The sequence below is a fragment of the Dinoponera quadriceps genome, unplaced genomic scaffold (genome assembly GCF_001313825.1).
Source record: "Dinoponera quadriceps isolate SergipeBrazil2010 unplaced genomic scaffold, ASM131382v1 scaffold586, whole genome shotgun sequence".
NCBI lineage: Eukaryota > Metazoa > Arthropoda > Insecta > Hymenoptera > Formicidae > Dinoponera > Dinoponera quadriceps.
The window spans coordinates 169,877-385,920 of NW_014554764.1; the positions used below are offsets into that span (position 1 = coordinate 169,877).

Below are 216,044 nucleotides of genomic sequence, written 5' to 3' on the forward strand. Positions count from 1 at the left end.
TTCGCGATCTTTCACCGGACAGGCGCAGAGGGACGCGTTATGAACTTTCGCTTCGCGCTGCACAGATCGCTCCCCTCCTTCGTGAGAGATGATGCACGCGCGGCTTTGCTGAAAATCCCGGTGGTGCGAAACTTTCCCCGATACCGCGGTGTGTAAACACCGTGAACGGGGCGACACGGAATTTGATCGATAATGGATTTCGTGCTGAAAAGTTTCACCGGCAGCGCCGCCTGTTGCGACTCACAGCATCGATTCCCACGACACCGATCGCGATATTCTCGATCGTGTGCGCATGCACAGCCGGCCACTGACTCGTAGTCCACTGAAAGCCATTAACGGCACGCTGTCAGATTCCCGTCGCTTTACCCGCGTGTTACATGTGTTACATTTCGCAACGTATTGTTTCCTCCGTTCCTTCGAATCTCACAGAGAGCCCGCGTAGCGCACTTTCGCGCGCGCGCGATCCAACGATGTGTGGACGAAAGGAAAGGTCGACAAATCGCACCACGGGCGACCACGAGACGCCGGATATTCCCGTCCGTCGGCGATCAGGAGGCGATCACAGCGGGTCGCCACGCAGCTCAAAGGCGAAACAACAGGCTCGTTTTCACAGCTCGAAACTCGCGCGGATACACGTGGCTCGTGTGAGCGCGGATGCGAAATATGGGTCGCGATCGGCACGACGACGAGCCGTTTCTGCAATATGCACTTTCTAACGCCGTGACTACTTTCTATGCGGGAAGAAATGAGTGGAGTTCAGCTTGGTATTAGTGCTGTGCTATCTCTCTCTCTCTCTCTCTCTCTTTCTTGAGAGAGAGATTTACACAAAGGGTTTTACGAGAGACCGAAAGCAACGTTGCGCTCGGTCGGACTATGACGAATGTTCGCGCGATTTCGCAACACGACGATACGCGGAACACGCGACATTGACTGAGGGGATCGTGCGAACTGGATTACTTGAGAACCTGAGATCCCAAATTACTCCCCGACTAATTGCAGCCGGTTGACGGAGCACCGCGCTACAGATGCGCGTGAGCGTCGGGAGCGAAACAAAAGCTTGGGGAGAATCTGCCTCATGCACGACACCAGGCAGCTTCACGTGTGCGTGAAGATTCTGATTAATTAAGCAGTTATTCAATCGGTTAATTAATTATTGTTGTTCGCTGTTTCTCACACTTCGCGCTCTTATATAAAGCGTGTTATTAATGAAAGTTAATAGTATGATATTATAATGTTATAATATTTTATATCGCAAATTCTTCATATTATGTTATATACGAAAATGAAGCATTGTGGTTTTTTTTTTTTATTAATAATATCATCATATAAAAAAAATTATATATAAATATTATATTATCGCATAAATATATCGATGAAGAATGCCTCCTTCCCGAGACGATATAGAGTCGTCACTTTTTTTCGTTAAACGTTTACTTTATCGCGAGATTCATTTCCCGCGAGTGTTCTCGTCTCTCCTCTCCTCGAATCCGCGCGACGAAAGTCACGTACGAACCGCGGCGTTCGCCGCGAAGTAGGTAAGGCGTACAGCCGGGAGGCAAATGTCGCGTAGCCGTTGTACGATCGGCTGGCTTCTTTCCGTGGCGCATCTCCCCGCGACCATTAGCGTACGACGTTAACCTTTCGCGGAAAGATCGCCGCCAACAGGCACGCGCGCGCACCTTCCCTCGCGAGCGTCGCACCTTTTGTCTTCTCGCGGCGAGACCCTGCGCGCGACCCCGACGTCAGGTGAGAACACAGAGCGAGCGCCGCGGAGATGCGCCGCGGCCTCCCGGTGAATTATTAAGGAAGCTTTCCCCACGATAAAATAAACACGGCGAAATCCCCAGCGTCAGCCGTGAAAACGCGAATCCCCGGCACTTCCTCGCGGTCTCTCGTTGTCATTACCGAGGAAAGTGCGCTCGTTGACCGAGTTCTGACTAGATGAATCTCGCGCGAGATTGTAACGATACGGAATGAATAATGCAGCGAATTTGCGCGGAAACGTGCGAGCTCGCTTTCGTCCAACTCGATCATTTAGCCGCCGTAACAGGGATATTAAACCGGTAAAAATACGGAGGAGGAGTGGAAGGACGAGTGGCGTTCAAAGCGCGGAATAAATATCGCGTTACGCTATAAATCATCCGGCGATGTAACGCGTCCATGTGCGCCGCGTGTAATAGCCGCGTCAGTAATTAGGCCCGCGTGTTCGTTAAGCGTGCAATCCGATTAATTCGTCCGGTTGCCAAGACGCGACAAAAATCAACCGGTCTCTCCCGTAACAGCTGGCGCATGTCGGGATGCGCTCACGATGCCGTAATCTCCTTCCCTCAACTCCCCCCTTCCGCCTAACGCGAGCGTTCTGCGCGTCACGTTTCTGCCCGAGCGGATTTCTCGCACCTGTCTGCGAGAGCGCGGGCGGGTGTGTGTTGGCCGGCTTTGAAAATAGATGAAACGCGGAAGTCGCGCGTCAGGTGCACGCTGATCCTTCACGGGACGTCGCGTGAGATCGCAAGCGCGAATCTCCGTCCCTTTATGTTCCTCGGCGAATTCAGCACGAAGTTTCTTGTATGCTTCCAGGCTTGTGCGAGGTGGAATCGGGACACTCGAACATCATCCTCGATATCGAGGAGAGCAGGGGAAATGGTAAGTGGATACGCGGACTGTCGAAGACAGTCAATTACATCCGATAACATCATTGAAACTACCGAATTGAACGTTACATTGTCACGTTAATTACTTCAACAATACGTAACACAGTAGTTTTAGCGATATTTGCCACCGAGCCCCAAAAATTTACTCCACTCGCGCTGCTGTTGGAAATTTTACTGATTCAGCAGATTTTTCCCCCGTATAATAAAGCACACCGGCTCTCATATTTCACAACGAAGCTGTTGGAAATTCTATCGATTCAACGGTCACACAGACCAACGTCGAATCACTTTCTCGACAATATACTCGCTGTCGCTCCCAACCCATTGTCACTGTGATACTACCATTTATATCGTTACCGTGATTATGTTTCTTACGGCAGCCCCGGCGTGTGCTCCGGAACATAACGGAAAAACGTCCATTTGTCGTGGGAGAATTTTGCTTGCCTGTTAACTCTTAAATTTGTATTGCAGCGCCTATTATTAAGCCCGTTATTTCTTTCCACGTCGCGAGTCACGCTGCTACGGGACGTCCGATCCGCCGACATTGTATTATCGGCACACCGTATCGGTCGCGTAAGCTGATAAGACACGTCGTTACGTATTCGCGCATAGATTCGATTTCGAGAACGTGTATGTGTGTCACAACTCCGGCGTTCCATTATGCGGAAGTTACGGCGCGTTTAGCGGTCGTGGGAGCTGACCGATGACTATCGAAATCGAGCGAGTCACGCTGCTCGCGCGCCGACTCCCGATATCCCTGCGGAATCGTCTTGTACCCCGCGGATCTGAACAACCTATCTCGCTCAGCCTCTCTTCGTCTGGCGCATGCATAATGCACGACGTCTTTGTTGGCGGGCGATTCTCAAGGCGGCACTATTTTCACGAGGAAATAGCTTCGTTATTGTATCCTGCGAGAGTGAATGGTAATAAATTCCCGTATAACACATTGAAATACGAATAACGCTTTGAAGTATATAAAGACTGTTATTCCGAGTGGACTAGAGAGGAAATAAAAGTGGATTAAATTGAATCTTCGAGTATCCCTCGGGTTTGTTACTCGATAAAATGGAATCAGCGTATTATCGTTGAAAAACAGTAGAATCAGTCATAAATGCAGTATTGCAATCGGTAAAAACTCGCTATAAGAGCTTAGTTATATAATTATATATATACAATAATAATAGCCAATGGAACACCGCAGATTTTGCGGTAAAATCCTACTTTTATCAGCCAAAATCAATAAAGCGTAAGACTAAGTGGAAGTATTTCTTCACTCGAAGTCCGTATTCATTGATACCGGTGAAATATATCTCGCTGATGTGATTAGAAACATATCACTGATTCGCTTTAAGAGAATAATGCCAGCAGAGAGCTATCGAACATAAAGCGGATAGCTCCATATCTAATAAACATCGAATATCTCTGACGAGATTTTTCGAACGGAATACGCGCTAAATTTTTATATTTCATACGATACAAATACCCGATACATTCTATTTTCCCATCCAATTATGTCCTGACATTTCTACGCGACGATATTATCGCGTGTCCGCGCGTGGCAATTGTACATACAAACGCGTGTTATGACAAGAGTACATGAGACGTCGATAAATATGCATTACGTGAAATTCCGAGGAGAATGCCGTTTGTTTCGTGTTCGTACGTCGATTTTTCGCAAAGTTACGAACCTTTTTTTTCGAAAGCGGAGATCCTTTGCTGCCGGCCGGCGGCGCTCGCGTAACACATTGTGTTACGTTCACGCGGCCGCGGACTTGACACCTCTTCCGTCGAGGCGGCGCGCTCGGTTAAAAAAGCGAGCAGCGTGCAACATTGTTGACTGACCGCGGTCTCCATCAAACGATTCGCCGCCCGTTGATAATTCCTCGTAGAAAAGTCGTAGCGACGTGAAACAAATTGCGTTCAAAAGCTGAGACTGTACCGCTTCCGACGAAAGGACGGTCCTTTTTTTCTGTTGTCAATTAATTTATCGGTGTATTGAAAAGCCGACCGATTATTCCCTTTCAAACTGAAAACTATAATGACTCACAATTGGATGGCATATTCTCGATATTTCTATCAATGTTTGACAATCGTAGGTCGGCCAAGCGTTGGCTCTGATCGTAACGTCTGACCGTCTTACACGAATTGTTACGTCAAACACACGAAGAGAAATAATTGCAGGGTAGAGATCCCACTGAGGAAAATCGGTAGAGGGTGATATCGGAAAAATAGAACAACGAACACGTTGCGATTAAACTGTACCGACTTTCCCTAATGAGATATTGCCCGAGATCGGCGTCAATCCACCAGCTATTATACAAGAAGACATAGATATTCGCCCGAGGAAATTGTGTTATATAAATAATAAAGCAGTTCTATTGAAATCATTATTCGCATATTTTAGTCTTGTAACTCTCTTTCTGGCATATTAATAACTTCCCACATATATTTCGTAGAGATAACGACATGCAGTTTTAACGAACGCGTTAACTCGTTCGCTTGTACCTAATCTATTTTTAGCAGGGGGATTTAACGACCCGTGACTTTTCATTATAAAGCACGCGATATCGTACACACTCAGACGATACGTCATCGTTCGTTCGACTTAAAATAAACGACCGATGATGTATCGTCGATTCGGAGAATTTATTTGAAATACCTTCAGTTTATTGAAAATTCCACGAAAGTGGATCTTTCATCGGTACCGCGAGCCACCCTTGCGCCATCTCTGATATGAAACCAATCGACGTTCTTTCTCTCCTATTCCAGCGATCGATCAGAAGACCGTGCCGGAAGAGCTTCCGGTGTCCGGCGATCCATATAACGAGACGATGCTGGAGCTGATCTTCATGGGAAAACCGTCCATCTTTAAACTGAACGGCAAGAAACTGCAGCTTCTGCAGCCGCTGGACAGGGACGATAAAAACCTCTCGCATATAATTTTTCAGGTAAGAGACTTCAATCTCGCAGGATTGCTGAGCACGTCCGCCGGTGATTTAAAATTAATATCGGCTTAAAAAGGATTTAATAAGATATTATACGAGAGCTAATATTGTACAATCGTCCAATTTTTCCAACGGAGTCTGAACATTGAAAATCACAGTTCGCGCTATTTCAAACCGGTGGCACTGCCGGTGGCGCAACTTGCGCGCCAATACTGTTCGCCGTATGTTTCCCACCCGCGAAATAGCTTTCCGCTTTTGTACATTAAGAGAGAAAAATTACCAGCAGATCCTTGAAAAAAAGAAAAGACAAAAATTGTACGCATTATTTCAACGGTGCCAGCCGGCGTATCTCGCGCGCCAACTGCGGCGATTACCGCGGCGCTAATTAAGAAATTATTGCTCGTAAGTAATAGATAAAAAAATAGAAAGCATCACTCTCATGAATACGGGAGCCGTCGTCCAGATGGCTGGAACCAGGTGGTTTATAACACGCAGATGACTACGTGATTATCAATCGGCGCACACGTGTGCTTTACTACGCATCCGCCTGAGAAAGTTTACGACGCGGCGTCGGTCGCGACTTCACTCGCGCTCCACTCGCGAATCATAAAATATCGCCTGGCTGCTTTCTACGATAAAGTCGCCGAGGGACCACCGCGACACAGATTGCCACGTTGAAAATCACTGCCGGCGACGGGAATCTGGGTAATCAATAATGAGCACGTGCCGCGAATGCGCGCGCAACGAGAGAGAGAGAGAGAGAGAGAAACTCCCTGGAAAATCTCCGCGCGTCTCGACTCGCGCGCGATTCCCGATTGTTACACCACGCCGACAACTTACGCGGCTGGCTTTTGTCTTCTCCCTCTTTCGCTTCGACTTTTCATTGCCCGCCTTAGAGAATCGACACGTCCACGATCGCGAGAGAATTTAGCAAAGGAAATATCCCGAGGCAAAATTCAGGATGATCTGCGCCTTATTAGGTAGCTTATAGGCCAGTAAAAACATTTAACGATATTGATGCTCTTATTAACTCTGGCAGTAACATGTTAGGCTTACGAGGCCTACACGCGTTTTCTTTCGCTTATCCTTCTTCCCCCTTTCATGTTTTGCGCAGGACGCTATTACTCCACTCCTATTTTTCTGTTACTCGGAAAAAGTTCGGTCTATGACCATTGTTATTATCAGCCTGATCCAATGAGATAAATGGTTTCCTGGCAGCAATCACCAGTCTACCAAGACAATAAGTAAAAATGACTAATAAACTTAATAATTTGCAGAAGATCGAAAAGATGCAAGAAACCATGATTTTTGCCATTTTTTTCGTGATGTAGGTTTATGATGTAACTTCAGTATCAAGATTGCAGATGTTATCTTCAGAGTGAATTTTTCTCCTAAATCTTCAATTCTCACAGATTAATTGTAATGCTACCTCGAATAGCCTGTTTTGACGCTAAAACCAGCGAAAATGGCAATTTAAGACACCGTCAAGGTTAAAGCTGGAATAAATTATGTTATCAGAATTGAAATTGAACCTACTTTGCTACGCTTATATCTTAGTTCCTACTGTATTATAGAAATAAAGGTTGAACGTAGGGCCAAAATTTCGATTCGGGATTTCTGTTGTCCGTGCTTTTAGACGAAGATGTTGGGGAATGCACAACGAGGAGGCGTACCGTCGTCGTCCCTTTCGACTATAAACACCGGAAGATAAACGAGTAATAGTTTTCAATGTCACAGTGCCAATATTTCTTCAATTATAAGCCCCACAGTCGCGAACAAAACGTAGAGATGCTCGGTGTCTTGAGAGGTTCTCTTTTTTCTAACGGCCATTAAACGTGATCATTAAATGTCTGAATCCGCCTTACAAGTATCGGTCGCGCTTTTAAAACGATACCGTTATTTTATCGCCGCAAGAAACTTCCTCCGCTTCTCGGAAGGGAATCCTGCCGCTTGCCTACAGGATACTTTATTATTATCTTCGCCCGTAACGAGCTGCAAACTCACTGCGAAAGCGGAAGCCAGCAACCTGTCGGCGAAACACTCGCGGGAAGTTGTAAAATCCAAAACGATCTCTTATTGCGTATCGATTGCTAATTGTTACGATATAAGCGTTCATATGATCTGATCCTTTCCTACTTAGACAAAATTTATATCGGTCAAGAGAAAGAGCTCATCTTTAGGAGAATTTCAATAAATTGTCGCGAGTATTCTTTCTCAGGCAATTAATGACGTGTCGTGTTCGAGGATACGTTTCTACTCGCTTCAACAGCAGAAACAGAACTTAGCTTTAATTACGCGTCAGATCAGCATTTTAGAATGTACTTTTGAATCTCTTGTAATTAGCACATTCCTTATCACGCGAGATTCGCATGTTCACGCTCATTGTAGCTCACGATTTGAAGACACCGTTCTCTTCGACCACGTTCGACATCTGCGAACGCACACACACACACACACACATATTCACACGTGCGCTCTGCATGCCTTATGACACTATCACGCGAGGAATGTGAAAGGTCTAGAGCACCGCATCGAACGCTTCAACAGCTCGTACGGCTAAAACGAGCGGATAAGATCTAATGAGATCGAGAAATGCAAATTGAAATAGAGGTGAAATTCACCCGTATTGGGAACGCAGAACGCGCATTTCGATCGGTTCAGGAAAATCTACGCGGCGAACAGCTTGGCTCGGAATAAATTAATCCGACGAGCGGAGCTAATTAATTATTGCCCCGCTCGGTCGAAAAGCGCATAACGCCGGCGAGTCGCGAGTCCGCGCAACGGAATTGGTTGTGAACCAGTTACGCTGATTTTACGCATCTTTGTGACGCAACGATGCACGGAGAAAAATAATTTCGCTGTTGTAGCGAAATCATCGTTGCTACTGTATATTTATTACAGCAGTGATCGCGGTAAAATTTCGTTGGCACAATCAAATTAGCGAAATTGTTCGTAATTACAGCGGTTTCGTTGCCAGAATCGACAAGTTCCAAGTAAATTTGTCCTTAGAACGCACTTATCTACTGTTAGAACAAAATCGTGTTTTTCCACATTTACGAATTCGTTCTTGCGGCAAAATAATTTGTGGACTCAGCGAGATAATTCAACAAATGACAATTAGTACTATCAACAGGTCGTCTGGCTGCCGACAGAGTAACCGACAGATTTCGCTGCGACGGCGTGAAATTTGCTGTGCCGGCAAATTATTTTCCTCCCTGTGATTTCCACACTCCCAGCTCACCGGCCGGACGTGCGAATGTGCTGAGCGCAGGTGTACGGGTTTTCACTCGTGCGGCATCAAATTCTCTTTTAGCGAGATTCAAGTGTCGTTTGGCGTTGCATGCTCCGCGAGCGAGCGGCCGAACTTTTCACGTCTTTTCACTTCTCGTCCCACCCTTTCTCCTTTTTCAGCTCAGCTGCACGGTCAAGTCCACCAACAAGAAGCGCACGATTCCGGTGATCGTGAGGGTGTCCGACATCAACGACAATGCGCCGAAATTCATCAACACGCCGTACGAGACCACCGTGCCGGAGGTAAGCGTACCACACGATAGCTTCCTTGTGAAAGAAACCGGTCATTTTCACTTGGTATGATCGGATATCGTGACTAATCGGTCAACGCGAGATACCGCTCGATCATCCTGCGCGCAGACGTGCCGCTCGTTCGGAAACAACCACGGTAGTTTTCAATCGACGCTTTCCCCGCCGATATCACCCCGCCCCGTGCGTGCGCGCGCGTCCGCAATAAAACGGACGATACCGTGGCGGAAAATGCGTTCCCCACTAGGAAAACGTTCGGACGTAGAGCGTGAAAATGCGGACATAATGCGCTGATTCACGACGCACGGCGCGCAGGTGTGCGAATCTATATCCTGTAATGAGTCGCGGATATGTACGGTATGCACGCGCGGCTGGAAATCCGCACTTATAATGGGTTACGTGTTATAATTACACGTCTCAATATGATGGACGGATAAGAGATTCGAGTTTAACGAAGCGAAAGCTCGATAATTGCTGTCCGCCATCGGCCCTGAGAGACTACGGGAGATAAATAAATAAAACAGGGACGTGCCGCACGCGAGAGAGAGAGAGAGAGAGAGGGAGTAACGTTTGTAATTGGAAAGTCACGAAGGAAGTAGCGTGAGAAATAGCAGAAACGTCCTAATTGGAGAGTCTCAAAAATGCAGCGTGACACGCACGCGATAAAGCCGACTCGCGGTATCAACGGCATTTTCGCATGCATCGCGCGGCGTCCGGGACTTTCTTCGCGCTTCCGGACGCTTTCCACGCGTGACGGAATTTTCACGGATATTCAAAGTGTGTCGAATGCGAATCATCGAGCGAGCGAGCACGGAGCGGGCTCTATTATTCCGTTCTGATCGCCGAGTCAGCCGCGCGTCTTCGATGAAAGTAGACTCGTCACATCGCTAAATCGACGTGAGCTGTTCCGAGACGGGAATATGCGGGAATATCGGCGGGCGATCGCATCGGCCGGTCGATCGGCGCCACGCATACCGTGGATTCTTTCGCCTTCGTATATTCGTGGCCCGTTATGTCGGAAATGACGCGTGTCTCGGTACCGGACAATTTAGCCGGGGGCGATGCGAAACCCACGCGCGCGCTCCAGCCGAACGCGAGTCGCGCGACTCTACGTTGCAAATCATTTGCGACGCGCGTTATTCATCACGCGATTTATCGCGAAATCGTCCCTCGCAGCGGAAGCCTTAACAGCGCGCTCCGGAGTTTAATCGGATTCGATATAATCCTAATGAGCTCGCGATAGTTTCCGAGTTACGTGCGCGAGCATAGTTGGCTCGGCGACGTCGCGGATATATTTTGCGCATGGAATCTGTAATCGAGCGTTATTTTTGCGGAGTCTACGACGATCCCCGTGAAATTCATTCCCGCGATCTTCCCGCGAATTCAAGGGTGTATTGCGCATTATTACTGTATTTACAATGGCGCATCTAGGGGACTGTTCGTAAATTTAATATTCATCGAGCAACACTTATTCCCTATCTAAACAGTACATATTAATTTGAATATTAATTTGAATTGAGGTTAAACGTATATATACGCAATATTACAAATACGGAAATGTTATTATTCTTTATTCTTCGTATTAATTAGTTGACCTAATTATCAGTGTTCAGTTAGACACATTTCAGCTCAAGCTTGAGGCCAATACTTTTCTAATTGCATGAATAACGAGTTAGATGACATTTCGATGTGTACGCAAGCTTTTCATTATTTTGACTTATAGGCAATGCATTCGTAATTAAACGAGGAGTTTGTATTTTTCGATACGCGCTCCAGGAAACGTAGTATCAATCTGTCGTCAGCGAAACTGTGTCGGTGAATGGAAACTGCAACGGTGATACGGTGATAAGAAATAAATTGCAATCTACAACGGCTGCAACGTGAAGTCGTTAAGTGCAATGGAAAACTAGAGATTGAAATTGTCGAGTCATTTTCAGTCTCAACTTCGTTACCGCAGTCTCTTTTCGCTCTACCATTATATTTCCGCCGTGGCTTAATAAAGTGTAAATCCCCATTTAAAACCGGCGCACATCGTGCGCCGCGAGCGTTTCAGAGCACAGCGAGGAAGGAAACGATATTCGCGGAGATAGCCTCGGTGGCTCCAGATTATCGTCTAATTAAGGGCGCCTTTGCATCCACTCTTACCGTGAAAACTCGGCGAAATAGGACCCCGCCGTCCTCGCGAGAGCGTAACCTTTGCTCCACCTGCCGTGCATAATTGCGGAATCGCGGGAGTTCCCGAGATCGGGATCGCGGAACGTCGGGCTCGCACATGATCCCCGTTTGAGCTAATTAATCCATAATGAGCTCAGGCAACCGGTTCCGGGGACACGCGGGACTCATCGCCGTGATAATCGCTCCGTCGGAGCTGTAAAACGACCGCGAACGTCCGTCGGGAACGCTTCATCTTCGTTTCGTTTACTTTCGTTTATCCAACACTCTTGAAGAAACTCCCGGTAATTAACGATACAGTGTTGCGGCGAAATGAGCGATGAGTATTTTCCGGTCGCCTCTCGAATTAGAAAGTCGAGCCTCGGTACAGTCAGCACTCGGTACACGTGGATCTGCACGATTCCGTGTAACTGAATTTTCTGTTGCCTCGGGAGCGGACGAAAGTGTTCGGTTGTAGGAACAGAAATATTTCTGTGGAAGGTTTCCATTCAGTCAGTTGCTCCCAGTGGTCTTAGGCGGGTCTTAATGCAGCCGAATGTTCGCACGAATCTTCTCAGTCGTGGTAACAGAGATATCATTTTATCTCACCGAAATTTCATCCGTTCTTTATTCAGTCGCAGCGATCGAGATGTTTTCCGTGTGATATATACACGGGAAAAACAATTCCGTTGATGTAATTGAATGTTCAGTCGCCTGGATATCGTTCCTTGTCACCGAGTTTCCATTTTCCGTCGGTAAATCTTCATCTGGCTCCTATTCAGTTGGAGCAGGAACTGAGATTCTTTCCACATAGATTTTGTCTTACGTAGAACTTGTCTTGTGGAACCGTCCCACGTAAATCGAGGGTTGGCTACAGCCTCGGTGGCTTCGCCATTTCCGCCTGAGGATCTCCGCTTTTCCCCGTGTTAGTCGTGCAAGTTAATCCGGTCTTGAGAAATCTCCCGTAAGAGGCGATGAGACACCTCGCGTACACGCCGGGGAGCCGCTGTATCCGTCCGAGAAGTCCGAGGGAGCAGCTCCAATTCCGTTAGATAAGCGCAAATGTGATGAACAAGCGCGTATCGACACGCTTGGGGCACCAACAACGTAACCGAGGAGCCAATCGCACGCCGGCTACGAGAATATACATTCCGGCCGCGCCGCACGGTAGTCCGACTTATCTCTCCGGATTAATCGGAAACGCGCGCGGCTTTCGCCGGTGCAAAAAGCCGCTGAATTATTTTCGCGTAATCCCCAACGAGGTCTCGCCCCTACCCCATAGATCCTCTCGCACGCACGCTCGCGGCGTCTTCGCGAGCAACCTGCTCGGCCTGTTCCGAGGCCGCGCACGGTCGAATTATTAATCCCGACGGCCGGGGTCGTTTGACCCTACCGGCCTTCAATTAACCAGCATCCCTTGAAATCGCGTCTACGCGCCGCATAAATTTCATCCCGCTCGATTCCGCAAGAACCGGCGGAATATATCGTCCCGCGATTTCTCATCGCAGCTGGAAGCACGGAAAGCCGTGACTTCCACCGCGTATCTCGCGATGCTTCCTCCCGGTGACGCGGATAAATTATATTGAAAATAATTTTCTCGTTATTCGCCGTGCGCAGCTCACCCCGGTCGGCTCGACGATCTTCAAGAACGTGGAAGCGGTCGACGCCGACGCCGGCGTCAACGGCATCGTCGAGTACTCGATCGCGCCCGGCGACAGCAGCAAGATCGGTGTCAACGAGGGCGTCGGACGCGACAGGATCACCACCGCCGACGGCTACGGTTACTTCAGCATCAATCTGCCGCACCAGGGCCAGGTTACGGTCAACCGCACGTTGGACTACGAGAGGACTCAGCGTTATCTCGTCACCATCTTGGCTTCGGTGAGTCTTAATCCCTTGTCTTGTCACTGTCGGACTTTTCACTGCGACGAGATAGGTAGCGATATTGATACACAGAAGAAAAAGCGCTAGATTCAAGCAAATAGTCAATAATAAATTAATATTAAAATAATAAATACTAAATAATAATTTAGCATTAAAATAATTTATTATATATATATATATATATATCCGTGCTTCAGCTCCTGATGACTTCATATAATTTGCCTTTAAAATAATTAGAAAAATTAATAATTGTAGGACGAAGAGAGAAAGATACTCGCATAGGGATAATAAGATAATTTACCGAGGACAAATAAATGCTTTGGTGTTTGTGCAAGGAATAAAGATTTGTCCTCGAGATGTTTTCTCTGATTCTGCAACATTTAATCATCACTTAGCGCAGTCGACGAGTTTGCTTGCATCGTAAACCGTTTGCCGTGTATTTCCTAATGTCCGTACCGTTGCGGCATGCATATTATCCGTCGAGCATGATAATCGGGAGTAATGAGTATCGGTCAGAGATACGTTGCGCCGCACGAGACTGAAGTGAAAACCTGCGCGACAACCGTGGAAATCTTTACACGAATAACGAGGAAATAACGGTGGTCACTTATTGGCAGGCATTTATCGCGAATTGCAGCGTCGTATTTTTAAATAGACCGCATCCGGCCCGAAGAAAACTTCGACGGTAGAATTACATAGTAATTTCGGTGCAGTTGAAATATGCAGATATATGCGGAAGAAGACAATCTTACCCGTTTCTCTACTGTGAAACCCGTTTCAGGAGCAAAACGATTCGTTTTCACTGTTATGAAAATTTCATCGATTTGACAAGGGAGCTTCTATCTCGCAATGTTCGAAGGATCCATGCAGAATTGCCCGGAGCGCTCGTACGGTTCTGTATGCCTGCATTCACTACGCTCGCAACCACGTTAGGCATCGACGTATGTCGGCATTTTTACTACGGGGATATCGATTGCAAATTAATCTATGCACGGACAGAGTTCCCTGGCATTCTTCGCGGACGCTCCTCATAACGGATACGTTTCACGCATTATCAGCGCGGTATTCGCGATTGCATAACCATTCATCCACCCGTTACGAACGAATCCCGACGTTGCCTTCATTCAGCCGTTATAACGTAACGAGTGCATAACGCAGCGACCGGCATAATAAGCATTGTGTCACGTAAGTCTCGAGTATATTCTTAGCGCAGTCGATGCGTCTCGACGGGAATGCTGCATCGATTTTCCCGTCTCGTTTATCACCGCGTCGCGTAGTGGCAGCGGGAGAATCGTTTACAAACGCGCGTGTTTCCTTAATTTAATACGCCACGGAAACGGGCGGGAGGATGTGGGCTGGTGAACGGTCAGTCCGTGTGGGCCGAAGGAAGAGGACAGCGCTGGAGGGCGATGAGTCACTACGACTAGCATCCGACCTCGGAAAAGCATATTTGCGTTAGGCGCTTCTCTCACTATGCTTTCTCGTCCCCTTGATTGCTATTAGGCTACCCCACTCGACGCAAAAAACATGCCTCGTCCTCCGTGACGCTCCTCGGCGGCTTCTTCTTTATTTCGATCTCTCCCCTCGCAATCCGAGTTCGTCTCGAGCGGATTTCACGAGGTGACTTCAGGATTAATTTTAGGATTACAAGCGTGTCCTTTGATCGGCGAACCTCCTTCTGCAATATTTCGTTACGAGTCTGTCTCTCGCTCGGTGTGCTTGGTTTTCACTGAAACATATCGATGGCTGGCTTTCGGATTATGAATCTGATCGAGTGAGATTCGCCAGTAATTAAGCATGGAGTACCGGGACTGAGGGAACTTACGGGGATTACGTTATCGGAGAGTGGGCACTCTATTGACGCTCGCGAGACCGCATTCGATATGTGCGATGCAATATTCGCTGCTTTAGCCGGGCTTCTCCCGAGAACTAGAGTCTATGAATGGGATGTATGCGACGTAACGTCCATTAGCGCGGTATTCCTGAATTCGTTCGTCCGTACGTATTATTTATAGAGGAGCATCTCTTGGCGTAATTCACAAGTGCGGCTGTAGCGCGATAATTTTCGAGGGAGGACTCGAACCGTTCGCGCGCTCTCGCGCGTAATTATATGCGAGGCGCGACGAATGTGCATGCTTCGTTACGTGCATACGATCCTCTCGAAGCATGTCCTGCGTGCTCTGTGTTGCAGATTAGAAACTGATATACGTACAAGCTCGCAGGCGCGCGCATTCACTAAACGGTATTACAACCCGACGGCAACGAACGGCTCCGGCTTTAGCCAGGCGGACGCGTGTTCCCTCTTTTCTCACATCTAATGATTTTAATGGCACTAATCGATTCTGCGCTTCTCCGCGCAAGTATGCAAACAGCGCGCGACGAGCAGGCCGTTAATTACAGTTACGCGCGTCCCGTTTAAATCATCTGCGATTAAATAATGAATTGCGCGTATCAATCGCGTATCTAGAAAGCGTGTCTCGCGTGGAAGCGTTTTACAACGCGTGCTTAAAGTGCGCGAATATCGCGGATGATCGAGGAAGATACACAGTTTACGAGACTGCGAATCGGTTTCCGCAGATTTCTTCACCGATCATTTCCCGAATCTACAGATTCTTCATCCGAGTTGATCGAGCAGATCGCAATTTGAGGAAATTATGGAAAACACGGCAGGCTTCTTGCGTCTCATACGATAACCATTTAATAGATGTGTTGGGATTCAATCTGACCCCGGCGAAAATAGCCGGAGGTAACGACTGCAGAGCGATGGTACCGATTCCGATGCAAAGTTCCCTCGCAATTTCGCGATCGCAGCCAATTCAGCGAGAGTGCACCGGCACGAAATAACGAAAGGATCGTGTGTAACGGTAACACTGCTGCGGAACAACAATCTTTCCATTTGATACGCATGGTAACGTATCGCTCGCGGTACCGTAAGGCATTAACCGTTCGGCACACTCAGCCAGATTAGAGGCCACCGATTGCAAGTCGTACTTGAAGCTATTTGCATATCGCCTCTGCCGAACCCGACATTGTTCGGCCCGCGCAGATACGGTCACTAGCGCGGATTAGGATTCGCAAATTGCCCCGTTCGCGTCCAGGACGATCGCGCGACATTCACATCGGCCGCTTTTTGCCGGCGGACAGGTTGAGGTGTACCCGCACATCACGATGCTCATCCGCGGCCTTTCACTAAACCGTGATGTTTGATAGAAGAAAACAGTATTACATGTATTTCGAGGGAATAATATTTCATTTTCAATAAAAGAGAAAAAAACGAATTTATTTCATTGTATAATAAATATCGTTCCAGAGAAAAGAAGCTCTTGAATATTTCTCGAACACAGTGTCGCTTCTTGCTAATAATTCATCGCTTATGACGACGGTTGCAATGTTTGGATACAAATTCGAAAGAAACATGTTATTCGACGTAAAGATATTTATTGCTCGAGGGACCGAACGAGATCCTGTTTGTTGTCGGATCAAACGTTCGTGCGCTCTGCTCTATTCCAAAAGGCAAATTCGCCTGGATGAAGGAAATTTCACCGAATCCGAAGGAATTTTTGCCTCCGCTGTGCGAACGCTTCGCCATCGACGCGACCTGGTAAGCAAAGGCGAAGCATGCGGTCGCGACGCATTAATAAAGATCCGGGCGCGATGGCACGTCTCACGCGAGTGAAAGTGAGATGCTCATTAGCGAATATCGCGGTACTCGCGAGCCTCCTCCCACGCGATCGCCTCGCGAGACTGTTCGATCGGCGTGACGAATCGTCATAGCGCGAGTATCGCGCAACGTTACGCGTAACGCGCTACCTACGTGATGCGCGTGTTTGCCACGATAATATAATCAGGAAGCGCTATAAAATGTCAAATCTCTCTCTACCCTGGGCAGCACGCGCAGCACACGACAACGGAACAATACTTTACAACTGTACAATAAGCACCGTCTATTTACTCCCATGACGGCACTTACCCGTCGCGGTTATTGTCACGCTCGGTGGTCGCGATTGTGCGCGTTCGCATTAAGAATGATCCCCTACGCGAGCATTTACGCACGTAAGAGCGGCCCTGTGAAATACAGCCGGCTGAGCGCGGATAAGCGCGGATAAGTTACACCTCCGATACGCGCCGGCAAAAGCTCGCCGGCGATCAGATAGGAACACGAGAGTGCGTCGACCGCAGCGCGTGGCATTTTCCCCGTGAGCTTTCATTCGCGTCCGGCCGCGTATATTGACACGTCGTATCAGTCCGCACGATTGAGAGAGCTACGATCGGTGCCCGATACGGATGTTTCCACTCGAGAACTCGGCAATACCAATCACCGAGCCGATCGATCGCGATGTATTTCAAAATTGAAATACGAGAAATGCCCGAGGGAGAGATTTCCGCGGAAATTTATAAACGTTCGAACCGAGCGGACGGCAATAATTTCGCAGCGCGGTCGACGAGCAGCGAAACCGCGGGGAATAAGCGGTCACTCGGTAATGATCGATCGGTTTTGATTAAACGCCTATCTGCGTCGATAAGGAGCGACTTGCCAGTGTGAGTCGGGAGGAAAGATAAGTCGGTATTTCTACTTCCACGGCAATCTAGAAGCGTCCTTCGCGTCACGACCACATGTTAATGTCTTCTCCGGCTATCCTCGATCGCCTTTAATCTTATCTGCGAGCGTGGCACAGTTTCGCGTAAACGTGGGCCCGGCGGACAAAGAAAATTACGCGCCGCCAGGTATCCGCATGCAGGACAACGCAAGGTGGGTAGTGGATACGGCCGGACTTATATGCAGCGGTGCATGCCGCACGTGAGGTACACGAGGTAGGAGAGCCGACTTGTCGAGTATTAGTCACCGTTCGGACTGCGCGACGCACAAGTGCGGAATTTCGATTTCCCCGAGCGGTGCCGACGTGGCCGATTCCGCGCGTGTAACGCGCGCGGCGAATCCTTCCGTCGCGGGTGATCGCCAAACGGCAAACACGATCCTGCCGGCCGATCCGCCTCTCCGATACGTGGAGGACAGTGAAATGTCAGTGGTGTGTCCGTTTTCGATGCTCGGTGCGTGCGTATCTCGATCGTCGTGTCAGTGTGTGATGCGATAAAACCGTCCGCTCGTAAAAGACGAAACGATTTTTCCCCGTCTCTCTCTCTCTCTCTCTCTCTATTTTCCTCGAGTATCGCGACACGGATACTGCTGTGCTCTCGCGCGAGAAAATCCGAGAATCGGAATTGGCACGTTCGTTACGACACCGGGGACGTGTCGTCATCATCGGCGACGACGTATCACTCCGCGAAGGAGGCTCTCTTTCGTAATCGTCCGAGCGATCGGAGCGGAATTCTCTCGTAACCGTAATGAAAATTAAAATAAGACGCGATCAAAGGAATACGCTTAATTAATACAGTCGAGGCGACGCCGCCCGGGGTATTACGCCATCGGGGAGATGTCTTTTTAATGGAGCCCCCGGCTCTTTCTGCAAGAGCGCGCTGAAAGAGTAAAACGCTCTCCGCTCTCCCGCATAGTCGTACCCGGGGACACACATGCGCGCATAACGGGTTCGCACGTTCGCGCGCGCGAATTCTTCCATTTGCGTCGCGTCTAGAGCGGGAGATTAATGAGACGCGTTACGGAGGAATCCGCGGGCGTTTGTCAGACGAACGGCATTAAAACGCGGCTGCGAGGAAGAGTTTTCGCGCCGAGCGCGCCGGCATTAGCATAGGTAAAAAAAGGGCTTCCACGATGAGCTTCCGAGCGGTCGAGCGAGTGAACGCGGGGATTAGGGGAATCGATATTTCAATTTCATTCGCTCATTGTTCGTATTCACACCCTTCGTCGCGTTTATCGCAATCCACTTCTTTCCGTTCGCACGCGCTTTTTTACTCCTCGGCGCGATAACGAGCGGTCCGACGCGCTCTCCGGCCCCGGCACGTTGCGATGGAAAATTACGGGGGGGGGGGGGGGTTTTAACCGTGCGGAAAATCAGTCTCACATATCGTCGAGATCGTCTCCGTTTTACCTGCACGCAGATGGATGCATATTACGTTCAAGTAAATGTTACTTGTGTTCAAATGTTCCGTAAATTTATATATTCGCAGTCACAAGTTCATTGTTAAGTATCCAACCATCGTCGTCGAATTTATTCAAAATATATTCTGAATCCTAATAAGTTTAGTACTTCGCAATCAAGAATGCAAAATTAAAAACAAACTTCCGTTCGCTTATTCAAATTAACCGCATAATTTAACCTTCCTCCGATAAAATGTAAAAATAATATTCTCCAAAAATGGAGAAAATCTTCCTATTGAGCGATAATGAACTTTTCCAGAATTTATGATAACTATTTTAAGACTGATCATCGAGAAAATATTCCTCGTTTGAAGATAACCACTTCTTATAAGAGAATGGAAGTGAACTGAGCAATCTCTCCTCTTACCAGTAGAGGGTAGTACTTTTCCCTATGTTCATTCGAAGAAAGATCCGTTGAAAAATACCAAATAATATGGCGGAGCAAGAATCAAACGGCGCACTGTGCAGCGAGCAGCGTGACGGGAACACTCGCGATCTCGAGCATGTGCGGCAGGATAAATAGGACATTACGTACGCTGAAACGTAACAGACGCGGGCTCGCGCGAGAGGAAGCGAGCGACTTCCTGAACAGCTTGTAACACGGAGTCCCTCGCGACGACGGAGAGCACGCGTCGCGAAACGTTGATTACAGATCGGTCGCTTCCGCCTTCGGCGACGGCGAATATCGGCTGGATATCGGTGTGACTCGATGTCCCAATGGGACATCGGACCCGAAGGATACAACATCCCGCGGCTTCGCTTTGCGTGAAATTTTACACGGTAATCTCGCCGACGATCCGCGATTTTATCGGCGTCTGTGCATGCGTGTATGCGTGCGGATCGCGGCAAGTGCAGTCGGAAGGTTTCCGGAAAGCCCGCGGGGGCCTCTATTTCGCGGCCGTTGGTCGATCCGCACGCATGATCGGGCGCGAGGGATGCGTTTCGCAGATTGTAGACGGACGAAACGCCGATGCATCGACCGTTCCGAACGTGACGGAATATTCCGCGCGCCGTCGGGCCGCGATACCGATGTAAATGATCTAAACGTTACGTAAAGCAATCCCTCGGCCACACGATGACGTGGACGGTTGCCGCACCGGGCAATCACGGAACAACTCGATCTCGCGCTGATAGATCGCTCGTAACGTTGCAGATTTGCCCTCTCCTTGGTTCATCGCTCGATAATGCGCTTTTAAAGTGTGACTCGTCGCTCCGACTCGTTCGCTCTCCTCTTCGGAGCGGAGAGCTCTCGATAATGAACGATGCGCCGCGTCAGCCCGACAATAACGGGATAACGGGGGAGATATAACGAGGAAATGAAAATATTGGCGGGCGTATGAAGCATCGACGCCTTTACCAATAACCCGAAGATCGTAACGAGGTGAGCATGCGTGTGCGCGCTATGCGGGAAAAATTCGCGACCTTCGATACGTACGTACGTCTGAGAAGCCCATCTGGTTGAGTCAAGTAAAATTCTTGTTCGGATACGGGGAAGCAAATGTTTCGGTTATAAGAACCAAGACTTGGTTCTCTGAAAGGAGAATGAAGAGGGTCCGGTTCAAAGAAACGAACCTTGATTCTTATAATTGATACATTAGTTTGCCCACATTCAAAATAGAATTTTACTTGACTCAACTAAATAGGTTTCTCAATGTATCGCGCGATAATATTGTGATAAAAATTTTCCAGTGCTAAACTATATTGGAATTATGACTGAGGATTATGTACGTTGTAATCTTCAGTGACTTTTAGTGCTCGATTTTTTTCGCGTTCAACGCAATAAATTACTAAAAATTACAACACATATAATTTCCATTATAATCCCGGTATGGTCCGGCATGGCGAAATATCGTGTCGATCTTTACTGCAATATTTTCACCGGGCGCGTTTGATTTTATCGTCCGGCCGAATATGCACTGGTGCGTCTCGTGCCGGGGAATCACCGTGGCTTAATATCGGGAGTGATTAGCGGCGCGCCGTTAAAAACATCGCTTAATCGCTAATTCCACGGTATACGGCGTTCGCGCTCTTAACGTAACTCATACGTTGGTCCGAGGCACGTGAACGAGTTGAGAACGTATTTCGTCCTGGCCGATCAAAGGAGGCATGATTTATACGGCCCCATAGGAATGTCGTAACTTAACGAGCGCAGTTAACGGCCCGCGCGCTAAGGATGCATACGCGGCTCGACGATCGACGCAGGAATTGCCGGTTGCATGTGGGACGATAGCGAGGGACACGCCTATCGTCGCTGCACTTTATTACGTGCTAATTCCCGAGATTCCTGCGGGACGTGGACCCTGCCATCTGTTTCCCTTTTTTTCACTTTTCTCGCCCGTGTCGTTGCCGAAAAGACCCCGTCGGAGAGCTCTGATCCATTTCTTGACGCGTCGCGCTTCCGAGCGAGAATGCGGGGACGCGAATGGAGCCGGATTCGAGACGCATCATCGACAGAAACTCGCAGAACGTGACTCGTGAGAGGCGGACAATGGGGCTCCTTGGTCCGCTAAAAGCGTTTCTGGTTGTCGCTTTAATATGCATTAGTCCGAGCGTCGGCGACGGCATCGGCGATGACATTGCTGATTTGTCAACGGTGAGTGAATGATTCCGCGCGACGTAAGTACAAACGATCGAGTCTACTTTCGCTGAAATCTGGACCGCGCGGATAAATAACCGGAGATAAGCCGGTAGGTAGGTAGGTAACGCGTCGTGGCGTTTTGTTTTCGACCCGCGATGAATGGAGACTCCGTGTCCGTCGGAGGTGTGTTGATTTTACCGCGCGCGATCGATCGTTCGGCCGAAGCCGCGCGATGCATCGCGGACGTCAATCTCGGAGGCGGAGAGCGCGGTAATTCGAGTTTCTCAGACTTGAGAGTCTTGAGTATTTTTCAAGGAAAACTTATCGCTCCTCTCGTGCACAGAAATAAGTGCTAGATTCAAATAAGTAATTACTCCAATATTCCTTAGCGATTTTTTTCTTACTTGGATCGAATAATGTTTTACTTGATCGAAGTAAAATATTTTCCAAGTAAATTATCCAATTAAAACACTTACTCGATCCGAGTAAAAATTGGTTGAGAAGCGTTGGAGTAATTATTTATTTGTGTCCAACACTTTCTTCCTGTGTACGCACACAGAGTTCAATTTTCTCACCTTTCGTTGTATTCGCAAATGTTACAGTTTATGTTACAGTTTTCGCCGCGCAAATGAATCGAAGTTTTCTCTCGGTCACTTTCTTTTTATCACGTCTTCAGATCCCAATAGAATAGTAATAATAATTTTAACGCGGCGTTTTTCCCAATTTAAAATTGGTAATTGACTCGATTTAGTTGTATTCTCAAGACCTCATTCGACACACCGATCGTAGCTGGAAGCAGCTCTACCGTAGGGCGTACGCTGAACGGACGCTTAAGTTATCCTCGCCATCCTCGGTGCAAGGACCTCGCTGGATCGCAATAAATATTTTCCTTAGGCTAGAACTATAGGAGCAAGCATTTCTTTTCCAGAAGATGCATGCGTAAGGGCCCGACGCTAGACCACAATAGATGCTTTCCATCTTGGAATCTCGTTAGTTTTAGAGCCGCCTCCGGTCACGGCTTCTTGTAAGCGATCATTTAGCCGTCACTTTGAACGACTGCTTCGCGGGATCGATTCTATTACGTCATTACACTGCTACAATCACCGTGCTATATTACACTGTACTATTATACAGGCTCATGCGATGTTATTCCACCCTAATTTAATTATATCCCGCCAGAAAGAGGGTAGTTGAATAGAGGATAACATCAAATTATACAACATTCTGGAATCGTATCTGCGTCTACTTTCTCTCTCGAGAAACGCAAAATTCAACGAAATCGTGGCGCAATTATTATTAACGGATCAGCCGCATCCCTGACGTGACTTTACTCGCTGCTCCCGCCATTTGTTCAGATCCTATTTAGGCGATTACCTCGTATAATTATGCGCCCTCTCGGTTTACCACCGCCGCGAGGATTTTCGCTGAAACCTAATCCAAGGCGGCGCCTTGCATTTACCGGGAAACATTATCCAAGATCAACGAACTTACGCGGGTCAGAGCTTGGTCGTAGCGGTACGACGGGACGGATTACGTCGGTGCATCACCGCCTCGCGATCCTCACGAGCGCGTCCAAGAAGCGTATCCATCGCGCTGCCGCCTTCGTCGTCGGCCTCCTCTTCTTCGCGGTCGCCTGCAATTTCGTGCAATGTTCGAAATTGCGCGAGCACACGCGTACGTAATCGCCGTCGGGGGAAAAATGCAATTGAATCGGGACGTTCTGCGCCGGCAACGATGTCATTAAACGATCCCCCCGACCGACCGGTGCCGATTCCCGTGAGCGAGACGAAATGAAAAAGGCAAATGGGCCGGCGGATGCACCGACGCCCATTATTACTATTGGCATACGGGATATAGCCTCGGCGCGCACCGTGGTCAAGGGTAATAGTTACATCCCGCCACCGCCGCGGAGAAGATCTCTCTCTCTCTCTCTCTCTCTCGTTCTCCCTCTTTCTATCTATATATCTATCCGACTATCTCTCTGTCTCTCACACTCTCTCATTCTCAGGCTGGAGCCATGAGATAAATCGGGCACGGTCTCGCATAATCGCGGCGAATCTCCCCGTCGAGGACGCGATCGATCTCTCGATTCGGATTAAGTCGGCGAGCGCGCAGGTGCGGCTCATTTGAATATTATGTGGAACAAATGACCGACTTCTGGCTCGGGCACTGCTCCTTTTAGCGAGGCCGCCACGAGGGATAACGTTCCGCGTCGATGCGCTTCTGGTGTATGGACCTGGCGTGCGTATGACTCACGCGTAATACTTCTCACCTGGGGTTTCGCGCGATGCGCGGGAAACGTTGTGGTCTCGCGATGACGAAGTGATAGATTCCGCGTCATTGTGCCCGTTCACTTCGCTTTCGCCTCCTTCGCGCGGAAAAACTCAATCGCGAAGAGACCTCGAGGTGAGAGATGTCTTAACGATCTCGCGTCGTGCGTGCGCGGCCGCGATGCGCGGTTTTATTGAAAGACCGAATCTGTGCGAAGTTATCCGAGCCTTCGCGAGCTGAAAAAGATGAAACTTACGTTATCATCGCGCTTAATTGCGCCGTAATTTGTGCTTCTTGAGTGCTTCCCTTGAGAAGCGAGGGAATCTAAAATTTAAAAAGACTCCTCGGTCCCGCACAATCTTACTTAGCATGGACAAAGTTACGGTAATGGGCGTTACTTCTGTTTAAAACGTTCTGCAGGCAGCTCGGGCCCGTTAGTGCATAAATAGGGTCACAGAAAAGAGCGGGAGACGAGAGAGAAAGGGACGCACAGTTCTCTCCCGAGGCGATGCCAGAACTGGTACAGAGTCCCGTGGCGTGAGGTCGGGGAAAAAAGAACCGGCGTTTATTCCTTTTCGTGCACGTGGCGACTATTGAAAATGTCAATATGATCGTGACGCATCGAAATCGCAAAGATTAATGGCACGTTATCGCCGTCCGTTTTTTCCACGTCACCCGAGCTTTTATTTATGAGCTGTAAAAAAATGAATGGGGATATTTTTGCCGATATTTTCTCGCGAGCTTTTTCCCGCGAGCGACGAGGAGATACGAGACATGTAGCAACAAAACGATACTATAATCTTGAAGCTGACAGTTCAGAGAGAATCTCGAAGATGTTCTCACGATTACGATGAAATAACAAGTCATATGATAAAATGATGATAAAATGGCAAGTAATAATAAAGGAATTGCGCCCTGCAGAGCGTAAAGGTGCGGAATATAATCGTTGTTGGAATACCCCGAAGTTCTTTGGAGCGTCAATTTGCATTTGCAACTCGGACCTCGCTCTAGGTGGTAAATTGTTTGCTTGCAGGATCGGGCGAGGAACGTCAGCGAAAGATTCACATCCACGACCACGTTGACGGTCAACATCCGGGACGATGACGACCAGGATCCGTCCTTTATTTATCAAGGCTGTATGCTTTTGGATGGCGCCTGCATTAATCCGGAATATTCGGCGTCGGTATGTAGATCGCATCAAAGAGCGACGCAGAGCGCGTATACGCGGCGGGAATGAATTTCATCGAGCATTCCTACCCTCACGTTCGTATCGAGAATATAGAATCGGGAAATTCAAGTGCGTAACCGCGAACACGTATCTTTAATCAGCCGTCGATATCTCGCTGGCTCAAATTCACATAGCCTGCCAATAAATCGTACAACCGGTTCTGCTAGCGCGATGTTCTTTTTTTCTCCCCGTCAGGTATCGAGCGGAGTTCTATCCGGCATTCTCAATATCTCGCCCGAGAAAATACAGGCGGTCGACATGGACAGCATAAACGCGCCGATCCATTATTCCTTCCTCAGCGGAAATCCGCCGAATTACCGTGATTTCTTCGAGATCAACCCCAATACCGGAGCGGTGAGGCAGATCAAAGCTGTCGATACGACGGTGACGAAGAAGTTCGACACGATCATCAAGGTAAATGTCGGCGCTACCCTCGCTTGATATTAAAGAGGAAACGTTGATGCAACTTGCGAGTATTCCCTGCAAAATGAACACCGTGCCGAGCTGCGCAACGGTAAATTTTTATTTTTCGCGCGGAGTTGCGAGTAAATCATTCTCAACGATGAAACAAGCTGTCGCTTTTCGTCGTAATACGAAGGTGCGGAATACGTGCTTTCGGACACGCGAATGTTCGCTCCGTACGTCTTTTCAAGCTCGGGTCTCGTATAATAGATTTGTTTCTCCTCGCTCGCTTAAAGGCGGTCGAGGTGTCGGAGGCGAAACGATCGGCCACTGCCAAATTAACGATCACCGTCAAGCCGGTCGACAGCAATCCACCCGTTATAACGGCATCAAGTATCGAGGGTTACGTCGACGAGAACGCTCCGATCGGCACAAAGGTCATCGATAAAAACAGGAATCCCATTGTGCTCAACGTGTCGGATGCTGATTTGGTGAGTCTCTCTCTTTCTCTCTCTGACCCCGTAGATTTGATCGGTTTCCACTTAACGAAGCGTGACCGAGGTGTGAATGGACCGTTTAATTTCCACCATTGTTCACAGATAAGGTCCGCCGTGTCGGCGGAATGGTCACGGACCGGCCAACGGTCGCTCGTAGCTTTCCTCCTTTATTTAATTCGTAACATTTTCGCGCTCTTCCTTTCTTTTTTATTTAGGGACCGGACGACCCGAAGCCGGCGTACACTTTCGAGGTGACCACAAACTTCTTCGCGATCGATCCCGCCGGCGTGCTCGTCGTGAACGAGGAGGATCTGGACCGAGACCCTCCGAGTCCCGGCCGTTTCCGCTTCCAGGTGGTCGCCCGCGAGAAAACGGGTGTGGCCGCGTCGTCGCCTTTGTCGTTCGTCGTGACATTGAACGACGTTAACGATAATGCGCCCCAACTACCTATGATGCCACCCATCACCGTTCAAGCGGGAGAAACGAAGAGACAAGTAACAAAGGTGGCTTCCTCATTCCATATCTTGATGAAGTAATAGCGGCTATCTGCCGCGCAGCATGGAGGGATAATGAGCGAGCCGTAGTAATCCGCAGTCCGGAGTGAATTTGAATTTTTCCGCGCTCGTCGATCCTCTCTGCGCGATACTTCCCTCTCGTCTCGAATTCCACGCTCGATCGATCGTCGCTCGTCGTCGCGACGCTTCTTTCTCTCTCTCTCTCTCTCTCTCGCGTTCGATGCAAGCTTCGCGGGATGTCAGGCGGAGGAGACGAATTCATTTCGGCTCTCTCGCAGGTGGAAGCGACGGACAACGACGAGGGGGAGAATGCGGAGATAACGTACAGTATCTATCACGTGTCGAACAACGGCCTGCAGAAGTTCAAGATCGATCCGAAGACCGGGCTGATCGAGACCATGGGGAAACTGAACGCCGGCGAGCAGTACAGCATCACCGTGCAGGCCACCGACAAGGGCGGCAAGTACTCGCAGACGATCGTCGAAGTGAACGTCATTCCCGGGCCGAACACCAGAAGCCCCGTGTTCCAGCAGCCGGTGTACGAGGTGCAAGTCAGCGAGGGGGCCTCTATCAATTCCACGGTCGCTACTATCACCGTGAGTATGTCAGTCGATGATGTCCGTCCCGTCGGAGATTTACTTCGAGCTCTAACTGCTCCACCCGGCGGGCCCTGCTCGTCCGACTGTATCTTATCGCTTTTGCCATCGGTCTTTCTGACACCTTGACGAAACGTCGCATCCGGTGTTTCCAATTCTTCTTGCTCTCTCTCTCTCTCTCTCTCTCTCTTTTCTATTGCTCGTTGCAATTAATTTGCTTAATGACAAAATTCGATCAAGCGCTGAAAACTTGCCAGTCACGGCTGCACGATTGCATGACGACTTAAGATTAGAATTATGCAATCTCGATTATATCAGTATATAATGAAAAATTTTGTGTCAGATTTAATACATTTCACCTGTCAATGTTAAACGGTTAACGTCGGGATTTCATTTTCGCGAAAAGATGAAAAGATTTTCCAATTTTTCGTCTATCTCTCGATCTCATATTTTATACAATTTTCCTCGTACGTTTTAAAGTAAATTTTAGTTGTTTGTTCGATTAATGTTTTCAATTTAAATTTATTCAATGAAAGGAATTAAGTGTAGCTTTATGTTTTATTTTAAATCAAGGTTTATTTAAAGCCGCAGATATCTAAATGTTTATAACAGTATCTATGATAACGTATTGCTACTCGATTTTACAGGCCATCGACCCAGAAAACGATCCGGTATCGTATTCGATAGTGTCGGGAAATGACTTGCGCCAGTTCGCGATCGGCGACAAATCAGGCGTTATTACCGTTATAAGGAAGCTAGATAGGGAGGACCTGACCCGATATCAGTTGGTAAGTCGATATCGTCAACTATTCGAACGTTGTATAGCATAAACTTCCTATACCTTTTGCTACGAACCAACACGTTCTACTACGCTTCACGCTGTTCTCTATTGGCAGCTTTTAATCTAGAAAATATCGACGTACCTGTTTTCCTACCGATGAACAAGTAGAACGTTTTTAACTTCAATTACAATCAGCGTTTATTTTACGTGTATTTTGAAAATATTTCTCTATAATCTGTATAAAAAAAAATAAATTATATATTTCGTTAATTAATTTTAATTTTACGAAAGCTTGCGTAACGGGACGCTGTGGCTCTCGTTGTATATATTTGAAATATTTTTTTTCCTAATGGTCGTGTGTACTTCAATATCTAAGACACTCTATAGTCGTGCAAATTTTGAGACGGAAAAATTACAAGCATATCGTAAATTGCATTATCAATTCGTGTAGTTGATAAAGGCCGAGGACAGCGGTGGTCTATACAGCACTGCGACGGTGAATATCATGGTCACCGACATCAACGACAAGAATCCCGAGTTCGTGGGTCTCCCTTACGAATTTTCGGTCAAGGAGGGCGAAGCGCGTAAAATAATCGGTCGCGTACACGCCGAAGACGCCGACGAGGGCGTCAACGCCGAGATCACTTACTTCGCACCCGATGACATTCCCTTCACCGTCGATCCCGAAACCGGCGATGTTCTGACGAAGATAGTACTGGACTACGAACAGAAAGACGTGAGTAACAGCTTACTACGTATCGCGATTCTCAATATTTTCATTTTATTTATTATTTACGTTTATCATTTATTAACGAGTTAGTATTCTTTTATATATAAAAAGAAAACAAAAATGTATAAAATAATATAGGATATATAAAAATATATAAAATAAAACATTTTTTAAAAATAAATATATAAAATGCATTTAAAATGCATTTAAAATATAAATTAAAACAACTTTAAGATCCTAATTTAATAAGAAGGCTGTGCCTGAATAAACTTGCAGAATTATGAAACAACTCAGTAGGCCCGGAGCATTTGTTAGATAAAATACATATTCGATTAATTGATTAGTTAATGCAGTTATATTTTCCGTGTGTGGAATCCGAAATTCTACATAGAAGACATCGAAAGAACGGATAATATATAGGCTAAAGGCTTTATATTTTTAAAATGTTTTATATTTCTGATACGAAAAGATCGGGAGTGATTTTTTTCACAAATTCTTCGTAAATCTCATGTAAGAAAATTAACGAAGAAGATTAATCTCTGCTTCGCAGAGATTACGTCTCGTAATAGTAAACTCTTCTACGTGAAGAAATAACGTCGAGATATTTCAATGCAGTGGAAGCTTACAGATTTTTAATTTAGTTCAATCTTTTTCAGAGTTCTGTTTCGAGGTCTTAATAGCTTTTCGCATTTCGCTTATATTCGTAAAAGACTACGTTAACGGCATAGTGCTTATACCGCTTATTAAATCCATTTATTACGGATGCAATTATGCGGCACAATCTCGGATCTTCCGGGAATGCTCTGCCGTTTCGCGCAAGTTACAGAACGCGATCACAATTCAAGAATATCGCGCGACAGAAAGACATTAGTTTATATGAATTGTGAGAGGACGTTGTTTACAGCTGAATCATAATTATGCCATTGTGCGCACCGAGACAAAGGGAGCTTGTAAAGTATGCGCGCGAATTAAAGTTCGCGCGACTTTGTTTCGCGGAAATGTCACATGTTATGAGATACCGACGTAATTCCACGTAACATGTATAATGTGATAAAGACACAATGAACCTCCCGTTCCTTGCCTCTAAAGTATTCTAAATTACAAATGCACCAGGTTTTAGCCGTTAAAATCACCTTCCTTGTGTCTTGATATCGTGTTCGTACATTAAAAAAAAGAATTTGGTATACCAAAACTATTATTATAAGTACTAAAATTTGGTGATATTTGCCGACCAAATGTTTGATTACTAACAATCAAATCATTTAGTTTCATACACTGTAAACACTGTAGTTCCGTATATTGTATACTTAATACACGGAACTAAATTATTTACTCGCAAGAATCAAATATCTGCTCGGCAAATATTTACTCAATTTCAGTACTTATTATCAAAACCCTATTTCAACGTAGGCGTGCCACCAAAATCACACATATTGTTTCCATCGTTTGCTTTATAACGTTAAATCGGGAAATTGAAATGCACGACGTTTCTCTGTAATTCCCACGTTGACTGTGCACGTTAAAATCGCGGGCTTTCACGTTAATTACATAGGAATACAAATTCGTGGTGACTGCGAGGGATGGAGCCCCCGATTACCGTTTGGCGACGGCGACGGTTACAGTGAAAGTCATAGACGTCGAGGACGAGGTTCCGGTCTTTCACCAGAGCAGTTACGAGGCGCGTGTCAAGGAAAACGTGCCCGATTACAATGTGATTCAAGTCACGGTGAGTCGCGTGTCAAGTTAAAGCGTCGCATAAAGCGCGATTGAGCAATAAACGCGATGCGCCCAGCAATAAAGACGATCGATTGTACGTCTGTACTTCAATTTCAACGGGCTTAGATTTAACGGAAGTCGAAAGTCGCCCGGCTAAGGTTCACGGTTTAACACGAGTCGTTTGCGCGCACGCGGGGGGGGGTTTCGCCTCGAGATGAAGAGCCGCTATATAGCTCGCTACTCCCCCGTGTACAGATCCAGATCCAGTAACAGATCTAGTGTGAAATTAGTTCCGAAGTGGATCATAATAACATAAGGTGTAATTCCATTGGAGACGCGCCCGAAGACGGGATTCACGCTCTCGGCGTGTGTCTCGAAAGTTTATCGGATAAACAAGAATCCGCTCACTCTCCCGGCTCGACTTTCAGACCCGGCAGATTCAGTCGCGTCGACGATTCCCGTCTCTCATTTTCCATCGGGCGGAAAGGACAGCGGGTCCTGGCGAGATGGCCGTCTTACTCGACTTTAAAGCTAACGCGATCATTTCTAGGCCGATGATCCGGACACAAAGAAGCAAATTACATACATGATCAAGCAAGGGGATACCGAACTCTTCAGCATAGACCCGAAGACCGGACTCATAAAAACTGTCCGCGGTCTCGATTACGAGAAGGATAACCAACACGTCCTCATAATAGGCACCGTTGAGAACACCAGCGATTTACCTGGCTCCACCACTCGCGTTGTTGTTAATGTTCAGGTATTTTTTCACGATTAAAACCGAGTCTCTCTTTTGTCGCGATTACGCCGACATCCCGTCGCCGGCTATTCGTTTATCGCGTCGGTTACTTTAATCCAACATCACGCTGCGTATCGCGCTTAATTACACTCTTAATCAAGTACGGGGAAAAAAAAAACACTTTTAAACGGATACTCTTTTATTAATAATTCCGAGGATTTTCCCCCTGAATATATTCGAGCAACGACGGATATTTCCGATAATCACGCAATTCTTCCGAATTATTGCCTCGCACAGGGACGTCGTAGAGCCAGTACTTTGGCTGGAAATATTCAAACGGGTATCAGTTTGTATATATTCGTCTTAATCCTAGAAATTAATTCGCGGAATGGCTTGGCGAAACCGGTTCACGCCGGCAGAGTGCATCAACATCATAATCGGCGTTAATACGAGTGTTACGGCCGACCGTTTGTCGCGCTTCGTTTCGCGTCCGGTTGTTTTTAATTCAGTTGTATCTTCTTATGGGGCAATTAATAACGTCTCGAACGCGTCGTCACAGGACGTTAACGACATTCCACCGGTATTCACGTCGGTGCCACGTCCCATTACTCTGGACGACGATGCCCCTATAGGCACGAACGTGACTAATCTCGTCGCGGAGGATTCCGACGGCACCGCACCGGGAAATCAGGTAGGTGTATCACTTGGACCATATTTCCCACCCTCTCTCTCTCTCTCCCTCTTTTCCTTACGAATCGCGGCCCGAATCAAGTCTTCACGTGAGATCGCAAACCGCAGGTTCGATACGAGATCATCGGCCGCGGTATCGCCAGCAAATACTTCGCGATCGATGCCGACACAGGCGTCCTCCGGATACGGGACGACTTGCGCAAGGAGACCGACTCCGAATATCAGGTATCATTTGATTCTTCGCACCAGCTTGATCGGCCACAATTCGCTCATCTGCACGAGACAATTTCTTTTTCTCACGATAGATCGATGTACGTGCTTACGACATGGGAGAGCCGCCGTTGTCCTCCGTGACGAGCGTGCCGGTGTTCGTTCGTCACGTGGCGACGGTGCCGCCTGAGATCGGTTTGGGCTTCGCAGAGAACTCGTACAACGTCGATGTGCCTGAGGACGCAGGCGACAACACGCTAATAAAGATAATCACCATCATCAACAGTCACACGCACGACACCACGCCGCTCAGGTGCGAGATTTACAGCGGCAATGAGGCCGGTCTATTCGAGGCGAACATTACGGAGGAACGGAATTGCGCGCTGAGGCTGAAGAAGGGCGCCTTGGATTATGAGACGACGGAATCCTACCAGATCAAGATTAAGCTGGAGTCGCTATCGGGCCTCTTAAACTCGGGCAGAAACACGACAATGGTAAGACACGACAGATCCTCGAATTTAAGAGCCCATGGATAGCGTCGCTTTTGCTTGGCTACCCGATGCATGAATCTTTGTACAAGTCGAATGCATTCGCGTAGACGAGCGAAAAATACGTGCAAAGAAAGATACCGACATAGTGAGGCTTAAGACAGTCGGTCCGTCAAACCATTTTTTTTTCAAGAATTCTTTAAAATGTCAACTGCATATTGATAAAAATGTTATCTACAGAGTAAAAAAGGAATTTATATTATAAACGGTCCACTTATTCGTGTTATTTTAAATGGGGAATGCATTAAACATGCACAAATGTTAACATATTCATCATGTTAAAATAACACATATATTTGGGCCGTTTGTAACACAAATTTTTTTACTATTTGCACGTCTGTAAAGTTAGAAAAGTTGGAAAACGATTGACTATTCGAAAGCTGAGATATGTGAAACCGAATATAGTATTTTTATACGTGTTCTTTCAGGTTAATGTTCTATTTTTAACTTCTCCTAAACCAACGTTTCAAGTTTTAACGAAAAACTACTGTGATATTAAGGCCTAATATAGAAACATTATACAAAAATTTCAGAATTATTGACCATTTTGCTTTGAAAATACAATCATAGGAAATTTATAATTTAAAGTAACACCCGCAATATATGTACATGTACACATATTTAAATATTTATATACTGTTTTCTACGTGTGCATCTCCGTCCATTAGCTCAGCTGACGTATAAATAAAGCATTAACAAGAAAATTAAATAATATCTCTGTGTTTGTAATATCGTGTATATGTCTTAATTCTCTTAAGATTAATACTTATTACGTAGATAGTTAAATAAATTCTAGAAATGTACTTTTTTGTAAATAGTAGACTTATGAAAAAGGTTAATATCGCCATTGAAAATCCGGTACTACGACCAATTAGCTTAACTTATTGCGAGACGAGATCATCGACTCGTCTTTGATCAGGTCCGTTAATGGGAACGCGTTCGATCGTTACTTTGCAGGTGAAGATCCAGGTGCTCGACGTGAACGACAACAAGCCGGAATTTATCTTCCGGGAGACTAGCCAGGGACTTACAAGGGGACGTTATTTCGCGGCAATTCCGCGCACCGCGCAATTTGCGTCCACCGTTGTGCAGGTGAAGGCCCACGACAAGGACAACGGGAAATACGGCAAGCTAGAGTACAGGATCTTGGAAGGACGCGGCTCCAATTACTTCGGCATCGATAGCTCTACCGGCATTATCAGAACCACGGCAACGTTCGATAATGTGGATTCGTCCGAGCTGCCGTTTAAGTTCGACGTCCGCGTGCGCGACAATCCCAACTCGACCGATAATTACAACTCGATCGTCGCCCCGGTGATCGTCAATCTCATCGGCGAGGAGAACCTGATGATCTTGGTGGTGCAGGACGCGGCGCCGGACGCGCTGCAGAAGGAGGCTGGCAAAATAGTGAATTTAATAGAGGAGAAGAGCGGCCTATTGATCGGCATCGACAGGGTCGTGGTGAGGAAGATCCTCACGAAGAACGGCACCATCGAGGTAATCCCGCAGGACTCCGACGTGTGGTTCTATGCGGTCGACCCGGACACCGAGGCCATACTCAACAGAAACAGCTCCAAAGTGCAAAGGTATGTCTTCGAACGTGTGACAATTTTGCTGACGCAACTCGAATTCGAATGACATTTAAAAATTAGCGGCTTACAAATTGTTAGATACTTTTTAGAGACCATAGTAGCATTGAATCGGCCGAAAAGAGTTTGATTCGATTCGTCAAACTTGAATTTGTTGCATTCAATGGAAATATATTTTTCGTTGTATAATCCTTTGCCAAATTCTGATTTAAGATGAGGTCAATGTTTAACACATAGATGCGAAAAGAGGGATCAATTAATTAAATTGTGCTATTTAACTGATTGCGAGAGTCGTAAAAACACTGAATACCCGACAGATCGATCATGGACAAACAGGCTATGTCGAACATCACCTTTGATGTGTCCACGCTGATACGGGCAAACGCTATTAACATTCACGCACCCGTAATACCACCTGAGCCGATGCGAACGCAAACGGCAGTCGCATTCAGCGGTGAGGTGTTCCCGTATGCGCTGATTATAATCGCTTGCGTGATCCTGATTCTCGGTATCGCCGGTATAATCTACATATGCGTCTCTTGGTCCAAGTAAGTGCTCAAGCCTTAATTAAACTCTGCGTTCATATCGTGATGACACTCCCTTGTAATTCTGACACGAGTAATGGGACCTTTCACTCATTTCTTTTTCACTGTCTCTCTAATATAAACAACCGTAATGAATGGATCGACAAACGAACCGAGTGTTCGTTGAATGCAATTGTGAAGTATCTGAAACACAAAATGGAAGGGTATGATAATTATAACTCATTAAAAAATCAAGAATTAAAATTAAACTTTGATAAAGGTAGAAGGTAACCCTAATATGAGATAGGTGGTTAAAGATAGAAATAATTTGCGAAGGAGATCGCGTACATTGATATATACAATTAGCCCCGGGAAAAATAATATTTTATGAGAATTCCGTGAATAATGACTGTTACTGGTTAAGTGGAATTTATCCGGGTTCTAAATTTCTATCGCACGCCTTCCGTATGTTTGTGTGAAAAACATAAAGATCGCGTTAGCGCGCCAGTATTAATTACGGCGGGTGCGCATAGGCCGAGCGATGATCTCGACTATTATTATGGTCGCATGGGAGAGTCGCTTCGCGAGTATCGGTGTGAATATTCATCCGACTCGTTGAGAGAGTGAGCGCGATGCAAATTCATACCGCTTTTTATTACCTCCATTAGCTTTAATTGTGGTTTCCGCTCCGGGTATCTCCGCAAACACTTATTACATCGACGCGACTCGACGTCGCGCTCGCTGTAATACAGCCCTCTTACATCGGTCTGTCCGCGCGACGCGAAATGCGTCGTAGCCCTTCGTGCAGATCTTCACGAGGCAAATGTGTGTGCGACGTAGGTACAAGGCGTACAAGGAGCGAATGCAACGCATGTACGTGGTGCCGCGATACGACCCTGTTTACGTGGAACCGAATCTGAAGGAGTACGAGACCCAGGTACTGCAGATGAGCGTGCCGGTCGACGATAACGACAGTTACAACGACTTACAGCTGGACTTCAGCAACAAGAATCACGCGTTCAGCCTCGACAACGTCAGTTACATCACCAAAGATCACGGAGACAGCACCGGTAATTCGAGATAGATCTCACGAGAAATCATCGTCTTATTTATCACAGCGACAACGAACGAGTATATTAAATTTCACCCCGGCGCAGAATATCCCGTTTAAAAATACATCTCTGAAAATACGAGAGTTACTTATAACTCCGAGCCGATGTGCAAAAAATGCCGAGGTGTAAAAATAACGAAATGAAAACCCACCAGTTTCTTCCGTGAACCTCCCGTCGTTGTCCCTCCACCCCGCCTCCCGTAGTAAAAAGACTCCCACGGGGACGAACGCTTCGGTTTACATTCGATTAAGAAATACAGGGTATGCTTATGTGTCATATCTTAGGTCAACAAAGTCCCGTTAGCTCCGAGGCGGCGACCACGGCGCGCGCGTCCAGCATCGTCGGCAACCACGGCGACACCAACATCCACTCCCTGCGAAGATCCACATTGGGCCGAAAGAATCACAGTGCGAGCAACACGAACACCCTGAACAATCGCGACGCGACACCGGTCCTTAATCCCCTGTACAATCACGGCGCAGACCTGCTGAGTCCTAGTCCGTCCAACGACAACGTCACCTTCAGAGAGCGGAAGGATTACTCTCATCTCGGCTTCACGTATCTGGGCGAGCAGAGCCCCGTCGAGACGACGACGGAGTTGTAAGTTTCGACGATGCGCGAACCGTATCGATCACCTCTCGAAAGACTGTCGCGGAATCGCACGCGTACTCTCCTCGGGCTTCTCCGGCGGGGAGCGAGCCGCGATTTCCCGAGATGATTCCCGAAGTGTATCTTCACTCGCGATATCGCGCACGCGACGAACAACAGCTGTGATGAGCGCGATACCCCGGGCGGAGTTTCGTTGATCCTAAAGATCTCGAGCGTTCGATCCGACTCATTCCGCGCACGGGATTCCCGCCGCTGACCGCGCGTTGCTTCCGGCGGAAGCTGGCGCGGTACTTCCTTCAGCTTCGTGAGAACAACGTCGCTGGAACAACAACACGTGCGGCGTGACGACACGGAATGTGATCGATAGCCGCGCGACCGGTTCTTCCTTCAATACGTCGACAAACCCCCAAAGCGCCATACGAAGAGAGCAATGCGTGAAAGCTTCTAGAGATAGTCGAAGAACCTCCTATATACCCGTACATATTCCCCCCTCCCCCCCCCCCCCCCCCCCCCCNCCTTCTCCTACCCTTTCATATGTCATCTTCTGAATATGTAGCGGTGCTTGCGCGCCGATTCAGAGCGTCAGACGCGTCTCGCGCGGAGAATTCCCGGCGGTATACATTCTGAACGAGATACTTCGTATATGTGATATTCATAAAAGAGGGAAGTAATATAGCGCTCAAACATACGCACACACACACACACACACACACAGAATGGCGAAACGAGGCCGCGAAAGTATCGGCCGGCCGAGAGAAAGAATGAGCGCGAGTGAAAAGGCGCCGCTGGGACGTCCTGAGTTCTTAAGCCAGCCGATATCCTGCACGACTTATGTCCCGTCCTGCATCGCGAATTGCCGCGCGATTCTCTTTTTTTCTTCTTTTTATTTAAGCTACTTTAAGCTCGCGAGACGTTACGCCAATAAACTGCGACGTCGCGCGCAATCGCCATTGTTGACGTCGCGACGTCCGCTTGTTGTAAGTTATTACACATCGCGTATTCGTGGATTTTGTACAAGCGTCCGATTTAATCGCGTGTTCCCCGACAGGGCGACGTCGACGATAATTCTCCTCACGGGGAGGACGCGCTCGTCGAACGGATTATTTCCCGTCCGCGATGCGTTTTAACGTGCGTTTTCAAACCGAGTTTCAGTCGCGGAGCGGCGAAGATGCGCCCACTGCGCCCGTGCAATCGTCCAACGTAGACTTAGGGATTTTTCCGATGAAGTTATGTCTTCTTTTTTTTTTTTCTTTTATTTACACGAACGACGTATGTATTTGTGAGTGTGTGCCTGCATGAATCTCATCGGTCTGCGAACCCGCGAATGATCCCGAAACCCTGTTGTACTATAATACTTGTTTATTTATACGACTGCGTTTGCTCACGTCACTTCACCTTATTGTAATCACAATTAACCGACGACGATACCGTCCAGAGGTCGATCGTCTCGCGTATACGTAATCGCGACCGACACCGTAGGGAGTTTTACGGCGGCGTTCGCTTCCATCCAACGCGACTCCTTCTCGCTCTTGTTCACACGATCGCGTTAATTAGCGGCCGCCGCGCGAAAACGGCAGTAAACGGCGCGTCATCGACACGCGTGTTTGAGCGGTGAAGCGTGCGACTTTTTAAGGCCGATTCCCACTATACTACGGCGAAAGATCGGTCAAAGCACGGCCAGATCGCAGTCAAGTCGCGGTCATGAACTTTCCACGCCATTAACACCTTTCGATCCTCTAACGACCTCCCGTCGGTCAGTTTTGCGGCGCCAACCGTGTCGATAAATTGCTTTAAAATGCTTCCCAAATATTCGCTTATCCTAAAATCGGCTCAATTTTGGACGACGAGAACAGATCGTAGAAACGTTTAAAAAGAGAAAATACGTGTTTGAGCACATCAGATAGTAAGGAAATAGAAAGAAGGAGAATTCACGATTACATCCAGAAATTGTAAAACAATTCTGACAAGACGAAATTTTTGCAACTATTCGTAAATATATATATTTATAAATCTATATTATTTTATAAATATTTCTCGTCTACCCAGACGAGGAAGATGAGTTCCCCTTCATAATTGACCGTCTACCGACCGTCTGCTGATTGTCTTTTGACCGTTTCGCATTCTCACTTGAAGACTACTGTGATCAGCCCGCGGTCTAGATTCCTTCCGAAGGATCGTCGCGCTCCCGTGACCGTCGTTTGACTTGACCGTGACCGACCAGCGTGAATGGAAACTTGAAAAAGCACTGAATTCAATGGAGACGACATTTGACCGGGTTGCGAGCTGACCGTGATCTGATCGTGACCCGACCGATATTGTGAATCGAGCATTAAACGGACACGCTTATGTATGTGTTCGTGTTCTCTCCCGAGTTTCGAACGGCGTTGCTCGACTCTCGTACGCGGAATTCCGATGGACGCGCGAGGATGACCCGCCGGCGTGACGACACGGCGTTGAGAGGAATTCATTACGATACGACTTGATTAAATATATATCTCTAGTCGTATATATCGAATGTGTGTCCACTGCCGTACAATTCGTAAGTTGCGTTTCATTTACTATAAAAAGGAAAACCTTTGTATGCGTTACAAGTGTTCTTCGGTCTATAGCGCGTTGAGAGAGATCTTTACTCGTAGCTGTACAATATTTCAGCGTGAAACCTGTAAAAAATTGTTAATATCTAATAATAAATTTATTATATTTACATAACGACGGGACTTTTTTGATGCGTTCGATACCAAGCACGCACTTACGCGCGAAGCAACGCGAGTCGCCGCGTTATTAAATGTTAGTTAACTTCGGGAAGGGTTAATTCAATTTCGCTCGAGTTTCCGCGCGTTTTAATTACACGCAGCTCCGTTCAATTCCCACGTAAGATCTCGCGCATTCGTTTCACACGCGCGAGCTACGCGTAGTAGTCGTGGCAATGAGCGCAAGATACAATAGTGAGCTTTGCCCTCGCGGACGTAATCCCCGTAACTTTGTCGCCCTAATGGTACTTCCGATGTGCAATTCCGGATGATTCAGTTCTTAACAGCGACATTACGCCACAGACAACTACTTGAGAGGAAATCCACGAAATATCTTCTATCTCTTTCTAACTTTTTTTTCTACCCGTCCTTGATATCGCACGAATTCTTCCTTTCCTTCCAGCTCGTCTATTCTTATCCCTCTTATTTTTTCCCCCGCGCATCCTAACCCGCTTATACGTCTCCTTTGTCGTCCCCAATTTCCTCCGCACGGACAAATTCACCCTCTTCCAATTCACCCTCACCGAGTATCCTCCCTGCTCCGACAATTACGAGAGATTCTCACCGTCTCTATCTCCCGATCCTTCCTGTTATACCATCAGCGATATCATCAGCCTTTGTCGACACTGATTATCAGTCGCATACATTAAACTTTACCCGGGTTTAATCGATTTACTATACGTGCGCGTGTATATGTGCGTACGTGTGTGCGTACGTTGTAAATCGATGAAAAGCAGCTAAAGGTTAATAGGGACTAACAGGCAGCTTATCGATTCGTTCCGCAAATGTTCGGGAAAAAATAGACATTTCTCATCACCTCGGAAATGATATTCGCGAGCTCAGCCGCGCGAGACTTTAAACGAGAACGAATTATTATATCCGGTGCGTGTTGCTGCACAATGAGTACCTTCACACCCTTAAAGAGCGGGCTCGTAGGCGAGCCCGTCGACGGGATCGTCCTCGATTGCGGGCGGGGATCAACTATGCTCGGCGATAGAGCGTCGGCGCCGCGACGGCGGGATCACGCAGACGCGTCTGGACCTGCGTCGAATGTCGGCGGACGCGAAACGGGAGGCGAAATCCGGAAGGCAGACGTTCCAGCATCGCGCAGATGGCTCTCGGACTGTCCGTGGTGACGGCGCACTAGTCCTCTCGCGATCGACGCGTAAAACCCCGCGGGATAAGGCGCAACGAAACAGCGTCGGCGTTTACGCACGTGAGTGTCGAGGTTTCCATCGATCCCACGGTATCGACGAGTAACAGGCGGGTCCGTCCACCCTGTAGGTTCTCTCTCCCGCTACGTTCGCGAACGCGGCGTCGCGACGCCCTGTGACGACACATCCCGAGCGCGAACCGGAGCACCAGGAGCCCAGGCCGCAATGACGTATCGTTCGAAGATCGCGAACCACCTGTGAATCGAGACGCGGGAGTACCTCTGGGATTATGAGCGTGCGTCTGAGTTTGTGATTCCACTCGGTGTAATTGTGCGCCGAGCGATCGGTGAAACGTATTACAGTGTGTGACAGTTACGGAGCAGCCCGGTAAGATATCGTAGCGGGTGACGGACGTTGCTCTCGAGTAGGCTAAATTCACTCGTTACTGACAGGTGATGTCTACTGGGTGACTCGACTCGACAAGTCCGTGTAGTGTTTCAATGGATTTATAAAACCCTGTCTGTAATATTTGTAGAAATTCTCTCCACTGCAGCTGATACTACAGTTTGTTCGATAAGGGGACGAAAGCCAATTGGTTGCAGATAAAGCCTGCTCGTAAATATATCCCTCCTCCCCTTCTAATTATAGTTAAATTTTATAGATTTCTAGAGAGGGAAAGTAACATTGTCTATTGTGCTTTTGCTAATGTTTAGATTTAACAGCCAGCATTATTCTCCAAAGCTTCACCCTCGTTCAATACCGTCCTGTGAGAAGGATCGAAAATAATAAGAATAATTTTTCTAGAAAGATTCTGTAAAAAATTGTTCATATATGTGATAGAATATCCAACTGTTCAATTATTTAAAAGATTATACCTGGCAAATGTTATTACAAACGAAGGAAAAAGGTTTGGGATTATTTAAAACAACGTTTTCAGAGAACATACGTAACTCGCGTAAAATTCAAGTGAAGTGTACTTCAACATAATTATCACCAATATTTCACGGATAATATGCTCATCTACTTAAAGTATTGGAGCTAAAAATGCGTTAAAACGACAGAGGTGTAAATCCATATATTATACGCACATATTAAAGTTAAAAAAGGATCCTTTTATATATACATTATTTACATAATCCGTCCAATAAGAGTTGATATCACATATTGAAGCTTAAAAACTGGACAATGTTATATTTGCAGATTGATGACTAGTTGGAAGATCAAGGATAACAAACATGAAATACTTGAAAGTCGCGTTATTCACGTTCAATCTAATGATATGGGTAAATAAAAAGCTTTCTCTCACCCCCTTTCTTTCTTTCCCTGCGCGTCATGAAATTATAAAAATTACCGTTTGCGCATTAATTCCACACTTTTCTGAGAAAAACGTCCGCCTCTTTCGCACTTCCGCGCGATCTTTAGAGGAAATTAAAAATTCAATTAGACGTAGCTCAACTTGATTCAATGTCCATTTAGCTTTTTAAGAAAACGGTTCTTTCTCCGACAACCTACCTTTCTCCACAAATCTACGAACAGCCAGACGTAACAGTGTCGTGTGGTTTCTTTGACAGTTGGCCGGCTGTACGGTACTCGTTCTAGGCGCGTGGTTACTCCTGGAGCCCAGTAAGGGAGACATCCTCAACCTGTTCGTACCTAACGCCCAGCCGCACGAGACTATTAATTTGCTGGCTTACAGCCTCCTCGGGCTCGGCTTCACCGTGCTCACGGTCGGCTTCTTCGGCTGTCGCGCCGCGCTACGCGGAAATCAATGCATCATCGCCACCGTGAGTAAAAGGACACTTTTATCGTCCCCGACGTTCCGTTATAAATCTTGGGCCAAGGTCGGTGATGTTTTTGTTGTCGTCGTTCCCCAGTACATGAGCATGTTGGTCGCGCTCATCGTCACAGAACTGGTGACAGCCGCCATCGGCGGGCTGATGACTTTCCAAATCTTGTCCGACCTCGAGGGGAGGCTCACCAGCAAGCTGACGGCCGACTACGGTCACGATTCGACCAGCGACATACCCTTCAGCCAGAGCCTGGACTTCGCGCAATATAAGGTGTCCCGTTGATCGACGATCGTTCATCGCCCTCGGGATTTCTTTTTCTCGCGTGACGTCTTTGCTGATCGCTTCTTCCTCTCATATATTTTTACCCGAATCTTCACGGGAAAAGAATAATTTTGCTGTTGCAGCGAAACCATCGTTGCTACTGCATATTCGTTTCGACAGCGATAGAATTTAATCGACGCACAACCGGATTAGTTGGCATAACGAATTATTCGTAATTGGAGCAGCTTCGTTGCCAGAAAATATTCTGCTAATTGAATTTGTCCTTAGGACACGTTAACTTGCTGTCGTAATAAAATAATGTTTTCCTACATTTACTGATTTGCTTTCACAGCAAAATAATTCAGCGAATGGCAATTAGTATTTTTAACAAATCATTTTTCTGTCCATACAGTAACTCAGATTTTGCTGCGACAGCATAAAATTTACTGTGTCAGCAAATTAGGTTTCTCCGTATTCCTTTGTGACGCTCCTGATTTTATTTTAACGCGAATTCTTCCGAATACACGTGTTCTTTATAACTTTGCATGATTTCAGACGTTAATTCCGAGTTATCCCGAGAACACACATTGCAATTAACTTTCTGTGCATCACATTGCAGCGAAAAGCGAATTTACATACATATGCGAAATATATTTTTTTATTCGACATTATTATGTGTGTTTAAAAATGTTTCGTCTCGGCGTTTTTTGTTCCGCGGCACACATTATGCGCTCATAAGTTGCGTTTCGCGCATGAGCGGGTCGCGCACAACGCTTTGTCAGAAATCGTATGCTCGGCGAGGCATCCTGCGATGCTTCGGGGAGCATATAGATAATTGCGTTGCAGTTTAATTGTTGCGGAATTTACGGCGACGAGGATTATAATGGCACGGCCTGGTGGAGGGATGCGCAAATCTCGGGGAACAAGAGACAGGTTCCTCTAACGTGTTGCGTGCTCAAACAAACCGAGGTACCTCTCGTTCGGGACTTATAATATTTTGCCAATTAATAATACCAGCGCGTGATTTAATTCTTATTGCTTGATATCTCATTAATTCATCACGAATTGCGAATAAAAGCGAGAACTCTTGCAGAATAAAAATACGGGCAGCCCGATGAGCGTCGTCTCCAGGGTTTTTCACAAAAATGTGAGTAGAAAACAGCGACAAAGCGAAATGCGTCAACTTTGTATGAGTAATCTTTTGTCGCTGGCAGAACGAAAAACCATGGCTGCATCCGCAGCCGAAGGATGAGGCCGCGTGTCAAGTAGGAGACAGAGAGGGTCACGACGGATATAGACACAAAGAAGTACGCTTCGTACCGTAAAATATCCGCCGCTTTAGATCGCATCGCCGTGTACATTTCCAATGACATGATGTGTTTTGCAGGGCTGTCTCGGAAAAGTCACTACCTGGCTGCAGTGCGAGAGTTTCACGCTGGTGTTTCTCGGAATGGCGATGGCAGGGATACAGGTGAATCTTCTTGATGTACAATATTATTTATTTCCTATAAAGAACAAGATAGAATGCTGCCGAAACGACATGACTTGGCATTCAAAGGTTTATGAGATTCCATTTAAGGGATTTCCTTTGAGATTCTATTTCGAGATGAGCTTTTAAAGAGAGAGAGAGAGAGAGAGAGACTTCGCCAAATGTATTTGCAGAATTCACGTGTAATCTAGTGCGCAGATCGTAGAGCTCCGTCTGAGATATTTTCAAACAATAAATTTGTCGATTAATTTCTCTTGAAAATACGATTTCGGTGTACCTTTCACGAGGAAGAGAAGTAACGATGTAAATGTATTTTAGACATTCGGAATAATAACGTCCGCCTTCCTCTGCCGCACGATAAGGGATATGCAGGATGAATGATCCATCATTCGCGACCTCAGTGAAGTGAAAAGAATGTCGCGGCATTGACAACACTGAGGCGAAGAGAACAGGAGAAGAAACATATTCATTTTGTATTTTCGTGTATCGAAACTTCGACAACATTTTTGAGCTTTGTTTCGGTCTTGTGGGGAGTCGGGACAATGACGGGACTCGCCGAATCGCGATCGAAAAATCTCGCGGAACGAAAGTAATCCGAATTTTTGTTCCATTCCGCGAAGTGTATGACCGTAGTGAACTTTTAACGTAAGACATAACGATAAGTGCTACGCTTGATCGATACCTTTAGATTACTCTCACTTGTGCGCACGTTTGCCGCGCGACGTTCTCGAGTCAGCGAGAATGTGACCAATACCACTCCGCTGTATATACATGTGTCAATATACGGTTTTTAGAATCGGAGCAGTGTCGGCCCAGTACTGGCGTAATATCTAAATGAATAAGGGGTCTGTTCTTCGTTGCTGATCTAGTGCGCACTTTCCAAATTAAAAAAGAAACAGATATATAGCTGCGACTTCGTGTATAAAGAAGGGAGAAATAGAACTAGTGCAAGCTCGTGCAGCCAGTTCAGTTACAAAGAACATGCCTAAGGTCGGGCCAACGTACCAGTGTCGATGCGACACTGGTCATCGACATCAGCCCGACGTTGTGTTGCGAGCAAGAGTTGGCCAACCTTTCTCGAGCTGATGTTGCGCCGCGATCGGATATCGGCTTTTTGCGAGCGGCATCTCCGGTCCGCCCAATGCCGCTGGCCAAGTTTGAAGGCAACGTGTTGCTTCGTCGGTGGTACTTCCGGTGCCCACGTAAGAATCGACTACCTTGTCTGGACCGACAACGCGATCGAATAATAACAGTCGGTTTGGCGTGATAACGCCGACATCGATCCGAGAATCGGATATCAGGCGAGAGTCGGCAAATCGTTACCGCATCTTTGTCGTGTTCAATTCAAGTACTGGCAAGTCGCGATATTACGACAATATCTCCGTAATCTCGCGAAGATCACCGGCAAGGCTCGGCCGAATTGTTAGCCGTGAAGTTTTCACCATGTTGTAAATACATATATAACGGTGCCAAGATGTCAAGCGACTGAATACATGCGATGCGTACGTGAGAACTTTTGGTCCTTTTTCCTTTTTTCTGGGAAATTTACCTAATTCGAGACGCGAGATCATTTTTAACGTTATACATGCATTTTTGGAAAGATATGTTTTTTTAATAAATACCGTTTATATGAGTGTATGTAGAGGAGTTTGAGGCTTAGTGGGACAAGTAAATATATAGTCAAAATGACACCCAGGAGAATTTTTCTAGATACAGCGTTAGTATGTTAAAATAATATTGTCTCCTGTAATTGTACGCGTTGAATTATTTAATTGTTTAACCAGCCGAGTTTTTTAGCTATAGATATGCGCGGCTGGAAAGATCAGGAAAAACAAAATTTCTTTTGTTTGGGAACATGTTATTAAGTTCTCATTTCCCAGTAAACACCAAATAATACAATATCGATGTTTAGTGTCCGACATGTAAATAATGTAACTGTTACATAATACACTGTGTAATATCGATGTTATGTTATTGATACTTGGTGTTTACTAGGCTGTCTATGTTTAATTAATCTAATATAATTGAAGTTTATAATAATGCCGAAATAATCTTTCTCCAAGTCTTTTGGCAATTAGAAGTAAGAAGAAAGTTTAAAAGAAAAATACACGCCCCTTCTCTCTCCCCAATCAGCCACATTCTTCTCTAATATAATCGTGTGTACGTGTGTATTAGATTCTTATAGATATTTATCGTCCATTTTATCTGAATGGATGAGATGCACATATATATATATATATATATTCTGTAATCAAGGAAACGCTTTCCTCTCCAAAACTAATTTTTGAAGAATGTATTATGATAACTTATGCCAAAGGAATTTATTGTATAATGAGTGATACAAATTTTAATATATTTTTATTTTATCAAGACGGCTGGCAAGAGAGAGAATTATTCCGAGTGTTTATAGAACGCGTCATAATGATAATAAAGATGTTCTCTGTGCAAAATGGTATTTCCACTCATTTCACATTCTTCACAATATAATTCACCACAATATATTATATGAAAAATACATTAGTTAATATTATATTATTACTATACTAAATTATTAATATTACGCGAATTTTGTTTAAATTCGAGATTGCGTATTTTAGGTAGAATTTACAGATATTACTACAATTAATATGTAGATAAAAGGAAATAACGTTTACGTACGCGGTACACCATGTACAATTTTAAAAAAGCAAACACCAATATATTACGATTTGCTCTCTTCGTAGAAATAAATATCACGTTCGTTCAGCGGTTGAACCGGCCGACAATTTAGAAGTAACGGACCATCTACTGAGCAGATTTTTCGGAATCTCTCCACCTACGATATAAGATTATGTACATCGTGAATTATCAAATTGATAGCAAGCAAGTATCTTAGCAGCTTCAACGTGTAGCTCTACCTGCAACGCAGATATAACGATCGGTTCTTTTTGGATAATCCATGTGACGATTTCGCTGCAAGGAGGTTGACTGAGCGAACCGTTGTATGTATAGTAATCTCTGTCGAAAGGTGCAAAAATCCATTCCAACGGGAAAGGTGGTATATTGACCTTTGAATTCGGTTTGATAATTCTCCACAAATTACTCACGATATGATCCAGATAAGGATTATCCATAGCGCTTACCTATGATATTATCGAGCATAATACAATTAAATGCGATTACGATAAATCACATCGTTCACGTGTGATATATCTAAATTGGTACAATCGGAGAGTGTATTCATTGGCCTTTCGATAAAATTACGTTATGAAGCATTCACTAATAGAAAAAAATCGTACTTGGAGGAAAAATGAAACAATCACTATTCCGTCTCTAGCTCCGAGAATAATCGCGTCTTTTGGCGACTTAATTCCGTGCTTTATGTGGATAACTTGTAGCTCCATGGGAAAACGTATGTAATCTAAAGTGTGTTCGCTGCCTTCTTGGTTACAAGGACCCCAGTGGAAGAGAATATTGAAAACATCATATTTATTAGACAAAGGTCCTCCATGAAGCTGAGGCCAGGAGGTCTCTGTCCAGATTCCTCGAAGTGTTACTATAAATTAATATAAATGATTAAACATATATAACAGGAAGAGCATGTTATATAATTTTAATGAGCACTTTGTATAATTCTAAAGAGCATGTTATATCATTATATAATTCTAATTAATCTATTTCATTTAATCATGTTGTAAATTCACAGGCAGTACATAATGAAAAATTTAATGGGAATTTCTGGGAAAATTATGGAGAAAAATTCCCCATAATTTAGTAAAAATTTATTGCATAATTTTATATGTAAATCGAATCATAGGCAACATTTGTTTTTTCTCCGTACAAATGTTTCAGGTGAAATAGAAGCAGGGTCTAATTAATACTTGTCATATTGATTAATATTAGTCAGTATGTATCGATAATGATCTATCATTATTTAACTTAATAATCTATTATTTGTTAATAATAAATTATATATCCAGTTATTACAATAAGCGGCTAATGGACTTTTCCTGTAAATGCTTGGGACAAATCAATATTTGCTATTTGCGCTGCGAAATTATTTGTGATTCGTAAAATATTAAAAAAGTTTGTAAAATATTTTACCAGTGTGCCCGTCATTTGAGAGGGACATTGACAGAGGGCTGCTGTTATAACTGCTCCATCGAAGCGGCTCGGATGGTTGTACTACTATTGCATATCTGGTAGAGATATTGATAGGTGATTGATTGTTACCGGCGCTTTCAGGATATAGGTCTTTCCAAGTATGTGGGCCATTCTTGTGAGCGTATCCGAACGAAAAAGTCGGAAGAATATTCTCGTCATTTTCCGGCCATGTGAATACTTCTATCCAATCCACGATTTCGAATAGTAGAAACACTACAGCGAAAGAAAATTTACCGTGACATCATCAAGATCTTTGGAATAACACGAATAAAATTTAAATATTCTAAATATCACAAAAATATGGACTGGTAATTATTTAGACATGTAAAACTATCATTATAATAATAATCCAGATTTTAAACACCGCTATTATTTTACTTTATATTATTTTATGTAACTTCTCCAATTTTGACAAAAAAAATTCTCAATATTCGGAGGTTACGATGTATATTATCTGTATAATTTTTCTTAACTGTAAAATGAACTATTCATAATTTAATCATCACATCTTATTTTCTTGTGATACGCACCTAAAAGAAGAGTGCAGCAACCCGCAATCAGACTTTCCGTTAACGAGCTGTCTAACATTTTTATAATAATATTTTATGGGACATTCGAGTCATACAACTTCGAACTCGTTATTAAAACCACGCGTTGCGTATGATTGTATGCAGGTAAACGGTTTACTTCAAAATTTCTCCGGCATTTCGTGCCGTAATAACTTCTGTCAAGGATACTTTCACAAAAATATAAAATGACATGGAACGTCAAATGACGGTTTACTTAATCTCGAAAATCGATGAAACACACTTCAACCTGCAAGGACAGCATGAAGGGAGCGCGAAGATGGTTGCAATATCCAATCAAAAGTAACATGTCCCATTTGAAAGCAATAGATTTTTAATTTTATCTTATCATTTGCGTGCGAAACTCCGAAATTGCAATTGTAATATACAAATGACTTCCAAATCCAAAAGCGTACGATCACGTAAGAAAATAATCATGTATGCTCGACACGTACATTTCTCTTAACAGTTATAACGATTTTATTACAAATACTTATTTTATATACATTTACTTCCAAGTACATACGTTTCACGTGTTTATCTCATAAAATAAATATAATTTCATGTTGTACATAAGGAGAAAAATTACAAACGACATCATCTTCGGGTTTACCGAAATGGCGGCAATCACCAATTGACATCAGTCCAGTCGCCGTGTGGACGAAAAAATTTCCACCCTTACTTTTGACTAATTATTGGTCGAACGATGGCACAGCGATACTCACAAATACTGGCAAAACAGGTTATTTCATTTTATTTTTGATAAAGTTTGGAGATCACTGTGCTGCATATTTATACACGTTTTAATAATTTCTAGTTAGTATTGAACTGATGGACAGAAAAATGCCGATAATGCGTGGCGGTCCTTTGAAAAATGATGAATTTCAATTTATCAATGTACAATTCCGATGGAGCTCCTACAACTCTCGTGGCGCGGAACATTCAATCGACAACGTTTGGTTAGAGAAATTAATTTAATGTCTTAATTAATAGGAGTTAAAAAACAACGTGCGCAAAGCACTGAGAAAATACATTCATCGCATATTTAATTTAGATTTCGTTTAATTAAAATCTCACACATTCCCACAATCTCACAAACTGCATGAATATCGTTCTTTTTCGAGTTTTTTTGTGAGGTCAATATAATTTTTAAATGGTATGTGAATTCTTTCTCAAAAAGGTATTCGATGGAGGCGCAAGTTATGCATTGGAATATGCGTTATGGTTCAATCGACAAATGCTATGACAAGCCTGATGGGATTGCAATACTCTCCTATCTCATGCAGGTATAATAGTAAAGAAAAATTAAATGAAAATTTGGCTGAAAAGGCATACCAGGAATTATACAATTTTCCAATAAATCGAACATTTCTGCGTAAGCCATTATATTCTAGACCATTGTTATCATTCATAATAGATATATATTTTTTATGTAAAGGTCGTTGGCTGCCCTGGAATTTCAGATAATCCTGCGCTCGCTCCGATCACTGACAAGCTGTCGGAAATAAAATACATGAATAGCACTGTGAATATTAAGCCGGGTAATCCTAAAATGCGAGGCAGTTTTAACGAACGAAATAAATATATATTAGTATCTGCTGAAAAATAGATCGCTTTTTCTGCGGAGCTTTCCATCTTTTTCTTTTCATTACTTTCAATTACCAGCAAAAATAATAACTTTCAACAAATTAAAAATTTTATATAACATATTTTTGTTCTTATAAAAAAAAAATTAGAGATACCTGAAAATTTTATTAAAATTTCCTATTTAACGCGATTTTTAATAAAAACATTAGATCGGAAAGTTTTATCAATGAAATATCAATATTAATATCTGTTAATTAATTATATAATTATATTTCGCAGATTGTTTACGTTGGATGACGCATGCACTTATGTGCTCTACATATTATACTTATTCAGGTTCGCTTACCTTTCCCCCTTATAACGAATGCGTTACTTGGATAATTTTGCCGAATGCGATAAGAATATCTCTCTGTCAGGTATTTAAGAAAAACATTAATCGGATTAAAAAAATTATGCAATTAATAACGCTACTTATCTATTATCATTTGCATCCTGTAACAGATAGAAGCTTTCAGAAGTCTTTATGATTACAAATCTAATCATATAGTGAGAAACTATAGATCGCAGCATTTTCTTCATGGAAGAAGAATTTTTTTCGCCACAGATGATGCAATAAATTATGATCAATCAGAAACTTAATTACATTAATACTATTATTCTTCAACATCTTGTATATATATTGGCCAACTTCAAGGATCAATAATTTGATGAAACCAATAAAACTTGACAATAACGGGATAATTTCAGATCGTCGTCACGTCATACAAAATTTTATAGGTGTTATCTTTTTGGTAAATTATTTTTAATTAATGAAATAAAATGACAAGTTACGTAGACGACACTGGTAAGTAAGTAGTAAAAACAATCATATTGTACTGATGAGTTATCAGGTCATATATATTGAGTATGTATTAGTTAGTATGTTATTTTTATTTTATATTACACACAGTAAAATATTAATCCAAGCTTCAGAACAATGTGGTCAGTCACCGATCGATCTAATTGACAAAATTGTGCGTCCTATGAGATTTCCACCGTTAATTATAAACGGGCATTGGCTAAAAGATGGAAATGCAACTTTGTTTAATGACGGCGTAACAGGTGATTTAGTTCATTATAATAACTGTAATATATATAAATCTGTTTTTTTTTGCTGAACTGGCTACACTAGCTTGCATTAATTCTTCTTCTTTTCTCTTTTTTTTTTTCACTAAGTCTTAAGTGTATATCTATCTTTTTTTAGTTATATAAGTGTACACTAATTCAGCAAAACAAAACAGATTTAACGTAGCTTTTGCAATCGATTGGGCTTGATAAATATCTTCCTTCGTCGTATCAGCGCGAGTTTCTCTCAGTGGTGATCGAATCCCATCGACAATATCCGGTGGACCGCTTATGAATGATGAATACGAATTTTACGATGCGCATTTTCATTGGGGCGAGGAAAATTGCAGAGGTGCTGAACATACGATCAATGGCACTTGGTAAGAAAATATTATCTCGCGAGAAGGCATATATGTATTAGATACATTTAGCTACTGCCTCTTTGGATCGACTATATTCTTCTTTCGAGAGAAATAATCGTCAAATTTATTCTGGAATTATATGTCTAAAAATATCATAGGTTTTCTATGGAATGTCACATGGTACATTGGAATCGGAAATATTTAACTTCAGACGAATGTCTAAAACGTAGGGACGGTTTTTGCGTTTTAGCCTATCTATTTCTGGTTTGTATTTTTTATAATGTATTAAAATTTATATTCGTTTTTATAAATGAATTTGTCTTGTAGGTGCAACCAGGATCTTGTCAGTGGAATAATATCAAATTTGAAAGGATCTCGGAAAATTTAAAATACATTCAGAGCGCTGGCTCAGAGACGAAAATTCCACCAAGTGAATGTTCAGAAAATAGAGATTCATCTAATATGATATTTTAGATCAAATGACACTTCCATAATTTCAGATTCTCTATCTTGGATGCGAATAGCAACAGATTGTCTGCATTATTATACGTATCATGGATCCTATAATTTAGATAATAATCGCTCTGATAATCCCGAATGCGCCCAATGGATTGTGTTTCCAACCATTATTCCGCTACAACTGTGTCAAGTGAATTATTTCTGCATATTATACGACTACAATTAATCAACTAGAAAATTACGATGATTACTGTATGACGGGAATCTCTATCAATTCAAAATTATTATGAATGCTTATAAACTTTCTTCTAAGAATACATAATGTAATATATATATAAATATATTAATAAAAATTTCAGATTAACGAATTTCGGAAGTTAAAGGACAAAAATGGTGAATTCATAAAATCAAATCGAAGGGATATTCAGCTTTTACGAGGGAGAAAAATATTTTTAGTAGTCTCTTAATAAAAATACTTGTATATTTTACTTTAATTTCTATAATCTACTGCACATATATCTTTAATATTTCTCACTTTTTGTAATATATTCTCCTATAACTCAATTAAAATATAAAATATAAGTATAATGTTTTAATTTTCATAAACAGTTAATTTTTTAAATTCTACTAAATCTTTTATTCTCTGCATTTGACGTAGTGACTTTCATATTCTTTCCGTCTTTTCGATTCGTAAGCGTTACACATATACGCATATTTATTTCATTTTAAATTTTTACAAAATGAAAAAATCACACGATGTTTTCAAATATACTACTTCGCGCAAACAGAAATGATTGAATATTGTGTTTACAGCAGTTACATGAATCCATCAGTCAGTAGCGCATATCGCGGTGACACGTTGCATCGACATGAGCTCGTTGACAGGTGCAATATATATAATTTAATATTGCACTGTTCATAAAAAACTATATAATGAAAACATCGATTTTTTAATTAGATAATTATGAGCGCAATAAAGAAAATGTTCAATTGATACAAGAATTGGCTAGCATCGAGGGTAAATTGGAATCGCCGATCGATTTGAATATCGGCTATATGAGAGTCATAGAACTGAATCCTTTGCAGTGGTGCAATTACAACGTCATGCCGAAGAAATTAAAACTTACCAACACCGGATATACTGGTAAAAAAAAGACAAAAATTCGTATTCAATAAAATATTATATATATCATTGTGACCAATATTAATATGATTAATTGTGCACGCAGAATGAATAAACTATTATTTATGTAAAATGATTTACATGTAAAAATGATTGTACTTACTGCTCATAGTGATTCTTAGTGCGAAATGGGAAACAGAACGGCCATGTCTGCGTGACGGTCCTTTCGCAAGCAGTTATACTTTCTCGCAAATCCATTTCCACTGGGGCGAGACTAATATGGACGGAAGCGAACATCGAGTTGACGGTGAAAGGTTTCGTTTTGCTTCCTTAATGAATTTACTATCTATGCTTGTAACGTACATTTATCCGTACCCTTAATATAAATGCATTCATGCAAAGTATGCCAATGGAACTGCACGCGGTGCACTTTAAGAGTGATTATGAGACCCAAGAAGCGGCTCTTCGTAGAGACGACGGCGTTACAATTTTAGTGTATTTATTTCAGGTATAAAAAAAGAATTATATAAAGAAAAATAATTTAATTCTCATAAATAAATAATTATCATAAATAAAAACATAAATAAATCATTAAAATTAAGAATTTTAATGGTATAATTTTATGAAAAATAATTTCTAAATTAGATTACTTTTCTCTGTATAATTATTTCACAGAGGAAAATATGTGTTTTTAATATGTTTCAAACCAAGTGCTTTGAAAGGAGAACGGCAATATCCTGCGCTTAAACGTTAAGAAAACAATATGCGTACGTTGAATAATATTGTTTTATAGTTACAGGCAAATGCTAATCCACTTCTGGATAATATCTTGAGGACACTGCCTTTTGTCCAAGCAGCTCATTCTTCTGTCCGTTTAACGCCCTTCCTCGTAACGAACATTATGCGATGCTTTCAACGCGATTACTTCGTATACTGGGGATCCGTGAAGATGATAAGTTACAGGAACAGTGTACTTTGGGTAATAAGCAGAAAGCCGGTTGGAATATCCATGGAGCAAGTAAGTCACGTCGCAGTGAAGAATTTACCGTTAAGCGGTTTAGCGATTATTAGATGAGCTAGTTTGTCGTATGCACTAATGGATAACTAATGGATGGAGCCATAAATAAGTGTCGTCTCTTTCCTTTCCTATCTCTCCGCAAATATTTAGAAAAAATAAACGTTCGCTGTTTTCGTCGAAAATTTTTTTATAATCCGCCTCATGATAATTCACTTTGAAGTAAAACCCGATTTCGTTCTTCGAGGTTGCACAGTTCCGCACACTGTACGACGAGCGCAAAATGCCACTTTTGAAAAATTGTCGGCCGCTGCAAAATAGAAGCAATAGGAACGTCTTTCATGTATGTCCTAGTGGAACTACACACGCAACGCTTCTGCCCATTCCACGTCATTACAGTGACACATGTATCCAGGGACATGTTGCTGACAATGACAAGAATATAACGTGATATATTGATTAAATTACATATTTATAATAATCATAGAATGTAGATTACGATTATTAGTGGATCCACTAAGTTGCTGTCATTGTTACTGACAAATATAAATCATATGCGAAAGTGCTCGTTTATAATCGCTTCTTCCATCTATACCTTATTTTCCTTAAAAAATATTATTTTGAAGGTTCGGAAAAATTCGATTCTTTTTTTATTTTTCTGCGGATTTTTTTCGGTTTCTTTCCAAAAGGTAAAAAAATTCATTTAGAAAAGTTCACGTGTGTTCGATTCAAACTTGCCATATTTTTTCTAAACAAATTTTCTTATCCTTGGGAAAGAAACCAAAAATATCGACGAAAAATGGAAAAAACTCGATTTTTTAAAACTATATTAAGAAAATATCATTATTATTTCCTCTTCCTGCGTCGTCTTTTAATCCGCTCCTTCTCAAGATTACACCCGGGATAGAAGGAGGCGCAATCGATTCCGCCCAAGCCGAGAATGGATGCTTTCACAGAGTCCAACATTGCCGACCACGGAGTCCTGCTCAACACTCTGCCCGACAGCCAACTCATACCCAGGCTGAAAAAGTCGGTCTCGACGTTAACGATTTCAAGGTGTGTTCAACTCCAAACTGCCGACCATTGATACTTCGTCGACCAGTCCCCAGGAGCATAGTGATATCCTGAGAATCTCACGCCGAGACAGTTGCCGTTAAATTGCAACCTGGATTACCTCCAAACGGGAATCCAGATCCTACGCCCGTCGTTAGTCTCCCTGGAGTATCGATTATTCTCACACAGCATCCTGCGCAGACAATTGCCGGCGTCCGTTTCGGCGATCATAGACGCCTCTATGGACCTCAAGACGCGATATGATAATTCGTTCAGGTCATCGTTACTGATCGACGACAAGGGAACGGGAATTGCGTGCCGTTTGACACGTTGCCTGCCGGTAGTCATCATCATGGGCGGATTGTTGTTGTTCTAAAATATAAGAAATATCCTTCAATTTCATCGCATTGCAGTGCATCAGAAAATCTATGTACAGCTCCGCGTTGCAAAAGACCTTCGCTGAGATGAGACGGTATTTCCAGAAAATAATTGGTTGTTGTTTTTAGATGAGGCGGAATTTGAATACCGCGTTCATTAGTAGCTGAATGAGGAAGAGTCCGAACGCCAAGAAGGCAAGAGCGGTGAGCGCAATTTCGAAGAAATCTTTGACCGAGAGATCGCCCTTTCCCTTGGAATAAGAAGGCCTGTGATCCTCTTCCTCCTGATCATGATGATGTGCTGGCGGTGCGTAATAGTACTCCTCATGGATGGACGGGAAGAAGTCACCGTGATGTCCGAAATGGTTGCCGTGATGTCCGAAGTCGCCATGATAGTGGCCATACGCCGGCCCGTAGTGAAAGCTGTGATGTCCCGACGACGACGATAACGTGTCGCCTATTCGGTGGAATATACAAACATCATGCGTCAGCGAATCCTCCGTGCATCTCCTCGCGACGATTTCGCGCTATAGCCTCCTGAGGATTCTTACCTTCGTGAGACGGCTCGTGCAAGCCCACTTTTCCGGTTGGCAGAGGAGCTTGCATCGCGAAACCCGTCACTTCGCCGTCGAACTCTTCGATGTTTTCATGTTGGGCATCTTGTTTTTTCATTATCTTCTTATGAGGTGCGTAATGTCGGTATATATCATCTAATGTAGTTGTGCTGTTACCGGTAGAAAATAGTTTAACCACTTTTCCGAGAAAGATGTGTTTTGAATGTGACAAAAATTCGCAGTAAAGTACTTATTAAAGCCGCGATGTTCGATATAATCTTCTCGTGAAATTTGAAACTTCGGAAACGAATTCATGAAGGACGCGGCACTAACTCGGAAGCCAAATTAAGTTTATAATCTCTTCTTCAACTTCTTATATCACAATGGCTGCTCTTAGCAGAAAAAGCAGCTAGCAAGCGCTTTCCGCTGCGTTGCCAGCAGCTTTGCAACTATTGTAAGATTTTATACTGAAAGACATTTAGCAACTTATGCTGCTCCAACATGTTTACTAGACGGTCCAGCATATTAAAAGTATTCTGGAAAAAATGGCGACCGCTTAGTAAACATGTTGGAAAAGCGTAAATCGCTGGGGTCGTTCAGCAGAAAATCTTACAATAGTTGCAAAGCTGTTGGCAGCGAAAAGCGCTTACTAAGCTGCTTTTTCTGCGGAACGCAGCCAATATCTCATTCAACGTTGCAAGCATGATCGATAGCAAATAGAATTTAAAATACGGACATTTTCACAATTCTTCAATTCGGCGCTTACCGTTGCAGCCAATTTTTATACTTCGAGCTTCCTTCGTCCGACAGAAGCTTGTCGTGTATCGTAACATTGTCACTGCTTAAAAAATTACGCAGATTGTTGTTTGGCGAAGATTCAGGACGTCGTTTTATTCTCGGAGTGCTCACTTCCTTAAATATTTCTTCCGCCATGTAGCCGTGACAAAGGTACTCGTTCATTCTTTTCCTGATTTTACGTATCAACAGATAAAATGTCAACGTAAAAACTATATTTGTGCGTGCGTCTTCAGCTTTGCAACTTGTTAACATTTCACAAGAATCGCATTTCGAGTCTCACCTATGATAATCCATTTCGTTTAACGCTCTATCGAAAGATCCGTCTACACTTTCGTTTGTCGGAAGTTTGCTTGTGTTGGAGGTATTGCCGTTTTGATCGGTAAATAGAAACGTTCCGGGTAAAAGATCTATGGAAAGTATGTCGTCTTGGTTGATGCAGAACTCGTTGCCGTCGTCGAAGCATTCTTGCGCCGATATCGCGCAAATTGTGGAAAAAATCGCGAGAAGGTGCATTATCACGTAATTTTTTGCACTAACACTTTTCATCACGTCGCAATGAAGTTTTTAATACCAGTTATGCCACGGCAGTTCGTCGCTGTGAAATACAGAGACGACTGTGAGGAGAAGGCGATACGCTCGTGTGATAATCCTCTTGTCCGCTAGAAATAATTGCCTTAACCGTAATGTTGCTGATGAGCTGCGTTACTACCGTTTTATCAGGGAAATAACATGTTACTTGCAACGTCGTTACCGTTACAAGTTATTTTTTCTTTGAAAAAAAAAATCATTCTTTATTATCAATATTCTTAACAGTTTTAATACAATTACAGATTTGTATGACATATTATGCGATTAAATTATATATTATGTTAAATTTGGCTGTGAAATATATTTTACACGTAAAAGTAAATTTGTTTAGAAAACCGTGCTATTCATAGCTTAATCAAACAAATCGATATCGTCTCGATATCAAAATCGGGAAAGAGAACGCCCGCATACCTGTAAAAGCGGGTTGCTGGAACATCTGTTTAAATCCGTATCTAATCCCACCGCGATTGGTGACAGCGCCGGGCGATTTACGCGTAATCCGACACTCATGATTAAATACGTTTATTAAAAACCACTTACAACGCTCTTATGAATGTTTCAGCGGCGAAGGGTCCGCCGGAGCGCCCAGGTCGAGGTGGTAAGACAGGGTAATGGGGGCTTTGTTCCCCTGGGAACGCGCTCACCTGTCTAATATCTCGCGAGAGTGGCTATATCTGTACACACACCAAAAGCGGCCAGTTATAACGCGGAGCTTACTGAAAATTAATCGCGCAGTTTCGAAAGAATCCTCGCGTATCGCGCGTCTCGTCCTTCCAACTAAAATAAACGTTTCTCACGCGATTATTAATGGCGTCGCAATTGCGAAATTGCTCGCATATACGTCGTATAAAATATTATCGTGCGAAAATTATTTATTTACTCGTTCGATACTTGCTGAATAAAAGTATTACAAATTTATAAGTAATAAAAATGTGTAGATATAATTCTCTAACAAACTTTCTAAATATTCTATATTTAGATAGTTTGACATATTTGGCTATTTAAGAAATACAAAGAATATACTGAAGTACGAAATAGTACACAAAGGCAAATAAATAGGAAAGAAGATTAATGATATAAGCGAATAGGGAACATTGAAGGTTTTTCGCGCTTTGAGTTAAACATATTTTAACGTACAGGGAATGTACGTTACGGGATATTATTTTTCAGTAGAAGACCCGGAGATGTGGTTTTAACTGCTCACAGCTGAGGTGTGATCGCGCACTTCCCCTTTTGCGTGAACACGACCTGCGGCGGTTTGTGCGTGAGTTCACCCTCCTTTTCTCAGGTGCTTGATTGATCGTTTCAATTACCTAGCGCAGCGTGCATCAAACGTGAGAGTAAACTTCGCAGAGAGCAAATGGATCGTTTATCCGAAACATTTACGGAAGAACGTCGAGGTGGATCGCGTATAAAGCATGTAAGTCGCGAATAATCGCATACAATCGAATAAACAAACGGAGCGTGTTAATTAAATCATAATACAAATGTAATTCCTCATCTCTATGTGGATCAACGTGATTGCGAGGACGATCGCAGCAATTAACGATACGAACCGCATGCGATTCTCAGTTTGTGCAATTTTATTCACTACTGTGATATCGAATTCGCGATTTAGACTATTTTCGGGAAGACACTGAGCAATTACGAAAAATTGATAAAGGACGTGTGAGAGTTCATGCTAGGAAGATTCTAAGAAATGATGTCCTCGACCGTAAATTAACGTGTGCGTTGACCATATCGTTACTTCCTCTCTTCGCACCTAACGACACGGCTTAAGCGCATTTCACTTCATGTATTTAAGGTTCAATATTTGTCCCGGTCGCAAGTACGTGTAAAATGTTCAACCCTGCGTGTAATCGGCGTGCGAAAAAGCGTACGCGACACGAGTCGGGCGAACGTAAATTCGCGTCTAAACGTAAAACGAACTAGCTCGCAAGTCGCCGCTAGTCGTCAGGGTGTTCCGTCAATTTGACGGTAACGTCGAGAAGATATTTTGAGAAGACTTGTAACATGATTTTATTTTAAACATACTCGACGATTCTATGTGATTTCAGTAGGTGCGTTTTGTATTTTCGATACGTCGTCTTCAAATCGAATTTTATTTTTACCTATTTACAAAATGGCACGCCATTCTCCTGAGTAGTTTTCGTATTAATATAAATTACTGTACAATTTTTTGTATCTTTAAGAATAATAGTATTTCCAACGTAATAGTTACGTTATTCGAATTTATATCGGACAGCCGAGGATTAATAATAACCACGTTTCCGGGACACGACACTACGTGCTGAAGTGTCTAATGTATAAGGAAAGAATAATATACGCTTTTCCGCAAAGACGAAATAACTCAGACGTGGATCGGGCGGAGGATCGATGACAGGGAGCCGCGCGGTAGAAAGGGCTCACAATCGCCATTGGTCCTTTTAGCCGCGAAAGCGTGGAGCCGAGTGGATTTACGGCGCGCGAGGATGAACATTGAGATTGGCACAGGTAGTCCGGAGACTAATGGACGCGCCATTCGCGAAAATAGACCGCATACCGTGCCCGTAAACAGAAATAGCACGATATGCTTCGATAAGGACTATCATCGGTAAGGAAAGTCTCGAGCCGCACGTAAGGACGCAACACGGGAAAATATCACTGAGCATTGAATACTTTTACTTTGTTGCGCTTCAAAGACTTACCGTACTACAGGTATTTGTATTTAACGCTCTTTTTTCTTTAGTCATTTGTCCTCTTCCACGAATTGGATTAAGAATCTTTCGGATCAGTACATCGGGTATCAATAAATCGTGTCGATTTGATTTCGAGGCCCTGGTCGCGAGTGAAATTCTTATATCGCCAGTGGTGGCTTGTAATATTTTGTCAGGAAGGTATAATTGTTGGAATTCAAGGGAAAAATGAGCTTCCTCGGAGTAAGGAGAGAACCACTGCGCGTAGTTCGCTAAACGCGTGAAGAAGTGTTTTGCGGTACTTTTTCACGACGTTCTTCGTGTGGCAGAAGCGTTTATCCATTGCTAAAGCGTGGACGGGAAAGAGAGAAGCGACCATCGTTTTACCGGCATAAAATTTCGAGATAGAGGGGTCAAAGAAGGCGGCTACTGCGCGAGCGGTGTGCGCGTTTGTGACCAATCGGAGTTTCACCTTTTGATCCCAGATGAACCCTTTCTCGATGTAGCGAGACCCGCTACTGCGCAAGCCGAATCGTGGCTCAAGCACTTTTTGGGAAAGAACCATAAAATGCGAATGGTTCAATAAAATGGAAATGTAAGGAATAGAAGACCGGTCGTACACACTTGAAAAATCTGTTGCTTCGATTGTATTGTCAAGGGAAAAAATATCTTAATGATGGTAACAACGTAACGTATGAAATATATTACGCGATGAATGTTTATGTAATATTGCGCAGGTAAAATATGAAATTTGAAGTGGAAGGGAAACAGTCCACATTGAATAAAATATTTATCATAAGTTGTCATACGTACAATTTCAATAACGACCACGATCGATGAATAATGATACAAGTGCAAGACCACGGAAATTTTAGAGAGATCCTACGAATATATTTTATATCTCTTTACTTGTGCATTTCATGTTTGCACGTCGTATTTATGCATGTCACGTAAAAACATAAGTATCGCTGCTGAACTTTGCGAGTTAAATATTCGATTGATGACGAGAAAATAGACGGTTCGTACAAATATTGCAAACGATATGGCGAAATTTGAAAGCTATAACAATAGGGGTATAAAATATGAAATCATATATAAACCGCCGCGTTCCTGTGATCCCTACTCCGGTCGAAGATACCAGGTAAGTGGGGGGGGATCCGAGGTGCGAGATATTTTCCAGCTTCGCGGGATGACCTTCCCTTGGGAAGCTGGTGGGGATGCTGGGGAGGTCCTTCTCTGGACCACAGACACGTGCCACTTGTCATACTTTCGGAAGTACTTGCTTTCGGGCGGTTCGGAGGGAGATTAGTACGCGATCAGGTGTGATCGATCAAAACGATAACGCGTGCTAAACCGCTTAAACATACAACCGACTCGTAAATAAATATTCCTCGTCTTATAAGACGTTTTATTGACAAGAATAATATATATACGCCTGTATCTCTACTAATCTCACCGTGCGGCGATGGATAGATGAATAGATGAACACGAAAACTGTTTCGTAGACGAATCATAAACCTGTCCGAATAAACAATTCAGCAATATTTCTTACGACACACAAAGAAGACACGTGAGAAGAGGCGTCAAATTATTTCAGTGACCCGGTGTCAAATGTGCCGTATCCGAAGTGCGCGAATTTGAGTTCAAACTACTAGAACGTATGCCGTTGTCGAAGTGAAATCGAGAAAATCGACTGTATGAGCCGGATTCGATGATTTTTCGCAACATGGAACTCTGCCAGGACCGCGAGAAAATGAGCGACGCTGTTTATGATCTTCGCCGGATAAGATCGCTGTCGAGCGAGAACGAAACGTTCTCGATAAACGAGCGGGGCTGTAAATCGCCGATCGCCAATCGGGAGACCATCGAATATGTGTCTGATTCCAGCTGCGAGGGTTACAGAGAGTTTCAGAAACAACAGGATGAAAGAAGAAATTCCTCGCCGATAGCCGCGTCCAGTGCTTTCACCATCGACAGTATCCTCGGGAGAAACGAGAAGAGAGATCAAACTTCGAGAATGGTGATAGAGAACAGTTCGGGTGACAGAGAAGAAGATCAAGACGAAACGGACGACAGGATTGAGGGACACTTTGTCAGGCCTACCGCGATACCTGCTACCCGTTCTGGTATGTAAACTATCATAAACATTCACGCTCTACACGGAGAAAATAAAATTCCGTCGGTGTAACCGAATTTTCTTTCGCCTAAGGACCATACGAAAATTTGGTTATAAAAACCGAAAAATTCTTGTAAGACATTTCTACTCAGTCAATCGTTTTCAGACTTTCCAGTTGTCTCAACCGAGTTCTAATGCAGCTGAATATTCAAATATTCAAACGAACGTTTTCAGTCGTCGTAACAGATATATAAATTCTTACCTCCGAGTTTTCATTTGATCTCTATTCTATTGCTAAAATGGAGTTCTTTTTTCGTATATATTTTTCCAAAAATTCATATATATGAATATATTGTCATAAGTAACTTTTATCTTCTTTTTTTCTTTAAATTAATTTTGGTACGACATCGTTGACAAAAAAGCTTAATACTTGTTCGTCATTGTTAATAATGACTCGTGCTTATTTCTAAACTTCTAAGGGTGAATTTAGAATAGAACATGGAAAAATACAATGCAACAGAGTCTCAGAAAACTTGAAGGGAATAATTACCGTGCGTTGTCTCAAGAAATGTTTTACGATTTGATAGATATAGAAGGAAGTTTGTACACCCATACGGGGCTACCGTATCCTGAAGGCGCGTTACCCGATCCTACGGCGTATTCTGCAACATCGCTCGCATCAGCCTCTTTATTGTACAGTAGCTGGTTTGCTCAAACAAAACCTGGTCAGCTGTTTGGCTTGCAAGGTAAGATCAGATCCTTAAAACATTCACGCACTGTCGATAAGATCAATAAAGCCTGACTACTATTCTTGACACACACATACTTTCCATTCGAAGGAAAATTTCTTCAGATTTTACCTTTAGAAAAAGGAATTTCTTCCCCCTGCAGAAACAGTCAGCCGATACTTGAGACGTGCGAAAGAAAATTCGTTACAGTGCCAGAAACGTTTCTTCGTGTCCGAGGCACGAACGTTGCCGGTGTGAATCGCGACGACAAAGAACTCTAATTATTATCCACTCGTAATAACTTACCGCTGTAATTCCATTTTCGCGAACAATGCTGAGAGAGGTATATAAGGTGAGTACCCCTCTTTCTCGGCTTCAACGAATATTGGATATTACACGAGGCGCCTGCAGTAACAGCTTTTCGACACGCGAGGCACACATCAGTGGCCCAGTTGCTGCACTCCCCTGTTTTCGGCACGTTATCGGCGAGATATTAAATGCTTAGGCAGCTAAAGAACAGAACGCTACTCAAATCGCAATGTTCCAGCCGTTCTGGCTTTCATTGTCACGCAATACCAGCGTCCAATACATATTCCGCTGTTCTATCAAATATCTCTTCAATTCAGCGATTCAGCAACTGTTGGGTATTCTTTGTCTCGTTTGTTACGATTGTAACGTTATTACTTCAGACGCGCCACGCGAGTTCATTCGGCCTGTCGAAAATCTCCACGCCACGAAACCTTGCGTTAGCTTTCGGTTCCCAAGCATTTCGCGACTCTGAAACAAGATTGAAATCCGCCATTGCCGATCTCTCTTCCCGGCTACTATCCGCCATGCTGTTAGGTGCCCATTTATTAACACCGTCGGTCTAATCATCTTCCGCGAAGGTGTTAAGTGTCTCTGTATACTCGTAAATCTTGGTACCGCCGGTTCTTCTTTTTCGTCATCGTAAGCATTCTCTTTTCCGGCCGCAACGGCAGGCCTCCTCTTTCTAAGAAACGCAATCACCTTACCTGCGATTCGTGCCAATTAATTTTATAGTCAAGACCGTACGCCACGTTTAATTTCCTTCATACAATGACGTAACGTAAAATCGACAGATATTTAACAAGCGTGCTGTGTCGCCTCGCACGTATCTCCTGTTAGAAAAAATGTTAGATAAACAGGTGTTTTACACTGTTGTATCGCTCAATAGACGCCAGGCGCTTCTTGAACGTTATTTGCGGCATATACTTGCGCCATCGGGTTTCCTATTTCGAGCACAGAGCGTTACGTGTGTCGAAGCGTTTTGAACCCGCATGATGTGTGCCGTACGCGGATTTGCACTGACAATAGTTAACCACTTACAAATTAAGCGTGTCAAAGCAGACGTAAGTGACGTTTCGGACGCGTGAAACCACAATTTTCACATTGAGAAAGGATATAATATATGAGGTATCTGTGATATTCTACCTGGTGAAACTGTGCCGTTCTTCATACCACGTAGACCATGCTGGTAGGGTCCATGTAAAAACGGAAAGGTCTTGTACAAACACGCGACATCTATTTGTTGACACGTCGTGTAAGGGCCGTGCAGCTAACTGGTGATTAAACATAAGAAAAGAGCAAAAAATGTCTATTTCTATGTGAAAGCATTGCGATCTCAGGAGTCTCCGTCAGGCGAGTCCGTGCTATTTTCAGGATTCCACGAATAAATAAAGTTAGGGGAACAGCGAGTTACTGCTAGTATTGTTGACAATTTGTGAAAAGGCACTAACACGAAAATAGATGATACATTCTTTAACTCATAGTTCGGTCTGCAGATTGCATGCACCACATTCGAAGAAATCATTGCATAAACGTGATGAGAAGGCGATTCTTTGTGAAACGGTACGACAAAAGTATAAAGTTTTATCATTTTCATTCAAGTTGCATGACTTTTAATAACCTCGCGCTATATGCCGTCGAATTCATCTTGTTGAAGTCTCTATTACAGTATTGCGAATGTCGTGGATAGAAAGTGAAGAAAATGCGATATACGCGGTGATATTATTCGTAAAATAATAATCAAATGAGATCGTTAGAACTTTTTTCTATAAATATTAAATAATGCTCTCAGGATGTTGACAGATTATAAAAGAGTATCAGACATTGGATAAAAATTAGACGGGAAAGAGACGGGAGCTATCTTGTTGCAAGGCGGCACTGTATAGTAGTTGTTGTTGTTATTCCACAATGTCGCAGGTGCTTCGTTATTTGTGCTCAAACGCGAATTATTCGCGGATATTTGCCGACGTGGTTAACAATCGCCGTATTGTTTCAGCGCGGCTAATTACGTTATAATGTCTCATATCTTCTTTTCAAAGGAAATGTGTAGTACTTCTTTGCACTACGACGATAATCGCATCCAAACGTTCTCCGTCATAAACTGTTTGCGCAGCTCGTTGCCGCTTCGCCTGCGCGATATTGACAGTAGGATGTCACACATTCCGCAAACAGTCCCGCACGTTTTAGACACGTTCGGTAATTCTAGGCAGAACTCGATGGACGCGCCGAAATCGTAAGGAGATGGTAATTGAGCTCGAGCCCGCCAAGTTGGCCGAAGAATTAAGAGGCACGATTAGAATATTAAATTTTGATTATCGCGGCGATAAATCTTCACGAGTGTCAGAGTGTCAGAAAACTGTCAAGAGCCTAAAGAGACGTTCACACAATTAGCAATGGCCAAGATGTGAATATCGACGCACCCAGTGATTGACACTTCCAGTCGCGTGACGATTGATAATTGTTGCCAGTCAATCGAAAGTTGGCAGAATATCATTGAATATCATGTGGTAGAGCAAACCCCATTAATGCTGTTCTATTCTTTAAGTATAATGAGACCGAAAATTTCCAATCGGGAGCATTACATTTGCGTTATGACTGTTGATAATTTGATGAATCGGCAACGATTCTCTAAAACAGCAGTAATAATGCATAAATATCCAAATCACGCGCTTGATTGGAAAATTTTAATATTACTATGTCTAGAGAATGAGACAGCATTAATAAAGTCGGCTGTATAGTCGCGGACAGAAAGATTATTATACTTTTTCTTCGATGCAGTTCGGAACGCAACCAACGGCTCAATGAGAGGACTTATTTTCCGGAAATGAGTTCTGAATGCATCGAAAAAAAGTGTGACAACCTTTGTGCCCACGATTGTACGCGCACGAGAATTATACATACCGATATATATTATTATAATTTTTGTAGCACCTAAACCGAGCGGCAGGAGATCTAGGAAACCGGGTATCGATCGGAAACCGCGTCAAGCTTACAGCGCGAAACAACTGGAAAGACTCGAGGCGGAGTTTAAGGTACAACTCGCGTTACCTGCGCTTTACTCTCTCGCGAAATTTTCATTTCTTTTTAAATACATCTGATGGATGCGTATGTGCATATTCATACGTCATTCGATATCCTCATTTTCACAGATCGACAAATACCTCAGCGTGAGCAAGCGAATGGAACTGTCCAAGTGTCTGAATCTCACTGAGGTGCAGATCAAGACATGGTTCCAGAATCGCCGCACTAAGTGGAAAAAGCAGCTGACGTCGCGGCTGAAAATCGCACAAAGACAAGGACTCTTTCCGCCGACGTACTTCCCGACCACCCAGTACCCTCTCCTGCCGTATTACGCGGCGCCTTTGATGTTCGGCAGCCCGTTATCGGACGACGCGAGCTCTAACTTGCCGGCGCGACCCACCGTATCGTCCTCGGATACGGTCTGACATCGCACAGATTAGAACTACTTGGTCGATCGTCGGCCGGGTGACCGCGAAGTGCAATAAGACCTTCCGTTGGCCACTATGATGTCTTCGGTAAAATTGTCATTCATCTTTTTTTTTTACATTGTCACACGGATATACCGAGTCGATGTAGATTTGGACGGCAGTTGTAACCATTGACGGTACGATTACAGGATCGCGATCTGATCGCGGCGTAGATAAAATTCGTAATTTTTTCTAAATACGTTCACTGTACATAAAAACGCGACGATTGTGGGTTTACTTTACGTCCGCTGGAACTTCACGCTCTAAGTTTATTCCTGCGATGTTAGTTGTAATGAAATAAAACACACGCTAGAAGTATGCGAGAGCAACAGAGGCGCGACGCGGGAGTGGCGATCTTACGAAATCGGGACAGTTTTCTTTGGGGTAGGTTGTTTTTTCACTGTATATAAAATGCTGCAATTGTAGATTTATGTAATACCCAGGAGGATTGTGCACACAAAAAGAAAATGGACGAGTTCTGGATTTACCCGCGACTTTTCCACGTCCCTGATTGCCGAGGAATAAGATTGCGCGTCTGTGAGATGGTCACGTACGAGATACGGACAATCGCTTCGAATCGCCGTACTGCCTTTCAGATCGATTGCGTTCGCCGTATATAAAACACGGACGATTTACTGATTTATGTAACGCCTACGGGAATCACGTGAAGCATAGACGGAGTTCTGGGCTTACTTGTGACTTCCCACGTTTACGTACGGTAGCGACAGAATAAGATTGCATTCAAGTGGCAGTCACGTGCAAGTGACGCGAAAGAGACACGAAACGCCGTGCGCAGGGATACCACGCGACGGACACGTGAAAATAATATGAAAACGATGCGAGCTTGATGTGTATGTGTATGAAGGAGTGCTTAATATCTCGAGCTGCTCCCTTCTTTTCCTTCGAACAGCTGTAAAGAGAATCCGATCTCGCTTGGAACCATATGGAACAAAGCACGAAGGAGCTATATAATTAAGGCTAAAGTGTGTCAGGGAAAAAGCCACGCTGCACCGTCTTTAATAAAGAGCGCGATAATAAAAAGAAACTTCTTATCGCCTGTCAAACTTTGCGAGAATAACGACGTAGAAAGATCGAAGGGGGGAAGAAGAGAGAGGAGGAATGGGGGTGGTTTTATGCTCGATGAAATAATTACGTATACGTAAGACTCTGTGAACGCACACTCTCTCTGACTCTCTCTCTTTCTCTCTACCGACTCTTGGTTTAACGACTCGCGTTCTTCGCTCGCGCGCGAACAAAGCTTACGCGGCTAGCTACAATTTATCAACGAAGATACGGGACCGAGCAGCAGCGTTACACGTGTTATCGAAACGATTCGTGCGCAACCTGCGATTCAAATATACATTCGACTTAAGGTCGCTCATCTCTTAACGTCAAGTTATGTAAAATTCACCGGTACAACAGAGCGGTGCTATCGAAAAATGAAATAGGACCATTCTAAAATCGAATACACTGAAAAAGAGGGTCTGAAGTATCGAAGACTGTCCACGAACAGAAATAGCGTACTCTCATTTCTTCAGTAAATTACATTTCGTCGTGTGAGCCTTGTTCTTTTTTTTTCCAACGAAAAAATCAATGATACATGTGTATATATTTTTAATTTTGCAATAAAGGAGAAAAATTTGTCGGGAAAAGTAGCATCTCTCGAGGATGCAGTCTAGTTACGGAATGCGACGGAGTCGAGTCAAGGTTGCAATGTAGCGGAGCGTGAAAGAAAATGACAGCATTCGAAATGAACTGGACGCGATGCGGGTAATTATTTCTTTTTATCGGCCAGGTTGAACATTAGCTCAAGTGGCTCGCGAGATTCAGGCGTTCTTCTTGCGGTCACAACATTTCTCGTACTTCGGTCGCTCGCGTTTTTCCGCGTTATCGCGCTTGGCGGACTTATCGGTCTCGCAGGCAACGTGTCGTCTCGCCGGACACTTCGTCCACGTCAGCCTCGGGAATACGCTCAACTTCTTGCGCTTCGTCTTCGGCTCGGTATCCTTGCGCCGCACGCTCATGCCGGGGCACAGTGTGCTGATCTCGCGCGTCTTCACCTTGACGGACGATTGCACCGTGCGCACCAGCACGATCGCGCTGCAGCTTTTATCGAGCGCGGACGTCGCCTCGTGAAATTTATGGGCGGAAACTTGGATGCACTTGTCGGACTGCTCCGGTTTGAACCCGGCCGCCGCGCCAGCGATCGCCAGCGTGTTCTGCGCGCACAGGTAACAGCAACTCTTCAGGATTTCCGTCGGCGCTGCCGGTTGCGCGTCCACGACGCGCGGAATTCGCTCCTCGCGCTCACGCTTTTCTCTCCTCTTCTTCCTCTCCTCCTTGCGCCTCTTTCGCGCTTCCTCCTCGTCCCTCCTGCTCGCCCTCCGCACCTTCTTGGTTTTCTCGGTAACGTCCTTATCGGCCATTTCCACCGCGTCTTGTTTACGACTTCTCTTGGATTTCTCCGGGGCACTTCGACGGCTTATCGATTCTCGATGCGGCGCCGTTGATACACCGGCGACCGCCTCGTCGTCGGGTTTCTCGCACTCCTCCTTACTTCGCTTCTTTATTCGCTTGAGAAGCCGTCTCGTCGACTTTCCCAGCTCGAGTTCGCGACATTTCTTCTTCTTCGCCCTGTGGCACTTCGCACACCACAGAGTTAAACCGCGCTCCTCCTCGTCGGTGTTCGCCGATTGGTATCTACGTGGCGAATCGACATCTCGCGTATCGACTTCCTTGTGTTTTTGTGACGTTTTGTCGGAACTTTCCGGGACACTTGGCTGATCCTCCACCATAGTGTAGACGCACCACTCGCGATTTGCGACGTACCAATCTAACGGTCTCGCTGTAAATTCGAATGATTAATGAGGAGATCTGATGAATCGTAAAAGTGATATTAATCACATTAAAGTATGAAAATACAAGATTCGTTTCAGTGTGAGTCGTACTGATGATTATGGCGAGAGTACCATATGGATTTTAATTTAACCGTTTAATTAAATCCAAATCCGTTCATTTGCCATTCTCATCCCGACGTTTTATGTAGCTTTTAATATAATAAACCGGAATCTATTTCAGCTTTTATTGACGAGAAGAAAAACGATACGCCGCAGTATGGAAAATTGAAATCAGAAACGAGGTAAAAGCATATAGGAAAATGGAGTTATATTTCAGGTTGATTCACAATGAGTTGAATGTACGTTGCTTACCAGATCCATACGCTGAGGAATGCGTATCGTTTCGCGATAAATGCGTTTCGTACTTCGTTTGAGCATTTTCCGAGCCAGATATCTGTTTCTTACTATCTCGTGATGGATAACCGTACGACGCTATGTATGCGGATCGATTTGACGTTATGGATTCATCCGAATTCACTGCTGGGAACATTTTCGTGCAATTGATCTTTTTTTGGGTCCATTCGTTAAGAATTAATAATCGGCAAATTTATCCACGGTTAAATATGTAACTGCGGTATATCACGTACTGTGGTTGCATATATATATCGAGTGAATTATTTCTTCGGCACTTCGCGAATATACGGAGAGAAGGAAATGATATGAATAAATGTATAATTTACATTACGTAAATATAGCTTTTAAATAATTTTGCTCTAATTAAAGAAGCTTTATACCATTAGGTTATATTATCATAGGTTAATACATCATACCTTTAATGAATAAATGATATCAACGAGAGAGAGAGAGAGAGAGAGAAAGAGAGAAAATGGTTTTAATTTCTTCTCATATATTACATTTGTACTCATCTTTCTGATGAAAAGTGGAAATTGTGTGGTCTACATCTCGTCATACCTTATCGATTATTGGAATTTCGTGTTTTTAGCCAAACCGTCATAACGCCTTTGTTTATTGTTAAAAACTGTCAAAAGAACTTTCAGCGCATATATTAAAAAAACATGAGCTGATATATTAGCTAAATATTGTATTTTTAATGCATATTTTAAATTTGATGTTGGGTCTAATGTTTGATTCTCATTTGCTGGATTAAAAATGCGTGTGAGTTCCTTTTCTTTAAATTAATTATCAAATTATAGATTTGATATCGTTTCTAGCAATTATAGTTTATTATAGTAATAGTTAATTACCATTTGATTGTTATAACCTTGGTAATAATACAAATATTGTCATAAGTTCAAATATAATGTTTTAAGTATATATTACTTTTTCCACTACTTATTAACTTAGCTTATAACTAAGATTGTTATATTGAAATAGTGTTGGTGTATTAATGTGTGCATGTATGTGTGCGTATATGGTTATAGTGAAATGGTGTGTTTATTTAAGATTTTTACTAAAGATTTTCTGTATTTTTTTCATCCCAGTTAACTCGCACCTTTATGCGAAATTAAAGCTAATAAAGATTTATTTATAATATACAGTTAAATTACATTATATAAAGATAAGAAAAAGTCGTTTAAGACGTGCTGTTGAATCATATTACTGAAGACTAGAAAAGTTTGTTTTATTCATTACAAGTTGCATCATTTGAAAGTAAAAAGCTTTGGAGACATTCTGTTGTTTTTCGGAAAAATTAATGTTTAAAAATCTAACCTGTCACACTGCATCTGGAAATAAAGGTCCTTCTGTTGTGCCATCAGTTCTAATATCTGAAAATAAAGAACATTCGATCTAATGTTAATTCAAAAAATGGACCACCAGATCCGTTAAAATACGACTAACGGAATGCTTTTCATAGTACTTATCGAAAAGAGAAAGAGAGGCAATATCAAAAATTACCTGTTTTTAAGTCGCACTCGAATATAACAAGCCAACCTGATTTGTCGTTGAATAATGCTACTTGAAAATAAAGACTGATGGTCTTCAATTGCTCTGCCGTTGAGTCGTGCCGCAACCTCGGCTTTTCGTAAAGGATAATGGCGGCTCGTAGCGGAGACTTTGAAACTAATAAACACATCGAATATGTAACGGGAAATTTCACACGACGCCACTAGATGGCACCAGATACTCCGTTAATCGCATTTTAGCGGGTCTGGCGGACGTTTGTCATTGGGTCAAAAAGTTCTTTTACTTTCAAATAACAGGACTAACGGCAGATCAAGAAGACCTTTACCTCCAATGTGGTACGACTCCACGACAGGTTGGATTGTTTAAACATCGATGCATTTTCAACATTCGTTCATTCGAACACCGCGCAAACGTCACGGAGAGATCGCAACGCGATAACCTCTGCGCGGAGTGGCAAGAGTCGCCATCTGACGGTCGCGAGGCGCTCCTGTGAAACGCCGAGGAGAGGGGAGGACGTCGCGTCATAACGAGCGAGCCAGGGAAGTGCAGGAGCCCGGCGGTGGCAGGACTGTGTCAACGGCGACAGTGGCGATTGGTGTTCGTGCGCGCGCGTTCCCGTCCCGCGTATGTGTGCGTGTTTGTTTCTGCTGCGATGCGTCTGCTAAGTATCGAGTGGTCGTCGTCGTCGTCGCGCCGTGCGTGAAGAAACGGCCAGCGGGTCCGTCAGCTGTTTGCGAGCGTCGTCGCCAGCGAGCACGGACTGTCGTCGGCGCGGAACGGAGCGCCCGTGCCGGAGGGGCCACGGAGGCGGCGAAGAGGCGAAACAAGCGAGGAGACGAGCGGTGCGAGGAAGTTCGCGAGGTGAGGGGCGGATCGCCGTCGTGTGTGTGCTGGTCGGCGTGCAGCGTCCGCGTGCGAGAGCGCGATCTCGACGGGAAAATGATGGCGTAGACCTCGCCGCGCTCCGGAAGCAACGGCATCAGAGGGAGAGAGAGAAAGTGGGAGAGTCAGAGGAAGAAAGAGAGAGAGAGAAAGAACGAGCGAGCGAGAACGCGCAAAGGGAAACAGGAAAGAGAGAGAGAGGAGCAACGAGATAGAAAGAGAAAGAGAGAGACGCTCGTAGCCGTCGTACGTGTCGCGGTGGTAACGAACGCAGCCGATCATCCGCGTCCTCCGCGAGCGAGAGCGCGCGTCGTCGTCGCCTACGTCGATTATCGCTGTCGCCCGCGAACGAGCGGAGCGCGACGCGCGTAACGACTCGTCCGGTGGTGATCGAGACGCGCGGTAGTGTGCTGGTGCAGTGCTGAGTACGGCTGGAAGGCGAGGAGGAAACAAGTGGAGAAGAAGGTGGTGCGGTCGTGACGCGCGCGCTCTTCCCCGTCGCTTATCCTGTTGCTGACGACCGCACCACGCCGTGGTGTAAGTCGCGCCCGTTTGTTTGTTGTGTTTGTCCGCGGGTACTCGCGAGTCGTGGTGCCGACGCTAGATAGCCAGCGGCGTGTCTCGACTGCAGCGGGGAATATAGTACTACGATGATCAGTGACACGTGCGGATACGTTCTCTGCCTGCTGCTGCTGTCGCTGGTCGCCTACATCGAGAGCGGTAAGTGCCAACGGTGACGAAAAAAGTTGGTTTCGGCCCGACGCCGACGTGCTTTTGTTTCGCGTTTTACGCACCTTGCCTATACAGGCTCCGCGCCGTCCACGAGCACAGGATGTGACTCGTGCTCTTGTGTGCACGGTCGGCGCGTGTTGCGTGAGAATGTATGACGTGTTCCTGTGCGTGCGTGTGTGTTCCTCTCTCGTGAATCATCGTCCTTTCACGAACGCGCCTGTCGCGTGTCTCTATGCGCGCTCCGCTCCGAGCGGCCGAGCGACCGCGAGACTGATAGTGGCCGCGAACACTCGTGGCGAGAAATCACGTTACTCTTCGAACATCGCGCGAAATCGCTGATCGTCGGACCCGGTTTCCCTGAATGAGTCACCACGCGAACGAGGAAAGTATCGCAGCTGTCGCCTCGTTTGAACAATGTCGCTCGGTCTTGCTGATACGATTTTGTTCCTACCTGTTCGCGCGACTAGAGACGTCGGTTGTTTTGAACTTTAACTGTGAGGATTGCTGGTATAAATATAGTTATCGCGAAAAGTTTGCTCCGCCGTTTCCTCTCTCTCTCTCTCTCTCTGTTTGTTATAACAAAATTTATATTCTATCTGTGTGGAGTTCTTTTGTTTGAAATGAAAAAGTTATAAAATCTAACATCTAAAAGTGCGATATTCGAAATATTCTAATAATGAAATTGTGATTCAATAAAGATTTTTATGAAACTTTATTTTTATCTTATTTCTTCATGTTATCGAATTTTTGGTCAAGGTTTATAAAATAGTCATTTGGAAAGATGCGATTACGTGCGATCGCGTGATTCTAATTCCCGGTTCAGTAAATCTCGCGAAATACGATTCGATAGATTTACAATTCTAAAAAAACATATGTAATGTAAATAAATATATCACGACGGGGAGGATACGTAAACAATTGCGATATAAAAATATTCGATTCACGATTAAACCCGGCTTTGCTATTATATTGATCGTTTAAGCGTAAATCTGTTGATTGTCATTACCGAAGTCACACGCGCACGCACGCACAACGTGTGAACGCCGCTGTTATCTTGTTTAAACTTTTGGACAAAGGCAAATAAATCTCACCTGCGGCATAATGATATCAACGTATCTCACACGTATTCCCGATTGCAAATATTTTTTTTTCCACAATATTACCGCGCGAACGTCTATTTGCTCTTTTTTTTTTCTTTTTCATCGGAACACGTTTTACCTGCGAAAAACGAGCGATCGGTCTTCTCTTTGAGAGCGTTCTGCTGTCTACTCCGAGTCAGGAGGGGATACGACGCACCGCGTTCATCATTTCCGGGAAATTCCGAGCCGCATAGGAAACTCCGTCGAACGTGATCCGACGAATCGAGTCGCAGAAAATGTGAATCACTCTCGTGCGATTCTCTCGTGCGAGTTTCTCACAGCCCTTTCGGGTCCAATCGGCCGACGTTGTGCGTCGCTGTGCGTCATCCGATCGTTAGATTTTAAGCGCCGAGAACTCACCGTAATTTTCGTTCGGGAGCCATCAGCTCCCATTGTTTCATCTAGAATCAATGTAGACGTTTGGTGGACGCGGAATCGCCACTTGCCCTTAACCCTTCGACACATCGCGTTGCCTTGAGGCAAATAAATGCGATAAATCGTGCTTCATTATCGAAATCTTAGCGATTTCAGACATGCGATACTAATTTTAGATCTCGACGAACACGCGACGCAACACTTATCTTTTATTTGGAATAGAAACTCGCACTTACTCGCGCCGTTTCTCGCCCCCTCGAATTTTTCCCCACATCGACAGAAATCACGCGATAGAGTTAGAGCTTCGCGATTCTCGGATTGACACGAATTTTAGCACATCGTCAGTTTCGATTTCGCGTCAATTCGGCGTTACTTGGAGGTGCCAGTGTACACCACGCTCGACGCGAAATTTCATTGTAAGTATGTAACAATCGCGAAAATACCCGAGTCGAAATTTTACGCCCTACTTTAAGTCCAATTTACATTAAGTGTTCAAAGATCTATTGTGTTCTTTTGGTGCCACAAGTGGGGATTTATCTTCTTTTTCTCCACTTGGAGACTTAATGTAGAATTCAAAATTTCGACTCGGACAATTAGCATGGCGAAGATTTCGAATGCGCGACGCGTGGAATCGTACGATCGTCGCGAGACGATTGCGAGGAACGTCGTCTCTTTCTCTCTCCCTCTCCTTTTCTCTCTTCCTCTGGCGCGCGACATGATGTGAATGGCCCTCGACGGAAGTCACAATCAGCGATCACCGCCGCGTTGGATGATAGTTATACGTCGGTGTGCGTGCACGTCACTGTACTATTTACGGTTACGGAGAAGAGCAAAGAAAGCTCTCTCTCTCTTTCAGCCAGCGAGGTTCCTGCGCGCAGGCGGATCATAATACCGGACGTTTGCGAACGTAATTTATGGCGGTGCCATTGTACCGTTAGCTATTAACGATATGCCGACGGGATTAAATTTATCGGCGATCGTAAAATCGTCGATTAATGCGCGTTTCGGGCTCGACTTCCGCGAATCGTCGTCATCGTCGGGTCGCCGCCGTCGCGACGAAATATCGTCGTCATTTTGCACGGTATATAGTTTCGTCGCGCTCCTAACCGGGCGATCATCCGGAAGTTCGCACGTGTAAGAATTCCGCGTGTGCGGGAGCTCTCGTATTTCAAAGGATCTCGCGTGTGCGGGGACTTGGTAAGTGCCGCCGAGGTTCTCTCTTTTGCGCGCGCGCGCGTTTGCAAGGACCTCGTGTGTGCGAGGATTCAGCATTTGTAAAGACCTCGCATGTGCAGGAGTCTCGCGTATGTAAGCAGCTTTTATACGCAAACGATAAGAGCGCGAATATGCATCCCGCTCGGAGCGCGTGGGTATGTACGGTGTGCGCGGTGTAATATGTCGTATGAGACGCGATATTTCTCCCGGAGGCGGCGGCGAGACACCGTTGCACTCGCGCGTTTTCTTTCTTATCGAATTTAATTATCGCCCATTTCCCGCTGCTTTCCACGTTAGACGCGAGTCCGCCGCGTTTCGTGCTGAGAATTCTCTCCTGGCTTTCCGGTTGATGAAAACTTTGCGGGAATGGGGAGAGAAATAAAAGTACGTCGCGCGACAAATCCTTCCTCGAAATGTTCACTTTGGGAGACTGATAGAGAGAACGAGAGCTGAGCGGGCGAGCAAGCTCGAGGAATCGCTGGCAAAAAGCCGCTTTGGGACGTTGCATTGTGCCCGGAATATGAAGATAGAGTTAGGACGGACGGTCGGCCGAGTCATTGCATTGTTCCCGTCTGCCGTATCACAAGGACAAAAGGTCGGTTTTCCTTTGCGGACTTTTCAATTCCTTCGGTGTATCGCCGCTCACCACCTGCGATCTTCAAGCAGCGTTGCGCTGCGATTTTCATCTCGAGACGTCTCGCGAGAGACGTGTGCGCTCTGTGTCGGAGGGCATGTAACCCGGGATCCGGGCCGTTGCCTTTTTCACGTGACGGGAATTATCCCGGTAATTGCGCCGGGGACGATTCGTCCTCGTACGCGAAGTTCGTCGACACTCGGGTCGTGGAATTAATTCGTGTCGTTGGCAATCCCGACGCCGCCGACGCTACTGCCGACGCTGCCGCCTCTCGAAGATCGAGCTTAGTTTAGTCCCAGTTTCTGATTTCTAACACAATCAAGCCGATATTGCGCCCGCGGCTTCGTCGAAACCGCACGGCGTATTTGGGACCTCCATTATTCCGTTCCGACCCGAATGAGTCTTGGTTACGGTTACGCCCAGACGACGTTTTACGTTCAAGGTCCTCCGTGCATTTACCGAATGGTATCCGGACGTGAGACGCGCGCCGAGTCTCGGTGCGACCCGCGTTCTCGGGCAAAGTGCGTTTCTTCCTCCTCTTTTTCTATCGACGCGTTGAAAAGTTCTACGTTAACGAAGGATATACGGTATCTACTGTTGGTATACTTCAGCGATTGCGTCATGAGCTATTCGAGCTCGGCAAAGTACCGGAATGAGTAAGTGATGGCGAACACTCTTATGTCTCAGTAATGAGATCGGTTGCGTCAAACGTTGACGCTCTACTTTGATAATAAACGTTCTTCAGGTGTCCTCCACATGTCATCTCATTAACGTATTATCTGCGGGGCATCTCTTTACCAGTAAATATCTTGCACATCGTGCGTCGTTATATTATTTGCGAATCAAAGTAGCATGCTGAGTAGAAAATATAATCATTCATCAAGTTGCATTGAAAGTTAATGTAACGAAGTTACTTTGCAATATTCAGATTTTCTCGGGTTACATCATTAGCAAATTCTCGAGGGATCATTACAATACGGAGCAGAGACGTTTCTGATTTTCCAGCTCGTCCATCGAGACTTCCGTCGCGCATAGCTCTTTAATGCGTAGCGTGCATGACATTTTCCAGCCCGCTACATTGCTCAAATTCACATAGCCGATTTTGTCGCTAATTGAGGGGTTGAAACTTCCCTTTCGGCGGAACAGCGTCTCTCTTTCGGCATAACAGACTTTTGTCGGAGCCGTGCTTGCTTAGAACGCTAGAAGGCGCTTGGCATCGTCCTTGCGATGTTTAGCGAGATGAACTTTCGCGGGAATTTCGGGAATAGGAGGTGCGCGGAATCCTCAGGGAATTCGGAATTCCCGGAGATCAAGGGGGATCTTACCTCCGGGGTTATTCCGTATTCAGGGATATAGGTGGTCGCCGCAAAACTTCCCACTCGGCATTCCTGGCACAACCGCGCTATTCGACTCCACTCGAGGAGGAGCAGAAGGGTTTACCGTTGCTACATGCGAGCGTTCGCGATAGTTCATCGTGCGACGTCGCGCTAGCCTTTTCCAGATTTCCAGCTTTCGCACTGCATTTCGGCGAATCTCGCTCTCGTCTATAGACAGATCGACAATTGCGAGTTCGGCCAGTGACGTGCATAATTTTGTTTATTGTGTTTTTTTTTTGCTTAAAATTTGTGGGAGATATTTTGAAAACAACATGTAGCAATGCGAAATTTTATAAAATTATCGTTGCCCTTTGATTTTTAAATTACCGTGTGGTGGTGTTATTAGCTGAAATATGATTTGCAGCTTTTGTAAAATGTTGCAACCTAATAACGACAGGATATATTGTTTCGCGGGAAACGGGGAGTTTTCAATAACTTTGTTGACAATTCAGCAAACAAACTTTATGTAGAGGAAGATAATTTTTAAAAATATCCTAATGCGGAACGAAAGTAGAAGTTACTTCTGTGGTCCGAGAAAGATTCATGAATTAATTTCAGTCATATTTGAATTTCCTTCAACGTTTTCTGTTGGAGAATTACGCGTTGGCCTAGTAAAAGATTAAAATAGGATGAAAGTTGTGACATAAATTACTTTTAGAGCAAGTTTCACATAATTAAAAAATACTCCCGTTCTCTTTGTGATTACCGTTTTTCCTACTGAAAATCCTAGCTTAGAAATCTTATACTAGCTCTCATATCGGGGCGAAGAAGAGCTTAAAAATCTGGAATATAACTTTTAAGATCAAGCATAGGAGAACTTGGAATATAGCATAATTCGATATGTTATTTCCGTCACGTATCTTCCCGTGTGAGATGTCATATTTTTCCGTCTTCGCTAATGCGCGTTATCATTTTCGCGAAAAACGCGTTCGTTCTTCACTGTCTTACTCCCGAATCGAGCCGATCTGATCGTGCGACAGAAGGAGAACGACGGTGAGACAAAGATGGAATCGCAGGAAATACCCAAGTCTAGGTAGACGAGGTTTCGTTGTCGCGGTGATAGACGATCGAGGGCCATCGAGGAGTCGCCGATCGCGGCGAAGAGGATGAATTGGAGGACTTCTGGAAACGGGCCAAATGCCTACTTCGAATCAGCTCAACAAGGCGACACGCGAAACTCGGGCTCCGTTTAATCAACAGCTGATTTACGCTCCGTTAGAGTGGGCGTGTAAACTTCTGGGTAAACACGCGCCGCGTAACTACCCAGCCTTGTCTCACAGTTCCGGGGATAGCTCCGATGATGAAAAGTGTCGTTTAATTTGTAAAGTGTCTGAACTCTCTCTCTCTCTCCCTCTCTCTCTCTCTCTCTCTCTGGCGGGCCCATGGATCGAAGTGACTCGATTATCCATCTATTAAAAATACATCTTTCCATTAAGATAAGTTGAAAAGTCGATCTCAAGTACTCACGTCTATTAAATTATATAACTTAGTAGTTACTACGAGATATATACTCGGTTTTGAATTATATACGAATTATATAGAATAAAGCGCCTTAATATGGTAAGTTGCGGTTCGAAGACCTCGAAGACTTATATTTCCCCCCCATTTATACCTTATCGCCGCTTGTAAGAGTTCCGTCTTCTGTATTCGAACTTGGCTATCAGCGCGCTGCGTTCGTGTTGATAATAAACTCGAATCGATCGAAGAGTAACAAGTTTAATTAATCAAGGCACCTTTGTACGATCGCGTTTACGTAACACCTTGCGCGTTAATCACCTTACAACTTCGTTCATGGTCGTGAGAGAAATATGACGGACTTGGTACACGCGAGTCTCACTATACTTTTCCTCACGCACACCTATATGCGTCCGTGATTACTCTCGTTGGATGCCGATCTAACCGCGGATAGCCGCGCCAGAACCTGCATTTCTTATGCGCGATAGAGACGCCGGTGTTCCAAGGCGAAACGCACGAGAAAATTAAAATCCTCACGCCGCCTTCGTCATCCTATTCACTCGTATTCAAGTTTATCGCAAATGCATGTACGGGATGTCCGTGAACTCGTTTCCTCATTATCGTAAAGATTAATTCATGAGGATATAGCATAACTAAGTAAGATATTGTCGAGAGCGAGAGAGAGGGGGGGGGAATAAATAATATATTGAGTATAAAAATTTGCGTGAAGATGTATTTAATCCCGTACGATTGTTCTAGATATTTTGTAAAGAAAAAAAAAAAAAGAGAAAAAATATACGTTAAAACAATCACGCGACAGATAAGAATATGATAACGATATTTAGAAACATGAATAGTCCATAAAATGCTCAATATTATCTGTAGAAATACACACAAGAGATATTCTTTTATTTCTAATGGTAAACTTATTTTGGACATTTTATTTCTGACGTTTCTGACATTAAATAATTCAGACATATTGTCGTTAATATCGCGACATTGAAATATTCAATATTTTCCACTTTTAATCAAGTTTCTATATTTCTATATCTAGTATCTGTTCTCCGAGAGCACCCGGTAAGTTTAGACACGAATCGAAATTTGCATTTATGTTGATTACATCGTCGCGATACATCGTCGTTGTATTTGGGAATATTTCCAAGTTCGTTTACTCATTCGTTTATGATCGTTTCGTGGATGACGAGTTCTTTTATCGTGGATGACAATTCTTTTATCTCATCAGTTTTCCCACTAAGCAACGTAAATAACATTAAGCTATCTCAAAATTTTAACGAGTGGTGAACTAATATTTTTTATCTCGAATGTTATTTTCGGACGAGAAACAAAAGTTACATCAAACTTTTCCTCTATTCCTCGCTTCTTAACCGCTTTAAAACAAAATAGAAGGCGTATTGTTGATATCAGTACGCAATAATCGATAAATAGCGATGAATAGGAAATATCAATGCGACTATCACGCATTTTGATTCATTGAGCACGCCGTGAAATAAATAATGATATCGCACATTGGAGATAAATGTAGTATTCTCTACAAGAATCGATTATTTTGCTTGAGAATTAATCATGTCGACTCACTGGTCAGCCAGTTGTACAACGAATGCATACGATACGCATGGCGTGTTATAATTATTTTGTTCTTGGAATTCCGCTGTACCACATCGAGGCGAAGTTGTTATTCTTAGTACGTATTTTTTTAATGCTAGTTCAGTAGCGATACTGCGATAACTCTGATGATTCATACTGCTATAATGCCAGACCGATAATTTAGCGCCATGGATTGCCGTAAATTTGAACTAATTTCCTGATGATTTTACTCAATATCATGTTTTATGACAATTGTTTTAATAGTTTTTAACGGACGTGATACTAACTTCGCTGTATTTTTCACGACTTCGCTGTTACACGAAGCGTGCAAAATTGCTCGAACGTATTTGAAATTAACATTGATACGAAGTTGATATTGCGAAGAATCTCTTTTGTGGGAAAGTAAATCTGCACGAATAGAATTTGACGACGCGATGGCAATGTGTTCATTGCCGCGCAAATTTTCTTCTATTTCGCTAAAATTTAATTAAAATCTGAAACATCGATCAATTTGACGATATAGCAAGTAGACTTGATTTTCCGCAAATATATTAGTTATTTACTTAAGTTGCTGTTAACAACGTAGTCTTATAAATAGAATGGATTTATTTAATCCAATTAAGTTTTCATACGATGTGGTATATATCAGTCAGATTATTCATATTTATTTTATATGTTTTATACGTAAATATAACTCATTTCTCTACAAAGGAAATTTCCTCAAAGAAATACAGAATCAACTTAAAAAAATGAAATATGTTTATAAATGGATGTTAAATGGACGAGTGTTCATTGCGGATATACCAGGAATAGACTTAGCGAAATGAATCCCGACCGTGGTTACGGGATTAATAGGGAAGCCACGAAGACTTTCTCCGTTGAAAAATGATCGTTTTTTCGGGAACAGGACAAGCTCATTACATCGTGCTTCCCACCCCCCAATCGGGGATGAAACCGTCAGCTTCGGGAGTTCGTATTAGCAAAGCTAAGATCGCCCGAACGCGCCACGGTCTTTTCTTTTCGTCGATCTCGACACTTTCTCCTACGAGGATTCCTCGCGTCTTAGTGTTATAACGGCCACCTCGGGGGTTTAATGGCCCGTGGATAATACTCAAAAGTTTCGCGTGAGCCTCCGTAGGCTATCTGGCCGATGTAAATCCCATCTCTATCTCGTAATCGAAATCCATGCCGGCGGCGTTTCCTCCTGCTCTCACGACGAGAATCCTTTGTTCTCGACTTAAATCCCCGAGTGTAACCGAGAACCCCCATGGTCTACGGAACTCCCACGGGGACTGGGATTCAAGAGAGAGACAGAAAGAGAAAGAGACGTTACCGACACTTTATATACCTACATCTCGGTAGTATCCCGCACTGAAGGAACTAGTCGTTAGAGGATAAAGGTTACCGGGTCTTATCCCTGAAGATTCTTCAAGATATGTTCGATTACTCGCGAATTTCGCGACGTTCCGTTTGTCCTTGTCCAGTGGGTTCCTCGCCTGGAACACGCTGAGACAAATTATTCGCATCTGCGAGAAATGTGGCAAACGCGACGAAGGGCGAACGTACCGATAGTTTAAACGTATGTTACACCCGTGTGATGGATAACTCCTATATGTATGCGTGCATGTTGTGTGAGTGCGTTTAAATGTAGAATTTTCGTGATCTAGTTCCGTCATGTGTTTCAATCCAGTTAATTAACTTCAAGAGAGGGTAGGATAATTAAATACTATATTTCATACAATTAATATTGCCTTACGTTTAATAATGTCTAAATAGTATCCTATTGTAACGTCATATTAATCTCGCTTGTCATTTAACGGCAAATATTTGTATTGATTAATTATCAAAGCGAGTAATGCGTTTGTCCTCGTGAAATACCTAATTAACAGCAAATGTCAGATTCTACGACCGGTCATAACTTACATTGCCGTCGAACAGTCGATCAATTCAACTCTTTGGACGAGACTTTCGCGCGCATTAATCGATTTTACCGGCGAACTACTCCTGTCGCTATCGATCTTCTATTATTAAGTCGTCGAACTTATGCCTCCCGCTAATCGGACACACTTATCGCATCTATGAGAATCCCATAAACTGCGGGTTATCGAGCGGAGTTGATTGAGGCGGGTTAATTCTCGGTATTCGTACATCGAATGCCGCATAAGCAGTCGGCGAAGCGCCACGAACACGGGGGAAGGTGTTGTTCTACCACAGGCGGAGTCACCGGGGCATTGTAAATTTCCCGTACGTGCCGTCCGGGCGAAACGAGCCACCCTTCCAACCACCCGGCCTCGGTACACCAGTCTGGAAAACAACCCCTGACGTATCGGTCGCGCAAAATGGTACCCACGGTAGTTTCGACATGGCGAGCGAACCGCGTCCTGTATTGACCCTTCTCCTCTTTCGTTCTTTTTAACCCTCTTCTTACCGCGGCTAAATTTGGATAACATTAAGTTCTGAGGTGTGGTTCGTCTGACCATAGTGAACTTCGCTGTATTTTTCCGTTTCCAAATGGGAAAACAGCGTCGAACGAGTTCGATCTCTTGTTGCGTATCTTTATCGCACTTGTAGACAATTGAACTATGAAGGAATTACCATCTTGACAATTAAGATCATTAATGAAGAGAGAGAGAGAGAGAGGGAGAAAAAGCTTATGTATCGAAGCGTAGAGAGCCTAGGTTAGTAAAGCAGTAGAGCCCGGCAAGCAAAAAGATCCTTGGTTCGATTCCCGGCCCAGCAATCTCGCGCTCTCGATGTATTTTCTTTCTGCACGCGAGGAGACACCCATGCATAAAATTACCAAATATTTGTTTATGAAGATAATAATAATGATAAATTTTTTTCGAAAAGATTGACGTCGGAATTAATAATGTCGTTCTTGTCAACAATTCTCATCATGAATCTCTCGAGAGGTCATAAACGTTTGTCGGATTAATTAAATCGCGATTGATAGCTCGCTTCACGTGTGTGTCGATGTTCACTTGAAACTGTTCGGAATGGTCATCGGAATTGAACAATGTAAATGCGCTTTTGCCTCCTCGGTTTATCCGCTGTTTCCCCACCACGTTCTAGCACCGTGAAGCAATAAATTGGCCGTTCCTTCCTTCCTTCCTCCTTCCCTCCCACTTTTTCTCCCTTTCTCCCTCCTTCCCTCTCGCCCGTCCCCTCACGTCGCGTCGGGTCATCCTGACGGCCTTTATTACCCTCTCGTTATAGCTCGCGCTTTCGTTAATGCTCGCGAGAAAGAAAGTGGTCGGGGAAAACCGCCCGGCGAAGGCGGGCGAATGTAGATGGGTCGTGGAAGCGGACGGGAGAACCCATCCAGCCGCGCTGTTATGTCGGCGCGCGCGTAATTAAGTTGAAAAGTTTCGTGTCCGGGGTCGCCCAGCGGTGAGGGACTCATCGGCGCGGGGGCGGACGGCCGCTGAGCGTTCGAGAGAGCGCCGCAAAACGTTCGTTTAACGTGCCAGTAGTTCGAGGGCGCCGTGTAATTTTGCGGGCGCCTTGCCAGCGCTACGTAACTTGCGCGCGCGTGTTACCCGTACACGACGTACACTCGCGTTCCTCTCCGGTCCGCCCCGACTAATTTCTGATCGCGTTAACTCGCCGCTCATCGACGCTGATAACGGCGAGTTCGCGCTGCGGGCGCGACGGACTGCGCGGGAAGTTCATCGTCAGCGGATGCCACGGGCGCGTCTCGCTCGTTCTCTAATAATGTCGCTAATAAGTTACATTCCGCTTTCCGACCCTCGAGTAGTTGGACATTGTGAGTTCCTACCGAGAGGCGATTGCACGTGTACGTGGTACATATGTGGAATGTTCTTTGTGTACGACGAAGTGACTGGAGGAGAAAAGGAAAACGGGGGGAAATATCGAAAAAAACGTACATAAAGTGAGGATGAAACCGATAACGGTCGTTTCAAATTCATGTTCGTTACACAGAACACGAAGGGCAAAATGAGACTTGTAATGCCCACGAGCGAATCTCTATAGTTTGCTACCGATTGTTATCCAAAAATAATTACTTTAGTTCGCGGAGTGCACAATTGATACCAGGCTGTAATGAGTCCGGGTTACCTGGTACCTGCTAGATGGTCGCGATACGATGAATTATAATTGTGCTCGAAGTGCGGAGCTTATCCGATCGATCCGTCGCGTAGACAGCTGCTCGTAACTGACTCGTGACATAACTGCGCGGCTCGTATAATGCTCATATCGCGATAAATGTCGCGTAGTATTTATCGTTTACCACCAGACATGTGCGGCTCGATTCATTTTCGCCGTTCCGCGATCGATTGATATGCGTAAGTACGGCGGCGCGCTTTTTCCCGACGCGATAACGACGAATAAAGGCCGTATACCATTCGATTATCTAAGATAAGCGCCCTTTATACGTGTTAATTATTTCGTGTCGTGCTATGCTCGCTCGCTCGCTCGCGTTTCTGCTGGCTATTCTTCGAAATCGCCGAGGGTAACCCGCGAACGAGTGGGGAAACGAACATTAATTTCTATCAAAATACGCAAGGAGTTATAATTCTGTTCATTCGCTGTGTTCGCTCGGAAATTGCCGGAAGTTGCTAATGACAGAAGGAACAGTTGGTTAATTTATATCAATTACGGGAAAGTTAAGAGTTAATTCTCTTCAATCATGTTAAACTTCCACCGGTACCGAGTATTTGTCTTCGAACTCAAACACGAGTTTCCGTTATCTCCCGGCAATGCGAAACATATTAAACCAACAAATCAGCGTCTTCCGCTCGACCGGTGTTTCCCTTACGTCGCGCGTTCTAATCGCGCTCGGCTTGCAAGCTCGTTTGTCACGAATCGCTAATAAAGAGCATTGAAATGCGCGATACCGGGGAATTGCCGCGATGAATTAATACGAATTCCAAGAAGCGTCGACGACGTTTCACCGGGACGCATCTCGCGGCGATAAGAGACGCACGATGACGGATATTATATTCTTAGGGACCCCGCATTTCCCTGCATTCGCAAATGGAAAGTCGGTGAAATCGGCTTGATTGCTCGATTTTTACCGTCTCTCGTTCTTTCCGCGACGAGATGAAACGTTAAAATGTACGAAAGGAGCTATAACCGCGCTGCCCTAAATCCGTCCTGACCTTCTTCGCTGCCAATCGTCTGTTACGGTCCAACATCCAGCACGATAGTTCCGGCCACACTGTATTCTGGAATAAATATATTTATCTTTCTATTTTATTTGTGGAGTTGTGCAGAGCGCAAGTTTGTGTTGCAGTTATACGCTGTTTATGTACGCCGCAATGGCGAGTTTCGACCAACTTCTGCAGAAGCGTTGGATCACGTATGAACATTGCGACGCAAATTGCGTCTAATATCGCTTTGAATACGGCGCGCGTGCTTTCGTAAAAAGTCGGCGAGATGAAAAATCGCGGGAGCCCGGGTCGAAATTTTAAATTTCACATTAATCTTCAAGTGGAGAAAACGGAAATAAGTTCCCATTTGTAGCATTAAAGGAGCACAATAAGTGCTCTTTTAATGCCACGAAGAGAATTTAGTCCTCCAGAGTTTAAATTTTCGTTCTATATTAAGTCTTCAAATGGAGAAAACGGCAATAATTTTCCCATTTGCAGGCCTTTGAACTTTCTTATAAAAGATCTTTGCACACTTAATTTAGAATTAAATTAGACTTGAAGCGGGCGAGCACTAAAATTTCGATTCGGGAAAACTGGTGTATCGCGCGCGCGCGCGCACGCGTTGTATCCGATAAATTCATGAAACAACTGCATTAATATGTAGTTCGTCCTTTTATGTAATGTATAAGTGGAAAACGCTGCTTGATGTGTCAACGCGTTACGTATTAGGGGACGTCATGAAATGATTTGAAAGCCGACGCTGTTATTGATGCATTATCTCGCGTAGCGCAGGCACACGCGCTGAATATTCTTCAATAACGTGAATCCAAATTATTTATTGGTCAATGCGGAAATTGAAGAAGCCGAGGCAATATTCCATTTATCTCGCTTCTCGCTTTTGCTTTGCGGTCATGTAATTTGTTTTATCCTATTATCGCGTCCATCTCGCTCAACGATACGCGATACATATTAAATTTTATCGCGCGGGAAACTGAGAGACAGCACGAAGCACCGTCACTCAGTCGTGCGTATGTATGTGCAACTCGCGTAAAGTCTGTAAAGAAATTTTTCCGGACTTTCTGCGCGCGCAATTTCTTTTCTCTTTCTGCCTCCTCCTTTCTTTTTTTCCCCTTCCAACCGATGCTTGTTTAACCATCGTGCGGCGCAATAATCTCGAGTTCGACTTTTTCGGCGTAGAGGCGTGGACCTCGGCGAAGCAACAAAACCAACGTGCCTTGCACAACAGGTATACACCGAGTGCCATAAAGTTTCAGCTTAACGTCTGCTGTTCGTTCTCGCGCTGTCTGAGCAACGACCGCAGGAGCAACGGTGCAGATAAAGGCTGAAAATATGTTCGGATTTGGAAAGGATGCTCGCGTATACTTCTGTATCGCGCTTCTATATTACTCTTGTCTAAGTGAATAAATCATCGAGTTTGTGTTCAAGAGAGTGGCTCAGGTCATGTTGTGTGTGTGTGTGTGTATGTGTTTGTTACCTTCCGCGTTTCGCTCTGATTACCGCGGTAGTGTTGATCTATTAGAAACCGTGCGGCGGACTTAGTTATCGTCCTCTTGCACCACGCGTAATTGATTCTCTTACTATCACCGAGGTGAATAATAAGATTGTTAATGAAAGAGGCCGCTGGGTTTCCCTTTCCTTTAATAATAAAATTATCCGATATAGTCTTCTCCCGGTCGTATCTTGATCCCGAGTAAATGGGATTGCAGATGGATTTCATCGTCCTTCTTGTACACGGGCCTAATACGAAGCTCTTAGTACTCATTTTAGGTACAATCATTGAACTGGATTTCCAATTAACTGATTTGAGGCGTCCACATTGGTCAAGCTCGAAGGGCTTTGAGTCCTGTTCTATCCTGTCCTGTAGCCGGTAGTCGCTCCAGGCTCGATAATACGATTCACGGACAAAGGATACGTGTCGCCTTTATCCTCCTAATTGGGGTCCATTCTTCCGTCTCTTTTGCTACCTTTCCGACGGAGATGCTTCGGTCCTCTCCTTCCGCCGTTCTCTGTCTCGTCTTTCCCTTTGGCTTTCCACACCCCAAAGTTCTCGTAATAGTCAGGAAGCTGCGTAATTTCCATGCCTGACCGAGTAATCGTCGTGACGCGCAGTTTATCTGTCCGACGCAGAAACTCACGGTGCGTCGCACGCACACATACACGACGCGACCTTTGCCTTTCCGGTATCGTCGAGTTATTTATACTTGTTGCGTGGTGTAATCGTATTTTGTGTCGCTCTGCAAATGAACGAAATAACAATGAAACGATAAGTCTTTCTGTAATCTTATTTACTTCAAATTAAAATGCAACAGGAGGGAAATGTTTCTAGAATATTTCATTGTCCTCCTCGGTAGAATGGTAACGAAATTAATTAACCGTGGCATGTCAAGCTATAGGATACGTTGCATTCCTCAGAGGAACGCAATATAAACCTGGACGGATCTGAAGAGTCGTACCCGTCTTTCTCTCTCGAGCAAATTGTTTTGATGAAGGAAGTATACGACGCGTAAATCGAGAAATGACAAGTCGCGTATACTGCACTCGCCGAAGTGCTTTAATTTTCTGCATGTGGTACAACCGGAGCTCTTATGAATTATTCGGTGTCGGAAGCTCGAGTTCGTACCATTTCAATAATGAAGCTCCATTATTAGTACGCGTTTATTTAGAGCGTATATTTCTCCACTCACGGTTTCGTATTATCAAGAGCAATCATGCATGCTCGCATACCCGCCCAGTTAATTTTTCCTTCCTTCGCCTCGGATGAATGCTCGCATGCGGAAGTCTATATTTTAATTACAAACGTAATTCGATATCGAATGCGCTTGTATTTTACGCTGCGAGTGCGCGCACCGTGTGGCAGCGCCGCGCGCATCGATTTATTTATAACACACCGAAAACTCATTTCTAGAGCGATGCGCTCGGGTCGGTTGCATCGCGTTTTTTGGCGTGCAACTCGGCGGATTGCTGTAAAACACTCCGAATGATGGCGGCCGGTGGGGTGAGCGAGATCGATGGGTTATTCGATTTCAGAATACGGAGGGAGGGCAGCAGGCGGGGGAGGCTGGAAAGGCTGGCTCGTATGCCACGGGCAGGCTGCATTTAATTAAATCCTGGTTTTCCTCTCGCTTCTACAATTCGCCTTTTTCCCGTCCCCGGCTTCGATGGTCGATTCATGCAGTGGCATGTAACCGCTCTGCATAAATCCGTGAAACGGCTCTCGAAGACCTCCTCCGCCATACGTTTCTTTCAACTATTCCCTGTCGAATCTCGCACGTTTACCGCCACTCGATTTGGATATTACCGTTATAATCTGTAGCCGGCGATAATTTGATATCCTAATAATTATTCGTTGATTCTCGCTCCTGGGATGACGGTTTTTTCTTTTCTGAGGAGGTTCACTCATTAAGTGCCGTATTTTCAGTGATGCATTGAGGGAGTCTGCAATAAACTTACGGTTTATGAGGCGAAATTACGTTTCTATATATTTATTTCACTGTCTAAGTAATGAACGTCAATTTGAAACGAAGCTAAGGCAAATATATACACACAATATTACAAATACGAAAGTATCATTATTTTGTATTTTTTTTATCAATGTTATATTTACGCATCAGTTGATCAAATGGAGATACGCAGATAATGGAAAGAGACATATAAATGTTCAAATATATGTATATGTACGTGTATTTCGAATATTACTATAAATTATAAACTTTCCATCACTGTATTTTCAAACATATATTTTCGAAACGATCAATAATTTTAAGATTTTTCTACAATATATTAATTTTTAGTATTACGACAGGTTTTTATACTTATCTTAATATACAAATATATCAAATTAACATAAATTATTATTATATTTATTGTGTTATGAGATTTTTACATAAACTGGCATAGTTTATAATTAAATATCTTGGAAACACGATACTGTAAAAATGCAATTTTGCAATTTTGCACAAATTTGCAATTTCTGTTGCGTATTGTCAGTTCGATTAACTTTTGTATTATATAAATATTATAATTTTATTTTAGGTTTGGTTAAATTCTCGCTCCTCTTTAACTAATTACACATTATTTGGCAAACTTCTTTTGCTTTTTATCTGCGATAGAAATCACATATAGTAAATCCGTAGTTATAAAAAAAGTTTGTATCACCTGGAATAGTTGTATCGCAAAAAAAGGATCTTTTCGCTTGTTAATATTATTTTAATTATTTTAATTGCTTTCATGTTATTTTAATGTTATTTTAGAATGATGATGTGTTGCGAATATACGGTTTCTCGATCGATATTGCGTCACTAAACAACACGCGCTTTCCGGACCGAATATCATGGACGTTTCATCTACTTTTATACATCATGAGTGTCTCTTCATTACTGTATACGCGCTCGTTGAACAAACAAATGCGGAACGATTTAAATATGCAATTTACCTAGTCTCGTGTTTATCGTGCGAATTGTTCTCGTTTGATATTGAATACGATGCGACGCGTCGCGCGTGTGTCGTTATATGGAAGAAACCTTGTAATTACCGCAATTTATACGCACATTACCGCGGCATACAGCTCCTCTGCTCCCAGCTGGGAATTTTCGCATAACAAAGTTTGGCGTTCCGCGTTGACGCTCCGCATATTCGGTATTGCGGCGCGTACACAATTTTAGCAATTCATTCGGGGTGTGTGTATGCGTTTGCATGCGAGTCGCGAATCTCTAGCCCGCATTTCAGTTTAACGCAAACCATCTAACTTAACGAGCTCCTTTATCCGGTGACACATCGATTTTAGTCTGTATATAATTCGATCTTATAAATCTCTCGTCTCTTGATGCTCGTTTATTCGTATATTTCGCCGCGCGACAAGAAAATTTACATCTGGACGTACAACATTTTCCGCTTGGCTGTCTCCATGAAAGCTATTGTGGACAAATTGCACGCATATAAATCTGCACGAATTATTCAACGTTACCTTGTCGAACTTCATTGTCCCGCGCAATGCATTTTGTATAGTATATTATTATACAAAGCCTATTGATGCATCGATCAGATTATTGGATTAACACATAAGCAAAATTGCATCGCAATTGCAATAAGTAATACATAGATAAAATGATTTAAAAAATGTAATTAATTTAATTAATGAATTTAACGAATTAATTAAATTTATTCTTAAAAAACGAAATTATATTAAAAAATATATTATATTAAAATTATATTAAATATTATTAAATTAAATATTACATACTATATTATATTAATATAACATAATATAGTATTAATTAATATTAAAATAATATTATTCTATTTGTAAAAAGAAAACTCTTGAAAATGATAACGAAATAAAATAGTTTTGTATCGGTCGATGAGTTTCTTAATGTGCGCGAAGATATGACATGTAGATAAGTGGAAAATAAGTTAGATGGTTTTGCCGTTAAAATCGGGTTTTCGTTCTTCTCGTGGTACTATTCGTTTGTCGTTATTACAAACCACCCCAAGGCTCGCTCGCGGCGTGTGTAACAGTGGCAAATATTTTTCACATCGACACGTCAAAAATGTCGGACACGTAGATTCTTTCGCTCGTGTGCGGACGCTTTGAAAGCGAGTCGGCGAGACCGGCGAGCGTGGAAAACCGCACGCGCCTACAGAAAATCAATAGCGCAGCCTCCGCCGCGGCCCGACCCGGTAGGGACGGTTTCGCGTTCTCCGTTCTCCGGAAAACCACCGTCGGACCGGCACGTTTACGAGAAATCGTCTTGCAATATCGCCGCTATCCCCGTCCGACTCCCGCGATTTCTGATCTATCGCGAACATGGGTCCCCTTCCGCGTCTTTTCCGTACAATTTCTTCGTCGACCTACCGACCGAATCTATGCGGGGTTTCGAAGAAATACCCCGGGATGAATTTTTCACCGTTGATTCCTCGACGATTTTTGGACGCTTTATATTAGCGGAATATATTAGCAAACATATACGCCGCGCCGCGTTGTATCGTGTTATTTACGGCACGCGACACGTAACGATCATTACGCGCTTTCAGTGACGGTTAACGGTGGAACGCGTAAAGAACAACGCTAACGCGATAAATATTTCTGCATTGAAATCCGACCGACGCGAAGCGTGAAAAATTGAGCGGTAAATTCGCCGAGAGCCGCGGCCGTTTTTCGAGCGCGCCGAAAAATAGAAGTTTGACGCGGCGAACGGAAACAAGGTATGATCTTTTATCTTTTTAACGAATCGTACCGAACGGAGGGCGTGTATACGCGTCGCTCGGCGATGCCGACCGCGTATAAAGCACCTCACGCGGCTGTAACTCGATTTTGCGATCGTCCGCGAAATTGCGTTATCACTCGCGTGCATTTTTCATGATTTATCGAAAAAGACGAACATCGCGGCTGGATGGTACGCGCGAGAACAATCGAAAGGAAAATGATAAGTGATGAGTCGGAGCAGTGGAACAAAAGGTAAAAGAATAAGAGAATTTCGCGACCACGTATACATATTAATATGCATCGCGAGAATAAAACGTCGCGGAGGGATGAATTGTTTTAACGATGACACGACAAAAGTTTGAGCAGAATTTTATCTTCTGTCTTTTTTTTTTTTTTTTCTGTAAAACGGAATAGGTTGCTCCTACTGCAACGCCGATACGAAGGAAAAACTTGCAGAGTAAGTTTCTCTTTTAAAAGAGGAAAAAGTTGTAATTTTTTTTTTTCAGGATTAAATTATGGCTACAATAACTTTTTCTTTCTTCTTTTTTCTTAATGAAGACGAGAGGTGAAACTCGCGGTAGATGTTTTTGCGAGGACGAAACGAAAATCGAAATGGATTTGTCGCGAGATCAAAATCGGAAATAGGAACCTATCGTCCGATGCGTCGAATTCGACGATTCTGTCGGGATTAGAATTGAATTAGGCGAGAATCGGGAATTGCGCGCGAGGATGAGAGAAGTGCTCGGGCTGGAACGAGCAGAGGCCGGGCGCTAAATTAAGTCATGTCAGACTATAGAAAACGTAGTTCGTCTGCACTAATTGACTTTTCCGTTCTTCTCGCAGCACTTTCCACCTTAGCAATTAAGAATTCATCTTGTATTAACAGTAGCCGGCCTCTCGTTTTCTTTCACAGTCGAGAAACGATCGATGTCCCGTTGTTCGCGGCGCCGTTCTCGTAAAATCGCGCAGAATAATCGTTGTAATAATTCCTCCTGCGAGTAGAGTGATTTACGGCTTGAATTTGTATAGTCGTTTGTAACGACATCGTATCGCACGTTCAATAATACACCGTCCGTAGTATTTTTAGCGTTATCGATGTTGCACCCTGGCACGGTATTTCAGGATTACACGCTTTTCCCTTAGTTTTAAATTCTTTTCTTAGTTTGGAATTGATTTTTCTCCCGAGTCGGTGGAAAATTCTGCAAACTTCAAGCATGTGATGTAATGCAATGTCTGCGTTTGAAACTATTCGAAGAGCAGAGCACATACACATTTCAACGTTCGTAAACATTCTTGAAATTTAATACACCGATATTTCTTTTTCTCCACACTTTTGGCCTTTTACGGTACTGTTGCCGTCGCGCCGAGCCGATTACAGGAGTAATCGATTGCGTCGCATCCATATTCGTAGTTTTCGCGAGAAGGGAAAAAGTAACGAGTAAAAATTCATCTCCCGGGCAACGAATTTTAACGAAAAAAAGAAAATCGCGTACAGAACTGCGAGCCGGTGTGGACTCGCAAGCGGTGTATCGCAAGCGAATGCACAATTCTAATCGATTATGCTTATCTGAATTCCCTTCTTTTGAACGCGAGCATGATCAAAAACGGGAGTGTTAACCGGGAATGCTGCGGTTTCGCGATAACGGGTCGCTCGTGGCCGGAGCTCGATATTTGTGAATCTCGCCCGGGATGACAAGCGACATGAGACTTCGTATTCGCGAATAACACGGATAGCACAGCGAGCGAAAGGATGATATCGACGATGTTTACTGCGAGACAATACCTTTACGGCTTCTTTGACTCGCAGCTCAGTCAAATACGATTTGTTCTTTGATAAAGCACGCGGATTCAAACAACGAATTGAAGTACAAATATTTTCCTTATAACGTCAAAGTACAACTTTCCCCGGAATGGAAATTTCCTCTTACGAAAATCATCGTCAAACTGATCGAATTTCTGGGTGCGATCAGAACCACTCGGGCGTTCGGTCAAACATCGAGTGCTCGAAAGAAAATCGAGCAGTTCCCGGATATCGTCGGTATCTCGATCTGCCTGTGCCCTTGAATGACATCGGAGGAAAGGAATGATCACCTGTGATTATAGGACCGCGTGTGATTTTACGGTGACCGATTAACAAGTGGCGGTCTCGCGTGCCGTAACGTTGGTGGTGATGATACGTGACCGCTCATCGATTATGCTAAATTGCGGGCGGGCTAAACTCGAAAACTCGACAACAACCGACGACCCGGCGTACCATCCGTCGGCAGTTAAAGCGGTGTCCGGTTGCGGGGCGGGACGGCGGAGGCTTATCAATGAAATTGAATCAGTAAATTCGCCCAACTTCGCTCTTGTTTTATCCCGCTCTCTTCAATTGCCGCTTCGATCGCGCACTAATCTAATCTCACCGATGCGCCTGTACATAGCTTTTTTTATCTACCTGCCTTCTCGGAATCTTTCCGTTCGTCATTACGCGCCTTCGTAATCTCATTCGAGCGGCATTCGTACGAAAGGGCGAACGGCGTGCTCGACCTATTTGTAGCGGCTACGTATTTGACCCCTTTAGATATCTTTGCAAATATTGATATCGAAAACATTGACGTCAGTCGATTCTTTGTTCCAGACCGCGGTATCGAGAAGTAAGCAACGTCTCCTTTCGAGATAATTAATTAACATCGCGGGAAGAGGTGATAATGAGTTTACGTGTCTAGTAAGGAATTATGTTACATATAATCATGTTAATCAGATGTATGCATTAATTAATATCGTGTTTTATGTAATCCTTTTGATATCCATGTGTAATCTTCATTAATTTCACGTCAAGAGTTTTGTGATCAAGATCACATCCGCCGGAATTTCGACCGTGATTCTCCGTAGCTGGGAGGCGCATCACGCGAGGTGATTAAAACACGGCGCATAATTGCGACGTCTCGAATTTGGCTTAATGAGAAACTGAGCCGCGTTAAGTATACCGCGCTCTCATTATTTAGCCGGGCTTTGCTTCGCAATATCCTGCGTTATTTCGAACGCGCGCCTACAGCGATGGCGGTTTTTCTCCATCGTCAAACGAACTGCCGCGAATTAGACCAGCGACGCTTTTTCTATTTTTTTTTCTTTTTTCATGAACGCACGACAGTATCAACGACGTCCAAAAGACGCACGTTCGTCTGCTTTCGGTGTCCGCTTTTGGATCGCGCAGCGAGCCCTTTGAGAACCCTCTCTGATGGGAGGCACGAAATGTTTACGTTTAAAAATAGCGTCTATACAGAACACACTTTGAGCTCTTGGGAATTCTACGGAGATATGTTATAATTAACGTTACGACTCCTGAGTGCGAGTGCGCACGCCGGAGGAAAAAATGTACGGCACCGGTGCTTCCTTCCGCCGACAGAGAAACTTCAGAAGCTCTACTTCTCCGACTGGTCTAATGAAAACGATCAGAAGTTAAAACGCGTTAATTGCTCGAGTCGTAACTTTTGTTGTCGCCAGGCGCAAAAATCCTTTTTTTCCACAACTTCTCGAGATTATCAGCAAACATGAATGTTAACTCGCGAAACTTCGTTTTCCTAGCGAACGGCGTTATCAAGAATTAATTTCGGGGTGCTTTTAGCGTATAGAAACTGTGCGAAAAGTCGCGCACTTTCTATCCGTCTCAGGCACGAAAAGCCGAACTAAGAACTTTGTTTTAGTATCGTAATATTGATAGTTTCCGAGTTGGAAGGACGGCGATTTAAACTTCGGAGATGCAAAATAAAAATAGACGAGATCTTTCTCTTCGGCTCTGTTATTGTCTAAAATTAACCTGACAAGTATTATCTCTATAACAGAATACAAATGTTTTTTCATGTGGTTGACGTTTGGAGCGATCTTTGAGTGAAAATTAAAAAAATTCTTTTTTCAAGTTTAACCTCAGTAAAAAAACAAAAATATCCAAAAGAAACAATGAAATTGTGCAAAATGTATCGATATTAACATAAATAAACAAGAAAAACTTCTTTGCGCGAAGCCGCGATAACAAAAATATAAATAATTTCCCGATTCCACCGAGAGGTGGCGAACGATCGGACGTTGCTCCACTTCCGCATTTATACCCTTTCGCACAGTTTCCTGAAATACCCCGTTCCGTCATCTGCGCGATTGCCCACGCCGGTCGTTTTATTTTCTCGACTTCGCCTTCTCTAAGGGCAATTTTCACGCTCGTGTATGCAAAGTACTCGTGGGCGTCGTAATTACGAACGCGTGCATATATGACGTAATTACGAAAAGGTCAATCCTTTTTCTTCGATTTCCGTTCTTACTTCTACAGAGTGCTCTTTTTCCAAGTTACATCATGGGAAACTCGACCCTCTCTCTTTCTTTCTTTCCTCTCGTCGCTCCGTTCTTCGATTAGACTCGAACGTTTCCCGAAGGACTACGGTATATCGGCAGGGAAACGTGAAAAAGGCCTCGTCGATCAAGGAGGAAACACCTTGGCGAATTATCCAGACCGTTAGCTCCAGAGCTTTTATTCCCGGGAAGAATATACCCGTTGCACAAGGACCGTTTTGGGTAAACTGTGGCAAGGTGATAGTAAACAAGGGAGTTCATCAATATCCGAAGACTGCCTTGAATATTCGATGATAGGGAAGGGACGGTAAATGGAAGGGACAGGGGATCTCCCATGTCTTTTGTCCCGAAAGTCTCATTTTCACTGTATCTTTAAAGCGATTCGTAATAGAAGTATACGAGTATAGTAGTTTCGATCACATTGACTAATCGCAAGAAACGCGATGTTCAATTGACCGAGTGTCGAAAGGTAATCCTCACTTGCCACACATTTAATGTATTTCATTAATAAAATAAGAAATAAGAACTGTATCTGCATTATACACCGATACATATTTCTATCTTAAAGAAACAAATGTCCGGTTTTTCTGCTAATCGACTCGCACCGTCGCAATGACCTTAAAGACTTTTTTGGTAATCAAGGTGATATAATGATATAATAAAAACGACTAATGTGCAGTTCACGGATCACACGGTCCGTTTTGCTCGCGTTGGGAGACGCCGCGCAGTCTTCCCTTCCAGCTTCCATTTTCGTTCTCTTTCCATCGCTCTTCCCTTTCTAACAGCCGCGACCCCTCTCGTCGCTCTGTTTCTCTCGGCGCGTTCGTTCTCTACGGTCTACCAGCTCAGGGGTTTCCCCGCGCGCGCGCGCGAGGAGGGCGGGAAAAGCAATCTCGCGAAAGTGGCGAGCTCGGTATACAGGCGTGCGGCGCAATTTCGAATTTCTAACTGGCATCCGCGCGGCGGAAAGTCCGGCGTTATGGAGCGACGAAAGTGCGGTTTGTCGCTGTGCGAACGTGCCGCGTATGTTTCGCGCGTTCTCGTCATTACGAGGACCGGGTCGATAGCGCAAATTCGCCTCATTAATCGAAATTTATTTTTACAGCGTTTCAGATGTTCGTCACGATAGATTGAAGCCGACTTCTCCGGTCAGTCTCCGATTAATTGTCGCTTAATTTTTCTTTATATTTTAATCCTTTATCCGATCTGTTTCGCAGACGGAATCACCGAATGTTTAGTGGTGTGGGTTCATTGCGTTTATTTATTTTGTCTCTGTTTCTATCGAAACCGTAATGTTGTCGAAACGAAATTCAAAAGATCGTCTTATTCATATTTATATTTTTATATTTCGTTTATTGCTCCGTGTAGCTTCATTTATTTTCTCACATTACGATATATCCGCTTTTAAGCATCTATTACTTTCTAATTAATGCTTCAATCTTTCGAAGCTTGGTGTACTTTTTATTCCTTGTAGTAATTAGGAACGTTTATGGTTGTTTCGTAATTCTTCACTCTTTTAGTACAAAATATATCCTGTCCGTTGCACTACTATCTTAGCATCGAGAGTGAACAGAGAAGATGTTTCCTGAGTGGCTCATAACACCTTTGTTGCGCTTTTTACAACTCCCAGCGTGCTTCATTAATTAAAATGTGCTTCTATAGCGCTTCAATTTTCTGTTACGTAGGACATAAAGCGAGGGTCGAGGAATAACAGAAAATGAGTACAGAATGGCATGAAAAAAATATAATCTTCACGTTAATTGGCTCCATTTGCATGCAATACTTCTCGCTCAACACTTTATATAAAGCAGTTTCATGTGCTTTATATATGTACATACATGTATACATGTGAAATGTTAATACGTATACGATGTTTAACAGCGAAATTATAATTTTCAATTTTGCTCTTTCCTTCTCTTCCATTGTTACACCGTGCTTCCTTTCATCACAGTGTTACATTATTTATAATGTAGTTTTTCACTGTTCCGGGAAGCGAACTTAGCGTCGAAAGGAATATCGAACGTTTCTTAGTTTTATTTCGCGCGATTGGATCTCGCGGACTACGGGAGGGGGGATAGTTTTGGATTCTCTCCAAGGAGATATTACATTTGTTCTAAAGCGCTCTCTTTCAAGTGCGCGTTTCTTCAAAATTTTGCACATCCGCATTACTTTGCTACTAGAATACCTGCATGTAGTTAAACAGAAAACTATGAGAACGATGAGCACCTTATTAAAACTTCCTTCCTCCGCCTGACGCCTATTATCAGCGTGTATTTTGTTGTTGCTTTTTTTATTTTTTAAATTTCCGTGCTTAATTTCCTATCACGCGATTATCCATTGTTTCTTTCATCGAGCTTAATTAAATTTCGATTCACCGTAGGTCTTTAAATGAATGTTTTCACAAAGTTTCTGTTTGCTTAGGACCGTTCAATTAAAAACGTTTATAACCGCGCGATCAGATTAAATGAACGTGAACCGTGGTAGTTCGAAATAATCGTATATACGCGAGATAATCGAGACGATAAATTACTTTGCTGATTCATTTAATTCGTGTTTACTTTTTCGTATGTTCTTTTTGGCCTCCGTTATTATCGCGAATCTGTGAGATATTAGATCGTACAATATTTAATATTTAATCAAACGTTCGGAATAATATGGAATTAGGAAAAAAAACAATAGGCTTTGTGCAACGTCTTTTTATGAAGTATAAAACTTTGAGCGTGGATTATTGTTCGTCCGATATGTATAGTGGAATGTTTTTCTTCTCTCAACACATTGCGGGTTATAATTTGTGCTTTTATAAATTTATTTGGCTTTATAAGTATCTGGAGCAAAAGCTAACGTAATATTACACGTTCGCAAGTTTTCCTTTCACGATAGTTTTGGCCTAGTTTCGACTGTCCGTTATATAAATGTTTTCGAGTACAAAGAATCATATTTCTTGTAACACAGACGAAGTTCATAAACGACATGTAAGGGGAAAGTATACCGAAGACACACATACCCACTTCGAGTCGCGTAACGAAAGTCATTTCACGCTTCCGATACGCGTGTTGTTTCGAAAGAGTTGCGTACTAGTAACGTATGTGCCTCGTCTTTATCTCAAATTATTTTCCGGAAAATTTGAAAGACAGCTATATCATAAAACACATCACCGTTTTGTCAATATTTTTTCGTTAACGAAATACTTCACAAATTCGCACGCACTGAGAGGAATCTCTCGATTGTCAGAACAAAAACTCATTTATTATTTGATGATGTGGTGTGAACAGATCCATCCGTTACTATTGCAAATCATTTCTCAACATTTATCATCTTAATAAATTCATACACCATTTGCGATACAAATCACATTTGCTTTGTTTGTTGGATGTACGTAACATATTGTTAATGGAACTCATAATGTCAGTAACACGAACACATATAACGATAAGCATTTTAAATACAAAAAAGTGGCCTGAACTAACAGATGAAGCTCTCGACAAGTCCCTACGTGTAGACCTAATCTAATCAACGCTGTTCGATCGTGAGATGTGAAAGCTTCTATCTATCTCGATTTCTCTCTTTTTTCGGCTCTCCACAAATCACATTTGTTCCCGGTATGGACTCATTTGTTGTCACTATATCTACAAATTAAAAACTTGTTACAGGAACAAATTTGGTGACTTGTTATACTAAGAAAACTTCTCCCTCAGTGCGGCCCCAATTTGCATAAGCTCGAGCACGATCAGCGTAAAAACATTCATTCGATCCACTCCTTGTATTCTCGCCGACAGTCTGACACGTGAGATCGATGACTACAAATTTAGCAGCGACAGGCTGTACGCACGTGGCTGTTAAGTAACGCGCCGCGGTTAAAAGCGAACGCGAGTTTAAGCGGGCGAAGAGTTGTATCTCTTCCGAGATGTATCGTCCTCCCCCCCCCCCGATACCCCCGGGGACGTAGCCGGCAATCGGGTAGCGGTATTAGATGGAAGTATGCAACGAGTCTAAGCGGAGGCAGCGTGGTTTTCCCGCGGGACGATTTCGTCGGCATCCAATCTCAGTCCGCAGGCTGGTGCTTCTTTCCCCGCAGCAACCCCCGCAGGTCCCGTTCGGAAACCCAATTTACCGGATAGCAGCCATCCGAGTACGCTCCCCCCACACTCTCTCCTCGAGCTCATGGATATAGGATAGCAGTCGATACAAGACAAATCTAATCGCTCGTCATCGGGAATTGTGGCCGGGCGAAGAGAGGGGAATTACGCGTGCCGGAGAGGCGATTAAGTCAACTCTGATTTCGGGATCTGCGGACCGGCTCGGGGCCGCAATTGGATTTTCCGCGTCTCCGGCGATTCAGGCTCGTCGTTCCGCATTATACGCGGCTCATTAATAACCGAATTATACGGTTTCTTTCCGACAGGAGCGTACAAGCTGTTGGAACAGAAATCTTGTCCCCTTCTGTCCCTCTGCCGCTTTTGGAACCTTCGGCAAGTCACCATAAATCAAAGTTCAAGAAGCACTGTCGAAGCATATGAATGATCGCTTCTTCTCTCAACGCGTCTCGGGTTCCACCCCGTATTAGATTGCATCCGTTTTTTTGCTTGGCAACTGGCCCACGTGTAACCAAGCCCCGACGTCAACAGATTGGCATCGATTGATACGTAACGGTTATGCAGGCGACCCTCTTTCGGAGATTTTATTTATGCAATGTGAATCAATTTGGATAACTTTTTCATAATTTTTTCATTATTTTCACTATACGTTATGGACAGTACATCCTTAAAGACGAATTTCGTTCCCCGAAACAAACATGTTATGTCATATAACACGTTATATGATATTGCTTTTCACCGTTTCGCGCGCGTGCGCACACGTATCTCCGTGTGACGATAAGTCGACAAGGAGATAACTTCCGATACACGCCATCACGATGAGATTTGGCCCATTGTTCGTTCGATGGGAGAGAAATTTTTGTTACAACGCGCGACGGGGCTTTTTTACGACGTAGCGCACAACCTGTGCCGCACAAAGCGGCGGCGACTTCGGCGCGCGTTTTTCTCAGGGCTCGACCTGCGAGGGTCGATTCTACCTTGCACAAAGGCTCGCCCGGGAGCACCGGTAAAAGGGGGACTCTGTCAAGGAACTCCATCCGAGGGCTTTGCCCGACGAAAAGTTATACGAGATAGAAAACCCGGAGTTATACCACGGCGCGGTGACGCGTGCACGTGCGCGTGCACACGTCGTCCGTATAGCGATAGCGATTGCGAGTGTATCACCGTGTCCAGTCTGGTGACTAATGGAACGCGCGAGATCGGTTTACACACGTTCTACACCTATCGAGCATTGGATGCCCGTCTAATCAGAATCACAGTATAACAATCAGCACGATACTGATCGGCTCCTTGATGCTTCGACAAAAGCGATTGTCCCTGACACACCTTACAGTGATGTCATAATAACTCCACTAAAGCGCGCTGGGAAAATCTGCCCAGCAAACCAGAACAAGTTGCGGAGAAAATGAGAATAAAAGCATAATGTGGGATTCACATTTTTGTGCGAAATCGCGTCTTATCTAGTTTTATCTTTAGAATAATAATGTTTCACTCTATAATGATGATCTCCTGCAATTCTTGCAGTCTCTTTCACGTATGGAAAGAAATCCGAATTAAGTCAGATGTTAGAATTGCGTTTATTTAACATTCCCGATGGTTTCTCCATTTTTTACCGATATTTGTTGGATCGATTTGTTCTGATAATTCGCATTATGTCCTTAATCACTGCTAATCGGACGACGAATCTTTCTCGTTACTCGGTGCCGTCGAGCGGTGAAGCAGTGGCGGAAGGGAAGGGTGGGATGGAAGAGCAAGCTAAGCATCGTCTGAAAAATAATCGTGAGGAGATCGTGATTGTCCTGGAAGAGATTATCTACGGAACGTCGGAGATGGAGGCATCCGTTCTTAATAATTCCTTATAATCGCGTTTCATCTCATTTTCAGAATTCCTCCTTACAAGCGAGGCTCTTTGTGAATTTTTAATATTAATGGCTCGTTACCGTGATAACCCGCTAGCTCGATTGGCGCTTTCGGCGACGCGATTTATTATAATATTCATGGCTGTCCCCGACAGTTTTCTCGGGCAATGGCCAATTACCGCACGACACAAGATCGAGTAAGACGAAAACCACAGATTTTTCCCGTCGATCGTCAAACTTTTATCCTAGAACAATATCACACATTTATCGACGTACCGAGATGGTTGAGTATAAAAAAATGTACTCCTGTTCAGAAATAACTGACCCTTTCTTTCTTTAAATTTATTGTCGTGCGAGATATTTTATACGTATCAGAAAAATTATTAAAATCGTTAAAGCCGTCTGGCCATTAAAAGTTAACAAAACTCGTCGCTACGCTAACTCGATTAATATGTAGCTTACCAATCCTTTCTATAAGAGCGCGGATTCGGAAAAGAATAACTATTCACTATTCACATGGTAAGTATCCGATGTGTAAAAGCACGATTGGAAGATACGATAATTCATTTTATCGAAATGCAGAGCATGTAATTTCAGACATGATTTATGGCACACTTGCGACACGCGAGAGCTTTGGATCGAGTCTTAAACCGGGTACCACGACGGTACTCACTGTTGAATTCGACTTTCGAAGCCCATTCGGGGCTCGATTTTAAGGTCGCTCGTTTGGAATTCGTTCCGCCGGATAAGCGGGTTCCTCGTGAATTACGATCGGCGAACAGTCGTCCACGAAATTCCCACTTGCATCAGCCATATCGTTCGAAAATCGGGATAATCCAACAATCTCGCTGGCGGCGAAGGGACTACGTCGCGAAAAATTTGCGGACGAAGAAAGGGCGGACGGGTGGGTGGGTCTCGTGAGAAAGAGACGGAGGGGGGGAGACGCTTTCCGCGGAGGCAATTTGCAAGGTTCGCTCCTTAGCCAACCTCGAAGAGCGGCGAATGGGTCACGGTAGCGTATCGCGGCCTGCGATCTTGGCCGTAGCATTCGTAACCATTCTTTCCGTTCTCCCGGTCGTTTCCATTTCCTTCCGCGCAACCTTAACCCATATGCATGTTCACGGTGCTACGGTGTGTACGTCTGCGCAAGATCAACGTCGTCTAACATGTGCGCTTTTCCGAGCTCCGACTCGGAGAGAGAATCCGCATGCCGAGCTAGTCACCATAATTACACCGACGCGTATATCCCGAGGTTTACGCTGGTGGCCGTTAATCCAAGAAGACTGCGTACCTCGGCCGTCGAGATTGGTGAAACGAAGTGCTGGCGGAGCATCAAACACGCGGTTTACAACGCCTCTCGTTATTTTATATAGTTTAAAGGCAATCCTCAAGTTCCTTGAACTTAAACGATTATGCGGCGTGGCTATTGTTTGTCCGATAATTCAGGGGTGCCGCGGAGACTAGGATACGGGAAAACAAGGCCGTTCAGGCGAGCATAAACAGACACTTACGAGAGGACGCATCATTTTTCCGACGATAATCCTCATTTCGCTGCGCCGTGCTGCTTAATGAGGCAGATTTCGTTCGTCGAGCTCGACCATGTCAAATCTCATTTAAATCGGCTTTGGGGCCATGTCGTGACGTAAGCTGCACGTCATTTTCATAATCCGTTTCCCACTTGATGCGAGCAAAAATAGCACTGTGCGCGCGGACTTTTATTCCCCGCGAAATGAAATTCGCTGAAATACCTTTTACGACGAACGGCCTGGCGTTTTCACGTACGTACGGGCGAGCGAGAAAGAGAAAGGGGGAGAGAGAAAGGGAGAGAAGCATATAGCGCTCTTATCCACGAAACACTCTCAACAGCTCTGATTACGTTATACATTTTGAAAGAAATAATATTTTTACGATGCGCGAATTAGAGCGTGTGTGTATCGGGCGATACCGCGCGCTCTACCGATTCCGCGTGCTGGCCACTATGATTTTCATCGTGATTTATAGCTGCGCTCGCTCGAATACCGTGAAAATCGATCGCGCCGTTGGCGAGGTAAACAATACATTTTACTTACTGTCAGTTAACTTCTGGGAAGGCCATACTTCGTTAAAAGCAACGTTTGAAGTTGGGCAAACTAAGTTTCCTTGACTCGGCCACGCCTGAGTGCCGTACCGAAAGATTGAAAATTAGCGCGAAGTGCGGCAGTCATTTCCTACAATGGAAACTCGCCAAGTGGTGTTATACTTCACGAAAGTGGGAAATAAAATGTTATCGGGATATTTTCAATCGCTTTGTCGTGAACTGGCGAAAATTCAGACTCGCTCTCTTTTAACGTTCTTTACCAATTTCTCTTTTCGTTCTTAACGTTCGGCGATTTCTTCTTAACGTAATCTAACTTTCTACTCGCAATCGCGGCGAGATGTCGGTGTCACGAAAAATCTGATGCTATTAAGGGGACGTCGCTCTCCGAGCAAAGTCCGCGGATTTTCTTCTCGAGACACCCACGTTCGACTCGGGTCGCTTCTATATGGATTCACGTGCATTCTCTCATGCACGGAATCCTATAATGGCGTAATAACTTTTTAAGGATAAAGTGTCTCGCTGTTATTACAGGCCGGCGCGACGTGCATTGACGTATTAAATTTTTTCCCAGATACTTCCGCTTAAAGGCCGAGCAGTATTTTTTATTAACCTCAGCGTTACCGAGGGTGGGAAATGCTTTCTGCCCCTTCTGTCGTGGGTATTAAAACTTTATTATCTCGCGGAGATTAATATATCTCGGGGAACATGGTGTGATCAAACAATCGTAACGAATTCGAACTTGGCACGAGTCTCGTTTAAATGTACCACGGCAAATATAATAAAACTCACACGACGTTCAGATAAATTCGTGATTACAAAGAGACATTTGTCTAAAATATGTGTATAGTATTTAAGACTAGGCACTTAACGACGCCGCTATCAGTAAAACGTGCTGGAACATTCGGCGTAGAGGGCCGTGAATATTCAAGAGCCTCCGAGCTTGTCGTCAACTTCATTGAATTTGTTCGCCGCGTCTCTCCGCTTTGATCGGTAGCCGGAAACGTTGCGGGAAAAGCGGTCTCGTTCGGGCCGATAATGAGCGACATAAGTGAAGAAAAATACTACCGCCTTCTTGCGCTCACATTGCGATATCAAGCGACTCTTTGAAGTCATTATTATAAGATATGCCGCTATCGATGTATCGACTGCCAATTTGTTTTTGCGACGAACCAATCATCTCTTTTATAATATATGAGCAATTTATAAAAGATACCTGCGTACAAGATCCAATTTCTTTCTTTCATTTTAACCACACATTTCGCGCCGTTATAATTATAATCTGCATCGTCGCGCGAATTTACGTTCTTATTATAAGAGCGTGTTATATTCTCTCGTTTTGCGAGTGATCACGATCGGCTGTCCGTTTTTCGTAACGGCTCTTTTGCAAGCCAAAAAGATAATTTCGTTATCTCTCCTCTCTGTATCGTCGATTAGAGTTTCAATATGTGTGTTTTCGAATTTGCACGACTTTATTAATCGACGACGTGTACACGCGGTTGTCGACAGGCGGACGCTTGTGTTGTTTTCGCGCGTTTTACCGACGCATGTGTGAAAATGGCACAACCAGCCGGGGTACTGGGAAATCTTGTTTGCGATGTTGTTTGGTTTTTTCTCTATTGTTTTACATGACAAATCGGCATGACGCAGCGACGTTCCGAATATTTGAGTACCAATTTAACCATACGTTCAATTATCGGAATAACATCGCTTAGCGAAGAAAGACCAATATTCTACGTATATACGTGTCATTTTTATTTCCTGTTGACAATTTAAATTATTTGATTAAATTCTCGCGTTAAATATTTAAAAAAATTTTCTAATGCTACATTTTTTCTACTGTAAATGTCTTTCTGTACAGGATACGTTTTTAGCGACAGATAGCGCGTTTGCTGCATTTTTACATTTTCTGCTTTAACTTTCGGCGTTAACGACGATCATTTTAACAAGCGTTGATCTATTCTCACGCTAAATTTTAATATATTAAATTGTTCGGTTATGTGATAAAATCAAAGTTGCGCATTATCACTGTGAATTCCTCGTATCCTCCCAATTTCGACGATCGAAGTCTTACTGTGCGCTAAGGGATGCGTCTGAATAAACAACGTTTGAATTTCACGATGGTAGGTGTTCCGTGCTAGCATTCGTGCTGTTCCGCGTCGTAGTATACACGAATAGGTTACATGTTTACGGGTGCCGGGTAAATTTGCTCTATCTACGAGCGTCACGCGTTGTTTGCATTCATAAATCGACCTAATTTCTGATTGAAAAATCGCAGTCACTCGTTGATGGAACGTTACGGCGACGCGCGTACTACTCAGATTTTCGGTCGGCCCTCGTTAGTCGCACCCTTTCCGCGTATAACGATGCAAGCGTCGTCAGTGATCCTCGAAATTTTGCCGCTCGTTCAATTACGCCCGCAACTCGCTCGTACGCTTTGCGTTGTCGATGAATTCGCATTCTTTACGCATTTAATCCTTAGTCGATTGCATTGATTATACGCAACTCATTAATTCTCGAACATATTGATGCCGTTGCTTAATATTATTAATAATATTAATGCCGCCGCGACTAAATGAATATTAATATGCGGAAATGAATTAATATTAATTAAACCATGAATCGGTGATGTTAATCCTATTATACATATGAGCGAGGTTAGTTTATTCGGTACATATCAGTACAACCGCCGGAGGACGACTTCATCATTATTGAACGAATTCATTGTTTCCCAACGTATAAAGTGTCGGTATCAGATGCGCTCGATTGTATTAATGCTTCCGGGCAAGGGGGAGGGGTAAGGGTTTTGATATTCATTCGCCGCCTCGAGAACTGGGACAAATACGAGCCGAAATGGATCGCAAGAACGCCCGAGGGAAGCGGCACCCAGCCCCACGGAACCGAAAGCTTATGAAATATAATACAGCGTGCACTTAAGGGTTGCTTCGAACAAAAATGCTTCAACGAAAGCGCACCCCCTGTTTCCATGCGCATCGTCGTTCTACTTTACTCCCTCGTGAGCGGGTGAACCGCGCCGGTACACATATGCACACACAGCTTTGCATATAGGAACACGCACAGAAGCCATACGTACGTATTCTAGCTGCCAATAATTCTGCCAGCTCTACCATAACAACATTTCGAGCTCGACAGCCGAAGTTCCTGAATGGCACATTCAAATCGAGCCACAATCGACGACAAAGTCGCGTCGCATTTGCAACACAATACGTCTCTCGTCATCCTTTTGCCGGTCCTACATTTTGGCGCGCCGGCGAGCTTTTCGTCCCCTCTTGGTCGCATTTTATGCGCGATTAGTGAAATGGCGAACGAATAAATCCTATCGGCTTTTGCAGCCGTGCGGTGGGGCCGCGTAGTTAAACTCTCGATCACAATGCATCATCGGACGAAACACGTCCGCGAAAGTTACGGGAAACTATTAACTTCTCCGCGGTTGCATAATTATACGAAATACGTGAATATTGACTGATAACGAAACAATATTATTCCGCGAACTTGTGTGCTGTGTTAACAGTTTGAAATATATTCTGGCCGAATTATACGTAATAAATTTCGACGAAAATAGCGAATATATTATTCTTTCCGTATGCGAAAATGTTTGGAAAGTAGTTTACTGGTCGGAAATTAAAGCTATCATTAATAATGAATGCATATTTTTCGTACTTTTTTACATCTCCAGCTGTATTCTTTGACGCTTTTCGCCTTATTACGCCGAATTTTCAACTTCATATTTCTTAACTATACACTGTATTAAGTACATATCAAACATCAATTAATCCGTAATACTTGTTAGGCTAAAATTTACTAGGAGATTTACTAGGGGGGATTTACTCGGATTTACTAGTGATTTCTGGATGTTTATGTGCGGACATTCGTATACATTATGACTGCCAATTATTTAGCTAATCTGTCATTTTGACAGTTTGATATATAACGCATCATATAATATTACCTCCGGATACACAACGTGAATGGCTAGAAATCATTAGTGAGTTTTGGCCTGGTACATGTTGAGGCTTTACCAAAGCTTGGTGTACAGTCGGCGTCATGTATACTATTCCCTAGATTGAAACTTGTCACCATTGCACAATTATTAACCTTTCGCATGTATACATACGGTCGAAATTGTTAGTAATTAGAACTATTATAACCTTATTATAACCGGAGTTACTGCTGCGATTTTTAACTTTATATGTGTTGAGCTGAAAATTGTATAATTCTCCGTCTGGAGAATAGTACAGCGTACATGACGCCGACTGTACGCGACGCGATCGATCCCGGGACATTTAACAATAGAAGCGCGAAGGTAGTACTTAACAGATTGGGCGTATTTGTGGGTTACCCCGTATACGATCTCGCCGGTCGGTTTTAACGAGAATCATTAAGCATTCGGCTCCCTCTTTCCATGAGACGTCTCTCGCACATCCGGTCGGACGACACGCAGGATCGCCGTGGCTAACGCCGGACTCTTGTTGGTGGAACGTGACTTTTCCTTAATCGAGATACCTTTTCTTCTCTAATCTGCGAGATTGCGTAGATAGGAGGGGGAAAGGGGAGGGGATCTACTTACCGCCGCAAAAATCCCGAGTAAAACAATGATCGCCGACTGAGAGGAGGGGAGGAATTATTCGCGTAAGGCGAAATATTTCGCGCGCGCCCTGCGAAGTGTTTTGCATGAAATGAAATGTTTCGCGCGGAATTATAACAACCTTTCCCTCTCTCTCTCTCTCTCTCCCTCCCACCTCCCTCACGCTACGTCTAACGAATTGAATTGCCAAATGTAACAATATGGAAATATGAAGATAAACGCGACCTTTGTACGCAACGGATAGACGTAGAATTTGAACGACGTAGCTTTCGTACGATATAAACGAATTAGAGCGCCGCGCATGTAATTCGTTTATCCTAAATAGCTTCGTGTTTTCGCGAGCGGAATTAGGTATTAAAATTATCGCTGACGGACCAGTCGCCGTTTAACTCGACATGCCGTGTCTCTACAATGACTATATTAATTCGCGATGAACTGTCCACGAACGCGGTAACTAAGCGTTCGTATTTGCCTCAATTAGCATAACCGGGAAACGCGCGGCGTTGGTGTTGTTAAAGCGAATAGCGCGTTTTATTCTCCGCAGTTCGTTCTCCTTTCTTATCGTGACCGCTGGGACATTCTTACCGTGGAGATTTCGTGCCGGCCGAAAGGAGGAAATTTTGGAGTTTAATTAGTAAACCTGTCCACGTATTTTGAATCACAGCACCGCGCACCATTCACGCACCTTCCGCCAAATAAGTAACGTATAATATATTTGATAGCCGAGATAATATTTATTCGAGCCGGGAGAAACGCCACGCGAGTTTGGTCAAAGATTAATACCGCTGTAAAGGGCGTGTTAGCACAATAACTCCGTTAGATTGAAAGCGATTAGAGTGATCCGCACGAGGAGGGCTAAGAGCCATGTTAATACGAGCTAATTATCGAATCACGCTATTGGCGAATTGTATATGTTGGTGTTATCGCATAATACATAAATAATACATATACATAATAGCGCTCGATCAAGTATTTGACGATTTAGCATGCGCGCGGCCCTCGCCGCGTGCGTTGCCAATATGTCATCGAAATTTCGACATTGGGTGCGTAGAATCGCGTCAGCTCGTCTCTCTCGTGTCCGAATACGGGCGAGCGAGTGCCTCGTAAACATTTGATAAAATCGACGAGTTCGAATATCGCCAGAAATCTGGATATCCCGGGCAAGCCCGACGTCATCGGCGAGATTAACGACCCCCACGGTGTCGTTCCGACGATCGTTATTTCGAATTTCTTTCTCGGACGCGCGCATCCGCCTGCATTCGCGCGCACGTTTATGCGGCCCGCGCTTTTTATCAGTTTTATTTTGCCGTAATTAGGTTGGCGATTCCCGACAAGATCGATAACAACTCGCGGAGCCTGCGGGTTTTGCGGCATCCGGAGTTACAAAATGCTGCGCGAAGACGGAAATGAGGATAATCAATGGTAATTGATGCGAGGGGCATTGGGGAGGCAGGCGGGCGGCAGGAGGCTGGAAGATAGGATAAAGTGGAACGAGAAAAGGGGGAAAGGGTTCGAGGGGGAAAAGAGTAACGGCAGAATAGCGGTGGGCCGTTAGCGGGCGAAACTAAAAAGCCGACCTTTAAGCCGCGCGCTCGCGGCAGAAAAACTTTTGGATTTAGTCCCGCCCAATTATATGTCATTTTGTATCTGCGAGCGTCGGCCGTTCCGGGTTTCCGTGACGTATTTTCGCTGGCTGCGGCACACGCGGTCCGCGAGCGTTTTGACTGACATTGTTTTTCGTGGCGCGGCAGACATAGAGCGGTGTGGCGTGCGATAAATTCCACCGCGCGGGTTTACTCGAAATTAAACATTTTAATAACGTTTTCGCGATACGCTTCGGAGAAACGCGCGTCCTCGTCAATTTAACGAAATACTGCGAGTTCCGTCGTCGAGCACTACTGAGACTCGCAATGAGAAGACGCTGAGGACATTCATCGTTAACATTCGGCGCGACGGAAATTCCATATGCGTTCGTTCCCTTGTCGGCACATCAAATTGAAAATGCACCGTCGCTTGAATGATTTTAAACTAATTGGCAAAATGTCCCATCCACTATACTGCCATTATTATACTCGAAATTAATTAAGCGGCTTTTAATTGTACAATCCTTGCAAACTAGCGCGTGTTTCACTGTCGTCCGAATATTACTATATTGAAATTTGCGCGGCAAAAGTGTTAACTAAAACAAGGTGTATAATTTCTCGAAATTGTTTTTCATCTCATGCCGTTAATTCGCTTTATATCCATGTCGTCTGTCTCGTCATATTCAATATAATAAACGGGTTAAAAATCGATGAACTTCATCAATTAGACTTTTTTATCTAGTTAAATTGTCTTGATACTAATTTAGTATCATAGTAAAAAAAATCGAAATAAAAAACACCGGCTTAAAAATAACCGTCCGAACTCTGAAAATTGCGAGAACATTCAATTCACATTTCACGTACAATTTTCTATCTACAAAAAAGCGCTGCTTATTACCGACATTACGAAGTATCATTCGATGATACAATACGACTATTTTTACATGACTGACAATGACATGATCTTTACTTGGATTCGTAGACGCTAGCTTCGTTCTTTTTCCACTTTGCGTGACGTTGCGAGCGCAATGAATGAAATACCGAACATGATATAGAGTCGCGTGCAAATTCGTCTTTGTTTCTCTTAAAATAGTTGTGCACGCAAGTTATACGTTTCCATTTCGGGGTGTTTAGCGTCGGATACAATGAAAACATCGTCGCGGGAGAGAACCCAACTTTCGGCTCCACTGTTTGTACAGACCCGTGGAAGAAAGAGGATGAAAGGCGGCGAAGGGTGGTGAATGAAGGTGGGCAAGGGTGGATCGCGAACGCGAGAGGTCGCACGTTCAAAGGGAAGTGAAAATATGCATCTTGCGCTCGACGAAACAAATACGAGTCAACCGGGCTACAAAGCACGCGCGAGAGTCGCGCCGTTTCGACAAAAAGGCACGGACGCGGAGCAGTTATTCCTGTTACTAGCCGCGCGTCTGTCACACACGTTCTCATAATTACGTATCTATCCTAGGAAGCGTCAACCCCTTAAACACGAGTTTAGGTTCCCGCAGTAGACGATGCTTACAGCAGCTAGACGGATATGTCCCAAATATACTTGCATATGTCACTGTGACAAAATTTAATTTAATTGCGTGTATATCATGTGATTAAATTGCACGCTATCTTAAATCTTTAATTTCATCGGCGACGGATTTATAGCAGCTGGGGAAGAATTGATTTCGAAACGATGTATAAATATCACATCTTTATCAATCACACATGGCGTGATTTCTCTTTTTCTCTGGGGCATCTCGTGGTACCTAATCTAATATTCGTTATATTATTATCTCAACAGTGTTGAATTTAAAGGGGGGGGGGAATTAAAATTAATAAAATAAAAATTAAAATATATTTCAAAGTACCTGGGAGAAATAATTGATCACAGAACGTATATATTTCAATATAAACATTGAAATATAGAATGTTCCAGATACATCTAGCCGTTCAAGCACGTACAACTAAACTAAATCGTTGATCGGAGATACCGAACTCCACGGAAACTCGTACCGTACACGATAACAAATTAAGGACAGCGGGAGACGAGCGTACCGAGAACGCGCTTAATCCGCCGGTTTCCGCGAGATTGTAGAGATTTCCTCTCCAGCCCGCATCTCTCGCGCTCCTCGCGAAAACTCCGGCGGTTCATTTTAATTCCATATGCCGACGCGGTCTCGCCGGACTTAATTTAACCGGCGCCCTCAAATTTGCATCGCGAAAAATCCCCGGTAATTCGGAGCGACGCGGCGCGACGCGCATGTACTCGCGTCGTTAGTCTTGGTCGCCGAGTGAACGAATGGACGAATCGCGATCGCGACGTTCGCGAATTCGCACGCGGGAGCTTAAAACCTCTCGGGGGATCGGGTGTGCGTCCGTCCTTTATCCCGCCTATTTTTCTCCTTTTCCCCCTGGCGGATCCGCCGCGAGGGTGTAATGCCGCGGATACACGCCGGTAATATGCAAATGCACCCCTCGCGCTTTAAATTACAAATCAAATTCGCCCGCAAAGAACATTGCGCGGCGTCGCGTTAAAGGTGGGGCCTAGAAGGTGCGCGTACGATCGTCTCTCTCTCTCTCTCTCTCTCTTGCGCGCAAGTGCGATTATACATGTAGATTAATATTCAAATTTCGGCTATCGGGATGCGCGCGATGCGTCTCGATGCGCGCTGCATTATGAAGCCGGGAATCCGCAGCCTAAAGGCGCGCGATGTTAACGATTCATCTTCGTTCGTCAGGCGATACGCGCGAAGCGGCTGTTTAGCTTCGTTATAATTTCAACGTCCTGATCATTCTCGAATCCGTAAGATGTGAAATTCCCAGACTGTGGAACGCTTCAGTGTACGTTGCTATTTTAAGAAACTCGAATATATCGCACAAAATAGATAGGAATATTCTCTCTCTCTTTCTCTCTCTCTCTCCCTCTCTCTCGTATTTTTCAATGGCCATCTTTTAGAGAATACGTACGCGCGGGTGACAATTATTTAAACGATTGTACAAATAACGATGTGGTCATCTTTTCATAGAGTAACAAATGAGGAATGTTAATTCCGTTTCTCTTTGCTCCCGCATTTGTGCCGCATAATTTAATTGTTCGCATGTATTTTATAAACGAAATCACAGGTGTAAAATATACGCGTAGCGCGCGTAAATATTACTATCTCTCCTCGGGGAGTTTCAGAGCGTTATACAGATCGATACACGTCAAAATTAATTAGTTAACATTGCCGGGTTACTATGTCAAAGGTACAGTTCGCATCAGGTGTAAACTTGTTGTGCCCTGGGTTCGGGACTAAGGGTTAATGATTTACTGACGGGTATAATGACGCGGCTCCCTCTCGAGAATCTTGACTGACAGGACTTCTCATTTGGTCCTCTCTCTCTCTCTCTCTCTCTCTCTTTCTTTCCTTCCTTCTCTCCAGGCATCTCGCGTTCACATAATTAACGTTGCCCAATTAGCGCAATCTTCTCGTCCAATTTCCACCGTCGATGGACTTGATATCGATTGCACGTGCGAATAATCATCGGAAATGAGTGCGGAACGTGGAACGGGCTAAGGACTAAAGCAATTCGAGAAAGCACTCGCGAGTGTGAATCGTAAAGATTTTTCAAACACGCTTGTAAAACCGCTGTTACGCTGAAATCGAGGTTGTCTTCGCGCAATCGTTGCCGACAATTGCGCTTATTGAAAGAGGAAAAGCAATCGAAAATTCGACGGGGAGAGAAACGTGTGTTGCGCAAATTTATTGGACGATTCGCGAAGAATTTATTGGTCGTTTTTCAAATTATTAATTAAGCATACGTTACATATTCATTACAAATTTAATTGCGTTATGTAATCGGTTAAGAAAAATTATAGATTTTTTTCGGTTCATAATTGCTTCAAATAAACCATAATTAAAAGGCAATTCGTATAAAAAAGTTGGGTTCTCTAAAATATCATTTTAATGTAGTCTTTGATAGCGAACAGAAAGTACGCGACACAAATATATACTAGATATTGATTAGGATTATAAATAATGAAGCTTGTACGTCACCCTGCGAGAAATTAGGGATATATATAGAAAACAAGATGCTACACGACTCCGTCTCCCGTCGAGTGGTTTTTTTTTAACCCTCCGTTATGTATAAACAAGCCGTCTCCGGATTTAAACACGGACCTAATCACCGTGGCCGACAATTCCCTCCCCACTATTTATATGCTAATGCTATTTTCAAGACGCGTTATTACAACGCCGACGTAACGTGCCGGTGCAACGACTGCGGTTTATTTAGACGCGCGGCCATCGACATTCCCATTTTCGTTGGCTCGATCCGTTCATTTCGATTTTTTGGCAACGCTTCGCGTCTAGTTGGAAATACGACTACACGGCCAGTCGTGTGTTTCGTAGTTTCGGGCGCCATCTCGTCTGCCTCGAATTCTAATACTTGTGTCGTACCTGATATCAGAGTCCGGACACGTACTAATTAGTAGCTCAGGTTTATATATTAACGGTCGGAACGTAATATCAACAGGATCTCACTTTACCGAGCTAATGACACGTCAACTTTGGCATCAGCACGCTCGCACGAATGTTGTATGCAAACATTTTACGTCGCGTTATCTTACATGTATTGTTTACATTTACTCAAATGAGCTCGCGCGGCTGATACGGAAGTTACGGCTGTTTGCTGGATTTTACGTCACTCCCAAATTATACTCCAAGGCTAATAAATTGATGAGAGTCTATTCATCCGTTTATATTTCGGACAAAAAGCGAAAATCCGCGAGGCGTTATTAATGCACGATTGATGTAACATCGCGTCGATGTGATCGAATCGATCGTGATATGTTGTTACGAAAAATATATTTTCATTGCAAAAATATAATTTAATTACTTTTCACACACTCTTCATTGCGATTTCAACGCTCGCTCAGCAACCGGAAGCCCCTCAATTTTTTGTAAATTTTCCACATTAAATTTATACGATTTACGATTCTTTCTCGTACTTTCAAGTTCTCCCGCACGACGAGCCCATACGTATGCATATCCGCATGCATATTTATACAAACGTAATCTTTCCCACTTATTTGAATATCACGCCGAGATACACGATATAATTATTTAAACGCATGCCGTGATTTATCCGCTCAGCATTTGCGCGAAGTATTGCCTCTTTGTTTCTTTTTTCACCCAGCGGGATGTGCAGATCGATGCGAAATCGTTTATCTCGCGATATAGCGTCTCGCGCGCCGGCCCCCGCGACTGTGTTCACGCACACGTACGCCGATTTCTAGCGCTTGCTATATTAAAATTTCAGTCATGCTGACCGCCATCCTCACGTCCTCCCATTCGCTTCCCCTAACGTCATAACACCCCTGCGCGCACGGTGGTGCGTTGAATTAACATTTCAACGAGGATAGTCGCCCGCGCCCCGTCATGATAAAACGGACGCGTTATTGCTTTACTGAATAAACATCGCGCCGTCCCGAAATTCGCCGGCCGGTTGCAAATGTTGCCTACGACCCGAAGCACGGGTGTCTCGAAAGTAACCGACCCTTGATTCCCAATCGGTAAATTCTTTGATAAAGTGACGGCCGATTTCATCGAGCTAGAGACCATCACGTGGGCTCGAAGAAAGTGCGCGCGTTCGTTGCCAGATTGCGCGTAATTTCCATCGGTATCTCGCGCAACGATTAATATTAAGCTCCCACTCGTCATTTATATGCGAGAAGTTTCGATAGCAATCATTAACGGCGAACCGCGAGCGTGCCGCAAATGTTCGTCGCGGCCGAACGTTTTATATGCGAGCGGCGTCGCGAATTTCAAATCTGGTCTTTTTGTTGCAGGTGAGTATCAGCGGGCCGGCAGTCACTGGATAATAACCGGAAGCAGTGAGTCCGAATTTCTTTTATACGTACACCGCATGGTAATGAGCCCCCGGGAAATAATCGCGCACAGATCGTTCTCGGGGATGTTTTTCCAGTTCTTGAAATACACGTTTCACAATTTATGGACGAACGCATGCATATATTATTATTTACGTCTCCATGATGCGTTGATGTAAATTATCAGTAGTTCGCCGAATGTTTGTTTGCAAAAGGTGACCACGGTATGGCCGACACGAAGCAAGAACTGATTTAAATGTAATTTGCGCATGCTAATAGGAGGGTAATGAATATTGAGCGTTGAGTTAACGACGCATTTCGTAGTTCGGTGTGATTTCTCCAGCGAGCCATTTTTTTCAAGCGTAAACGCGCGACGCTACGAATCGGGACGTTTAACAACTCAACGGGACATTCTCTCTCGATGCCGCCGCAATCCTCGTAAGATTAAAGACCCGTATCGCGTGACAGTTTGCGACTCATATATCCAGTGGCTGAACGTTAACGTGCGCCTCGCTGAAAATTAGTTATTGGAAGGTCCTCGGCCGGGCCCTGGCGATCGGATGTAGCGCGGGCGGCTGAGCCGCTTATAGCCGCTCGTAATGTTAACTTTATCGTCGTTTCGTAGTTCCTTCGCGCAGGGTAATGAATTTCGCATTACCGGGGCTCTGCGTTAGCTCGGACGACGGCTGAGACAGAACTTTATTAACGGTTACGCGGATTTACGGCCGCCGTAGAAGAGCTATCGCGCCGCCTTAAAATGCTCGCCCGGTCTGCAGGTACAAGCGCTGACTTCGAAGTTGAATGCACGGGGTGTCTCGAACGAACCGAAAAAGTATCCTCCGAGAGTGCCTCGAACGTCAAAAAGTTCCGATACGGCGGGTCGAGGAGTGCTCAAGCGAAGAAAAGCAGGCCTCGGTCGATCGTCGAATCGAGAGTCGACGTTTGACCGTGACTAATCGTAAATTTCCTTTCACGTCGAGACGACGCCGAGTAGTCACTTCGGATTTCGCGCGGCACGATTTCTTACCACGGTTACACCACTGCTCTTGTCGGTAGTTATATTATTACGGCGGCCGTTCATCTTTCTCGAGACGCACCGTGTATATCAGTGTCTTGTTTGCTGGAATTCTGAGGGATGGTACGCCTCGAGAACATGCTTATTTTAATTTGCCGATGGTAAAGTGAGATTTATGGCCTATTTTCACGCAAGCAACTCTCGCATGAACAGAACTGGAGGAAACTTTAAATGTATAACGGCTACGTCGCATCGTGATCGTAAAGCGGATAAGGTTTTCTTTCGAAGCGAAAGGAGAGAGAGAGAGAGAGAGAGAGAGAGCGAAGGGAGAAGGAGATGGACGAAAATCGAGACACGTTGCGATTTTTTTTCGTCCTCGCTATAGACGATTTATCATTCGTTATCTGACGCGCCGATAACTCGCGAAAAGCGATTTAACGTCACACCGCGGCTAAAGGGTGGTCGAAATAACGGCGACGGTGTCGACGGAAACGGGAAGCGCAGGGGTAAATGACTAATCGTCCGCCGATTATCTCGTGACGCAACATTAGACTTAATACACGAACGTTCTCCGTGCGTTCCTCCTTCCTGCCCCGTGTCCTCCCCCGGAAACGGAATCAGCCGGCGAACAAGGGTTAATAATTCCTTCTCACGCACTGCCCCCGTAATTACGCCGCCCGGTGGCGATGCCGCCTCCACTCTGTCGTCCCACAAAATTTCATTCCACGATGCGTGCCGATGACGCGTAATTTCGGCCGAATTAAAAAGGAAGTTGCTCCATTCCTCGCGCCGGTTGCCCGGATAGAGAGCGGGAGAGAAAGAGAGAGAACCGTGGACGATTGGCGACACTTGAGCGCGTTCCCTCCTCGCGACCAACGGAAAGCAGTTCGTGATGTTTGAGCTTTCGTAAGAGTCGCCGCGTTAGACTTTGAGCTCGTCTCGATGCCTTTCGCAGGGTTTGTTTCCGCGTCTCGCTGCTCGTTACTTATGAATTTTACGTGCTTTATATTTCCTTTTCTTTGTGTTGCATCAAATTCATTCAATATCCTGAATGCGTGGCAAAGTAGGAGGTTTCGCTCGGGAATAAGTAAAACGAACGAGACACGGCTTTGATCGCATAGTCCTTTCATGTTCCGGCCGCAGTCATGTGCGCGAAGGATTTTAATTTCGACTACTTTATGAAGTTGTTACAACAATATAATACCTTGTAACGTGCTTGTTGAAGGACTTATAATTATGTGTCACTAGTTACGTGAAAAGGCTCTCCGTTCCACCTAATATTTGGAGATTAGTTCTTAATCGGTAATCTAACTTCTGAAATTGGCCTGAAAGACGTTACAACATCTAATAGCGAATTGTAAACAAATTTGTGAGTCTCGCCGCGCTGAAAATCGCGCGATGCCGCTTGAAAGCTCACGGTATTCTGGATCATCGCGTAAATTTATCCTATGGAGATTGAAACATTTAGCAAACCAAGTCCAATCGAGCGCGTGGATTTGTATTCATGGCGAGCGATGCGAATTTCTTCCTCGTTGGGGTAAGCTTTACGGCGCGTTTTTACGACAAGATATAACGCGGATTACAAGTCGTAAACGGGAAATGGTGGGTCTCTTCCATTACGCGATGCCCGAGAACCGTGCACATCTATTACTTGATAAAGAGAACTAAAGAAAGGAGGAAATAAAGAAATAATAAATGAAGAAAAACATATCAACGTGAAAGGTTTTCTAATTTCGAAATATTTACGAGTCGAAAAATTCTTGCTCCGCGTTAACCGTGGAATCAAATTTGCACGCGGTTCGCTTCGAGGCGCTGTCAATAAAATATTTCGGACACCGCGAGAGCTAGTTACGACTGTCAGCAAGTTCGGAGTCTCATAAATCGCACGTCACGCCAGGAGGCGAGCTGCATTTTACTCGCCCTGGTCTGGCGAGAGCGATGTGATAAGTTCGAGAAAGTACTTCACGATGGGTCACTGGAATTCAGTCGGTCGAAGCCCTTAAAAGCTATATTTACCGCGCCGTTCAAGTTCATATTCATATTTATATTCACATTTACTCGTACATTTAATTGGAGAACCCTTAGGAAAAAGGTAGAAGATAGAAATCATAGACGACAGACGCAAACTATAAATCAGAGAAACTAATATTGAAGTATTCAAGAGAATATAAAGGGAATTTTTCAAGGGTCCATGAAAAAAGTCGACATAATCAGTGTATAAATTCGCCATTAAACACAGTGTGCCAGTGGTAGAAAAGAAAGCGTACAGAGACCGATGTAGTTTCACCGGTGCGCCACGGTCACTGGCGACACGAAGGTCCATAAAAGAGCAATCTTGGCGAAGCACAGTACACGTTCGCGCGAATTACATCGAAATATACTGAGATATACGAAGAACCTATTTCGACTGCGCGATGTTTAATTCGCCCGCACAACGCGGGGCCAAGGCGTTTACCTTTGAGCGGAGAACCGTAGATTAAACTTGCTAGATACCTTAATTCGATCGACGGAAGTGAAACCGCGACACTCCGCACCTGTGAAGCTCCGTTTGAGCCCTTCGGACCACTTTGATCCTTCACGAAGTCCATCCGGTGCAGAAATCGTCCTTTCGCCATCTTTGTGTCTCGCTTGCGAAACCTCTGTTTCTCCCTTTCGTCTGCCGATAATTACCAAATATAACGACATTAAACTGACGCGAGCTGTAAGCGGAAACGGATGTTGAAACCGGTAGCGATTATTGACACAAGACTGGCGAACGGAAGACCGATATTAGCACAATTTCGCGAAAACATACCTTGCAAGACGAAGTTCTGATCTGTTAATATTTAGCTCGGTTAAATTTCCGAAGTTGACACTTCCCGCAAACTTCGCTCAAATATTCGAGAGGCTTTCCTTTCGATGAGAGACGGAAAACTTCGGAAAGTTTTTTAACGACTAGTCACTTGTTCGATATATCTTTTGATTCAAATGAAGAAGCGGAGACGAGTAATGCAATTACAGTTGGCACAAATATCACGCAAAAGTAACAGTTAATTCCGGCTGAAACTTCACCAGCCTCGCCTGATTTCGTCTAATTTTTATTTACGATTCATCAGAAATTCTTCCGGGTCTCTACTTTTGCCTTGAGAAGAAACGTGTGCGCTAAATATTAAAAGTAAATCGAGGCCGCTTTCGACAATTATAACTTTTAGCTTAATTTCGCTGATGTTGAGCATGCATAATACCAATCTGTACAATTACAGCTTTAATGTACGAAAACGTTTTAGTTTTGATACAGATGTAGTTGCTATTATGACAGGCATGAAAACTTTCTCTCTTCGCAATAATCGAATTATTAGAGCGGAGACAGACTTGGCTAATTGCCATGCCGATGGAAAATCATCGTACGAGCGATATGATGGACTCAAACATCGCTAATTCTATTACCCCGTTATCGACTTTATCGGAAACGAGTCCGAGGCGTTTATGGAAACCGAGTGGGTCTGATGGAGTATGACCACACGATCGAACTACTTTAATGACGCGTGACAAACGCAATCATGAAATTTCGCTTTGCTTTGCGTTTCGCATAATTAACTTTTTTCTCCCATCGCTACCATCGGGTTATTCTGTGCATTTACAAAACGGAAGGATGAAGGGGAAAATGTTCAAGTAGATACGACAAGTGTACGTAAACAATGAACGTTAGGTTAGAAGATGCGGTAATGGAGAGAGAGAGAGAGAGAGAGAGAGAGAGAGAGAGAGAGAGAGATGACGGGGAGAAACAAGTGTGTGCAGAATTTATCGCGGTTTTATGAACTTGCATTCGGAATCCTCGAGCACAAAGCGAGAGCCTCAACGTCTACGCATTCAAGTGGAAATTACCACCCTCTTACTTCAGCTTAATTCCTCCGTGCTCTCTTGTGAACTGCCGCCTGCTATTTGTTTTATCTTCAGTCTAAAGCCAAAATGATAAGCGGTGAATCTCTATTATATCGCGAACGGGACGAGATTTATTAGCGATCGTCGACAGGCAGATAAACTAATCGTAATAAATAATGTTTCGGCATAATTTTGTAATTTGTTTTTCCGAACAAAACATATGAAGATCCATTTGCGATAACTACGTAGACAAAACTTCGAGTCATATTTGACGAAAATTGATCAATGCCATTTTACTGAAATAGAAAAGTTTGGCATATTAAATAACACTTATTGCGCAGTTCACACAGAAAGTTCGGTCCGAATATGCGTCAAATTGGACTTTATTGTATTCAGTGGAAACGCTTTTGCTCGTTAGTTGCGATGTTGTTCACTCTCAAAGCTATAAATTGCAATATCTCGAGGGAACCAGAGTGCGATTTAGAGTCTTACACGCTTCTTTCGCTCGCTAAATGGCGAGTTCTGAGTGGGTTTGAGTTAATACGAAGTGGGCGATTTTCCATTTGTCGCGAGAGGAACAGGCACCAATTAAAAAGCGGGGTGGTCGAACACGGGATCAAACGTTGTCGAACACGGCCATCAAGGATCAACAAATCCTTTGCGGCTTACCATAGCTTACGACTTTAGACCGTCGTATTAATCTCAAACAACCGTCCCTAGTACGCCTCAGAGACTGCATGAATATGTATGCACCACATAACCACCGGGCGGACCCTCCGTCGAGTGGCAAATCGTGAGTAGCTCCCGCTTCCAAACCAGAGCAGTAGGATCAACCAGCTAAATTGCAGACATCGGCTGCGCTGATTAGCTGGAATCTGGTCGAAGTGACCAACTCCGCGTTCCCGCAAATGTTGATCGCGTTAGAACCAGTTTGATTGTCTCGTCGTTCGACCGTCGTCCAAGTATGCCAAACTTTAGACAACCCAAAATAGGTTCTAATCTGGGCCATTTAAATCAATGCCGCTATAACGAGCCAAATATTGTAAAGCCTGTCGCACGCTACGCTATTCTATGTATTGCGGGGACACTATTCACTTTAGACAATTGAAGATACGTATGTATATACTTGAACATTAACTGTTACTAAAGGCTTTCACAATATTCGATCAAGTGTTAAAAATCGACTAATAATAATTTGAGACACAGATGTACGAGCTCAAGTAATTTATTAATAAAGTGTAGTATAAAAAAATAATCACGAATGCAGAATATAAGAGATTTTTAGCATTTATTCATATATTATTCGTTGATAAATATGGAGGTATGATAAATATGGAGGTGTGATTAAATTGATTAATTCTTCTGTCAATGCATAATTCCGTTTCACTTTTCCGTCAGTGTAGCGAATATTTCACTATATGGCATTGTAAAAAATCACGTTATAGTAATTGTTAAGCTTCAACCATTCTTTTCTATTGCATTTTAGAGACTTTCCGAACAAAAGCCTTTGATGTATCTGCTCCGCGCTGATAAAACATAACGGTTCGCATATAGTTCAAAATGGATATTCGTGTATTGACAGAAGAGTTAATAACACGGTGAAAATTTCGTTCACAGCGATTCTTTTTTCCTCCAATTTCATTTAGAGCAATAGAGAACAAGCGTAAACTTTCACAAAAAACGCGCGATCGATCATCGTTGAAACGAGACACCCTTTCATCGCGTTCCGTCTAATGAAGAACATCATGCCCTAAAAAAAAGGAGGCATGAATTGTATACTGTAGATGCTCGATAGTCACGCTACGCTGCTAAACAATTCTATTTCGTTTAATCATAGAGCGGTAAATCCCGAAATACAGTCTTCCTACGAGGTTGCATAATACAAAATCGATTTGCTGTCGCAAGATGACTGGCATTAGGCCACAGGACATAATTCACGGGCACTCCTCTACCAAGATCACCCTCAGTCAGGCACTTCAGCTCGTAATTTCTGTCTATATCTGTTGGATACCTAATAACAGGGTGTCTGCTAGCTGCAAAGACGTAAAAATAAAAAAAAATCTGGAATTCACGGGGAATCTTTTCCTAACTGGAAAGAAGTCGGGGAATTCGATCGGGACTCGAAGAATCTTCGTTGAAACTGTCTGTTTAAAGATTTTGCTTTTATTTCGGCACGATTCCGAATCACAATGAAAGCTCTTTGTTGTTCTTCGGAATTTTTTCCAGCTCGATATTTAAAACTTGAACAGTTTTCCAGTTTTTCCATGATTCTAAGAATAGAGAACATTATGAAGTCCGCACACTTAGCAAAATCGTTTTATATTTGCATCCTAAAACGTTGTTATTCTGTCTGAAGATTTGGATGAAAATAGCTGGAAAATCGGAGAACTTGCAGGCAATTGCATCTTCACCTTCGTCTGAATAGACATCCTGAATAACGTATAGATAGTAGAATAGTAGATGTCGATCGTTATTCCGGATTGAGTACGTTAGGAAGTACGCCGAAAAATCGGTGATCCATATCTGCCAAATTTTGTCATTCATATTTATCGCTCTAGACTCACACAATTATTGTCACACATACACGTACACACAATAATTTTATATAGTATTAATTTTCTGCGAAAAATTTGCATCTATCTACGAACATGCGAACGTTAATACAACTATAATAGTGGTTACTTTATATCTTTAAAAAGACGTTAACATAAATTTTAGTCAAAATGTTATTTTAGATTACATTTTAGACTACCTTGTCTATTTTACTTTTTGCGTAATTATATTTGTTAAATGTATCTTCTCACGTAGTTAAATTACGTTTTTAAAAGTATTAAAATTTTTTCCTATATTTAAGCTTATTATTATTCGCAGGCTTCATGCTTTTAACTCACGTCGCCTCGCACTTTGTAATTTTTATTACAGTTTACGTTAGTTTCCCTCTGGGTCTGTTGTTTTTCGGCTTGAATTATCAAGTTTCTAGCCCGTCAACCATTCGTGAAGTCGTTTACATCTTTTAAAATTCCAAAATTCCGGATTAGAAATCGTCGACGGTGTACTTCCTTATTACCGTCGTATAGAGAGAAAAGGAAAAAAGAAGGGGGCAAGGAGAGCGCGCTCCATAGTTTTGGAAAATCACTTCGGCACACAGTGCGCGCGAACAGGAGTTTGAGGAAGGGGGGACTCGTATTTTCCGCTCGATTTCTCGCGGCTTATCGATTCTGTCTCCTCTCGCGGAAGAAACACGGCGTGCATTTGGCCGGGTTTTAAGAGTTCGTTCAACATCGTTTTAATAAGTCTCCTAAACGCCTCAGTTATAACTGGGCGTCGGTGGTTTGCGTTTGGCAAGGGTTCAAGACGAGGATCGTGCCGTTAATGGCGCAAACACCGCGGTAGCGCTATGAATAATGGGCCCAGCTTCCGTACGCCTCGGAACAAACGTAAATGCAAAAAGATGCGCGTCGCTGCATAAGGACGTCGCAGTAGACTCTCGGAAAAAATACGCGACCATAAGTCAGGTCTCCTTGGAACGACGATGTTCGAGGTGAGAAGCGTCCAGCGGGAGCTTCGCGAATTTTCTGAGAATAGCGTAATAAATGTGCCTGCGCGCGAACGCGTTCGCATGGCTCTGTAGTAAATGCGATGGAAAAACTTCGTGCACGCTTGCGAATGCAAAATCCGCGTTACCTTCACGATGATACCGTGTTCGCTATTTTTTTTTACAAACCACGGGACGTATTACTCCTCGTCGATGCATTGTAATAATGAAAAGTTTTAATTTAGAAACAGCCTTGCAGCATGTCCCGAGACGTTCTTCGGGAATAATGTAAGAGATTCAGCAATATCGAGTCTCGAGGTAATAACCGAGAAACTTTATCATTTTCCGTTTATTCGGGATGAAAATGCGAACGAGGCGAACTTCATCATGGGTCATCGTGCGCGGTGAACGCGCAGATTTCCCGCGTTGTGCCCGTCAATATTTCTTGAGACGCGATTTCGTGCCGGATTTTTCAGTTCCTTCGATTGATTAGGTCGGACGAAGCTCGGAATATTCACACCGTGCTGCGATCACGCACGAACGCTACTATTATCTCCGACGTCTCGCTCCCTCTGTCTTTCGATCTCTTGCCCCTGCCGCCGGTAAGAAGATGCTTTGTGTCAGGGATAAAGCCAGCCAATATACACCCAGCGGTCCGTGATTTTGGGAGCTTGTCTAGCACCTTAGCTATAGAACCTTCCTCTTTATGCTCTGCCTTCCGCGTAAATTCTACCAGAATTTCGCCACCTCCGTCAGATTCCAACATAGAGAGAGAGTGTGTGTGTGTGTGAATTTCCTCTCCCGCTCTACGTCTCTTTCTTCATAGGTCGTCGCTCAGCCTGATATATTTCGTCCCACCTTCTTCGCGAAGTGACTCTCAAAGCATACCATCCAAGCCTGCGCTTCTGTCCATCTAGCTCGCCGGCTTCGTCATCCGGCTCGGGCAGACGGGCGTTCGAGCGAGCGCTTTGACCGCCTCTGGAATTCCCTCTCGTTCGCCAGCTCTTTACCTCGCTAACGGTGTCGGTCGGTTACCGCTCTTCCCTTTCCGCATCGGCTCTTAATACATTCCAGCCGGAAAAGCGCGAGGCAGCCGAACGCGCCTCGCTCGTGTTCGCCTTGATCTTCCTCACGGCGTTACACGCTAGGTTTATCCAGCGTGCGTCGACTTTACGTACGCTTGGCGGCAGGCCAGAGCTCTCTCGACTCTAAACGCCACCCCTCCCGGCGGATGGCGAAGGGAAACAAAGACGCTCGAGAGCGTCTCGAGACGGTGCCTCGCGCGCGAATCTCCGCTCCCACCGGCGACGATTCTTCCAGTGCGCTCGCGAAATAATCCGTCTTTGTCGCGCGACCCGCGCCGTGAAGTAAGTGGAACTGAAATTTCCGAGTATCCAAATTTTCCACGTCGGAATTTTCCGGCGCGCGCGGAATCCCTTCGGCGCAAAACCCGCGCGCAGTCGCGTCCCTGCGAGCCGCGACCTGATTTCCGCGCTCGCTTCTGGGTCGCGCACTTTAACCTACTTGACGAAGTGGGCTTTACACCGCGAGCTATAACGCGGCGGCGATTCTCAATCGAAAATCGTACTGTAGCCAGCCAGCGGTTGAACTTAGCGCTCCTTTGATTCCTACGTAGCGATCTCAGGCGAGTCCAATATGCGCAGACGGCGGAAATACGGTTATCTCGTCTTACGACTATCTAATGTGGTCATGTGCTCCACTCTAGTCGCGTCGTGGACAGGGAGAAATAAAAAGGTACCCCCGGAGAGAGAGAGAGAGAGAGAGAGAGAGAAGCGGCATTTTAAAGTCGCACCGAATGACGCGCTCCGCTCGTCGTAATCGACATCAACATCGAAATTTCATTGCACGATAATGGCCGCGTCGTCTGCGGATTATTCCGCATTAAGTGATGCGAGCCGCTCTCACCGAGTCGAGATTTGATCCCCTTGCGATCTGATTGCGAGCGCTTTGTGAGGAATGGAATACAAGATTGGACCGCGCGGCCCGCAATAGACGAGCATGATCCGCACGGAAACTGTGAGAGAGAGAGAGAGAGAGAGAGAGAGAGGAACTTTGGTATCGTCCGACGTATGCAAGTACCTTGATGGAGATCCACCCTTTGCGCCTCAACCAGGTGACTGCCTGGAGCGGCGTTTGCGCAAAGCACGATTCCCTTACTCAAATTGGGTGACCACCTCGTATGTAGGTAGCGACGCTTTCGTAAATCATGAGCGTTCCATGCGCCATGACGTCAACGAAGAGCGGCGCTATTCGGAATTCTAATGTATCCCGTATGGCGGAAAAGACCCGCGGCTGCCCGAACTTGCCTAGTTTATATGCGCGCGCGCGTTTAACATTGTTTTGAAACATTTTAATTTATAGTTCCATACATCGTTACGGTTCCATGCATCGTTGTATATATATATATATATTGCACCTGAATATGAAAAGATCTCGTTACTAATTGAAAAACTGACACGGTCCTCTGCGGATAGATTTAAATTGAAATATTTGCAATCAATGCAAACCCGTGACTCCGAATGTTTCCCTCGCTTGCGATTTTTATCTTTTCCTCCCTCTTGTTTCTCGCAATCTCGCCGGTGGTTTCGCGATATTTTTGTTTTCCATCAAAATATTGAGCTCTGAACGGATACGTAAATAATATACGTGAAGATGTACACATACACGTGGTTGCAAAACGGTTTAGACACGGTGTTGGGAGCGCGGCAAACTGTCACGATTGATCGTCACTATCGACGGTCACTATTTGCCGAAGTGGCACTATAGGGTGTGAAAATAAATTTGTTCAAGATAACGTGACGACCGTATTAATCGTGACAATTTACGGAGCACACCACGCCGTTATGTCTAAACCAGTTCGCAACCAAGCGTACACGAACAGTGTCCTTTTTTTTTCCGAGCAACTATCCGGTGATTCTTTAGTGTCAACTACTTCAATTGTGAATACGCGGGATCACGTGGGAATAGTTGTATTTCCCACTTCCTGCGTAAGCTCGCGGATAGGACTTTGATATCAAGCTGTATCTAATGGCCGAATAAACGATCGATACGCCTCGATAAGCGATTCGGAAACAGACGGTAGCGGCTCAACGGCTGTCTGCTGGTATCGATACGTCGGGATTTAACGTCGATTTCAAACGCTCGAAATTCGTCCTTGCTGAACCTGGCGCCGGTCAGGGTTTCCAAACGCAATACATCAGCCTTTATTATGTCTGCGCCGAATGTCCATCGGTTATGTCAGCGTCGCGGCGCCACTCGTGGAAAGTTTTACCTCAGCTCGTTGTACTACGCGTTTTTCCGCCTTGCATATCTCACCTCGTCGATCGAGTGCCTCTGTTTTCGAGCAGTGCGAAAATGGCATTACAAACTGTAAATCGTCCACGTTGGATAATACGATAACATTAATAGTGGCTTATTCTTCGTTAAAGAATGGTTGATCTTAATTCATTCTGGAATACGTTCGTTATTGATATACAAATTAAATCACTGTTCTGAAATATTATTTGTAAAAACAACACCTGACAGAAATTGTTCTAATTCTTCTTTTCTGTGCACAATATCCTAATTAAGTATGTAAACCAATTATTATTATGTAAAGTAATGTCAACAAGTATATAAACATGTTTTTATTGCACGAATAACTTAAAATTAAAAATTACATCTAAACGTCTTTTTTTTTTTTTTTTAATCAATCTTTTATGTTTACTAGCGCGTTGCAGTGTTACATAAAAGGGATTGGGAAAATTTCCTATGCACTTTTCACAGATAATATTTCAAAAGGACGAGTGACTTACGACTCACTTTGTACACGAGATACTCCTACGTTTCTCGCTCATCCTACCACTGGGGTAGTACAGGCTCCAACTCTAGCTGAATTTACGTGAAGAATTTCGCGTTTCAACACTCGTTCGTCCAAATCTCCGCAACGCTCGCTGACGATTTCGCTCGCATCTACGGTCACCCTCGCTTATACCTTGTCTTATCCCGCGCTTGGTTATCTTAATACAATTGATTTTCGCTACGGCGCTCGGCTCAATCAGCCGGCTTCTCATCCCGCGAAGTTGACGTTGCCGGTGCACGCCTATCTCCGTGATTCAGTAAGCCCCGTCGATCTATCGCCGCATCGTGTAATCTGCGCAGAAGTACCGTCGTACACGCTGAGTGCCGTGACGTCGATCTTCCTCGTTTCGTCGTCTTCGACGCGTTAGCCGTGCACGAGCGACCATAAGCGAGCTCGCGCAGAAGCGCCGCGAGCGAAGCGGAGCGGCCGCCTTTCGCTGTCGTTCCTCAGGCTAACCCGTTTAATTTCCTGAGTTAATGCGCGACTGACTGTCTGCCGCGAGCGTCGCGCGACTGCAGCCAGCAGCCCTGATGCATCCTCGCAGACGTTGCCTCTTCCGCAGCCGCGGAAGACAGCCTTTGATTTACGGCGTTTATCGTGGGCGCGGCCCTATGCCGCGCATCGACTTTTTCCTACCCCCGGAAGGAATTGATGTTACTACGGAATTCAATGTGTCCGCTCGCGCGACCGTGACGATAAAAGCCAGCTGTGTAAACGCGCGACTCGAGGAAGGAAGGAACGTCGGGAGCACTGAACCCTCGAAATCGTCAACATATTTCACTATTATACTCATCCAGAGTATAAGCCTGTTTTGTAATTTTTCACCGACGGTGTTGTTATCGCTACGTTGTCGTTATGCAGGCTCGGCTGACAGCTGCTCATCATTGGCACTCAAGCAGGATCCGCATCCTACGGGATAACCGTGCGAATGATTATTCATGCCGCAACGTCACCGCGAGAATGCTATCTACGGTGGTGCTGCTGCAGCAACGGTGGTCGGTGAACCGAGGGCGGGTATGTTTTATGCAAGCGATTGATTTTAGCTTTGCATTACGAGGCGACCGAGGGAGGAAGGAAGGCCGAGGGAGAGAATGATGGAAGGCGAGTCCATTGTGAGGCTGGCAAGAATCGGGCAGATAAAGCGAAGAAAGGGAGAGGACTCGAAGATGCCGCCGAAAGAAAGGGGGAGGGAAAGAATGCATTAAAACGCTCTCTGCCCTATGTGAAATCGATGGCGCTTCGCTGTGTTCCCTTCGTCTCATTTGCATCCGCGGCCTATAAATCGTCGCTCTCGTAATTTATTCATTTTGGCAATGCTTTTTACGACTTTCTTCAATATTGCCCCATGCCCAACATCGATATGCGTTCGCGGTGCATAATAGAGGAGGATCTCTTCGCCATGCGTCTGCTGTCTGATTCATAGGAATCACTGGAATTCGCTCGGAATAATGTATATTTTACTCCGAAGAGAGGTATCGACCGCGAGCGGAAACATTTCGCGGTAATTGAACGCCAATAATATCGCCAATGATATTGGATGAACGTAGCCCGGCCTTACACTCGATACCGATGCGTGTTGTATTTGTACCAAATAGTTCTCTCTCTCTCTCTCTCTCTCTCCCTCCCTCCCTCCCTCCTTCCCTCTTTCTCTATCTGTATGTTTGACCCAGAAACTAGTTCGCGAAAGTTCACGCGTAACTTTTTCGCCGTATGTATAATTAGATGTTTGCCTGGTAACAAGCTCTTGTTGTTTCCGGTAATGCCTAAAGACTGAGATAATTAGTGCAATACGTATAACAAGGCCCCGGCCGCACGACGAATGGTGCCTCGTTCGCCTGGACTGCGCCGGGTAGTCCTGATTGGACGTCAGCCAAACTTAACTGGGGTAAGAACCGGGTTCTGCGTCACCCACGGTCTCGGAACTCTCCTCTCTGTGACATCTGCACGTTTCGCTTTTCGCCCCCGGAGACCTAACACGTGGCAGGCTATTGTGTCTACGTCATCTCTTTGGAAGTGTTCGACAAGGGAAGGGCGCAAAAACACAAGCGTGGATTTGTCCGATCGCTGAATCCGACCGATAAGGTCGCCGCGCTGACGCGCGTTTTACGCGATTAACTCCAAATAACGCGACAACCGTTCGCGATTCGCCGTTTATCGCAGTAATAAATTCATCGATTACGATAAATATAGAAATATATATGCACTTGTATATTATGAAACAAAGCACGTGTAATCACGCGAAACTCGACATGTTATAACGTTCAAATAAAACCGATCGACGGCGGGAATGGAGGGAATAATGTGACTCCGTGCATAATTTGTGCATGTCTCTCTGGGGAAATTGAAATTCGCTAAATCGCGTCGTATTACGACGAAATTTTAACGCGCTCGCGATCAGATTAGGATCGACAGGCGGTGGAAACGTCGCCGCTCTCGGTCGATCGATGAAGGTAAACATCGCGATTATAGACAGGAGCGGATTAATTTTCGTTCCTCATCGATAAAATTGGGCGTGTCCTTCTGGTATACCCTCTGGCATTCTGGGGACGTGAGAATGCATTGCGATGGTAAGCCGAAATACAGCCCGCCTATTCGCAGCAGCCGGTGGGAACGGTGGGAGCCGCTCCTGCCGTATTTCGAAAGGAACAGCTCGGCGGAGCTTCGATGTGGCTCTCGCGACGCGTCCCGATTTTGCGGGATCGCCGAACAAGAAGACGGAAGCTTCACCATCAATTAGTCAGACGTCGGTGCGGTGTTTGTGCGCCTATCTGCCGGCGGGACCTCGTTGGGATTTGCACTTGAATGCCCATGAATAATCATACGAGGGCATGATCGATCGCCCGTGAATCAGACACCGACGACGGCTTCCGTCGTCGTTCCGATTCATCGCCGATTTGACATGCCACGTCTCTGTTCATGATGGTACATCGATCCATCGTGACGTGCGCTGTAAAGGGCAGAACGAACGGCGGGCGCGATTTACTCGTTTTCCCAGTTTCGCCATTGCATCTGCGGTCTGCGCGATTCTGCGATTGACGCAAACGTTCCTGCGTCTCGATTCGGTTTCTATGAGCGAAGCCGCCCGTCTCAGGTCACGTCTCGTAGGTAACTTTAACTCGGAGAGAAATATTTAATTGCTTCTCCGGACTGGAGCAATCAAAATGATGGAGATAACGAATCTCCATCATTTATTAAATTGTGACTAAATTATAATAGTTGGTAGAGATTTTTTGAGAATCCTTGGCTGTCTCTGGGCTCATTTCGTAGTCGTCGGAAAATCGTTAAGAAACGACATTATTCTTCTTATTATTGGAAAATCATTTCGTGACGCTAACCAACACCGACAGTATCAATTGTCCCGCTTGGCGCTTCGGTGACTCGGGTGACTTGCTGTCGAACACTGTATTCGTCGTCGTATTTACCGGGTCGTTAAAATATTCCGTTAAAATATTCCGCCGATTATGTAGCCGAGAATCTCGTTTACGTGACACGGAGTAGCGACTTGGAATTGTACTTTTACTTACTTTACGGCCCGCCACGCATGTTCGTCTGTTCTTTTCTCATGTCACACGAACGGAAAGTCGGCGAGCTCGGCAAATTGAATTACTTCGCGTTTACTTAGGCGTCTCGGCAAACTTCTTCGAGAAGGCGAAAGTCTTTTATTCTACCTGGGTTTTCGCGTTCGTCCCCCTCCCCCATCCACCCTCGTCGTGCAACCGAGCGTCACGGCATTTTTAATGATCGCGCGGCGAAACGCGAAGGTAAACGCGAGTCGCACGAAAACCGCGCTCGCTACGCACCTTCATAAATTACCGAAAGTTCCTCGCAATCCCTCCGCTCGTATTTTACGATGCGGTTAGCCGAACGCGATGTTGACTCGCGTTTAATTTTAGACGTTCGCGTGCGTCGGTACGTTTAATGAGTGATCAGAACTAACTGGCGCTTGAATGTCCGGCTGCGCGTTGAATTAATTAAAAGGCAGCCCCTGCTGCGCTGAATAACTGCACAAAGGGATGTGCGTTTCGTTGGTTCCAAATTGTAAACTTCCTCGGCTCACCGTGCAAAAGCCCGGGCTTCCAGATAGAGAGTATACGGCGATCTCTTTTCTCCTCTTTAGTGCAAATTTAACATCAGTGTTGAACAGGCACAGTGCATTTTGCACTAATTTCTTTAAAAGCTCTCCTCACCGTGTATCATGCAGAAAAACATAATTGCACGCATGTGCTTCTTCTCCTTAAAAGGACGGGGAAGTTTTCACCCACACATCGAGTGTCCTCGAAACAGTCGTTACTCATTTCTTTAAAACGTTGATTTTCCACCGAAAGCGAAGCCCGAATTTCTCCTCTTTATGTTTGTTCAATAACGAGACGAGATGAAATTTTTGACGCGCTTTTTATCGAACCGTTACCGAGAGTTTAACGTGGCCCTATAAAATTCGCGAAAGTTGGGTCACTGATTCGGAAAAGCGATGGCACATATATACGCACAGGCATATCGTCGAGCATCGGACAGCATCGAGAGAAATACTTTACGTCAGATTTTTCGGGAAATGTAGCGCGCGAGGTAGAGAACAGGCGAGCGTATACCGGCGGATGCCAATCGGCGGGACACGAAATGTCGACGTCGACCGAACTTCTCGACAATGGGAACTAGCGAGTGAAATGGAAAATTTTTGAAGATCGCGACGCGTCGATGCCAGAGCTCTGACGTCTCTGTATCGGAGCGTCGCCGGAATGTGACCCGAATCTCGGGACACACGTTTGACACACTTCCGCTGCCAACCATGTCTCGTCGCTTTTACGCGAACTTCATCGAACAATCGTTCGCTCGTGCGAGCTTTCGGGACGGGACGAGAAACATGACGAAGTGGTTTCACCTCGGGGAAATTCGTAAGCTCGTGTCGAAAATGCCACAGTCAGATATTTTCTGTCAGCTGTTGCGGACACGATCCGCGACATCGAAAGCGAAGCGCGGTGTGCGAAGGTGTTGGTAGCTACGCTAGAAAGGAAAAAAGAAACATCAATGTCGGAACGGTTCCGTGTTAGATTGCCGATCGGAAAGGGGTATCATCTTTCGGACGCACAAACGTCCTCTCGCAGGGTCGATATGTCAGGATATCGGGCCACGCAACGGCTCGCCGAGTTGCGGGATGCCAATAGCGTCGATAATATCTGCGTCGCGCGTTCCATAAGCATCTGGCTGGGTTCGATAACCTATGAACCCGCTCTTTAACCTTAACCCTTGAACGCTACGACATCTATTCCGGCTGTAATGAATGCTATAATTAATTATTCAATCCCTTTGGTGCAGCAACGAGACGTTAAGGAAGACTAAGCTTATTTAAATACGATTCCGTGTTTCACTTAAATATCTTTCTTTTTCACGCGATTTTTGACCGTAACTTATTTGAAGTTTCAGGAAGTTCCACGGTAGTTACACGTGTTCGACGTGTGTCAAATACCGCGATAAACAAGTTTGAATATCACACGTACTCTTGGTAGTATCAGGGAACGGAGGAAATTTTGTGAGAGAATTTTCGGGAATGTTCTCGGAGGGTTGATACAATCGAGCGAGATCTATCATCGCCAAACGCGACGCTGGTAACTTGCAGTCGTAACGAAAGGAGGACGAAAATTGAAGGAAAAAAGAAAGACGAAGGAGACACGGACGAGCGAGGGTAAAACGGAACCAGCCTGTAAAGATCATGATAGAAAAGAAAAGAGTTAGGAATATCGCGACAGCCAGGGCGAGCAAAGTTGCACGTAGTTATGGTCAAACGAGAATACTCTACGAGCTTAATGGCGTTTGCCGCTCGTCCGTCATTGTTGCGGCTTAATTAAGGAGCGTTGTGATCCTTGAAAATCCCGAATTACCGGAAGATTGCGGGAGTATTTCCCAATTAGCCGGCGTGTAGAGAGGTGTACCGGGAAAGAATTATCACGAACGAACCATCACCGTCCGCCGTCGGCGAAATTTCGTGCAAAACGACATCGGCTGTTTTCAACGGCTGCCTGGCGAAATACAGTCCCGTCGAGTCCCACCCTCGAATTATATTACATTCTCCAGCAGCAGCGAATTATTTGACGAATCGGGAAAGTTCGGAACGAAATTAGCGAAACACTGCCGGCACAAGGCGAGAGTCGCGTAAAATCTCCGTTTCTAATTAAAACTTTCGATATTTCTACCGCGCTGAGTCGTCACATTGGGAGTAAGAGGTATCGTTGGAGGGAAAAACTCGTAGTTAATTCGACTCGGAAGCAACGTGACAAACGCAAAACGGAGAACAGGTAAAAGACATGAACTAAGGGTACAAATAACTTTCGAGAAAACGGCCTGACGCAGCGGAAAACAAAGATTATCTTTCGTCGTTTTTGCATGGAGTTTTAATGTTTGCATCTGGATTTTGCCATTTTATATTTTAACAACGTAACGATTATTAGTGCTGTCAATTTCGATTATCCGAGTAGGATAGGTCCAATATTAGAACATCAGGTGTTATCGACTTTACTTTCTGAATATATTTATATTTTACATTATTAACAGAATATTTTACTGCTAACGAATATTTGATAGATACTTTAATAATTATGAATAGATTATATATTAATTTCGTAAAAGCAGACATTTTAAGCGCGCACGTCAAAATCAGAACGATTTTATCATTGAAAAATATCATTTGCGTGCACACACATTTTCCTCGCTTCCGACTCGCTTTTGAGTTTAATACTTTAAGAAACTTGCTTGAAAGATCTTAAGTGGGCGCTTACTTATAACTCGTTTTAAATGAATCTACGACTAAAACCAAAGTGCGACGGTAAGGATTAAAGACCGATGCTTTATAGCTGCTTAGATTCAGAGAGATCTCGTCGTCTTTGCAGTCTGCGACACTATTCCGTCGCAATTTCATTCGCGACGAGGTCGAAATGTCGTCATCTAAAACCCAACTTCGCGAGGTTGCTATATGCAGCTGACTGTGAAAGCTGAAATGAAACGACTCGAACTACCGGCCAACTAGCGTCGTGACACTAACATCATTGGCATACGCATACGTGTGGCGCTGCAACCTGTTGTTTTCCAGCTACGCGAACTTTATAATGGCGCCGCGTTCCTCGTATGCGTTTGGCTAAATGTCCGACACGGGATCAGAGAGCTTAAAACGCATATGCCGGCAAAAGGTATAGGATTAGCCAGATGGATTGTGAATTTCGTGATGGTCGCGCATTGTGTTTCAACACACATACACTCGAGTCAGGATCATTGCTACGGTCCTCCCAATTACGAGTTCGGAGGAAAATATCTGATAAATTTCAGTTAATTTTCTTTCTCACTATTTGTCATACACGGAGAAAATAATGTGGTAATGATTACAAAATTTTGTAATATTGGACCATATTGGAATTATGACTGAAATTGTGATGTGTGTTGTAATTTTTAGTGACGTATTTTCATTGTACACGTCACTAAAAATTAATTACAACACAGATAATAATTCCGGTAATGGTCCGGCATTACCAAATTTTGTGTTAATTTTTATATTTCCTTTGTGTAACACAGATCTAGCTTCTCGTCGTTATATTTATCGATCGATCGTCAAGAAAAATCGCAAATCAGCGCGAAAACAATCACGAAACAATGGCGGTCTCACTGCGATGTTTCGCGAAGTTTCAAGTCGCCGCAACTAATCCGAGTGATTTACATGCGCGCTTGGTCCGACGTAAGAGATGCCTTGTAGTTGCCGTTGCTTAACTGATTCGGTGGAGAGTCACTCTCGAACAGTGCCGAAGTGAATAACAATTAACAAGCCAGGCTGCACGCTCGACCAGGCCGCGCGCAACTCCTATTTGCACACTGTACGAAGATACGTTTAGCTCGTGCCATTTCACGTGGCGCCTTCATTTCCATGGGCAAATAATATTTCTAGCCAATTTTCACCCTGGCAACAAGCTCTAACCGGCGCAAATATCTACGCGCAATGGCCCACTTTACGGACAAAAGGAGAGAGAGAGAGAAAGAGAGAAAGGAAAGAAACATACGCGATCAGCGTCCAATTATCTTTCTCCTTCGCCTCAATTTTTGATTGTTGTCGAGCAGTAATTGCTTTTCTTCTTTCTTCTTCTTGATTGTAACTGACGGGATGTACGGATGAATTTTACGAAATACATCCCTCGGTAGATTCGGACTTGAACTTTCCAGAGAAAAAGTTTCGCTTAAAACGCGATCTCAATTCGAGGCACGCTTAGCGATGTATTTAACGTCGAGGATCTGAAAGATGCATATAAAGATCGCGCTTGCTCAGTTTTCATCGCGGAGGGGCTGAGTCTCGAGTTTCATCGAAGAGAACGCGCGCTCTTAAAGTTTGGTACAAATCTTGCCTATGCAGTAAGCTGGCTGCTTTCGGGAGCTGCACGAGAGGAGGAGGAGGAGAGAAAGAGAGAGAGAGAGAGAAAGACTGATGATGACATTTTCTCAAACTTGGTAGCGCTCGGTCCACATTCGCAGCTAGTTTGTCAGAGTTGCAGCGCAGCCCCTTTTGTCTTGATGCAAAACTCTTCCCGTCGAAAATAAACTTCTCGCGCGTACGATACGCGCGCGCGCGCGCGATAAACGGATACGCGGTAGTCCCTCCCTGCCTCCATCGTTTTTCTTTCCTTCGTTTCCAAATACAAGATACTATTTACGACGCCACGCGAAAGTCGTATCTCCATCTTTACACGTTCCTTCCTCGCAAGAATTTTATTATACCCCTCGTGCGCATGCATCCGCCGGTGTGCTTGATTTACGCTCCGTTTCCACGAGAATTCAGTTCGCTGCGAACGGCTTGTCCGTGCCGGCGCAAATATACAGAGAAAGACACTGTAAACGTACGAGTCGCGATGTCCGCTGAATTCCGGCGCACAGTCGAAGCTGCTGCATCGAGGTGGGGAACGCTCGCCGATCGTGTTCATCCGTTCTCGCGAGCGATTCGACTTCGGCGTATCGCGACCGCGGTGTCTCTCTTTTTCTCCCTTTCTCTTCTTTTCTCTTACGAAGCAACGTCGCTTATAAAACACAGAATTATGTTAATTTCGAGACGCCCCGTGCACGCGCGCGCGCTACACGTCGAACGCCGCGGGACCGTTGCGATCTTTTCTTCTACCTTTTCCCGTCTCGCCGCCTCGGAATCCACCGTTGCTTTCGAACGGCGGAGTTCCGGTCAAGAATGGAAGCCGAGGTAATCCCAAGAGAGAGCCCTCGCGACGATATCTATGCGGAATGTTACTTTAAGTAATGTCATCTCTCACGATTGGATTCTTTTAAGTAGACCAGTCGGACCCCCGGGGATCGCCCGGAGCTCCGGCTTTCGAACCCGACTAGCTTCGGCGAGCGTCTTAGCGAGACCTTTTCCCTCCGTTCACGTCGTTCGCGAGGGTGTAAGTCGGATTACGGATGGCGACAGGCAGGGTCGGGAATATGTGAAACGCATAATCAAACCTCGTCGCAAATTACGTCTAGCGACGGCGGTATTTTCAAGCCGAAGTGCAGCGAGGTCGTTTACCTTTTGAGACCCGCCACCAGGGCGAATATTGTCTATTGTACGTAACAAGGCTTCCAGAACGAACAAGATGCGAGGAGTTTCGCTCAAAGCGCTCTGTGATAGGATGCATTAAGAGGTCATATATGGTGTCCTTTTACAGACGTTGCTGCTTTTTCGCAGCATCTTGAAAATTTAAAGGGTTTCGCGAAATTTTTTGTCTTCCATAATTTCCAGCAAGTCGCCTTTCAAGCGAAATTTCTTTTACGTCTAATCGGTTTGATATCGTATTTAATTGTATGCAATGCGTATATTGATCTAATGAATCTACTTTCAATGATATTACGGTTGGGCCTAACGGCAGCGATTAACTGTCGTCTCGCTGTTGGAATATTGATTACTTTTGTGGCCTTAATATTGGTATGGATCTATAATTTGTTATACTCAATAAAGGTAATAATAATAATAAAATAACTCGCGTGAGTAATTTTGTGTATTAAATGTTTCATTCGAGTCGAAAAATCCGGCAGAATTCGACGGAGTTGAGTACGAATTCACTCATTGTCAGGGGAGACTGCTCGTGGAGGATTTACTTAACGAGTTTAATGTCTGAGATAGTTAAATGTCGTTCTCGTGCACAATAATCGCGGTCGTTATACAATTCTGCTCGCGAACGATCTTTCCTTGCGGCGTTGTATCCACCATTGCGAAGCCATTACTCTTGGAGGAATCTTTCGCGCATTTTCTTTGAAACTTTCCTACCTTGTAGCTCCGATGCTCCGTTGCACGTGCTGGCAAACTTCGTTCAGGGAACTTCTCCAGTCGAGTAATAAGGAAAGCGTTAGAACGAGTCGTTCGCTAAATTTCACCGTGCGAAATATTCAAGATCGGTCCTCGGCAATAATGCGTTGCAAAATTTTCGGCGTAGCGCAGCGAAGTGAATGCTAGCGAAGTTATTAACGAAATCATTTCTGCATTTTCTTGCAGGTGAGTTCCATCTAGACTACAAAAGCTAGCGAAGTTGGCGCCCGGCCAATGTAGGGCTCAGCTACGTTATCCGTACGGCTGATATTCGCAATTTCCAAAGTCGTTCTGGATATTGTGAAGCGTGTTATAATCATTCCCGCGTTGATTCATTTTAGATTATCACGTTGAATCTTAATCAAGAGAGTAAACAGAAGAAATATACCGTGGTGATATTAAAACAACGATCATTTCAAGTCAAAGTGGAAATGTTAATTTCACGACAGAAGTCTGTAACTTATTTGATACGAAGTGATTCATTCAATAGCGTATGTAACTCACTTCGTTTGAACATTATTCGACGTCTTTAAAGATACGTTAATTACATAAGTGTCATGCGACAGTTCCGTTTTCGCGCGAGGTCGCGGGCATAGTAAGGAATATAAATTATCACAGCCTGATTTCACATACAGAGTCGGGCCGGAATCCTATTCAAGATTCGCGCGCGAAGAAAATTGCGCGACGATTTCGCGACGTCGTGAGGAAATTTCGCAAGAGTCCCTCAATATTCGCCGTTGCGGCTTCTAGAGCGCTCGCAGCTGTGTCCTAAAGCGCAATAGTCGGCCGCAAACGTGACCGGGCGGATGCATTTCTGTATGCTCTCTTCCGCATGCTCTCTCGTTTACTTGGAAACATAAATACCCGCGATAGTCGTGCGTGATTGCGCGAAGTTACTTGAGGCCCGACCGATGAAATGAAAGGCGCATAGTGAACACGGTGACGACTTCGTCGGTCAAACACGACGACACCCGCTCGAGATGCAAATCCGGAGCGCCACGGCCTCATTTTCCGCGCTGCTGTATTTTTTCCGTTGTAAATTCCGGCGCGCGTTGCTTCCTTTGTTCTACAAGAATACGCGCTGCGCAATTACGCGAAGCGTAAATAAAACGAGGAGCGTCGAGCAACGATGCGTTATAAACCAACGTTTTTTGCCGATAAAATAGAGTATGCGCGTACAGTTATTTTCAAATGCTAAACGAAAAGCCGTGGCACAACGGAGGAGAACTTTCGAAACCTTCAATTTTCATTGCTTAACTCATTGCCCGGTGAGCGAACGGAGAAATTATGTCGAGTCTACCAGTCGCGTAAAAAATGAACTCCTACTTAGAGCACCATCGTTTAGTTCAACACTGTACTCACGGAATAATCGACGTTGTGCGGTCACCGGAAGAAGAAGCAACAAATGCTGGTTTTAATTACCTGGGGAAATCGTGTTTCTCGTACAAAAGAAAAGTAAAACTCGTAACGCGTTCTAAAACTACGTGGCACACACATGCACACATATACACGCATTCCTCAGCGGAAAACAGAGCGAGAATAACGTGCTATAAATTATTTTACCTCGTGTAATCCCTTATTATCTTCTTAACAAGAGATTTTTAACCGGAAAGTAGATTGATCCCCCTGCCGCTCCGCGCGAAAAGATTAGAGATTTTTCGCTGCTGGCGACAAGCTTGTGATTACTAATGCGACGTGTCGTGAACAACAAGTTGATCGCACGGGACTGGGGCTTGGTGTGATCGGCCGATGTGAACGTATATTACAATGCGAATTAGCTCATAGACGTATTCGTACACGCTTGACGTCCTCGATACACTATTGATATTCAGATTCCATGGAGGATATCAGGAAGCTGCTTCGTCGAGGTAAGCCGATTGGCAGCGAACCGTCAGGCATCCGCATCGTCTGCCAATCAGCTTACGTCAAGGCATCGCACGAGCACATGAGCAAACTCATACGTATCCCGAGTCCCTGTTCGGATGCTGGATCGTCCTTACGCACCGCCTCGTGGTGCATCTCGCGCGCGCAAAGGCGGCTTAAGGAAACCAGCCAGGATATTTGTAGCCCGCAGCACGTGCTTGAAAGGTGTCGACTAAGTTCGATGGCTTGACTCGATAAGCCAATAAACCGCCGACTCAAAGGATCGAACTCTCCCCGCTCGATATGGGAGGAGGGTGGGGGAGGGNCGGGGAGGCAACAAAACCGTTCCGTGAAGTTTTAACGGTGCACCGGCGAGTCATTGGCCGTTAGTAAACGAAGCATGTGTTGGAGAACGGAAGGCGGGCTACATTATTCCCAAGTAGTGAACTCCCAGCGAGTCTGGGGCCATTAGCAACGCTAATTCTCCCTATATTTACTCGCTGCCATCGTAAAGAGTGAAGTTGCTCTTTGAGCGAACGTAGAAACGATCGCTACATTTGCTCAGGCACGGTTAACGGTTACGTTCGCGTAAGATACGACGTGTGCATGCTGAAAACGTTCCGTTCTTCGTGCGAGATCGCGAAGCGTTGCGACGGAGGGTGTTCGAGGAATATCCGGCGAACATTCTTTCCGCAAGCGGTCGTAATAATACATAATCGATTTATATTATATATTTGATTATATTTACTCACTAATTATTATTTTATTTTGGTTATTTCGATTATTTCATTATGCCCAATCGTCTCAAGTTTGTCTTTAGAATTCGGATCCGCTGAACGAAGTAACGCGATATAAGCTGAACTGCATTTTAACGATCGAGAGAAAAAATGTCCAAGAAAAATGCAAGTTTTCGGCGTCGTTTTGCTCCGTACGCGCGGCCGAGCGACTCAGATATTCATTGTACTTGAAAACTGTATAAGCTTACCCCCCCCCTCCCCCCTCTCACTCGCGGGTGCCGGCGGTGCTTGGGAAGCGGAGTAGCCTGGAAGTAGCTTTCTTTCCGCGTAACCCTAACTGCGCGGGCGCGCGCGGCTGCAACGTAAACACACGTAGTTTGCACGCTACTACCTTGCAATTCGACAGCGCGGAAGTTTGCGCGGTGGATCTGCAAGATGCAGACGAGGGGGCGCGTCTGCTACGTACGTAACGTAAATACTCTCCGCGTAATGTACGTACGTACGAGAGCGCAGGACGTTCGTTCGTCGTCGTGGTGTGCGACTTGTACGAGCGCGCGGCTCTTATCGCTGAGCTGCTTGGTGCGCTCGGGGGATGTAATTATGGGGTCGGAGGGAGAGACAGAGTGAATGGAGAAAGAGAAAAAGGACGAGAGAGACCGCCTGCTTTGCCGATAGCCGAAATTCTCTCTCTCTCTCTCGCCGCGCACCACGGTGATGTCGGATGAACGTTCCGTTGCACGACGAAGCGCTTCGACTGCGCTTTCTCCTATTTGGTTTTGCCTCGGCGGAGGAACACGCCTTGCTAGATGGGGTGAGTACATATTGCACGGGGCAGGATATTCAGGACTTTTCTTCTCTCCCGTCTACCTTTCGGTAGCATTCAAACAGGAGCGACGGTCGCGGAGGCTGAAGGGGGAGGGGGGAAGGGAGAAAAGAGAGGGAGAGGTTTAATTAACGGGGCGGCGTCTCGGTGTTTATTTTACGCGAAACCACCGCGCATTGCCACCGCTCGCTCGCTCGCACTCGCGAGAGCCAAGTATCGTGCATCCCTCGCTCCATTGAACGCTCGATTCTCGCCCTCCGGCCCGTGCGGATCATATTTCTCTTAAATGCTCGGTACTTAACGCGAGCGCGCCGCGCCGATGAAAGATTTATATGGCCGCGTCCGATGCCGTCCGTGCTCCCTCGGTTTCCGCTCCGGCAATTACCGGGCCGGCCGGGAGAATGTCCCAGTGAATATCCCCCGCCGGTTGTCAGACTTACTTCGGGACCGGCGGCGTAATGGTCAGCCCCGCGGAGGAAATGGACCGGCAAGGCCGGCCGTATCTCCTCCGCGTGCTACACGCGCGGCATTGAATGTGCGCACGCGCGCGAGCGAGCTTTTGCTTTCGGAAGTGCCGATCGATACGCGGCCGGGTCGGTTTATTCAGCAGACAACAACAATTCTTATTGTTATGTATCTCGCGCGGATGAAATATGTGCCGGGTTAATCGGGAGATGGTCGGCTTCGAATTTCAATCCCGGCCGAACATGGAAACTGTTTCTTGAATTTACGAGAGGTGCCGACTGCCCGAATAAATCGGGGACAGCTCGATCCGCGTCAAACAAGCGCTCTCCTCCGAGTAAATCGCTATCTAAAACGCAGTTCTCAAAGTTGTCGAATTAAATTAATGCGCACGGTAAAGAATTTCGTGTGAATGACGGTCTATGGAAATTTTGGTGTTACTTTAATATGGAAATATGTTGAAAAGTACACAAGTATGTTAAATTAACATATTCACTTTGTCAACATATTACTTTTTAACATATTCACTTTGTCAAAGCGCCCCTCCCCCCCCAGAAATTTCAGCGAGCCGTTATTTGCACCAAATTTTTTACCGTGCGTTCATCGAGTACAGAATATTTTCGTCTGTTACGCTCGTATTTAATTATATCGCAGCAGAATGCGCTCCGACAGATCTGTCTTCCTAATTACACCGGACGTTCGTTTCGATGCTGGTCTCTCTATCCGTCTGGTATACAGTGCGAGATAAATCTTTTCGGCGTATCTCCCCCTCCGACACCCTCCAGGCGAGAGCACCGGGAGAAGAAAGGGCGAGGCGTGTGACGTGGGAATTTTCTAAAAATTGATGTCCCGGCAATAGCGTGGCTATACAAAACCCATCGCAGCCCGAACAACGCAGTAACGTCGTTTGCATAGCACCATCGCCGTCTGGCACGGTAATGTGCAGCATCTTGGGGCGCAATCGTCGGAGCCACTTGCTCTCCTTCTCTCGCTCGCTCGCTCGCTCGTTCTCTCACCTCGTCCGAGAAAGAGTCGCGCCCAGGTTCTCGCCCCGCTTCAACCTCTCGCGATAACATCTCTCATTTATCAGGACGGCGCTGCATCGTCGTGCAACGACCGCGTCTTAACGTCCTCCGCTCGCTACCCCCTCGACTTCCATGGGCGTCATCTTCGTCTTATCCAGCAACGGGCGATGGGCCCCGCAGGAAGGGGCACTTTCGTTTCAGCTTTGTAAAATGCACCGGCGAGACGGATTCTCCTGAGAACCCGCTCGCGAGAACTCCGCGAAACACGCTCGCGCGAAATTACTGCGATTTAAAGCGCCGCGCCGAGTGCCGCGGGAAAGCGTTAATTATTTACTTGCCGTTTGCTGAAGTGAACGCCGATTAGCGAACAATGACCGAGGCCGACTCAATGGTAAAATACGAGCGGGAGTTGCTTCGTTTCGCGAACTTTAAGGACTTGGCGGGTTGCACTTGCGGCGAAATCAGCTATTAATGTAATACGAATGCGCAACACGAATGAAAACTCCCATCGTCGTGCAACGACTCGAAGCGCACGCTTAAAAATTAATCGAAAAAATAATTTCTCACGACCTCTCCGAATTATTTTAGCGTGCGCTTTGCCGCAAAATGTTTATATGATTTTGTTTCTCGCGCGATATGCGCCTGATATTTTTTCATGTTTATCGAATAAATTGTTATGCATCAGATATTTTATAGTAGATGTTCGCGCGAGCTCAAGCATAAAGAAAGCACGAGATCTCATTATTCTTCAGACCATACTTTATATCAACAAAGTGAATTTAAAGTTGCCTTTAGATTAAATTAATCGAGCTTAAAACACGCGTGTAAAAGCTTGTTGTACAAAATATGCGAATATCGAGTACGTGAACGTTATCAGGGATATGATATAATTGGCGCAAGGCACGTAACATGAATCGATAGAACTGGAGAATCGGGTATCGGCTTGCTAGAAGAGGATGAACGAGAGAGAGAAGGGGGGGGGGGGCAGAGTAAAAGATACATTATACGATATATCGCATCGGGTTTTAAACTGCATTGTTAGAACCATCCTGAGTAGGCCAATAAAAGTGCATTGAAGTTGTACGGATTGCATGGTCTGCCAACAAAAGAGGATGCGAATGGCGAGATTTTCTGTGAGAAGTGGGTCACAAATGCGAGAGACTCGAGAGCGATAGCCGAGAGGAAAAGATGAGCCGAAAGTTGTCCCGACAGAGAAGTGAAATCCGCAAAATAAGTCTACGTAAATATAAACGCGCGATTGGAATACCATGCTGCGCGGGCGGTAAGTTTGCGCTCACCCTGAGGATTCTCTCCCGTTAGTATCGATATTAAGCGTATTTTATATTTGAGAGAAAGCCGATATAAGTCGTAAAACAGTTCCTGAAGTTGAATTGGATATTGATGCATTTTTATTGCGCGGTTTATACAGAGAGGAAAAACTCTTCCCCTTAAAATATATTTATATCCGCAATATGTTTTGCTGTATTCTCTTCCTTTTTCGCGGATGACAGCATGTGAATGAATTATGCCTCGATAATTCGCCCCCGCGTTCGTGTGCCGTGTCTCGCTTGATTAAAATACAGTTTTATTGAAACACAACGTTCCAACCTTGCCGTTTTATCCAATTTACTTATATTTACTCGGTACTTACACTCGCGTGAGAAACGAATGCAGGTAGCTGTCAACCTACCACGTGTACACAGGCGGTGTAAAGGGTTAATGAACCGACGTTATCGAATTCAGCACACGTCACGCTGTTGCTAACCAGCCCTGCACGAATTTCACACCCTTGCTATATATACATGTAAGCGAGGTCAGATTCTTCGAATCATGAAGATACAGTTTTCCCCTCGGAGAGCGTAAATCGTCGCAGCTGCTTCATATACAAAGTTTGTTACGTTCCTGCTTCGTTGCTCTCTCTCGCGCGCGCTCTCTCTTTTTTTTCTCTCCCTCTCTCTCTCTTTTTTTTTTTTGCTTTGTTTCTCTCTCTTTTTCTCCCTCTCTCTGCCTCTCCCTCCCCCTTGTTCTCGCCCTCTGGAGCACCCTACCTTTTTTCGTCGAAAAATCGAACGCGACCCTGCACGTGACGTGCTTTCGAAGCCGCGATAAATTCCTTTACGAGCCTCCCCGGCCGTTGCCGCCATTAACTCCCTCGTCTACGTTCGATTACGCCGACATTCCGCGCGGGATAAAATCCACGTGCAAGGAGAGAAGGGCTTTCAACTCCGTCCGGCAGGTCCGGAATTAAATGGATTTCTCGCGAGTGCGATATAAAAAAAAATTTAATGTCAATAACCAGGTAACGCCAATGAAAGATTTTACGGTGCCGGCCACGCACGCCAAGTCCGGCAAGGAGCTTGGATCTCTTCCTTCATCTCGTTTATTACTGCCACATTACGGAGTTTAGACCCGGTGAACACAAAGGAGACCTTACCGCGCGTTGAGCTAAAGGACCTCTTATCCAGATAAACTTTACGAAAAGACAATAAACTTAACGATTTCTCTCTTCTCCTTTTCGCCCCGTAACTACGACTTAGGACGAGCAGGAATATTTCAGGGTATTCTAGCGAACGATTATGCGTTCGAAAATTATGCAGAATAAGAAATCAGGATAATGGGGAATGCGACGATTGAAAATGCATATTAAATTACACCGGTCGAAGATCTTACCATTCAATCTGTCGTTCGTCCATTTCCAATTGTTAAATTAATTATCACACGACCAGTTTTTATTCAGAAAATTGAATCGGAAATTATTTTCGGATCATATATTCTTACAAGGAATGAAGAGAGATTAAGGAATCGTCGTAATTTCGCGAAATCGCGATCGTTCCTCACATATCTGTCGTAAATATCCGCTTCGGTCTTTCATTGGATCCACTATATTCCGCGTAAAGAAGATATACGCTCTCAAAATATCACCTTGACTCTGCTTCCGATAACTTCTGATTTTAGTCATGTTTCATTACGTATTTCGCGCCGTTTAATTCTGCCCTGTACACCAGATGTCTTATCTGTTGCAACATTTATTCATTATCATTATATATATACACGCACACATACATAGTTTAAACTAATTTACACAACGCTCTAAGACAGACCCCCTTAAGAATAGAACCAATGCAAGTTACTGTGGCTTCCTGTAATTTTCATTTGCGTAAGGTTAATTATGCATAATTATGCGTAAAGTTAAAAATCATACCGGTAACCCTAGTTAATGTTAATAAAGTTAATAAACTTTCATTAATTAAAACACATATAATTCTTCTTATACGTACAAACCTCCTTTTCACGAAATATGACCAACATCGATCTCAAATATGAATAACCGTCGCATCTGTCTCAAATTACGCTCGACTTCTCTCTCTCTCTCTCTCTCTCTCGGAGAGAATCACTTTTTCTGCTCGCACTCCAGGTTTTCGGTGCATTCGTTATACAACCCGAATCGCGTTGCTAATACTGCCCAATTTGCTGCGGTCGAGACGACTAGCCTCCAAGGGAAACTGACTCAAAGCGATCGTATTGGACTCGATCTCGTCGCTGGATTCTCGGTTGACGGCTCTGTGTTGCAATCGGAATCCCTTGATCGGATGCGTATCTCAGGAAAGCGAATTCCCGAAATGTGTACGATCGGCCACGTGTGCCGAAGGGTCCTTTAGCCGGACAGACATCAACGAAACAACGCGGTGTGCGCGGGTCGCATGTTCTCCGTTCCTCTCTCTCTCTCTCTCCCTCTTTCTCGCGTCCACTCGCACGCTCTTTCTCTCTCGTCCTCCCCCTCTCTCGCGCGCGCGTTCGCGTTATCGATTACTCGCAGAGGGGTTATCACCCCTGCCGGGTGCGCTTGCTTGCACAGGCCGGTGCACACGCCTCTGCGATCGCGCGCGCCAGCGTGTCCGTGAAATTACAATGGCCGACACCGTCAGCCTACAGTTGTATGACGATGTACGCGAACTCCGTGAACGTCGCCGATGACGATGTCGATGTGTAAATGAAGCGCGCGCGTACGAATTCGATCATTTAATCCGCGCGATCGCGGTCCCGCCGTCACAGCCGGCGTTGACTTCGATTCGTTTTCAACGGGCGCGGCGCGCCACCTTGCACGCGAGCCTCGTGATTAAATCCGCGCGAACGGACGTTCCCCGTCGCGACCTCGTTTCATTACGATTCCCGCGGCCCCTCGTGACCGAATGGCGAGAATTCAAATTTCACAACCCCCGAACGCGCGAGCGCGTTTTCGCCGTTGTCTGACAACGTGCTGCGACGATAACCGTCCAGTGCGATAATGCGATCGCATTAAACGGATTGTGACGAGCGGTAGAACGCGAGGAAGGAAGGAGAGAGTGAGAGGAGCGGTCCACATGCTTTATCCGCTGATTTAGTATCGCAGTCGTTTACCTTGGAAATAGCTCGAGTCACGTCTCGCGGAACGGCGGATTCGCATAAGATACCGAGGAGGGAGGAGGGGGAGGAGGAGAGTTGATACGCGCGCAGATTGTTTCAGCGAGATTATCGGAGCGTAATTCGCAGCCTGTATTTCCGCGATGTAAGCAAGCGGGTCGACATACGTCATCGTAATTAATAAAGTAACATCGGCCGTGCCGAATCGATGCGCTGAATTTCCCGCGCGGATCCGCGGAATGCTCGATGGCAGGGCCATCCCGCGATCCTGCGTAACCAGACACTTGCGCGTTCCGCGGAGCTGCGAAGTCACGTGAGCGTTCATCGATAATGGCGTTAAATCAAGCTATACAACACAATGTGGCTTGTCGAACGCGGGAATTTATTTCGCGCGGGGGCCGTAAATAACTTTGCCGACGATTTATTCGTGCATTTTCGAAAACCGAGCGCGCGCACCGAGATGTTGCGTAATCGTTCTGTTCGACGACTTCACTGCTTCAGCATTAATTATTGTTCGCTTCATTGTTCGCTAACTTATCACGCGAGCGTGTTATTTCGCAAACAGTACGGAATATCTTCAATTATTAATGACGTTGATTTTTCATTCTGTGCGATACGTATGTATTATCGTGGTGGATTTAAATTATATTACAGGGGGGCCATAGAAATACAATTAAAGGTAAATTATGGGCGTTAATAATTAAATTCAACCGGCACGCGATATTATTTTCCGGCGTGTTAATTGCGAATAGATTTTAGAGGGGGAGTCGCGCTCACTTCTGACGAGGCAGGTCTGTCAAGCGGAAGCGCGGAATAATGCATCGCGACCGGTTGAAAACGGCGACTGCTATCGAGAGCGGTATTTTCATAAGTTATGAAGAGAATATCACGGTATCACATTATAAAATTTGTAAATAGCTACTTAGGTACGTTTTACACAAGCGCTGTACATTAGCATACGGTGGGCGTTATTCCAAATTGCACGCCCGGTATTTAGCGATATCTCGCGCGTTGAATTATTACTTATTCGCTTACTATATTTACGCACGAGCCAATATTTTGAACGATTCGACGTAAATGCTTTAATCGCGTTACGCGTACTGCAACGTTTTGCGTAATTATCAGACATTAATATTTTGCGTTGACAGGCTTCCTGCAAAAATCCGGTATACTACGAATATCTCATTTCCGTCGATACGCTTGTCGAGCCTCTCGTCATATTGCCATAATGTACGGGTATAAAATCGAACGGTGTCGAAATGAAGTAAATATTTGCAGTTCAACGTAGATTCATGATAAATTCGAAATGACTTGATGAAACTGACGATGGATGTTATCGACAAGTGTTCATGAAAAATATCAATTAGAGCAGCACGGGGAAATCGATGCCGAGGACGAGATGCAGTCACTTGAAAAATTTAGCGATATTTTTGAGCCATTAAACTTGTACATCGCGGTATGCACGGTATATAACTGTACTCGACGCTAAAATGCCTGATTCCCTTTTTTATCTCTCCGTACAGGCGCTTCACCTTCTATGGCAACCACTACTACGAAATCGATACTCCATACGTGACAAGTCAGAAGTCGAGAAATAAAATCGAATCCCCAGTAGAAACGTATGCAGTTTTCCCAAATACCCATCCAGTTACTGTCTAGTATTAATGCATTCTCATTAGTTGTAACAATACTGCGTAGGAAATGGACAAAAACTTGATCAAGTTTTATTCAGGGATACTTCTGAAGCGAAACTGCCCATTTCGCGATCAGGTTTGCTTATTAATCGATAGAATAATTTTTTGTTCATTTATTGTTCTGTTTTCGTTTTATAAATGGGTTCAGATTTTGCATTTTTTTTAGTGTGCAGGAAAACTGTTACATCTTAATTTGGATCCCAAGTAATTTCATTCCTCAGTTATTAAACAGAATTTAATAAACTGTCCGGTAACTGCTCAAAAAATGCATGAAATTTCTACCATTTCTACCAGGGATTATAGCGTCGACATATACGGCTAAAGAATAAAGAAAAAGAGTCTGAAATATATTAAAATCTTATATTCTTAATTCCGAGACGGTTTATGCACTCTTCGTCTCCATACAGTTTGCAACATGGTCGATGTGCTATGAAAGAACTTACTACTTAATTACTAATTTCTGGGGACTGCTCGAAAACATGTCCTCCTCTTGGTCATCTAGCTACCTTCCGAACTGCATCGAGAAGAAAACATTCAAAAAACCATCTTGGAACCAAGTATATCATTGTCGTTCATAATCGAACTGGCCAAATGTTTCATTCGCCATATTAACACTCTAGAATTACGTTTCCTCGGAAACTTCATCTTTACGTCGTTATGTCGACGTCATCGTTATGTCGTTACATCATTATATCGACCATCAAGAAAATACTTGACGTTCGAGACTGCAAGAAAAATCCTTCTCTTCTTTAGCGTTGCGAGCCCTGCATCGTATTTATGAATTACTTGGGCGCTCGTCCCATTTATGCAAACGGCGGAACGCGGCTCCTTTTTTTTCGCTCTCTATCTCTCTCTCTCTCTCTCTCTCTCTTCTCGTAGCCAGTGCAAGTATGCGAGGAATGCATCTGCATAAATGAGGAGGCCAGACGACATACGTGCTCGCCGCGCGTCGACTCGTTTTGAACATGCTTTAATAGCGCGACCCCGACACGTTCGCGAGTTTACCTCGGCCTTATATCTCCCGCTTCGTGTGCCTTTCATCCCTCCCGGGTTACGTATCGTAAACCTTCGTTCGTTCGTCACCCTCCTCGTGCTTCTCGGACAGCATTCCCGTCACGGTTTGTTCAGCCTAGATCCCTTCCGCGAGCGAACAGACGTATATATAGCAACCGCGCTACCCCGCGCGTGTTCTCTCTCTCTCTCTCTCTCTTTCTCTCTCTTTCTGCACCTTCACGTTCCTGTACGACCATTATGCTATAAATAACTTGACCCATAACTTTTATGCGAAGGCACTTGTGGAGCTAGCGAGGGCCCAAGTCGCGCGCAAACGCTCGCGATAGAAACGCGATTCTTACGGACGCGCGTCCGACGTCGGCACGTATTCCGAAGCCATTGCACGGCGCGCGTCGGTTCAGATATTTCGCTACACCAGGCGCGGAGAAGATATAGAAGAATGAATGTTGTACCTGGCGACAGATGGTATTCTGAGACGCAGTTACTTCTTTATGCTATTACCGTAAAAAGCTACACGGATGACATGGCGGAAAAAAAAAAGAAAAGAAAGAATTACAATACCAGATGTCGTCGACGCGAAACGATGCAATTTCTTTGGTTACTTCGATCGAAGCTGTATTTGCAGCTGTCTGACGGCGGGGACACGTTCTATTCGAGAAGTGAAAATCCGCGAGTTGATATTTCATTTTTCACCGAAATAGAAATGTTAGTTGAATGAACACATATTACTAGTATAACTGAAGTGCCGAATAAAAATTTTATTCTTATTTGAACATCGCCCGCCCTGTGTACAGGAGAAACCATTACGCCACGACGAATTTGCAGTCCCGGGAAAATGGCAATCAAGAGTCCGGCGAAACTTTTTTTCCCGCAATAAATTCGACATATGTTGTCATTAGTGCTTGATAAAAAGCGGGTTTTCAAAAGTTTATTCTTCGGTGCAGCGGAGCTGAATTTATTCCGATTGTCGGGGAAGTGGCGTATACAGGTGCACCTCGCTGAAATAGTTGCACCTGCAAAAAGCGTGAAATTTTCTTACAGTTCATGAGACACGCTCGCAGCTTTTCTAACTAAACACGTTGTTTCCCCGTCGGATACGCCTTTTTCCGGTCCGCGGAGAATGGCGGTTGAGATTTCTGTAGTCGGCGGTAAGCGATACATCTCAGGGGCCGTAAGAAGACATAATCGTGTTTTGCTACCCCGGCAGCCGCCTCCCTTCCGTTCCCTTTTCATCCCTCTCGGACCCACCCTTCTCGCATTTATAATATTCTCGCGAGCGACCGCCTCCGTCTCGCTCTTAACGCGAACGCATTACAGAGGCGCTCAAATTATCGTCGCGCTTTCTAGCACTTAGTCTTTCTCTCGTCTGTTTTTTTCCCAACGTACCCCCTGCCATCTTACTCTTATAATCTCTCTTCCGGCCTCTTCTGTCGTCTCTCGTTCGGCATCCGAGAATGAGACAACGATAAACGACCGATGTTTTTCTTTTTTCTTAACGATTTGCATAGATACAACGAAACGCGAGATACAAACGAAAAACACTTTCGTTATAAAAGAGATTTGTTTAAGTCGGTATTGCCTATTATAACGCTTTGTGGTAGAGTCATGACATAAAAAATGTGGCATGAAAGAAAACGCTTTCGAAAGTAATTTTGCAAACGATGGTAACTCATCGGTAAAATTGCAAAGTTTAACGCGAGCGACTGTACACTCGTTCGAGTAAGCTAACGTTAAGTCGATGCTGCGGGATAACTCGAACACGTTGGAGACGTCCATTTCCACTTGCCGCGCTTCTAAAGACACCAGGTGGCCGCCCCGTTCGCCGTCGGAGACGTCGAAGTCGGGTCCGATTTATGTAGCGGTCCGATTCGACGGTGTCTTCTCCGCCGACTCGAATTGATATATCAACGTTCATAAATTCGACCGCGCATAAATCCAGATACCGGCGGTAACGCGCCGTGACGGCGTAAACATACCTGATAGTTCAGTGTCTCATGTTTCAACGTCGTTGCGCTATAGTGTCGCGAGTACGCGCCTCGTAGTGAAACTTCACGTGACTAAGGAGACTGGGAACCTTCGCGCCGTCAATCTCCACTACCGTCGCTGAACCTTCTCGCGCGGAATTTGACAGTGAGTCGCGCGGATTTGCGAGGCGCAACGTAATGACGCACGGGATGCAGCTCGGTGTGTCACGACACACACATGCACACACTCTCTCTCTCTCTCTCTTACTCTCATTCGCACATCCGACAAGTCGCGCGACAGACGCGACGGAACAGGACGGGACGATATCGATCTTCCAACCGCGCGTTTCCACGCTCTCGCGAATACCACGGGAACCGTATCGATCGAGGGGAACACGTCGCTCTCTCCCTCGAAACGACGCGAGAGTATTCCTGGAGATAGATTGCATCGGGGCTAGATATGTATTTGGCGCATTACCTATCGCGGGAGACTCGTAACTTCGTTACCGGGAGGCGAACGGTCGAATCTCATAAACGCGGCGCTTCGCGACGCGACGTACCGTCATTTATCAAAAGGTGCGAGAGAAAGAGGAAAAGCAAGGGGCCGAGGGAGGACGCGGACGCGCGGAAAGAGGATACACGAAACGACGAGGATGGGAAAGAGACGAGACCGGTGTCGAAATTAAAATTCGCTTCTGGTAACCCCTGGCAACGGGTACGCGCGAATAGATTCCATTTCCACCGTGTTTCGCGCTCCCCTCCCCCCCCCCCGGCGCCCCTCTGGCGCGGTCCGTTTATATCTGCTGTCTCCGACTTCTAAAAGCCAAAAATTGACTTCGCAGTTGTCAGGGACGATAAATCGATCTTCCTCCTCGATTTCCCATCTCGCGACCGTTTCGCTTTGCGTTCGGATTCCCCTCGAAGTCGGACATCGGCCGACATAATAGCGCCGCAGGTATCTAAAAGCGACCATAGCGACAAGACTTTAATTACAGAAAGGTGATCGTTCATTCCGGCCGGCGTTATCGGCCCTTCGCTCGCGCCAGACCGTGCCTGGATTGCGGGGATAACCGGAGGTATAGAAGACGACAGCTTCGGGCATTTTTCAATTTGTCATCGAACGATATCGTCGAAAAGTCCGGGAATTCGCTGCGCTTTCTCCGGACCGTCGGCGATATTCTGACCGGTCTCAACAGTATTCCTATTTACTATGATAAATCTTAATTCTTAATTGCGTCGGCAAATTGAATTAATAATTACGTCAGAGTTATAGAGAATCTTGAGAAAGACGTCATATTTCCAGCATTTGTAACGAAAATATGTCTTACAATATGATTTACAGTATAATTTATCAAATAAACTGTTAGATCAAGCGAGCAATCAAGATTCTCGCGGATAATCGGGAAAGGCTAGAGTGATTTTATGCAATTCTGAAACCGTAAAATTCACGGTCGCAATTTCTTTTACGGCTTCACTATGACTATTAGATGCGTTATCGTATAAAAACACTTTACTTACCCGCTCACGTGACGGCCTCGACGAGCTTACGTCACAAAAACGTACTGTTCTAGACTACGCTGCGAGATAGACCGAGACAGACGAAATGCAAATTACACAGTTTAGTTTCAACAGCTTCAAATGGCTCGGGAACTACTAGCGCCGATAAGGGTTGCATTAGAAGTTACTACCTTTAAAGAGATAAGTGCAGTACGTTTACCGGATCTGTTTTGTTGGAAAGCTATCGTTGCGGCAAAGTAGTGTCTAAACTTCAACACAAAAAAATGAATGAAGAAGGAAAAAAAGGAGCTCAATAAATTATGATAAATTATCGTTTGCTAACGACTAAAACGACCTGTTTACCGTTTATTTACCATCTAAAGCTGTCATTTATATTAAAATAAATAATATAATTTATATGAAAATAAATAATAAAATAAATACGATCGCAAGGAAAAATATTTTTACGTACGACGGAAATAAATAAATAAATAAACATACGGATTTATACACGTGAAATCATATAAAATCAACTTGGAATTTTGCAAGTAGTAATGCCACGTGTCTAGTTCACGCTGACTCGACTTGCCGCGTATATACACGTTTATTGCGTCGCTTTTAATTAAACACGACTGAGAGCTCCACTGATGCGAAACCGCAGACGTTTGTTTTATAGATGTTATCCGCACTTTGTGTTCCACTGGGTATAGGCGTATAGTGGCGTGTTTGATAGCCTCCCCTGATGTTTCATTCCCTCGCTCATTGCCGTCGCTCGCTGTCAGCACTTATGCTAATAACGAACCGGCCCGTAATTACTCGGCCGCAGCGAGAGCTGCGGATTACGTTCCTTTGAGGAATTTTGAGTGTATGAAATCCGACCGGTCTTCGCGGTTTTGCTACGTGTCCTGGAGATTTTCGCCGCATAGGACAAATCTACGACCAACGAGACACGTCTGCCATTTCCGTCACGAATCTTTATTTTTCGCGTAGAGAAATGACTCTGACTGTCGATCACTGAGAAATGTTGTAACTTAAATATACAATAGGAAGTAAAAGTGGTGTTCATCAAGTCCGATTTCATATTTAAGATCATCTTAAGTATGATCTTAAGTGGTCTTAAAAGTGTCATCTGATCAAGGAAATGAGCATTTTAAGATCATCTTAAGCGAAAAATCAGATTATGAATACCATTCTAAAAGAAAGCGGGAGATTTCCGTACGTATTTCACACATCGAAATTGAAATGACGCAATCAACGAAGTAGCTTTCGTCGGACCATTTTGTTCTCCGTTCATTCACTGCGTTTCTTTATCACGGAGACAGCGCACGTTTTGTCGCGGAAATCGATGAACTATCAATAGACATTCGGCAGCGGAAAGCCCCTCGCGCTCGAGAGCATAATTTGCATCGCAGAATGCGTTTGATCGATGCGAGCTGAAGGGTGGGTTAATTCAAATACTAAATGCAACGGGCTGAAAGTGATCCGGCACAATAAGCGCGCGGAACAAAGTGCGACTAGAAACGATTTTCTTCAATGTAAATTCCAATTCTTCCTCCTCTGTGTAAGACAGTATCGCTCGAGCTTCGTGTAACTCTTTATATCGCGGAACACGTCGAAAAATTGACTCCGCTGATCGAGGCATATTTAAGATAGCTGGTCGTAAAAACGCAAAAGCGCAGCCGCTCTCGCCGAAATGTCACGTGTGCGACATTGTACGTAGCGAAGTTCGTCCGTTACGTTCGACGAGATTTTTTACGAGCCCTAAGGAAGATCGATTACTTCGAATAAAATTTTATTATTCCAGTTTTTACGTCGCGCTTCCTCGCTTTTATTGTCCAGAACGGAAATACGGCGTGGCGACTTACATTTATCGTGAGCGAAGTGGAGCGGAAAGGCGGAGAAAGAAATTGAGAACTTGTTATTTGCCGTCTTTCCCCTTCTGTTATTCCGGTTTCTCACAGCCGGAAATTTCGTCGTCCGTTGCACCAGCCCTCTCTCTTCGTACCTTCATTGTGTACTTCACGAAACAATTATAAAGGTCAGAGCTATCCGTACCTTGTGTATGTGACGTGTTCCGTATGACACGGGCGAACCCGCCATTCGTCATAGATATTGCTGATATATATCTCACATCTACGATATCTGTGATATTAAAAATGTCTTCAAAGTAAAATTTATTTATCGCGACAGCTTAGAATTTCATAAATTCTCTCGTTATTTTATATATTTATCTTTCTCAACGGCAACCTCCTCGTCGTGCCTTCCTTTCTTATTGATTGTACAATCAATTTTTTACATAATTGATAAAAGTTTACACGTAACTCGGGAAAATTAGGTAATGTGGTGTCGTTCACAGCAAATATAAACCAGTAGTAACATTACATCGATGTTATAATTTCTTACTCAATAATGTAAGTACGATATAACATGCGTTACATATAATAGTTACATTGTTGAGTAGGGAATTATCACATTGTTCTAATATTACCGTTAGTTAGTATTCACAGTGCGATGATCACAGCGGGCGTTTAACGTGCTTTTCGGGATTCACTCACGAGAAAACCTCGCGGATCTCCGAGTTGTATGCGACAGATTATATCTCTGTACATCTAAATCGAACTCCCGGCAACAACAGTTGCGCCGCTCGGCGAGCCATCTCGTGATCAGAAAAGTTCCGGCAGCTTTAATCAATTTAATCGAGGCGAGTCCCCGGCGCTTTTACGGACTACAGCGGAGAGAGTCTGCTATACTTTTCGGCTACGAACTCCTCCCCGTTCTCGCACTTCTGCCGGTAATCCAGACTAAGTGCGCCACCGCCGACAATGTAGTCCTCGAAAAGCATTCCCTGGTATTAGCACAACGCGCTCACGAATATACACGAATCTGCGCGGCCAGGTGCTCGAAGGCTAAGGAGTTCCGCTCTCGCGAGGCGTGAGTGCGGTGCGGTCTCTTAATTCTCGACGGTAACGAGGGAGACGCTCGCGATTTCCAGTCCGACGTCGCCGCGAATTAACGATCCTTTGCGTTTAAGTAACCGTTAATCCGTCAAGGCGCGAAACCGCAACGGCGCTCGGCGCTCTCACGGAGTTTTCCGCTCTTACGGCGGCCGGCGGACTCACGGTAGATCGCGCCCGGAGAGAGTTCCCCGTGTAAAACTGCCCGGATCGATACGCCGAAGTAACGCGCATTTTAATCCCCTTCTATCTCCTGCGCTCTCCGGCGTTCGCCGCGTTTCCGAGTTTCTCGGAAAATAATGACGATCCCGCGGTCATTGTTTTCTCACGGGCGACGAGCGGGGACATCGCGGAAAACAGAGCCGAAAAAGCCTCCGTCGGGCGAACGAAGTCCGACTGCGGGGTGCGCGGTCGTGTTTCGCGGAGTTTGTGCCCCGGATCGCTTCTCTCTCCGAAGTAAATCAAACAAATGGCAGTCGGAGACCCGGAGTACCGCACTTCTAAGTACTCGCCCCGAACTTTACTCAAGGTGCATTATCGTTCTGTGAGCAGACGACGGTAGAGAACGCAATTACTTTTTGAAATCGAGAGGATCGGGCTCAGAGTTTGTTCCCTGGAAACGCGCAATCGCTGCTCCGAGAGAGCCGCGGCTGGAATTATACACAAGTATGCGGGGCTTGCGTGTAATCGCGCGAGTGGCCGGATCCAACGGCGGTTCTGTTTCGTGCGTATTGTCCGCGTAATCGACTAATGAATTTACATCCCACGCGCCTCACGTAAAATTTCGCACCGGGAGACCGTAATGCGATCATCGACCATCTAGTTCTACGCTAATGGCGTTGCGAGTTCAAAGTACAGCCGCGCTCCGTGTACCTCTGCCGATGGCGGTATAATTGTATTTCCTCCGCGGAAAGCTGCCTCTACGGGCGATAAGTCGTTAACGCGTATCGGTACGGGCGAACTTGCAGCAGGTGGGGTCTCTGCCTGAGTGTGCGTGGGGTGTGTGTGTGCGCGCGCGCCCGTGTGCGACGAGAATAATAAAATATTTACTACTTTATGCGAAAAAGTTGTTCGCGTTATGGTCATCGACGATCCCGATAATAAACGCGCACTTCCGTTAATTCCCGGCTGTAAAAAAAGTGAAGCGGAAAAAATTTATGGCAGTTGAGGACCCTCGAACCTTGAAGGCGATTCGGCGAACCTGCTTTTACATCAATATACGATTATCCTCCTTCTGATAAAAAGTGAGACCCGTTTTTATCAAATATATATATATATATATATTTGTAAGAGAATTGTAGTTCTTTTCGACTCTGATGTATTCTTTGACAAACCAAGTCAATCGTTTCGCGATACACCTTTTCTATAATACTGTAACTTTCTACTTGCTATAACGTACTTACGATTAAGCTTGAAATTGAAGTTTCATTAAAGCGAAGAATCCGTATAAAATGAAGTTAAGGACGCAATTTCATTGTGCCCGTTTTACTTTATATTTGCTTGAAAGTGTTTGAAACTGACGATTTTATCCGCCAGCAATGCGTTTTCCGTTTCCACGGAACTATTATTTAGAACATGGCTTGAGAAGGGAGCTCGCGACATCTAATAAACCCGAAACACGCACGTCGTCACGATTTACGCCGAGAAGAAGAGTAATGCCCGTCGGATTAACGCCCTGCGACCAGGCTGCAGAAATATCGTTTGTTGAGCGGCACGTACGCCAGGCTAATCGATGTATTCGCGTATCGAGCGTATCCGAGTGCATCGGTTCCTCGTGATGAATGTGACGCCGCAGATGGCCGGATACCAGCATCCACGGTGCTGGGCAGATTTAATCGTTGCACGTACGTCGTACGATGCACACGTCATGCGCGATGAGGAAATATTTTCGTAATAAAAGTTTGACTTTTAGTCACGCGCGCGATAAACTGCGCCGTTACGTATCGTTACGGCGGTGCAACTAGGAATATTGTTGTTTTTCCGAATCTGTTCGTCCGATACACGTTCGAACCGACGCGTTCTAAACATCATATCATGTTTTATATTATATGTATACAACGTGTCCCGGAATAATCGTATGCAGAATGCACCGGGAAATTCTTGGTGCTAAACGGAGCAACTTTTTATTTACCAAAATTCCTTTCGAGTGATAGCTTTTTAATAGGAGCTATTTAAAGTTATCGGATTGCCGTATCATGTTGCGTGTGAGACGAGGAATTTATTCGTATAAATAATTCGTATGATTTTTAATGTTCCATCGGCTGTTTTTAACGCCACAGATATTTTTAAAACGTTGGGAATCTTCTATGAGAATATCGAATCAATATTTTTTAGAGATCTTCGACGGAAAGCTAGTACTCCTTTTTCATCTCCCCATTTATTTTTTTTCCTGGACAGTGGACTTTTATTACATCAATATATTTTTTGATACGGGAAACGTAGATTTGCAACGCCAGATATAGCACTTTAAAACTACTCGGGCATTTTATCGATTGGTTTGGCATATTAATGCAGTAGTGAACTTCCGAAGTATATCTATAAACCGTGCAAATCATAAATATTTTATATTATCGAATCCTTTTTTCCTTGGAGAGAGAGAAGGAGAGAGGGAGGGAGAGAAATACGATATCATAAATTTGTATTTTTCTTGCCTACTTCGATCCTACACATATTCTAATTGACGAATTTTGATGCAGCGGCGCATCCGCCATAGGACTTTTAACATTCAGATTAACCAAATTATTTTACAATCTCTTATTGAGGCCGATATTTGAATCCGATTTACTATAAATACTTTTATATTATTCTGGTAAATGGAATAACACTTCCTCGTGCAGCTAGCAGGCGCTTGTTATTTCTTCATGCTGCATAAATGTCTTCTCGCCTGTTTCCTTGTTTTCGCGATATCGCGACATCTATCCCCGCGTGTCTACTCACGTTATCGCGTCGTGGTTCCCGCCTGTTTGCTGTTGTATATCGGATAATCGATGGAGCCCGACGGGTTCGGAGATACCGGCGCGGCAAAAGTGACATCCTGCGAACCGTGTCCGAAACTAGTTTCCGTTCGTGGCTCGTTCGCGTGGCAATTTGCATCGGCTTCCTTCTTTTTACCCAAAAACTACGCCAGTCAACCGTTTCGTGTTTGCCTCCGTGAAGAGCGGAAAGATGTACGGATAATGCTCGCGCCTTCAACGGTGTGATTAAGGGATTAAATCCTCGAAGCTTAAGAACAACGACTGTAATCCTCTCGACGGCGTCGAGAGAACCCGCAGAAAGCAAGCCGTAAATTCCTCCGCAGCATTCCAGTTACACGATCATCCTGCGCAGATTTCGTTGACAATGATGTAACCCCGTTCGCGGATCCGATGGCTTGCTTATCCCGATGAAATCCGACAAGGTAGTTACATAAACTGTACATAGACACGAGACATATTTACAAATTATCTTAGAATTATAGACAAGTAATTAACTAATATTTAACTCGTAGAAGCGAACGGAAACGTCTCCGATCTCCAATCGTAAGTCGATCCCCTCTTTCTGACTTCATCAATTAGCTCTTAAATCAGAGTATAGAACGATTCTAGCGAAAATGTAGAAGTCTCAGCTTTCCAATAAATCTCATTTCAAGTTGCTACAACCTTTAGAAACGAAAATATCGACGATTACATCGAACACTCCCAAGCAGGAACGGTAGCGAGTCCGCATTTAAATCGCCCGACCACGCGGTCGCCTGTCACGCGGCCTTGCCCCCACTCCTGCGCTGCATCAGCTGACCGCTCGACCACGCGGCCGCCCGTCTACGGGGTCGTTCACCCCGCTCACGCTTGCGCAGTACGACTTCAAAAGGGCTTTTAACTCGGCGCTTTAATTAAAGCGCTGGTCTCTGCCGCTTTTTTAATGCCAATTCAGCGGACGACTATAGCCAAATGTCATGGTAGATTTTAATTAGGGAATTCCTTACACAATATAACCTCTCCTGTTCGCGTCGGAACTATTCTTCGCACATTAGTACGTAAAATACGCGCCATTTTTACACTTGGATGTTTAAGCGGGGAAATTTTTCGATTAACAGCGGGATTTAATAGACACTTGTAGTTCAGGAAAAAAAGAACTGTTGCATCCAAGTAGAAGTTAATGCTGATAGAGAAACGAACAGTTATTTTTTCTCTCCTTGTTTCATTATTTTCCTTTTTTCCTTTCGTAAACGTCAACACGAGATGACGTTTGTGGGACAACGGACACGTCCGTGCGAAATTCACGAGCAATATTAAAATAACGTCACGAGCCCCTTGCGATGATTTATGTCGGCAGTGAGGAGCCGAACAGAGAAGGGCTCTCTCGCTACCGTCCGGCCATTTGCAGAAGGGGGGACGAGGGAACGGAGGTGGGAAGAGGAGGGAGGATGGAAACCGCGAAGGACGATAAATCTTGCGTGCGTCCCTCATCGCGATGCTTCTGCCAGAACAGCACGCATGCTATCTCGCGTTTTTGCGAAGCGAAGCAAGGACCATCGGCGACGATGTATGGGCTGAAGGTTGCACTCGGCGGAACGTTATTTATCGTCTAACGAATGAGCGTAACTACGCCTCTCGATCCGCTTCGATGACGATGACACGCCGTTAGTCCCGTTTAATGCCTAACATCGCGCAACAACGTCAATACGATGGTATTAGACTGACGTTTGGAGCGCGACAGGTCCTTCGAGAGATGTTGTATTTTGCGAAATAATACACCAGACGTCACCGACGCTTTCCGCTGACGGCTGGGATATTTTCGATTTGAACGTATCGCGCGATATTTCGATATTCATGCATACGGATTTGGTTAAAGAACGGTAATTGACTTTTTTTTATTGATTATGTGATGTTATAACACGCGATTATAATTATAGATACGATACGTCCGAACGGCAGGCTAGAATTGCAAAGTCATATGCATCCGTCGCGAGCAAATAAAAAGCGAGCGAATTTACGAAATTACGAGTACGGAGTTGGCGAAAAACGTTTGTATAATTACGTCTCTTCGGGTGTGTTACGATTCATTTTCGAAAAATAAACGAAAAGTTCCGCAGAGAAGACCCGAAAAGCGCTAATAGCAAATCATCTCAGCGAATTATTAACGAAACAAGCTTCCACTCCATCAGCAAAATGATTAGTGTTTATTATGTGCCCTGCACGGTGCTTTACATCGTATGAATAGCTTTCATGCGTCAAACGTGAAACGTAAATGAATTATATCGGCACTGTATTTTACCATTTTGGAACAGGTAGCATGACATTATTACATATCGGGAAATATAGGTCATACGGCGCGCGCGCTCTCGTATTTGGAAACTCGAAAAGAGTAATATCATCGAAACCCGGTTCCGTTGTCATTCCGTGTCGCCAAATTCCATTTGCTGTTTGAGGGAGCGGGACGCGAATTACGATTATACAAAAGTGCGAAAGGACTGTTTATCCTTTATTTCATTAAAGTCAGCCGATGAATTCGGTTTTCCGTGCGGTTTTGCTTCAAAAGAGAAACCATTGCGGTTCCGCTCGTGCACAAATATCGCTTATGCATGCGTGCGTGCGCGCACGCATCTGCGTGTGTACACGCTTCGCCCGTGTATACACGAGGGATCGCTGCGCCGCGCGCAAACTATATCGGCAACTTTGAGACTCGTTTTGCATACGTGCGTAGCCGACTGCATGCGCAAGAAAATTGAATGCACTTCCGGAACACCGGGCGTCACTTGTGACGGGTATGCGGAGTCCGTCTCTTTTGTCTCCCCCCCCCCCCCGTGCAGCTTTTACGACGGACATTTCAAGTTTGTACAACGGTTTGTCAGCCGCGCCGTATTGCGAGGTGCGCGTTCGAGTATGATGAATGTCCCCGCCATGAATTTCTCGTGAGTATTAATTGTGGTGGCGCGAACACAATGATGCGCCACTTGCGGATCTGTCTGGATGATTGCGCGTCGCAAAGGGTGATTGTTTAAATGTCGTCTTAAGGAGATTCGAACGTTTGACCAAATATAACATAAATCTGTGATATATACAGAAGTTAATCGAACTAACAATGCGTAACAGAAATTTCAGTAATCTTTATCGTTTCCGAGATATTTAATTATAAACTTGTATGCGTGCCAGCATAGAAACTCACTTTCAAATTAATATTTATTATTTGGTTGGCGAAATAAATGTATAGGAAAAAAATTTTGCTCGATAAATGATAAATTTATGAGAGGCCCCGTTGAGGCGCCACTGCACTTAGTGTTAGAACCTCCTTAAATGGCATACTCGAACACATTCGGTGACTTGTTTTTCTTTTAATCCGCGTATAATTAAAAAAGATATTCGTAGAATTTACGACATACGCCGACATACGACGTCGAAACGTGTAAGTATATGCCGCTACTTGCACATTGTTAAGCAGTTATTATCGAATATTCTGCATTAATCCGGTATTAAATTATCAGAAAATCGGATATTTTTCAACATCCGAGCGAGGTCCATCCATTTTGCGAGATATATCCGAGCTGCACGAGGCGAGGTGAGGTTTTATCCTTCTTGTTACGTTACTCGCTTCGGCGGCAATTAATGAGAGAAAAAGGGAAATTTCCTGTAATTATTCGGCCGTAATTAATTAGCCGACTAATGTTATACTCATGTTTCTAAACTAATTCAATTAAAGCTTCTCTGTAGTCATACTTTGCTCCACTCCTTGTACCACCAAACAACGGTAGAGCTTCGGTTGAATATAACTCGCACAACTTACGGAAACTTTTCCAGTTCTCCAGTTGTATTATTATTAATTATTACTAATAACTATCTCTACTATAAGAGAAAAAAAATATTCGCTGTTTTCTTTAAAAAATTATTTACGAGTCGACACGATATATACATAGATGTATACACATACACTAAGAAAATTATTTTTTTCATTAAAACGGATTTGTCTTTTGGGATAGAGAAAATAAACGAATGTTTAATTCAACGAACAGGATTATTTAGTTTCTCAAATAATAAATATCTTTGCGTCAAATAACATATTTCTTTTGTATTTTCGTCCAAACGTTACAGTAATTGTCTCAAGCCATAAATTATTTGAATGAATTAACATTATGTTTGATAAATATGAAAGAACTTCTTTTTTGTCTATTTCAGTGGAATGCAATATTTAATAAAATAAATTTACTTCTATTGGAAACGAAATATTATTTCTTTTTAATAATACTGTTTTCCTATAAGTAAAATAATATGGTTCACTTGAATGAAATAACAGTTTCATTCAAATAAAGTGATATTTGATTTTAAGTTATGTTGTTTATATTAAACAAACCCAAGTCAAACAAACACATGTACTAAATCCAACGGAATCTTTCTCTCTGTGTACACAATCGTATATACGTGTGTATATATATACAAAAGTGTGCACGCGAGATCTCTTGCGTCTCTAGTTGCAGTTAATCTCAATCGTCGGCGCGAGCGAAAGAGGCGGCATTAATCGCCGGTTCTCAAATTTCGCTCGCGCGAAAGTATTACTCGCCGTGGCCTCTATGTGTCGAGGAGCGCGTGAACAGTCGGCTAAATAGTTAAATTAGATAATGGAGGTAGACAGGGTCGACGCGTGAAATTGGGTCAATTGATTCCTCCTCCACCGTCGTTGGCCGTCTCTCTCGGCTAACACCCAACCTAGGTCTATCAAATCCGCTATCCGATGGCGATCGCTCGTTCGCCGCGGTATCGGAATAGCTTTAATGGCAGAGCAAACGAATCCAACGCATAGCCGGATAGAGCTATTAAAAATTTAGCTCCTCGGAATTTGCTCGGGACCTTTACAGATTCTGTGACGCGCGCGCGAACGCAGCTGTAAGAATATCGATTGTCCCCTCGAGACCGGGTCGACCGCGAGAACACGTTTTTTCGTTCGAAGGTCGTTCGGATTTTCAGCTGTTCGCGGTTAAGTCGGACTGTAACGATCAATCGCAAGCAGTCGCGCGTTCTCCAGCGCCACGAATGGCACATACGAATGCACGATTTGTTACTTGTACTAGTAAACAAGCGGAAACTTAGCCGTTCGTGACTACGTGCCTGTTAATCATAGTACGTTCCGCGCGATTCCAGTCACGTATCGATTAAAACGGGCATCTACGTACGTTCCACGCAATTAAGAGTTACCGTAGCTCGTCGCGTGCGTCGCGAATATCGACTACGCATAATTTCCGTTGGCGGAGCCGCATTCGGAGCGGCTAATTATTCTCGCGGCTCGGTCTCCTCTCCTCTCTCCTTATTCCCCGGCTTCGTCGGCTGACTCTCGTCGAACGTCTCTGTTCGTCGCGAAAGCCCGGCAAAATACGTACGCCATCCATCCGGTTCGGTTATCGCGCGACGATGCAGCGAGTATAATAATGACAAATTCCACCGCTCATTCTACTTTCCGCGCGGCGTATCCCCCGTTCGTGCGCTCAGGTCAAATCCCTTCCTTATCTGGGCGCGACGGCGTTAAATTCTTGACGATGCGAATTTTAAGAGCAGACGGACGTCTTCCATTTTACTTACACGAGATCCTCTTACGACGGGAATCAACACGTAGATCAGGGAACGTGCGGGAGAACTGCAAGGAGAAAAGACATTCCACGGGTTCCCCTCGTGGGGCTGATCGAATGTGTACCGAGTCAACCCCATTTTCACCCTTCGAGTCACGAGGTGGTAAATCCTCGGTCCCCCGGGCGAACTTCGGTAAACATCGACGTTAACTTGGGAGGAGAGGAAAAGGTGAACCCGCGGGAGTGAGCGAATGAGAGATAACGCGGGGCCCTTGCGAAGCGAGGCGCCTCTCTTTCTCTCTCTTTCTCTATCCGTGGCGGATCTGATGGGAATTAACGTGGCCAAATGCGCTAGGATCCTATCGAGATCCTCCTATATCGCACTGCTTTCGCAAAAACATCTTCCGCCGTTTTTACGGTAGTCTGGAACGAACGGTCTTGAATCACGGTTGCGGTGACAATAACGATAACGAACTTTCGGTGGAACGAAGCGTTCTTGCGATTAGTCTGATGTACTGGATGTAAGATTGCGGTGTCTGAAAATAACGTAAGATCGTATTTCATTGGTAATGTACTACTATGTACCCCTTGAGCACACATGCGGCTCATTGGAAATGATTGAAAATTTCGAGTCAATTTTAACCGTCGAATAACAAAGCTTGTGCAATCATACGTATGTCGGATCCGACCGGTAAAAGCATTTTGTAGCTTTTTCAAGTAATTTTTTCGACCAAGCACTTTTTATTCTCGTAATAAGTTATAAAATAGTTTCAAAGTAAACAAAATATATCGCAAAATATGTGAAATATTCGAAGTATAACGTTTCACAAACGTGTGCGCAGAAGCATCAAAATATGAATCTTGTTATTCGAGAGTTTAAATGGTCAATCTGCTGCAGTAATTTAAGAAATGAGTCATAGACAGCTCAGTCGACTTAGTACGATATGACCGGCAATACGAAGTGTCTGAAACGTGAAAAATTTTCGAAACTTTTTGCGTATCCTGTTTTGAAAGGTGATACGAGAGAAATTATATACGCATCTGTAAGGAGAGAGGCAGAAAATAGGTCTCCGTTCTTCTTCATAAAAATGTCACTCGGGGCCCTTGTTTCTCGCGTTCTTTTGACTAAAATGGAGTTGTGTTCGTTTATCATACGGGATAATAAATTTCCTCGTTTCGTATAGCTTGACGATAACGGTGTAAGTTGAGAACCGTGGTCACGAATTCGGGTTGTAGATGCCGTCAGGTAGTCGCGCTCCATAAACTACTTCCATTAATTAGGCCTGGAACTTTTTATAATCTCGTTACGTCCAATCAACGAATGTTCGCCAAGACGTCACAGCATTCTTTCCTAGAATAGTCTCCGCGACCGTCGCTTGGTGTATAAATCACACTCATCTCCGACGAAGTCGCGAATGCGGAGTAATCTATTCCCGTTAAAGATGTTGCGATATCCGACAGCGCTATTAGCTAGCGTGTATTTCAACACGTACGAATAAATCGGGCGGGGAAAAGGTTTCATTACGTGGCAACCCGAATTCCGCGCGACTGCAAAATAACCGTCGGGCACGCAGTATCATACATGTTTTACGTCACCGTTATTACTACTGTAGACAACGTATCGTAGTGCGCTCTATTTCCCCGAGGTGCGATCACGCGATTGTTATATTTAAATGCGAACGAAGCGCAAACTTGGCGGCGGCCTGAGTCTTGGGGCGCCGATGTTTGGAAGCTTAGAAGTTGGTTAACTTTGCCCGTTTGCTCCATTCGTTCGCCGTATTGTTCGAAACTATTTCGAGGATAACACTAATTACGAGCGCAACCGACCTGTCGCGCGGTATCTATTAACAATTCCGACTCTCGTCTTATGTCTGCCACGAAGACTAAGAGCTTCAACTGTGAGCCTTATTTCGAGTCGAGGACAGTGTTATAGTTGTGTCATTAATTGTCAGACACCCTGTATATCTTCGTAATAACGCTTTCCCATCAACGTGCGCATCAATAGAATACCCGGCGTAATATTTATATATATTAAATAAATACGAAAAGAGATATTTTCATACAGATTTTTATATTTTCTTTCAAACCTACGCGCACCTTTTATACGTCCGTACGTTTCAAGTATTAATTTATTCTAGATCGAATCTAGATGTTAATTAAGATTAATATTTAGTTGCGAAAGTGATCTTTCGCCCCGATCCCGTTCATGCACGCGCACATGGAGAAATGGTTCTATCGAGCCAACGATCTCCACGTAATTTCATGCAATTCTAAATAATTCATTTAATTTTACGATAACACAAGCGATGCAATTAAATTTAATTTGATGGCATAGATACCTTAATTGAATTTCACTCCATAGTACCTCGCGTACATTTCTCCCTTCTAAACGCACATTCTCTTTGAAACATATTGTTTACAAAGCCGTGAGCAACGATTTGCCCGACAGTCATTTCCGAACTCGAGCGGAGCTTCGTGGTTGGATGGACCTCTTGCCTCAGTCTCCGTCCTGTCTGCCCTCGTTGTCGCTGGATATCGTCAGCGTTATTATCTCTCTTTCTCTCTCTCTCTCTCTCTCTCTCCCTCTCTGTCTGTCTATCTATCCTTTACCGTAATCATTTGTTTTTCACTGTTGCAAACGCGACGCGCATGCGTGCGCGTAAGATTGATCGGGAACGGGCCATGTGTCCATCGTGTGTGCTCATAAACCATGCAACGAGAGATTCATCGGTCCGTGACGAGTCACGCCCCTCCAGCGTTGTTTCCTGTAGATGGCATAGTAGCAGCCACCGGAAACCAGTTCCTCTCTATGATATCATGAAAGCGGGAGAAGGGAGAGGGGACGCAAAATGCCAGATAAATCGACACCAGACACGATTTGGCAGGAAGTAACCGAAGACGCATAAATTCGAATCCGTTGGCTTTTATTCGGTTTTTATGGCCAGCTCCGCTGGCAGAAAATGGAAATAGAGTTTTTCATACTGTCCGTCCGACTCCGTCAATGAAATATCACTGTCATCCGTCACCTCTAAGCGACGTCTGAGACCGGGAGATTCGATGGACCGTTTCGGGCGAGAAACTGAGGACAAAAAGCACGTTAATGAAGAACGTTCGAACGTTTGAACTCGGCTCGGGTTTTATTTACGTACGAAGCATTCATCCGTAAGTTCCCCTGTGATCTCAATATACGGAGAAAAGTTTTTTTCGGATTTATATATATATTTGTTTGACTTGGGTTTGTTCAATATGAACAATATAATTTAATATCATATGTCGAATCTATTTAATATTTAATAATAAATATTTATATCACATTTTTATTTAAATGGAAATGTTTCACTAGAGTAAAAGTTATTTCATAAAAAAACTATTATTTATAGAAAATAATATTTCGTTTTCAATAAAAAAGATTATATATTAAAAATTATTTCACTGAAAGAAAAAAAATTCTGTAATATTTTTTTAACGTAGTATTACTCCTTTCAAATAATTTATTGTTTGTGCAGTCAATACAATATTTGAATGAAAATATACAAAAATATGGTATTTTTCGCGAAGGCGTTTATTGTGTGTAGTTCCGAAAAACAGATTTGTTTCAATTGGAGAAATTTTATTAAATCTTATAGAAATCTTATTCTTCATTTTAATTTTATTAAATCTTAGAGAAATCTTATTCTTTATTTACGAACATAATGCTATGTTTCTTTTACGAATAATATGATAACGGGTATAATGAAAAAGAAATAGAAGTTGTGGTTTGTAAATAAAGACTCTCTGACATATTGTGGCTTCATTTGACTGCTCGCCCGTCGGATATTATTGTCCTCGAGACTCGGCCATTATGTCGCTTCCTTCGTTACGACAAAGCCAGGCCGTGGTGCGATTTTGCCTCGCGCAATGGGCGACGACGACAATAATCGTCGCACGGCTTTGGTAATGTACCAAGAGTCCGGATTGAACGAGCTTCGAAATATTATCCTCTAAGATGGGGACGATAAAAGGTGGAAATTGAATTCCGCGCGCTCTCGGCTTAATTTCATTGTCGCGTGTGCGCCGCTTAAAGCCGGTCATTTTAATTACCGCGTTGTATACACGGTGTATATACGAGGGCCGAGTGCGACAAAAGATCGCGATGGCGGCGGGAGTAGTTAAACGGCGAAACGGTGTGGACGACGGCGACAGCGGCGGTGGTGCCGCTATTTCGCGGTAATACCTCGCCGCGTCGAGACGCCGAAGCAATTTCACTTCGAGGTTTTTCAAATCGCCGGGACTTTTCCTGCCCGAGACGTTCTATTCCGAGGGCGCGAGGGGGTTGCCGGGAGGAGGGGCAATGTCGCGTCCGGAAATGAAATTCTTCCGAAACTGGTTGGAACAGCGGATCAAGCGGATCTGACCAGCTTGGGAACTACCGTCGTCGTCGCTTTTCGTCGCGAAGAGCAAGCTCGACCGCGAAAATATCGTTCTCGTCGCATCCGGTGTCCCGCGATTGCGACCTCGGAGGAACTCGCCGTTGCCACTCGAGCGCGCATTGTCATTAGCGGGATTGAACATTAGCGGGAAGTGGGATACGAGTGCGCGCGTTGACGAAATGCCCGGGTCTTCTTATCGCGACGACGAGCAGCGAGACGGTCCGCATAACGTCTCGTAATGCCGGCGTAACGACCGAGAGAGTGATGATCCAGTTTTCCATCACGTCCCGCGCGTGACGCGTACACATCTTACGGCTGTACGAACGCATACTCGCGTGTAAATATAACCGAGAGATCCTGTCCTGATTACGCTCAACTTCACCTTAATAGCGATGATCCAGCGAGTCCGCTCGCACTAATGCGAGAGCCGCCGGGTATTTACGCCCACGGAACGTCGAACGAAGAGCACAATGACACACGTGCACTGACCCGTTTGCCTCAATAGCTCGCGTTTGATACGCGTCACCTTGGGATTTAATTTCGTTCCGGTGTAGGACGCGACGATCTCTCGCGGTTGCCTGCGATCGTGACGGCGAGGAAATACGAGACCCGGCCGTGCGACGAAATAAATCAGAATATAATAAACGTGCAAAACGAACGTGTAAGTGAATAAACAAATACACACGCGGAGTCGTCTGCGGCGAAACGCAGCTCGCAGGATTAAACAATGCAACTTTTGCCGCGCGACGACGACGACGACGACGACAACGAGAGAGAATTGATGGTTCCCGCCGGTATCACCGGGTAGACACGCAATTTGCATTTTTGTTCCCCGACCCCACGGCTCCTTCATCTTCGTATCCAAATATCATGGCGCTCCGAGAGGCGTTTTCGATGCAATTCGCGCGAAAGAATACCGGCGCGCGGCCGAAGACACAGCACGGAAAATTGGAAAGCGGGGAGGTAGTTGACTACCGTTCCTCATTCTCCCGATATCATCCCTCTCCGTTTCTTCGGGATATTACTTTTCGCTCTTACTCCGCGGCGCCGGCATTGAAGTCGTCGCTGGGAAACCAACGGCCCTGTCGTGCCGGGAGGATGGCTTTTTCCATCCCTCCCGTGGCCGAAGTTATTTTTTCAGCGACGCGTGTCATATCGGAAATGTTCGTTGGGTCGTAATTAAAACTTAGAAAACAACGACGATAAATATTACTTACGGAAGTTGTAACGTCATTATAGCAACGTATGTCATCCCAGACGCTGAACTCGTTAGAGATTCATGCGCGTCCACAACGCGAGAACGTCCAGAAAGAATTTATTTTGCACAAGCTTGGACAATTCTGCGATCGTCGGCGGAAACGTATCTTTCGCAATATACAATTTTAGATGGAAAGTTATAATTTTATCTTTATATTCGTCATACTGCTAAAAAATTCAATTTCCACGACGGAAATCGAAATTCGCCATCGGACATGCTTCATTCATTTATTATATCCATTCGGAAGTGAATAGAATTACAGCGGCGGATGAGATTGCAGCGGATGAGAACGCACACGGCAATGACTCGCCGATTTTCCAGCGCTTCTTTATTTGTCTCCTGCCGGGATTATGGGGAAGGTTATGTTTTCCATTTTGTTTGATTCCCGCTCTGTTCCGCCGTGCATAACAAACTAAGTTTGACCGTATTATCGCATTATCCAATGAAAATTCGATTATCGAAGAAAAGCGCGGAACGAGAGTGTTCCATTCGACTATGTCGAATAAAATACATTCGGCGAGAGGCGTGCTCGTGCGATTGCGTTATAATTTTATTTGGCTGTCAAGGAACGTACGAATGCACCGTGCAGTTCAACTAGAAAAAATAATCACGAGAGAATTTTTCTTTTTTGTTATCGTCACGTGCGCTCCCGCGACGTGTAAACTGTTATTTTTTTTATCGATTTCGCATATTTGAAATATCACCCGTTCGTTAGGTGTTGCAGTCGTTTTTTTTTAATTTCTTTTTTTGCATCGAAAAGATGCAGGCGCATTTGATTTATTTCTTCACGCTACACAGCCACCGGAATTTTCACGCTCTGAGATAAACTAGTAACGCTATACGAATGCGTATCGATCCGCCTCCCGCTACAATGCATAAAAAGGTACGTCGTTGCAGTCTGTCTCATGCATCATATGCGTCCCTGCAGCTTTAGATGTCGATACGTTTTCATGTCTCGTTTCGAATCCTTCTATTCATTCGAGAACCTGATGGAAATGTGGAGGCAAGTCGCATCGCCATCTCGTTTTCTGAATTTTCATTTGATATAGGATGTTTGTTAAAATATTAGCGTCCGCAATGAGATATCGTTCGAAATATGGTGAATTTTTAGGATTCTGTTTGTGTGGCAAAATAATCGCGGAATTATTTGATGTTGGGTATTAACGGTTTTCGTTAACGAATTGATCCTCAGAAATGTGTTTTTAAAATTCTATTTCTTCTTTGTGGATTTTGGCATAACTTTAATTTAAAATTTAATTCCCGACGTATTTTAAAACTTGAACCATTTTTCGGAAACTGTCCTATTAAGAACGCAGAACGCGCGTTATTAACATATCATCAATGTTGTTACGCTCTGGTGACTCCGTGAATTTCAAATTATTACGTTGCTCTGTGAATTCTACGGCAAGAACGGGCATGTTTGGCAAGCAGTGGCCTGTAATAAAAGTAAACCTTAGAGAATGCTCAACAACAACAAAGCCGATAAGAAATGAAAAATACACTAAGTGGCGTGATAGAGATTTGAGAATCCACGCGTTCACTAAATGCATCGCCTGATTAAGTCCTTGTTGTAAACACCTTCGACTGATTGTTAGAATTTCCTGTTATGTGTCCCGAGATAGGTTCTTGGGATCTGCCAGTGTTTTGTCAGGTGTATCGTCCAAACTCTGTTATAAAATTAGAAACCTATCCGAAAAACTCGGGACAAACATACCAAGCGTACGATAAGGAGCTTATTGTCGTTCCTTCAATGAATTTGAAATCAATCCTCTTTCGGAAAGATAACTTCGATCGGATATCGTCATCTTTTTGCTTTTCAATATTGTCTCGAAATTATAAGATACATTATAGGATTAATGACAAAAAGTTATTGCTTCCCACATTTTGACAAATACTTCCTATAATACTGGTAACATTCACGGAATATTAGGAGGAGATGGGAGATATCGCTATTCACCTTATTGATTACACGACCGGCGAGGTAATCACATTATTATGTAATAAGTGAACTACGAAACATTTCTAGTAACATGGATAGATGGATGTAATGTTGGCTGATAAGCCTTCCGTGTTCGATTTCATAGCTTCCCGATGACTCGGTTTATCGAATGAGGAAAAGGCTCCCAGGCGAGAGTGGGCAATCAGCTTATTTGAAGCTTACCGCTTGGAATTCCTCTTTGTTCCGATATCACGGTCTGAGAAGAAGACCCAAGGGGTCTTAATGTTCTTCTCTCTCTTTCCTTTTTTCATCCTCTCGTACTCCGACTTAAATGAAGTATAGATTTCCCGCTATTGTAAAAATCAAATTTTCTGCTCGCGATGTTACACGGGAGCGAAATATCTGAAAATAAAATTCAGTCGCATTATCGCTCGCGATGTCGGAATTCCTTTTGATCTCTGCGAATTGCAGCGCTGCAATGCGTCGGAAGATGTCATTAAGTGTAAAAAAGTAGATGGCGGGAAGAGGAACGATATTCGGTCTGCGTCTCTAATAGGATGTTAATTGTAGCTCTCAAACGCGTAATGTTCTTGCTTTAAAGTACCTTTGTGATTTCCCAGCGCTCGGTGCACTGCAGTATCACGTAATTCTTTTCCATAATGAAATTAAGTGCCTGTCTTCGAGGTAGGAACGTCGATCATAAGACAGTTCTATTTCCTTCCACTTTTTCCCTCTAGACACGCAAATTGCCTTCCTCGTCGACTCTTCGTAAATTCCTCGCAGTATTTATGGAGCGGCTCTTCATAGGTAAAAGTTACGTCGGACACACGGAGGAGGACGGTCGACTTGCCGGAGTAATGAAATTTCCTGCATTATAAGCACCCGCGCGATATATACATGTATATATAAATATCAAAGAACGCAGAAACGTTATCCGCGCGCTCCCGTGAGAGTCGATCTTAGTACGTCGCGCGTAGTACGAACGTCTCCGCGCAGTTAAATATCTCCATTCGACGCGACACAGTTCGGCATTGTTCGATAAACAGGCTCGGAAGCGTTAAGAAACTTGGAGAATTACGCGCCTCATTTACCGTGATCATCCTTAAAAGTTACGCGTCTGGTATCGACCGACTCATTTGCGCGCTCGCACTTATCATGAATGCGGAGCGCGCGTCTCATGAAGCGCATAATGCGAGGTGCTCGCGAGTATCTTTAGAAATCGGCTAAATGACGTGACGAGGAAAGTGCATTTTTGCCCCCTATAATATTCATCACTACGACGATGTTGCTTTATGGGCGAGCACAACCGTGAATAACGTACGTTAGCCCGTCTCACGGAGAGCGTTCGGCGTTCTGGACGTCAGGACGCCCGGAGTGGCGCACTTTCGCACCGCCTGGTGGTGGATACGCGAGTGAAATCCTCCGACAAATTACGGGGGCACTCACGTAGCCCGTTGTGTCTCCCTTTCGTCGCGCACGGTTACTCGTCGGATTCGCGGGGAAAAAGTCACCTGATATAAATTCACGTAACACCCTCGGAAATTACGGGTGGATATCAAGCCGAGGAAGCGTTGCCAGGTCATCCTCTCCGCGGGCCACTTTGTCTCGTTAACGTAGCCGAGGATGAACTGCTAAGCGCAACACAATTCCGCGGCGGGTCTCGCGAGGGTTCCCCGTCGATCCTCGGCCGATCGGCCCGCATTTTCATCGGCCGCGATATGAGACAGCCGTGCTGGGACTTGTTAGGTCGAAAAAAAGGTTTCCCTCCGACTCCCTAGCGCGTCGCTAGCGGCCAATCCGACGGGCTCTGACGAGGACGCGCGAAAATACGCGCGGCAGACACCGGATTATCCGATCGGCCTGATTACGCGATGTCCCTTCGGATGCGGATGCTTCGTATGTTCGACTTCAGCCGACCGTTATACCCGTCGAATACGCGATGAATCTCCGTGAAATAAAATATGATTCGCCGCCATTCGCAGAGGGCGAATTGAATGTTCGCGCAACGTCTCCATTATATAGTGTTGTCTCTGCTGCTGTCTGCGATGGATAATTTTGGAGCGATTTTTATTTAGGACGTCTCGAATCGAAAAATCGACACGAAGCAACTCGATGTTTCTTGAAATTCGTTTGCAACAAACAGAAATCCGAAACTGAAGTCAAACATGTTTCGTACCGCGTGGGGATCACCGGTGACTTTCCGTTCAGGCCATTTGATATTTTCGCATTTTAATTCCGAACGAAACAATCTCGTGTGTGTGAGTGAGACGCTTGTTATTTAACAAATATATATTAACACGAAAATATGGGTGACCGGTGACACGCATGACGTGGATGACAAGTTACATAAAGTTGCTCCAGCACGGAACGTGTCAAGAAAGTTATCGAAACGAGCTGTTTTTTACTGTACACGCTTCGTTCGTGACATTCTGCATAATTTCGCCGCTATTTTTGCGAGTTAAACCAGTTAAATCGTGATTAAAGGACCTATTGTCGCTTTTGTTACAGCTGAACGGTTGAACGAGTACATCCGCCACTACGAAACCCTGTCGTATCCCGTCGAGGACGTCCATCGAAGTCACCTAAGGGCGAAAAGGTCGATCAGTCGCGACAGTGCCGTGACTGTGAAGTTCCAGGCGCACAACAAGAACTTCCACATCCGATTAAAACGAGACCTCACCACTTTTAGCAACAACCTAATCGTAGAGGGACCTACGGGGGAGAGGCAGGACGGCGACATCTCCCACCTTTACCAGGGCAACCTAATCGGTACGTTCACACGATAACAGATATTCGCGGAGATATTCCGTGAGTGCGTTTCGCACAGTGTCCTCAATCAGTCGTAGCCCTTCCGAGTTTCATTAGCAACATTCGAACATGTGCTCTTTTTCCAAGTGGATTCATATAACGAAAGAATAGGAATATTCATAACTTGGAGATATTTCGAATTCAAATTGAAAACTGATATTAATATATTTCATATTATTTAATATTAATATTCAATATTTGCGACACGGACAGTATCGCGGAATAGCAAAATTCCATTCTGTTGTTTAATTACGAAATTTTACGTTATACATTGAACATATGTTTAACACACGCATATGTGAGTATAATGGATCCGGCTGCGCGGGCCGAGAGAGAAGTGATTATAAATATTACAACACTAATTATAAAAGGGTGTGTTTCAACAGAGCGTGTGTTTGATTCAATATACTTTTAATGAGACTGAATTAAAGTTGACCGCTCACGCGGTCCTCCAGCGCGACGTTGTTTCGAGCTCGATAATTCGACGCTATTTTCATTCGGTGCACCGACGCGATGTATACCGGTCTCGTCGAGCGCGCATCATTCCGCGATTAATTCCGTTTGTTCGCGCGATTCTTCGCTCGGTAACTCGCGTTCGCAACGTTTCCCAACGCGAGTTTCCCCGGCCGCCTCCGTAATATTTGTCGTTCAACGAAACCGTGCGGCTGCTCAAAGATACCCGATACGTACACACCGCTATAAACCCAGAGCGCTAGAGGTCTACGACACTGATATTATATCTCGCATCGATGTGTGTGTGTGTGCACTCCTCCAAATATAGAGCCGTGGTATTATGACATCGAGCCGGCAATCTTGTCGATGGCCCATATATTCGCACGAACGGCACTCGGCAATGTAAAGTTACGCGGAATCGATCGGCAGCGATCGTTCGAACTTCTCCGCTCGTATGTGAGGTACACGTAACCGCGGACGTAAAATCCAATGAGTTTCCGTCTATGTTTGTACGCGCAGTTAGTTGTATCCACCTCCGGATACGTTCATCGCGAGAGAAATAACGGCGTTTCATTGTTCTCGCAAAGTCGAGTAACGCGTAATGAGTGCACGCGCACCGAAAAAAAAATGCGTGTTTACGGCACTGGGTGAAAAGTTCAAAGCTGAAAATTGCAGGGCGCTGATTTTCCAATTCGCACGAACCGCTCTGTCCCCGACACCAGGCTGTTCGCTTGAATTTCATAGGTGGTGCAGCAACACCTGTGCGGATGATGACGTTAATGTTATAGTTTTCGACCAACTCCAACTTTGAACTTACCGACGTGTCAGACAATATTGTTTCCAGTTAAAAGCCAAATGAAATGTGCTTCAACAGGGATCTTCATTCGGCGCTCGGCTACCAAAATATTTGCTATTCAAAAGTTGTAACGGAGGACCCGGGGTATAATCGAATCTTCCGTCTGAGGCAAAACCGTCTCCAAATTCATCGCGCGATACTCCCCTAAAGTTTAACGCTAACCTCGTAAAACAGCCTGCATATTCAAAGGACTTTCGTCAAAATAAGTTAAATTCAGCACAAGTGGGGAGAGAGAAAAAAGAGAAGCGTACTCTCCCTTTTTTTTTTTCTTTCTCTTTCGATTGCGTATACAAAGAACTGTATTTAAATTTATAACCGTTGGCGCTCTCTCTCACCCCCGACGTTCGCTTCGCGTCGTCGGCGCACATTCTGGTTGCATTCTGCAGCTTGGCCTCCACGAGGCGGTACCGTTTCTTCGTATAGTACCGCTTCCGCGACGTTCCCCGATAGCCAGGTGTGGCACGCAAAAGTGCGTGTCAGCGTAGATACCGGGTGGAACCTTTATTTCCAGTCTAATAATTTACGGGAGTCCGGCGCGCGAGGGGCGACAGTTTAAATTATGGATCAGGGCGACGAGGTGCCGGGGAACGGTTTATCTCTCACTCGCGCGACCTTTCGCGACCCGGTTACAGCCGCGCTCTCTTCACCGGATAACGCCGCGAGAAGACTCCGGCTATGCCTTAGTTTACGGATCAAAAGGAATTCCGAAAATCGTGGGCTTAGCTCGCCGTGCGAGCGTTTCGCCATTCTTACCGAAAAGTCAACGGAGTATGCCGCCCTTGTCGAGTCTGCGGGCGACTTTATAATACCGTGCGAGGGAATAGTTTCTACATCCAGATATATTTCTTGTTCCAAATTTTTTTTAGAAATCAGAGAGAATGCGTGAATTCCGCGCGTTTCCCACACAAACTTTCTATACCTTTCCATATAATTTTTTAACAATTTTTTTTTCCACTACGCTAATGGAGTTATATGCACATACGTATTGTGCGATAATAGTGTGACTGCTCAGACACAATGAAAAGAACAAGGAATTAAATATAGGGAACTAGGAATAAGATATTAGAAATAAACTATAATTTAAAGCGCCATAAAAAAAAAAGAAGAAGGGAGTAAAATATAAAAAAATTTTAAAACGAGATCAGCCACTTTTATTATTTCCTAACGAATCCTGTTGTCATCATTAACGCGTTATTTTCTTGATAATTAATCAGTTGATTCAAACTAACTTTCATTTGTGTATTGATCACTAGGCCTTTTGAAGGTTAACTTTTAGTTAACCACTAAACTTTATAAACACATAAGTTGTAAGAAATAAAATTTCGACAGTGTTCCTAATCCTAATTTTCTATTCCTTTATTGTGGATTGAAGCATGGTTGTCCATACGTCGAAATTGAATTCCTTGTTCCTCATTCCTTTTATTGTACTTGAGCAATTTTTGTTTATAGTACTTGTAAAATGTTCGATAATTTAAAGAATAATGTCGATACCATAGGTCGCGAAATTGTAAAGAAAGAGCGACGCTGGAAACTGGCTGGATGTTTTTAGTTTTGAAAGCGAAGACTCCCTTTGTTCTCGCGTCAAAAGGAATTTTGAATTGTGATAAGCTTAACAGTGCGGATGACTTCGCTTTCCTGCGATCTATTATCTAGAGAGAGAAAAAGGTTATGCGCGGAACGCTCGCTGAATATTCTCTCTTATTGTCGTTTACCCGCTATCTGCAATACGCTCAGGTTTCATCCCGCGCTTTTAATGATTCAATACCTTCCTTTCACGTCCGGTGCATTGGTCGAAAACGTGTCGCAAAATATTTTCCATGCATAACACACGACAGAGAAACGATTTCAGCGTTACCGTTACGGCCAAATGTGTATTTCCGTCGACAAACGCGGTTTCTTTACACAGGGAGATATAAAATATTCGTTGTGCGTGTACACGTTTCATCCTCAAATCGAATGATATAGCTGCAGAATCTGGATTCTCGAATCTCGCGAGACTCGACTCGAATGGGGGAGACGTGTTTCGCTCATTCATTCATTCGTCTTGTTCATTATGTCGTCGCGTTTGATGCATTAAATAAATTTCGCGACATCACGCGCTTCTCTTATTGTAGCAGACAAACGTTCTCGACGGTATCAAGAACCATAGTTTTCAACTATCGTATACCGGGGGACAAATTGAAAAGAATAGTGGTTGCCTCGAAAGAACAGGTATATCAAGTTATACGATATAAATCCTCGGACATGAAGGGATTTTGCCGAAAAGTTGGTGTATTGAGTTTTTGAGAACTATGGTTCACTCAGGTGCAGACACACGCACGCACACGTAATATGCTTTCAATTTTCTCTAATTTTCCATTTCCGTGAAAAGATAGAAAATACGTGCATTATAACTTCGCTCGCTACGTGCGTCTCGGTTAGGGGAGCGAATCGGACAGTGAGGCGAGAGCACATTGCTGCGTAAGCCAGCAATTTCTAGCGCAAAAAGTTCCGTCGAGTGACGAAGTTTCCTCCACCGTCGATACCTTTGCGAACGGAGCGAGTTCGGAGCCGTTCGCACGAACACGGTTTCGTACTCGCGTGTACGCATCTCCACCTAAGTATTTATGTTACTTCCATGACATTTCTCATTTCTAAGAGTAGAGGAGAAGCGCGAGGAAACGAATGAAAATTAAAGAAGCGGGTCCCTGTAATTTCGGTATCCGTAGCGTTGCTCTTCCAACGACGGCTAAAGTAATGATCATTTACATAGTTATTCCGCGCAACTTACGTATATACGAGACTTTGCAGGTTGCTTTAAATCAGCACATCGTAACGCTTATTTGTCCCGAGACATTTCTAAATTATTCATTATACGTAGAGAGAAAAAATGCTTTTCTTCTTCTAACTAGAAACAGTAATTGAAAATTAAGAATTCATAATCGAGTTCATACTTTATCCGATCACTTAGGAATTACGGCGATAATTTTTCCAAGGAATTTCACCGAGATTCTCGACACGCCTCTGATCAGGAATATATTTTCTACTTTCAGACGAGCCTGGTAGTCACGTGTTCGGAAGTGTCAGTGATGGAGTCTTCCACGGGAAGATAATATCGCCGAAAAGCGGTGCATGGTACGTGGAAAGAGCGCATTACTACTTTCCGCCGCACGAGGTAAACGAGACGCTGCATTCTGTGATCTATCACGAGAATGACGTCGGTGATCCGTACGCGGACGTTCGACAAGGTAAGGTGCAAAAGAAAAAGAACGAGATTCTTTCAGCTTTACTGATATTAGTTTTCAAAAGACACGCACGCACGCACATACATGACATTGTTTGCGAGTCCGCGAACATAACATGTACGGCGGAGAATGACATTTAATCCAATTATTACGAAGTTCCGATACATTGGAACATCCGATATCATCGACGTTATTCTTTCATTTACGTGGCATATTTCGTATATTTCGTACACGCTCAATAATATACTCTTGTTATGAAAAGTATATTTTGCTTTGACGGGACTAGGTGAAAACGGAGACTCATTAAATGTACACAACGGAAAGAGGAATAAATTGTATACTTTGTTCCTCAAACTTTGCTTTTAATTTGCGCGAAAAAAGCTCGGTGTAAATGTACTTTCGTTAATTTTATGCCTTGCAATATTTTTCATATTTCTATCTGTATTCATGAACTCACGAATGGCTACGTATCGGAATTAGAGCCGGCCAGTTTGTCCGACATTTAACCGTAACAAAGCAGCAGCTGTGCAACGACTTGGAACGTAATAGCGAATCCCATTATGCAAAAGAAGAAATGCCGTGTAATGTGCGTTCGCGGAAAATGAATAAATTCAGATCGGTAAAGGCAACGATTTATTTAACTACCGGGTTGCGCTGATAATTGTAACGTCCGTCGTGCATGGGAGCTTTGCTAATTATAAGGCGGCCGGGAACGATCGGAACGATCGTCTGGATACGTTGTTCGATGACGGCGACCTCGAAGTTGGCGCCTCACGACATCGCGGCCTCCACTTTTTGCCGCGCACCCCTTTGTCACGCGATGCGCCACATCTCTCGTTCTCCTCTCGAATTCTACCACGATCCTTCAGCAATCATCCTCAAAAACGCGTCCGTCTGTTCGTCCGTCTATCGTGCACCAGTTTCGAGCGATTCACCTTCGCGATACTAAGTCGGTTAGAAGCACGCACCAAGTGGGGAAGATTTCGCGGAGGGGGTTGTTGCTGCGGTGGCACGTTGATTAGCTTCAATTTCCTCATTGCATATGCATCGTTATTTGCATTAATATCCACACTGATCCGAGACACGCAACTTATTTTATCAGTTTCAGGGCTCAGGCAATGATCATCGGGAGGTTTCGGAGCCGATTTATTCTTGAAAATTAGATCGAGAGCAATTCCACTATTTCCATGCATTTTCGGTTTAAATTTCCGAATCAAAGTTTCGATGAAAGTAAACTTCCCTCTCGTCGAATTCTTTTATCCATTCACGCTGTCCACCGCCCCCCCTTCCGCGAAGTTTAATTCGTCGTAATTCCTTAACTGTTTATAATCGGGCGAAATTTTCCCCAAGGCGGAATTAATTCCAAACTTGTCGGAGGATTAGCCACTGGAACGAAAGTGCTCGACTCCTGATACTGTCCCGTGTCATCAAGGAGCATAGCGACCGGCGCAGGGAGATTGCGTCGTTTAAGCGGAGGATATGGATATCGGAAAGTCCGCGCTAGTACGAATTCTACGCACCATTTACGGTATCGTTAGGGAAGAAAGTAGTCCATTCGCGTAGGGGCAGCGACGGTCTCGTCCTGAATCTGTGCCCGGGTCAGCGCGGCGACCGTACGAACACGCGGATTCACCGCGTCACCGTGTTTACGGCGGTAACATAAACGGCCAACGTTGAAATAAACAGGCAAGCGCATCGCGTGTAATATTTATCGCGTCCGTCCACCCGTCCGTCTCTTCCGCGCATACTGCGTGGACCAAATCGCGTCATCTCGCCGTGCTTGCTCTCTGGAAATACGTTCGCCGACGTTATGAGTTTGTTACGTTTGTTGGAGCACTGTACGGGGCACGATGATGCGAGGAAGAACAGAACGGAATGGAGTGGAGTGTACTTGATGTGTGAACAGTTATATATAATAAAATAATACAATTATAAGAAATCAAATAAATGTCTTATTTAATTTGTAAAAAATAGAGAGGCAAAAACGTGTCCAAGGTATATCATCTTTCCCTACTTGCGCGAGTCGCTACTGATTCTAAGGATAACGAAAGATAACACGCTAAGAAGAGCGATCAGCGTTCGACGCGTTCTTTCGCGTCGACGTTTCTTTCCTTTTCACCTCGTGAAATGGTAATCCCTGTTAACGCTGGACAGGTTTAATAGGCAGAGCAGTAGCACGGACGACGGGCATTGCCGTCACGCTTGGAACGCCGAGCCATTAAGGCTCGCGTAGCTCGCGATTAACCCACCAATAAAGCTGACGATGGCGGCCTCGATTATCTCGGTGATATCAGCAGCGGAGTTATTGATTTGTACTTATGCGAAACTGCTTCTTCGGAAGAAGAAACGAGAGAGTATCTATTACGGCGAGATACGACGTTCATCCTCGGTTCGTTAGCGTCATCGTGCACCGCTTACGGACTGAAAGTATATGAGACGATACTTCTCCCCTGATGAAACGTCCTATTTCGGGGAATTATTGCAAAAAAGAACTGACGACTTCGTGTGCAATATCACGGCAATTATCGCGACAATGAGAGCTCCGATATCGTCTGTCCACGATCGAGGTTTCGCAGAATTATCGGATGATGAAGAGATCGGCATGAAGAAGAGCGAAGACGCCGAGAAAAAGGCGACGTGTAGCGAAGCACGTCGTTTTTCTTCGGCTTTAAAAGTACGGCAGGACGTAACAATCACAAGAAGCTTCTGCGAACGCGAGTACCTCTCCCGAGTATCGAATATAAAGACGTTTCCGTCTCGGAATTGCCGATCCGATAGCGGCGAGTTGCTCTCCCCGGGAACCGAGTTCTCGCGGGTTTAGTAGACGCGCTACCACGCGTAACGGCCGTCGTTGTGACCCGCGATACGACGCCCGGGGGACCGCGACAAGGTCGCCATTAGTCGCCACATTATGCCCCGTGTATTCGCTTTACGCAGATAGCTCGAGCGTATTGCGGAATTGCGCCGATGATTAAGCCGCGCGCTTCTGTCTCGGTGACAACGGCTCAGGATGCAGATTGCGCGGTACGTGACTTGGCTTCCGCGTCGTTATTATTCGATCTATACCTACCTAACCGCGTCTACTTGCCCACCTAACTCGCGAATCTTACGGTAGTGGAGCCCGGCCTACGAGAGAATTCGATGCGCAGCGTATTCCGGCCCCATCGATGATGTAACGCTCCCACGTGGCTCGTGAATGTTTCGAGTTCCACGACTAGATTCAGAATTAATGGCAATGAACTTCGCCATTAATTAGGAACCTTGCGGTATTCTCTCGGAATGGTTATGACTCACGCTCCCAGATTTTCGTGTAACGCGCGCCTCAGAAAGCAGAAGCGTCTATGGCACTCTGTTAGTCCGTCCAAATCTCTGTCTAGGGTCGTTTTGACCGTAATGGATAAACAGTACCGTAATTTGTATCAACACGCGCGCGTTGCAAATCAGTGTCTATGCCATTCTACCGTTCGTGCAAAATTATAACATTGCAAATTTAAAATATAATATCTTCTGACTCATTGAACGTTCGAGTCTATGATCTACGTATTTTTAAATTACATGCATTGAATGCTTGATTTGACTTCCAAGGTGACGCCGCGTTCTTCATGAATTTGTTTCCATTTATATATAATGAAATTTCGGTAAAATCTAGCATTTGCATGTGAATTTCTCTTAACTCTTTATAATATTCTATATTCATAGATATACACGTGTATAGACTCAAACGTATTTCTGAAATAAACGATTGTTCTTGAAATTACTGCTCAGTATTTATTTGTAACCTAATAATGTCATGCTTTGGCCGTAAAATTAATATCGAATCGACGGTAAATTTTGAAGGTGATTCCGGTGGATGTGGCATTACCGACGAAGTGATAGAGTGGATGGAGAAAATTCAGAATTCCGCCGAACCAGATATACCACTTAAGACTCCATCGGTGAATCAGAAGGAGCCGAAACCAAATGTCGCACCCTGGAATGGGGACCAGGAGAGTCCTGGTCATAAATATAGTAGAGAAGCCAATGAACCTAGTCATCGCAGGCCACGAAGAGCGACTAGGTCGAAGGAGAACAACACCTGTTCGCTCTTCATACAAACAGATCCTCTTATATGGAGGCATATTTCCGAACAGGTAAGCGAAACCCCTTTTAATACAAATATGAATACTATGAACCCAAATATGAACCCTTTTTAATACAAATATGAATAAACGTTGTCTGAATTGGTTCGAAATTGGAAAGTGCACGACTTCACAAGTAGAAACATTTCAAAACTGAAATATAATAGAAATTTACTTTTTAATTGATATTTCTGTGGCACTATATTCTCAAAATATCGGGATATAATATAACATGCGTTTCGATCTATAATGAATATATTTCTCTCTCATAGTTTCTATTTGTAAAATTTGTGTCAAAAAAACCTCCGATTACATGTAAAAAACGTCACATTATTTGCGGCGCTTTTGCGGCGTTATTTGAGGTTTTCTCACTTTTGCGGCGAATTTATTTCGAAAACTATGAATGTTTCTTTTTTTTGTTATTTCCATTGTCCGTCCATTTGTCGAGTGATAACGTGTAAAATTGTGATCGTATGAGAGAAAAGTGACGCGTGTAATCGTATAAAAGGATAAAAGGCAAGATAGCAGATTGTTATAACGATGGAATGACCCAATTCTAAACGGCAATTTGCAACTGGAGAATGCCAGTATCTCCTTGCACAATAGGGAAATACCTTGAATACCGACCGTTCTCTTCCTATGGTCACATTCATATGCGTTTTCGTCGGCGGCACGGTCAGTGCAATTCCCTTTTGCATTTTCTCAACAAGCCAGACACCACCCGCATTCCAGCATTCTTCGCAAAAAGAATATTCCCGTCCTCGTCCACCAGCGGCCTTTGATACCACCGTGGTGTGTACTGCATAGAGTGCATTCCACCGGGGGATATTTTAATGACAGATTTTTAGACGGATTTTTACGTTAAACCCCGCGAAAGTTTCCAGGGAATTTTGATTAGATGGGAAATATTTGACGTTAAACTCTAAGAATTCTCACACGTTCAACTTCAACAAGAGTGCAGGCGGATAACTGGATCTCGTAATTTTTGTGATTAACTTCGCGGACGCGCTTCCGCTTTCGACGGAAATTCAATTCGCAGCTTAATTAGCAGTGATATTTAATATCGAAGATTGAAAACTCGCGCGATGATAATCCCCGTCGAATATATGCGCGGAATATAATCCTGTGTCGGACCACACGGAGGGGCAAAAAAAGAGGGAAAAAGAGTAATATCCAAGCTTTGTCGCGCGCGCAAATAATGAGTTCGCGCTCGACTTCGCAGTTACATCACGACGCGGAGAAAACCAGGGAGGAGATATTGTCCTTGATCGCCCACCACGTTACCGCCGTAAACTACATCTACAGGGACACGAGATTCGACGGCAGAATAGAGCATAGAAACATCAAATTCGAGGTTCAACGAATAAAGGTAACGGTACCTCGACCGAAAATAGCGTCACTGTAATAACGGTCGTGTGAAAAGTGCCCGCCTCGCGATTGACCCACTCTGCTCTCTGTCTCTGTGATATTAGATCGACGACGATACGGCCTGCACGCAACAACAGACATACAGCGAGCCGAACCCGTTTTGCATGGAGAACATCGACGTCAGCAACTTCCTGAACCTGCACTCTCTCGGGAATCATGAGGACTTCTGCCTAGCTTATGTCTTCACCTACAGGTGAGCGAAAAGAAGATTGTCCTTTGTACACGGAGAAAATATTGTATTATAATCCAAAGTACCACAAAATTTTATAACGTAGGACCATACCGGAATTATGATGTAATCTTTAACGATGTAAATCATGTGTACACATCACTGAACATTACAACACGCATCATAATTTCAGCATTACGAAATTTTAGTAATTTTTACTGCGATATTTTCTCCGTGTACGCCCATAAACGCCATTTCGCGCCAACAGGGACTTCACCGGCGGGACCCTCGGGCTTGCTTGGGTCGCGTCCGCGTCCGGCGCGTCCGGTGGGATCTGCGAGAAGTACAAGACCTACACCGAGACTGTAGGCGGCATGTATCAATCCACCAAGCGGTCCTTGAACACCGGCATCATCACATTCGTGAATTACAACAGCCGAGTGCCACCCAAGGTGTCGCAGCTGACTCTGGCGCACGAAATCGGGCATAATTTCGGGTCACCGGTAAGTCGTTTGCGTCGTATCCGAGGAAACGTTCTCTTCTCGCCGCCCCGCACGACACACACGTGCACGGTTTGCTCGGGAATGACGGGGCAGAAGATGAAGATGACGATCTCACCTTCTTTCCAGCACGATTTTCCACCGGAATGCAGACCGGGCGGCTTGGACGGTAATTACATTATGTTCGCCTCAGCGACGAGCGGAAATCGACCGAACAACAGCAAATTTTCAAAGTGCAGCATTGGCAATATCAGCAACGTTCTAGATGCTATCGAGGATAACAAGAAGAGGAACTGTTTCACTGGTACTTTTACCTTTTTCAATTTCCCGTCGCATTGCGGGATGGAATAAATGAAGTAAATCAATACTGAAAATTCCGCTCCCGCAAAATGGATACTATCGGTGTCGCCTGACCGGTCTGATCGATATGTTGCATTGTCGATTTACAGGAGCGTTTTGCGGCAACAAGATCGTCGAGGCTGGCGAAGAGTGCGACTGCGGATACGACGACAACGAATGTACGGACAAGTGTTGTTATCCCAGACAGGTGTCCGAGTTGGATAAAATCAAGAACGAAACGGCGAAAGGCTGCAACAGGAAGTTCGGGACACAGTGCAGGTACGTACACGCACCTGCTTTGATCCCGACCGAGGGAATCTGACGTGAATCGTCGGCCGTGATGTCTCTCTCTCTCTCGTTAAATCACATCTCTCATGCGCGAGTAATGATGCTTTTTTTAGTCCTAGTCAAGGACCTTGCTGTTCGAGCGAAACGTGCCAGTTCGTGCCCCTCTCCCACAAGGTTCAATGCAAGGCTGAATCAGACTGCAGTTACAATTCCACCTGCAACGGCAGGTCCTCCGAATGTCCAGCGCCGCTACCGAGAGCCAATAAGACTAGATGTAACGAGGGCACTCAGGTAATCGCACTCTGTTATCCGCGACACCGTGGCGTGATTTAACGGCGTCGAGACGCTCGTTTCAACAACGCGTTATTTACAGCTGTGCATCAACGGAGAGTGTACCGGATCCATTTGCCTAGAGTGGAATCTGACAGAGTGCTTTTTAACGAGCAGCATCATACCGAACATCGACAAGCGAAAGCTCTGCGAATTAGCCTGTCAAAATGGCACCGATGCGTCAACGTGTCGCGGTACGAGCGAGTTTGCGCACATGGTGGGACTGCCCGAGGGCGGAATGAGCCTGAGACCTGGCTCGCCCTGCGATAATTTCCAGGTTTAAATGATGAAATGGTTGCCCTATGTGTGCGAAAATAAATGAGACATTTTCGGGTAAAGCGGAACGATCATTTGTATACATTTTTCAGGGTTACTGCGACGTTTTCCTGAAGTGCAGAGCCGTCGATACGGAAGGACCGCTCGCTAGGTTGAAGAATCTGTTGTTCAACAAGGAGACCTTATCAACGGTAGCGCAATGGGTGACTGTAAGTGTAGACATTTCACTGGACTTACCATCCGCCTGGTAACATATTTCCGTGTAACCGCCGTTTCTTTCTCTCTTGCAGGAATTTTGGTGGGCCGTATTGCTGATGGGCATAGCTTTCATCATATTTATGGGCTTATTTATCAAGTGTTGCGCCGTGCATATTCCTTCGACTAATCCTAAAAAACCGCCTGCGAGGCGCATCAGTGATACATTAACAAGACCGATGAATACTCTCAGAAGGATGGTAAGAGAAATACGTAGATTACATTTCCGCATTTTCCGGCGAAATTTCGAAACTAATGGCAACAATCTCCTTCGCGCGTCTTATCGTTTGTCGTATCAATTGCAGCGACATCCGCACGGCGGAGGAGGAGCTGGGCCAAGGAGTATACCTCCGAGACCGAGTCAAGGTGGACACGGAACACGTGGACCTTCTCATGGTTACGGAGAAGGTAGAGGTGCTCAATATTACCCAAAAGGTGAGTTAACGTATCGGGACGTCGATGCATTTCCCGTTGCTTGAGTTTAATTCCCGCACTCGTGCGGTGATCGAGAATACATACATACATCGATGCTGGTGTATATAAAGGAGAGATCTCGAGTCAATCTTAAAATACTAACACGAATTAAGCTCAAGTTCAACGCTGTTCGCGTTCTTCGTCCTTGTGTAACCCGCAATTACATCAATGTCTTTTCCTGTTTGCATCTCCCTCGCATTGACGCGCATCACTACCTGATACTATCGTTCTATGACCTGCAGAGGTGAGCTGGGGCCTATATTCTATATGCTTGATAGGAGCAAATTCACGAATGCGGAGATAGCGCGTTGCACGCGCAAAGTCTCGAGTCGACGATCTGTCGCGAAAATCAATCAAGTACCCGCGGCTTTCCTGCGTTTGCTCCTAGCTCATTATTCATGGCATTGCACTGGTTGCTCTCTAGCTGGGATACTTATTTCCTCCCTCTTTAACACGGGAGTCTCCACGCGAGCGAACTCCTCTCTTCTCTGATTTCGCACCAATCGATCGCATTGACATCCGAATTATGATTTTCCGGAATTGCGTTGTAGTTAGACGGCGAAACACGACGAGAAACAGCACGGGCGAGGGACACGCGTGTACAGCGTGTAGATCGCACTGGCTGTTTCCCCGCTGCCGTACTCTCTTTGCCAGTTGCCTGATTCATATCGCCAACGACTCTGTCCTCGCATATCCGATGTTTCTTTTGGTTATGTGTTTCGTTTGATTGTCGAACATTTTTCTAAACTTTAAGCAGGCTATCACTCGGTTCCCACAGCTAGTGCGCCACCAAATAGCAGGTCAGCAGACAACTACGGCCGTTCCAACCACCCAGAGCTGTACGCCGGCGCCTATTCGGGCTCCGGGGGAGGGGGGAGGAGCGCAGCCTATGAGATGAGGCATCACAACAAGGTGTGACGATCCTAGGACGTCGTCACGGACGAGGACCACCAGTCGCGGCGTTGCACCACGAGTCGTTGTGTAAAACGATTGCCAAATGCGAAGGGAACCGATCCACTCCACGCGACGATGTCTTGTAACCGAGGTCGAAGCAATAATGACGAGATACGGCACGATGGTCGAGCAGATTGAGAGGTCCGGCGATACTTTGCGCTTTCAACTGAGTTGCGTTCGATCGAACATCAAGACGACGAAGAGAGCCGCGCGCGTTACTTGTAGATACGACGAAAGTACGCATCAGTGATCAAATCGATCTCTCATTTTGTATCGGTTCGGCAAATGTGATTTCAACTTAGATCCAGATACGTTACGAACGACGATCCGGAGGATCACGAGTTAGCCGGAGTCGCGATGTATAATAGAATAACGATATATCGGACAAATCGTGTATCCCGGAGATTTTATATATATGTATATGTACATATATATATATATATATATATATATATATATATATATATATATATATATATATATATACATATATATGTAACCTTTTTTATGTAGTACCAATATGATGGTCTTTTGCGTCGTCGTTCTGAGAACTCGTCGGACGATCAAATTTTAAGAACGCTACGGGCAACTTTCGCCCTTCGCCAACGAGGGTGATATTGTTATATGATCAAAGTAATTTAAATCGATCCAATGTGTGATTCGTTTCGCTTTAGCGATCGACGCTGTATTCTCACAGCGACAAACGCGCGCCGGTGTTGTTGAAACCGCGTCGCATCTTCGCCCTTCGACACTACGAACATTTAAAGGCCATGATCGTAACGGTCTTTGTGTGTGACGGCGTCCTTCGTGATGTCTATTATCCGTGCATGTCGCTCCCGAAAGTTCGAGTTTACAAGGGGTGTGTGGCTTTGTTCGTTAGATATTAAATGCGAATTCAGTAGGAGATCGGCAATAAGACAATACGTCCGTTCGTAATGCATATTATATAGGGCATATGTTTACAAATGAGTTTTCCAAAGACGTCGTTTTAATAGTAGTCTGTTCAATTTCCGATTAACTTAACGCGTGATGCGCGAAAAATCGTTTTCTACTGGAATGAAATTTTACCGTCTAATGGCACGCGTATGCGCCAATTTAATTCAGAGACTCTCGATGCACCAAACGACTCATTCGTGCGACATGAGAAAGAAACATGAAGGAGCTCGAGACTGTTGCATAGAATATCTCGTACGTACAACATTGTTTATACATATACATATATATATATATATAAATATTCGCAGTTTCGACGACTGATTTATATAAACGACTTTCTGGAGCGAAATGGCACTCTACCATTACCAAACCATCACAGGTCATTCGCTTGATCTCTGTACCATTGTAGTATAATAATTAACGATATGTATTATTCTTATACTAATTTGTATTAGCCAATTGAAGTGAGTGAAGTTATGCGAGACTACGAAGGATATGAAAGCAGCAGCAACAAAAATGTAATGCGTTTCTCTGTAGCGATATTCCATTAACTATTACATATGAACACGGAGATGATATTGATCATTATTAAGAATATGCTTATTAATACTATTATTATTATTACATTAATATTATTAATTAGTTATATCATGCAGATGATAATTTATCTTTGCGAATGTTATATTTAATTAAATACGAGTTTTAACATGCTATTAAGTCGGGGGCTGCACCGTAAACGCGCGACTATGCGTATAGCGGACCAAAGACGAGCCCTCTTATCGAGAGAGAGAGAAAGAGAGAGAGAGAGAGTGAGAAAGAAAGAGAGACGCGCGACATGTTATATTATATATATACATGGGCTCACACGTACACAGCTGCATACTCGTAAGCGATAAACACGAGATCGGTTTTCATCCTCGCGATGAATCGTATCTGGTGCTGTTAAACCATTGTCGATACGATCAATAATGCACTTCCCTTCTCCGAAACGCCAAATCTTATGCAAATGTAGAAGAAAAAAAAAGAAGAAACGCGCCAACGTCGAGATCTGTGTTCGATCTTGTTCGAATTGTATTATCAATTGACAGTGGGTAAAATAATGTAAAAAAATGTGAAAGAAGCACATTCAAGTTAGCAGTAACATCGAATCGAGATTCGTCTCAAAGAATAATATCGCACGAACGTGTGCTCGTTGAAATTAGATTTATTTTCTTGATCGATTACAACTCGTTCTTATGACTGTTAGTGAACACTTGTCACTTTTACTCATACTGTTCTATAACGATATTAAACGAATGCAATTTTCTGAAGTGAAGGATTAAGAAATTAGCCTCATGACTTTTCATCAGCTTCACATTTACAATCGTTGCATACAATCATTCATATAGCGGAACACATATTTTAAAGTACAGCGCAGATAAGATAATAACGATCACTAGATGTCGTTTTTATTACTTTGTAAACACGACGAGATCATACATTCGCGCGTGCACGCGCGCGCGACAAGTTTGCATTGGACTCTATTTTGTCAGTTACATAAGAAATCCATCCAGAACGTAGAGACAGAAATTCTATCGTGTTCACAGCTATTGATTAATTGGTGTGATTCGTATATTACTGTGTGTCTATCCGCAATTAAACTACAACTCTCTGCGTTGTAACTTTAAGAGTGTTTTGTCTAGGCGAAAACGTGGATACAGGGATGCAGGATTCAAACGAGGAGGTGCCAGCAAAGACGCTAATAATACGAGTCTGCGGATCGTGTGGAAATGTACAATAGACGCAATGTGATTATTAGGTGGATCATACGAGATCTTGTGAGAACGAGAATTAGAGAGAGAGAGAGAGAGAGAGAGAGAGAAAGCGAAAGTACGAGAGAAAATGAGACGGAAAGTAAAAGTTCTTCGGGCGTGAGAGGGAATTAGCGTGAGTGCGAGAACGCGAGAAAGGAGACTGCGAGCGTGTATATCTGTGTAAATATACTAATATTATGAAATGATTATATAACCATAACAAATGGTAAAAGCGAATACAAAAAATACTTGTTTTTATATCAGATCTGTATTATAGCGAAATATTATTCTGTATTTTGTAATCAGGAACGCGGAAGTTAAGGTTGACGAACGAGTGTCTGTACGTGCGTGTAATCGAGCCTTTAGGTTTTAAAGATAAGTTTCTGTAACGATCCATCGTGGACCGGCGGAATCGTACGATCAACGTTATCTAGGAAGTTTCGACATTTCTCGCGTGTAGGTGCAAAGGAATTCCGTTTGACCCCACTCGCAGTCGCCCGTGACACCATTGTGTACGATTTCGTTTGTTTCGACGCGAGCAACAGTCCGCGGCACGCAGAACCGCGGGCGCGACTTACTGCCAATGAACGTGACGAGGCAAAATTCGATTAATTTTACTGTGTTATAGCGTGTATCGTTAGAAACTTTTTCCCGTTGAACGGACGTTATAGTCGCGGTCCCTCCCAAACGTTCGGCCGAGCCGTTGACATGTACGCGAATTTCTTAGATAACCGTCATAGATTATACGAAAAAGAGGACTTTTTATACATCCGTTTTGAAATTTCCTTTTACGCCAGAAAGTAAAGAAGTTTTTTCCGTATACGCTGAAGAAAGAGCGCGACTGTACAAACGACGTCGTTCGGACAGTCATCGGGAATTTCCGGGCGATCGCTTCGTTCCGAGCCACTGCCATTCGATGAGCAATCTCGAGGTAGTTAGTATTCGCCTGTGGAACGAACCGACGACCGAGCGACGCGATGCGCGCCAACTACTTTTGCTTCCATCTCACTGCCACTACCACTTCGGACGACTGAATGATCAAAGGTCAAAGGTAGAATATCGAGAGAAGACAAAATAGATAGCGGTGCCTCGTTGCGTCTCGAAAAAAGCCTAAAGAACGGGCGTGGAGTGGGGTCAGGGCGTAGTTACTAGTTGACGATGAAGAAGTCGCTTGCGCGTACGGAAGGAGTATAAAGATAAGAATAAATTTTCCTTCATCATTTGTCCCAGGTGACCTCTAACTACATATGCTTAAGCTTCTTCGTTTCCGCGACGTCTGGATTAAGATGCGATTTTAATCACCCGCTCCCTCTTCCCCGCCCTCTCGTGATAATAAACCTCCGCCGCGGATCGTCGCGGTAGCGTGTCGTCGAGTCACCGGTTATACATATATACATATATCACGTCGATACGATAACCGAAATCGCCGCAAGGCCGTCGCGGCGTGTACCTATCTTAATCCAGAGCCGCATCACTGTGACGCGATGCACATACTACTCTATCACTTGTACATAATGTTAGAGAGGAAAGAACAAAAAACAAATCGAAGATTATATTTTTTCTATCGATCCAAAAACGTGGTGACCTATCAACATCGTGCATCCGGGATTATTTAAGCGTAACTTCGTGCCCTTTGTACCGATCACACTTGGCGGACGAATTGTTTCCCCGACGAGAATCGTACGTTTCTTTTTTCCTCCTCCTTTAATTCGGAGCGCCACTTGGATATCACCGAGTGGCCCTTACGTTCGTGCCGTACCTCTACTTTTAGTCGGTGCAAATTCGAGCGATGCGTTTTCGAGGTATATCTCTCTTTATTGTAAGTTACAACTGAGCATGATACTGACCAATCGCCTGAACGTAGCTTCAGACCACCACTCTCTCTTTTCCCAAAATGTCTAGAAGAAAAAAAAATTGCGGCGAGTGTTTTAAGGATATTATAAATAAAAGGATTATGATTGTGAATATCTCTTGTGTTACGTTAATGTGATTAAAAGAGACAAAAACATTGTAAAGAATTAAATAAAGCATACATTTTACATTTACCGGCGTGTGATTTCTGGGACCCATCGGGCGGACCCATCGGGAGAGAAGAAGTTGCGCGTGAATCGTTTTACACATAGTTTTATTTATTATATAAACTATTGTAAAAGTTACAATTGTACATTAAAAAGTCATAGTGGGTGAGTGACGATACCTACTGTGTGTGATACATGAATATCGCGATCTTTAGCTTGGAATCGTGGGAGCTTACATCGTGCGTCCCCGCGTGCAATACAAAAATTCATTCACGTTAAATTATATAATTAATACTCGACTGGAATTTAAGATATGCACTTATGTACTAACAAATACTTCAAGCCGGATGTCGAATGTAAACTAGAGGTATACTGTACATATTACAAAATGCATCGTCGCGGCTGTTATTACGAAAGTCCGCGAGTCTCGGCGAACTGTCCGTTCATTGATTCACCTTAATAAAGATCTCTTCTTGATAAAAAGGTAGTATTTAATTACACTAGCGCCCGAGGGAGAAAGAAAACGCAAATCACACGACGTGACGCGAGCAACGTAGGAGAGAGAGAACGCTAGAAATGCATTTCGATAAGCTTTGCGTTAAAACACCGAGCGGTTGATCTCAACTGTCAATTCTACGAACGATCGTGCGCGTTTACCACTCTTCTACCAGCCTGCGCTGATACACCCTTGTACTTTATCATCGGTACGTGGCCGGAATTCCGCTCCGTCCGTTATCACTTTACGGCCGCGCGGGGCGTTTAACAGCAAATTCCTCGCGATTGCCTCCGATGTAAGTGGACGTAAAAAAGTGGCCCTGAGTGGCAAGTTAGATTAATGCAGCACCACGTCTCCCTCGCGACTGCCCCGCCGTTAGGCTCACGGTTGCGAGTGCTCCAGCTTGTACACGTCGTGATATGCGTTGCGGATCAGTGCGTAGGGAAAACAGCTCTCCAGCAGGTCCATCGTCAGAAACGGAGACTCTTGGACTATCTGATCCAGCAACAGATAGACGGACTCTCGGTTTCGAGTCGCCTCTTTGTCCGCTTCTTGGCCTAATCTCAGTAAGCTCGACGAGGCCAAGGCTAAGAATTCCTTCATCCTGTCTTCTATGTCGTTCTGCCCGCAAATCGTGAACAACGCTCCGAATATATTGTTTATGGCGGTAGCCATGCAGTGTATGTTGTTGGAGTGGCCCTCGAGCGACGCACGGTAGAAGGAGTTCTCGTTCCGAGCCAATTTAGGGATGGAGACCGCTACGAAGACCATCAATAAACATACGAGCAAGTGTTCGTCCTCTTCGGCTTCGCCTTTCTGGTTGCGCAACGCGGTCGTCAGTGTAGGGTCGACCTTGCAGGTCAAGCCTGCGGCTGAAGTCATTTCGGAGACGACGCGCATAGGGTCACCGGATGGCAGGTGATGTCTGAAGTCCAATATGGAGCTCAGCAAGAACGGTATGCGCTCCTCCAACACGTCGACCAGTGCGGACTGCGACAATTGCCGGAAGCTAAGAATCACGCCTATTATGGTGACTCGCTGAAGAACATTGTCCACATGTTGCAGCCTCTTAAACTGCTCCTTCATCACCTCCGGTTTGTCGAAGTTCGTCCGCAAGGCGACCAGCACGTCCCTATTGCCCGTCACCAGCTTCTTCAGCTGCTGCACCTGACTGGCGATGTGCCACATCAGATTCTCGTTCAGCATCTTCATACCATACGGCCCTATCAGTTCCGCCAATGCCCTCAGCTCGTTGATGTCGGAGAACTCCTCGGCGTTGAAGGGTATGGCGCCTTCCACCGACAGGCTGACGAACGCCCTTTGATTGGCGGAGTAGCAGATGTTGCCGGCGCTGACTCGCCTCAGCAGGACGTCCGAGTACCACTGAGTGTAGAGCGCGGCTATGGTCTTGTCGCCGTGGCTGTCCAGCTCTTGGGTCTGCTGCAGCAGGGCATTGTTGAAGACGCGCGTGATGTCTATGTGCACGTAATTCTCGATGGTCTGAAGGACGTTCATGTAGGACCTGACGCTGACGAAGAGCTCCGACGGCTTGGCTATCTCGCTGGTGTCCGGATTGTACATGACCATTCCCACGAGCGCTCGGGCGAATCGCGACTCCAGATGTTGATGGAGATACTCCCTCGGCGCGAAAGTATACTCCCAGACGTTGATGGTAGGACAGTAATTGATGGCGTAACACAGCTCGGTGAGGGCCATGTGCAGTTTGTCCATCGTCGTCAACTCCTCCCGGGTCTTCCTGAAGCTCTCTATACCGGGCTTGTGAATCTCGTACATGTTCTTCTTGTTCTTGTCCTTCTTCTTGCGATTGACAACCTGCGATATTAATAGAGCGCAGTGTTTCGGTAACAGCTTGTCGCTCATGTTACACTGTTCGTCGCAAATGGTCGTGATGATATTCTTAGCCTCCTTGGCCATCTCGTCCAAGAACATGTTGACGACAGAGAGGCTCCTCTCGCGAATATGATGACGCTCCTCCGGACAGAGCTCGTGGGTGCAGCTCTGGAAGTGGCTGCATATGAGCGGGAATGCGACGATGTACCGGTTCTGAGCGGGAAACTCGAGACACATATGGAACTGGTCCTCGAATATCTTGCTGTAGAAACAGAAAATGGATAAGTCTGATGTCTCGACTAGCATCTCATCCAGATTGTCGACCATCTTTGTGTGGAAAATCACCGTATCCATGAAGGAAGCTAGTTCTCTATTGTCAGCCAGATTCATATTGCCTTTCGCGATAGACATATAAGCCTGCAGCCTGAACCAGTCCAGTCGGAAGGCACGGAAATCAAACAATTCATTCTCCTCGACTTGCTTCACAGTCAGACTAGCTATAGTTGAACACATATCACTAAGAATAGCGCCCTCATCCTCGGGACAAACAGGGAGATTCTGTATCATCTGATGTAGAGCAGGGGCGTCGAATCCCGCGAGGAACTGGACGTAATATCTCTGAAGCACCTGAGAATACTTTTTTACTAAAGCTCTTAATTCTTCGCAGTGGAAGAGTAACTCCGGCAACTGACGGTCCACCAAATCCTCGCCGCCCCGTCCTTTGCCCTTACCTTGAATGGGTGGGTTATCCCCGTGTCTTAGTAGCCATAATACCTCGTCTCTCGCGTGGGAGAGACCCATTAAGACCAGCAGTGCTTTCGGTCCCAGGAGGCCAGGCTGATCGGTTAAAATTAAACCTAATTCCTTCAGGGCAGTCCTCAGGAATTTCCTTCGTTCTCTGTGCCTATAGCCAGCTTTTTGTACTGCTTGATTGTAACATTCCTTCACTTCCGACACTCTTTTACTGTACCCTTTCATACTCTCAAAGAATGTCTGAATGTATTGATGTATGTAGATTACCTCATCTCTAAACAACGCCAATACCCAGCCAGATTCTAAAGCAGTGATCCACAGTTTGTTTGGTTGTTCTTGGCTTAAGAACGTGTGACAAAGTGTGAATCCAAGAATTACCCATCTCTCGATTCTGTCCAAACTCAGCGTTTCGCAGGACATGGTCTCCGTTGCTGCTGCCTTGAGTATCTGGCCGGGACTACCAACGAGGCTCAATTTTTGATCGGCTCTCCATGTGTCAGCAGTCAAGTTTCTACCAGGATATATCGGCCACAAGGAAATTAGAGCGTTTTTCAGCAACTTGGAGTGCGGCACGAATTCTTCCGAGAGTTTCTTCAACGGGGCATCGTAGTCCATAATCATTTGGCCTAGACGAGGAAAACTGGGATCCGACTGACTGTGCACCATCTCGTGGGCCGCATTGAAGAGCCCCAGCACCGCTTTACGATCTTCCACTCGTGACAGGAGGACCATCAAACTGACATACGTGACTACAAGATCCAGATACCCTTTGGTCAAGTCGAAGTTAATTGTAATGTCCATGTGAACGCCACAAGCATCCATGGTGGTCAGCAGCTCGCAGACGTTGTCCTTAAAATCCAACAGATCAACAAATGTATAGTAGTACAACGACAGAGACTTGATGATCTCGTTACGAATGTTCGTGATGGTCTGCAGTCCCTTGATATCGATATTAGGAAACTTCCTGACAATCGTCTTGATGGAAGACTCCAGTGCCTTGTCGGAGAGGAAGGCAGGCTTCGATTTGGCATCGCCACAGGCTTTTTTTATATTATAAATACGTGTGAGCATACCAATGCCTCTGTCATTCAGAATGGTCAGCTTCTCAGCCAGCTTCTGCTGGCTTGGCACGATAGGTCGGGCCATGATGACGTCCCTTGAATCGACACTCACGCAATTAGCACATTACTCGTTCGTTTTCTTCAAATTACAGTGATAATTACTCTTGACCCCACCCCTGAGGGTAATCTACCTCACCGGATGCGACGAATGTTGCCTCTAATTTCCTGCAAGAAGAGACGATACCTGTCACAAACGTTGTCACGACACTTTTCGTTCTTCACCTCATGATTCGTGTACTCACCTGTCGTCGGGGTTACATATTGAATGCAAATCAACGGCATAATAATACGACAGACCGAGTTGGCTGTATGCTGTGCTCTACCATGGTGCATACCACGCGAAGGGCGCCGCTATCTGAGACACGGTGCTGCCATCGCGGTGAACTAGATGTGAGTAATCAGCGTAGGTGAGACGAGCGCGCGTATAAAATCTGTAAGAGCTGTAAAGTAAGAAGAATTTTCAAGTTATCGCTGTCTCGAAGTTACACGGACGAAAGACTTCACTCTCGTGAGGGAGTTAAACATTCGTTTTGTTAAACTGGAGTGCCCGACTAACGTACTTAACTACTGTTCGTCGCTCGATTTCATACATTCGACGCTTGTGTGTCGAATTTCTATTCGACATTTACAAAAACACTATCAGTGTAACATTAGAGGTTATATATGCATTAACATTTATTTACATTTAGGATTTCGTATCATTTTTAACCATATATACATATATATATATATATAGATTAGGATTAAAAATCATACAAGTAATCTTAATCGTGAAGTACACGCTTCATCACGATGCACCGTACATCGTGAGATCTCGATATTGATACTTCGAGAATTGCAATCGCGATATGTTCAGATCGGAGAAGTCAGTTGAGGAACGGATCATGGCGCGTCGGGTCGTAATCCGAGAGCCGTTCCATATAATCCGCGATTTCGGCTTGCCGAAGGTGAGCCTCGGGCATGATTTTCCGTCGGTAGTGTCGACAATAAGCGTCACGCGTTTGGCACGACAAATTATCGCACCGCCGAGCGTGAATATTCTGAAACGGCCGTCATGAGTATCGAATGGAATGCAAGTGACGATCACGCGATCGACGTTCGTAGCAGCTCGGGGTAGGACTCGCTGCCCTTTACGCTCTCGTCTACCGAAAGAGTCCTACACGCGTATCACGCTCGTTAGGAATGTCGAAAATGAGTTTCGTGCCGCATATCATGACAAAGGATCGTTGATTAAATGAGAATTGGGAGGGCCGAGAGAAAGAGAGAGATAGCAGTTATGGCGGTTAAGATTCAAAATTATTGAGTTACTCCCTCGACTGGCCGAAGGAACCGTTGGGTAAGTATCACCGCCACCTATCAGGAGAATATCGTACTTGACTTTCTATACAGTGGTAACTTACCAGCAGTTCTTCTGTAGCAGTCTCAAAGCGAAAGAAAGGCAGGGCCGAGGGAAGGAGAGAGATAGCAGTTATGGCGGTTAACATTCGAAATGATTGCTTTACTGCCTCGACTGGCCGAAGGAACCGTCGGTAAGTATTACCGTCACCTATCATAAGGATATCCCACTTGACTTTCTGTTCAGTGGTAACTTACCAGCAGTTCTGTAGTAGTCTCGAAGCGAAATTATGTTCTGTACAACTTTAAACAGGGTTTTGTACATTTATACGCTGTTGGGTGAATTTTTCATGACGATTTTAAGCATTATATATTATTTAAGAAAGTAGCAGCCAGTTATTTTAAAAATTCACGTATAAAATAAAGCGAGATAAATGAAAGCGATTCTTGAGAGGCCGATAATTGAAAACATGGTTTATTAACGTTGTTTATTTTACGATAAATACATATGTATTTATTCTTATATATAAATACATATGATTTATTCTTATAATTATTAATATAATTATATATAATTATATAATTAATTTTATATATAATCTTCTCATACAATCTTCTCTTCCCTTGGTATTAACATGTAATTTAATTTTATCGGTTGTAATGTAATATTTTCAAGATCTTACCGTGATAACGAAGTTTATAGAAGGAATAAGTGAAAGACGCGAGTGTGATTTATTAAAAGTCTGATAATATCATTCGCAAGTTTGCTATACAAATAAAATTAGAGAATAGTGAGAAAAAGTATCGGCGGGGGAAATGACTTTAATGCTCGTAACGATATAAAGTTATAAGCACGACAGCAAAATGTGAGCCACATGCTGCAACGCGGCTTTCAAAGTCGAAAGCTAAAGACCACCTCTTTGCTATGTTCGCGAAATGACTGATGGCCCCAACTCGTGTACATAACTTAATATTTGCCCGCAATATATCATTCGTTCGTGCCACAGAATACTTTGCGGATGGTATCGGCGAGCGTAACTCGGGACTGATATCCGTCATACGTCAGGGAAACAGCGCGTAGCCGCGGTGTCAGGCAAAAAGCCCCGGTATATCCAGATATATGATAATGGATATAATCCTTCGATATCTTATCTTTTATGAGTGTTATTCGTTTATGAGCGCTTTTGGATGCCGTTCAATTCTCATCTCGCTCTTCCTCCCGTGCTGCCGAGCCCTCTTCTCGACGGCGCGGGCCCTCGTTGGCTCGGTTTTACTACTTTCCCATTTTTCATTAGCACAATCAAACCGGCCGTACGCGGAGAAACAATGGCTTCTTGCCGGTCTTCGGCGTGGGCGTTCCTCCGCGGGGAAAAAAGCGTATAGATTATCGACCGATAGAGGGGCTTGGCCGCTGTGTTTGCCCTCTCGTTCGCTTTTCTCGAACGAATCGAAAGAGAGAAAGAGAGCCGGCGGGGAGGAGGGAGAGGGAGAGACGGGAAGAGAGAAAGAGAGAGAAAGAAGGCTAAGCGGTCTCTCCCAGATCGTAGCGAGCGCGAATCGCTTCTGTTGACTGCGAGTCCGTAATTGTTTCCTGCTCGGAGGAGGCCAGGTGGAATGACTAACGACCAATTTCCTTCGGCAGGCGAGTCATTCCCCGGTATGATCGATCCGATTATCGCTCGGCGTGCTCGTCCTCGCAATTTCGAGCAGCGTACATCACGGTTCCCATGGGTCTTCGCAAATCGCCCGCTCGCAGATCGCCGACGAATCCGCACATCCTTGGAAAAATGTTCGCGGATATTACACAGGGATTTCACGCAGCTTCGAACAGTAAGTCGGAATTATCTTGTTAAAGCGCAGTGATCTGGTGGTAGTGATTGTTTGCTTCGACTTGTCGAGTATATCATGCCGAACGGTGTTTCGGTTATTGTAAATTAGGCTGTTGTAAGACTGTTCGTGACAAAAATGAAGTAAAAACTATATTTACTTGTGATTCTAGCGCGTAGATTGGCACTTGTGCATTTTTTATTTACGTCAGCGCTACCATCCGGTCACTTAAGTCATCTTTTTTCCACTATTTCTCGACAAGTTGTTAAAATATTCATTATTGTCCAAAATGTGTCATTTTAGTCACATTTTTTCTGAGCTCTGCCATTAAATTTGTAAAATATGGACGTTCTATATATATTTTTGCCCTCTCTCTTTATGAGACTGTTCTAAAAGCGTACTTGCATTGTATCGTTCATGACTTTTTTCTTGTCATGAACTCTCAAATATTCATACTATGAAGAGAACTCGTTATACATATTGAGCTATTCAAAGATAAGCTTGAGAAGGTAAGAGTCATCGTTGCTTTTTTTTATATAAAACGAATGCAGTACTTTTTTTTACGTAAAATAGGAAACGCGTCTGATATGAGTTCGATTTATGCATCTCAGCAGAATCAAGCTCGACGACATTAGGGCGGATAACTTTGTAGCATGGTAAAAAACGGACGTAAAGTCGCACAGAGAGTACGGGGGGGGGGGGGNCTACGGGCATCTCATGAATATGAAAACAGAGCCGTATAATGTTGTCGTATCCCAAAATTCATCCGTCTATATAGAGCTTAACACGTAACTACGAAGATGTCCAACGGCGGCGTTTCCTAACGACGTATCGGGGGCAAGGGAGGAAAGCAATCGGGGCGGCTTTAATTATCTCGCGGCCTCCTAACGTGCAATTAATTCCGAATGCGGTTTAGTTTAGCGAACGAAGAGCAAACAATGTATTACCCTCTAGGCTGTCTAAACGTAGGTGGTTACCGCGGAATCGAGGCTGGAGGGGACGGCGGCAATGGGGGTAGGTTAGGCCACTTTACGCAAATAGCATGGATCCTGCAGATAGCGCATACTTCCCGTAACGTTACCGCCGTGTACCCCCCGGTTTACCCATCTTCCCTTCGCGTTCTCCACCCTATCGTACCCTATTGCTCCCGAACGCGAGGTTAATGCTCTGTGAATTTGTGATTGCCTCTGAAGCAAACCGACAGGTTTTAGCGGGAGCCTACTCGGCGACCCTGAAGGACTCCGCTCGTTTTTCGATTTTCCCATAATGCGCGGCTCGCGACGTCCTGCGCGCGTGCAAATATCGTTATTCATCTCGACGGCTCTCTCCGACGAGACGTAACTGGAACCGGGATTAGGATGATAAGAAAAGCGCATCTCGCAGTTGTTCCTCTCGTGAATAAATGATCGGGAAGACACTCTATCGCGGTCGAGCGAGATCGAGATTCGTCGTAATAGCCGTTTAACGATAGCGTAAAGTGTACAGTAAGACGTAAGCATGAGCTAAATTGACCAATTTGATTCTCACAGTCCAAGAATAATCGGCCGTGGTTGGTCGATTAGCTTACTGCTTACGTCGTACTGCATATTTGACGTTATTGTAGAATGGCCTTAAGGTCGACGCGCATGCGTTTCCGCAGAATATCGAGTTCTCATGACGACTTTGCGCGCTTTTCCCGCGATCATCGAAGCTCGTTCGTGCGATAGCGAGATCGGATCTCCCCGCGAGACTCCGTATGTAGGGTGAAAATTCGATTCGTCGCTCGTGAGAACGGATTTTTTCCCGAAACGGGGCCGAGCACTTGAAGCTAGCTGCGGTGGAAGGGAACCAGATGTAATTAACTCCTGCCAGTGTATTACAAATCAATAGCGTACGTGTATATTGGACGAGGGCTATTATGTATCAACCCCGCGAGCGATATATTATGCGTTGGCAATTATGATTGAAAGCGTTGCGCGTATCATAGTTTATATGTATTGTGAAACGTATATTGGAAAAATCAAAATATCTTTCTCTATAATATTATCTCTACTATTCCGACGTACATATGTGTATTAATAATCCAGGATAATAATAAGCTCGGCGTATACAGAATTTCTGTGCCGAGTAGCAAACGTATACGTCGCGGAGGAAGCATGACGAAATCTCGATAACTACCGGGGACGTCTATTAAAAACTCGAGTCTATTTCTTACGGTTATCTTAGTGATTCTAGAAAAAGCGTTATAAAGCTGAAATAATTCGATATTAATGAATTACCCCGCGAAGTTTCGCCTAATGAAACAGTGCTTTTTAATCGAACTTTCCTCGTCTTTCCGGTGGGGTGAAAGTGCACCCCTCTGCAACGGTCTCCCTCCCGATGGCAAGGGGTAGAATCGGTCGTCTAGTGCGAGCGGTCGAAAGGGAGAAAACTATGAGACGGCGAGGGAAAGAGAGAGAGAGGGGGGGGGGAGGTGACAGAGAGAGAGAGAGAGAGCGAAAACGCAGAAAGGGTGAAGAGGAACGGAGAGAGGAGTAGTTCGCGCGAAGCGAATGACTGTGATTCGTCCAATTATCGGTTGGCACCAAAAGTGCTGGGTCTGGCTCGCCTGCCAAATGGGAAATAGCCGGCGAACTGCAGAGGCAAGCTATAGCCGGCTATGGACCTACAGACTCTGCGCGCGGACTGTATGGATCCCCCCTTTCACCCCTTGCTCCCCCCTCCGTCTCTTCTCTCCCTCTGACCCCTCTCGGCATGATATGGACTTCCATGGTACGGAAGCTGCCGGACGATGTAAACGGCAATCGCCGAAAGATAATTTCGCCCCGTAGGATTCGGCGATTTTCTGCCGGGATGACTTCGTGAGAGCTCGTCGCGCGCTCGCCGCGCAAGCGGAAACCCGAAGGAATTGTAAAAATCCAATCGGAATTAGGGCGTCGCGCGCGAGCTATCGGTTTCTCAAATTGCGTTCGGATATTCGTAACGCGGCGAAACGGCGGTTACTAAAAAATCGAGAAGCCGTATCGGTAATCGATACGTAAAGCTAATCAATTCCGCAGCCGGCTCGATATAGACTCTACTATTCGAAACAACGTGAATAGATGATAACAGATCGGTGGTACGCGGCGGCACGTCATCCGTAAGAAAATCAGTCGCGCGCGCGGACTGTAACGATGTCAAAATAGAACGGTTTTAATAATTCACGCGAATGAGCACTCTCCGCAAGCAAAAATTGAATACTGATCCGACAGTTTCGCCAACTGAGGGGAGATAATCGGGGTTTTAATTTCCGACTTAATTATTCATGAATTAAACCGCATACACTGACGTTTTCCACCTATTTGAAATACATAATTCGTGAAAGCGGCGTTTTAAATTTTAAATATTGTCAAGCTAAACCCAGCCATTTTACCATTTTAATTTTGTATTCATAACATAACGTCATATAACGTGTGTTGTATCGACCTCGCCGCGTTAATATTCAACGGGTATCGTAGAAAATATCGCCATGGGAGATAGTAGGGGCAGGAGGGGAGGGGAAGGGGAGAATAGAGATGGAGAGAAAGAGAGCTGCGGAGCAGCCTTCGAGTCCGTGTACTCACAAAATCGCGAGGAGCCGGATTTTACCAGTCAATCGTCCGTTCCTTCTTTCGTTGCGCGTTCACGCTCGGCTTAGCGCGCCCCGAGACTGGTAAATGACGTCATTAACGAGGGCTAAAGTGCTGACGCGTCAAGACTAACCCCAACCTTTGACCCACAATTTACCCCCGTCCAGTTTCTCCACCCTACGAGATCGATGCGTCGATTTCCGATGCCCCGTACCGCCGCCGTAAAGTTGGATAGAACCTTGCCGAGCATTCTGCGCGGCGAACGGGTCAAAGGGACCTCGGTCGCATAATATATCTCCATCCCCGGATAAGTACGCGTTTTATCAACCTCACGTATCTCAGTCTCTCCATACCCTATACCCTATACAAAAACAGTTAATATATCGGGAATGGCGCGATGCCGCCGTTGTGCCTGACATTAACGCGCCGAAATATATCGAGAGGCGGGTGGAAAAAAAATTGCATCGAGCGGAAAGTATTTACGAGCTTATGCTAATATTGAGATCTCTGGCGTGGCAATATCGGGAATATATTTCGGACGTATATCACGCGCCGTTCTTTATGCTAATCCATCAATTTAGTCCGATAGATATCACGGCTTCGTTTCTGGAACACTGCGAGTTATCGTGATTCGCTCGTCGTATATCACACGTTGCTTCTATTTTTTCCTTCTTTTTCTTCTTCTTTTTTCTTTTTACATTGAATTGTGACCCATTTCGACCGTCGCGATTTTCGAGCCCTGCGATCGTGAATCTTTCACCGATATTCGTCGCTGCATGCGAAAACGCGCGAGGGATCGGACGGATTAACACGAAGAAAATACGATACAGTGACTTACAATGCATGCGCGCGGTTGCCGTGCCCCTAATCAGTGTATTCATACGTGAGAGTCTTCATAAGTAAGTCTCTTCGTGTATGTATATAATTACATATTCCGTTATACACGTGCGCGCGCAACAGGATAAGTTCGTTAGAATTTCATACACTTCGAAAGATTCACCGGGATTATACGCGAATTCGATGTTCGCGCGCGGCGGAGATGTGTTGGTGCGCCCGGCCGGATCTCTCGTAGCGGGCGGAGAGAACGGAGGGAAATTACGCTCTGAATTATAAATACCGACAAGGCGGATTAAGGGAAACGGATTATACGGTCGCTACGTATAGTCGCGATTCCTTACTTTGCGCGATCTTTCATTTCGTGCCGCATGGCTGAGCGGCAGTTCCGATTCGCCCGGCGCGTATTCCGAGCTGTGCGCTCGCGTGCGCGCGGATTTCAAGTCGAACACTCTTGGATTCGTGTGTGCCACGTAATGGGTCTTTAAACGCGCGTACAATGGCTTCTCATTTTCAAAAGACCGGCCCGGCGGAAGTTCCTTTTCCCGTGGAGGAAAAAAGAAAAAGGAATAAGGGGAGGATTTGCGCGCGGCCCTGTATAATTTAACAACGGGTCCGATGTGAACCCGCGCGCGCAGCGTGAAACGTTCGCCGGTCCTGCACAGATACTAGGAATGGTAATTGGTGAGGTAGGTATGCAGATACGCGCCACATGTATTCTGGATGCGACGGCCTGGGCGTGAGGGGGGAGCAAGGGCGCGGGGGAGAGCCGCACTAATATACTCACACGTGTTAGCGATCGTGTCCCCAGGATTTGATTGTCCGTGTTGCCTGGAGAATTATCGAGCCCGCTGGATTCCGCCGCGGCATTTGCAAGCGGAAGTGCGCGCTACGATTCAGAAACATTGCCGCGTTGTCGGACCAGCAGGATGTGCCGTGTGTGATTGCTTCCCAGTTGCCAAGTTACATACGCGTTAACTATAAAAGGAGACTGCACACAGCCGGTTATGACGAGCATATCGAAGCGACCGGCTATGATTGTCGACTCGTTACGCGCTGTGCGTTATACAGTCGATATCCGGGAGGTTACTCGATATTGTTTCAATGGACTAAACATTCCGCTCTAACTTCGCACTCTATGGTTCGCTCGCGCGTTTAGCCCGATGTAATGTACAACTCGAAAATTGATATTGCTCCGGGACCCCGTCGGTCCCGAAAACGAAAACGCAAAATTGAAATCTTACATATCGTGGGTCGCGAAATTTATACACCGCGTCCGGAGCAACGTGAATTTGCGACGGGTTCTCGTAACTGGTCGGACACGACGGTCTAAGTAAAACGTCGTCGATCATAGCGGCGCCGTCTCCGGCATTAAAGTCCGCCGGCCACATTGGGAGTCGTATTCGGTTTTACGAATGGCGCTCGTGATCGCGGCCTGCCTCGCCAGTAAAAATACTTTTAAGGAAATGAAATTGATATAAAAGACGGATTGTAATGGCAGGCGCTATAAAACACCGTCCCTCCGTCTGCGCCTACGATGCAACGCGCGCGCCTCTCGGCGGTGGCAACTCCAGCGGACGGGGTTGCTGGCGCGGTATCGCTTGTTGCCGTGCCGGACGTGTTCACGATATCACTCTCATAAATGTACATGCATGGAACTTTGTACCCGCGAGTAGATTGCGATCTAACTAATACGAAACTTTTCTCGTTAATCTTAGAAGGTAAGTTAATTTTCCGCCTATAAAGCCCGTGTGCGCTTTGTCGATAAGAGCATATCGATATTCATTTATATACGAGGATATATTTGAGGAGAGAAAGCGTTAAATTTCAGGAAATACGTGGTGAAAGTATTTTTAACTAAAGAAGAGTCGCACGAACGACAGAGAGATCTGCTGTAAATTAATCACATTATTACCACGAGTCTACTACTATCGCTCTATTGCATACGTCTTTTTTTACTTACGATCAATTACAATACATATTTTAGCGGGTTTTTGAGCCCTGGATATACAATTGAATTATGTGTTTTTAATTTACGAGAAGAAGTTTGTTCGCACGTGCGATAACTCTTATTATCCGCGCGATAAATCACGTTGCTCTCCCTGAAAAAAGAAATCACACGAAAGGGTCGAAAGGTTCGAAGGTTCCGCGTATAAGCTGGAAAGTCCGGAAACGGTAGGGTCGATTGAAAATTCCCTAGGCTGTCTTTACGCTATTCGCCCCTGTAGTATCGCCAAGGGCGGAGAAATATGCGCGCTTGTGTGGTTGGTTCATCGCACACGGCACGTGGCCGCCTGTGTTCGAGGGTATGTGAGCGTCGGTCACGTATTTATGAGCTTTCTCTACGCCGTCTGACTTTAAATTAAGTCCCGTAGCTCGAGACGTTCCAGGTTAATTCTATGACGCATGAATACTTCAACGATGCGTCCTCATTGGGCGGAGGTTTAGTCGCGGTCTTTCTCGCCGACTCTGACCGCGGATAGAATAACGAAGAGGGAAAGGGGAGTGCTGGATTCACATTTGAATGAGGACACGGAGTATTTTTATGGAACCCACGATGCATTCTGTACGAAGGAAATTAATACTCTCCTCTAATCACATGACACTCGTCTAAGACGATTTCTTTCCTGCCCGTCAAACCTGGCGGAAAAGCGTGAATATTTTTATTCGAAGATTTTTAACATAATATTCTTGAGAATTATATCAAATTTGGAGACATTCAGTTTTGATATTTGGAATTATATATCTATCAGTTATTAACATAGTATTCTTGTGAATATATCCAATTCCGAGATTTTCAATCTTGATATTTTGGAATGCTGTGTCTAGCAGCTATATGCAGTCAGCACATCGTTGAGTATTCACATCGTCCCCGTGTACATAATTTCAAAAGGATTTAAATTATGATACGCGCATACATATGTAAATCAAGTGCACAGACGAGAATTTTGATTAATACAACGAATATCTTAAGTTTGTCAACCGGTATCTATTACGCGAATAGACCTCCTTAGCGATTTACTGAACGTTGCATGCATTCAGTCGCAACAATAGTGGCACCGATACCGTAACGTGGACGTATTTGTAGTAGCGTGGGAAGATATATTTCGGTTTCCGGAGTCGTTGAATGTACGTCTAATAATATCCTTGCCGATACAATTCTACGCGAAGGGAACGAGCCATCGATGTTAGCGACCATGTAATTATTTCGACCAAGTACTTGGAATAATTAATGTAATTTCTACTGTTACCACGAGCGGTACTTAATGCAATTATAATCATCAATTAATCATTACCCTACTAATGCCCGATCAATAACTACACGGCGCTCTGCGTTCGCCGCGTAGCCGCGCATTCACGCAAAATTAATCTCCGAAGAGTGCTACCGTTACAATCGGCCTGGTATTACACACGCGCTGCCATAAACCGTCAGCGGTCCGTTATAAATCATCGGTTAATGAAAACTCACGTTAAATACTCCCGCGTTCATAATCGATTATTAACCGGCGAGCAAACGCGATGAGCCGCGCGCGTCCAAATTGGCCGACGACTTCGACGATTTCGTTTATGGACTCCGTCGCGCGTTCATCGATTACCGCGGAATCGCACGGACATCCGTCGCGATTCTCTCTCCGCGAGACGAAATTATCGCGACCTTCGAGAATCCGGGAATCGAGCGAGCTCGCCGGCGCGGGGAAGGCAATGGCCCGAGGAGAGCGCGCCCCGATCTACAAGGGTAGCAACGGCGAGTACTACGAATGATGTATTGGAAGTAACTGCGGCCAATAAAAATCAAGCGTTCTCTCTGGCTCGTGTGATTTGTGGCCGATAAATCAAAGGGACCGCGCTTCTTACGCGCGCCGCTCAAGCGAAAACGCGCGGAAGCGCATTCGGTGCGCTCTCGCCTTCCTTTTCTTAATTCGAACGCAAAGCGTGCACGAAACTTGCCATTCGCGGATTGTGTAGACGCTTTCTTTACTTTTGGGATATCCTGTATGAGAAAAAAAAAGGATCGATGCTCCTCCCTCCTTATCAATTTCTCTATTCATCTATTATAAGTGCTGCTCACATATAAGCTGAATAAGTCATATTAATAAGCGAACCACTCGCACATGCGCTCGCGGAATATGAATATATTCCTTTTCCAGTTAGAATTCTCCCTCGAAGGCAGTCGGATCCCTCGAAATAAATAAAAGAGAAAAATTGTGTTCGCATCGATTGGCGTTAATTAAATTCGTTAGCTCAGATATACATTCATAATACTCGGAAGTCAGAAAGTTATCCGATGCCAATATTCGATAGGACGAACCTCGTTCGTCGGCGTTACCGGGGGAGGAGATTGCGAAGGGTGCGAGATTCGCGCACTCGCGAGTTCCGCAATCGAGGTGTCTCGCTGCGCAACAACGTCGTCGCGGGTCCGTCTGGCAGGGCGGCGCGATGAATCATTTGATTACCGGAAAACTTATGATTTCCACTCTCAGCGGAGGGCAATTTACAAGATTGGTGGCCCGGCGCTATAATGCGATAGCGTCGCTACCGCTTCGGGGAAAGCAGCGGCCGGTATATGCTCGATGCTCGTGGGAGGAGAGAAAGAGAGCAGAGGCAGAGACGGAGAGACAGAGAGAGAGAGAGAGAGAAGGGGAGAGAGAGAAAAAGAGAAACGGCAGAGCGCCAGAGAAAGCTCGCGCGCGCGAGGGAAAGTGCGGTGGGTGTAGGGACGCGACGAAGGGGGAGAGGGCGGGCGAGATGGGCCGGGGTGTTTCCCCTGCGCTCGCTGTTTGTGTTTTTAATTTTCCCGGGCCGTTTTGTATGCAGATATCTAGCGTAATTTATCCAGGGCGGGGGCAGGAACGGCGTGACGGAGGAGTGTACGTGTGGCGAGTAGCCAGCCTCGGCCATGTACCGGTCGCCTGTGTCGACGAGGTTTTCGCCGCTACCACTGCAGTTGAAAACTTGATGGAATCTTCCACCGTCGCGTCGCGATACCGGGCGCGAAGCGTTTTCGGCAGCGCAGCATCCGCGTGATCGATGCGGAGAATTTTCAGCGCGAGTAACAGGTAACTCTGCGCTGGCTCGTTTGTTCGAGAGAGAGAGAGAGAGAGAGAGACCCTTTAATTCGGCATTTTTATTACTTTCCCAAACGATTATAAAAGCCGTCCGCCGTATATTCGCGGGACAATTTTTACACGGGGCAATTGTAACGGTCGTGTTTGTCGAACACGGTGAAACTAAAAAAATTGAATTAGTTTTTCCTCTGTGGAAATGTTGACCGGATGTCGAAATCTTTTATGCAATTTTTAACAGTTTCGCAAACATTGCTCGACCTTACGCGATATTTATTTTTATTCCGTGAGATGTATAATTCGATGTTGCTTATCAAATGTTTCTAAAATCCACTCGAAACAGCGACGTGCATAGAGTTTTAGTTCAGTATTTATATATAGTTATACGTGTCTCTTGGCTGTCACTTTGAAAAATGTGTTTATGACATCCCCGAATCGTATTACAATGTTATTTTCGCTAGACGAGGAGTGACAGAATAAAATGGCGGATCCGCGAATACGCCGAATGAGTTAACCAGTAATTGGAAAAATAGCATCAGAGATAATGACTAGCATTTGAAAGTTAGATAAGAAGTTGAGATAATTCACTAACAATTATTTAGTTAAAAATAATTCTCAGATAAATAGTTGGCGTTCTTCTGCAATTAATTAGTCATTCTTTTCTTTTCTGTAGCGTTTTTTATCTAGTGATTAAATCCAGTTCTTTCGTAATTTTGCTTGTGATAATCGAATTTACATCGTTTTGCCCGATCAGCGAGCGCTTCGACATTCCACTTAGAGGTATCCGAAAAAAATCATCCTAATTTGCGACGCGTCGTGAATATTGGCGAAGACATTTCGCCGATACTGCAGCCGTAAGTCGCTACGTAAAGAAACGTTTGGCTCACGGTTTCGTTCACAAATCAACGGCAACTCCGAGCGAGACGGAATCGATATCCGGTACAGTTTTGCCGCGCGATACTATAATTCCCCAGGGAGGAAGGGAGAGGGAGGCTGCGATCGTATTTGCTAGGGGTCTCCTAATACCCACCTACGAGCAGGACCGGCTCGCTCGAACGAGGACGACGCCTCGGAATGGTTTTTCTTCAGATTGGCGAAGACGCTGGCGTGGCATACTGGAGGAATACCGCTGTCCGACGACGCGCTCCGTGCAAGAACTTAATTATCTGCGAAACAATAGCCGGCGAATTATGATTATTACCCTCCGGAACGGCTTTGCGACGGAGTCCACGCGGGAGGGAGGGGGGAGGGGTAGCAGGCCGGTGCGCTCTATATCCGTGGTGATAAAAGTTGCGAGAGAGCGTAAATAGAGGGATTCAGTCTCGTTTTCTCAAGGCCTCTCCGTGAGTGGAATCGCGAGTCGCGCTACCGATCCTTCCGTCTCGCCCGCAGCGGCCTCTTCCCTTATCCGGCTGCGGAACAAGCTGCAACGGTATCCTGTTTTAAGCCCAATCTATATTCCTTCTCAGCCGGAATCCCATTGCTAAGTGGGATTCCGTCTTGACAGATCCTAAATTACCTTCCACGTTATTCCTCCGGGCGCGCGGCAGCGAACTATGCGGATCTTTTGAGCAGAGTGTCAACCGGCGCGCCGGTGCTTCATCTCGCATGTAAATCTTGAATTTTCATAATTTCGCGATCCACGGAATTCTCGTCGAGAAACGTCGACTCCGTTCGATCCACGGAGACGGAGAGCAGCCCGATCGTCGTTGAAAAAGATGTACGTTAAACGTCGTCGGTGTACATTCGTTGAATATTGATCGGCCACTTGTTTGGGACAAACATCGCGGACTAACGTCAAGAAACGCGCAATCAACGATTCGCGTCGCGTGGCGAAGTTGTCGAGCCGTGTTTCGTCTGTTTACCGATCGCGAAGACGCGATAATAGCGACAATCGATATCGAATCCCGGAATCTGCCAGCCGGCCGCAGGAGCTCCCGCGGAATCAGTGTGACGTTATCTCAATCGAACGCCGGTGGTAACTTTTAACGAGTTCGCCGGATAAGAAGCGAGACTTGTTTACGAAAGCACGGGCCGCGTACGAGGTGAAGTCAGGTTCCCCCGATGAAACCGATGCAAATGAAACCTCGCGAAATTGGTTCCAAAGAGATTTATCCGTTTAAACGGCGTCGTCGCTCGTGCGTGAGGCATCGCCCGAGAGGGATCGGGGCGGTAGCATCTCGGGCTGGGGTGATGCTGTCTGGGAAATATGATAATGCCCGTGGCGACGACAAGACGGATGGCCTCCGCGATTCCCGCGCTCGCACCCCCGCCTCGCCGGTCGACTCGCGCTGATTGGTCGTTGGCCCGCGCTGAAGCGAATCTTCCGACGGATCCGCGGTTTTTCGCGGCATATCAGCGGGCCGGCTCGTATTTCATCCCGGCCTGCCTCTGTTTTTCTGTCTGTTGACTGCGGCGTTCTCTTTCCGAGCGGCGGGAGAAGCGATAATTCTCGGGAGAACTTGGAACGCGGAAGAAGCCCCTTCGCCGAGGAAGCGAATTGATGAACGGAGGCGATCGACGGACTCTCGAATTCCGCCGCGTTTGCGCAAATAGGAGGATTATTTTTGTTTGCGGAGAAGTCCGGTCCCGTGATCGATGGAATCCCGCGGGACCGGCGCGTCGAGCGCGCCGAGTTTTTAAACGTCGCATCATGAACGAACGTCAAGTCGCGCGAAATATATTGTTACACACATCAACAAAAGTTTTGCACCGCATTATTATCTTACGTTCCTGCACCGGGGGTTGGGCGGCATCATCAATTTCCCCCGTTAGACAACTCCTCTGACAAGTTGCTGAAGCAAACATCTCATCGCTTAGGTTCATCATTCTTCCGTCGTTTAGTGGGATTGCCACTTTTCGTTTTCGACAAGAAATTGGAACAACTGTGATCGATAGCACATTAATATCATTACGCGAGGGCCGGTGGAACGCAGGGTCCCGCGGAGGAACACATTTCCGCCGCTGAAACGCGAAGTCGCACCGAGATCCCCGACATCTCCTTCCAGAAATTTTACACAAATTTCTTCTCTTATTTCGGGGAGGATCCGCGCAATCTCCTTATATTTACGAGTTTCTTTCGCCGATCGCGTGTCCCCCGGCACTTAACGGAGGCTCGGCCTGCGCAAAGCCTTCATCGACGTGTGTATATCGTATTATTAAAAATGTATGCGAACGTCTGGTAGTTTGATGGGAAACGCGAGCTTGCTTATCGTTAACTAATTGACTTCGGCGCTCGCCGGACCAGAAGCAAACGATAATCGATAACCGGGCTAAGCTACGGTTAAACTATCGATGTCGCGAACTCTAAATCAGTCTTATTTCACGGTATTCGCACGAGCCAAGTTCCGATCCTACGGTATATACGAAGAGCGTGCCTCCGCAGACCGCGGAGGCACGCTCTCGTGTAAGCTACCGAAGTTTCGTACGCCACGGGAGCCAAATCGCTGACCCGACGGCGTCGTCGCGGGATTTCAATTAATCCCCTGTCTCTTTCCCCTCACACCGCAATCGTGCTATCCCTTTGCCCTCATTGATCCGTCCTTAACCTCCCATTCATTCGTTCGTCCGCTCCACCCACTCGCGAAGTTACAACTCGGTTATCCGAACCAGTCGCGCGGTCTTAATTTGCGCGCCTTTGAATCGCCTTACCTCCGACCGTCTTCCGCCTGACGACGTTGCGTCCTCTAATTAAGAAAATCCGACGCGTCGCTCGGAACGCAACGCGATTACCTGCCTGCGGACGCCGATGCGGCGCAATAAACGCCGCTCCTCCGTAAACAGCGTAAGGGAGATTTAGTGCCGCTGCGTCCCGACGACGTGTAAACGCCCGGCCATCCCTCCCCCCTCC

At 44.8% G+C, this 216,044-nt stretch overlaps 10 protein-coding genes across 19 annotated transcripts in view; 5 read left to right on the forward strand and 5 right to left on the reverse strand.

The window, feature by feature from the left end:
* LOC106741596 (protocadherin-15) overlaps window positions 1–37,068 on the forward strand; it is a 130,417-nt gene extending 93,349 nt beyond the window's left edge. For 3 of the 5 annotated variants that reach the window (XM_014613743.1, XM_014613744.1, XM_014613745.1), the window contains 20 exons: window positions 2,578–2,643; window positions 5,421–5,599; window positions 9,008–9,130; window positions 12,905–13,168; window positions 25,109–25,258; window positions 25,499–25,717; window positions 26,002–26,196; window positions 26,418–26,705; window positions 26,996–27,313; window positions 27,961–28,101; window positions 28,546–28,830; window positions 30,377–30,550; window positions 31,091–31,300; window positions 31,839–31,970; window positions 32,078–32,194; window positions 32,275–32,673; window positions 33,685–34,313; window positions 34,634–34,864; window positions 35,681–35,910; window positions 36,237–36,556. In XM_014613743.1, the coding sequence (XP_014469229.1) occupies window positions 2,578–2,643; window positions 5,421–5,599; window positions 9,008–9,130; window positions 12,905–13,168; window positions 25,109–25,258; window positions 25,499–25,717; window positions 26,002–26,196; window positions 26,418–26,705; window positions 26,996–27,313; window positions 27,961–28,101; window positions 28,546–28,830; window positions 30,377–30,550; window positions 31,091–31,300; window positions 31,839–31,970; window positions 32,078–32,194; window positions 32,275–32,673; window positions 33,685–34,313; window positions 34,634–34,864; window positions 35,681–35,910; window positions 36,237–36,556 (4,670 nt within the window). Of the gene's footprint in view, window positions 1–2,577; window positions 2,644–5,420; window positions 5,600–9,007; window positions 9,131–12,904; window positions 13,169–20,996; window positions 21,820–25,108; window positions 25,259–25,498; window positions 25,718–26,001; window positions 26,197–26,417; window positions 26,706–26,995; window positions 27,314–27,960; window positions 28,102–28,545; window positions 28,831–30,376; window positions 30,551–31,090; window positions 31,301–31,838; window positions 31,971–32,077; window positions 32,195–32,274; window positions 32,674–33,684; window positions 34,314–34,633; window positions 34,865–35,680; window positions 35,911–36,236 lie in introns of those variants that run through there. The other 2 variants (XM_014613742.1, XM_014613746.1) reach the window with 2 other exon arrangements.
* LOC106741603 (uncharacterized protein C15orf61 homolog) overlaps window positions 1–42,046 on the reverse strand; it is a 100,115-nt gene extending 58,069 nt beyond the window's left edge. Inside the window, exon 1 of one of the 2 annotated variants that reach the window (XM_014613760.1) lies at window positions 41,978–42,046. The gene's annotated coding sequence lies outside the window, so the exon portion shown is untranslated. Of the gene's footprint in view, window positions 1–5,310; window positions 5,358–41,977 lie in introns of those variants that run through there. The other variant, XM_014613761.1, reaches the window with a different exon arrangement.
* On the forward strand, window positions 40,280–46,441 carry LOC106741602 (tetraspanin-11-like). 3 transcript variants are annotated; one of them, XM_014613754.1, is made up of 10 exons: window positions 40,281–40,527; window positions 40,596–40,852; window positions 41,666–41,748; window positions 42,037–42,249; window positions 42,340–42,525; window positions 43,363–43,485; window positions 43,610–43,663; window positions 43,731–43,823; window positions 43,904–43,987; window positions 44,324–46,441. In XM_014613754.1, the coding sequence occupies exons 3-10, from the start codon at window positions 41,701–41,703 to the stop codon at window positions 44,384–44,386; spliced, it is 864 nt and encodes a 287-aa protein (XP_014469240.1). In that variant the 5' UTR covers window positions 40,281–40,527; window positions 40,596–40,852; window positions 41,666–41,700; the 3' UTR covers window positions 44,387–46,441. The 3 variants fall into 3 exon arrangements, with proteins under 3 accessions (XP_014469241.1, XP_014469240.1, XP_014469239.1); XM_014613755.1 differs by lacking the exon at window positions 40,596–40,852 and having other exon boundaries at window positions 40,280–40,527; XM_014613753.1 differs by having other exon boundaries at window positions 40,281–40,852.
* Window positions 46,442–46,706: 265 nt separating this feature from the next.
* On the reverse strand, window positions 46,707–48,736 carry LOC106741544 (carbonic anhydrase 1-like). Its single transcript, XM_014613673.1, has 5 exons — window positions 48,679–48,736; window positions 48,089–48,361; window positions 47,284–47,540; window positions 46,903–47,127; window positions 46,707–46,820 (listed from the first exon to the last, which is right to left on the reverse strand). Exons 1-5 carry the CDS (start codon window positions 48,734–48,736, stop codon window positions 46,707–46,709), a joined length of 927 nt encoding a protein of 308 aa, XP_014469159.1.
* Window positions 48,737–49,557: 821 nt separating this feature from the next.
* Window positions 49,558–54,815, forward strand: LOC106741545. Its single transcript, XM_014613674.1, has 15 exons — window positions 49,558–49,673; window positions 49,895–50,000; window positions 50,153–50,255; window positions 51,274–51,402; window positions 51,641–51,785; window positions 51,926–52,031; window positions 52,095–52,197; window positions 52,268–52,416; window positions 52,586–52,681; window positions 53,040–53,058; window positions 53,185–53,370; window positions 53,522–53,663; window positions 53,752–53,857; window positions 54,143–54,367; window positions 54,612–54,815. Exons 1-15 carry the CDS (start codon window positions 49,558–49,560, stop codon window positions 54,813–54,815), a joined length of 1,935 nt encoding a protein of 644 aa, XP_014469160.1.
* A 395-nt stretch (window positions 54,816–55,210) lies between these two features.
* On the reverse strand, window positions 55,211–57,665 carry LOC106741585. Its single transcript, XM_014613718.1, has 6 exons — window positions 57,427–57,665; window positions 57,115–57,315; window positions 56,346–56,518; window positions 55,944–56,251; window positions 55,539–55,789; window positions 55,211–55,385 (listed from the first exon to the last, which is right to left on the reverse strand). The coding sequence occupies exons 1-6, from the start codon at window positions 57,657–57,659 to the stop codon at window positions 55,211–55,213; spliced, it is 1,341 nt and encodes a 446-aa protein (XP_014469204.1). The 5' UTR covers window positions 57,660–57,665.
* A 4,761-nt stretch (window positions 57,666–62,426) lies between these two features.
* Window positions 62,427–67,005, forward strand: LOC106741583 (homeobox protein ceh-30-like). Its single transcript, XM_014613717.1, has 4 exons — window positions 62,427–62,535; window positions 63,113–63,271; window positions 66,488–66,591; window positions 66,709–67,005. The coding sequence occupies exons 1-4, from the start codon at window positions 62,427–62,429 to the stop codon at window positions 67,003–67,005; spliced, it is 669 nt and encodes a 222-aa protein (XP_014469203.1).
* A 1,868-nt stretch (window positions 67,006–68,873) lies between these two features.
* Window positions 68,874–69,842, reverse strand: LOC106741546 (axoneme-associated protein mst101(2)-like). The gene has a single exon (XM_014613675.1). It carries the CDS (start codon window positions 69,840–69,842, stop codon window positions 68,874–68,876), a length of 969 nt encoding a protein of 322 aa, XP_014469161.1.
* Window positions 69,843–72,856: 3,014 nt separating this feature from the next.
* LOC106741621 (disintegrin and metalloproteinase domain-containing protein 10) lies at window positions 72,857–191,039 on the forward strand. 3 transcript variants are annotated; one of them, XM_014613816.1, is made up of 15 exons: window positions 72,857–73,412; window positions 176,617–176,877; window positions 181,258–181,452; window positions 185,287–185,579; window positions 186,790–186,936; window positions 187,040–187,188; window positions 187,433–187,667; window positions 187,794–187,968; window positions 188,114–188,282; window positions 188,405–188,582; window positions 188,665–188,898; window positions 188,990–189,106; window positions 189,188–189,352; window positions 189,458–189,587; window positions 190,381–191,039. In XM_014613816.1, the coding sequence occupies exons 1-15, from the start codon at window positions 73,343–73,345 to the stop codon at window positions 190,542–190,544; spliced, it is 2,682 nt and encodes an 893-aa protein (XP_014469302.1). In that variant the 5' UTR covers window positions 72,857–73,342; the 3' UTR covers window positions 190,545–191,039. The 3 variants fall into 3 exon arrangements, with proteins under 3 accessions (XP_014469302.1, XP_014469303.1, XP_014469304.1); XM_014613817.1 differs by having other exon boundaries at window positions 190,384–191,039; XM_014613818.1 differs by having other exon boundaries at window positions 190,405–191,039.
* Window positions 191,040–192,387: 1,348 nt separating this feature from the next.
* Window positions 192,388–199,882, reverse strand: LOC106741620 (membrane-associated protein Hem). Its single transcript, XM_014613815.1, has 2 exons — window positions 199,791–199,882; window positions 192,388–199,713 (listed from the first exon to the last, which is right to left on the reverse strand). Exon 2 carries the CDS (start codon window positions 199,571–199,573, stop codon window positions 196,205–196,207), a length of 3,369 nt encoding a protein of 1,122 aa, XP_014469301.1. The 5' UTR covers window positions 199,574–199,713; window positions 199,791–199,882; the 3' UTR covers window positions 192,388–196,204.
* Window positions 199,883–216,044: the final 16,162 nt, after the last annotated feature.

Coding starts and splice junctions, on each gene's coding strand:
- LOC106741602 (XM_014613755.1), top strand. CDS start 41,701: ATGAAATACTTGAAAGTCGCGTTATTCACGTTCAATCTAATGATATGG. Junction 43,824..43,903: donor ACGGATATAGACACAAAGAA/GTACGCTTCGTA, acceptor TGTGTTTTGCAG/GGCTGTCTCGGAAAAGTCAC. Junction 43,988..44,323: donor TGGCGATGGCAGGGATACAG/GTGAATCTTCTT, acceptor AATGTATTTTAG/ACATTCGGAATAATAACGTC.
- LOC106741544 (XM_014613673.1), bottom strand. CDS start 48,736: ATGTTAGACAGCTCGTTAACGGAAAGTCTGATTGCGGGTTGCTGCACT. Junction 47,128..47,283: donor TTGTTTCATTTTTCCTCCAA/GTACGATTTTTT, acceptor ATAATATCATAG/GTAAGCGCTATGGATAATCC. Junction 46,821..46,902: donor TCGTTATATCTGCGTTGCAG/GTAGAGCTACAC, acceptor CTTATATCGTAG/GTGGAGAGATTCCGAAAAAT.
- LOC106741545 (XM_014613674.1), top strand. CDS start 49,558: ATGCCGATAATGCGTGGCGGTCCTTTGAAAAATGATGAATTTCAATTT. Junction 52,032..52,094: donor TTTTAGCCTATCTATTTCTG/GTTTGTATTTTT, acceptor TTTGTCTTGTAG/GTGCAACCAGGATCTTGTCA. Junction 53,371..53,521: donor TACCAACACCGGATATACTG/GTAAAAAAAAGA, acceptor TACTGCTCATAG/TGATTCTTAGTGCGAAATGG.
- LOC106741585 (XM_014613718.1), bottom strand. CDS start 57,659: ATGCACCTTCTCGCGATTTTTTCCACAATTTGCGCGATATCGGCGCAA. Junction 56,252..56,345: donor GCACGAGCCGTCTCACGAAG/GTAAGAATCCTC, acceptor TCCACCGAATAG/GCGACACGTTATCGTCGTCG. Junction 55,790..55,943: donor TTCAGCTACTAATGAACGCG/GTATTCAAATTC, acceptor CTTATATTTTAG/AACAACAACAATCCGCCCAT.
- LOC106741583 (XM_014613717.1), top strand. CDS start 62,427: ATGGTGATAGAGAACAGTTCGGGTGACAGAGAAGAAGATCAAGACGAA. Junction 62,536..63,112: donor GATACCTGCTACCCGTTCTG/GTATGTAAACTA, acceptor ACGATTTGATAG/ATATAGAAGGAAGTTTGTAC. Junction 66,592..66,708: donor GACTCGAGGCGGAGTTTAAG/GTACAACTCGCG, acceptor TCATTTTCACAG/ATCGACAAATACCTCAGCGT.
- LOC106741546 (XM_014613675.1), bottom strand. CDS start 69,842: ATGGTGGAGGATCAGCCAAGTGTCCCGGAAAGTTCCGACAAAACGTCA.
- LOC106741621 (XM_014613816.1), top strand. CDS start 73,343: ATGATCAGTGACACGTGCGGATACGTTCTCTGCCTGCTGCTGCTGTCG. Junction 73,413..176,616: donor GGTCGCCTACATCGAGAGCG/GTAAGTGCCAAC, acceptor CTTTTGTTACAG/CTGAACGGTTGAACGAGTAC. Junction 186,937..187,039: donor TCGAGGTTCAACGAATAAAG/GTAACGGTACCT, acceptor CTGTGATATTAG/ATCGACGACGATACGGCCTG.
- LOC106741620 (XM_014613815.1), bottom strand. CDS start 199,573: ATGGCCCGACCTATCGTGCCAAGCCAGCAGAAGCTGGCTGAGAAGCTG.